Here is a 283,673-nt window from a genome sequence, read left to right as displayed (position 1 = left end):
AGAATCCGAAACAGGTTCCAGGCTCTGAGCCGTCAGCCCAGAGCCCGACGCGGGGCTCGAACCCACGAACCGCGAGATCATGACCTGAGCCGAAGTCGGACGCTTAACCGACTGAGCCACCCAGGCGCCCCTTCATTTTTTTTTTTTTTTTCAACTATCTTTATGAAAAAAATAACATAAACACGCTTAAGCACTAGCCACACACTCGGAGAAGCTATTTAGCTTATATAGCAAACAAAGGATTAATACCTAGATTTTCAAAGCACTTTTCAAAAACCATAATAAAAGAAGACAAATAGAAAAGTTGACAAAAGAGATTTTCGTTTGATTCAAAAGAGAAACAAAGCACAAATGGAAAATAATGATATTAAAATAGAGCTCTTTTTTTTTTTTTTTTTAAAAGCTTTATTACTGGAATGGCCAGATTAAAGAAAATGGCTTCGCCATGTGACCACGGCTGGGGTCCCTAACACGTCCCCTCCTTTGCCAAAGCTGGCAAAGCGGATACGCCCTGGGACACGCCATACATCCATCACACCCGGCACTGGTGTGATGTAGCTAAATAAGTAGCTTATTTGGGAGCCGATCCCAAGACGCAGGGGTGAGGGGGCAGGAGGTTGAGATGCAGGGGTGAGGGAGGGGCCAATACGAGGGGGTACAATGGAGGTTGCTGCAGTAGGCATGGGGGCCCCATCGCGTGGACCCTCTGAGAGGCACCCAAACGGCCTCACAGAACTAGTGACAGGGCAGATCTGGACTTCCAGAAGGCGGAGTGGTCTTGCCTGGGTTGGTCAGCGTTTTCAGAGGAAGTGAGGCAGACCCGGCCCTCACCATCAGATTGGGAGCTTCTCAGGGGCAGGGACCCCAAGTCACTCATTTCAGCATCCCCTGGAGTGTTGCCAGGCACAAAGCAGGTGCTTGGTGTCTATGGCATAGTAATTCTCAACAAAGACAGGAGGGAGGGAGGGAAAGCTTTACCCCTAAGAGGCGGCAGGTCCCCAGACCACGTCACAGCCTCAAAAGAGACAGCGGGAGCCAAACGGGGCTGCAGGGGACTGGGGGAGAGAGGGTCCAGAAGGGAGAAGTCCCTCGGCATGCCAGAGGAGTCTGTCGGCAGATCCAAGGGTTAAGTGTGGAATCAAGAAGGTCAAAGGTGGGGGCGCCCGGGTGGCTCAGTTGGTTGGGCGTGTGACTTCAGCCCAGGTCATGATCTCACGGTCCATGAGTTCGAACCCCACATAGGGCTCTGTACTGACCAGCTCAGAGCCTAGAGCCTGCTTTGGATTCTGTGTCTCCCTCTCTCTGCCCCTCCCCCGTTCATGCTTTCTCTCTCTCTCTCTCTCTCTCTCTCTCTCTCAAAAATAAATAATAAACATTAAAAATTTTTAAATAAAATAAAATAAAGGTTCTACTGATCACTTCCTTCTTGTTGCTAACTGTATTTGTTTGCTGGGATGCTGTAACAAGGTACCCCAGACTGGAGGCATAAACAACCAAAATTGATCTCCTCACAGGTCTGGAGGCTGGGAGTCCCAGGCGTTGGCCGGGCTGGTGTCTTCGGAGGCCCCTCTCCTTGGCTTGGAGATGACTGTCTCCTCCCTGTCCCCTCACACGGCCTCTTCTTTGTGCGTGTCTGTGTCCCAGTCTCCTCTTCTCATAAGGACCCCAGTCAGATCGGATCAGGATCACCCCGTGTGACCTCACTCTACCTTAATCACCTCTCTAAAGACCCCCTATCCAAACACAGTCCCATCCTATGGTGCTGGAGGGGCAGGACCTCAACACAGGGATTTGGGGGAACACGATCCAGTCCATAGTAAATATTAACCTTGACTCTTCTACATAAATTAGGCCAGTTTGGGGGCCACCAAGGGGAGAAAGGGCCACGTGCTACCTGGGACGCTCTGGGACCGGCACCTCCACCCACGGCGCTTCCTTCCCCGACTCAGACGCCAAGGATACACCTGTCGTCCGTTGCGCCTTTGGAGCTGAGGGTGAACTGGAGGCCCCCTTGGAGTTTTTAATTTAAATCTCTTTGCAGAATACTGATGCCGCCCGCTTCCTTTTCCTACTCGGGATCCCAAAGCCCCTGGCGGGAACTGAGACCCAGCCACTCAACCTTCTCTCGCCAGCGAGCTTGGGTTCCCAAGGTGTAGACCGTGTGGAGTGGTTTTTATTTGTGTTTTAATGTCTTCTAAACCCCAGCGCGTTTCCCCGAAGCACTGGAAAGCCGTGAGCTCTGTGCCTTCCTTCCACCTGCTGCCCTCAGACACAAAGCTCTGTTTGTGTCCCTGCGGCTGTGGGGAAACGGCGACCCTGCACCCCCTCGGCCACAGACAGGCCACAAAAGCCCAGCACGAGGTGCGGAGCAAAACAGGCCAGGCCAGGAGCTGCCAATGCAAACACAGAGGAAACGGGGTGCGAGCCCGGCAGAGAAACCAGATTCCCCTGGAAATCGCCGCGCCCCAGCGCGTCTGGAAGGCCGGCTCCAATAAAGTGGCTCCGGAAGGCCTTGAAGGACCCCCACGGCCCTCGTCTTGATGGAGACGCCAATAAAAACCTCCGAACATCCAGGCTGCAGGCCCCTCGGCGCGGCCCTGGGGCCATAAAGCAGGATATGAGCAGCTGGGGAGCCGGGGAGGGAAGAGGCCTGCTCCCAGAAAGCCCACCAGCCAGCCGGCCTGCAGGCCAGCAAGTAATGGAGACGCCGTTAGGGAAACGGAGGCCGAGGCCGGCTGAACCGGAGGGGAAGCCGCCTGCCCGGCCCAGGCCTCCGCTCCAAAACCAGGCCAGAGCCGTAAAATCCGTGGGAACTGCAGAAAAACGTAATGACCGCCCCGCGAATGCAGTTCTCAGAGAGACTCGGGAGGAACCCGGCCTCAGGAAGCAGCCGCAGACCCCGGGACGGGAAAATAAACTGTGAGGACACCCTGGGGACCCAACTGTGCCCAGCGACGGAGGAGGGTGAGAGGCGTGCGTGTGTGTGTGTGTGTGTGTGTGCGTCTGAAGCCACGGGCACTGGATATACCAGTCTTAGGTGTAACCTAAATGCATTTAACTTGCAAGTTCGTCTGCAGAGATTTGCAGGGAGAGAAGCGATACATATAAGTGGTGCATTTGTATTTCCTGCCACCCCACCCCCGAGAACGGAGGCCCCCGAGAGCGAGTTCACGCTGGGAGACGCGCCTCTGGCCTCCCCCACCATCTCAGCCCGCATGGCCCCTTCCAGCGGGAGCACTGGCTGCCCGGGGTTCTCGAAGCCTGAAATACATATATATTCTTTCTCCCTACGACATTGTATATACTCCAGTGCCTGCATTCAGGGCTCAAGGCAGCTCCAGACATCTCTTTGGAGGGCAGTGGGAAGAAGTGATCTGCACCTTCTGGGCTCCAGAGCAACCGATCACCTAGTACAAAGACTTCTTGCCTTTGAAAATGGGCTTAGCTTACTCTCGATCCCTAAGCAGATCCTCAGGAAATGTATTCAGTGACCTCAGCCGCTACCTCCCTGCTCAATGTTGCAAACGTCTCCTGAGCCCTGCCTCAGCCTGGTCCTGAGCACGGATATGAAGGAAGGGTGAGGCTTCATGTGGTCGGGGGTGTCAGTCTAGCCAAACTGGCCCCACAAATCCCCTAGTCGAGGGGTCTCCCACCAGCGACCTGCTGGTCAAATTGGGCCGATCGGCAGCTCATGGTATTTTTATCTTAAGATTTTTATTTATTATTTGTTTTTGAGAAAGAGAGGGTGCAAGCAGGGGAGGGGCAGAGACAGAGGGAAAGAGAGAGAGAGAGAGAGAGAGGGAATCTCAAGCAGGTTCTGCGTGGTCAGCACAGAGCCCAACGTGGGGCTCAACCTCACAAAACCGTGAGATGATGACGTGAGCCGAAATCAAGAGTTGGAAGCTCAATTGGCTGAGCCACCCAGGCGCCCCTCACAGTATCTTCTAGATGTTTGAATGTGAATGCTCATAGGCAGGGCCCACATCCCCCGTTTTCACCTGGGACCCTCTACCCACGATGATCTTAGGATCAATTGACCGTTATACACACTACCTGTCTCCTCCTGCTTGGGACTGACCCCTGTGTCAAGGCTGAAGCACAGATCCTGTGACTCCCAGGCCAGGATGACGGTGTAAGCTTGACGGCTTAAGCAGGCAGGTGTGGCCCTAGCCCCTGAGGCAGGGGACTGACTCTAGAGAAGGTCATTGCGTGACACCTGCAGTCGTGTCGTAGAAGAGGGACAAGGGCTTTCCCTGCGCCCTGCTGCTTGATTGTTACCCTAGCCTCACTCTCCGGGAGGACAGGTGTTACTCCCTTTTCCTATGAGGAAGCCGAATTGATCTCCAAACCCCCGGCCTGCTTGGACACTTGTCACAGACTTGCCCACACCGCCATTTACGAAGCACCGTGAAACCTCGGATTGCGAGCGACGCGCTCTGCGAGCGTTCCGCAGGGACGAGCAAACATTTCTAATAAATGTTAACTTGATAAACGGGCGATGTCTTGCAATACGAGGCGTGCATGACGCCGAATGTCACGTGATCACGACCGAGCCAATGGTTCGCCCCCTGCCCCCTTCTCTCTGCGGGGTTGTGGGCGATCGTCTCCCAGAGGGTGGGGCTCAGGCCATGGTGTCTGGAAGCGACCAGCGATTTTTTCAGAATGTGGGAGGCGCCCACAACTAGCACTAGAGTGTGTTTCTTGTCACTTCCAAGCACCTATGGACAGTCCTTTGCTTTTCCTTACAAGAGTGAGCTTAGGAGTGCTTTCCTTCCTTCTGGCTCATTGGACAGGTTCCTTGTTGAAGCTGATGATAAGAAAAAGATTCCGCTGAGCCAATAGATAGCGATTCTGTTAGTGATCGTGAATGTCGTCCTACACAAAACCCTCCTCTCTCTCGTCTCCCTCACACCAGCCACGAAGGTTTTCAAAGGCAAGTGCAGGTTCGTTTATTATTCTTTCTTTTTTTTTTTAATTTTTTTTTTTAATTTTTTTTTTTAACCTTTATTTATTTTTGAGACAGAGAGAGACAGAGCATGAATGGGGGAGGGACAGAGAGAGAGGGAGACACAGAATCGGAAGCAGGCTCCAGGCTCCGAGCCATCAGCCCAGAGCCCGACGCGGGGCTCGAACCCACGGACCGCGAGATCGTGACCTGAGCTGAAGTCGGACGCTTAACCGACCGAGCCACCCAGGCGCCCCTAAATTTCATTTTCAAAGGACGCTTGACTTCACGACCAAAAGTGGGAAACCCGCTGTCGTGTAAGACTGCGGCCTCGACAATGAACCCGACGACCGTAAGCCCAGGGCACTGAGTCCCAGCTGGCTGGGGGGGTCACGGGGCCACGGCTCTGAATCTGGGGCCCGCCGGCACTGAGTGATGGAGGGCCATGAGCCAAAGTCAAAGTCGGACACACAGTGGCACCAAGCAGAGGCTCTCTCTGGACTTAACCAGGGCTTTGGAAGCAAATGGAAAAGGGAAAGATTATTGCACGTTGTGGTCTGCTGTTATTTAAAGCAACAGCCCCTCTGCCCTCGAAATCACCTCTGGGCTTCCAAAATCACCACACTCTTGGGGAACCACGGATGGATGTGGACGTACTTAGGGCTTGGGGATGCTGAGTGGCCTGCCCACTGGCACACAGCGCGAGGGCAGCGTCTGACCACTAAGGCCGGCTGTTCCCGTGGCCCCCGAGGGTCTGGAAATGCCCGGGGAGGGACGCAACTCCATTGCTTGCTCAGGAATTCTGTTTCCGGACTTGGCAGACGGCAGACTTTTCTCTCAGAGACCCTCCCAGGAGTGGGGCGATGCGGCCACCACCCACAAGGGAGATCCACATCCCTCATGGCCGCCCATTGAAAGCAGGGTTTCTCAACCTTGGCACTAACAGCATTTGAGGCCAGATCCCGTGTTGCTGGGAGGCTGCCCCGGGCACTGCAGGGTGTTTAGCAGCATCCCTGGCCTTGACCCACCAGCACCCCTCCGGTGCCTCCTGGGGGGCAAACACCTCCCCACCCCGTTTGAGAACACTGCTTTTGATGGAATGAATGTGATTTTTAGTCCCTGGGGGAAATTCTAATATTAGTGGGGTTAAAATTAAAAAAAAAAAAAAAAGTTTTAGAGAAAGGATGAGAAATTTGCGAGTAATATTTATTTATTTAAAAGCTGCCTAAAGACTGATGAGCCCTGGAAAGGGAAAGGTCATTTATTATTTATGTCACTTGAGTCAAACTAAAAGCTAATGGACCCGAGGGCAGAAGGGAGCGGGAGGGGACATAAGGAGGGAAGGAAAGAATAGCCATTTACTGAGCAACCACAGGTGCCGGAACCTTGACACCCTTTGTCCCCTTCAACTGTCAAGAGTCCTGCAAGGGAAGGAAGGATCGCAAAGGTCGTGCGCAGGGGACGGCAGAACTGGGAAGCTCATGCCACCTTCCGTGAGTGGGGACAGAGGACGAGAGCGTCAGTTCCAGGACCCGGGGGGGACTCGGAGCCCGGCTGGCCCAGCCTCCCCAAGCCCCGAGAGTGACAGGACCTGGCCCTCGGCTGACCACGACCACAGCCCATCCTGTCATCAAGAAGACAGCGGAGACATACCCTGAGCGAACCCTCTTTGTCTCCTCGAAGCTTCCCAAGAGCCCCACGAGGCAGACGCTCTCCTTCCAGGTTCGGGGAACAGGAAATCAGTGTGCACACCCAGCAGTCACCGCACCAGGACAGGGGCAATCTCTTCACCCTCTGCTCCGGACTCTGGCTCAACCACAGAGCCCTTCTCTTCATTTAGGCACGGACGGGATGCCGGAGAGCGGCGAGAGAGCAAGGGAGCCAGCAGATGTCTGTCACCGGGTCCCAGTCTCTGCAGACCTGGGATGAGGGCATTTGAGACCACCGGGTCTCTCGCCTGCCTCCCCCTCTCCTTCCAGCCTAACGTCTCCCTGCTTGGCTGCAGAGAAACGGATCAGCCCCTCGAAGCTGAACAGCCGGAGATCACACGCACATCACTCCTTGGGCCGGGACACCCATCTCAGTATTTTGAGCCATGCTGGGGTGATAATGCCGGGCTCCCAGAGCAAACGTGACCTTTGCTGGTTTCATTCAATGGCATTCAAGGAGCCGCGGCGTCTTCCCGACTGGCCATCCTGACGCCAGGGCGAATGGACGGGGAGCCTCACCACCACCCTCTCCTTCTATGGAAACGAACAGAGGACTGGGGAGGTTTTATCACTTCTAGTGGAAATTCTACCCGGGTGGATATTTGCCCCTCCTGAGGCTTCTCTGAGTCCCGGATGCCCAGGCTCACGTCGGCCCCATGGCAAGCTTAGTAAATGTTGGCTGAAAGGGACCCGGACAAAGATGAACACTGCCCCTTTCTGTGATGGAAAAACTTCGCAGCAGAAAAGGCTTTTCATGTGCACAGACCTCTGCCGGGTGCCCCGGGAGGGCGGCTCACCGTGGAGGCCATCACTCTGCTACAAGGAGCGGCCTTGCCCTCTCCTGGAGCCAGGAAGTCAGGGGGTGTGTTTCCGACAATAACTCAGCTAATTTGCCCAGAGTTCCCTCTACTTGTGTTCCCCGGAGGAGAGATGCTAGAGTTAAGTCAGAGAAACAGAAGAATGAACTCGGCTGAACCAAGAAAGGCAGTCCTTGGCAGGATGTGGCTCCTCTGGCCGACACAAAAGGATTCACCTGGGAAAGGGGCCAGCTCAGGACGATCTTTGCGAGCGGCTCCTTAGCAGGAAGGACGTGTCAGGCCAACCAGGCGGTGGGGGGTGGGGGGCCCTCCTACAGGAGCCCCAAGGGTGCAAGGTGACAGGGCCCCTCTCCCCACTCTGCAGACTGTCCAGTAGGGGGCACTGTTGCCTCCACAGAACTCAAATACCTGCCAATCTTCTGGTGGCCCACTGCCCCAGGCATGCCCTGGGAGCAGAGGCCAGTCTCTAGCCCCGCAGCAGGCTCCGGGTTCTGGCGTCTGCAGGCCTCCCAGGCCAGCCTACCTAGCAGCACTGTGTGACAGCCACTTTCGCATCCTTAGCGATGACAGCAACAATCATTACAGCTGCTGTTTACTGAGCACCTACTATGTGCCAGGCGTTCTGCGTCACAGCACCCAAACTTCACTGGAACCTTGTGGGTCAAGTGTCTCTATCTGCCTTTTACAGATACGAGAAGCAAGGCTCAGAGGCTGTCGGGTCAGTACGCATCAGAGCTGGCTTCCTTATATCCCAGGTCCTGTCATTCCAACACGGCAGCTTCTCCCCCAGGATCCAAGGTTTCCTTGATTGGATCTAGATTCTGGACCCCAGTGGGAAGAGAGCTGGGTCTAAGCTGAAATATGACCTTGGGTGAGCCAATCCCCACCCCTAACTGAGCCCCAAATCCCCCGTTTGTAAAAAAAAAAAAAAAAAAGGTCACCTCCAAGGGTTGTTGGGAGGCTAGGGGAGGTGATGTCCGGAAGCACAGAGGAAGGCATTAACCTAGCCAGGAAGAATCCAGACGGCTTCCTGGAGGGGGTGATGCCTCGCCTTGGACAGCCGGATCCTCTAGGGTCTGGCCTGGAAAGGCATCGGTGAAGGCTCACAGAACTTGCTTCTCGGGTGAAAGCTCACTGTTTCCCATGTGAAGATGAGTCCTGGAGGGCAGGGTCATGCGACCTGTAGTCCCCAGGAGAGCCCCGAGCACACCTCTGCTCACCGGCTTGGATGTCAGGGGACATCTGGCAAATTCCGGACACAGTTTTGGTTGTAACCACTGGCAGGTGTGGAGGAGCGTGCTACTCGTCTCCAGGGGGTGGGGGCCAGGGATGCTGCGGGACATCCCACAATGTACAGGACAGGCCCCCCCCACCCCCCCAGCACAGAGCTATTCGGCCCCAAATGTCAGCCATGCTGCGGGGGAGAAGCCCGTTCTAGCCCAGCTTTTCTGCCTCCTAACATTTAACAGATGGGGAAACTGAAGCCCACAGAGGGAAATGCTGACCCAGCTCCGCTGACTCCCCCCCCCCCCCCCCGCCGCCCATGTTACAACTCTGAGGGTCTCTCGGTGAGCCCCCGTGTGACCTGGCAACAGCGAGGACAAAACCATGATCAGGCGGCCAGGAGCCTGGCTCCTTATGCGCTGGGCACACATGATCTCACTTAATCCCCACAACAAGCTTGTGAGCGAGGTACTATTATACCAAGCACAGAGAGGGTAGACAACCCGCCCAGGTCACACAGCTATAGGCAACGGAGCCAGGATCAGAGCCTGGGACTGTGGGGATCCAAGCCCACATTCCTTCTGTCATCTGACCTGCCTCCGGCAAAGCCCCCATCAGAAACGCACGCGACCTTGTTTCTGGAAACAAACAGAAGTAGCCTTCCGTGATTTCTATCACCATGGCTCTCATGGTTACAGTCGTTATGCTCCAGCGGTGTGGGGTATTTGCAGTCCTTCTCAGGATCACTGCCCTTCCCGTGGCCTTGGCCAAGCGCCCCGACTTCTCCGAGCCTCAGTTTACCGCCTGGAAACAGCACCCATGCGCACAGGACCGCTGAGTGGAATGAGATCACCCAGAGGGGGTCCCTCCCCAGCGGCGGCCTAGCCCGGGTCTGTCCCCTCTCCCCAGCCCTCCTTGGCAATTCCAATTCTAGTTCTAGGGTGACCGGGTGGGCTTTGCATATTTGTGTGGGTGGCTAAGCAGCAGCCCCCACGGGAGCCCCGGAACAAAGAGTCCTCATAGCACTTTCCGTGGGACCCTCTGCGCTGGCTCAATGGAGCCTGTCGCGGCGCCAGCTCGCATTGTGTATTGTCTGAGACCAGCGCAGCCGCCCAAGGGAGGGTCCTGGGTCAAGGTCACGCGGGGTGAAGGGGGTGGGGGTGCGCACAGCACACAGGCTGCTTCCATCACAACCTCGACAACGCACAGATTTGTCCCAGGGCCTGGGCCATGGCCGAATCCAGAAAGAGAGCCTTCCCGGGCACCTTCTCTGTCCCCAAGAAAGGCATCCATTCTGGGCTAACTGCTCTAGGACCTGGGACGGGCACCCCAACCCCACCCGGGCAAAACCCCAGATTCCTCAACGGAGCCCTGAACTGAAATGACCCAAAAACCCAAGAAGGGATGAACCCCCAGATGTTGGTCTTTTCCCTGAACCAGAACAACACTTGCGTGCTTTCCAAAATCATTCGCTCGGAACGTTTGTGCATTTGTTTACTCAGCTCATAAACATTTCACTGGCCGCTGTCCTATGGGTCAGACACAGTTCGAGGCACTGGGGATACGCCAGGGGTGAGACGTGCCGTCCGTCTCAAGTTGTCACAGCTGCAGAAAACAGACGCGATGACATCGTCACGAAGCGGTGGCCACGCCCACATTCTTAGCGCCAGCGCGCAATTCCCAGCGCCGCACCGCCTGGCGCGTGGAGATCCTCAATCTGTTCCGCGGTGGAAGGAAGATGGGGCAGCTAGGCGGTGGGGGGTGGGTACCCTAAGAGAAGGTGACCAGGGCTGCAGGCGCAGCTCAGTCTCCCGGCGGTCTGAATCCGCAAACCTGAATTTCACTTACCCGAACTGCAGGAAACTAAGCAATCCGAGAATAGTAAGATGTACAATTGGGTTTCCCAAGGTCCGGAAGGTGTCCTGAGTAGAATGCCCCGTTGTTCATGAATGAACCCATTAATTCAGTCATCATCCTTTCATTCAGCTAACGTTTATGGAGCACCCACCCTAAGCCCAAATGGTCCTTAACCACCTGCCCTTGCAGCTTCCGTATCTTGCGGTTGGTGAGTTGGAGCCCCACGTCGGGCTCTGCATGGCCAGGGCAAAGCCTGCTTGGGATTCGCTCTCTCTCCCTGTGTCTCTGCCCTTCCCCCCACCTCCTCTCTCAAAAATAAATAAATGAGCTTTAAAAAAAATAAAGAAAAGAAAGAGCACGGAGCGAAAACGTCGAGGTTTGGCCTGAGAGGGTCACAGAGCTTTGTGATGGTGCCCGGAGACGCTGAGGACTGGCGTTTCCAAAGTAATGAGTCACGTCTGACATCGGGGAAAGACAGGATCTAACACCGAGCATCTTCCACCTACCCACTGCGGCATGTTAGGGGCCCAGGGAATATTCTAGGGGGACCGCCTGGTGAGACAGATCTCATTTTCCAAAGATGGCCGCAGCGGTATCTCTCATCCGCCAGGCTCTTCTGTAGTGTGACTTTTTAGGACCGGGAGTCCTATTCCTCTGAGTCTGGGCAGGCTTGGTGACTTGCTTGACCAATAGAAAGTGGCATTGCTGATATTCTGGGACCTCTAGGGCTAGGTCATACTAAGCCGTGCGGTGTGCACTGGGCTCTCTTGGGTTGATCCGGGAACGGTCTCTCTCCGTACCCAGACAGCATGCTGTAGGAAGTGTGCATGAGACCCCATTTGTGGGTGTTCCTGTGGACAGCTCTAGCTCTCTCCCGGCTCACGACCGGGGTGTCACCAAGCTGTGTGAGTCATCTTCGGCACCTGCAAGGTAAAACCTTCAGATGATTCCAACCCCGGGGGAATTCCGACACGCAAACAGCCTTGAAAACCCTAAGCACGAACCAACCAGCTGCGGGCAGACAGATCACCAAGCCTTGAGAGACGCTGAAGCATCAGTATTTCAAGCTGGAAGCTGTGAATGGTACGTTACATACCACGCTGGATGGTTCATTACACACAGCAGTGGATAACCGCAACACCTATGGGGAGCTTTCAAGGCTCTTTGTTTAAAGAAAACCGGGGAGGGCGCCCAGGTGGCTCAGTCGGTTGAGCGTCCGACTTCGGCTCAGGTCATGATCTCACGGTTCGTGGGTTCCAGCCCCACATCGGGGCTCTGTGCCGACGGCTCGGAGCCTGGAGCCTGCTTCCGATTCTGGGTCTCCCTCTTTTTCTCTGCCCCTCCCCTGCTCACGCTGTCTCTCTCTCTGTCTCTCAAAAATACATAAATAAATGTAAAAAAAAAATTAAAACAAAATTTAATCAGAACCCCTCCTCTGGGCTCCCCGGCCTCCCCATGTGATCACAAGCAGAGTATCTTGAACCAAAATCACTTGTCTGTCCCGCTAGACTGTGAGATCCGAGAGGGAGGAGAATATGTTAGGATTCTGGGGTTGCTAACGACAGAAACAAACACTGGTTTACCTAAGCACAACACAGAACTGATCTGGAGACTTTGGAGGAGCTTGAAGCATTCCAATAAAAATTAGAGACTAGATTCACAAAGGAGGGAGGAACTCTAGGGATCCAGGTATCGGGGACACGGGTAGAGTGTTTGGAGGTGTTAGGCCTACAAATAACAAGCCACTCTGTCATTTCATGTCACTCTGCTTGAGATTCAAATTCCAGGGGGAAATTCTTGGGCCACGGGAGGACAGGCCCACCAAGGCTGTGTCCATGGGGTGGGACCGTCCCCTAAACAAAACCAAGGTAGTGACGCCAAAAGAATGGGGAGTGGGTCCCGAGCAGGCAAAGCTGGGCTATCACATTTAGCTTAGCAACCCCGGTGCCTCGTTCAATGTCTGGCACATAGTAGGTGCTCAAGAAATACTTGTTTAACGATCGAACAGTCGCGAGAATAAGGGTGCATGAATGCATGCATGAGTGAACGAACGAGTCAATGAACGACTGGACAATGACTGGGCAGCGTGTCAGCCTCTGGAGACACCTGCCACGGACCATAGCATTTGAACCCTCCTCCACCCAGACAGCTCTTCTTTTCTCAACAGTTTCTGAGCCTGGATTCTAGAGTGCGCAGACTTTTAACCCCCTCATCCTGTCCGAGCACATGGTACACATTGAACGGGGCTCGTGATAATTCCCGAAAGCGCCCTGGGAGCAGGGACTCCCTAGCCCTGCTCGATTTTAATTAAGATTTCAGGGGCAGGTGATGAAGGAGGCAGGTGTGAGGGGGAGTTGGCTCTGAGGCCAGAAGCTGGGAAGTCTGGTGTTTTCCTTTGCCGAGTCGACTAGCTGTTTAGCAGAAGGCAGCTGGACACAGCCCAGCCTGCTGAAGGACACGCTTCACCTAAGGCAGGTGAGTCGTCCACACATGTGCCCAGAAGCTGCCTATAAAGGATGTTAGCTCCTGGTGCCCCAGCCCTCGCACAATCTGCTGAGAGTATGTGGTTGGACTCGAACAAACCCTTTAATGAGATCCCGCTGCTTCGCTCGTTTGGCCCGTGCTTATCTGTTCCTCCTAAGCATATGACACGAAGTAGAAGAGGTTAAGTGTTTGCAATATGGAGTATAATCTTGGCTGCCGTTACGATCCACGAGGACATATGCAACTGAAGAAAACTTAGAAAGCAGATTGGCTCAGGGGCACCTGGGTGGCTCGGTCGGTTAAGCGTCCGACTCTTGGTGTCGGCTCAGGTCATGATCTCCCGAACCGTGAGATCGAGCCCCACGTTGGGCTCTGCACTGACGGTGCGGAGCCTGCTTGGGATTCTCTCTCTCTCCCTCTCTCTTCCCCTCTCCTGCCTGCTCTCTCTCTGTCTCAAAATACATAAATAAACATTTAAAAAAAATCAAATTGGCTCAGATTGTGTTAAAACGTAGAAACATCCTAACTTAATTCTCTGGCGGTACCTTAGGTCGACAGCTGCTCTCCAGACAGTAAAGAATAGAGACGGGGAGTGAAGGTCATTTGCGCTAAGTACCTTCGATGTGTCAGAGGCAGTGCGAGGGCCTTACAACTGTACTGTGCCCTCTTATCCCTGCCACAAACTCGAGACTCATATCCACCCCGTTTTACAGGGGTAAAGTGATCGCCTGCAAGGCGATCACCCAAGGTTGTGAAATAGCTAAGGGGCTGGGACGTGGGTCAAGTCAGACTGTGACCCACCTCGATTCCATGGAATCACGTGGCCTCGCAAGGAGTCAGCAAAGGAGGCTTTTGAGCTGAGACTCAGAGACTTTACTCACGAGTGAGCGTGCAACCACTGCTTAGTCTTGTTTTTATGCAACTCCCCCAAGTGTGCTCATCTGATCGCCCGGTTCACAGACAACTAGACGCAGCAAACAGGAAGTGGGAGGGAAGGCTCCAGGAGGAGATACGCTGATAATGACCAGTAGTGAGACAAGGTTCCAGCTACAGTGCATGGGGAGATCGTTTACATCAGATTGACCCTCCTGATTATAACAGTTAACATCTCAGGCCCACACATTGTTTTTCCAAGTTTTTATTTATTTATTTATTTATTTATTTATTTTGAGAGAGAGTGTGTGTGTATGCATGCACAAGTGGGGAAGGACAGAGAGAAAGAGAGAGAGAATCCCAAGCAGACTCTGCATTGTCAGCATGGAGCCCGATGTGGGGCTCAAACTCATGAACTGAGATCATGGCCCGAACCGATATCAAGAATCAGATGCTTAACCAACTAAGCCACCCAGGCGCCCCATGGACAACACGGTTTTAAAAACTACTTGAAGGCTCTGGAAAGCAACCGAAAATGGGAGGACATCCAACTCTTGAAAAAACAGGAAACGTCATTTTATTGATCTTCTCAAGGAAAAAGCTTCTGATTTCATTCTCCCTTCAGTTTTCAACTTCGCTTATTTCTAATTTATTTCATTATTTCTTTGTTTCTGACTTTGGGCTCGATTGGTTCTCCCTGTTCTTTGTTCGGGTGAGAGCCTAGGTCACTGCTTTGAGAACTTTCTTCTTTTCGAGTGGCAACTGGAGCTATAAATTTTCCCCTAAACACCGCTTTAGCTGCGTCTTCCAAAAGTTTCTGTGTTGTGTTTTTATTTTCATTCGGTTCCTGGTTTTCCCTTTTGAGTTCCCCTTTGGCCTGTGGGCTAGTGAGAAGTGCGTTATTTAGTTTCTGATGTTGTGGGATTTTCCAGACATCTTCTGGGTATTTCCAATTTAATCCCATTTAATTGCCCCAGCACAGAATCCGTACACATGGATTGAGACTTGGGTCTGTAACCCGGTGTGGTCTGCCTTGGCATGCGTCCTGCGTGCATTTGAAAGGGGCGTGTAGTTTTCCATCCACGAGTGAAGCGTTCTACAAACGTGAAGTATGCCATGCCGGCTGATGGTGTCCTACTTGTTTTTTGTTCCTTCTTCCTCTTTTTTCTGCCTTCTTTTGGATGGTGTTTTTAGGATTCCATTTTACATCTTTTGTTGGTTTCTTAGCTATAGCTCTTTGTTTGCTTTAGTGGTTGATTTAGGGCAGTAGCACACGTCTGACTTATCACAGGCTCCCTTCACATGATATTACATTGCTTCACATATTCTATGAGACCCATAGAGCAGTGAACGTCCATTTCCTCTCTCCTGGCCTTTGTGTGCTAACGTGTCAGATGTTTTTACTTCTATGCGTGTTATAAACCACATACCATAGTGTTAGTATTTTTACTTTAAGCAATTATCTTTTTATGAAAAGTAAGCTCCATGCTCAATGTGGGGTTTGAACTCATGATCCTGAGATCAAGAGTCACATGCTCTACTGACTGAGCCAGGCAGGTTCTCCACAGTCAATCATCTTCTTTTAAAAAATTATTTTAATGTTTATTTATTTTTGAGACACACACACACACACACACACACACACAGAATGTGAGCAGGGGAGGGGCAGAGGGAGAGGGAGGCACAGATTATGAAGCAGGCTCCAGGCTCTGAGCTTCCGGCACAGAGCCCAATGCGGGGCTCGAACCCACAAACCGGGAGACCATGACCTGAGCCAAAGTCAGATGCTTAATCGACTGAGCCACCCAGGTGCCCCAGTCAATTATTTTTTAAAGGGATTTTTCATAGAACAAATAACCGCAAAATTTGTACGGAACCACAAAAGACCCTGAGCAGCCAAAGTGATCCTGAAAAAGAAAAGCAAAGCTGGAGACATCATGACTCCAGACTTCAAGCTGTTTTACGAAGCTGGAGGCTTCAAGACAGGATGGTACTGGCACAAAATCAGACACAGAGATCAATGGAACAGAATGGAACACCCAGAAATGAACCCACAGCTATGTATGGACAGCTAATCTTCGACAAAGCAGGAAAAATGTCCAATGGAAAAAAGACAGTCTCTTCAAACATGGCGTTGGGAAAACTGGACAGGAACATGCAGAAGAGTGAACCTGGACCACTTGCTTACCCCATACACAAAATTAAATTCAAAATGGTTGAAAGACCTAAACGTGAGACAGGAAACCATCAAAATCCTAAAGGAGAAAACAGGCAGCAACCTCTTTGACTTTGGCCTGAGCAACTTTTTACTAGACACGTTGCCGGAGGCAAAGGAAACAAAAGCAAAAATGAGCCGTTGAGACTTCATCAAGATAAAAACTTCCGCATGGCAAGGCGAAACAATCCACAAAACTAAAAGGCGGCCTACGGAATGGGAAAAGATATTTGCTAATGACCTCTGTGATAAAGAATTAGTATCCAAAACCTATAAAGAATTTATCAAACTCAACACCCAAAGAAGAAATAACCCAGTTAAGAAATGGGCAGAGAACATGAATAGACATTTTTCCAAAGAAGACATCCGGATGGCCAGCGGACACACAAAAAGATACTCCACGTCACTCATCATCAGGGAAATACAAATCAAAACAGCGATGAGATACCACCGCACACCTCGGAAGGACTACAATTAACAGCACAAGAAATAACAGGTGTCGGCGAGAAGGTGGAGAACGGGGACCCCTCTTGCACTCTTGGTGGGAATGCAAACTGTGCAAACTGATGCAGCCACTCTTGGAAAAGAGTACGGAGGTTCCTCAAAAAGTGAAAAATAAGACGATCCTACGATTCAGCAATTGCGGCACTTGGTATTTTCCCAAAGGTCACAAAAATAAAGAATCAAAAGGGTACACGCACCCAGATGTTTACAGCAGCATTAGCAACACTAGCCAAACTACGGAAAGAGTCCGAGTGATTTCACTCGTATGCGGAACTTAAGAAACAGACGAACACACGGGAGGGGAAAAAAGAGAGAGGGAAACAAACCGTAAGAGACTCTCTACCTCATTCCTTTAATACTGACTATACCAAGCATGGCCAAGGGTTCAGAGCAACAGGAACCTTCATGCACGGTGGGTGGGACTATAAAAGGGTATAACCATTTTGGAACCATTTGAAACCACGCTTTGGTGGTTTCAAGCTAAACACATACCTGTGTGTGATCCAGCCATTCTCCCAGGAATTTATGCAAGAGAAACGCAAGCCTACTTCCACACAAAGACCGATACATGAATGCTCACAGCAGGGTTTTTTGTTTTTTTGATTTTTTTGTAATAGCCAATACCTGAAAACAACTCGTGTCCATCGGTAGATGAACGGATAAACGAACTGTGGCGTATCCATATAGCAGAATACTACGCGGCGATAAAAAAGAATGTACTCTTGCCCCCCTGCGACAGCATGGGTGAAGTGCAAAATAATCATGTCATGAGAAAGATCCAGAAAGAAAAAAAAAATACCGCCCAATTCCGATTATATAAGATGCTAGAAAATGCAAACTAATCCGTAGTGACAGGAAGCAGGTCAGTGGCTACCTGGGGATGGAGGGCATGATATGGGAATGTGTTTCAAAGAAACACAAAGAAACTTTTGGGGCAATGAATAAATCCATTTTCTTAACTGCGGTGATGGTTTTAGGGTTGTTACCTACGTCAAAATTCTTCAAAGTGTACACTTTAGATATGTGTAATTTATTATATGTCACCTACACATCAATAAAGCCGTAAAAATTTATTGAACGGGCTTAAAGCAGGTTAGACATAACAGAAAAAATGACCAGTGAACTTGAAGAAAACACAATAGAAACGATTCAGACTGGATGAATAGTGACTGGGACCTATCCTGCAGGTTACCGTATGTTCAACCAGAGTCTCTTAAGAAGAGGGAGGTAAGGGGACAGAAAAAAAATACAAGGAGAAACAATGGCCACATTTTTTTCTTCTCCAATTGCCAATAAACTACAAGTCCCGAAAAGGTCAACAAACCCCAAGCAGGAAAAAGGTGAAGACATCCACATCACGATCAAAATGTCTGAAAATGAAAGCTAGAGAAACACTTACAAGCCTCCGGGATTAAAAAGAAGATACATTAAGCACAGGGCAACACTGATGGGAGTGACAGCTGCCTTCTCAATCAAAAAGGGACAGAAGACAATGGATTTTCGGCTTTACAAGTGTGAAGGAAAATATCTGCCGACCTAGAATTTTGCAGCCGGTAAAAGTTTTCTTCAAAAATCTAGGGAAATGGGGGCACCTCGGTGGACTCAACAGTCGGTTGAGTGTCCAACCCTCGATCTCGGCTCAGATCATGATCTTATGGTTCGTGGAATTGAACCCTGCAATGGGCTCTGTGCTGGCAGTGCAGAGCCTGCTTGGGATTCTCTCTCTCCCTGTCTCTCTCTCTCTGCCCTCCCCTGCTCGTGCCCTGTCTCTCTCTCCCTCAAAATAAATAAATATATATATATATTTTTAAAATGCACGGAAATTAAGACATCCTCAGATACACAGGAGCCGAGAGAATTCACTGCTGGAAGACTTCCACCTCACAAAGAGTCTTTAAGGTATGTTTTTCAGGCTGACGAGAACTGATACAGATGGAGATACAAATCTCAAGGAAGGAAAGAGGAATACTAACAATGTTAAGTATGAAGGTAAATAGAAGGACTATTTTTCTTAATGTCTTTAAAAGACACTTAAGCACACAAGGCAAACACATTTCAAGTGTATTGTAGGGTTTATAACTTGTGAAGAAGTAAACTATACGACAGGGAAAGCACAAAAGACGGGAGAAAAGTGAACAGATTTCCGCCATTCATTGTAGTTCTTGTGTTTTACGTGAAATGGTGTAATGTTAATTCAGGGTGAGCCATGATAAATTCAGAGTTTGTGTAATAATACCTGAAGTGCCCACTAAGAACTGAGACAAATACTAAAATGTCAATAGACGAGGGGGAGATGGAACACTGAAAAATATTCTGTGATCTCAAAAGAAAAGTCAAAAGGAGAAATAAAGAAACAGAGGGAAAAAGACAAAAAAAAAAAAAAAAACAAACCCAAAGAACAAAAAATAAAAAACAACAAGTAGAAAATGAAGGCCTACACCCGACCATATCAGTAACCCTTTACACGTAAAATAAACACTTCAACTGAGAGATAGAGTTGTCAGACTGGATCAAAGAGTAAACAATAAAAAATTAAAGCAAGACCCAACTCTACGTTGTTGACAAAAGAGAACTCTCAACACAAGGAAGGAAGCCGATGTGAAATTCAAATGATCGAAAAAATGCACAACAGGGAAACACTAAGCATAAAAAGGCTATTGTCAATATACTAATATCAGATAGCATAGAGTTCAAGTCAAGGTATATTGCCAAAGACAAGGAGGAACATTGCATAATGTTAGGAGGATCCATTCATTTTTTAAAAATCATAGTAACCTTAAAAATATATGTATGAATAATAGAGCTTCACTACAGGTAAAGCAAAAATTCACAGAATTAAAGGGAGAAATAAGCAAATTCACAATCACAGTTGAAGATTTTGACAATCGCTCCATCGATAACAGATAGAACCAGGGCCAGGATAAGTGTAAGGCAAGTGAGGTGCTCACCCTGGGTACAAAATGTAAAGCTTCACCAACAAACTCTGCAATCAAGATCATTAATATTTTAAAGCAATAAATTGCCTTTTTTTAAAAAATGTAAAAATTTAAGTTAAAAAAAATCACAGTTAATGCAAACAATCCATGAAGATCCAAACACCCAAATTTTAAATAAAGACGGGATCAGGATTTCTGATTTTTCCTTTTACCTCAGGCTCTAGTATGGATCAGAGCAGCAGCAATACTGATCCTTCTTTAGTTAACCTTTTTTTTTTATTTTCTTCAGAACTTCTACCCATGAGTCACAGAAGAAATCACAAAGGGAATAAGAAAATATTTCAACCTGAATCATAATGAAAAGGTAACAAGAGGACATATGTAGAATGCAGGTAAAACACTTCTTGTAGGAACAGGTGTACCTTTAAATGTTTATACTTTAAAAAGAATAAAGTTTTAAAGTTTGTGATCTAAGCTTGTTAAAAGTTAGAAGAAAAAAAAAAAGGAGCAGACTGAACTTGAACAAAGTTCATTATAAAGATGCACAGAAATCAGCGAAACCAAAAGCAAACAGTTGCAAATATCAGGCAGGTCAAAAGTTGTTTCTTTGAAAAGATGAAGAGAACATATAAATCCCCAGCTGGATTGACAAAGAAAAGAAAGGGGGGAAAAAAACAACACAGCTTATCAGGAATGAAAGATGGATCATTGCTGCACATGCTACAAAGATTCAATGGATAATAATGAATAACTTTATGCTGATCGATATATTTGACAACTTGGATAAAATGGACAGATTACGTGGAAAGCACCACCTATTAAAACTGACTCAAGAGGAAACAGACAACCTAAAAGTATTGGGCCCTGCTTACAGACAAAGCTACCTTTCCCTCCCGCTCCAGATAATTTTTCCAGCCCCTGCACATCTTACATCTCGGGGTGCCAGTGGCACCCGGCCCCTCTCCTGGGGGACATAGTAAGTAAGTATTGTTATTGATTGCTATATTTTATTTTATAGCTTTGTGTCATCTAATACATAGTCATTCTTTTATTGATTCAGCAAAGGTTTACTGAGCACCTACTAGGTGTGAGGGCACTGTATGAGATATTAGGGATACAACAGCTAATTATATTGATTAATGGTTGGCTAAACTTGTGTTCATTGTTACTAAAATGGGGCCTCGGATGCTTGGTGAGGGACATAGCCCATCATTATGACACCATTTACATGGAAAAATGAGATTTGTTGGATGTTACTTCAGTGCAGTATCTTTGCATTGGAAATCAAATTTATTACAAACTTGAGGGTTGTCTGTATTTTGCTGAGGAGGTAGGGACATGTATAATATGATTTAGAAAGCTTTTTCACCAGGGGTGACTGGGTGGTTCAGTCGGTTGAGCCTCTGACTTTGGCTCAGGTCATGATCTCATGGTCCGTGAGTTCAAGCCCCACATCGGGCTCTGTGCTGACGGCTCAGAGCCTGGAGCCTGCTTTTGATTCTGTGTCTCCCTCTCTCTCTCTGTCTCTGCTCCTGCCCCACTCATGTTCTGTCTCTGTCTTTCTCAAAAATAAATAGACATTTGAATTTTTTTTTAAAGGAAAGCTTTTTAAGCAAAAAAACCTAAAAAGTGATCAAGGTTTTTAAAAAAAGCATCAGTTGTCCAAGAAATAAGTATCCATAGAGACTCTGATTCTTGAACAAGAGGCTCTGGATTGCCAGCCTCCTGCGTGCCACCAGCTGAGGTGTCGTCCCTCACACAGTGACGGAGTGGGGGTGCTGTTGATGCTGGAAAACGGGGGGTAGGGGAAGGAGCTTGGGCACTAAGGTGGGCAGCCTCTAAATCCCAGCTCTGCTACTCATCAGCTGCGTGAGTCTGGACCAGGCAATTCACATGTAACACCCACCCCCAGGGGCCAGGCAATTCACATGTAACACCCACCCCCAGGGTGTTGGAGGGTTTCAGGTCCCAGCTGCTGATGAAAAGCCGCATCAGTCACATCTGCCCTGGGTGTGGCTTGTGCTGACCCGGCCACCTTCTCTGACCAGGCTGGGGGACCAGAAGGCTCCCGAGAACACCGCCCCCCCCACCCCCGCACTGTTCTCTGATCCTACACCCATACACAGCTCAGAATCCATTCACACCCACCCAAGTACCACAGTAAAATATTAAGAGGAGAAGGACCTACGTATTTGTAGGTTTAGAAGAACACCCAGGCCTTTGCTCGCGCACGGATTTTACCACTAGTGAAGCCCTACTTCTTGTCTCCTCTGATCTTCAGAAACATCTTCTAAGACCCCGGGGTAAGAATTACACCCCCGTTTCACAGAGGAGACAACTGTTCATAAGAGGGACATAGTGACGTGCCCAAGGCCCCCCAGTGATCGGCAAGGCTGGGACGGCAGACATGTCCAAAACTTTGTCCTCTGCACCCTGGGCTGTAAAGGGCCCAGTTGGTCCCGCCAGTGAGGGAGGCCGATGTGCAAAATTGTTGCGGATGCTGGAGGCTTAGCTGGGGCCTTTTGGCCATATAATGGACACTTGTAAATATCCGTGGAGCCAGGTGGGGCCCGTAAAATGTTAAACAAATAAGGGCTATCGTGTAGAATCTAAAGGCTGCTTCCTGGAGTCCCGGCCAAGCAGGTGTGGTGGGGGCCGAGGGTGGGGGCGGGACTACCCCCTTTGTGGAAAGGGGCCCGAAACAACCTTTGGCGGCGGTGAGCTTCTAGGGATGGGCCCTTGGTTTACTCTCCAAACCTGTGTCAACATCTGAAGGGTGCCTAAAGGCTAGAGCGGTGTTTCCCAGGGCGACACAGCTAGACAAAGAAGGAACCGGAAGGCAACCGGTACCAGGAGAAGGGGGTGCTGAGGAGCTGTTCTAGGCCAAGGTTTTCCCACTGTGTCATCTGCCCCAGCTCAATCCCACCACCCCCCCCCCCCCACCCCGGCCCGGGCCCTGCAGAGGACAACGGTGCCCAGTCTCCATTCCCCGGGGCTCAGGTTTCTAGATGCCTCATCTCCCCACCGATTCTGAGGCCGCCTGCTTCATGGTTGTTAGGCTCCATAACAACATAGGTTGTTAGGTTTTTCTCCCCACCCGCGTGAAACTTGCTTCTTTTCGGAAGCAAAAGTCTGGGCATCTTCCCGCAATCTGTCTTCTCTCCAGCCCCACTCTGGGGTTCATTTCTGACCTCTGGCGTCTCCTGAATTCCTTCTGGGATTTCCATCACAAGGGCAGGGTCCGTCCGCACACCCAGGTCTGTTGCGGTGCCCTGGATCTCATCCCGGGGGAGCCCCAAAGCCAACTCTGGGTGGGGGTGCTTCATCATCTCCAGCCTCAGTCTCTACCAGCCTCCGCCCTCCCAAGCCACTCCATGTAACATCAAGGAGGACAGCCGGCTGGTCTTGGGGACAGGCAACAGCCTCATGAGCCGTCTCCGATCTCCTCCTCCACTGGCAGGGAGACCTGTCTGCCTCTCCAATGTTGGGATTCTGGGGCTGCCACAAGCCTCCCCTCCAATCTATCCTCTTAACACCCTGAGCCTCAGTTTCCTCACCTGTAGCTTGGTAAGAATACTAGGACTGACCTCACTGGACATCTGGAAGGCCTGTACCTGGCCCATCACGTGGCAGGGCTGAAAAGCGTGTGACTACTGTCACTCCACCGTGGCTTCCGCGGTTCTTGGGGGCCGGTTCCCGCCCCTTGATGAAATCTTGCGCAGCCCTACCTGGCTTACCTGCTCACTGGGGGACAACGCCACTGATAATAAGAATCACAGTGGTCTCCTGTCTCATTTGAGTACATATTGGGTTCATTCAGTACAGTGATCAAAACTCTTTACTTCATTCAGAGTTAAAGCTTCTCCTCCCTCGGCCAGGAAGCGAAAGGCTAGAAGCATCGCGGTCCCCGGGGAACACTTCTGCACGCTCTGTCCCATTATCAACGCAAGCACTGTTGTGCTGCTCCCTCCTTGCCCGCCAAAGCCGCTCCAGGAGCCTCTTAAATAGCCCTTGAGCCCTCTTGAGGGTGAGCCACGCCCCGGGCCACTGCACCTCTGAAACCGTGGAAGACACATGACAGTCTCTCTGAGGCTTCCTTGGAGACAAAAGCACCACCCGTGTGTCCCCGGTTGGAGGAGGGATTAAAGGTAGGAGTGGGGAAGTGCTCACCGCCAGGGACCCCTTCGTTGAAGGAATCCTCCCACCTCCTGGCCTCTCTTTTGCGTTCTGGGGCAGATGAACAGACAGAGGTCCTGAAATCAGTTATGGGCCATCTCCTTTGCAAGTCCTACCCAGGCAGTGTGGTATCCGCTCTAGAAGGTGGGAGTCCTAAGCATTGGAGCCACCATCTCAGGGCCTTGCTAGAAAAGGAGAATAAAATCGTTCCGCCCAAACACTACGGGATACAGTGTTCTCAGCCACCCGATAAATGTTGCTATTCAACTAACTGAATAAATGTTAGGCAGTGCTATTTTTACTAACAATAATTACCATCATCATTTGTCCAGCCTCGGCTCTTACAGGCCTTCTCTCCATTTATGGTCTAAGCTCTGCAAATGCCTTGCAGTTTCCTGCCTTACTTCATTCTCTCTGGACGCCTCCCTATCCCTATCCCCCTCCCAGGGGGACCCTAGGGTCTGGGGGACCCGAGGCGAGCCCTAGGCAGCCCTTGGCCTCACTGGCTGGCGGTTTCAACCTCCCCAGAGGGAGCTGACCCCTCTCTTACTCTGGTGCTCCCTGCAGCAACTATCCTGCCTCCACTCCTGGCATAATCCCACCCACTGCATGGCCTTTATATGCTATCTTGTCCCCCCCTCCCACCAACATATGACTTTGAACCAGGCCTTAGGTTTTTACATAGCCCTAGTGCACCTGTATCCGGCAAGTGTTGTTGAATAAATAAGTGATAAGTGAATGAATCGATGAATCAATGAAGAATCGATGAAGAATAAAAAAAACCAACCAACCCACCAACCCACCAATCAACCAATCAACGTGCTAGTAAAGGAAGTGAAATCCTTCTCAGTCAACCCTGCCCGAAGTGACCAAGCCTCCGAGCATTTCAATGAGGCCTTGATGACTAAAACGGAGCTGGGGGCTGCCTCTGCATAAAAAAAATTATCTAGAGTTTTCTTCGGTATTCCCCTAAAAATAAAGACTGGGGAGTGATAGCAAGAATGTGGTTCCCTTTGGGTCTTCATGGCCAAGCACCCTAGGGCCCCAACTCTGACAAACCCGGGGGTTCTGAGGCCATTAAAACCAGTACTTTGAGTGACAATGGTTGTTCCTTCACATTTCACTGGGGTCGCCATTTCGGAGATTCAAGAGGTGCGTAGGACCTGCTCCCTATGAGTACTGGTAACCATGATCATGAACACTGTGTCTGACAGACCAAGCCCTGCCCTTGACAGTTTATGAAGGGGCTTCATTTGCCCAGTCTCACTTGGAGTCAATAGTCTTTAGACTTCCAGTTTGCCCAATCCAATGGGCAAATTTCATTCTCATCTTCTTGGCAGAATTTAACACAATTGATCACTATTTCCTCCAGCTTTAAACACTTTCTTCCATTACTTTCTGGGCCACCACACTTTCTTGGTTTTCCTTCTCCTTAGCTGGCTGCTCGTTCTAGATCCTGCCCTCCTCTGGTCTCCTCTCTCCTCTCCTTTCCTCCTCTCCTCCTACAATCACTCTATTAGTGACCTTGTCCATTCTCAAGGCACTGAATATCACTTTGCCCTGAGGACTCTAAAATATCTATCACTAGGCTGGTCCTCCCTTCTGAGCTTGAGACTCACAAACCCAACTGCCTGTTTGACACCCTGCCCTTCTCTTGAATGTCTCACACTTTAGATTCTTTTTTTTTTTCAACGTTTTTTTATTTATTTTTGGGACAGAGAGAGACAGAGCATGAACGGGGGAGGGGCAGAGAGAGAGGGAGACACAGAATCGGAAACAGGCTCCAGGCTCCGAGCCATCAGCCCAGAGCCTGACGCGGGGCTCGAACTCACGGACCGCGAGATCGTGACCTGGCTGAAGTCGGACACTTAACCGACTGCGCCACCCAGGCGCCCCCTTACACTTTAGATTCTTGATTCCCACTGCTCACCTCATCACACTTAAGCCTGTCCCAGCCCCCTGGCCTCATCCATCTCAGTAAATGACAGCATCATTCATCCAAATGTTCACGTCAACAACCTAGCATCATCGTTCTTGCCTCCCTTTTCTCCTCCTCGTACCTCACACTGGAAATTCTATTGGCTGTTCCTTTGAAATACCTCTGAATTCTGATTACTTCTCTCCTCTCTGCTCCTGCCCTGATTCATCTCACTATCATCTCTTGCCCGGATGAGCAACGGTCTCCTAACTGGCCCCATTACTGCCAAACTCTGCCCCATTGGTTCTTCAAACAGCCACGGGAGTCATCTTTCAAAGCAGCAAATCATATCATGCCACTCATCCGCTTAAAATTCTCACATGATGCCCTAGCCAATGCAATAAAGCAAGAAAAAATATTAAAAGTATACAAGAAGAAGCAAAACTGTCAGAATAGAGTCTGGTCATGAGAAATATCAACTTGCATTTTGTGTTCATGTCTTTCCAGTTTCCTCCAATCTGGGATGAATTCTTACTCTTTCCCTATCTTCCATGTCTTCAACAAATCTGTAGGATGACCCTCAACTTGGTCCCATCTGAGATGTATATGGACAGGGTATAGATTCAGTAGAAACCACCTGGAAATTTCCAAAAAGCTGTATTTAATATGCATTTCTGCCATCAATTACTGTACACCCTTATAAACACTTGCTATTTTCTGTTTTGTTTCATTTTAGCCACTCTGGTGGATATGTAGTAGAATCTCAAAGAGTTTGAATTTGAATTTCCCTGATGACTAATGATGTTGAATACCTTCTCATGTGCTCATTGGCCCTTTGGATGTCCTCTTTTGTGAAGATCGTCTTCAATAATTTTACTCATTTAAAAAAAATAGGTTTGTCTGTCTTTTTCTTATCTATTTTGTAAGTTCATTAAATATTTTTTAATGTTTTTATTTATTTTCGAGGCAGAGAGAGACAGAGCATGAGCAGGGGAGGAGCAGAAAGAGAGGGAGACACAGAATCCGAAGCAGGCTCCGGGCTCTGAGCTGTCAGCACAGAGACCGACACGGGGCTCGAACTCACAGACCGCGAGATCATGACCTGAGCTGAAGTCGGATGCCCAACAGACTGAGCCACCCAGGCGCCCCTATTAAATATTTTTAATACAAGTTCTTAAATGTTGAAAACAATATAATAAAGCATCTAGAAGAACACATAGGGGGAATATCTTTATGATTTTGTGTAAGCAGAGATTTCTTTAACTGAATACAAAGAAAAAGACTGATAAATTGAATTTTATTTAAATCAGGAACTTCTGTTCACCAAAAGACCCTTTAAAAAGAGCCAAAAGGCAAGCCATAAAGGAGGAGAAGATGCTTGTAATGCGTATGCCCAATAATCACATTTTTGGTCATACCTACTAACCTAGACTATACATATATCCAATGAATATATATATACACGTTCCCAGGTATGTATGTAACAGAAATGCTTACATACGTGTGTCAAAAACCATGAACAGGGGCGCCTGGGTGGCTCAGTCGGTTAAGCGTCCGACTTCAGCTCAGGTCACGATCTCACGGTCTGTGAGTTCGAGCCCCGCGTCGGGCTCTGGGCTGATGATGGCCCAGAGCCTGGAGCCTGCTTCCGATTCTGTGTCTCCCTCTCTCTCTGACCCTCCCCCGTTCATGCTCTGCCTCTCTCTGTCTCAAAAACAAATAAACGTTAAAAAATATAAAAAAAAAAACAAAAACCATGAACAAAAATATTAACAGGATTTTTTACTAATAGCCCCAAACTGGAAACTACTCAAATGTTCATCAACAATAGAAGGGATAAACAGTTTAAGAGATAGTATAGAATGGACCATTATATAGTGGTGAGGGAGAAAAGAAGCTAATTGCTGCACGTAAGGATATGGATAAATCTCATGGATAGGGTCGATCAAAAGAAGACAGGCACAAAGAAATATATGCTAATTCCGTTTATATGTGGTTCAAAAGAGGTGAAACTCACCTTTCACTATGGAAACATTTATCCCTGATGTGTATACTTAATTTTTGTGTACTTTATCGAACGCACTCTGCTCCGATTAGAATTAAAAGAAAGACACATAGCTCTCCATTGGCTTCTCATCACACTCATCGAAATTCTTATCAAGGCCATATACGATATGGCCCTGCCCAGGTCACTGGCCTCAAATCCTACAGTTCTGCACTTCATTCGCTCTAGCCACACTGGCCTGTGGCTGATACTCAAACACACGAAGCTGGTGTCCATCTTTTGTAAATAGCACCACTGCTCCCAATTCTTCACCCTTCTGTCTATGCACTTCACAGTTGTACCTGCTAGGGGTAGAGCATACTTCTCTGCCCCATTGGTGTTAAGCTTGACCACCCCTCCCTGTGTGATGCGCTTTGGTCCACGAAATATCAGTAGAAGCCTCGGTGTGCTTGGTCCAAGCCTACGCTCTACGACAGCTCCCCTCTTTCTGCTTCCCCTCTTGCCTTCCTGCCTCCAAATTGAGAACACGTTCTCCCTAGTGTGCTGGATCCAAAGAAGATGAGAAACAAAGATTTGCAGCATGGAGCCAAGCCTGGCCGAGACCACCCTGGACCACCCTGGAGCAGCCAACCACTAACTGACCTGCAGCGGGATCATCAAGAGTAAAGAGTCGTTGTCTTAAGCCACGGAGTTTGGGGATGCTTGTTATGCAGCATTAGTGGGGCAATAGCTGACTAATTCAGCACCTCTGGATCATTACCTTCTGCCAGAAAAGCTCTCCCCCTAAATATTCTCTTCTTTGTTCAAATGTCACTTCTTCAGAGTCTTTGCTTAGCCACTCTATCAACAGAGTTCCACACCTTCCTTTCATTCCTTTTTTATCCCCTTGCCCTGCTTTATATTTTTTTTATAGCTCTTACGGCCATTGCCATCTTACTAACTATACGTGCATTTGTTCATTCCGTCTTCCATATTTCCGTGACGTCTTGTTATTGCTGGATCTCCAGCGTCTAGCACAGTGTCTGACACTAACCAGGAACTCAGTAAATACTTGTGTCCCTGCCCTCCTCCCCACGCACAGTGTCGCTGGCACACGGAGGAAAAGACTGACTCAAAGGTCACGTCCTTTCCCCTGCTTACCAAGATGGGGCTGGCACAGAAACACAGAGTGACCAGCCCCTAAGTTGCTGGAGGGGAGGAGAAAAAAAAAAAAAAAAAAAAAACGGAAGCAAGGAATCTGCAAAATCCACAAGCTGTCACACAAGCCCCTGGGAAAACTTCTCCATCGTGATGGTGATTGGGTGTGAGCCAGTGCGTGCCCATAAGCGCACACTTGCTCAGTTCATCCCTCCAGGAGCCCTTTCTGGGGCCTCGCTGCCAGAGAACATGCCCCAGGCAGGGAGCAGAACCCTTCAGTGCAGTGTTGTGGGTTTGCCAAAAGCCACCCACACACCTGATGTTTCCAGAGTCTACCCGCAGTCCACAGAGGGTGCTGAGTGCCAGCTATGTGTCCGGCTCTGTGCTCCGCCCTTCGTGGGCTTTATGACATCAATCCTCCCACGCCCGTGCAAGGTACACATCATCATCGTTACTATTTACCAAGGAAACTGCAGCCAGGGCAGTTAAGGAGCTTGCCCACAGAACCAGCAGAGCCAGGATTTGAATCCCAGTCCTGCTGATGTCGAAGCCCTTATGGTTTCCACCGCATTACCTGTCCCTCTGCACAGAGAGGGGTAGGCGGACACGTACAGAGCTGGGGGCAGTCAGGGCCGCACTTACCCCCCACCCCACCCCCAGCTTCCCCAGCACTCCGAGTCTTACCTCATGCTCCTGGGTCTGGAATTTGATTTGGTGGGAGGCATCGCATTGAACCTGACCTGCTTGCTGTGAATTACTTCTGAGATTTCTTAGGTGGATAAACAGACAGTCTTCGATTGTAGTTTAGAGTGCTGCCTCCTTTGAAATGCTTAAATAAAGGCAGGAGAATCGCACCTACGTACAGCTATAAATACAGGTGCGGGCATAGTTATAAAGATATAAATTATAAAAAAAAAAAGTGTGGGGGGGGGAGGAAGTAGCCACAGAAATACTTAGAGGGAATTGAAATAGAAGGAAGAATAAGAATAAAAACTGCTTAGGTTTCTACAAGGAACTGGCGCAGCAGTTTGCAGAATTACGTATGCGCAAGCCTCTGGCAAGGGAAACAGAAAGATGCAAAAGTTTCTTGGTGAATAACTTTCCCGAGCGCAGCGCAAAGGTCTCTGGGAGCGTGCCCTGCAGCTGGGATGGCAGCAGCAGGCAATGCAGTGGGGGAAGGGCGGGACAAACCCGCGGGGACAAGCCCTTCGGGTCAGACGGGTGCTCACCCACCTCGAAGATGGGAGGCCATGGGTCCTGACTCCGTCTCCAAAGAAGGAAATCCGCATGTGATCTCTCTGCGGCTCTGCAAGCCTCCCAGGCTGGTGGCCCCGTGCGGAGGCTGAGAGCGGGCGCCGGGGGGGTGATAAACGGATCTGGTATGAATCCTGGTACTGTGACCCTGTGACCCTGTGACCCCTCCCTGGGCCCGGAAAATAGGATTTACCCTGCAGGACCACGTGGGGAGGAAGGGGTATCTTCACGAAACACACATGGGTCTGTCTCCCGGCTCACAAAGCCGAGCATGGTTGTTAGGGCTGGGCTGCTGCTGACTTGGAATTCTTGCTTTGGAGGCAGACCCTCGTTAGTTCAAGCCAATATTAAAAGTGATTTGTGTCTTTTGAACTTGCGCCAGTGCGTCAGGAAGGAGCGGGTGCCGGCATTTATTTTTGCATACTAAATAATAATAATCTTCGTCCTACTCCCAAAGAGCCTTCTCATTTGCATCCTTGTTCCTTGTCTACCTCACTGGAATATATGTTTTTTTTTTTAATTTATTTTTGAGAGAGAGAGGGAGAGAGGCAGAGCGGGGGAGGAGCAGAGAGAGAGAGAATACCAAGCAGGCTCCGTACTGTCAGCGCAGAGACGGATGCGGGGCTCGCACTCACGAACTGTGAGATCGCGACCCCAGGCGAAATCAAAGAGCCTGACGCTTAGCCAACTGGGCCACGCAGGTGCCCCTGGAATACGTGCTCCATAAAGGGAGCAAGGATATTGAATCCCAAGAGCCCGCCCAGTGTCAGCGCACCGAAGGAGCACTGGGGAAGATTCCGCGGTGCGAATACGTGCATGCCCGGAAGCTGGGTTAGAGCCTTTGGTGGGATCAGCCTTCAGCGACACTCACCAGCGTGCACCTGCAGCCACTGCTCTCTGCATGTCTCAAGTCCAGGACGGCGCCACAGATAGATTCAGGATTCAAAGCTTAGCACCCATGACACCTCCTCCCGGAAGCCTTCCCATATATACCGCGGTCAGAATCAATCCCCCTGCCCTGCGCTTCCATGGCCCCAAGCTATGGGCCCTCATCATTCCACGGAGCAGGGCAGTGGCTTTTCAGGGATGCCAGGCGCTAAGTCAACGAGCCCAGCGCATCTCCCCAGGGAGGAGTGACGAGCAGCAGGGCGGTCGGAGCAGAACAGCAACGACATCTGAATTATTCGCAGGATCCATCCAGCTGCCGGACCGAGCCCGCAGTGCAGCGGGGGAGCAAGGGACAGATGGCAGGAGATTAGTCGGGGCGCAGTTGCGATGATCTCAGCGAGAGGTGACGCTGGCAGTGAAGGTGGGTGACATCGTCGGGTTGCGGAATTGGTTTTAAAAATAAAACCCACAGAATATCCCAGAAAACCCAAAGACAGGGAGCCGGAAGACCACAGGAGAAGCCGGTGTGGGAGGAGCCCGAGGGGGTCAGTCGGGGCCGTAGTGAATTGGGGGTGTCTGTCAGACGTCCAGCGGGGACATCGCACAGGCAGTTGGATACATGGGACAGAAACGTAGGTGGTGTCAGACTATACACCATATATAAAACCCAGGAGACTGGATGGCACCCCTGAGAAGTGAGTGTGGTAGAAAAAAGAAGCCAAGGACCCATCCCCACGCTTGGATCCCCCTGGCTGAGGGTTCACACCGCGGCCATCTCTGTACTAGGCGCTGTGGGAGGCACGGATTCGAAGGAGACCCCATTCCTGTCCTCGAGGTCGGGGAGACGGAACTTGCCTCTCACCTGCAGACCCAAGATGCTGTGTGATGTGGAAAGACCTCTGGCCAGAGCCAGGCAAACCTGGGCTGGGTCCCCTCCCCCCACACGCCCCTCCCACCCCCGCCCACCAGCCATGGCTTTTCTCTAAGCCTCAGCCTCCTCCTCTGTAAAATGGGGACAATTGTACGTCCTAGCAGGGGACACACTGAGAGCTCTAGAGAGAAGAGAGGTGCTTGGCAGAAACCGGTGCTCGGGAACCTGTCTGTACTCTTTATGATTTGCTAGCACGTTCCCCCCGGCCCTCCTCCCTGAAGGCCCTCCGGCTCATATAATGTCAGTTGGGTTTCCAGAGGGCCTGGCCTCCAGGAATGGACCTAGAGACTCCCCTCACCTGCCACCCAGCCTCCCTCCGTGGCTGCTGCTTGCCTCATGCAGGCTGGGGACTTTCGGTGGCAAGGTCAAGGCCACGCGGCCCCTTGCAGTAATTGGAAATGACAACAGTGTTTTGTCTCTCGGTGGAGACTGGTGGAGATCAAAGCCGGCATAAAGGAGCGGCTGCGACAGGCAGGAATGCCCTGGCAAATGCCATCAATTACCGAAAATTGGCTGCAGTTAGGACTATTACCATTAAGGGCTGCCTGGCTTCCCCCAAAGTGCCCCCGAGGCGCATTCCTGACAGCGGGTGTGAGCGGGTCCCACGGGGCTGGTGGGAGGGCAAAGAGAATTCCAAGGGTTTCCACTGACCGCGACTCAGGCTTCAGCACGGATTACCACTGGCCAAGAGACAAGCAAAAGGGGAGTCTGGGAAGGGTCTCTGGGCAAAGAGGAAGCAGGGGTCCTGGAAAACGTGCGGGGAGAGAAACTGAGCTCTGGAGACCCGTAAGGGAAAGACCGGTGGCCTCGGGGCTCTCTCACCCTGGCTGCTGCCGTGCCTTGGCACAGAGGTGGGCATCAGCCCTCTGCCCTCCGGGTCCTGATTAGGGGGTGCAGATGTCAATGGTGTGTCAGAGGAACACCTCCTTCGGGTATGAGAACCAAGGGAATCTTGACAGGATGTCGGACCGTGAGCCAAAGGACAGGGCCCTGCGGGTGTTTGATGGCCACTCACTGCCTTCTCATCCCCGCAGCAACTTTGGGGAAAGGGCCCTGAGGAAGACAGGCAGCCAGAGAGTGACCCCACCCCCCCCAGAGCAACATAGTATGCATATGACAATTCCAGCAGGTACGGGCGATGGACGAGAGGACGAAATGGTAAAGGAACCAGTTGTTCCTTCAAGAGAGACTGAGACGTAGCGGAAAGATCCTCATCTTTCTAGCCGTGACATATGGATCTGATCTCCGCCTCCAACGCTTAGGAGCTGTGTGACCTTCAACAAACCACATAACCTCTCTGAGCCTCATGTTCCACATCTGAAAAGTCAGGAAAGTAATCCCGGCATCAGAATTCTGTAAGATGGCCCTTTAAAAGGAGTCATGACGTTGTTACTGCTGTTAGTAAAAAGGCCCCGGGCTAACTGCTGCTTGGCGATCTGAGCGGGTCCTCCCGTGTCAGGGTCAACACGTGCGCAGACGCTGCTGTCTCGCGTGCTATCAATCAGCCGGCCGGTGGGGGCCCTCACGCATCACCCTGAGAACAAAAAATAAAATGGCTTTGTGTCAGGAGGCTCTTGGCTGCAAGTAACAAGGTGCCCACTTGACGGTGGCTTAAACAGCGAAGATCGTTATCTTGGCCGACAGCTGAGCGGGGGCTCTTCCAGACCTGGCTTGACAGCTCAACCAGTCGAGGCTCTAGTGTCTTTCCATCCTTTGTCTCTGCCACCTCCAGCCTCTCATCTCAGCCGGGGCCAGCTCCGCAGCGTGCAAGCACCAGGGCAATGAAAATGAACGGCCCATTGTCTGAAAAGCAGGATAAGAGTGTTGTAAAAAACACTAAAATATAATTTTTTTCCTTTTGTGTCTTTCTCGACCTGTCATGGTGTTTTGATCTGCTATTTAAGGAGACACAGGTGGCCCGCGGCGTTTCACCCCGCAACTGGGAACACTGGCTGCTGGGGTCCTCTGCCGCCAATCACGGGACTGACCTGTGGTGACCCGGCTGGGGCCCAGAGCACCAGGGGGTGGGAAGCAGGCAGCTGAGACCCCCTCCTGGGGAGGTAGAGTGGCAGCCGGGGGCAGAACCACGCCTAGAAGGCTCCACGCGTCCAGCCCATGCTCCGCCGTCCCAGCGGACTTGGCTTACAAAACACAGATTCAAAGATAAAACTACTCGGGATTTTAGGACACTGACCCCAGAGCCTTAAATCCCAAGCTCGGGGCACAAAGCCAGCCTCTGCCTCCTGTCTGCACATAGTCTCCCCACAGCGATGACACCCTCAGGTAGGAAAAAAGGGGCTTGACCCATAGTGTCTCACCCCTTTTCAGGGCAATAGTTATCGCCCCCCTTGGCCAATAAGATGAGAGAGACCCTTCTACTGTCATCTCATTGGTCAGGGCCGGTCATGTGGCCACTGCTAGCCACAAAGGAGTCTGGGAAAGCGAGTCTCTAGAACGACACGTTCCTGCAAGGAAAAAAGAGGCTGGCCCTAGCTGCTGGAGACCCTCAACGGCGTAGGCCACAGGCTAGTGTAGGAATCGTTCAAAGCCGCTTTGGGCTGCTGGGTCACCACCTGTAAGGGGTTCAGATCCATCGGCCTGCAAAAGGACGGGCACAGGAGACTACGCAGGGACCAAGCAGGCTCCCGGACACGGAGCATCCCCCTCTCATCGCAGCCTGCGGGAAGGGGGTGTTAATCCCACTTTTCGCAGAGTAGGGAACAGACACGGTTTTCAGTCCCTGTCTGGCGTCACACAGGACGTGAGTTCGGTGCAAGGGCGAGAACGTGAACCTGACGGACCTCACTCTGAAGCCTCTGCCCCAGCCCTCGTCCAGGCCAGTGCGCGCTGAGGAGGCGGGCGTCTCTGTGACTTGTCCTACAGGCAGGGGCGGGGGCGGGACTGCAAACCAGGCTGGGGCTTGCACCCCACGCCGCCTCGGGTCAGAACTTTCCAGCACCTTGGCCTCCGAGCCGGCCCCACGGCAATGATGCCACGTGTGTTCCTGTCGCCAGCCGGTGTTGACGCTATTCTCCCCCCTTCAGCAGGCTCTCCCCGTGACCTGGGGCCAGCCACGCGGCGTGGTGGAAAGACCACTGGCCACCCAGCAGCCTTCTGCTGTGACAGAAGGTGACAGAAACCGATCTGGCCAACTTAGGCAGAAAAGGCCAGGCCCAAGAGAGCCTCTGAATTGACCAGACTCTGAAGGTAGAATCAGGCTGCCTGGGGGGTAACGATGGGGCAAAGGACCGGTCTAGGCAGCAGGAAACAACGAGGGGTTCTTCTCAGCACCCTATCCTACCCTTTTTCCTGGGACCAATCAGGCCCAGCCATCTTCAGGGATTTCACCCCTGTGCATGAGGTGGACACTCTAGGGATTGAGAGACAGAGCCTCCGACGGGCTGAGCTGGGCCCCAGATCCACTCCTGGGCCAAAGGATGTGGGCACCTCGATGGACAATCCCGCCATCCAGCCCATCAGGAGGACGAGGCAGTCCCCTCAAAGATGGCAGGGCACTATTATCAGAAGGAGCGGGAATCGACGTTGGACGGGAAAAATGAACACCTGTCTAGCCCGGCGCCTCCTCCCAGAGGCTCAGTTTCCTCATTCGTAAAATGGAAGACGTCGACATCCGTGGAACTTGAAGGCGGGGCTCGCTCCGTGCCCCCGTGCGTGCCCGGCACCGGGGTAAACAGCAGCTGTTCACGTGCCAGCCCGCGGGCGTCCCACGCTGTCAAGAGCCTCCCTCGGGTCAGCTGGACGGTGAGGCGGTCCGAACTGGCGAAAGGCGGGATGTTCCTGGCCGCTCCTGTGAGTCCGGAAGGTGTTTCCTCCTCCGGGAAGAGAGGAGGGCCACACCAGCATTCATTCCCACGTAACCCTACCGCCAGCCCGTTTTCCAGGTGGGGGCCAAGCCCCAGAGACGCTAAATACCTTCAGCGGTGGGCACCGCCGAACCTGGCCCCAGGTCTACGTCACCCCAAAGTCACGGGGTGGGGGCCGTGCCGCACATCCAAAGCGCTTCGCTGGCATCTGCCGGGGACTCTGCATCCTTCAGGGGGGCGCGTGGAACCCCTCAGTGAGCTTTAGGCCCCTTGAGCGCTACACATGGTTCTGCTTTTCCTCTGCAAGGGCATCGCGTGGATTCGCTTGAAGTCATTTGGGGGGCGAACGAGGTGCCAGATGCTGGCACACAGCCTCCCCCCTCGCTCTGCCCGAGAGGTATATGAAGCTTTCATTTCTGCTTTGCTTACAAAAATAATGGTTCTGGGGGCAGAAGGACACGTGAAATGAAAAGGAAATTACAGGCAACGGGCCAGCCAACTCTCGGTTTCCAGATGCACGTCAAGCAACCTCAGGAAACAGGCCCTCCCCACAGGGAGGGGCTCCCAGAAACCCTTTCCGGCTTCGGGACATCCCGACGGAGAATTAGCCAGGGCCCTGCCTTCTCACCTGGGACCCGTCACCGTCACCGTATTTAGCAGCGTTTAAGAAACAATCCCTCCCCAACCCCCCCCACCCCCCATCGCTGCTGATGAAAAGGAACATCAATTTTAATGGGGAGGTGTCACCAAAGCCTGGCCGAATGCCCTAACTGGGAAGGTCACCTTTCCCAGAGTGTCTGCGTTCCTTTCCTTCCCAAATTAGGCGCCGGTGTGTGGGAGGGTGAGCCAGTCTTTTCTACTGGGTGACCTGCCTCTGTCACCTCACAGGAGCCAGGATCCAACCAAGGTACTGAGTATACCCCAGTCGTTTCTACAGGGTTGTGGGGTTATGGGTTTTCCTGGGACTGAGGCCTCACCTAGAAACCCTGGGAAATCGGATAATCCCTCCCCGAACCGTCTTCTCCTGTGTGCCATTTCATGCCTGTGCACCTGGTCAGCAACCCGGCAAACTGGGGACACACAAATTGCGGCTCGTGAAAACGGAGAAGTCGGACGTTTGAACGGGCCGCAGGGTCTCTGCCGAACCTCTTTCCCAAAGATTCACTGAGGCTGGGCGGGAGACTGGATGGGTCTCCAGCAAACAAGGGACAGAGAAGGGGAGAGGCTGTCCGGTGCCCACGAGTCCTGCCTAAGTGCCTGGGAAGCTTCGTTCATGTCGAGCTGTACCATTGGGGCGGTTAAGCGTTCGACTTCGGCTCGGGACACGGTCTCGCGGTTTATGAGTTCGAGCCCTACGTGGGACTCTGTGCTCACACCTTGGGGCCTGGAGCCTGCTTCCGATTCTGTGTCTCCCTCTCTCTCTGCCCTCCCCCATTCATGCTGTCTCTCTCTCTCTCTCTCTCTCGCATGTGCACGTGCTCTCTCTCTCAAAAATAAACATTAAAAAAAAAGTAAGTACCATTTTTCAAACTCCAGTGATGTGGCAGAAGGTCAAGTCCGGGGCCTGATGTGTTTTCTCTGATGCACACGACAACCATGAGGGAAACTTGAGTGTCCTACTGTGTGGGTGAGGGAAACTGAGGTTTCAGAGAGGTTAAGACACTTGTTCAAGGGCACACAGCAAAGCGAGACAAAGCGAGGATGGCCCTCAGGTTAGTCTGTCGTAAAGGGCATAGGCTGTCCAGTCTCACGGACTTTGTAGGGGTGGGGAGGTCTGAGCGGCGCCGTGAGAAGTGAGGGTTTGCCTGGAGGGTGGTGGCCGAGGGGGAGGGGAGGGCAGCAGAGGGCCAGCCAGGTGAGCAAGGATGTTGAGTGTGAAACCACCTGGTAATCTCAGGAGCAGGTGCTTGGTGGTGCAGGGGATGGAGAGGCAAGGCTGGAGGGCCCGGTCCAGAGCAGGAGCCAGACAGCGGACAAAGCAAGGGAAGGACATTCGTGGGCCCCTTCTGATGATCTCAGCCACCTCTGCCAGTTTGCCCGCTGGCCTCCAGTCCCCAGGAACGCAGTTCAGGTTCTCCAATCAGACAACACAACCTGGGCTCAAATCCCAGATGCATCACTTCCTGCCTGGGAGGCCTTGATGAAGGGACTTACCCACTCTGGGAAATGGGGCCATAGGGTCCCAGTGAAGTTTTAAAAAAGAATATAGACTTAATTTTTTAGCGTTTTAGGTTCACAGCAAAATTAAGCAGAACATAGAGATTTCCAGTAAGTCCCCTGCCCTCACACACACACACACACACACACACACACACACAGCCTCCCCCACAGTCAACGTGGCAACGGCTCATCTTTTTAAACGTCTACCTACTTCTGCCCTTTCCAGAATGTTCCATAGTTGCAACCTACAGTAGGCACTGTTTTCAGATTGGCGTCTTTCACTTAGTAATATGCGTTTAAGTTTCCCCCGTGGCTTTTTCGACTTGCTACCACTTTCCCTGGCTTTTCTTTTGCGTGGAACCCTATTCCGTTGTGCGGGTGTACCACAGTTTATTTACCCACTTACCGTGGGAAGTTTTCAACAAGGTGATACAGGAAAGGCATCGCGAACTGTTCCCGGCACCTCGTAGGCATGCGGCGAGGACCCCTCACTGTCCTTCAAGGCATCTGATAAGCACCCCGAAGGCGAAGCCTGCTCCAAGGCAAGGTCAACCCTTTTCCAAAAGCAGGACCCCAGTGAAGGTGGGACCCCCCAAAGGAAGAGAGGCTCCCCGGGTTTCTTGTGGTTGCAGAGGCCCCATTCAGCGGTGACAAGGGCCAGGTTGCAGCCGTGCCCTGAGCACTCCGCTGAAGGGTGTGAGGCCACTGGGCTTACAGGATCCTTGAACTTGGTTCACAGAGAGAGGAAGGGCTGGTGTGGCCTTGGTCGCAGACCACATTTCTTGCACACAGCTCATTTTACCGATGAGAAAGCATTTGCAACATCCCCCGTGCTAACTAGCCAAGAGCCTTTGGTGTCAATTTAGCAAAGCCATATTTGAAGGTCGCTGTACTGTCACAGGGAATTCATGATCGTGTTACTTCACACACCAGCCCCTAGGGTGTAGGTTAAAGTTAACTAACGCACCCACACTCACCCAGAAGTTTCTACTGAAACGCGATACTGCAGACGGTGACAGGCGTGTGGCGAAGGCTTATTATGGGCTGCACCCCCTGCCTCGTCAGCCTGCTCCCTCGGCCACTACCCTTCCCTCCCGGGCCTCGGGAACTGGCCTTCTCAGTGACTAGTCTCGTGCCTTTGGGTGGGTCACAGACCAGGCTGGAAGCTGGGTGTGGAGGTGGGAAGGGGGATGGCTGGGAAGGCAATAAGACAGGGTGAGACGGAAAGGACACTGGCCTCAATTGGGAGCCTCAGGTTGCCCTAATTTGCGATGTGGCCTTGGAAGTCCCTTCGCCTCTCGAGAATCGGGCTCATCTCTTCTCTGAGCAAGTGGGCTGGGCTTGCCCTGACATTCTTTGGAAAATGTGGCCACGCGCTGCCCACAGGAGTATCGCCCTGGCAGCTTCAGGTCTGCCCCAGGGCCCGATCATTCCAGGACAACCCCTTGCTAGCCAGGAGAAGGCGAGTTCTTCCTCGTCCCCATGGCTGCCCTCCATCTGCCGTTGCCCAGAGCTTAGAACCCCGGATCCTCTGGCTCCGGCATCCATGAGGGCAACCCGCTAGTGCCCCACCCCCTCCCGGCATCAGGGCGTCTCTTGGCTCCCATTACCCTCCCCCACCCCCCAAAGGCCGCTCCCATCAAGACAAAGTTCTCATCCATTTAATGGAAATGTTGGTATCGCCAACCTAGACTTCGCGTGGGGCTGGTGGGGTGTTCAACTGAAAATTGTGAGGGGCATGTGTTCATTACACACCGTGGGCCATGAATGCCAGGGACCCCTTGGGCCATGCAGATATCCGTGCAGATATCTAGGATGGAGGGAAGTTTGCTGGGGTGGGAAGGGAGGACTTTGGGCTTCCCACTGAAGGATCCAAGGGCTGAGCAAGCAGAAGAAAGATGGTGGGAGGGAAGCCCAGTGGGAAGAACAGCCAAGATGCAAAAGCCAAGATGAGAATAACGAATGGGGAGTGGGGGGAACGTGTGGGGGCCTCGCCTCCCGGAGATGGTCCAGCCTGTCCCCTGCCAAAGAGGTGCCTCCATTTTTCCAGGACTTCTTCCTTCTTTTCCCTCCCTCCCTCCCTCCCTTTTTCTCTCCTCTTCTTTTGACTTTCTTCACCAAATATTTCGTGGTACCCATCACATCCCAGCCACCGTTCTGGGCATGAGCTGCACATGAGTCGCAGGAAAGCGAGGGATGAAGATAATGAACATCCCGCTCCGCAGATAGATAGTGGGTTACAGGGGGTGGGGGGTGCCATACAGGGAAGTGTCAGGGGGTGCTAAGAGGGAAGCTGTTCTCTGGGAGGGGTTGAGGAGGGCAGCACTGGTGGATTGTTTGGAAGCCATACCCACAATAATGCCTCCTATCCAGAGGTGGAGTTTATTTCTTTCACTCCTGAATCTGAGCTTGGCTCTGTACTTGCTTTGGCCAGTGGACAGTAGCAAGTGTGACACAAGCAGAGGCTTAAGAGGAGCTTATGCATCGAGGCTGGCCCTCTTTAGTGGCCCTTGGAATCCTGAGACCGTGATGTGACAAGCCCAGCCAGCCTGCTGGAGAGGCCACACTGAGGAGGACTGAGGCGCCCCCACCAAGAGTGTGCCAGCTGCCACACACGTGAGCCCATCCCAGAGCTTCCCACCCAGCCAAGGTGCAGATACAGTGAGACCAGCACCAGACCCACCCCGACTGGCGACCATAGAGTCACGAGCTAATTCGTGACTATTGCTAGAAGTCACTACATTTTCAAGTGGTTTGTTACGCAGCCAAGACTGACTGATACAACCGGAAAAGGATTCCCCAGTGAAGGAAGATCTGAGCTACATCTGAACAACAGGCAGGAATTCACCAGGGAGAGGCAAAGGGAGGGTAGAGAATTCCAGGTGGAACCAAGAGGGTGTGCCATTTGGCAGGAGGCAGAGCTGCACGTTTATTTTTTAACACTTTGTTGAACATACGCAGGAAAATGCACCAGTTGGTGAAGTATCATGTAATGCATAAACACAGGGTAACCAGACCCACATAAGAAACAAAACATGCCCTGCACCCCACAGGGCCCCCTTACGCCCTTTGCCCGCACCACCTCCCTCCCAGCCTGACCACTACCCTGACTTCTATCAACGGAGAGGGAAGTGGTTTTGAACTTCTTACTGGGTTCTTAACTTTTTTTTTTTTAATTTTGTAGTGTTTTATTTGTGTGAGAGAGAGACACAGGCAGAGCATGAGCAGGGGAGGGGCAGAGAGAGGGAGACAGAATCCAAAGCAGGCTCCAGGCTCTGAGCTGTCAGCACAGAGTCCGACGCGGGGCTCGGGCTCATGGACCGTGAGATCATGACCTGAGCCGAAGTCGGCCGCTTAACTGACTGAGCCACCCAGGCGCCCTCTGTTTTTTTAACTCTTGACCAGTGGTATCCTACGGGGTGCCTCCTTCTGTGCCCGGCTTCTGCTCCACATCACGATTTTTGAGACTCATCTGTGTTGCTGTCTCATCTTCGTTGATGAATTCCATTATCCATCCACTCTTCTCCTGGTGGACATTTGGGTTATTGTAGCTAGTAAGAGTAAAGGTGTTGTGGATCTTTTGAACACACATTTTGAGGAATATGTATGCATTTGTGCTCGGTATAGAACAGCAATGGAATGGCTTGCCTAGTAGAGCAATTCTTTTGAGTAACTGAAGGGAACAGGTGGACTGAACGGGGCTCGGGGTGCTTTAGGGGAGAAGGGAGACCCTGCAGAGCGCCGTGGACATAGGAAAGTTAACATCTGACGCTAGCTACCAAGGATGGATTTGGGGAGATCGCATGAACTTGACAGGACTTGCTGCTGGCTTGGATCCAGACTTTTGCCCCTTCTCCTTGGACTCTGCGTGTTAAAATCCATTTGCACAGCACGAAACACATACTTTTCTAGCAGAGCCACGCTGAGGGTTCTTTACAAAGATAAGTTGCCATTTGAGATGTCCAGGGGTCAGCCATGGAAATGCCTGCCGGCATTTCACATAAACCTAAGAAATGTCCCCACAGAGGGCAATGGAGCGAGTATTTTTGTTCCTGACCTATTAGGGGACAGGTGCCTCCGGTCATCTTGTTTCCATAAGGCTAACAGTTGGCTGGATTTATTTTCCAGTGACTCCTTAATACGAATGGTTCCACTTAGTTGCCTGGGCAGGTTCCAAAAGGGTACAGAGCAGAAAGATCAGACTCGGTTTCTGCATAATATTTGAGGTCAAGGCTCGTCTCTGTTAACCTACGACCTGTGTGACCTTGGGGATGCTACTGAACTTCTTTTGGTCCTTAGTTTCCATCAATAAAATCAAGACGGTAATAGAACCTCCTTCAAAGGATTAAATGAGATAATGCAAAGCACTGGACTCAATGTTTGGCAAATAGTGAGCTCTTAGTAGCTGTTAGCTGCACAGCAGACAAGAGATACACAGTAACTTTGTTGAAATGGGCTTGTCTGTGCTGGCCCTGTCAGCTGGAGGGGCTGGCCCAGGGATTCTATTTACGCCAAATTTGGGCTTTTAAAATCACCTTTCTTGGGATTATCATCAACAAAGTTTGCTTTAGATTCCAACATGTTAAAAAATTATATATATATATATATATATATATATATATATATATATATATTTCTGCAATGTTGTTGCAAACAATAGAGGGTGTTTTTGCTGGGTCCACAGCATCCTGTCTCTCCCCACCTCTCCATATTGCCAACATCTCCCACATCGCCGGGGAAAAGGTTTTCATCATTTGCTTTACTGGAAAATATACTCTCCTTAAATAGTGTTCTAATGTCTGCAAAAAAAAAAAAAAAAAAAAAAAATTAGCAGCACTGTCTCTAGGGAAGCAGCCTTTGACTATTCAAACCTGGAAGAAATGAAGGGTTTTATTTGTGGAAATTGGGACATCCGGTGCTGTCTACTTAGGGAAGCAGATTTTTTTTTTTTAAACCACCCATCAACACCTACACATACCAGAAAAAAATTAATAAAATCCCAGAGAACACATTAATATTTTACATTATAGGTAATCTTCCAAGTTGAGGGACAATTTTTCTTCTGAGTGTGGTTCATTTTATGCCATAGAAATGATCTGAATCTTACTGAAGACTTACCGGAGCATCTCTTCTCTATATATGTGTCTTTGATCTCACAGCCACCCTGCCAGGCAGGAACTCTTTTATCTTACAGATAAAAGCACAGAGGCCCAGAGAGGTTAAGAACGTGCCTGAGGTCACACAGCTCAGACCATTACCATCTGCCCACTGTCCACCACACCACATATCTTCCCTCCTTTTTGCTCGAGCCTGATTCCTTCTGCTTCTCAGCATCTCCCTCTGCCACCAGCCTTTGCATCATGTCCTACGGGATTCCTGGAGGCAGACAGAAAACATTGGGAAAGAGTCAGCAGGAAAAAAATTGGCAGAGAGCTGGCCCTCCTAAGGCATGGAGGAGACCCTGACCCTTCTGGGGAGCCCGGGGCTCAAAGAATTTTACTAATTACTGGTTGGTAAGGCGCTTGGGTGGCTCCGTCGGTTGAGCATCCGACTTGGGCTCAGGTCACGATCTCATGGTTTGTGAGTTCAAGCCCCATGTTGGGCTTTGTGCTGACAGCTCAGAGCTTGGAGCTTGTTTTGGATTCCGTGTCTCCCCCTCTCTCTGCCCCTCCCCTACTCGTGCTCTGTCTCTCTCTGTCTCTCAAAAAGAAATAAATGTAAAAAAAAATTTTTTTTTAATAATTAAAAAAAAATAATTACTGGTTTGGTGACGTTTAAATAGAACATGTTGAGTCACACACACCACTCATACGGAGGACCGTCCAGCGCCGTGTTGGGCCCTGGAAATACAAAGATGGATTGGGCGGCCCTGCTTACAAGGCCTTCCTGAGGAATTTGCACAATGTAGGTGTTAACAGACATGCGCAAATACTAGAAGCAGACGCCACGATATTCCTAAGCCAGCCACAGGTACGGTCAACTCCACTGTCTTGAACAGCCGGAGAATCTGTCTCTACAGCCGCTGCACCCCTGTGGGTTACCGCCATCTTACCCCTGTGTCCCTGAGACCAACAGGGTCCCGAGCTCCTAGCCTCCACCTCCGACTCTTTCTCCACACCACAACTAAAGGGCCAATCTGACCCAGTTTTGTCCTCCAAAGGCTCCTCTCGGCCCTGAAGACAAAGTCCAAACCCCTGAGCAGGGATTCACAGGTAGATTCTGGGGTTTGTCCACTGTTGGGTCCCAGTATGGGGCCAGGGCATGGGTAGTCATTCAACCAGTGTTTGTTCAATGAATAAATGAGGCTGCGGTGGGGGGGGGGGGGTGGGGGGGCGGGGGCGGTCTTCATGCTACAGGGAAGCCTCGTGACATCATAATGCAGACCCTCTGCCCAGGAAGTATTCTTGGTCTTTTTGAAGAATCACCATTGGTTAACCTATCTAGGATCCACTATAGCCTCTTAACTGGACTTACTTGAAATTAACTTGAAATTCCCAACAGGTTTCATACGGCGGCGAAATCTTTTCAAAAATGTCACGTAAACACGACAATACCTAAGTATACGTGACTAATACCAAATTGCTAAGTGTTCGTCTGGTCCACAGCCCAAGTCCAGTCGCATGTGGGTGATGTGGGCAGGCCGTGAGAAGTATAGTTCAAAGTGTGCTTTTGCCCTACCCTGCGACCTTGGGATGGCGTCTGGGCCGCTTTAAGCACCACCTAAAAATGACCCTGCTCGGTTGGCCTCATGAGGTCACTGTGGAGACCAGCTGAGCCCTGGCCGAAGAGGGGCCATCCAAACCCACAGTGCTGTCTGTGCACGTGTAACGGGTCACGACCATGACCAGAGAAGGCAGCTTCCCACCGGCTGGAGCCCCATCACACTCCTCTCCGGCAAGTGGCTGGGGGTGGGGGGGTACTCTGCGGTTATGTTGTTCTTAATCCTTCCTAAAGGGGGTGTGAGATGTGGATGTGCAAACCCTCTGTCCAGATTATCTGCCAGAAGTTATCCATCGCCATTAACAGAAGCAGGAAAATCCCTGGGCCAGATGTTTTAGAGGTCCTGGGGGTGCCTGGGCGGCTCGGTCGGCTAAGCATCCAACTTCAGCTCAGGTCATGATCTCACAGTTTGTGAGTTTGAGCCCCTCGTCGGGCTCTGTGCTGACAGCTCAGAGCCTGGAGCCTGCTTGGGATTCCGTGTCTCCCTCTCTCTGCCCCTCCCCCACTCACGTTCTGCCTCTCTCTCTCCGCCCCCCAAAAATAAATAATTACAAAAATAAAAAATAAAAAAAAGTCCTTACAGAGGGAGGGAGGTTGGACTTGATCTCTGAGGTCCTATCCAGGGATTCTTTGCGATTCTCTGACTCCACGTCCTTTCCCTTGGCAGAAGTCAGTTTTAAACAATGGCATAGATTCTAGCGGCATTGGGCAATTTCTAGAAAATCAGTTTCTGGAAACTCCCGGGAAGCCAGGCCTTCAGGCAGAGTACTTTTCCTTCCCCAAAATAAAAAGGCAAAAGAAAAATAGAACTGTTAATTCAGGTAAGAGGCAAATAACGTCAATGCCCATGGATGTCACATGACCTTCTCTCCCAGCTGGTGCTCCAGATACAGGAAGTTGTACACACCCAAGGAAGGTACAGTGTGGTACTTGCCTGGGGCCCGGGAATGTGTGCTTTACCCGCTGCCGGTATGTGAATATTTTTTTTTTACTGCCTCTGCAGAAGTTGACTCGAGCCCAGGACATGGGGATCAACTATTTGTCATTTGGTCCTTGCTTTGTGAGTTCAGGCCTATGCTGGATCATCCATCCATCCATCCATCCATCCACTCAACATGAGACCTCATTTGGTGCCAGGCAGTGTGCTAAGTGCTCAGACAGAGAAATTAATGAGACTCAGCCCCTGTTCTCAACGACACAGCTTACGTGGGGAAACCACCAAGTAAACATAATCATGATGTGACATCTTAAGATAGGGGTTCATAGGATATTATGAGATTGTGCTGAATATTCTGGGAATTGTAGGAGGTGGGCACTCAGCTGGGCTTTGGGGGTTTGGAGGAGGTTCTCTTGAGATGAACATGAGTTAGCAGTGGTGTGCTAGGTAGGTAAAGCAGGAGTACAGAGCAGGGGAGGGCAAGGGCATTTCAAAGGGAACGGAGTGAGCCAACGCCTGCAGGTGACTGGGGTGTGGCCAGACCCTGCATGCAATCCCACATCCTGGGTAGAAAAGTGCAAAACCAGGATTGATGGGCAAGAAGGCGGCACAGGGACCAATCAGGGAGGGCCAGGGTCCAGAGAGAATGAAGGAAAGAGGGGTGATATTGACACACAAGCTCAGTGAATATTCAAGCACCTGTTGGGGGCCAGCCTCACGCTTAGTGCTGGTTAGTGTGCTTAGACGGGTCCTACTCCGTCTTGAAAACCACCTAAAATTCTCTGCACCTTGGTGCAAAGAATTTCTCTGCACCGACATCTAGTACACAGTTGGTGCTCAATCAGTGGCGATCACGGCCCCTCCCTGCCAGGGAGTTGTTACTGCCTACACAGTGTTCCTCACACAAATGCTCTTCAACGATGCAGACTTCCATTCACATCTTTGTGTCGTGACAAATGGCCCATCCCTGCAGCTTAACATCCCCACCTCGTTGTTTAAAGCCTTCTGTTCCCTGAGACCCGCCTCTGGATGGAGAGAGTCTGATTCTGTTGGCTCTTTGCTTTGTAAAGAAAACGATTTTCAGCCGAACTCCCCCCTCCATAGCAATTATGGAAAATAAATTGAAGCGTAAAAACGGGAGGTAGCTAGCAGATGGGGCAAAATTAAGTGTCTGGCTACTAGCACCCAGCTCCGGAGGACACAGAAGCAGACCTTGCTCCCTGGAGTGTGAAATGAACACAGGCTCTCAAACCCGGTCGGGGAGAAAGCAGCTCCAGCCTCGAATCCGGGAGGCATGCGCCCAGGCACCCGTGAGTGCCCATTGGCTCCATGGGCCTCCACTGGGCTTCCAGAGCCGCAGATGAGGAGAGCTGGGACAGGCTGGGGACTCGTGGAAAGGATCTTGAGAGGTTAAAAAAGAATTTGCTGGTCTTCTGCCTGATGATAAAAAATATGTGCTCATGGTGAGAAACTTGGCAGACAGAACAAGAAGAAAGAAAAATCATTCCAGAGCTTCCCATCTTGACATTGCATTTCGGTGCATCCTCTGGTTAAACTTCCCCACTGTCTGGTCAGCTCATCTGGCTTTGACGTTGGGTCCCCGTTGGGGCCCTGGCACCTGAAGAGGGCAGCACACAGGAAGCCACTGGGGCCTGTGCCCACTGGCCCTGCCCAAGTTGCTTGCCCAGTGGTGTCTCCCCTCATCCTTCCAGTCCAGCTCTAAAGTCAGCCCCACCCAGAGATCTCTCCAGACCATTCCCTATCCCAACTACTCCCTCCAGTGGATTTTCTCCCTTCTGGAAGTCCCCTCCATCTGTATTTTTGTTTCTTGGTTGTTGGCTGTCCACTCCACTGCCTACCCCCCACCCACCCCAACCTCACTCAGGAGTCTGAGTCAGAGAGTGGATTCACTCACCTCAAGGCCCTGCCTCAAGGACACAGGGTCTGTGTACCAGTGGGGGCTGCATAGTTATTTGTTAATTAGGAAATAGCCCAACCATCTGGGTTCCTAGTAGTTCAGTAGCATGAACTTGGCAATGATGAACACAACCTATGTTTATGCCCGTTTGTTTTTCTCTTGTAATACCCCATATATAAGCCATTCTCTGTCTCTGTGTGTGCGCCCACGTGCCTCCCACAGTTCTCAGGAGAGGGTCAAAGTAGTGAGCTAGGAGCTTGGACCTCATACCCCGAGATCATTCTTCAGCCTCGGGTAAATTCCAAGACCCCGGGACCTCACTTTTTCCATGTTTGTGAAAGCAGCTAGGAACTCTGCCTGAAAGTCTGGGTTGTGAGCCCCAAACAAGATAAGATCCTGGAACTCTCAAGAGTTAAAAGAAACAGTAACAAACACTCCCCCACCTCCACCCGGAAGGCCCTTACTCATTTTCAGTAAAGCCCCAGAGAGGGTGGCCCCCCGGCTGCACGGGGTGGTGGCGATGGGGGTGTCGGGCTTCTCCCTGCTTCCCAGAATCTGGGGTCATCTTTGGACGGGATCCGCGGGGAGAAGGTTTCCAATAGCTAAACCTAGGAAAGAAGTCTTTCTCGCTGCGGCTCCCCAGTCTGGAGGCAGAGGAGAGGCTCCCCCTTAACTCCATCTCTGCATTCGTTCGCCCCTACCCGGGTTCTCACCGTTCCCCCCAGGTGCCCGCGGGGGCGCACGGCCTCGCACGGCCCTCCCCTCCGCAGAGGTGGCCTCTGAATTGTGCGGAGGCCGGAGACCTGAGGTGGAGGGCTGTGTGCCTGGCCGTCCCCGGGACAGGGGTGCGCGGAGGGGCCGGGGGCCGGGTGGCAGGGGGCGGGCGGGCCCTCCCGCGGACCAGGCGCTGGGACCCGCGGGCTCACCCCGCCCCCCTCACATCCCCCCCCCCCCGCTGCGCGGCGTCGCCCCGCCCCCCGCCCCCTGAGACATCACAATCTGGGGGCCGGGACCCCGTGTCTCATCACCGCCCGTTTGCGACCAAACAATCCAAGCAACAAACACCCCCGGGGCGGGGGGGGAAAGAAACCGGCCCGAGCCCAGCCTCCCTCCCCCGCCCCGCCCCGCCCCTCGCCCCCCCCCCGGGGCCCCCGCCCCCGGACGGGGGAGTGAGCGCCAGCCGGGCGCCCCGCACCCGCCGCCCCGCGCCCGCCCGCTGCCCGCCCGCGGCGGGGGCGGCCCGACCGCGCGCCCGCCCCGCCCGCCGCCCGCCGCCGCTGCTCCGGCTCCGCGGCGCCCTCGCCCGCCAGGCTCTCCGCCCGCCGCCCGCGCCCGGCCCCGGCGTCCCGGCCCGCCGCCCGCGCTTCATGGCTGCGCACGAATGGGACTGGTTCCAGCGCGAGGAGCTCATCGGGCAGATCAGCGACATCCGCGTCCAGAACCTGCAAGGTAAGGCGCCCCGGCCCCCCCCCCACCCCCTCCCCGACTCCCGCCCCCCACGCCCCGGGGAGCGACGCCCGGTCGGGTGGCCCCTCGCCCCGCCGACCCCGCTCGTGTCACTTGCTGGGGGAGGGGGCCGAGACAGCCGCCCCCGAGCCCCCGCGGGGCCGCCCCGGCTAGATTTGCTGTCGCCCAGGGGGTGGGGCGGCACACGTGCGTGCGTGCGTGTGTGTGTGTGTGTGTGTGTGTGTGTGTTGGGGGTCCCGCTTTCTTTGGGGGGACGTCACGGCTCCCCTGAAGCCCCTGCTGCGAGTTTGGCCAAGTTTGAACGTGTGGGCTCTTGGGGGCGGTGGCCCAGGTCAGGGAGGGAGGAGAAAGTGCGACTGTGTGTGTGTGTGTGTGTGTGTGTGTGCGCGCGCGCGCGCGCGCGTGTGCGTGTGTGTGAGCTTGCACACCTCCCAAGTACCTCTGAGGCTCAGGGAACGGGCTGGGGGCGGCGCTTGAGGGGGTGGGCCGGGGACCCGGGGGCCAGGGGCACGGATGGGTGGGTGGGCGGGCTCGGCAGGCTCCCAGCCCATTCAGGCCACTTTGAGGCAGGGAGCGGCCCCTCCCTTGGCCGAGGCTCCACTGGGGAGTGGGCGACAGGCCCCGCCCGCCGGCCCGGGACGCTGGGACCCGGGCTACCTTGTCACAAGGTGAAAGAGAAACTTGGGAGGTCACTGAGTCCCGAGGGCTAGGGGTGGCTCCCACCACACGTGAAGTGTATTAAGAGTTTATTCATTGTGGAAACTTCGAAAGCACGACAATAGTTAAAGGGAAAAAGTCACCCACAGTCGCCCGGTAACCCGTTCACCCACCCACCCGCCCAGAGAAAGCGGCTTTTCCTGGAGGTGTGGTTCCAGCCTCTCTCTCTTTTCATACGTGGGCTTTGCTGAACTAGAGTTCCACTTCCGGCCTCTCTTCAGACACATAGACCTGGCTGGGCCGGGGAACTTTCTTTAGCAGTTTCCTGGGCTGACCTGGGCTTCTAGAGATTCCAAGGTTGGGGGCGCTGCAGAGAGAAGCTGGGAAACCTGGACAGAGAGATGATAAGGCTGTGGGGTGTCGTCCTTCCCCGCCCCCGCCAGCAGGTGCCTGCCTTTACTGCTGGAGGGTAGGGAGCCCCAGCAGGCAGGGTGCAGTCGGGGGGTGGCGGGGTAGTCAGTAGAGTTTAAACATTACACCTGATGGAATGTTCCCTGGGAGTCCATTCAGACCGGCTCCACCCCTAGGCTGTGCGAGGACAGTGCAAGCAAAGGTGACCCGAAATAGGGGGGGGGGGGGGCTAGTACAGTAGACACTGGACCCTGAGTTTGCTCTGGGTTCCCCTGATCTCTTCTGGCTGTGATTTGTGTGAAAGAAGGAGGATCAGGCTGGATCCCTTTAGATAATAAGCCTCACATCTGGATCCTGTTGCCCCAGAACTGACATCCTATTTGGACGTGGGAATTAGTGTCTTTTGCTGAGATGGCTCATGGTTTGGGCCGTCGTGGTGTGTTTGTGCGTGTGTCTGCGTGCGTTAAGCAGTCCGTGGGTGTTTCATAAACACATGCTAACCAATTCTTAATGCAACAACTTCCTGCATTGCTCTAAGATCAGCTCCCAGCATACAGGGGATCGGGGATCGACTTTTGTGAAGGGATGCTCAGCAGTTTGAGCAGTTATACCTAGAATGATGAGAGAAGGCTTCACTGAATGGGGACAATTTGAGATGGGTTCTGAAGGTTAGGTAGGAGTTCACTGAATGGCCTCTTCTCTCCGCTCCCAGGGAGCTGTCCTCACTTTTAGGCAATGCCAGTTATAATTTGAGCATCCAAATGGCTTTGCTATTTTAAAAGGTAAACTTTTAAATGTGTGTATATGTATTATGTATACATCTTCTACGTGGCTATGTGTGTGTATAAAATGTGCATTAATCTTTAGTGCGAGCCCAGCAAATTTTTGCCTCCGGGTAACCTGTGGTAACCAGCATCCAGATCAAGATGTTAATGATTTCCAGTACCCTGGATGGGTGCCTCGTCGCTCTTCCCAGGAGGTGACACACACACACAGGGCCACTACTATTCTGATCTTTATTACTATAGTTTTGCCTCTAGAACGTCACGTAAAACAGAAGAGTACAATCCATACTCTTTTGAACTGGCCCTTTTTACTCCACGGGATGTTGGTGCAATTCATCCACGTCCTGGCCTGTATTTCTTCCGTTTTTGTAGACTATTAAGGTACGATTCACATATCATAAAATTCACCTGTTTTAAGTTTACCGTTCAGTAGTTTTTAGTAAGTCTCCAGAGTTGGGCAGACATCCCAACAATCCAGTCTTGGAACATTTTCACGGCTTGAAACAGCTCCCCGGTTGTCCGCGTGTGCATCTGTTAGCTCCCAGCCCCGGACCCAGGCAACACTTAGTTCCTTGTCATTGGACGCTTCTGTCGCCTGGAAGCACCCCACTTTGTTGGTCTGCTCACCGCCCAGGGACATTTGGGTTGTTTGCGGTGTGGGGCTCTTGTGAAACTGTCCGTCCCCTGGGGGGATGCTTGCGCTGTGGAGGCGCTGGCCTGCTGGCCCGTGGCTTTGCTGCCGTGGGACAGGAGGTGGGGCCCGGGGTGCATCCTCTCTCTCCAATGTTCCCTTGGCTCCCCTGTCTTTTGACTGGATGCTTAGCAGATAGTTTCGCTCCTTGTCTCCGTGGTACTCAAGAAGTCTCGACCAAAGGGCCACGTCCAGAAGGCCCCGCTCGCTGTGCTTCGAGCCTCTGCCCAGAGCAGCTGGTGGGTGTCGCCGGGCCCAGATATGTCTGGCTCACCAGCTATGCGGGCCACGGGCGGGGTGGGGGCGGGGGGGCTCATTCATCTGAACGCCGTGTGGGTGGCAGTCAAGGGAGGGCAGGAGGAGCCCAGGCAGAAGGGTGGTTTGCTTAAAGCTGTGCGTTTGCTTACAGCACAGGTAGTCAAGAGCTGTTGTGGCGATGGCCGTGGGCATTTCACGAGTCTGTAATCGGAGGGACCAAGGAGGATGTCCAGCCTCCTTCTGCCCATGGCAGCTGTTGCATGGTCAGGCAGTCCTATTCTTCGTACAAAGCTTTGACGCCTGTGGTCCTGGGGCCAGGTGCATTGCTCCAAAATGTCAGTCTTGAGGACGCTGCATTTCAGGGAGGATCGGTTCCCTAGCACAGCCCTGTGTGTACATCTTTCTATGGACCTACATAGTGAAATTGACTCAGAGGCGTCTCGACCTCTGCACGTTTGCTCCTCGAACCCTTCGTCTATGTCCCTGAACTGGAGATCAGGTGTCCAAGCAGAGAGGACTGTGATGTCACCAGATCATCTCCCACGGAACCCTGGAATGAACACTTCCTGACCTGTCTTTGGAGGTCGGGGTGAGCTGGATAGAGAGCACGGTCTCTCCCAAGAGGCCTGTCACTCAACTTGCTGTCCCCGACACAGGGGCAGACGAAGCCCTCGTTGATATGCTCCCTTTGATGGCGATGGCTCATAATAAGTGTTTGCAGATCAAGGACTCGGTGGTGGAGAGCACAGGGGGGTGTCCCTCTGGGCAAAGGCTGCCCGTGACCCCCTCACAGGGTCCCTTTCAAGGAAACGGAGGTGGCCCAAGCCGTTGACCTTTCCAGGGAGGAGAAAATAGACTTGTAGGATGCTGGCAGCTTCCGCCTGGTGGCCCCACTTCCTTGGGGCCTTGAGGGGTAGAACTGAGGTTAGAGGTGGCCCGTTAACCATCCTGTGCCTTAGCTCGTGGCCTGGCCGTGGGTGGTGAGGGTTCTGGTGCTCTCGTAATGACAAGGCGACTCTGGCTGCCCCCTTTCCCCCTTTGACCCGACCTCAGGGTCCAGCTGATGTCCCACCAGGTCTGACCATTGCTCAAAGATGGGGGGGGGGTGTTGGGCCAAGATTCGGAGGATGCTCCTGTTCCGGTAGGAAGCCTCCGCCATCCTCAGAATTCCCAGCACATTTCTGTTCTGTTCAGCAAACGTGTGCCCAGCACTGAGCCGTGTGCAGGCAGCGAGAAATTCAGTTGGTTCTCGTCCCTGCCTTTGAGGAGCCTGAAGCCAGACGGGGTCCCACCCGTCCTGCTTCCGGCTGTCTCCCGTTGCTCTGGCGCCTGTTGGGTCTGATGCTGTGAACCTTGACCCCGGCAATGCAGAACAGCTTGGTTAAGAACCTGTTACCCGGAGCTGGGGGGTGCATGGAGTCAGGTGGGCCTGGGCGGACAGAAGTCTCTCCCCACTGCTGCTCTGGGGGAATGTAGGGGCGATGCCTCCCCTCCCCCCACCCCCCTGCCAGCTGGGCCCTGCTGGCTAGCACCCCCGGAGCAGCGTCCCCTCCCCTGCCTCCGCGTCTCCCTCAGTCCCAATCGGTCGGGAAGCCGTCCCGCCCGGGCTTGGCAAACAGGAACTGCGATTTGGGGCACTTGGGACTGACCTCCAGACAGAAGTGGTAGCAGTCTGATGGCTCGGTCCCCTGACGGAGTGCCAGGCACGGTCCTAACTGCCACCTGTAATGTCTTCCGCCGGCCTTTGAGGTGGGTGCTGGTTTTCGGAAGTGGAGAGGTCAAATGACGTGCCCGAGGTCGCAGGCTTGTAAGTGGGGCTGGGATGTGAACCCAGGTCAGACGGAGCCCGTGCGTCCTGTGGCACCAGCTCTATGAGTCATGTGCACTGGGCGCCCAGGGAGGAGCTGGTAGCCTCAGGGCGGGGAGCTGGGAAGGCCCGTCCGAGGAGGGGCGTTGGCGGTCAGGCCTTGAGTGCCGAGCAGGAGGAAGCCTGACTGCACAGAGTCTCCGGGGCACAGAGCAGGAAGGAAAGTCAGGAGAGCCTGAAGGCAGGCTCTGGGCAGGACAGTGCCTGTGTGGTGAGAAAGATCGGCCCCTCCCAGGTGGTCCACCCCCATCCTGTGATTGCGATGGCTCCGGCCCAGGAGCAGGCCCTCCCCATGCTTGCCTCTTTATGGTGACCTCTTTATGGCTCTGGGCCCTGTGTCACCTCCTCCAGCCTACCCAGCACTCAGCCACCCGGCGCATTTCCCCGCTAATCCCTTCGGCGGGTCTCCGGGGCCAAACTGTGGGCCGAGGGCAGCACCCCGGTCCATCCCAGGATAATAGCATCATTTTCCGTGGACGCGGTGATGTGAAAAATGCTGGGCCACACTGGCTCACGCGGTCAAGTCCAAGCCCCTTAGCCTGGCACGCGGGACCCTCTGTGGTCTGGGGTGGGACGCCCACCAGTCTCCTCTCCCTCGGCCACCCACTGGCTCCAAGCCCCCCGGCATCCTGCCCTCCTGGCTCTTCTCTCCATACCTGTAGACCTCCTGTGCCTACCGCAGGGGGATCAGGGATGTCACTGGGGTCAGAGTTACCCAGCACCCAGGGAAGAGAAGGCACCGAGGAGGAATCGTTCCTGCCCCCGCCTCCCCCCAGCTCTTGGGGGACGCAGCAAATATGCCAGAGGTTTCTGTATGAGTACAAAATCAAATGCACAACCCGCTGCCTATAAGGACCCCAGTCCTGATCTGTGTGCTTTCTTCTAAAGAATAAATCCTCATGTAGAACATTTTGGCGGTGGGGGGGGCGGGGTGCTCCCTGCTGGAGTCGGGCCACAGGCTTTGAGTTAACTGTGGATTTTGCCTCCCAAAGACCACGTTCCAGACCTGGCTCCACCCCTAACTCAGGGTGTGGACTCTTCTCCAGGGGGGCCTTTCCAGGCGGAGCGTGCTGTGCAGCTCTGGGAAGGCCTAGCCAGGAGCTGGAGGCTGAAGGCCTGGCTCTGGGTCCTGGCACATGTCTTCCCATGGCTGTGCCTCAGTTTCCTCATTGCAAGACGAGAGGGCTGGGCTCGGACGGGCCCCTTGGAAGGTGGTTTGAGGAGTGACGCGGCCTGAACGGAGCATATGGCCGCGTAAAGGCACCCAAGTTCCAGTCCCTGGCACAGGCGGGCAGCCGGCATGTGACGGTGGGTGAAGCTGAGCGCGGCCGGTCGCACCGCTGGGTGCTTTTCACTGTCAGGCGCTAGGGACTCCCCTCCCCCGTTCCCCGCCACTAAGGGTCCGCCGGAGAAAAGGTTGCAGTTGATAAGTTTGTTACAGAAGCACCCCTCAGTAAATGACGTGCCTTCTTGGTTTAGTCTTGGCTGCTCAGTTACAGCTCCTGTGACAAGCCCGGGGAAGGGCTGGGACACCTCTGAACGAGCGGGGCAGAGTGCCCAGGAGGGTGTCGTGACCCGCCCACGGTCAGGGCAAAGTAGGGACCCCCGCCGTCCCCCACATTTGTATTGAGGAACAAGAGTGTTCAGGAGCCATCCCGTAAAAGGTTTGTCGGTAGCGAGAGGGGGCCTCGGTCAGTTGGCAGCGGGCCTGGGAAGAGGTTTTGCCGCAGGGACGCTTATTAGTGGCCGTGGCCTTGACGCCATTGGGGCCCCCCAGAGCTGCCTGGGGTGGGCAGCCTCGTGAGAGAGGCCGAGCTCCTGCCTCGATTCAGCGCCCTGGGGACGCGGCCCCTTGCCCAAGAGGCCCAGATTACATTAACGGCCCTCCCTGACCCATGGAACACTCTGGCATTTAACTTTTGACTGGAACAGCTGAGGCACTGGGCACGGTCCTGCCCGAGCAGCCTGAGGTCACGCCTGCCCTCTTCAGAGGGGAAGTGAGAAAAAGAAAGTAATTGTCTTTTTAGTGATGGAACCATTCAAAGTGAACTCCCTGTTCCCATAGAAACCTTTTCTTATTTCTCCCACCCCCTCCCTGCACATCCTTTTTTTTTTTTTTTTTTTTTTTTTTTACAGTGGTAGACTGTGTCACAGAAGGAATTAGAGGCGGCATCGCAAATCACAAATGTGGCTTTAAAGAATCTTTGGTGGGTTTTTGTCCCCCCTCACCGGACCCTCCTTTTCTCTCATGAATTGTATCAGAGCAGGGGGCGTGGCACTCTATGGTTTGCAGTCCGAATCCGGCCCGCGGGCTGCTTTGGTGAATAAAGTTTTATTGGAACACAGCTGTGCTCGTTTGTTTGCGTACTGTCCAGGGCTGCTTTTGCACTACGACGCTCACTACGTCGTTGTGACGGGGAAGCACCCACAAGACCGAAAAGGCTGGGGCGCCTGGGTGGCTCAGTTGGTTGAACGTCCGTCTCTCGGTCGCGGGTCAGGTCGTGATCTCACGGTTTGTGGGTTTGAGCCCCGCGCCGGGCGAGCCTGCTTGGGACTCTCTGTCTCCCTCTCTCTCGGCCCCTCCCCTGCTCGTGCTCCCTTTCTCTCTCTCAAAATAAATAAACTTTAAAAGAGAACCAAAAACATTTACGATTTGGTTATTTAATCTTTGGACCGTGGGAAACCAGAGAGCTTCCAGTGGGATGGCAGGGACCTTTCTTCTAAACCCAGACTTGGCACAGGACAGGTAGGGGATGCTTGGGATGACATCAGCAGGGGATGCCTGTTGCCTGTACAACGGCCCAGGCTTGTTTCCTGGAGGGTAGGTTTGTGCCTGGGGCAGGTTCTGGCCCTGCCTTAGTAAAGGACTTGCCCTTGAAGCCTGGCCATTCAGCCAAAGAGCAGTTACCGAGTCCTCCCAAAATCCGGGGAGCTGGCACAGAGGGGTGAATGGGCCACTGCAGGAGTCCCCAGTGCACATCACGAGGCTGAGATAAGCCAGTTAGGACTGAGGGTGCTTAAGGGGGGGTGCTGCAGGCGTCTGGGGGTGAGGCGAGACCCAATCCAGGGGGGACGCTGGGGGCGGGGAAAACTCTGTAATTGCAAATCTGCAGTCTGTAGAGCGCAACCAGGGAGCAGGGGGGGTGTATGCCGGTGGGTGGGGTGTCGGCTCTTCAGTAGGATCGTGGCCGGGGTGGGGGTCGGGGGGGAGCACAGGGAAGTGGTCTCGGAAGTAGCCCGTGCAGCTGACCTTTTCCTCTTCTTCTTCCCCTTCCCGAGCCCTCTGAGACACTGCTTCCGGCAGATTATAGTCCAAAGTCCCCCGAGGACGAGGACAGGCCCGGGAGGATCAGGGGGACCTACAGAAGCCCTGCAGTCACGTTGGTGTGCAAACCTAGGGGGTCTGATTGGAAGGACCTTTAGGGCTCTGACGACGTCATGCCCCACTCCTGCTTCTCTCTCCTGGGGGGCTCTCCATGTAGGCAGGAACCTCAGTGATATTTATATCCCTCTCCTCTTTTAAACTATTTTTAATCCTCGATGGTATGACATACTTAAAAAGCAGGGTTCTGAGGCCTTGTAGCTGGGAACTGGGGCGGGGGGTGGGGAGGGGCCCGGAGATGACCCTGCCGGTTGGGTGGTGAAGTCACTGAGCCCTCACATTTGCATCCTCCGCTCGCCCTCCCCTCCCGCGTCAGCCCTGGTCCTCTGGCCTTTCCCTTCTCACCTGCCTCTGCCAACATCCTCCTCCTCAACTGCTAGGACCACTGCCCAGCTGCCTCCAGCACCTCTAATCCCAGTTCATCTGGGCGGCCCGAGATCCTTCCCTGGTTCAGTCTTCTTTGCCCTCAGGAAGGAGCCCTGCTGTGTGCTCGCCGCCCCCCCCCCCTTCTCCTGTCCTTCCTGGAATGAACCAGACCCCACTGCACTCCCCCCGACCCCCACCCCAGGCCCGCCCGTCCTTGTCCCTGTACGTTTGTCTGCATGACTCCTGCAGAGAATGACCACGACCTGGCCTAGAGCAGCCTCCCGGAACCTCGCCTGCACCTGCCTGGGCGGAAATCACAGCCTCTTCCTCTGGACACGGGAGAGACCCCTGAGTGGGTCCCTGAGTGGCTCATCCTGTGAGCCCCTACTATGGATTAGGTCTTTGGAACTGTTTGCTGTGTTGCTGTAGGCTGAGCCCCGTGCCCTCAAAGACAGTCACATCCTAATCTCCGGAACCTGGGGTTACGTTACCTCACTTGGTAAAGCGACTCTGCAGATGCGATTAAGTGAATGTCGACGTTGAGATGGGGAGATTATCCTGGATTATCCAGCTGGGTCCAGTGAATCCCAAGCATCCTTAGGGAGGCAGGAGGGCCAGAGGGGGAGAGAAAGAGAGGGGGAGGGGGGCAGATGACTGGAAGCAGGTCATAGTGATGCCATTGCAGGAAGGGGCCGTGAGCTGAAGCAGCAGCTTCTAGAAGCTGGAAGAGAGAAGAAATGGAGCCCCCCCCTAAGAGTTCCCCAGAAGGAGTGCAGTTCCGCTGAGAACTTTGATTTTAGTCCGTCAAACCCATCGCGGGCTTCTGACCTACGAAAATGTTAGATAATAAATTGGTGTCGTTTGAAGCCACTCAGCATGTGGTAATTTGTCACAGCAACAACAGGAAACTAACGCGTGAATGAATTGCAAATGGCGGCTATCAAGCCTGGCCGACACCCAGGCGGTGGCATCGACCGAGCTGGGAGTGTAGAGACCGGGGCTCTGGCCACAGGGCTGCCACCAGCTGACTGTGGGACTTGGGGAGGCTGCCTGGCCGAGGGCAGGAGAACAGGGTTTGAGGGGACAGGAGAGGGGGCTGGCCTGAGCCTGCAGACTCCACCCAGGCGTCCACAGGCAGTGCAATCTCAGCGTGATCTGAGATACACGCAGGGCTGTGCACAGCCAGGGGACCATGTCACGGAGCCCATCCTCTGCTCTGTGGCCCCGGGCAGTGTGGATGGCTGTGGCAGTGAGAGGGTGACATCCCGGCAGCTTCTAGGCACGAACCCTGTTCTTGGGATTCAACACACTCTGGCAGCTGTAGTCTCCGTTCTAATCTCCATGTTCCGGTCGGGTTGAGACACACGAGCGAGTGGGTCCGGGCCATTTGAAACGGTCTTCTACTTCGCGTGACATATCGACGCCTGCTGAGAACCCGAGAGCACAGCATTCGGGAAACGGCTGATTGGCAGTTCCCAACTTTGGGTAACATTCCGTCAGGGGTTAAAAGCCGCAGGCTGGGCTCACGTTGACCTGGCACCTGGGAAGGAAGCTGGACCAGCCAGGCTCAAGGATGTTGGGCAGGAATCGGCCAGCTTTGGGTATTGAGCCTTACCCGAGGGGACTCAGCGACTCAGCCGTCTATGGTCACGTACCTACCAGGTTCTTCACACTGTGACACAATCGAGTCCAAATTCCTAACTGACGGTTCCTGATTAGTGATTCCCGGGAGCAGAGCTGAGAAGAGCGGGTGCAGGGGTCCCATTTTGAGAGGCTGACAGAATGAAATCCTTGTAACCTTGAATTATGGCAGGACTGACTGGAGGCCGCCACGGGAAACCAGCCTGTTATCTTCGTCATGGGTTGTGATAAGGGCAGTGGCAGATTATAAAGCAAGGTCACCTTCACCATAGCCTTTAATTCCACCATAACCCCTGAGGTTGTATCCCCTCTACAGAGGCAGACACCGAGGCCCAGAGGAGGTCAGAAACTTGACCCTGTCCTGCAGCCAGACAGCAGCATGTCTGGGGTTTCGTTTCACATTGTGCCATCTGAGACCGACCGTGGCCCTCCACCCTCCACCCCCACCGGCACTTGCTGGGGGCCAGTCTGTCCGAGGTTTTCACTTCCCTTTCATGCACACAAGGGACTGTGGAACTCTCCCTTGGAGAGCTGGTCTGGCCTTTGAGCTTGACTCTGATCTAAAACAAAACAAAACAGTGATACCTTGAAAATCAAAGCTTGGAAGCCTTGGGCCCCAGTAGCAAAGGTGTTGGCAGGCCCGATGATGGCCTGTCCGGTTCCCAGAATTGCTGTGGGCAAGTGCCATGAAATGGCATGTGATGGCTTACCTGTAGGGGGCTTGGGGGGAGGGGGGCGTGGGGACCAGGCGCCATGATGCCACGGACTGATGATGGGCTAGCAGAGGGGGAGGCCGGGAATCAGTCAAGTGTTACCCTTGATAGACTCTGCTTGCCCAGGGTGGGCACTGCTGTACTGGGATCTGTTATTAGTGACAGCTCGTTGACTGCTGGTTGGCCCTGGTAGACCAGAAAACTCATTGGGTTGGGCACTGGGGCCCATCCTGCCCACCACTGTGTCCCAGGGTCTGTCTTCCTGTTCCAGGCTCAGCGTGTGCTCGGCTCAGTTTACGTTTGTGTAGTGTGTGATTGCAGACTCAAAGGGAAAGTTCGGACTCCAGAGTCTGGCAGAGCAGGGTTTTTAGTTTCAGACTCTCTAGTAATGACTAGCTGTAGATATCAGAGGCTTACAGCATCTTTTTGGTGACAAAGAATATTCGGTGGCATCACGCCTCCCTCAACGTGTTTCCCTGGACCTTGCCTTTTCGAAATCACACATGACTCTAGTTCTCCAAGGTTTGCATACAAAGTAGCAGTTCCCCCACGTTGTCCCCTTTCCCAGAGGCAATCGACTTGCAGATTGTTTAGCTGATGATTTTGGTATTTTCCTCTTGGTCTCTGAATAACATACATGTATTCCTTTGTCTTGATTTTTTGTTTGTTTGGTTTTGTTTTGGTTCAGGGCTCTGGTTTCTGACCGTGGAAGGTAAGGATATAGATCTCCTGTTTACCTCTTTTAACTTCCGATCTTTCCTGTCCTCCCAGCTGCCTGGTATATCTTCATCGTAATTTTGGTAAGATTAGTGACTGGAGTTTACAATGCTACTACTAGGCGGGCACTATTCGGAGCGGAGGCACGTAGTGACTTATGATCGCTCTCCCTTTCCTGTTCTACTTTTGGTTTCCTTGGAGTTCAAAACTGTTAGAATTGGCATATGTGCTCATTGATTCATCCCCCCAGCTCTGTTGGTGTTCTGGATATCCCCTCAAGTTGTTTGGCTGCATCAGGAAAATTCTCTCGGTTTCCTCTTCTTGAGCACATCAGGGTCCTTTGGTCTACTCCAGTAGATCTGGAGTCTGGCTGTCACCTGGGTGCTCTATCACTGTCACCTGTGGCCCCCTTACCTCTCTCCTGGGTTAGCTCTCCCATTTCCTGCCTTCCTCTTCTGGCTTAGTCTGTTGAATCCAGGGGCATATCCTTCCTGAGAATGGGCGCCTGAGTGGTCAGTTTTCTGAGAACTTGCACATGGGAAAATGAATTTATTCTCCTCTGATTCTTGATTGCTAGTTTAGCTGGGCATCAAATTCATGGTTGGAAATCATTTTCCCTTGGAGCATAAAAGCCTTGTTCCACTGTCTTCTAGCCTCCGGGGTTGCACTTGAGAAGTGTGAAGCCATTCCCGATCTTTTCTGTGACCTGTTTCATTCTCTCTGGAAGTTTATAGGATCCTCTTTTTGTCCCCAGCACCTCGAAACTCCAGGGTGACCTGCCTGGGTGTGGTCTCTTTTCATGCATTGTACTGATCACTGAGTGTCACATTTCCATCTGGAACTGTGTCCTTCTGTCTGGGAAATTGTCTTGGATTTTCTTTTTATTGGGGGGGGGGTGGGTCATGATTTCTGCTCTTTGTTTTTCTCTAATCTTCTAGAACTCCTTTTATTTGGACATTGGTCCTTTTGGACTAATCCTCTAATTTTCTTATCTTTTCTATTTTCCATCCCCTTTGCTTTTTGCTCTGCTTTCTGGGAGATTTCATCAGTGTTTATATTCCCTATTTTAACCTACCACGTTTTTACTTTGCAAGAGCTCTTTCTTATTCTTTAGAGGAGCCTTATTTCAGGAATGCAATACCTGCTCTCACACACTGGGAATATTCACGATGGACCGTGATGGCCGAGGCCTGGAGCCAAATAGCCTGGTTCGAATCCTAGCACTGCCACTCACTTGCTTTGTGACCTTGGGCAAGTTATGTAACCTCGTTCTTCTCCAAGCCCCACATCTGTGAAATGAAAGTAATAATATTGAGATCTGCCTCAAAGGTTGTGCTGATGACATGAGTGGTTGGAGGCAAAGGGCATAGAGCCATGCTGGTGCACTTTGGATGTGCTGCGTGTGAATGTTACATCTACCCTTCTCTTTGCTTATGTGGGTTTGTTTGGTCTGGAGCTTTCATGTTAAAGGCTTCTTTGTTTAGCTGGCTCATAGCCCTTGATTGTTTTCTCATATTTAAGAGCTGGGGACTGGGGCACCTGGGTGGCTCAGTCAGTTAAGCGTCCAGCTCTTGATTTCCGTTCAGGTTATGATCTCACGGTCGTGGGACTGAGTCCCGCATCGGGCTCCGCACTAAGTGTGGAGCCTCCTTGGGATTCTCTCTGGTCCTCTCTCTCTGCCCCTCCCCTACTGCGCTTTCTCTCTCTCCAAATAAATAAACGTTAAAAGAAATAGAGCTGGGGACTGAAAGGCGAAAGCTCAGTGCCCAGGGGGTGGGGTTTCTTGGTCAGAGCCTCTCTCCAGGGTGCCCTGCTGGGTTGTGTCATGGGGAACCAACCCCTATGTCCGTATCTTTAGATCTTCCCTCCTGGCTGGTCAGACTGAGTCTTGCAGTCTTCGGTCCGGAGGGTCCAGGCCAGGGTGCTGGGGTGCGGGGTGGGGGTCTGAGAGCTGGGAGAAGAAAGCGGGCGGGGGGCAGGAGCCTCCTCTGCTTCCAGTGTGCAGAAGTCACTCACTGTGCAGTCCTCAGCTCAAGTCATACTCAGAATTTCTGCTTTATCCTCTTGGAAGAACAAACTTCCAGTCTTGTGCCTGATGGAGGATGGGACTGACACCCGCCAGGAGACATGGGGGAGGGGATGAAGGGACCCCGTCTTTTTATTGCATCCCCCCCCCGCCCCAACCCCATTTCCAAAGGTACCTGTCACCACTAATTCCTGAACCTTCGAGACCTCTGGGTTGTAAACTGGGCTGGGTGCCACATTAAAGTGTGGACGTCTTGAGATGCTAATCGGTCACCACGGGTCTCCCTTCTCTCCACCCTTTGAGATTTTGTTGTTGTCCCTCCTTCCATTCTCCCCGTCCTTGCGGGTTTACACTCTAAATACATAGTGCATGTAACAGACTCCTCCTCCGTGTGGAGTGGAGGCCCGAGTCCTCTGCAGGAAGGCGCCCCCTCGCCTCTCCAAGCATCTCAGAACGGCTGGGGAGGAAGCTGGCAGGTGCGGCATTCACCCCAGCCTTGAAGGCTTGAAGGGTGAGGATACTTGCTTGGCTCCGTTCCCTTCCATTTTGACTGTTCCCCAGAGGCTGCTGCTGAGCCCTGTTTACCGGGAGAGATCAGGGAAATTACAGAGGGGTCTGGTCATACCTGGTGGCTGTTTTCCCAGCCGCACACTCTGGTTACCTAGAGTTTCGAGGCCTGGGGGGTTCTGGGGTCCAGGTGGGTTGCAGCTCTAGGGATGGAGGGATCTCTTCCAACCAACTTGCCGCGGACCTCCTCCCGGGTCTCAAATCCCCAGCCAGCAGGCTAAATCCCCTCTCAGCCGCGCAGGTGGGGTTTTAGCTGGACCTCCACCCCCCTGCGAATCATCATGCTCTTGCTGTTGTGCAAATTTCAGAACCGGAGCCTGTGCTTGCCCACGGGGTGTACTGGCTCCTTGGGAGAGAGAAACCAGCAACGGGTTGTTTGGTCTCTACATCGTTCGATGTTGGAGCCCTGCCTGCTTTTATAAAACATCCCGAGCCCACGGCCACAGGCTACCTGGGAGAGAACTGGCGGGTGGCAAGCTTTGAAAGTTAAGCCATTCTTCGTGGCGAGATTAAAGATTATCCTGCCTGAGCCTCCATCAGACACTGCTAGACCGACTACCCTTGACCTTGTAGAGTTTGGAGTGGGTTGGATTACCCAGGAGGAGGGGCACTGTGGAAGCACCTTGGAGATACCGGGAAAGACGGAGTCAATACGTGACCCTCCAGGCCCCGTGAAATGATGCCTTTTTTTTGTTTTTGTTTTAATCCTGCAGCTCTTATCGAGTAAACATAGTTGTTGAATAAGAACAAAACCAGAGAAAGGAGAGCCTGCCTGGTCTCCAGTGGAAAGAGGTGTTTGAAGCCAGGTGTGAACTTGAATTTTAGCTCCTTCGCTTTGTGGCTGCAGAACTTTAGCCACATCGTGTGTCCCTGAGGAGTTTCGACCTTTTCTACCTGTGCTGTGACTTTAAGGATAGTAATGCCCTCCCAGGGTTTTTTTTTTGGAGGATTCAGTGAAGTCATGAATGCTGAGTGCCCAACCCTCATCAGGACTTTTTATTTTTATTTTTATTTAAAAAAAATTTTTTTTTAACGTTTATTTATTTTTGAGACAGAGAGAGAGCATGAACAGGGGAGGGGCAGAGAGAGCGGGAGACACAGAATCGGAAGCAGGCTCCGGGCTCTGAGATATCAGCACAGAGCCCGACGCGGGGCTCGAACCCACAGACCTCGAGATCGTGACCTGAGCTGAAGTCGGACGCTTAACCGACTGAGCCACCCGGGTGCCCCTCATCAGGACTTTTTAAAGAAATGTGTTCTTTCTTTTACAGAGCAATTTGGGAGGGGGGTATGCTGGCGGATATTTTGCTACGGGGTTCCACTGAATGATGGGAATGGATTGATCACTTAGTCCACATTTCAAGCTCGGATTTGGTGTCTATACTTGGGATGGGTGAAGAGCCACAGGGCAGTGGTTGACAGGCACTCAGTGAGTTTTCTAGTTGGAGGCCTGGGATCTTTTGGAGATGGGAGACGTGATCGGGGCTGAGCCATTCAGCAAGGTGCCTAGGGCAGCCTCTTGTGTTGGGAAGGGATTTAGAGGTCAGTGGAGATGAGCAGAGATGACCTCTGCCCGGGGGGGGGGGGGCGGTGAGGAAGTTGTTATGAGTCGAGGTGCAGAGGCAGGAACGTGCCGGAGCGTTCAGAAGGTGACTGGTCTGGCCTGGGTGAGAAAAGGGCCCAGAGTGGGGCAGTGCTGGTGGGTGCTCATTAGTAATCAAGCGACCTTTCTGACTCATTTCCCTCTCTTACTGTTTCTCCCTGGGGACATGGCCTCCTAGGCTGGCTTGGGGCCAGAATTCCTCAGTGAGTGAGTACCGGGGGGACACTATTGGCTTTTGGCTGGGATGCTGTATATGTTGCAGGTGGTTTCACGTCCTTGACTGAGCCCACGAAACGCTGCTCATGGGACCGGCAAAATCTTCCTCCACGCTTCTACCCGGGAGTGGTAGCTACCCATCTGAGACTAACAGGGTGACGTGTCTGCAAATGAGAGGGGGAAGCCGTGCTTCCCCCGAGCTGTCTCCACTTGGGGACACAGAAGAGTGGCGGTGACGACCCGTGCCCCTCACTCAAAAGACTCTTTGATGTGAGGCTCCAGCTTTGAGGCTCTCGGAAAATCAATAGTTGACGTAACAGTCATTCCGTGAATCGTGTCCATTCTGACTCAAGCTCTCTCCAGCTGCTGGAAGAATCCGGCAAAGTGATCCAATACCCCATGACCCTTTTGGATAATTCCGTGGAAAATTACGTATGGCATCGGGCACCGGTGCTGCAACTTGTATTTCTGTTTTCTAAAATACTGCCCATCTTCTCTCCGCGTCAAACCAACCAGCGTTCTACTGGTTCCTGAGTTAACTTCATGCCAGGAGAGCGCCCAGAAGGTATTTATTGAGTGTCTGCTCGATGTCAGGCACTCTCCCGGGCACCAGGGAGGTACGGACTTACCCCTGTCCCGTGGCAGGGAGTCGATTCCCATGGTCCCATTGGGGTATAATGACGGGAGATTATTCTAAGCGTCAACAAGGGAACCCCGTAGAGATGCCATGAGGGACTTTCAGACGAAGTGACATTTTAAGTTGAAATGGGAATTAGCCAGATGGAAGCGGGGAGAGGAGCATTCTGTGCGGAGGGGACAAGTAATCCAGAGGCTGGGGTGGCGGGAGCATGGCTCACAGACACAGCTCTGCCAACGTGAGCCGACAACGATGGCCTTAGGTGCTGTGTTGGCCCTGGGGCTTCTGGATCTTTTCCATTCGGCACAGCTGATGGGGCTTTGAGCCATCATCTGAGGGATCAAAAGGTCTGCGATTCACTTCCTTTCAAGCAGGCTCAGCTCCAAAGACCTGCTCCCCACTACTGATGGGACACAGATCGGTCCTGGTGCCGGGCCGTGGAGCTGGGGTGGCCTTTGTCTTACTCTTCTGTGTGCTTTGGGGCGCAGCAAGCACTGAGACTCTGGTGCCCTGTGGGGTGTGTTCTCTCCTCTCCCCTTGTCCATCTCGTTTCCTTCTCCTGCCCCTGTCCCAGGCCAGGCAGAGCCACTAGGAGGGGCTGCTCCGTTCAAGGGCCGTTTTTCTGCGTCGGGAGGGATTACGGCCTAGATGACGAGGCCGAGGGTGGTGGTAATATATTCACCACCTGCATCCCCGTTGTGTCCCTGGATTAATTACCTAACACTTGCCAAGAACTCCGTTGGGTATTTTATATTTCATTCACACGTAAGCCGGACGAGGAGGAGAACTGCTCATTTTTCGTATAGGGCGTTGAGGCTCGGAGAGGTCGAGTACCAGGCTCGCGGTCACACAGCTCGTTATGGTGGCAGGATATTTCTTGCTCCCAAACCTGTGCCCCTCCCACTAAGCCACACCAGTCCCCTGCCAAAGTCGGGTTCGGCGAGGCGGTTCACAAGCATGGGTGGCTCTGGCCCCCTTCGGTCTCTTTCTTTTGACCTCAGTATCCACAGTGTCCCCCGAGGGCCCGGATATGTGCCGTCCCCCGTGGTAGCCACCAGTCATGTGACTACTGGGGACTTGTGTCTGGTCCAGATGGACGTGTGTAACATGCACAAAGTGTGAAGGCCCACTATGTCCCCATAGGGATGTAAAACGTCTCGTTAACGGTTTTCAAATATACGTTACACGTCGGAAATACTTTGGATACAGTAGGTTAAATGAAGCACACCGTTCAAATGAATTTTACCTGTGTTGTCTGACTTTCTGTAACACGGCTGCTCGAGGTGACAACGTAATTTGTGTGGCCTGCATTCTATTTTGACTCAGCAGGACGAAGGCAGACTGTGATTTCTAAGGACCTTTTAATGCTGCAGTTTGCGATCTTGGTGCCTCCGTTTTTCCCTCCCTGCGCCGTGTCGCGGAGCCCCAGGCCCCCTTCTGAATCACCTGCCCCACGTTTGTCCCTGAGACCCTCGGGTGGAACTCCTACCCTGCCTGACCTCTGACCCCATCACAGGAAGTGCCCTCCCAGCATCGCCTGCCACCCGGACAAGTTATTCCACTGTCCTGAGTCTCAAATGCCTCATCTATCGAAGGGAAGGGAATCTTGCCCCCGCCTCGTGGGGTTGTTCAGGTAAGAGGATATCTATCCGTAAAGCCTCCACACCTGGCAGGGGCTTTCGGTAGCTGACGTCTGTCACCCTCGTGACAGATGGCGGTTGTTATTGGCGTTGTCCCTGCTGTCGGCGGTGGTCATTTCTTTAGCAAAGTTTGTCGGTGATGGAATGCTGGAAGTCAAATGAGCCACCCGAGTCCGCTGGGGTGGAGCTGTCCCAGGACGTCGCGGGGGGGCGGGGCGGGGGGCTGGATTTGACTTTGTACACCTGGCTCAGGGAAATCAGAGCCCTCCGAGCAAATGGGTCAAGTCCGCAGCCGCAACCCTGTCTCCAGTGGCCCCAGATGGCTCACTGGGGATCTGTTTCCTCAAGCGGGCTCGGATCTAGAGACCCTGGGGTCAAAGCGTGAAAATGGCGGTTGAAGGTACTGGTGGGGCCATTGTGGCTGGTGATGGTGGTGAGGGGACAGGTGGAGAGCAGAAGGCAGGGCAGGAGAGAGGGAAGTTGTCAGCGATGTCCTGAGAGTATTCTGTCTGAAAACAGAGCCTTCCTAGGCCATGAAAGCTGTGGACTCCAGGGCGAGCCCACTGACCCCTCCAACCCCCACCCCACCCCGCCGTCCCGTGTCCTCATTTGTACTCAGAAGAAATCCATTCCTGCCCTATAGACGAGGTTTGTGAAGGCCTTGACACAACACGGCGGTGTGGTCCACAGCGGGCACCCCTGGGGTAATCATCTGTGGCAACTGCCGTTTTTGTGTCCACGTGGTTATGGAAGTTATAGAGCCACTTTTTGGGGCCCCCACCCTCTTCTTCTGCCACTGTGACTACCGTGTCATGCCTGTGGTCTTTTCCACGAATTCGTATTTTCCACGCTTGTGCTCATTACCCGTTTGAGCCCTGCTTTCCACTTTTTCGCATCCCGTCTCATCCAGTGCCTTCTTCCACGCTGTTGGGCGGCCGTCCTGGCGCCCCGCGCTGCGTGAAGCCCCTCTCTGTCCTTGTTGTTGTGTCTCAGCTCTTGTAACTTCATTGTCACACTGCTGTGATTTGTGACGTGAGCCCTTTGCAGGAGGGTCTGGTCTGGGCCCCCTCGGTGGGCCTGGCCTAGAGATGGCCCAGAGGTGCCCATAGAAGGCACATGCCATGACCCACTCAGCGCCCTGGCTGGACTTTTCTAAACCAGCTCCCCCACCCCCGACCCACCCCCGGGAGAGCTTTCCACAAAGCACGCCTCCTGGAGCATCTCAGTCTGTACAACCATCTTGACTTTGGGGTGGTGTTTCCCGAGTCCCTGAAAAATGGTGACCAGGTCAAACCTTTTAGGACTCTCGATCGCCATTTGTGGTGAGATTTTTAAACTTGGGGCTGCCCCCCGCCCTTCTTTTTGGGAGTGGGGTTCCGGGTCCCCTCACACTCCCTTCGCTGGACACTCACGCAGAAAAAATGAATTGTTAAGCCGATTCTAATGGGAGCAGGTGGGAGCCAAGAATAAAGGGGAAACAGAGCAGTCTAACTTGGGCTCTCCCCTCGGGCCCTCCCCAGCTGGCACAGGTCAAGGGGAGACCATTTATGGTGGCCCCGGGAAAGCCAGGCATGAAAGCAAGTCCCCCAGGGTGGTCCAAGTGGACAGAGCCTCATGGGTCAGCTTTCCAAGGAAGGGGACTGTACCGAGAGGTGTAGCTGGGGAGGGAAGGAAGGGAGACAGCCGGGAGGGGCAGGAAGGGCTGTGGGATAAGGGTCACAGAACCCGAGGGCCTGGGCTGAACCCCGGCTCTGCGTCTTAGGAGCCAGATGTCCTTGAACCTTGAAGCCCCTGTTTCCTTGTCACTAAAACAGTGCCTTGCTCCCTAAGGAGCATCTAGCTGGTAGCTCCAGCCCTGCAGGTTACTGTCATTAAACACAGTTCCCCTGGGGCGCCTAGGTGGCTCAGTCGGTTAAGCGGCCGACTTCGGCTCAGGTCATGATCTCATGGTCCGTGAGTTCGAGCCCCGCGTCGGGCTCTGTGCTGACAGCTCAGAGCCTGGAGCCTGTTTCGGATTCTGTGTCTCCCTCTCTCTGACCCTCCCCCATTCATGCTCTGTCTCCCTCTGTCTCAAAAATAAATAAACGTTAAAAAAAAAATTAAAAAAAAAAAAACAGTTCCCCTGTAAGATCCTCGAGGGAGGGAGTCGGCTTCGTGCCCCGTAGAGCGGCGGTTCTCAAAGTTTGGGTCAGTTGTCCTCAACGCAGGGTGACTTTGCCCCCCCCCCCCCCCCCGCCGGGGACATCTGACAAGGTGTGGAGCCATTTCTGGTGGTCACAGCTGCGAGGATGCTCCTGGCTTCTGGTGGGCGGAGCCCAAGGATGCTGTCCACATCCTACAATGCACAGGTAGGCCCCCACCCCAGGGAATGGTCCAGCCCCGAGTGTCCACCCTGCTGAGGCTGAGGGACCCTGCCGTGGATGGGTCGGAATCGCCTGCGGGGCTTGCTGGACCCCAACCGGCAGACCCCACCCCAGTAGGTCCGGTTGGGGCCGAGATTTCGCATGTCTAGCCGGTCCCCGGGTGCCCCAGGTCCCTTGAGATTGACCCCTGACCCTGGCACACATTCACCACCCTGCTCCTGGCTAACTAAGGCTCTCTTGAGCTCTTATGAGAGCTTGCCAGGTGCTTTGTGAACGGATTGCCTGTGTTTCACAGCCGTCCTCTGAGACAGCAACTTCTGTCAACTCCCCCATTTTCCAGAGGAGTAAACCGAGGCTCACAAAATGCGATCCACACCGAGTACCTGCACGCCTCAACCCCTGGCAGAGGGGTGAGCTCTCGCTCTGGAAGGACCCGCCCAGAGTGGGTGGTCCAGCAGCTGCCAGGAGACGGGGTCTGCCCGCTTCTCCTCCTTCTTCCCTTCCAAGTTCAAGTTCTGCTCATCAGCTTCACGGGGTGGGAGGGAAGGGTCCCTGCACGTTGGTCCTGTGTCCTGGAGAAGAGTGGGCAAGGGGAAGCCGCCCGGGACCACCAGCTCTGGCGACCTGTCTTCCGTCCAGAAGTGGCCAGGCAAGACCCTGGGACTCAGGTGGGGGCTTTCAGCCCCTTCAAGCCCCCTTGTGCCTGTGGGATTCGGTGTTGGGAGCTGCAGCCTGACAGGCCGTCCCAAAGAGGGCAGGGGGACAGGTATATGGGGTGGCCGTGCTGGGCACTGGGCCGCAACACTCATGCAGCCTGGACTTAACACCTTGGTTCCTCCTCTGACTTTGCACAAGGCACTTTTTCACGACAAAGGGGGGCAATTCTCATAGCCCCCCAGAACAGTGGTGTGGATAAGCTGATGCTCCCCACGTGTGTAATACAGCATCCCCTCCAGAACCAGCAGCCACTGATTCTTGGCTAGAGCCACGGGACCCTACCTGGCCGCGTGGTCCCAATCTCCTCACCCAAGAAGGTGGTTTGAAATGGCCGGCCTGTCTTCCTCACAGAGTGGCCCAGAGGGGTCCGACGAAGCCCGGGTGAGGCATGCCCCTCCCCCCATTCCCCATCTGTTGATCTTGCCGTTCACCACCTCCAGGCAGCCCTCCTTGATTCCCCAACCCCTATTTCCAGTACCCCGGCACTCAACCCACTTCCCCCTAGGGAGCGTTGACAGCTGTCCTCTGTGAGTTGTGAGTCCTCCTGGGCACGGGCTCTGCTGTGGTCCCTTGGGTCCTCCCCAGTGCCTGGTGCAGAGTGGGTGGTCAGCAAACACCGGAACTAACGCATGGGATGGCTGTGTGCTCGGGGAGCACTCTCGTGCCTGCTTGCAGAGCACCTCCTCTTGTGATGTGGCTCTCAGTGGGGGCTGGGCAGCAAGGAACCCAGAATATTCTCTATGGGCTCTGGCTTTCTCTGGCTGCTCACTCCTGACTTGGGCAAGCCTCTTTGGCCTGGGGGAGGGCCTGGGGGAACCACAGGGAGGACCCCGGGCAGCCCAAGCCTGGTCCGTTCATGGATGTGTCCCAAAGGTCTGGAATGGTGTCTGACACATAGAGGGCACTCAGTAAGCATTTGCATGAACGAACGAATGAATTCTAAAAGTTTCTGGAAGGCTTTCTGTGAGGCGTTAAGATAGCTGGAACCCGTGGTAACATAGGAGCTTTAAAAAGATTTTTTTTTTATGTTTATTTATTTTTGAAGGAGAGAGAAACAGAGGGTGAGTGGGGGCAGGGCAGAGAGAGAGGGAGACACAGAATCGGAAGCAGGCTCCAGGCTTCCAGCCTTCAGCCCAGAGCCCGACGCGGGGCTCGAACCCACGAACCGCGAGATCATAGCCTGAGCCAAAGTCGGACGCTTCACCGACTGAGCCACCCAGGCGCCCCTGGTAGTTTTTTTATAAAATGACACCTACACTACCATTTGCCTCAGTAATTCCCCCCCCTGGATATTTCCCAAGAGAAATGGAAACATGTCCATGCACACAACTCTCTCTCTCTCTATGTAGTCCCACGTCAATGTGTGTCCTGTCTTCACAGAAGCCAAAAAGTGGGAACAATCCAAATGTCCCTGAGCTGGTGAATGGATACCCAGAGCATAGTGCCTCTTACAGAGCTGTCTTGCTCAGTGGTGAGAAGGGAAGAAAGACCTTGCACGTGACCCAGGTGGATTGCACACGCATGCAAAGCGAGGGAAACCAGATGCTGTAGGCTCCCCGCGTGGTTCCTTTATATGACATTCTGGAAAAGCCGGAATCCTAGAACAGGAAAATGGGTCCGTGGTTGTCAGGGGCCGAGGATTGACCACAGTGAGGCCCAAAGGAAGTTGTTGGGGGTGATAGAATATTCTGTATGGCGGTTACACAACCTGACTCATCAGGGTTCGTGGAACTGTATGCACGAAAGGGTGCATTTTGCTATATGTAAGCTATGCCTCAATAAACCTGACTTGTAATGGGAGGGGAGGGAGAGAGAGAGAGACCATTAACAAGCTGAGAGTCTCCTTATCATAGGTGTTTTCATGATGCTGCCATGTCCATTTAAACAGGACGCTGCACAAAAGTGGCCTTTCTTGGTTCTGTGACCATTGATGTAGGTAAGCGCTTTCTAAACTGATCTTTGAAATCTCTTCCTCATAAAAGCCGCAGGAACCCCGTGGAGCCCCAGGCATAGATTTACCTTGTAAATGAGACTTTACAGAGTTCTTTCAAGCCTAGGAAAGTGAGACCTGCAGAGAGAGGCACAGGTAGGAATCTGGCAGCCTCCCTTTCACTCTGGCCCCCAGCAGGCACCAAGCCCAGAGCCCTCCCTGGAAGCACACTGGCTGGCCTGCTTTTGTCCTCTCCAGCCCCGAGAGAGATGGACTTAGGGGTGATTCTGGAACAGTCGTGATTAGGTTTGGCCGTGGGTTACAGAAAGCCCCAAATAACGGTGTCGCAAACAGGTGCGCATTTCTGCAGGGATGGTCCAAAGCTGGTATGGCAGCTGTGCGCCACAAATTCTGAGGGACCCTGGCTTCCCTGGCTCATCGCACTGCCTTCTCCTGGTATGGCTCTTGACCTCATGATCCGATATGGCTGCTAGAGCTCCAGCCATTACCATTAGTGTCTCAGGCAGCGGGACGGAGGAAGGGACAATAAATCAGGGTCAAGCAAGGGATGAATGCTGTTTGGGGTGACCCCTCTGAGCTCTGCCACGGTTTTGCTGTGGGGCCCGGGACCAGTGTCTGACCTCTTTAGGTCTTAGTTTTTCTGTCCGTAAAGTGCGCACAATAACTCCTTCTGTTCTTGCTTGTTACGGGAATTAAATAAGATGATGTGTATATCATCCCTGGGGCACTCAGTTTCCCCATGGTAACCATTGTTACTCCTGCGTTTTCTCTCGAAGTGGCCTCTGGTCCTTAAGGGGGCACTTCAGGGCATGCCATAAAAAGAACACACACTTTGAAGATGCCCAGGATCCAGCCCTCCAGCCGTGTTTACGCAGCAGTTAACTCTGATAGACCCACAGGACCAAGGGGCTAGCTTCCTGGTATCGCCACGAGCTTGCCAAGCACGGAGCTCGGTGCCTCCCTGTGCCCTGAAGTGATGCTGTTCTCATCCCTGTTCGGCCTGAGGCACCGAGGGGATCAGAGAGTTGCCCAGGGCTGGCATGATCAGCGAGAGGCGGGCTGGGATTTGAGCCCAGGGAGCGTGGGGCAGGGTGTGGGCTCCCTCGGTGTACCGCAGGTGCCCACGGCTAGGTGCAGGGACAGACAGTGTGCACAGCAGGGCAGGGCAAGGGGATGCAGGTGGAGGCCGGGGCCCGTGCCAGGCGGAGGGAGATGATGGCGAAGGTGGAGAGCGGGCTGTGCCCCCCGGGAAGGACCTAGATGAGGTCATGGCAGTTTATTCCGTTTGCCGTTGAACTGTTGGTTTTCTGAATAAGTAGCACAGCTGCGGGGAGGGCGCCGGGCAGTCACTGACACGGACTTTGCAGGGTGATGCAAACCCCAGCCCTGCCACTGGCCAGCCGTGAAACCTCTCTGAGCTTCTGCTTTGTTTTTCCTCCCGTCGTGGGCCTGATGCCAGGCCTGGTTGAGAAGACTGGACATACCCACTCCAGAAAGCGCCTGGCACCTATTAGTGGCCGGACCCGTCGTGACCGTGGCCCTCACAGGCTCTGTGACCTCCGCGCACCCAGGCTGAGGGTCTGCTCTGCAGACCGGCCTCCTTCAATGTCAGGACCCACTGGGTTCTTTGCTTTGGGAGTAGAGCAAGACCTCTGTCCTGCCTCTGAACCAGACTGCCATGTTTGAGTGGTCAGCACCCAGGTGGGTGGTCAGCGCCCAGGTGCTCAGGGTGGGAGGAGGGGCTGAGCCCCTCACTGTCACATCTGATTGCCACGGGCACCTTTTGTCGGTGATTCCTGCCCTCAGGAGAGGGGAGGGGAGCAGGTCCCTGCATTTAAAAGCCCCCTGGATGGACCCCAGGCCGCTGGCAGTGGCTCTCTCCTGGTGGTAGAGACACCAGTGGGCGCCTGCTGTTTTCCTCTTTCCGCTTTGTGCGTTCCCTAATTTTTCTATAAACAGTATGTTGAGTTTTACTAATAAGAAAAAATGGTTTTCCAAGAATGAGCTTCCAGCATTCTGCCGGTGCAGGGGCGGCTCTCAGACGTTCTTTCCAGCCCTGCCCCCCGCCCTGCCTTCCCCGCAGACACATCCACCCAACTAGAGTTGTCTTTGTCTCCGTTTCAACCTACTAGATGCAAATGCAACTTCTTAAAACTCATGAATAATTCACACTACAAAAAGAGTGTTGGCTTGATGGCGATCTGCTTTTGGAGTTCGAGGTCCTTGTTTGACAGAGGCTGCCTGAGAAACCTAAAAAGTTAGCCAGCCAGAGGGTGGAGCCGCCCCCTCTGTGGGTCTTCAGCAGGTCTCCCTGGAGACCTTCATTGGAGAAGTGGAGGGTTGGATTTTGCTGCTGACTCTCATCTACTGGTTGTGACTGCCTAGGTCAGGGGCGGGGCCCTCTGGGCTCAGTGGGATGGTGTGCGGGGTTTGATTAGCAATGTCTGCCATGGTGCTGGATGGGGAGTATTTCACACAGAGTGGAGGAGTTGCTGTCCCAGGGCTAGATTATCTCAGTCATCTCTGTGACAGTCTATCTATGACCCGTACCCGGGGCTGGCCACCTAACTGGTAGAGTCCAGTGCAGAATGATAATTGTGTCCTGGCTGAGAGTCAGAAGTGAGTCTCTCCTTCCCGGGAGCTCCCTGCCCCAAGCCCTCAGACAGGAGCTCCCTGGAGCCCAGGAGAGGACTGGCCCGGGGCCCTGCTTCCTGCTTGCTTAGGGTCATCCCTTTGGTGCCTACAGATGCCTGGGCCCCAGCCTTATAATGCCCTCTCCCCCCACTCTCCTTCCGCTATCTTGTCCTTGGTGCCCGTCCATTGTGTCTGGGTCGAGCTGTTTTTCACCCAGCTGGCTCCTTGTCTGCTGGCTCTCAGCTGGGCTGGCTCCTCCCTCTGTCTAATGATCCCTGACTGTGAACCCTCCTCCCTCGGCCCAGAGCCTGACTGTTCTAGGACGCCAACTTTGGTAACTTTAGGAGGAGGTTGGATTCAGTGACAATGGCCCACCTGAGGCAAGACCCAGGTGACGTTCAGGCTTTTCAGAACTGCTACTTCCCAGGACAGAAAAGAGGGTGGGGGGGGGCGGCGGGGGGGGGGGGAGAACTTGCCAAGGCTTGACTGGCGGCTCCTTCGCCTGCCCTCCATCCCTTCCAGCGCCCGTTTATTGAGCATATACTACGTACCAGATGTCGTTCTAGGTGCTGGGAACACAAGGTGGGCAAGACCGATAAGACCCCACCCGTCTGGAGCTTTGTATCCTCGTGGGCGAGATAAGCCATCAACGAGTGCATGAGTAATCCGAACCTGGGTGTTTGAAGTGCTTGGAGGAAAATCAGGGGCGGGGGGAAGGGAAGAGAAAGTGGTGGGTGAAAGGTAAGGGGAGTGTGGTAGTCAGTGGAGCGGCCCTCCAAACATGTCCACATTCTCAGGCCTAGAAGCTGCAAGCGTGGCTTTCCCGGGCACAGAGGCCTCTGCAGATGTGATTAAGTTAAGAACCTTAAATGGGGAGATTAGCCTGTATCATCCGGGTGGGCCGATGAGGCCCCGAGGGTGCTTCCAAGTGAAAGAGGCCAGAGCCGGGGACGTAGCCTGAGAAAGCCTTGACCAACTGTTGCCGGCTTTACAGCTGGAAGGAGCCCGTGAGCCGAAGGATGTGGGTGGCCCCTACGAGCCGGAAAAGGGAAATGCATTTTTCCCAGCACATCCAAAAAAGAATAGAGCCCTTGGTTTTGGCCCAGTAGGACTCGTTTCAGACTTGTGACCTCTGGAACTGGGAGAACTTGTGCTGCCGTCAGCCACGACGCTTGGTGCTTTGTTACAGCAGCAACAGGAAACTCATCCAGGGAGCTATTCACCATCAGGGGAAGCCTCTGAGGTGGACAACGAGCAGGAGCCACTGTACAAAGATTTTCAGAGAAAAGTGCTTTGGAAAGAGGAAACGGCAAGTGCAAAGGTCCTGAGGCAAGGGTATGTTTGTGGGTCGCTCTTCGGTTGTGGCCAGCCATCGCTTTAAATGACGAGGTCCTTTGGACGGCATGAGAAGGCTGACTTTTGCCCCACCAGGCGTCTCCCCTCCTTGTCTGTGCTCATGTTTGTCCCTCTGCCCTGAGTGCTCTTTAGCCCAGCAAACTCTCCTACGCGTTCGGAGAGGCTCTTCTTCGGAGAAGCCTCTCCTGACCACCACCCCTATGCGGACTAACAGCTTCTGCCCCCCTTGCAGTTCCGGGCTCTTATCACACTTAGCCCATCATGTACTGGTTTACAGGCTTGTGTCGCCTCTGCAGGGCTGTTTCTCAGGAGTAGGGGCTCTTAGCCACCCACCCGGTGCAGTGCCTGGCCTGCAGGACGTACAGGGTGTGCGGAGATCGCTCTGACCTCAGGACCGATTGTGGCCTCCTGCTTACCCTTTCTAGCTAGCAACTCCTTAGATTAGACTGAACTATCCAGCTTGGAAGCATTGCAGCCCGAACACGTTTTCCCTGGATGGGGGGCGGGGGGATATCTTCCACCCTGCCATCATGACCCAAAGGATTGAGCTTGTCACAGGGGCTTGATCAGTCAAGAACCCAGCAGGGGACTCAGGGAGGTGAGTGCAGGGTGGGAGAAGGGCTGTTCCAGAGGCGGGGGCAGGAGAAAGCCCCCCCCCCCCCCAGCAGGGAATGTGCAGCACTCAGGGGGCTCACATCAGTGGGGAGGCTGTTGTGGGCACGGAGAAGGCGGGGAGCTGGAGGAACCCCAGAAAGCCATTGCCTGGTGAGGGGTCCCCCCAGCAGGAGCCGTGGGCCAAGGTGGATGAATGCAGCCCTGGGCAAAACCACAGCTGGGGAGGTGAGGATGGCTGTAATGGGATCAATCATCTGACCCCCCCCCCCCACCCACCAGTGGTCCTGCCGGTATCGCCCATCGGAAGAACCTAGCAGGTGGCCAGAGGACAAGGAAGCCCAGGGATGCAGCCTGTGGAGCGATCAGCCTCCTGCACGGAGGATGAATTGGTGGGAGGGGAGGTACAAGTGGAGATGGAGCCATGCAGGGACTTACATTCTACTCCTCGACAGGGCACTTTGAAATAAGTGTTCTTTCTGCATGTTTTTATAGACGATGAAGTAATTTACAAGCTCACACGGCTTAGAAGGCGAGGGAGAGGGAGAAGGAGCTGGGGTGTGGACACGGGTCTGCCTCCAAGGTCTTTCTGCTCTGTGTGACCCTTCCACCCAAAAGCTGGTGGCCTTAGGTCAACTTCCGGTAGGTCCCTGAGCACCGGCTGTGTGCAAGGCCTGCCCCGTGCATGCCAGACAAGCACCTCGGCCCTTCTCCTTCCAGAGGTATCCTGGGGTTTGATCTCCAAGAGCCAAGCTTTTTTCTCCTTTATTGCAGCCATCACAGTTGGTAATTCTGTGGTTGTTTCTTTTTTTTTGTTTGTTTTTTAGAGAAAGACAGAGTACAAGTTGGGGAGGGGCAGGGAGAGAGACACACACACACACACAGAAACCAAAGCAGGCTCTGGGCTCTGAGCTGTCGGCACAGAGCCTGACGCGGGGCTCGAACTCACAAACCACGAGATCGTGACCTGAGCCGAATTCGGACACTTAACCGACTGAGCCACCCGGGTGCCCCTATGGTTGTGTTTCTTGATTAATACCTGCTTCCCCATGGCAAGCAGGGGCCATGCATCTTGCCTGTCATTGTAGCCTCCTCCAGTGCCTGGAACATAGCAAGTGCTTGGCAAATACCTCTAGAAATAGGGAGGTGTTTATGGACTCCTACCTGTTCATTTTAGATTCTTCAGCAGGCAGGCTGGAGGTTTGGGGAGGGGGTTGCCTGGGGAGTTACCCACCCCCCCAGCATCTCATGGATCTATTCCCAAGGAGGCTGTGGACAGCACCTGCTCCCTCTGTGTGCGGCCCATGCCCACCCTCCAGCCAGGCTGGGTCGGGCTCCTTCCCTGCTGGCATTCTGCAAGCCTTTAGCTGCAGCGTTAGACGAGAGACCGAGGAAGGAGTGGGCTTTTTCCTTCCTTTCTTTGTGCTGCCTCCTTTCTTACCGTTTCGAACACCAGGCCCGGTTTCAGGAGAGAACGGTACGTTTGTCCGATGGCCCCAAGGAGGGAGGGAGCCCACTCTCAGCCTCACCGGAAAAGCTCAGCCAGGGGATTTGTTGCTGCCACGGATTCAGTTTTTCATTTCACGAACCAGACGGGGCCACGTCGAGGGCCGTGCACCTGCTTGGCTCTGCCCCTTCGGCGCTGGCTTACTCCTGCCTGCGAGGTGAGGCACTCCGAGTCAGCTGGAAACCGCTCCTGGCCTTGGGTCCAGAAAGGACAGAGAAGAGACAGGAGCCTGGCAGACTTCCCATGCAAACATGTATGTTTGTCTGATTTGATTTCAAAACAATTGAGAGCAAACTTGGGAGTAGAGAAAGAAAGGTGTCTTCAAGCCCATTCCTTCTGACATAATCATTGCCGTCTTACGTATTTATGTATTTTAATGATCTCTCAGATACATTTATATTTGTTCTCACAGCCAGGAAAGGCTACGTGCAAAACTGCCTTCGCCTCTGTGTCACCTGCCTACCTCTTTTTCCTGCTGCCTGCTTGCCTCTGATCACGTTCGATGGCTGGTTGGGGGCGCTGGGTTGAATTAGCCATGTCCTTGGAGGTGCACAGACTCGGGGCCTCCTGTCCCCACGCCCCCACCAGCATCCCGTGTGTCCTCCCAAGCTTGTTTGGGTTAATCCTTGATGATGTGTCTCTAGCTCCCAGCAAATCCTGGCTCCCGGGAGAGCTGGTGTGTTTTTAGCGGGGGGCCAAGCTCAGTGACCACCCCCTGCCCCACACACCCCCCACCTCCCCCCCGCCGCTGCCCTGCCGCCAGCCTGGGAATCCAGGGAGCAGGTGAAGAGGGTGCCGCCTGCCCCCTGAGAGCGCGGAAGGGGAGAGCTGTTCTCAGGCTTCTTGACCTGAAGCTATTTAAAGTCAAGGGCACGGTCTCCCAGGAAGGAAAATCAATGTGTAAGACAGTACAGCTTTTGCTCACACCGCCCAGGGCTTGGGGTCGGGGGAGTCCTGGGAGGGCAGATCTCCTCGCATTACTGGTCTTTGTTTGTGGTGTTGTTATTTAAACCATCTAGGGAAGGTTATGAAATCTCTGGAGCCTTTTAAAAATAGCCTGGTTTCTGGCTTTAAAATAGCCCATGTCCACTGGATAAAATATGGAAAATACCCAAAATATAAAGAAGAAAATAAAAATCATCCCCCCCCCCCCCCCCCCCCCAAGGCACCGCCGGGAAATGACTCCTGTTAAACACGTTTTGAAACATTTGCTCTTTCGGCTTTTGTTTCCTGAAAGGTGCTGATGGTTTTAACCTAAATGGCTTCACATGCTGTATTCTGGACCTGCGTTCCGGTCCCAATGTCACTGCTTAGTGATCTTGGCGCCTAGCCATGTGGAGCTAATGACTTAGTCTCTCGGTGCCTCGACCCCTTCATCTGTGAAATGGGCCTGAAGTCGGGCCTTCCTCACAGGCTCGCTGCAAGGCTGAATGAGGTCATGTGAATACACGTCCAGCCCAGCCCAGCCACCCAGTGAGCTCGTGATAAACTCTCGTAGTCACCATTAGTGATTTCGGTCCATCAGATATACAGTTTGGGGCCCTACTCTTACTCCTTTCGTATTTTGCTCCCAGAATTTTCCCAGGTCTGAAATGTGGGGTCAACGTCGCTCTGTAGCCATGTGAGAATTCTCCTTGTGCTGTCTTTAGCCACCGTTTACAGTTCATCTCTCTGCGTTTTCACCCTTTTCTGTCCACCCTGTGATGATGGATTCCCTTGCACGCTGATTCCCATCCCCGGTTCTGATGATCTTTTAGGACAGACCCCGAGAGGCAGACGTATCGGGTCACAGGCTAGGGGAATTTATTTCGGAGGCTCGGGACAGAGACCAGATTGCTTTTCAGAAGGGCGACGACACTTCGCGTCCCCCAGCCGGAGCTGCTGGGGCCACCTCCCCCCCTCTCCCCCCCTCACCGGTGTTCTGGTTGGGTCGATGTTTATTTGCCAGAGTGATCAATCCCGGCCATGCCTGTAACCAGGAGCCTCTGGGGATGAGAGGCGGCTACTCTGGCCAGTGACATTTCCATGGAGGGTGTGGGTGGCCGGGTTTTGTGTTTTTGGCGTGGGCAGCACCCAGTCCCGGTTGTCAGGCAGCTCTGAGAAGGGCAGGAGCCGGAGGACGCAGATTGGCGTGGGCGGGAGGAGGCATCTGTTTACAGAGCCATCGCTAGGCTGCCGGGCACCCAGTTAGCAGGGGCGCGGCAGCAGGTGGTTTCCTGGACGGCGAGCCGAGCCCCCGACAGACAGGAAGCGCTCGCCTCCCGCTCAACTTGGGACTGTTTCATCGGTAACCAGGGACACCACAGCTCCTGGGCTCTACAGCCCGCTAAAGCCTGTTGCACGGCGGTGTTGCTTTTAATTACTCTCATTCTTTGGGGGAGGATGAAATGCGCATCTGGACGCAAGAGCTTGGTCAGGTTGGAACCTAGCAGGAGGCTGGGAGGACGTTAAGACCGGCTGGGGACTACAGCGTTGGTAGCTGGGGGTTCAGAGGTAGTTTGCCGCACCCAGCCCCTGTCCCCGCCTTGTTTCTGGGCACCGCTGTTCCTGAGTTTTTCTTTATTTGGAAAAGGAGCATGGCGGGTGGGGGGGGGGGAGCCTTGTTTTAATGAAGTGCATAAAATCAGCCACTTTAAAGTGTACAAGCCAGTGGCGTTTAGCACACTGACGGTGTGTCCAGCCATCACCTATTTCCAAAACGTTTTCATCACCCTAAGAGGAGAGCCCCACGCCCCTTAGCAGTTCCTCCCCGTGACCCACCCCCCCACCCCAATCCTCGTGACCCCTAAAATCTGTTCTCCGTCTCTAGGGAATTACCTGCTCTGGATGTTAAATATAAATGGAATCGTACGATACGTGGCCTCGGTGTCTGGCTTTTTTCGTTTTGCGCGATGTGGTCTGGGTTCATCCACGCTGTAGTATGGGTCAGGGCTTCATTCCTTTTTTATGGACAAATAATGTTCTGCGGTATGGCTATTACATTCCCCCTCCCCATCGTCCTGCCTCACTATCTGGGACTTAGCATTTTAAAGTAAATGTCAGGGGCTAAGCATCTGACTCTTGATTTCAGCTCAGGTCATGAGCCTGAGGGGCTCAGGGTCGTAGCACGGAGCCCTGCGTCGGGATCCACGCCGAGCATGCTGATTCTCTCTCCTTCTCTTTCCCTTTGCCCCTCTCCCCAGCTCATGCTCTCTCTCTCTCTCCAAAATAAAAAGAAATAAGTTTCAGACATTGCACCCACCCATCCACAGATATTTTAGTATGTTTCTTTAAAAGATAACGACTCTTTAGAAAGCGTGGCTGCACGTAAACCAATGAATGAGGGGTTCTGAATATCACCAAACGGCCAGAGGTTTTTGCAGCCTGGCTCTTGACACCCAAGCCTTCCTCATCCTCTCTCCTCCTCCTCCTCCCACAGATGGGAGATCTTGTGTAGACTTTATCACGTGGTCCCCTATGGCTCGATTGTCAGTGGCTGTCTGGAGTGCTCCGCACAAAAGGATCTTGAAGTCAAGCCTGGGATCGGTGGGAAAGAGTGCTGTGGTTGATTAGCGATGCCTGCCATGGGCATGGGTGGAGCCTGCCCCTTGGCCACAGGTCCCAGAGACTGTCTGCCTTTATTCAGGACTCCAGTCACCTATACACTTTCTGTGACATTCCACCTGCTCCCCCCTTACCCCCCCTGCCCCAGATCTTTCCCTGTTTAATACCCAACTCAGATGTATGCTCTTCTAAAAGGACCTGATAAGTTCAACCACTCATCGTTAATCTTTTCCTCTGTTGGACTTCGTGGGTCTTGTCATTGGTCTCCAGAGGAGAAAGACATGGTCTACAAGTCATGCAGTGTTTACCAAGCACTGTGTCAACAGCACAGAAGAAGCTGCATTGTTTCCCAGAAGCCCCAGCATCCAGACGTGGGCCCTGCTTTCCTGGGCTGATTCATTCTCTCTGTCTCTGTCTCTGTCTCTCTGTGTCTCTCTGTCTCTGTCTCTGTCTCTGTCTCTCTCTCTCTCTCTCTCACACACACACACACACACACACACACACACACCTGAATTTCATGCTCTCGTTTCCTGGAGAGAGTTCAGTGACCCAAAGGAATGAGTCTAATGGGTATAATTTTAGGCACCACTTAAGGACTGGTGGTTTAGGCTTTAAGTTTCCATCCAGTTCAAAATCAAACTCTGAGGCTATAGCATCCTGTGACAGAAAACAGCCCTGGAACTGAAGCCTCGAGGATGGGTCCCCCTCAGCTCCCCTCTGTGACCTCGGGTGGGTCACTTTCCCTCCCCCGGTCCTGTGCTGCCCTGTGTACAAAAAGGGCGTGGGCTCTGCGCGACGCGATCCCTCCGCCAGCTCAGCCTCTGATGGCTCTGCTCCTGCTCCAGCAACGTGCAGGCTGGTCCTGCTGAAGAGAAGACTTTAATAAGCAAAGAGAAAGCAGGGGGGTGGTTAGAAATGGCCACTGTTGTTCCTTTCAGGGCCCCCGTCTGGTCTTCTTGGTGGCTGGCTGTCCTCGATTGGGAGGAATGTAAAATTTCCAATGCCAAGGCGGGAAATGCCTTGGAAATTGGGTCTCTTAACTCTGCCCTGGGGTGGGATTCCCGCCCGGTGCCTGCCTGCATCCTGGACACAACTACCCGTTTAAGCCTGCAACACCTCACCCCACGCTGCCTCGCGGTCAACCCTGAACGAATCATGGGTCTTTCCTCAGATCTGACCCTTCCCCCCTCCCCCCCAGCCCCTGCTCTTTCAAGACCCCATCAGTCTTGTCTCGTTTCACGTTGATTCCTAAATGGCTACTCGTTGCTCGTGTTCCAGTCTCCTCTCCATATGCCACCAGGGTAATGTTCATGAGAATTAAGTCTTGGCCATTCCCCGTGGGGGAATTCCCCATGGGGGGGGGGAGGGGCGAGGGGTGGAGCACCTACCTGCCCGCTTCTCTCTCCCCCTTCATCTGCCAGTGTTGGAGTAGCTCACCTCCGTGCAAGGACAGCACACTGTCACACAGGCTCATGGGAGGTGGCAAGTCAGAACTCCTCCAACTTGTCTTCCAAGGTCCCATGCGTAGAAAGATCTGTAGCTAAGAACGCAATCGAATGGGACTACCTTCATCTCAAGGCAAGAACTGTGGCCTTAGCAGATGACAAGGAGTGTCAGGACCGTTTCCCACACTTGATTCTGGCCCCGTGTGCTGGTGGATTGCACCTGTGGAGCATGAAATACCTGCCACCTTATCCCCCCCCCCCCCAAGCCCCGGGGCCCCTCTGGGTAGGGAGAACACTTTGCCTTTGCGAGGCTGAGGGATTCCTGCGTCCGAGCACTGCCCTGGGGAGCACGTATGCGTCCCCAGCTCCGCCAGGCATCACCTCCTCAGGGAACCTTCCCTGATACCCCCAATCAAGGGGGTGAGGAGCTTCCTGCCACCAGAGTTGGTAGCTGGAGCTTATCCGCCTCCGGTCCGTGAACCTCCTGGAGGGTGGGGAGGGTGTGTTTGCAACCATTCTTTCCTGTGTCTAACACAGTGCTGGGCACAGAGCTAGTGCTCGGAGTTTGTTTACTGACCGATCATCCTGGACTTAGGGGAGATCGCCTCGCTGTCCCCTCCCACCCCCCTCCCCCAGCCCACACCTGTTTCGCTGGGTTTTGCCCTCATTTCCCTATTTCAGGGGTTCACTTCCGGTTCCTTCTCTTCATGAGCCTCACCTTCTCTCAGCACAGCCCTGAGCTGTTGCACCAGAGTCACGGCCACTTTATATCGGAAACATCAGAAGGGAACTAAGTGTGTTTACAAAGGTTGCCATCAGAAGAAGTTTGTTTGGATCACTGGGAGATGCAGCCTTGGTTATCTCGAACCTTCTCTGTCCCAGTAGCTGCCTACATGAAGTGCCGTTTCCTTGAGATGATTCAGAGGCGGCGCAGGTAGGACGTGAACTTGCACCTAAGCGTCCTGACGCCCTCGCATTGCCAGAATGTCAGTCAATCAAGAGTCTGGCTTCTAGGCTTGGTTATTCTTCTTCAGCCAGGCCTGGGTCCCCGGTCTGTGAGATGCTCACCGTGGCAGGGGACCGGGAGAGCTTCCTGGGCGCTTGGCGAAGCTTCTCGGCACCAACTCTATTTTATTGTGGGGCCACCTTGAGATGGCCTGCCCAAAAGGCCAGCCTCGGGCTAAGGCCTTGCTCAGCCGGGAAGGCAACAGAGTTGTCCCAGCAACAGGGGCCTCAGGGAAGGTAACAGAGTTGTCCCGGCAACAGGGGCCTCAGCGCTGTGACGAGCCACTCCCTCCCGTGTCCCTGTAATTCTGGCACCAGAAGGCTCGGTTTGGGACCCCAGGGGAGAGATTCCCTCCCCCCGCCCCCCCGCTTCTGCCTGCCGGGAGGGGATGAGAAAATTGACCCCCAAGAACTTTTCTTAGAGCTCCTGCACAGCTTAATTCCTATTAATTCTAAAAACATGATTCTGGAATATCTCAAGTATTCCCCAACATAGACAGAACAGGACAGTGACGTCCCTGTGTCCTTCACACTTGAGCAGTAACGGAGCTGTGACCACTCCTGTGCCACCGGTGACCCACCTGCCTGCCCTGGTTATTTGGAAGCCGATCTCAGACATTATATCATTTTATCCACAGACCTTTGAGCGCAAAGTCTAAAGGAGGAACGCTTTTGAAACTTAACTGCCACAACATCATCACACCTGAAAACCAAACAGAAACCCTTTAATATCACCCAAACCCAGCAGCGTTTCGATTCTCCCCCCCCCCCCCCCCCCCCCCCCCCCCCCCGCTCAGGATTGGGTTTTGGTTTTGTTTCTTGCCTTTGTTGTTTACTTGGGGATCCAGATAAGGGCTGCACATTGTACTTGGTTCCTCGGTCTCCCAGGTCCTAAGTTAGAAGTGCTTCGGGGGGCAGGGAGGGGCTTGGAAATTCTCAGAGGGTCTAGAGGGACGGGGTGCCTGCCCTGCCCCGCCCAAGCTCCTGGACCTCTTGCTTCTGTGTCCTTCTGCCTTACATGACAAGCGCCTCCTTACTCCTGTGTTTACTCTATTGCATACTTTTTTATTAAATAATTTTTTTAATGTTTATTTATTTTTGAGAGCGAGATCGTGGGAGCGGGAGAGGGGCAGAGAGAGAGAGGGAGACACAGAATCGGAAGCAGGCTCCAGGCCCTGAGCTGTCAGCACAGAGCCCGACGCGGGGCTCGAACCCACAACCTGTGAGATCTTGACCTGAGATGAAGTCGGACGCTTAACCGGCAGAGCCACCCACATGCCCTGATTTTATTGTATCCTGAATGTCCCCCCCAGCATGCGTGGTCTGAGCTAGACACAAAGATGTAGAGGTGAGGCTCACAAAAAACACATAGGTGAGGTGCCTGATGTCTGTCAGAGTCTGTTCACCTGTATGCACGTGTGTGAGCTTACACACGAGTGTGTGCGCGTGTGTGATCATGAAAATCTGGTACGTGCTCCTTGTTTCCCTTGAGTCTTTACCCAAATGTCACCTTTTCAGTAATGCCCTCCCTAGCTGCTGTATGTATGTATTATATATGTAGTTTCTGAGAGAGAGCGAGAGAAAGAGAGAGAGGGAGAGAGAGCACGCAAGGGAGGGGCAGAAGGAGAGAGAATCCCGAGCAGGCTCTACGCCCGGTGCGGAGCCCAGCTCGGGGCTCGATCTCAGCACCGTGAGATCATGACCTGAGTCAAAATCAAGAATGGGATGCTTACATGCCTGAGCCACCCAGGCACCTCAGTAGCCACCGTATTTAAATCAGGGTTTCTTGACCTCAGTGCTGTGGTCGTGTTTGCTGGATAATTCCACGTCATGGGGGGGGGGGGGAGGGGGGGCTGCCCGGTGCAATGTGGGATGTTTAGCAACAACTGGAGGCCAGTAACGACCCTCCCCTCAGTTGTGACAATCAGCAACAGGTCTAGGACTTGCCAAATGTTCCCTGGGGGCAAAATCGGCTCAGATTGAGAACCAATTTAAATAGGAATTGGGGAAAAGAAAAATCACCACTTTCCACCCATTGCCGGCTCCATACTTAATCTCTGTCCCCCTTCCTTTTTGTTTAAAATTGTTCTCTTTATCCCTTATCCCCGGCTAACAGAGTAGACGTTTTCCATCCCTTTGCAATGGATCATTGGCTTCTCCATCCTAGACCGTAAGTGCCACGCGTCTGGGACTTTTGTCCGTGTCGTCTGTCCGATACTCATCTTTGCGTGTCCCCCGTCACCGGCTGGGCCATAGGAGGGATCGTAAGGGCTGAATGAACAAGGGACTGTTCAGTGGCACTGCAGGACACATGTGGAAGGAGGAAGGCAGTCAGAGTCTCCCCTGTGAGGAGGCTTGGAGACTTCCTTCCGAGGCCACGCGCTGAATGGGACCGGCTCCCTGGGGGCTCTGGACGGTGGCCACGTCCATGTGGCCTGGTAGGAAGCGGACAGGAAGTGCACCCGGGAGCCACCCCTGGGCAGGGGTGAGTGTGCCACTGACCACATGGTGACACGATGACGGCTAATCTCGAGGCCATGATAACAAGGTTTGGGCAGGGGTGGCAGTTAAAGTGTCGCCTGACTTCGTGGTCCTGGGTGCCATGTAGCCCTGGAAAGTTGACAAGGTCGCTGAGTTCAGAGCGAGCCGGTGTCGTGAGACTCTGAGTGCAGACGTGGGTCTGGTGGCAGGTCTTTGAGAGGTTCGGGAGGGTCACTCACATGGTCCTTTCATCGTAGGACGGGCTGTGGCAAATAGTGAGGACTCGAGAGATCGTAGCTGTTATCACTGCCGTTGACCTAAGGTGCGTAGTCAGAGTGGAGATGAGGTAGGTGAGGGCAGAGGAGGTACGTGCAGAACCAGAGATCAAGTGCACATGCACATACACCTGCCCTCCCTTCTCCACCTCCCCCAGCGGCAGGCTGAGACCTTCAAGGTTATGACCTTCCCGAGAGGCAGCCAGGGGCGTGGGGAGTGCGGGACGAGGGTGATTGTTATTGATCTGTCGCAAAGACCACTGAGCCTTTCAGGGCTGTTCCTGAACGCGGCTCATTGCATTGGGAGTATTATTTATTTAGGGGTGAGCCAACCTCAGGTTGACAGAGCGGGCCACGGGCAGCTCCTGGTTATAAGTGAACGATAGTGTCATAAATGCCGCCTCTCTCCTCGCTGATAAGCACACAGCCCAATCAATACCAGATGATGAACCCTCCCAAGCAGGGGTGAGTAACGGATAAGCTCACCCCGACGTCCGCAGGGTCTGAATGTCCTCTGGGGCTTTCCACCCGCTGGTCCCTCTTTCTGGAATGTTCTTCCCACCACCCTCTGCAGGAATGACTCCTCCTCCCACTTCAGGGTCGAGTCCTTCCTTTAGAGTATGCTAAATTGAGGGGTAGGGAGGGTGGGTGTGTGTATATATGCATTTGTTTATAAAAGCCAAAAATATTTCTGGAAGAGATCATACAAACCACAGCGAAACTGTTTGCTTTGGGGAAAGGAAATTGGCTGGAGAGAGGGAGCTCACTTTTATTGTCTTATTATTATTTATTATTTTTTTATTCACTGTGGTTATACATTTTGGATTTTGAACCGTGTGAATGTTTATTCAGATTTACATTAACATCAATGACGGAAGATTTTCGATAATTTGGCCCCAGAGGGTTTTACCTCTGGAGCCATATGAACAACTTACAATTATTTTATTGTTCAACTTGAGTTTGGCTTTTCATCTGTCCCTCTAGAATATGAACCCCACACAGGCAGGGCCATGTCAACCTGGTTCTTTAGAATCAGCCACAGGGCTGGGCACACAGCCTGACTTAACTGTTTGGTAAATTAAGAAAGAGTGAACTCGAGCTTCTGGGTGGCTTAGTCGGTTCAGCGCTCTTTTTTTTTTTTCTTTTTAATGTTTATTTATTTTTGAGAGGGAGACAGACACAGAGTATGAGCAGGGGAGGGACAGAGAGAGAGAAGGAGACACAGAATCGGAAGCAGGCTCCAGGCTCCGAGCCGTCAGCCCAGAGCCCGATGCGGGGCTCGAACCCACAAACCGTGGGATCGTGACCTGAGGAGATCATGACCGAAGTCGGACGCTCAACTGACGGGGCCACCCAGGTGCCCCTCGACTCTTGATTTCAGCTCAGGTCATGACCTCACGGACTGTGAGATCGAGCCCCACGTTGGACTGCGCACCGACACCACGGAGGCTGCTTGGGATTCTCTGTCTCTGTCTCTGTGCTGCTCCCCTGCTTGCTCTCTCTCTCTCTCTCTCTCTCTCAAAATCTCAAAATAAATAAACATTAAGAAAATTAAAAAAGGAAGGAAGAATGAACTGACTCAGGACATAGGGCTTGATGATCGTAGTAGTGAACTTGAATTTGTGCTCGCCAAACTCCACGCTTTGAATGCTGCCCCAGGTGTGAAGGAACACGCAGAGTCTGATGAGTTTACTCCTGCCTGGCGCGTAGTAGGTGGGCAGGAGAGATCTGTTGGGTGGTGCACGGATGGCTGACTGCTGTCCCCGGCCCCCACTGAGGCTGGGGCTTCTGTGTTACAGCAGCTAGCGATACTTTAATGCCTCCCCCTCTTCCGGGGCGCCCGGGTGGCTCAGTCGGTTAAGCGTCCTGCTCGCGGTTTCGGCTCAGGTCATGATCTCACAGTTTGTGGGTTCGAGCCCCAAGTCGGGCTCTGCGCTGAGAGTGGGAGCCTGCTTGGGATTCTCTCTCTCCCTCTCTCTTCGCCCCTCCTCCACTTTCTCTCTCTCTCTCTCGAAATAAATAAACATTAAAAAAAAATACCTCCCCCTCTGCCTACGGTGCCCTCCTCCTCCCCTGCCACCAGCCGCCTGCCACCTGGCAGACCCTCCCCCGTCACAGCCCGCACTTCCTCCCTCCTGCCACGCCACTATCCACGAAAATATTCATATTTTTCTTTAAAAGAAGGCAGGATTAGTGTCTATCCCCAGGAGAACGGATAAACACATTGGGCAATAGTTATACGATGGAAGGATATACAGCAATAATAATTTTTAAAAGACCACAGTATCGGTTCACGTAATAACCTGGATGACTGTAGAAAACATTCATGGAACAACAACAACAAAAGAGATAGAGATCATATACTGTGCGATTCAATGTACACGAAGCTCAAGAATAAGCAAATTTAATCCAGGGTGACAAAAGTCCAAAGAATCCATACCTTTGGCCTGGGCCAGGTGCAGAGGGACTGGGAAGGGACCCAGGAGAACTTACTGGGTAATGGAAATATTGTGTATTCTTGATCTGGGACGCGGTTGCACAGATATATACGTGTGTGCAATTTCGTGCGGCTATCTACACGTAACTTTTGCATGTGTTATTATACCAAGTTACGCCTCTGTTGGGGGAAATCAAGAAGAGCCTGTGTTTTACAGCCGCTCTGCTCCCTGATGCTTGCACTGCATCTTTGGAACGTTCTGCCATACCGTAGACCTGCGTCGCGATTCTTGTGGCTGCGTAGCATTCCGTTACGTGCGTGTCATTTGTACCCTCAGACCAGCTTTGTTCCCAGTAGAGCATCCGTTTTGAAATGATGTAAGAGGAGAGGGGGCGCCCAATACCCGGGAGGTCATCCTTGTGCTTTTAGAGGATGTGGCCTCGGCAGACAGGGCAGGACTGTCCCTTATTGTTTGGGGATTGAATTGTTCCGAAGAATTTAGTTCATCAGGAATAACGTATGAAATGAAACGGGCACCGGGGGGTGGGAGGGGTGGCTCAGTTGGCTCAGCGTCTGACCCTGGATTTCGGCTCAGGTCGTGATCTCGCGGTTCGAGGGTTCGAGCCCTGTGTCGGCTCTGCGCCGACGGCATGAAGTCTGCTTGGGATTCTCTGTCTCCCTCTCTTTGCCCTTCCACCCCCCCCCGCCCCCGCCTTGAAAATAAGTAAACATATTTTTAAAAATGAAACAGGTGTCATCAAAATTAAACACCTTTGTGCTCCAAGGGACACTATCAAGAGAGTGAAAACGACTCAGAATGGAGAAGATATTTGCAAATCATATATCTGAAAAAGGACTTGCATCCAGAATGTATAAAGAACTCTTGTAACTCAATAGTAAAAAAAAAAAAAAAAAAACCCAACAACACAATTTCACAAATGGGCAAAAGTTTTATCTGAATAGATATTTCTCTAAAGGAGGTGTACAAATAGCCAATAAGCACGTGAAAAGATGCTCACTATCATTAGTTATCAGGGAAATGAAATAGAAACCACAGTGAAATACCACATCACACCCACTAGACGGCTAAAATAAAAAAAAAACAAAATAACAAATGTTGGCAAGAATGCGGAGAAATTGGAGCCCTCACGCACTGCTGGTGGGAACGTGGGTGGTGTAGCTGCTTTAGGAAACCGTCTAGCCGGGGCTCCTGGGTGGCTCAGTGGGTTGACCGAGCATCTGACCCTTGATCTCGGCTCAGGTCGCTATCTCACAGTTCGTGAGTTTGAGCCCCACCTCGGGCTCCGTGTTCATGGCGTGGAGCCTGCTTGGGATTCCGTCTCTCCTTCTCTCTTCCCCTCGCCCACTTGTGCGCGTGCTTGCGTGCTCTCTCTCTCTCTCTCTCTCTCTCTCTCAAAATAAACTTAAAAAAAAAGGACTGAAGCACTGATTTATGCTACAACGGGGATGCATCTTGAAAACATTATGCTGAATGAAAAAGCAAGTCACAGAAGGCCACATATTATGACTCCCATTTAAATGAAACGTCCTAAATCAAGGGAGAGAGTATAATAGTGTCTGACTGGGGCTGGGGAGGGGATGGGGATTGGGGAATGACTGCTACTGGGCATGGGAGTTCTTTTGTTGAGTATTCTAAAATTAGATTGTAGTCATGTTTGTAGGACTCCATGTATATACTAAAAACCTCTGAGCTGTGTTTTCAATAGGGAATCGCACGTGAATTATATTTTTAAAAAATGAATAAGGCACTTTGCAGACATAACGGGAACTAAAAGTTAACACTTAGGGTTATTATTATTATTATTATTATTATTATTGAAGTATAATCGACGTTCAATGTGAAATTAGTTTCGGGTGTACAACGTAGCGTGGTTCGACAGTTCTGGGCATCACTCAGGGCTCACCGCGACAGGTGCAGCTACCGCCTGTCCCCGCACGACATTATCACGTTATCGACTCTCTTCCCTGTGCTGTACTTTTCATCCCCATGACTTATTTACTTTATAACTGGAAAGCTGTCAATCTTAATCCCTTTTGTCTGTTTCTCCCATCCCCCCCATCCACTTCCCCTGGGGGCAACCACCCGTCTTCTGAATGGAAGAGTCTGTTTCTGTTTGCTTCGTGTTTTAGCTTCCACACATGAGTGAAATCATACGGTTGTTTGTCTTTCTCTGTCTGACTTCTGTCACTTAGCCTAATACTCTGTAGGTCCATCCATGTTGTTACAAATGGCAAGATCCCATGTTTTTTTTATGGCCGATTAATATTCCACTGGGTATATATACCATATCCTCTTTATCCATTTACGTATGGATGGACACTTGGGTCGCTTCCGTATCTTGGCTATTTATTGTAAATACCGCAGTAAACATAGGAGTCCATTTATCTTTTCGAATTAGTAGTTTTGTTTTCTTTGGGTAAATACCGGCAGTGGAATTACTAGATCATATGGTGGTTCTATTTTTAACTTTTTGAGGAACCTCCCTCCTGTCTTCCACAGTGGCTGCACCAGTTTGCATTCCCACCAACAGTGTGCGAGGCTTCCTTTTTTCCCACCGCCCTGCCCACACCGGTTATTCCTTGGCTTTTTGATATTGGCCATTGTGACAAGCGTGGTATCTCACCGTGGTTTTGATTTGCATCTCCCTGATGATTAGTGATGCGGAACATCTTTTCGTGTGTCTGCTGGCCATCTGGACGTCTGTTCAGGTCTTCTGCCCACCGTTAATCAGATTATCTATTTTGTGTGGTGCTTAGTTCTTTACGTATTTTGGATACTAATCCCTGGTCAGGCACGTCATTTGCGAACATCGTCTCCCGTTCAGCAGTCTGCCTTGGCAGAAGTTCATTTCTTACTCATGCAAAGTCCACCTTCCAGCCAGGATAGGGGACGGGAGAGCACACGGTAGGGGGTGTCGTGGCCAGGCTGGGAGTGACACACATCCTTCCATCCCATTCCATCGATCAGAACTCTGTCATGTGACCCAGCTAGCTAGAGCGGCCAGGGATATACTTGCCTCCTGCGGATGTCTCCACGCTTTGGAGGGGAAGCATGAACCTTTGTGGGCAGGCAGCCAGGTTTACGGATCCAGGTGGGGAGGCTGGCAGGGGGTCAGGTCCACAGAGCCTTTGGGCCAGTCAGGAGGCCACGTTACTGTCCAGCTGGACCATGGGAATAAGCCCTTTGATGAATTGGAAAGCAAGATAGGAACACAAAGCACTATAACCTTAACCATGGGTTGTGAGCTAGGATAATGTCTTTTGGGTTCTGACTTGGGTCAGACCGTCTGTCCACCTTTCAGGTCTGCCAATCAGAGGGGAAGCATGTTTTTACGTGAACACCTATCAAGTGCCTAACCCAAGGCTTGTGGCAGCTGGCCTGTCCCCCCTCCGTGCTGGTCTACAGCTGAGGCCTGGATGTGACCGTCCCGTTCCGGGGTCTGGTGTCTCAGGTGCTGGTGGCAGCTTCTCTTGTGGCCTGCGTGTGATGTGTTTCACCAGGAGATGGCCGCTTGCGGCCCCCCGGAAGGCTCGTGTTGTTGGGCCGTTGCTATAGAGAAAATCTGATTATATTCAAACTCAAATTCATTAAATCAGCATGTTCTTTTTCCTTGGGGCTGGAGAATATCACAGGGAGGCCCTTCCTCCTTCCTGCCTCCCCCAGGCTATTGGAAGGTGTAGGTTCAACAGTGCTGTGTCGGAAAGAATGCTCTGTTCCTTCTGATCTCAGCTAGCCGCTTGAAATACGATTCACCGAGACATGGAAATGAGATTCACCGAGACATGGAAATGAGACGTGAGGGTTGCAAACTATTGCAGATAGGAGGTCTGAAACCCAGGTAGTGCCTTTCCCCACCCCTTTCCTGCCACTCATACGTGCCATAGTTCCTACCTGGGTGCGTTAGGGTTCTCCAGAGCAAGAGAACCAATAAGGCATATATATAGAGAGAGATTTATTTTAAGGAATTGGCTCATACGATTATGGAGGCAGGTGAATCCAAACTCTGCAGAGCCATCTGGCAGCCTGAGGACCCGGAAGGAGCTGCAGGTCAAGTCCAGAGGCCGTCAGCTGGCACGGGCCCTTCTTGCTCAGATGAGTGCAGTGTTTGTTCCGTTGAGGCCTTCAGCTGATTGGGCGAGGCCCACCCGCATCATGAAGAGTAACCTGCCTTCCTCAGAGCCTGCGAATTTAAATGTTAATCTCATTCAGAAAGCACCTTCGCAGAAAAGAATCCAGAATAACCTTTGACTAGATACCAGGGGGCATGGCCTGGTCGAGTCAGGACATGAAATTAACCATCACACTGTGCTTAATCCACCCGTGTTCACAGAAGCAGCAAACTGACTTGCAAAGTGCACGGATGATGGGAAGCCGGGGTGTGAACCTCTCCGCTTGAATTTTCTAGGGACGTGACTTTGACCTCTCTGATCCTCTGCGGCTTTGTGAACATGCTGGCCGTGGGTGGAGCCTGAGTGTGGCGGGTTCGTGATTCTTCCCCGGTTTAAAGGCAGAGGGCATCTTAAGGGACCGTCCCGGCCGTTGTATTGCTCAGAGTGGAAGAGGGGTGTGGAAGCCAGGTCTGGCTCAGAGGTCACGGTCTCCCCGCCAATACGCACCAGGCTGGGTGAGGATTAGTTCGATCAGATGCGAGTGTGTGCCTAGACTACCAAGCACAAGGCTGGCACCTGCCTGGCACTATCAGGAATAGGTTTCTTTTCCAAAAGGCCCCATCGGGAATGGTGGACTTGAAAGGCCACCTGATGATGGTGACGATGACAACGGCGACCAACGTTCCCCGGGCGTTTGCCGTGGTGGCCGTTTGTGCAAGGTCTTACAGGAACTGACCCATTTGGTTTTCCTGGCAGCCCCACGAGGTGGGGGCAGCGATTACCCTCATCTTGCAGGGAATTGAGGCTCAGCTTATGTGACTTACTTGAAGTCTCCGTCTTAGCCCGGCACGGACACCTCCTCGCCTGTGGCCGTGCCGGGCTCTGCAAAGCCTGCCTGTCTCGGGCTATAACGCAGTGCCACGGATGGGGTGGCTTGCAAACAACAGAAATGCATGTCTCATAGTCCTAGAGGCTGGAAGTCTGTGACCCAAGTGGCTGGTGAGGGCTCACTCGTGGCTCCTAGATGGCGTCTTGTCACCGTGTCCTCACAAGGAAGCTCTCCGGGGTCCCTTTTATAAGGGCATTAATCCCATTCGTGAGGGCTCCACCCGCACGTGACCTACTCACCCCCCCCCAAAGGCCCCGCCTCCTAACACCATCCCACTAGGGGGAAGGTTTCAACGTGTGAATTCTGGGACATTCAGTCCTTAACATTGCCCCCCCCCCCCCCCCCCCCGGCCATCCAACTCTAATATGCAATTATTCTAAACGTGTGATCACCTCGCAAGTAAAAATGTTACGGCTTCATCACTGAGATTCTGCACTTGGGGTGAACTGAGCAGACCTTCCATCCACACCGGAGCCCTTGTTCTGGATGTGTGTGGCTGCACCGTTCTCCCGTCGGTATCCGGGTCACTTGGGCCTGCAGGGTGCCTGGCCCCAAGGAGCCACGTGTGCACAGGGCTGCTGATTTAGCCGCCACAAGCCGAGCGGGAGTGGCACCCACTGCATGATTGTTAAGGGCCGGACTCGGGGACCCAGCCCTGGCTTTGCATCCCTTGTCCCAGAAGAGCAAGCTGTGTGGCCTGGGGCCCGTCCCCAGGCTCTCTAGGCCCAAACGCCCCATCCGGAAAAGGAAGAAAAGAGGATCACCCACCTCGAACTTAGCAAGATCAGACAAAGCAATGTCCCTAAAGGACGTAGCACAGCGCCTGCGTGCCCACGGCAAGCGCTCAAGAAATGGTATCTATTTTTATTAGTCGACACTCTGCTTGTTCTAGATTATTTTTCAGGCCATAGCTTGCTGAGCTGTCCTCTGGTCACTGGAATGTATTGTTTGTCTTTTGCGGAGGGAGGTGGGGCTGGCCTTCTGGGGAGCGGAACAGCTGGAGAAAAGCTACATGTTCAGTAGCCAGGCCAAAAACTGGGTTAACCACGGGCCAGGTACAGGGCCCTGACCAATGTCGGCTTCCGGAGAGTCCCCCAGAGCCCGACTCTGAGAACAGGCGATGACACTTGATCGTGGACGCCCCACGCGTCTCAGGGAACACGTGGAGTTCACTGTGATCCTCTGGGATGTTTGGGAATGCAGACACTGACCCGGCTTCGGCACCTGTCACCCAGGGTTTTGATGCTAGCCCTCCTGAGCCATGGGCTGACCTGTTGCCCAGAGGAGAAAGTCCCAGAAAAGGCATCTGGGACAGGGAGTTACCTGCAGGTTGTCAGGATTCGTTCCTTCTCAGAATGAAGCCGATGTTTGCCTTCCTTCGGAGGCCAGGGCAGAGGGGGGTGGGGGGACGGCATCCAGGTCCTGGCGGTAGGTGGACAGGCCTTGGTGGGGGGGGTGGGGAGGGGTGTGGGAGGAGCCAGCACACCTGTGGGCGGCCACGGACAGCCACTGTGTGCTTCGCTGGGTCCCCGTGCAGAGACGTGGGTCTCTGAGACCTCGGTGACCAAGGTCAGGGGGATGTCGTTAATTCCGGGAGACGCTCATTATTCGCTCATTCCGTATTTGCCGTTCGCTCCCTCGCTAACATTATTGGTAACCCTAAGATCAATAGTCGTGGTGCTCTCTTGGCCATTCACAGGCGGGCACGGTGGCAAAAAGTTTGAGTCATCTAACGCACGTGGCCCCAGCCGAGTCAGAACAAAGCGACAGTCCGTCTTTTGTTTCAGCTCTCAGCCCGTAAACAAGTGTCTCTTTCGAGGTCTAGTTAGTGTCACATTTTTAGCATTTTTGTGCTTTTTGTTGGCGATTTTGCTGTTGAAAACGTCCCTCCCACCCCGCACACAGCGCTAAAGTGCAAGAAGGCAATGACATACCTTACGGACAAAATACTTGCGTTATGTAAGCTTCGTTCAGGCTGCGGTTATAAAGCTGTTGGCCACGAGTTCAATGTTAACAAGTGAACAATATACAGTTCACCCTCGAACAACACAGGAGTCGGGGGCTGGCGCCTCGCGCAGTCAGAATTTACGTATGAATTTCGACCACCCCCCAACTTAACTGCTAATAGCCCACTGTTGACCGGAAGTCTTACCCAGTAACATAAACAGTTAATTAACACGTGTTTTGTATGTTATATATATTATATACCGTAATCTTTTTATTTTTATTTTTTTTAACGTTTATTTATTTTTGAGACAGAGAGAGACAGAGCATGAACAGGGGAGGGGCAGAGAGAGAGGGAGACACAGAATCTGAAAGAGGCTCCAGGCTCTGAGCAGTCAGCACAGAGCCCGACGCGGGGCTCGAACTCACGACCGCGAGATCGTGACCTGAGCCGAAGCCGGCCGCTCAACTGACTGAGCCACCCAGGCGCCCCATACCGTAATCTTAAAATAAAGTAAGATAGAGAAAAGAAATTTGTAACTAAGAAAATTGTAAGGAAGAGAAACTATGTTTTCAGTGCTCTGCTGGATTTATTGGCAAAAAATCTGTGTACAAATGGATCCCTGCGGTTCAAACCCATGTTACGTATTGATCGGTTGACAAAAATGTTGCGACTAGATGTTTGCAGGAGCCCAACGCTGTATTTCTCCCAGAGCAAGCGTTCGGTATTTGCTAATTCAGTGTTCGAGGCGGCTTTCTGGAGCATCACTATTGTGAATAATGAGACTCAACTGTATTATCTTTAGTCAAAAGGGATAAACTGGGTCACGTAGTCACTCAAGACCTGACGGAAAGCCACCTCCTCCGGGAAGCCTCCCATGGTCTCTCCAGCCTCCAAAGATCTGTCCCCAAACCTGTTTCACCCGACCACATGTTTATCATTGATTCAGCACATGATATAGACTGCATGATGTTGGCCATTATCCCCATACATTTATTTCTCCTATTGTGTGACAGTAGCATGCCCTCCCTGAAGGAGAATGTGGAACGTGGCCTTTATAATTCTTTGGACCCTACTCGTAGCAGGCACTGGAATCATTTGATTCTTTCTGCGAATATTCGATTCATCAATTTGAGTCGCGAGTTCAATTCCTCTTAACGAAGGACTATATGCGGGACCGACTGAACGAAGGAGGGAAGGAATGATGTGCTCCCTGAATGCCTGGTACCCATTATACCCAGAATCTTGGGTGCTGCCGAGAGTGGAGAGCAGAGAGGAGGTGCTCTCCCACCTAAGGACGGGCACAGAAGGCATCCTGGGAAATCGGACCGGCGGGTGGAGAAGTGCGGGGAGCGCGTGCCAAGCAGCATGGGCAAGCACGTGCAAAGGCCCAGAGGCGTGACCAGCAGGTGGTGAGGGGACCTCAGAGATGCGCAGCAGCAAAGGGGATGAGGTCCGGGGGTGGGAGTGGGGAGGGGGAAGGATGACGCAGTTGCACAAGCAGCGGGGCCGGGCCCCAGGGGCCGAGTGTTTGCACGGGAGCGGGTCCCGAGTTAGCAAGAGCCTTTGAGGGGTTTAAGCGCTCAGTGGTTTGCGGTTGGACACGATACTTTTATCCTTAATTAGCTCAGCAGCACATGTGCGCAATGAGGAGCAGGTATCTGTCGCGTGCTGGCCGGTGGGAGGGCCCACGGGCACACGGCATCCTGGTCCTCCTCCCGGTCCTCCTCCCGGACCCCCTCCCGGAGCTCACACCCAGGAGAGGGCGAGCCGCAAACTTCTCTCCCAGCCCAGCCAGCGAGGCCTAAAAACAGGATCCCCGAACAGATCAAGATCTTGTTTTTCCGGCCCTTTCCCAGCGGCTCTGTGGGAACCGCCGCCATCTCGCTTCCTCTCAAATGTTTCTTGAAACCCCAGGAGGGCCCCGGCGGGGGGGGGGGGGGTGTCCTTCCGTGTCCTTGTGAAGCACTCCGTTCTGGCACCTGCCGGGCTTTTCCATGCAGCACTTCCCCCCTGCGCCGTGCCTGGGGTCAGGCCTGGGTGGGGGGGAGCCGGTGGATGACGGGGGTGGGGGGGGGGCCCAGCCAGCCAGCCGTTGAGCTCTCCAGATTTGGCCCGTGTCACAGCCAAGGGGACACGCATCATGTCTCTCCCTTCCTCCCCACAGGGGGCGCTGTGAGCTGCTCCCTCTCCTTCCCCAGCCCTGGTTGGCCCACCCTCATTGTTCCCGTGTCCGGCCCGTAACAGCCCCTGAACGCGCGTGCACACACACACACACACACACACACACACACACACACGAGATGCACTGTTACCCGAGGCCACAGTGCCAACCCCCACCTGCTCCCTACTTCCTCAGAGATATTTCCTGTCAGCGCTTTCTTTTCCCCACTCTCTTTAGAGGGGGCGCCTAAAGATTCTGGCCGGTACCCGTTGCTGTCAGCCACGGGGACGCCCCCCTTGGGTTTGAGGTCACCCCTCCCCTCCACGCCGGGCTCTTTGGGGGCAGCCAGTGAACCACGCACCCTTCCGTTCCCTCTTCTCTTGGGATGAGCCAACACCTGGCAGCGTTTCTGTCCCTTGTACGCAGAGACCCAGGTGGCTCTACCGAGAGCCCTCCGGACCTGAGCAGTCTCTTCAGGAGAGAGGGACCCGTGTCACCTCCTGAGACCTTGCTACCGAGGAAGCAACGGGATTCCTAGAAAGACTAGCAAAGGGCAGAGAAACGTCTGCGGCCCATTGGGCAGCGTCATTAGAATGTAAACAGCCACCGCCGACCGCACCCCGATGCTATCATTGCCTCGACGTCTGTTTTTTAATTCTTCCCACAACACCCCCCGTACCACGGGGCCACACGCATTGCTTTCGTAATCCCGCGGTTAGAAAGGATGGCATCTCTGAGAGCCTAGTAGTCACAGAGCGCCTCGTGCTTTCACAGGAGACATTTATTTACTCACGGATCTGGAGGTCCCGTCGGGGTTGGTTCCTTCCGAGGGCCGGGAGGCCTGAATCCATTCTAGGCCTCTCTCCTCGGATTGTAGACGGCTGTCTTCTCCCTGTGTCTCCACAGGCTCTTCCTTGTGTGCGTGTTTAAGGACACCAGTCATCTTGGATGAGGGCCCCCCGTAAGTGACCTCATTTTAAACCTAATTCCCGCTGGAAAGACCGTATCTCCAGGGCGGTCAGTTCTGAGGTGCTAGGGGTTAAGACTTCAGCATATGAATTTTTGAGGGGACGTAATTCAGCCTATCGTAGAGAGTTTGCCCTTGACCACAGAGCTGGGCGGCGGGGCTGGGAGAAGACGAGCTTCTGCCAGACGTCAAAGGCCATGTAGGGCCAGAGCAACACTCAACGGCAGCCATCTTGACAAGGGCTTTGGGGGAGTGGTTGGGGTTGGGGGCACTTTTTAAAAATGTTTATTTATTTGCGAGGGAGAGAATGCAAGCAGGGGAGAGGCAGAGAGAGAAGGGGACAGAGAATCTGAAGAGGGCTCCATGCTGACAGCAGAAAGCCCGACGCGGGGCTCCAACCCACGGACCGTGAGATCGTGGCCTGAGCTGAAGTCGGACACTTAACCGGCTGAGCCACCCAGGCTCCCCGGGTGGTTGGAGGGGGGGGGACTTGATGGGAAAGGATGGTGCTGAAGCCTCCCATCCCCGCCTTTAGTTCCTTGACTCCGGGGATCCCCCCACCTTCCAACCAGAATGACCCCTGGTGTCAGTCATGGAGACTGTTCTTTCTGTTGGATGTACCCAAAGGTATGTTGAAAAACGAAAGAGATTCAGGGGTCAGATTCCGGTTCTGAAACTTCCTAGCAGCAAGGGCTCGGGCAAGCATCCCAAGCCTCGTTTCTTCCCTGGTGAGATGGTGATAATTAATGATACCTGCCCGTTAGGATTCTTGATGTGAAGTGACAGAAACCTAACCGGAACTCACCTAAGCACAAAAGGGAGTAAGTCTGGTTATGGATTTCAAGGAGGAGATACTGATTGGGCCACTAGCAAGCCAGGGATGTGGCTGGGCCCCAGGGGTAAAGGAAACCAGGACTCCGACATCGACAGCTGTTCCCTCCTCGACGCATTCGGTCAAATTCCCTCTTATTCTCCAGACCGGCTTTCGCCACCAAGTGGGAAATATGGCCGCCATTAAGCCCCAAGTTCACGTCACAACCCCAGTCATGGGAGACATCTCTCGTGGTCTCCGTAGTCCCAAGTCCTAAGCTCCCAGGAAACTGGTTGGTTGGCTCAGCTGGGGTCCCGTGTCCTCCAAGGCACTCTGTGACCAAGAGGGACCGGGTTCTGACATGGGGCAGGGTCATGGCCTAGGATGTGAGGTTCCCTTAAATAAAACATGGCAGCTCCTTGGGGCGCCTGGGTGGCTCAGTTGGTTAAGCGTCCGACGTTGGCCCAGGTCACGATCCCGCGCTTTGTGGGTTCGAGCCCCGCGTCGGGCTCTGTGCTGGCAGCTCGGAGCCTGGAGCCCGCTTCGGATTCTGTGTCTCTCAGTCTCTCTGCTCCTCCCCCGCTTGCACTGTGTCTCCCCAAAATAAATAAATGTTCAGAAAAAATTCAAACATGGTAGCTCCGTATTCCTCAGAGCCACACGGAGGTGGCCTGAAAGAGGGAGCTCGCTCACCCAGCACTGCAGGAATGAAATGAGTGGTGTTCAGGGGCGCCCTTAGCCCCCTGCCTGCTTCTGGAAATGTCGGCTCCTTTCTCCCCTACCCGCCCCTAATGGAATGCGAGTGGATTGAAGGAGATTAATTTGAATTAATGAGGTGCCGTTGAAATATTTTGAACATCAAAACATAGCTGTTCTATTAACACAATATTTTAAATGGCCGGTGCTGGGTCTCTGTCGGTGAATAGATACTTTCATGTACGGGTGGCGTCCTTCACATCCCAGAGAATGACTTCACACCCGTTCTTGGTAGAGGATGGAGACAGAAAATGAATAAAACCAGCAGCAAATCGCTCCTCGTCTAGACGCAGCTGGCAGCGGGTACTCGACAATTGTTTAATTGGATGAACGATGTATAAATCATCTAATTGACTCTTGCCTCTTTTGCCTCTGGCGTACTTCTCAAATTCTAACTAGCGTGATCTGTAACCCAGAATGAAAGGTCACACATTCTGATTTAAGGAACCCAGATAAAGAGTGGCCTCATTGTATATTTGGTCCGAAGGAACCCCTTGGGTGGCATTCAAGGCTCTCCCCCAGCGTCCCTCCTCCCCTACCTGCCACGGAGCTGGGCTTAGTGAGTCTCAGAACCCATCGTTCAGTGTTTATGTCATTACTGTTACCCCACTTCCCCATCTGCTGAGGGCCCCCAGGACCTCCAAGTCTATGCTCCAAATTCACTTTCCACCTGGGACATTCCTGAGGCTGGTGGCCCCATCCCCCGGCAGAGCCCTTCTCCTGCCGTCCACAGTTTACCAGTGTCCCTGCCCTGAAGGGTGTGGACTGGGACCCAGTATGTGGCAATTCTTCTCCCGGACCAGCAAACAATGCATGTTTGGGTCCAGGCCCTTGTCCAGTTTCATCTTTAAGTAAATAAACTAAGGGACATCTAGCCCCAAGCCACCCGCTGTTCTCTGGTCATTTAAGAGTCTTGAGTGAGTGTTTAAGAGATGGTTGAGGAGAGAGGTGTGGAGCCCTCGGGGAGCACAGGGCAAACGCCCTCCCCTGGCCACAGCAGGTGCGGTGTGCTCCCCATGGTGGCCTCTTCTCAGGGAGCAAAACTGTGTTCATAAAGACAGCGCTTTCTACGGGGTAAACCCTGCCATTGGCCTGCAGGTCGCCGCCTTCTGGCTGTGTCCTCACATGGTCTTACATGCACCTGCCCTGGTGTCTGTGTATCCGGATTGCCTCTTCGTATAAGGACACCAGGGCCCATCCTAACGGCCCCATTTTAATTAAACCGCTTCTTTTAAAGACTCCTATCTCCAGGGCGCCCGGGTAGGTCAGTCGGTTAAGCATCCAACTCTCGATCTCGGCTCAGGTCACGATCTCACAGTTCGTGAGTTCGAGCCCCGCGGCAGGCTTTGCACTGACAGGGTGGAACCTGCTTGGGATTCTCTCTCCTTCTCTCTCTCTCTCTCTCTCTGCCCCTTCCCCACCCCCACTCTCAAAATAAATAAACTTAAAGAAAAAAAAGACTCCCGTTTCCAAATACAGTCACATGCTGAGGGCCTGGGGGTTAGGACTCCAGCAGGGGAATTTGGGGAGGACACTAGTCAGCCTGTAGCAACTTGTAACATTAGATGTGGATGCGTGCGGCTCATAGCACAGGCAGTGAAAAAGGTAGCTAGTAGATGTTTGAGGTGTGCACACATGAGTGTGTGTGTGTGTGTGTGTGTGTGTGTGTTGTGTATTCCCACGTGGCTCTATTTAACCGATCGGAACTAAATAGAGCCACATGGGAATGCATAACACACACACGTTTGCATCAGCAAATGCAAAATTTGTGTCATCCTTAAACTGTTCCCTAACATACCCATCGCGCTGGCAGGAATTCGCCTTTTTAGCGAGCGTCATATGGGAACTGGCCGTACCCCCTGTCCTGCACGGCAAGTGCTATGTGCTGCTGCTCTTTGGGACTGACCGTGGCTCCTGGCCACGGTGCTGGCCGGGCCCGAGCGTCTCATCCTCGCTGCTGTAGGACAAGGGAGAACGAGCAGCCATAACTCCCACCCCCATTTGCGTAGAGGGGGAAACAGAGGCCCAGGACCTGAGGCCTGTCCAACAGTTGTGCTGTCGGGGGTTTGCGGGGGACCCAGGCCCCTCTGATCGTGACAGCAGTTCTCAAATCTGCCCCTGCAAGAGACCCAGCCCACAGGGGATATTAAACCTGCAGATTTCCCAGGCTCCCCTGTTGGCATTTGGATCCTGTCAGGGCCTGGGCCTGGGCAGCCCCCAGGTGACTGTCAGGACACGACCAGGCAGTGTTAGGGGACGCTGTCCTACGTCTCCCAGCGTGGAGGTGACGCTTGGCCCATATTCGCAATCGTGATGATTCAGATGTACGAGCCGGCATTTTCCATGTGAGTGAGACCTGCTCCTGAAGGTGGGCCTGTCTCGCCCCCGAGCTGACCTCAGCCAGCAGAGGTGGTTAAAGCTAAGTGCTCCGGCCGTCGAGGTGAATCGTGTGCTTTGCTCCCTAGCTGTGGGCCCTCAGGCCTGGAGAGGTGAGCAGCCTGGAGAGGTGGGGGCGCGGTGGGTCCCGTGTTACAGATGCATAGACCGAGGCACCCGTGAGTTGGCCTCTGGAAAGCGCTTCACTTAGCGCCGGCACGAGCTCCCTCGGCACCCTCCCTGCACGCCAACCCCCCCCCCCCCAGCCCCATCCTTCCCAGTTTGGGTGGTTGGGAGTGACAGCGGGCATGGAACTCAGGAGGCTTGTGTTTTAGAAGTTTCCCAGGGTCGGCGGACTGCTGAGGTTGAGGGAGCGGTCTCCCCATAAGACTGCCCTCATTCCCGACACCAATCGCAAGTTCAAGGGGTTCCGAGAACCAGCCGCCGGTGGGATCATTCGTTAGAACAGCACTCGCTGAAAGCTCCCGCACTCACGTTACCCTCTGACACCGATGTGTGACCGACACGCAGAGCATTGCCCGTTAGGGAAGCTCACTGAGCTGTGGTGCCCACGCTCTTGATCGCGGCACGACTGATTGATTGACTGATCGCCCTCGTTGGTTAACTCGGTGTCCAGGCCAGCCGATACTGTGTGACCCCCCTTTGTCCCACGGTTGGTCTTTCTGGCACAGCCGGCCCCACACTGGGATCCGGTGTAGTCAGCCCCTGCCCTAACCAGACACACTCCTGTCACATACACCGAGATCACCTCCCAGAAGCCCAGGGCGCACGCCAGACCTCTCTTTGGCCAAGGCCAAATCCTGTGCTGTTCAGCAGCGTCCCGGCGGGAACTGGCTTTGGCTGGTCTGGTGAATGTAAGTGCGGAGGGCTGGAGCTGAACCGTCCGTGGTCACTGCCATGTGGCAGTTCTCGGCCCTCTGTGAACTTCGCCAATCATTTCATCCTCTACGCCAGCGGCACGGGGCCGTAGACGAGTCCCCTCCACACACACACGCTACAGATGGGGTCAGCGAGGGGAGGGAGGCGCCTTGCCCCCCATCGCAGAACTAGCCAGAATGCTTTGACCCCTTCCAGTTGGCGATTAGTTTTAAAACTTTTAAAAAACATTAATACGTTGCTGGCCTCCTTCAGATAGCCTGTTCAGCACCCCCTGGCGTTCCTTGGGTAATTTCCGGCCCCTTGGAGAGGGAAGGACCACCCTGAGTCCTCCAGTCTCGGGGCCAGACTCAGCGAGAGCTGGAAGAGGTGCAAAGCCATAAAGCAGCCTGGAGGGAAGTTATTTTTCAATCAAGTTGGGCTTTGCTGCGCTAATCCTTCCCTTCTGCGGGGGCCAAGGGCAGAAAACTCTTCTCTGCGTGAAGAGACCCCAGGCCTGGCTCGGGCCCTCGGACCCGCGTGTGGAACAAGGGCCTGCAGCTTTGAGAACAGCGGCAGTGCAGGAATGTGTCTCAGAAGACCACCAGGCCAGAGGAGCCCCAGCTGCTCCTTCCGGAAGAAAAGAATGAATGCGGGAGGAGGGGCTGTTTTCCCACGAAGGCCCCACCAACCTCTCTCCGCGATTCCACCGCTGTGGAATCAGAGCGAATCTGCTCCCCACGTTGAGAATTTCCCTTCCTCCCTCTGTGACCCTGAGCACTACCTTCCCTGACCTGGCTAAGCCTCGGTTTCCTCCTCTGCAAAATGGAGAAAACAACACCCACCTGACGAGTACCCAGCACAGTGCACGCACCTTAATAAACTGAGGTTTCTGGTTTCCACGACGGAGGGGAACAGATGACGCTTGTGATCTCTTGTGGCCCTCCTCATTCTGTGGCACATGAGTTCTGTTTCTAAAACTGAAGACGTTCGGAATGGCGCAGGTAGGGAAGCGAGGTGGCTGAAAGACGGCAGAGACCCCTCGACTGGGAGATGAGTCTCTGGTTTTATGGGGTCAGTTCCTGAGGATACGGGGTGCATCTTCCAGCCAGGGTGACTGGATCCCGTTCCCAAAACGAACATCAGCTGCACCAGGATGCAAGACGGCCGGTGGCGGTCCTGTGGTCACCGTCGAAGAACCAAGAAGGTGGACGTTGCCTCTGGCTCTTCAACACCCCCCACACCGGTCCCCTTCCCCCCACACACATGGGATCACTTCGTGCAGACGCCGAGCGCATATACCACATGGGAAATAAAAAGTGCACGCGGGAAACCCAGAGGTTAGAGGGGGTGATGTTTGGTTCCAGGTGGTCCCCCGACCAGATTTCCTGTATTGTCGTTAAAAGCCTAATGCCTTTTCAAGATCTCACGGTCTTTGCCACCTTCTCTAATACCTGTCCTTCCCAATTTCCCCCCCTACTCCACCCGCTCACCCCTCAACACGCAGAACCGTTTGGCTCATCAGCTCCGAGGCTTTTGTCCAGTCCCCCCCCCCCCCAACCCTGCCCCGTGTTGTTCAGAGGCCCGAGGCAATATACAGTCCTTATGAATCCTTCCTTGTGTCTCAAGCTCTTGCATTCGTTCATTCGTTCTTTGCACCCTGAGGAGAGACACAGGCTTCCTGGCTTCTCGGGCCGACCTCCCGTAGGGCTAATCCGCAGGGGTTCAAACCCAGACGACGCGTCCCCAGCTCTTCACCGTCTGTAACTGTTTCTCGTGTCTCCCGTGGACGTGTGGAAGTTGGATGGCTTTTTGAGCACAACTTGGATGTGCGGGGGGCGGGGGGGGGGGCGACATCAAGGAGAGAAAAGACATCATGGGGAACCCGCTGCCTGTCATCTGGTCGCTGAGCCATTCTGTCCTGAATCATCTTCCCCTGGCTTCCCCACCGAGGACGGGGTACGCGTGTAAGAGTTTTGCAGGCCGTAAGGTGCTGTAGAAGCGTGTAAGGGCCCACGAGTGCTCCTCGTGACGGTGCTTATTCCTGAGGGTTAGTTTTTAGCAGCCCAAGACAGTGCGACTGGCCTCCCTGCCAACGAGGGGGACGTGGGTGAGTCAGCCCTGATGGGCTTCCGACGGGCTCGCGAAAGCGGGAGAACGTGATTTGCGCCAGTTCGGGCCGTGTTGGGCCGCAAGTGGCAAAAACCCAACGTGCGGCGACTTCACCCAAGAGGAGCTGTCTATCTCGTGCAAGAGGAAGCCCAGAGACACCAGCCTGCCACCCAGCAGGTCCACGTCTGGCCGCTGCTTAACCAAGAGCTCTGGCCCTTGTGTTTCTAGCTCCATGGCTCCGTGACGGGAAGCCAGAGGGTTAGCAAAGAGGCAAAGAGGGCACACTCCAGTGTTCTCCGCTGACCTTCTGTCGGGCACTCCTGGAAACCCCAGCCTAACCTCCACTTGCACTTTGTGGGCCAGGCCTTGTCCCAGGACGGCCCCTGACCAGGGAGGTGGGGAAATGATCGTTTTTAAACTAGGCAGGGACAGGTGCCTGGGCGGCTCAGTCGGTTGAGCGTCTGGCTTCGGCTCAGGTTCGTGGGTTCGAGCCCCGCGTCGGGCTCTGTGCTGACGGCTCGGAGCCCGGAGCCTGCTTCGGATTCTGTGTCTCCCTCTCTCTCTGGCCCTCCCCTGCTCATGCTCTCTCTCTCAGAGGTAAATAAACATTAAAAAAAAGTTTAAAAAAAAAAAAAAAAATAAATAAATAAAAAATAAACTTTAGGGGCACCTGGGTGGCTCAGTTGGTTAAGCGTCTGACTTCGGCTCAGGTCACGATCCCACAGTCCGTGAGTTCGAGCCCCGTGTCGGGCTCTGTGCTGACAGCTCGGAGCCCGGAGCCTGCTTCGGATTCTGTGTCAGCTTCTCGCCCCATCAGAACTCATTCACCTTCCTCCAAGGGGAGAGCCACAAAGTTTCATCCTGCTGTTGCACTCAGGGGTCAAGATCCAGGATCGGGAAGAGCTGTGGCAATTTCCACGCCAGGTTTGAACGCATCTGGTTCCTTGTGCCTATAAGCGAAAAGACAGGTTATCGGCCTGCTTCCCCTAACACAGCCAGTGGACAGTGATGGAGAGAAGGAGCGGGATAAATAATAGCGGCAACAATGAGTACCATTCAGGGAAGGTGAGAAGAGATACTGGCGAGGCCACACAGAATACCACGCTGCAGGCGTAATATGGTCGAAATTATGTTCAAACAAGCAAGCGAAAATAAAAACCCCGTAGAAGGAAAAATGGAAGGAAATAAGCGGTCTTGGAATAATTCATGTTATTGACTTTTCCAATTTTTGTCTGTTACGGGTATTTATTTTATGAACAGAAGATCCTTCTGTCGAATATCACATTCGTAAACGTTTCACCCCGGTGGTATTGAGGACAGAAGAATAGGACGTCGTGCTACGCACGGGGTTGAGTACATAGCAGTTTTTTTTTTAAGTGAAACATAACATTTCTGTATTCTTTTTTATTGTGTTTATTCTCAGAGAGAAAGAGAGAGTGAGAGAGAGAGAGCAGGGGAGGGGCAGAGAGGGAGAGAAGAATCCCAAGCAGGGACTGTGACATCATGACTTGAGCCGATATCGAGAGTCAGATAGATGCTTAACTGACTAAGCCACCCAGGCGCCCCAAACTTAAAATTTCTACCAGACGTAGGCATGTGGTTAAAAAGCTGAAATATACAGATGAGCTTGTAATGAAAGCTGTAGCCTTCTCCACCAGCTCTCCCCACCTTCTGGCCTGTTCCCATCGGGAAGCCCTTTTACAGCTCTTAGACTTTTAAGATAGGGTTTGGGGCGCCTGGGTGGCTCAGTCGGTTAAGCGGCTGACTTCGGCTCAGGTCATGATCTCACGGTCCGTGAGTTCGAGCCCTGCGTCGGGCTCTGTGCTGACAGCTCAGAGCCCGGAGCCTGTTTCGGATTCTGTGTCTCCCTCTCTCTCTGACCCTCCCCCGTTCATGCTCTGTCTCTCTCTGTCTCCAAAATAAATAAACATTAAAAAAAAAAAAATTAAAAAACAAATGTTTTTAAAAAATTTGAGATAGGGTTCTTCTCTTGCCCAGGTTGTGGTTCTGTGTGGAAGAACTGGGTAAAATATGTGAACTTGCTGATAACACCCCCCCGCCCCCCGCAAATATGCATCCATCCGCAGGGGGACCCGCCAAGGTGGCAGGCAGTGTGGCAGGAGGCGGTGACCTAAATTGCAAGGACTTGGAATAGTTTCGTTAATGATTTCTGTCCCGGTTTACCGGGAAGTCTGAGTCGGTCATGGGCAAGGTCAGGAGGCAGCGTCATTGTTAGGACCACAGGCTTTGGGGCCAGGCCTGGGTGTGAAACCTGGCTCCATTTTTTTTTTTTTTTTTTTTTTTTTTTTTTACCAGATGGGGTGACGCAACCTGTCTCTGCGTTGGTTAGTGCATCTGTCAAATGGGAATCGGGGATGTTCACAGCAAAGACTCTTTGTTGTGGTTGTTGTTTTAACATCTGTTGATTTATGTAAATTCCCTACTTCCTCTTGCCCTCGTTTTGACATTCTGTGTTTTTCCAGGAATTTATTTTAGTTATGTTTTTGAACTTTGAAACCGCAATTATTTTGTTTTGTTTTTAAACGTTTGTTTGAGTCGGGATCCACATAAGGGGCCAAACGTTGCATTTGGCTGGTGTCTCTTAAGCCTTTAAGCCTTTCTTAATCCATAGGTGTTCCCTCATCTCCTTCTTCTTCGTAGTTTGCTCGTTGAAGAAATTAGTGAGGATGCTTTTAACTGTAGCCAACGGAAACCCACGAGAGCAGGAGAGCTAAGAAAAACTGCCTTTAAGAGAAAGGCAGAGGTCCACCGAATCCAAAGGCCAGGGTGTAGCAGAGCCTGAGAAAAAGCCAGAACAGAACCGTCCTTTGCACACTTTGCCCCACTCTCTCTTTCTCCTGACTGTTCTTTTTGCCCTCCGGTCTGCGTGGCAGCAAATGGCTTCCAGACCCCCGCTCCATTCAGGGGACCAGCCAGACAGAGGCTGGATTCAACCCCAGTCTGGATTCCCAAGAAGATGCTTTGATCCAGTGGCCGTGTCATTGGCCTCCAACCTTCCACTGCCCTTAGCCCCTGAATCGACGGCAGAGCACTCAGGGTCTACGCAGCATAATGATCGTACCCGTCTCGTGGGGCCACTGGGTCAGAGAAAAGAGACGAGACATGCACGGTGTGGGGCACTTAGTGAGCCCAGAATACACAGCACCGTTAGCCATGAAAAACCAGACCACCAAAACCTCTCAAGAGTCATGAAGTTCACTTCAAGGGCAAGGGTGCTACGCGGCCCGGCGCCCTACTTCCTGAGAGCCAGTCAGATGCAGCTTCTTAATTGGCTGTTCAGTTAAGCCAAGTGCCCAGTGCTAACGTGGGCCAGTCATGACCCTTGGCCGCTGTGCAGGTGGGTGTTAGGCAGTCAGGCTCATCCTCTTGGTTCTTGAATGGGTGTGCAAAACATGCCGGCCTGGGAGAAATCCTTTCGTGGCAGCTCGGTGCCTCCAACAACCCCATGGACTTAGACTCCAGCTCAGGCTCCCATTGGTAGAGCCTTAGTGACCTTCCAGGGCCAACACACCGCAGGGCTGGCCTCCTCACTGATTCCTGGGTATCCTCACCCGGGCTTTCTTGGTTCCGGCCTGTCGGGTCCACCTGAGGCTCTGGCTCACAGGAATGGCCTGAACAGTGCTGGGAGCTGGGAGCTGCAGGGAGCAGGTACAAACAGGGCGAAGACCCAGATTTTGTTCCTAGAGCCACGCAGGTGAGGGTCGATGGACAGATTTGAGGTCAAGGTTGCAGCTGGAACGTGAGTGATCCAGGCTATATCAGAACGGGTGTGGTGGTTTTGGAGGCCAAGTGCAATGAGCAGACTGGTAGATGGGTTTTCCACTCATTGAACAACATCTATACTCATGTGCCAGGCACTGGGGCGTGGCGGAGTAGGGGGCAGGGGCAACAGCAATGTACGAGAATCTTTCTATTAACATATTTACTCATTCACGTGTTCATTCATTGAGTGTACCCTACCTTCTTTTTAAAAAAATTTTTTTAACGTTTACTTATTATCGAGAGACAGAGCATAAGCAGGGGAGGGGCAGAGAGAGAGGGAGACACAGAATCCAAAGCAGGCCCCAGGCTCCGAGCTGTCAGCACAGAGCCCGACGCGGGGCTCGAACCCACAAACCGTGAGATCATAACCTGAGCCGAAGTAGGACGCTTAACCGACTGAGCCACCCAGGCACCCCAACCCTACCTTCTTGAACAAAAACATGTAAGGTGGCTTACCCGATCCATAAAACGAAAGGAAAATCAACAGGGGGCGCGTGGTTGGCTCAGTCAGTTAAGCGTCCAACTCTTGGTTTGGGTTCAGGCCGTGATCTCGTGGTTTTGTGAGTTCGAGCCCCACGTTGGGCTCTGTGCTGACAATGCGGAGCCTGCTTGGGATTCTCTGTCACCCTCTTTCTCTGCCCCTCCTCCATTTGCATTCGCTCGCGCTCTCTCAAAATAAATAAAATTTTTAAAAAAAGAATCTCTTAACAGCAAAGCGAATAAAAGGAAATATACCTGGCTGTGAGATTTTGGTTGCCCCAACGAGGAAAACCTGAATATTTGCAGCAGCCTCTGCACCTTGGATGCAAAGCTGTTCCAGGAGCCGTTGGCGATAGGATCTGTTCCTTCTTTTGGTGGATTCCTGTGTTTTCGTCTGCTGCAAAAATGCACAGCTTCATTTTCAAAGAAAAATTTGCCCCTAAGAATCCTGTGGCAAGAAACCTGCGACCAACCTGTGCCCCCTAAGAAATCCTCCCTGTCTGGATGGAGGAATCGTAATCGTTTTCAGAAGTAACAAAACCTTGTCAACCTCGTCGCTCACTAGGTGTTTCAGCAGCCTGAAAACCATCTACCAGGCTTTCTATCCAGTCAGCTGCTATAGAGTATCTGTGAGTTTTTGGTTTCTTTCTAAAATGCTAAGGTTTGAAAGACTGGAGGGGCACCTGGGTGGCTCGGTAGGTTGGGCATCTGACTTCAGCTCAGCTGGGAGCCCTTGGAGTTCGTGAGTTCGTGAGTTCGAGCCCCACAACAGGCTCACCGCTGTCAGCCTGTCAGCACAGAGCCCACTTCGGATGCTCTGTCCCCCTCCCCCCTCTCCGTCCCTCCCCGGCTTGTGCCCTCCCCAAAATAAATAAATAATAGTAATAAAAGAAAGCCTGGAAACGTTTGGCCTCTGCTGGTGGCCCTTGCGCTGTTGGTCCCTCCGATGGCCTGCCTTCCTGATATCAAACTGAAGGCCGTCTGTTTTGTTCTCTGTGTCCTCACTGTTGTACCTGCTGAATTTGCCCCTTTTCCAAAAGGTAGCTTTGAGCTCGTGGAAGCCTGCTTTTGGAGAGGTGCTGAGCACCTCGTCCTGAGAGGCATTCCAGTACACTCTGGATGACAGCCTTAACGACAGGGTTGGATGAGAGGCAACCTTCAGTAAGCTTATTTAAGGACCTCTCCAACCGGAACACTAGACTGCCCTGAGGAAGGAGTAACCCTGGATTCCTCGTGGTGCTCAGAACATGGGAGAGAAGATTACGGTCCTTGAACAAAACTTCATCTACTGAGAAACTTGACCTACAAGGTGGAGGTAGCCTATTTGATTAACTTTTTTTTTTTTTTTTTTTTTTTTTTACCTGTTTCCATTTAAACTTTACAGAACAGGAGGGGAAAAAAATCAGCGATGATTGTTTGGGGCCCTTTTTCTTCTTGCTTCCTTGGGCTCCTCAGACAAAGGAGGCCTTCAGTAGGGGTGAGGGAAGGGAGGAGCAGGCGCTATGAGTCTTGGAGAAGGCTGGCTGCTGAAGAAGGAAAGCAAAGGCAAGAGGCACGTCCAAGTCTGGTTGCCCAAATGTTCTTTTTCTTTTTTCTTTTTTTTTTTTTTTAACTTTTTGACGTTTCTTTATTTTTGAGAGACAGAGCATGAGCAGGGGAGGGGCAGAGAGAGAGGGAGACACAGAATCCGAAGCAGGCTCCAGGCTCTGAGCTCTCAGCACAGAGCCCGACATGGGGCTCGAACTCACGAACCATGAAAACGTGACCTGAGCCAAAGTTGATGCTTAACACACTCAACTTGTCTGCTTCTTTCATTTCCCACATGCCTGCCACCCCCCACCCCCACCCCACCACGGCTCTTGAAGCCCCAAAGCGAATTTTAAAAGTTGGGCTGTGAGGTCCGGCCACCAGGAAGTCGTAGGACGGCCGCTTAAATCGGGCGGCGGAGCCTGTGCAGTCTAGAGCAGGGCTTGGCCGACCGCAGCCCACTGCCTGTTCATATAAATAAAGTTTTATTGGAACACAGCCATGCCCATTTACGTATTGTCTTGGCTGCTTTCCCACCAGGACCGCAGAGTTGACAAGTCGCTGGAAACCATGTGGCCGGCGAAGTCTAAAACGTTTACTGTCTGGCCCTTGACGGGAAAAATTGCCAACTCCTGGTCAAGAGCGGTGACTCTCGGCCCTGGCTCAGTGTCAGCATCACCTGGGGAGCTTTAAAAAATGCAGATGCCTGGGCCCCGCCCCCAGGGGTTTGGATTCAATTAGTCTGGAGTGGAGCCCAGGCATCCCTACATTTTAGTTTCCCCAGGTGACTGTCCTTTGCAGCCAAAGTTGAGAATCACATGTTTAGTCTCAGTGGGTTTTTGTTTTTTGTTGTTGTTGTTGTTGTTGTTGTTGTTTTTTTTGAGATTATAGAACTGGAATTTGCCATTCTCCAGGATTTCTACCCAAGGACAATGATCCAACCTTGACCTCGATGTCAGAGTGCAGCCCTTAGGTCTGAGCCACCTGTCTATTGCCTGAGGGAGACCTCTGATGATAAAATCCCTACAGTGACCCCGGGGACTAAATGTGCCTGAAGGGGGTTGGAGGTGAGCCGCGTTACGGTGAGGGGCCGAGTCTGTCCACATGCACGCCTGCACGCACACGGGGACACGCAGCAGGGTGGCTCGTGTAAGTAGGTAACTGTTGTCCGTTTTCGAACGAACGCGTCTCGAGAAGGAACCAGTGTTGGGGCGCCTGGGTGGCTCGGTACGCTAAGCGTTTGGCTCTTGGTTTCGGCTCAGGTCACGATCTCATGGTTGGTAGGTTCGAGCCCTGCGTCGGGCGCTACGCTGACCGTGCGGAGCCTGCTTGGGATTCTCTCTCTCTCCCTCTCTCTTCTACCCCTTCCTCACTTGCGCGCGCTCTCTCTCTCTTTCCAAAATAAATAAGTAAACTTTAAAAAAACAAAAGGAACCAGGGTTTCGTGACAGCGTTCATAATTGTCACCTCGGCACAGCTCGGTCCCAGGGCCCCAGCCCAGGCAGCTGGTCCTCTCTCCTGCTAATTAACGTGAAATGTTGGTGACACTTCCAGCTGGAGGAGAACCTGACACCTCTTGCCTTCCCCCATCACAGGTTTCCAGCCCTACGTCTCTTGCTCAGGGTAGGAATTTAAAGTCACACTGGTGTCACTTTTGTGGGCAGGCGAGAGTTGTAAATGGGAATTTCACAGTTTGCTTTATCCCTCGCATTTAAAGCAAATATTAACCACCTTGCCTTCCAAGGTCTGTGTCTCCCATGTGGAGCCCAGTGCCTTCTGCCCTCCCGGCCGCTGTCCCCTTGGGGCCTGCTCTTTCTGGAGGCAGAACCGTGTCCACCAGCCAGAATAACCAACTCGTCCCGGTTGGCCAGGGCCTTTCCCTAGTTTTTAGCACTGAACGCACCGCGTCCCAGGACCCCCTCAGTCTCCCTCGGCGAAACGGGACGGCTGGTCACCCTGATACTTGAGATTCTCGCAATGGGTTTGCCTTTGTTCATACTTGAAAACGTTGGTATTTCAGGTCAGGTGTGGGGTTTGTTGAAGACACATGTGCTTAAAAATGCAAATTAAGGGACACCCGAGTGGCTCAGTCCGCTGAGTGTCCGACTTCTGCTTAGGCCGTGATCCCACGGTCTGTGGGTTCGATCCCCATGTAGGGCTCTGTGCTGACAGCTCAGAGCCTGGAGCCTGCTTCGGATTCTGTGTTTGCCCCTCCCTCACCCTCTCTCTCTCTCAAAAATATATAAACGTTAAAAAATATTTTAAAAATGCAAATTAAGGTCAAGAATAAGTAGCTGAACCCAGAGGTTGAGCTGATTCTTATGAGGCCTGTTTTGTGGATAAAACACCAGGTCAGCCTTTATCCCTCAGTTGGACAACCTGGGCATGAAACAGAATCTTCATGAAGGTCCTTCAGTAAGATGCTAGCTCTGAAGGAGTTCGACCAGCCCGGTGCCACCGGGAGAGTTTTGGCTTATGGTGACCGGGCTAGGGTCCTCTCCCAGCTGTACCGCCAAGGCTGGGGCAAGTCACGTGTCCTGGCTGAGGCTCGGCGTCCTCGGCCACCTCCGCAGGTGGCCGGGAGAATTCAACGGCGGACATCTGGTGATTCTCACTGTGTCAGGAAGAGGCTTAGCGTTGACTTCTTCCCTTCCTTCCTGGGGAGCCTGGTTCTCACTCGAGACGGATGTTAGGGGCACCTGGGTGACTCAGTCGGTTAAGCATCCACCTCTCGGTTTCGGCTCAGGTCATGACCTCGTGGTGTGTGAGTTCGAGCCCCACATCGGGCTCTGCGCTGACAGTGGGGAGGCTGCTTGGGTTTCTCTCTCTCCCTGTCTCTCTGCCTCTCCCCCACTCACACCGTCTCCGTCTCTCTCAAAATAAATAGATAGATCGTAAAAAAATGTCAAAAAGGCAGGCGTCCACTAGGGTAGGCAGCTGCCCCAGCAACAACCCCAAGATGCCTGTGTCTTCGCTCAGTGACCACGTATTTCTGACTCACTGGGGTCCAACAGTGATATTCATCATCGGGCGGTGCGGCTGGGTGATCCTTGCCCGAAGGGGAGGCTCAGGAGTCCAGTCTCCTTCCCTCTTGTGACTCCGTCATCCTCTGTGTCCTTGGAACTGTCCCCGTGGGGGTGGGCACAAAACACCGAGGATCGTACAGGCCTCGTCTGAAAGTGGCGTACCTCAGACCCACTTACCTTCCGTCGGCCCGGACTCCGTGGCGAGGCCCCCACCACCTGCCGGGGGGGCTGGGAAATGTAGTTTGGCTGTGTGCCCAAGAGGAGAAGGAAACAGGCTTTGGCAAACACTTGGTAGCCTCTGTCACAGGACGTGTAGCCGCCTAATTCATTGGCCGTCAGGACCCCGTGGAGACATCCCCTGTTAATGAACATCTCTGTGTTTCCAAAGTAGGCTCCTACAGGAAGTCGTGGTTAATTTTACACAGGAAAGGGGTCTGGCTTCCAGTGATCTTCAAAATAAAGGAATCTCTTTATTGCAGGACTTATCAGGGCTTTTACTATACCGCTATTTCTCAGACTTATTGGACTCCTCTTTGGAGAGAGGCCTTTGAGAACTAGCAGTCTACAGAATGTGCTCCAGAAAACACCGCTTTAGAAGTTACTCAGAATTCAGAAGGCAGAACACTTTCACGAAAACACTGGTGTAAAAACAACATCCCCAACATTTGTGGTCCGTGATGGAGAGTTCAGTCCCGCAAGGATCTCGGTGTCAAGGGCCCATGCGGTGAGCCTCCGCGGTATGTGAAGAGAATACTTTTCTGCCTTTCCTTCCTTCTTCTTTTCTTCCCTCCCTCCTCCTCTCCCTCTCTCCATCCTTCCTTGTGGGACCTGTCAGGACAGGGGTCCACGTCTTATTATCCGTGGCTGAGCATCGTCATCGTTATCGGCTCCCTGGATGCGTATGGGAAGGATCTGTCCCGTGCCACTTAAATCCCCATCTCGATTTCAGCTGGACACGTCGGGGCAGCCGACCCGGTCTTCCCATCTGGGTGGATGTTAAAAATCCCTTTTCCTCAGCTTGGGTTTTTATGGCCGGCTGGCGTCATCCGTCATCATAAAAGGGGACTGAGATTTAGCACTGAGGTTAGACAGAATCACTCACAGAAAAAACTAGAGAGGGTTTATTTTTTTTTTTTTATTTCTGTTACAGGCACCAGCCTAAATATATATAAATATATATAGCTTAAAACTTAATTTGCTGTGTAATTGGGACTAGTTCTTTGGAGCCCTGGGTTATGGGTTTTGGAGCAGCCGAGAAGCAAGGGCACGGCGGGGCAGGACGTGGTATGTTAATTGGTGGCCTCTGGGACCTGTGAGAGAATTGGATTTAAGTCCCCAGTTAGAATGCGCTTGGCAGCTTTCTTGGGGTCTCCCCGGGTGCATACTGGGGAGACCACCAGTCTGCACCGGCGGCTCAAGCAGGTACCCGGGCTCCATCCCGATGCCCGCGGGCGCATCCGCGACGGGCACGAGGGACGGAGGAGAGCAGGCAGAGGAGAGTCACAGGGAGGGTGACGGAGCTCTGGCGGCTCTGGCCTGCCGCTTCTCTGTACGCTTGTCTGTAGTAAGTCTCGCGCCGCTCGGCCTCCGGTCCCGGCGAGGGTTTTGCATTTTATTACCAGAGTCTTGATAAAAGGGACGCAGGTCAGAGCAAACATTCGGGGAGGAAAAACAAAGGAAATTAAACGCAAAATCGCTGCTGGTGCAAACCACATGGAGGCCTTGGCTTTAATACCACCAGAGCCGGTGGGGGGAAGCGGCCCCCAGGAGTCGGAACCAAAGGGACGTTGGCCTGGTATTCCTGAAGCCTGGCCCCTCTCCTGTTTAAAAAGAAATTGCCGTTTAATTTGTTTCTGAGTTTTATGTCTCAAGTGAACCAGCATGGGGCCACGTAATGAGGTTGTGTTTCTGGGAGGTGTTGAAAGACGGGAAAAGAGCAAAAACCGCGTCCAGACGGGGTGGCCGAGGGTTCCCGGGGGGGGGGGGGTCCAGCAGCCCCGGGGCTGGAGGGGCCGGTGGGGGCTTCCCCGGGCGCTGGCCTCCCTGGGTGCCGGCTTCTGTGGGGCCAGAGGTGCCCTCGCATGGTCTGGTGGCGGTCCACCTGGCGACCAGCCGGAGGGAGCGGCCTCTCCATCTCTGTTTAAAGACCCCCGGGGCCAGCCCCAGCCGATGGAGGAGGGTGGCCTGGCTGAAGGGGGCCGAGGAGGACTCTTCGAATGAGAGAGGGTCTGAGCCACGGAGAAGAAGAGCGTTTGGCAAGAGTGGGAGAGTCTCTGTGAGCATCTCAGGGGGCCGCTGACGTAAGGTTGGGCAAGAGCTTGCCAGAAGAGGAACCCCTTAGAGATCGTCACAGGCGGGGGCTGTGGCTGTCCCCCGGGGCTGAGATGGCCTCTGTATAGTGCCACGCTTCACGGCAAACAGTGCCTGGGGGCTGGGAGCGGGTGCAGGCCGGGGCCTTGCCCCTGCACAAAACAGAAGCAGAGGTGGGAAGGTGTCGGGCCTCCCACGCCCCTGCCTGCCCCCACCCTCCCTCCTGGACGGAGACGGGTGGGTGAAGCCTTGGCCCTCAGCGCCCCTCCCACTGGGGACGGGCAGAACCCACCAGCCGTAGCCCCTGCCCCGGATGACCTCCCTGTCCCAGTCCTGTGTGTGTGACCCCCGCCCCCCCCTTCCTTGCTGCCGCCTCCCGAGCACCGACCCGCCCGAAAGGAGCCCGTCCCCGTGAGGAGTTAAGGAAAGCCACCTGCAGGGCCATGCCTGTGCCCGTGACGGGCCACGAACTGTGAGGACAGGTAGGTCTGGCTCCTGAGCCGTGACACACACCTGTCGCGCTGCCGGGTGACCTGCCGGATAACTTTAGCGCATGGTGCCCTCCCCGCACCTCGGGGAAGCCATTCCGTGGCGGGGTAAGGCCAGCTCAGGTGCATCTGACCCTCACAACCCCATGATGCGGGGACTATGACCCACTGTGTAGATGGGTAAACGGAGGCACTCGGGGACGATACTGGCAGACCTCTCGTTTGCTGAAGCTTTTCCCCGTATTCTGCGGCAGGGAAGGCTGACACTGGAGCAGCCTGGGTGGTCCCTTAGGCCCTCCAGGGCTTCTCACCCTTGGTGCCGCTGACACCCTGGGCCGGAAAAATCTGTTTTGTGGTAGGGGGCCGTTCAACAGCATCCCTGGCCTCAACCCACCTAGATGCCAGTCCGAACCCTTCCGCTTGGTCGTGACAGTCAAAAATTCTCCAGATGCCACCAGATGTCCCCAGGGGCCGAGGCACCTCTGCTTGGGCACCGCTGGGGACACTCCAGCCTTTCCAGGGCGCTCCCAACATGGGGAGTGGGGCGAGGGCAGCTGGAAAGCCGGAGGACTTCCTGGAGGTGGCTTTGGGGCACTGAGACCACCAGCCTGGCCGAGGAGGAGAGCGATGAGGCCACAGCCCGTCCATCTGCCTCCCGCCTCTCGCCAGGCTGGGTGGCTGAAGCTGGAAAGAACTCCCAGCTGCCCTGCCTGAATGGACGTCACAGAATGAGCGTCCCCTGCGGGAATTCTGGTCTGCAGTCCTCCTCGTCAGTTCTGGTTCATCTCGCAGGGGAGTCAGAGACCCCCCCCCCCCCCCACCAAACTGTATGAGTTCAGTGACTAAAGGCCACTATCGGGAAGAGCCCTTTGGACGACGAAGGAAAAAGAAATGACGTTTGTCTTGCCCGTTGCCGGTAGGCAAGCCCGGGAGACATATGTGTGTCCCCCTTTTTTCGTCTGTGGTGGGGCTTGTGTACCTGGCTCCGGGCCGCCTGCTCCTTCTACGCCAGGTGGCACGCCAGTCACATCCTCCACCCTGCCTGAAGATGGCCAAGAAATTGTGCCACTTGTCTCTTCCCAGTAAGACCCGGTTTTCAAAGTGTGCAGTATCTCCCCCACAAGCTGGTTGAATGCAGGTTCTCAGGCCTTGGGGCCAGAGAGCGTGAGTCAGCAGGTCTTGGATAGGGTCCAGGGATTAGCATTTTAACCGTCACCCCAGAACCTCTTGATGTTAGCGATCCGTGGACCAGACTTTGAAAAATGCCACGGGATTAGCTGATCACACTGAATTGTGTACATGAATATCTTGGTGCTTTAGCTGTGTGTGTGTGTGTGTGTGTGTGTGTGGTTCTAAAAGGACAATCAGTAAAATATCAATAGTGGTGATCTGTGAGTGTAACGTGATTTCAACAGATTTTAGCTACGTCTCTCTATCCCGTCTTGTTTTAATTTTTTATCATGAGCATATGTTTATAAACAGACAAGCCATGAAGCCCTTCTCGTGGGTGGGGAAGGGCAGAAATATGATAGAGGAAATATTACCTAGGAAAGAGGTTTAGCGGAAGTGTGGACATAGGGAAAAAAGGGCACGGTGTCAATGAATCTGTTTTAACTCCCAAGTCAGCGTCTCCCACTCCGTGGCTCCCGAGTCCTGAGCTGGCCACCAGTGGTGGCCTGGAGAAGGGAGGAAGGTCATATTTTGAAATTATCTGTTCTTGGTAAAGCAGGGGCCAGAGTCACACGAGGGGATTTGGGACGGTGGCCTTGAGCCAGAAGGCTGTGCCTCCCTCTCTGTCTCTGTCTCTTGGGGCCCCTGTCCAGCCAGCTCCTCCCGTTCCACGCTGCCCGGGCACTTGGACGCGCCCCGGCCAGCCAGGCAGACCCGGTGATGGCGATTTTACAGCCCTTTTACTGCCCCGCCGTTGCCCCGCAAACCCGCACCGGGCCCCACAAACACTCCGTGAGAAGGCCAGACCCTTCCAGAAAAATGGTTCCCTACACCTTTACAACGTGATAGGTGCGGCGGAAAGAAAGGGGCCACTGGATTTATGGAAACTATATAAAGTTTACGGAGTCTTGGCAGGCCAGAAGTAGAAAGAGCCTGCAGGATGGGGGTGGGCATTTCAAAATGGAGAAGGTCACGATCGGACCTTTGTGGTGAGACACCGAACGAAATACTGCGATTCCAGGCCTTGCTGTGTGGCTGTGAGGTCAACCACCGGGGCTGCCTTTTGGGGTGATGCCCTGGAATCTTCACCGCATGCCCGCGAGGAAGGCACAGCTTTCCCCCTTCTGTAGAGGGGAGACTGAGGCAAAGGGATTTTGGAAGTCAGGAACTTGCCCAAGGTCGCACAGCTAGTGGTGTGTGTGGCTCTCAGCTGGGTGTTCTGAGGCAACCCAAATTCTCACCGTCTCTCTCTCCCCTGTGTATTGAGCGATGTGTCCCAGTTTCAGGTTCAGAAATTATGGTCTCCATTCCCTATTTCAGTTTGGTACTCATCTGTTATTTGTGATTTAGTTTCACGGTCCCCTGGTATCTTCAGTCATCACATTCCCCTCCCGTGGGTCAGCTTTGCTGTCGAAGCTAATCTGTGCTCAGATTCCCGCCCCCCCCCCCCCGCCCCCCAGGCCATGGCTGGAATGGAAATGAGGCCTCCCACAGGTTGACTGTGGACCAGGGCGGGGCTGGGACACTGCCCTTGCCTGCAGGAGCCCCTCCGTGTCCCACTTCTACTGTGAGATCCTCATAGGGCCCCCGGAGGAGTACCCCCTGGGGTCTGAAATCACCTCCCCTCATCCCCATCAGCCCTGGAAATTTCTTATTTCTCCTTGCATATGTGCCCTGTAGCAACCATGTTTTCTCTCCTACTTGGCTGTGAATTCTTGGAGTACAGATTCCAAGCATTTTTTTTTATTCTCTGATTTTGCCCACAGGGTCTGGTGTAGTTCCTGGCATGTAATGGTTATGGACTAAGTATCAGCTGGGAGAATGGAAGGATGGATGGATGGATGGATGGATGGATGGATGGATGGATTGAAGGAAGGAAGGAAGGAAGGAAGGAAGGAAGGAAGGAAGGAAGGAAGGATACATGGTTGGATGGATAGATGGATGGATGGATGGATGGATGGATGGATTGAAGGAAGGAAGAAAAAAAGGAAGGAAGGAAGGAAGGAAGGATGGATAGATGGATGGATGGAAGGAAGAAAATAAAGAAGGAACGTTGGATGGGTACATGGTTGGATGGATGGATGGATGGATACATGGAAGGAAGGAAGGAAGGATACATGGTTGGATGGATGGATGGATGGATGGACAGACAGATGGGGTGGGTGGATGGATAGACACCCACTTCCTTCCACACAGTTAAACCAGCCGTCCAAATGAGGTTCTCTCAGGCTTTCACTGAATGCACTTCTGTTTCAGGGGACGTCCTTCGCTCTCCCTGAAGCCATATGGAGAAACCAGCCTGAGTGTTTGAATGTGTGTGTAAATACTTTACAATCCCATAAACTTGTTTAAAGACAGGTGGGGGTGAAAGTATACACCGGGGCAGCCTTTGGGGAGGGCAATTTGGAAGTAGCTATTAAAATTGTAAATGTGCCCACCACTAAGACCCTGCAGCCCCGCTTTTAGCTGTCAGGCCTGAGACATAGATTCGTCTGCTTGTGCACAAAGAACCAGGCAGCAGGGCACTCGTGCAATCGTGCTGGCTGCAACATGGCCCGTAACAGTGACAAAGTGGAAAGAGCTAAGTGCCATCAACCGAGGGACGGCGGCTAAGCTCTGGAACACCCACGCCACAGCAAATGATACACAGGCAGAAAGGTCTCAAGTGGGGCCGGGGTCAGGGCACTCTCCAGTCTTCTGGAAAGCTCCGAGACTCTGTACCTCATGGCCCTCAGCAAATGCTCCCCCCCGCAGCTCCGTTTCTACCCACCTCTTTTCCCTTCTTCCTCTTCTACCCACAAAACACAGTTTACTGGGATTAGCTCTTGAGTTCTTACACCGACTTACTAAGTGACCTTTTCTTACAGCAAAGGAGGAAAAACGAGAGAAAAGCAGTTACGCGCCTAAGTACTGTCTGCCAGATCTTCAATTAAAAAGATTGAAAGCTACAATATTAAAATTTGATTTATGGGCACCGCTATCTACCTAATAATGAGGCCGAGAGGAAAAAAGAACCATAGCCATTACAGAAAACCGTAGCCCTTTTTCTCCCCCCCGGGAGATAAATTGCCTCCCATTTTCTTATTGCTAAAGAAACGTGAAATGGTTTTAAGCATATGCGACGCGTTCTTCCAAAATGTTGAAATCCAGAGCTGAGTGGTTCAGGAGTCATCTGGCTCAGACGTTTCAAGGAAGCTTCCAGAGTGGCCTAGAAGCCTGGGCTGCGGAGGCTGCTTCTGTGTCCGGCTGAGCAACCAGACCTAGGTGCTAGCCCCCTTACCCAGGGTCCGGGTCCTGGGCAGCCAGCCGGCCAATGCCACACACAGGATCCAGGTCCGGGTCCCAACTTGGCTGTATTTAAGCTATTTAATCCTCCGTTTCTTAATCTGTAAAATGCGAGTAACCTTACTAATTGCGTGACAGTTTTGTTCCGTGTATCTGAATTCATGGCTATTTAAAAACCATTGTTTGAATGTTTATTTTTGAGAGAGAGAGAGACAGACAGAACAGACAGAATGTGAGCAGGGAAGGGGCAGAGAGAGAGAGGGAGACACAGAATCCGAAGAAGCAGGCTCCAGGCTCTGAGCCGTCAGCACAGAGCCCAAGGCGGGGCTCGAACTCACAAACCGGGAGATCGAGACCTGAGCCGAAGTCAGATGATTGACTGAGCCACCCAGGCGCCCCTGAATTCATGGTTATTTATTCCAGTGAAGATGCTGTGGGGTTGGGCTGGGGATGAGCAGGGTTTCAAGCGTTTTGCACACAGTTCTTTATACCCAGCTAATGGCTTTTCTTTGTTTTCAGTTGAGAGGGAAAATGTGCAGAAGAGAACCTTTACTCGATGGGTAAATCTGCATCTAGAGAAGGTAAGCGGGGCGCGTGGGTTTTTGTTAAGTGATAGATTCATCCGTGACCGAGCGCACACCCCCGTAGTGCGGGGAGGGGGGGAAAGGGTGGCTCTGTATTTCCGGCTGTCGTTTTCTGCGCCCGTTCGTTGAAACGTCTGCTTGAGTGCCTTTAACCACCAAGCGTCAAGCTCAGTGTGGGAACGTGGTTCTGCCATCATGGGGTTGTCAGCCCAGTTGGGGAAGGAGAGGGTCTATCTTTAAATAGGAATCAATGAACAAATGTTAGAAGACACTTACTCCTGAACACCCCAAGGGCTTTCCTGGACACAGGGACTGGGGTGGGGACAGGGCTGGGCTTCCCGTACTGGGAGGATGGCAGGGGATTCTCAGCCAGAGCCATTTGTAGGTATCCGGATTGATGTATGCAAGGACTCGACACCTTGTGACAAAGCCAGATCCCCTGGTTAATCACATAATGTTGCTTTCGATCAACAGTGTGACCTGCCCCGTTTGGTGCATCAGGCACCCTGCTTAGTGCAGCACACATCTCCTTCTATCCCCATGACAACCCTCATCCCCCGGCTGGGGAAGGAGAGATTCTTTTTCTCTTCACAAGACAGCTGATTTATCAGGATTCATTTCAGTCCTGTCATTTCTTCTTAAAGTCCACGATCTGCTTCTCCACATAGACGCAGCCCCGTCGCCTCGTCTCCTTGTAGAGCTGGTAGCGTTCTCAGTGAGGTTAGGCGTATGGATTTTCTTCTCTCCACCTGAAAGGTACGAGAGCAAGTATTGACTGCCCGTGGAGGTAGCCCCAGAGAAAAGTTCATGGAGGAAATCGCTGAAATGATTAGATCCCCGAGAAAAGAACGGTGGTTTTTCGGAAGCGCAGCGCTTGACCAAAATTCTAATTCGTGTAGTTTACCTTTGGACCCGTAATATTTCCCGAGCAGCCCTTGACCACCCACACCTCTACCTGGCACCTGGACGATGGGTTCCCCTTGACCCAGGAGGACTCCCGACCTCCTTGGGATGAAGCACCGTAAATCATTTGCCACTTGTTTTGACTACTGGTACATTTTCGGCAGTGCTCATAAAGCGAAGTGTTATTTTTGGAAAAAAAGGAAAACCGTTCCCCCGATCTGAGTTCGCCGAACTCCTAAATTAATGCCTGATGTGCGTCAGGATAGCTGGAAATTCCTCCTGGTGGATGGAGTGTGGCTATGGCATATTTCTTTTTTTTTCTTTCTCTTTCTTTCTTTCTTTCTTTTTCTTTTTCTTTTTCTTTCTTTCTTTTTTTTCTTTCTTTTTTCTTTCTTTTTTTTTCTTTCTTTCTTTTTTTCTTTCTTTCTTTCTCTTTTTCTTTCTTTTTTTCTTTCTTTTTTTCTTTTTCTTTCTTTCTCTTTTTCTTTCTTTCTTTCTCTTTTTCTTTCTTTCTTTCTTTCTTTCTTTCTTTCTTTCTTTCTTTCTTTCTAATTGAAAAATAAATACAGAAAAGGACAGCGGGTAAGGCCCCAAATACCCACGCACTCACTCACCGCCCTCGGCGAGCCTCTGTGAGCATCCTCCTATCGGGGGTTGCCTCCGTGGCCACGCTCCTGTCCCTTTTCCGGGGCAGGTGGGTAGCCCCGCTCTGAGGATAAATCAGATAGCACCTGAAACCGATGCCTAATAAACAGGGCAAAATTAACAGCCATGTTTCCAACCCTGAGACTTTCAAGGCCAACCTTTCATGTCAAGGAAACCCGGGAACCCCTCGGGGACTTGGGCTTAACTGAAATTTGAAGGCCGTTAGAAATATTTACTGAGTCTCGGGCTTCTGGAAAAATTCCTTAATTTACCGAAGGAGTTAGATCATGAAGAAAGCCCTGGGGGTGCTGTTTACTCGGCCATACCGATCTCATGAAGCCCGTGGAACGTTTGGGGCCCGAGCAGTGTTTTCGCTGGAACAGGTTCAATTTCTCCTTCTGCCATCTCGCAGGATGGACTCTGGCCAAGGCCCCATTTGCTGCCGCCGAGGCTCTTACAGACACTGTCAGTGGAAATTACCCTCCAGATTCAACTCAAAAGCAAGGCTTGGCCACGGCCGGGGCTGGTAACTGGAAATTTTGTTAGTCCATCTATCAGGGGGTGTTCTGTTCGGGCATCACGTTTTCTGCCTCGCATTAGCAGGAACAACATTTCCGTAAGAGTCTCCGTAACCCGACGCCGTCATGTTCCGTGTGGAATGTGCCCAAGGATCTGTGGGAGTTTGCAAAGAAAATAATTTGCCTCTTGGTTCAAAGTCGCTGTTGCCCTTGAAGCAAATCCCTCTTCTGTGCACCTGTGGGAGAAATCGCCCTGTATTTGGACAAACTGGGGGTCAAGGGGCTCGTATATGGGGTAAGGAAATGCCACCTTCCTTAATAAAAAAAATTTTTTTTAATTTAAAATAAAAAAAAAACAAAAAACAAAAACAGGAATTCTCCAAAGCTGTCACGGGAAGGAGGCCTTCCCGGAGGGGAAAGGTACCCAGACCAAAACTCCTCCATGTTTCTGACACTTCCCTCACCCCTGGGTCTCTGGCCGGTTACAGAGATCGTGTCTCCTGTGTGAACACCTCATTCATGTACCCAGGAGCGCAGAGAGCGCCCTGCCCAGCTGTTCTAATGTTGCCAAAAACCCCACTACCAAAAGGGAAACAGAGAATCATGTTGGGGTTGGGGCTTATTAAAAATACACGTTTCTGGGGCGCCTGGGTGGCTCAGTCGCTTGAGCGTCCGACTTCGGCTCAGGTCATGATCTTGCGGTTCGTGAGTTCGAGCCCCCGCATCGGGCTCTCTGCGGACTGCTCGGAGCCTGGAGCCTGCTTTGGATTCTGTGTCTCCCTCTCTCTCTTCCCCTCCCCTGCTCTCACTCTCTCTCTCTCTCTCAAAAATTAAATAAAATTAAAAAAATACACATTTCTGGAACCGCCATTCCCTGAGATTCTGTACAGTAAGTTCTAATCATACTGCATTAAAGGAAGTATTATCAAGCTGGTTCAGTCAACAGAAACCTTTCTTCAAGCAAAGTGTTACTCGGAACCCTAAAGAAAGGCCAGTAAGAACGGAGCCTCTCTGATCAAAGGGGGTGCAGCAGGTCAGACTCTTTCTCGGCACCCCTCAGTCCCCACAGGGGACCCTGAAGCTGCTCCAGTAAAGTCTAGGGTTCCGGGAAACACATTTGCAAATCCCGGTGCTGGAGCGTCTGACCGACAAGTTCCAGGCAGCCCCGGGAGCTCCAGGCCACACGTCCAGCCAGACTCTCGGTGGACACAGCATGGTGCCAGTTCCCCTAGACAGTGGACCTCTCCGGCTTTTCCCACCCAGGCCCCCTTCACGCTCCAGTTCATGTGAGCACAGTTGCCTCTGCCCCCAGCGAGAGGCTGGAACTTGGGCGAACCCGGTAAACCCAGAAAGAGAAGCCAGTGGGGCGGAGAGAGGGTGATTCAGGGCCATTCCCTGTGGAGGGGTTCCAGCCAAGGATCATCTCCTTTTTCCCACTTATAGCCATGAGACATGCACCCCCTGGATGAAATGCCTCACTGCAGAGAACACCCCAAGACTCTGCGGGAAAGAAGCCACTTAACAAGCTGGTTTTCCTGACTCGTTCATCTGGGAAGGCAGGAGTTGTGCCAGGCACTGTCCCTGCAGGATCTCGTTTCATTTTAGCCCCTGTGCTCTGAGATCTTGCAAAACAGGCCTCTAAGGCCCAGGGAGGGTCAGGAAGATGCCCGAGTCCCTGTTGAGGGTAGATCCTGGACTTGAACTCAGGTATGTCTGACTCCCTTGCTTCTCAGTGGAGCAGGTAAGAAGTTCGTCCTGAGATGACATTGGTTTACTTAAGAAGCCAGTTTTGTGGAGGAACAGAGAGAGTGGCATTCAGAATGCTGATGAACTTTTTAAGGGGCTCCTGGGTGGCTCAGTCGATTGAGCGTCCCACTCTTGATTTCAGCTCAGGTCATGATCCCAGGGTCATGGGCTTGAGCCCCAAGTCTGGCTCCATGCTGAGTGTGGAGCCTTCTTAAGATTCTCTCTCTCTCTCTCTCTCTCTCTCTCTCTCTCTCCTCTGACCCTCTCCCCCCACCTCTCTCTCTAAAATTAAAAAAAAAAATGCTGATTAACTTTTTAGTATGATTTTAGTTAGTTTGATCGGTAAGAATGTATTATTTTTGTATCTAAACATATAAATAGACAAGAACATCTACAGATAAATCAGCCTCCCAACCTTTGACTTCTGAACAGGCCTACACATTTGGTGGGGACGAAGGGTTCCCCCCCTCCCAACCGTCCAGCCACTCGGGAGACCAGCAGTCTGTCAACCCGGCCCCCACTGCCCCCAACTGAGTCACACACGCTAGCGACCTTCCTGGCTTCCTCTGCCAAGGGTTCCACTGCCTCCGGAGTTAGACTGAATCTTGATGTGTCAGCCGGCACCTCAGGAAGATGCACATACAGAGACGAAGCAGTATCGGAGAAGGGGGGGAGGCTGTGGGAGGGGGAGCCCTGCTGACGTCTGTACCGAGGCCCAGAGGGTCACTGACCCAGGGTCATGCCATCATGGTGGGGATCTGGGCACCGCCTGTCCGCAGCCAGTGAGTCCCGATGAAGAAACAGGACTGACTGTACAAAGAGCCGATTTGACCAAACACTGGGCATGTCACCTAGCCTCTTTGAGCCTCAGTGTCCCCAAATCTAAAGCAAAGGGCTTACACCAGGTAATTTCACGTGAGTCCTACTGGCATTATTTTAGTCTTTGGAGGCCTGTCATCAAGACATGCCATTCTTTTCTCCCCTTAAAGAGAAGCGTGGATACAATGGCACTTGGGGCGGGGGGTCTCAGATCTCAGGGTCCCAGCGCCCTCCAGGGTCACTTGTTTGAGCTGCGCTCTGGTGCTGAGTCTCCCCCTTGATTTGCCGGCACCCTCTCGCCCCCCGGGGGCTGCCCGCAGACAGATCTGGAGGTCCGGACATCTTCCCTTGGGGGAGAATTGAAGCTTGGGAACAGTTTTGGGGATTATACGGGTCACTAATCAGCTTCCTCCCCCCCTTCTTCCACAGTGCGACCCACCCCTAGAAGTTAAAGATTTATTCATTGATATCCAAGATGGCAAAATCCTAATGGCTTTGTTAGAAGTCCTGTCTGGGCGGAATCTGGTACGTATGTCACGAAAGAGTCAGGGAGAAATAAAAGGCGAAGGCAAACACTGATCAAGGTTTCTTTGCAGCACAATACTGTACGTAGGTGCACCCACCTGGCCATGAGTGGTCCTGTGACAAACTTAGGAAGGGTGACATTCCTTTCCCAGTGACCAAGAGTGATACAATCATGTGTAACGAAGCAGTGTCCTCCTTTTTTTTTTTTTAAGTAAATATACTTTAGTAAGTAAATAAATAAATGCCCAGTGTTTTCTGTAAGTCTTTGAAGGGTAAAGATTGAAACTAGATCGTTAAACTTTAGCTCTTCAGCCATTGTATTAACATGAACGATAAGAAGGATCCGGAAGATTCAGGAGAAAGTCGTCTTACCAACTGAATTCCATTACAACTGCTGGCTTCTAGAACCTTCTCAGTAGTATAATCATTCCCCTTATCTGCGGAGGATACATTCCACGACCCCCAGTGGATGCCTGAAACTGCGGACAGTACTAAGCCCCATATATACTGTTTTTTCCTATACGTACATCCCTCTGATTAAGTTCAATTTATAAATTAGGCACATTAAGAAGCACCCGGGGGGCTCAGTTGGTTAAGTGGCAGACTTCGGCTCAGGTCATGATCTCACGGTTGGTGGGTTCGAGCCCCGCGTCGGGCTCTGTGCTGACAGCTCGGAGCCTGGAGCCTGCTTCAGATTCTGTGTCTTCCTCTCTCTCTGCCCCTCCCCTGCTTACACTGTCTCTCTCTCTCTCTCAAAAATAAACAAACATTGAAAAAAATTAAATTAGACACATGAAGAGATTAACAATAATAAATTAGAAGAATTACGCCAATTCACTGTAATAAAAGCTATTTGAATACGGTCTCTCTCAACGTACCGTACTCGCCCTTCTTGTGACAATGTGAGGTGATAAAAGGCCCATGTGATGAGGTAAAATGAGGTGAGTGATGTGGGCTCTGTGACATAGCATGAGGCCACTGTTGACCCTCTGACCACTCGTCTGAAGGAGGATCATTTGCTTCCGGGCCGCGGTTGACAGACTGGTGAAAGTGAAAGCACGAGTAAGGAGGGGCCGCTGTATAAGCCACATTGAATCGAACCAGCCCATCTTGAGGTTCATTGCATTTGGGACCCTCACCATACATGTCCATGTCGCTTATGTCTGCCGTGTATGGGTTGGTTATCTCTTTCCCATTCCCCGAGTGGGGAACCTCAATGCTGTTGACATTTTGGGTCCGACATTTGCAGTCCTGGGCACTGCATTCATGGTCTCTACCCCCTGGGTGCCAGGAGCACCCCCAGGTGTGACGGCCAAAAATGTCACTGGATACTACTGCCAGATGTCCACGGAGAGGGCACAATGACCTGGCCCAAATGCCAGTGGTGGTGATGTCGAGAAACCCTTCTGTGGAGTCTAGCGTTTGATGTGGCATCCGTGAGCTGTTGTGGCTAATGCGGGTCCTGACTCTACCAGCCCGCTGCCCAGATCCAGTTCTAGCTACAGGCTTGAAGTCAAGAGCCCCTCCTGTTTTCAGATCTAATGTAGCTAGAATCTCATCACACCCCTTAACTCTTCCTGTCTTCACCCTCCCAAAAGCAAAACGGGAGACACCTGTTAGCAGCTCTGGGGGGCTGTGCAGAGTCACGTCATGAACTCTCACGAAGGGTGGACTCGTGGAGGTAAAAACAGTGTTGGTGTCTCAGCAGGTCCCGCAATGAGCCAACAGCACAGTCCCCACAGAGCTCCCTGAGAAAGCGTATCCAGTTCCTTGCTCTGTGTTCCCAGCAACACAAGCTCCCACTTTGCTGCCGGGCCACTGGCTGATAGATGCCATGTCCTTGCTGGGCCTGTGTTGGGGGCCTTCGGTTCTGGAGCCTGGCTGAGAATAGGCCTCTGCTTACCCATGAGCTTGGCTGGCAGCTCACAGCTGGTGCAGCTGGTCCCCACTGGTTTGCCTTGTAATGTCGGCCACCCGTCTGGAGGTGCTTCGGTGAGCTTCAGGGTGGCAGAGTTTCCTTGGGATATTCAGCTGCTGTTGTTAAAAATTTAGCTTCTGCAAGCACCTCTCTTCCTCTCTGTATTTGCCTCCTAGCTCTCTGTCTCTTTCTGTCTTTCTGTTTCTGTCTATAGTTCTCTCTCCTCTATCTCTCTCTGCCTGCCTGTCTCTCTCTGTCTCTCTTGTCTGTCTCTCTCTCTCTCCACCCCTCTGTTTCTGTCTGTATTTCTCTCTCCTCTCTCTCTGCCTGTCTGTCTCTCTCTGTCTCATCTGTCTCTCTCTCCACCTGTTTCTGTATTTCTCTCTCTTCTCTCTGTCTCTGCCTGCCTGGCTTTCTGTCTCTGTGCGTATCTGTCTCTTGACTCTCTCCATCTCTCTGTTTCTGTCTGCATTTCTCCCCTCTCTCTGTCTCTGTCTCTCTCTGTGTCTCCATCTCTGTTTCTCTGTCTCAGTATCTCTGCCTGTCTGGCTGTCTCTGCCTGGCTGTCTCTGTCTGTTTCTCTCTCTGACCTGGGATAAGTGTCCACAAAGCTCTTGGCCAGAAAACTGAAACATCTGCCACCTCTAGGAGGGACCTGCCGGGTGATTTAGCAGCTGCGGGGACGCCCCGGTCGATGCTCCCTGCCTGACAAAACCGTCAGAGCAGCGAGGAGAACACATCCCTGGAGGTCTCCGGAGAAGGAGGAATGTCAAAGCCAGGAGCCGGGTCAGAGAGAAAAATTTGACAAATCTGTCCCCTGTTTAACCTGCCTGGGCACCCCCTTCCCGCACAGACTCAAGTGAGTTAAGTCCCCAGAACCATAAATAAGCTGGATTTCAGCTGTGAGCCCCAAACCGTCTCTTGAGATTAATGCGAACACGATAAAGACAAAGAAAGGCACACCGCCACCCCCCCAGCACCACCGGGCATTGAGAGTCTCGTAGGGCTCACTTCTCCTTTGCTCTGTTCTGTGTTGCAGCTGCATGAGTACAAGTCCTCATCCCATCGTATTTTCCGGTTGAACAACATAGCGAAAGCACTTAAGTTTTTGGAAGATAGCAATGTAAGTATTTGAAACACACATGCTTTTCTTGGGACGAAAGGGACATAGTTTGAAGTTCAGTGCCGGTCGCGGGAGAAAGCGTGAAAGGGGGACCCTGCGAAAATGGCAGAATGAAACTAAGCTTCAACCTAACGGGACTCACTCAGGTAATCCTTCAGCTGGAGAGATAGTCCTGGCCTCCCTGCCCGCCCCTCTCTGATCACCTAGACGCCGACTCGGACGGACGCCCAGCCTGGAAAGGGCGGCCCAGGGCACTGACTGGCTCACTGGCCCTTAGCAGCTGACGTTTGCTTCTTTATCCCTTTGAATAGTAGGACCGTGGGCATGCCACCTTGGGCGACTCTCTCTTAGAACACAGACTATCTGAGAAGCAGGAGCAAAGCGGGGCTAAAGGAGATGGGGGCAGAATCCCAACATGTCTTCTTTCTTGGATAGAACTCTCTAGATTTAAATTGGTTCTCTCTGTGCTTTCGGCTCTGTTTCGTGTCCTTCACAAACGAGCAGGGGTGGTCTAGAGGGGAGAAATTTCCAGAACTCCTCTTTCGTTAAGTTTCACCTGTTAACCCGGGTAAAAGGCCCTCTCGGCTTGCCCGATGCATCGGCACGTGCAATAAGACTTCAGCAGGCGTGGTCCACTTGGGGTTCCTGATGGTGAGCAACAGCAGCTGACCTTGGCTGACGTCAGCAGAAAAGGAATTTGTTAAAAGGCTGCCCAGTAGTGCACAGAATGCCCTAATAGACTGCGGAGTCGGGGAGGGAGCCCAGGAATTCACGGTGCCAGAACCGCTGCAGACCCGCCTCCCCCCAGCGCACAGCCACTGCCATTGTCCCCGCTGCCTCTGGGAGAAGAACGTCACTGCCCCCCGCCCGGGAAGGAGCTCTCAGCGTCACACATTCAGATTCGAAGGCCTGGGCTGCCGTGTCTGGATCCCACGCATGCTCCCGCTGCTGCCATGGGGGAGAGAAAGCACTTCCGGCTTTTGAAGAAGGAGGTGGGCACCGTCTCCCGTACCGTGGGGAAAGCCCCAGACACAGGAGGGCCTTCCGATGGTGGCAGCCAAAGAGCATAGTGCAGTTCGTAGCAGCATCGTTCACGGTAGCCAGAAGGTGGAGGCAACCCAGGTGTCCATCCGTGGATGAGTGGGTGAACAATATGGCGTCTGTCCACGCCGTGGAATATTACTCAGCCGTGAAAAAGAACGGGGTACTGACACGGGCTCCTGCATGGCTGAATCTTGAAAATGTTACGTCGAGTGAAGGAAGCCAGACACAAAGGACCACTTATTCTATGATTCCATTCCTGTGAAGAGTCCAGCACTGGGAAATCTGGACTCAGAAAATAGAGTCGTGCCTGCTTAGGGACTGGAGGGGGTGACAGTTAAAGGGTAGGGGGTCTCTTATGGAGGCGATGAAGATGTTCTGAAATTGTGGCAGTGGGCGCGTACCTCTGGGAATATGCTGAAAACTATTGACTGCTGTATCTTAAATGGGTGAAGGGAACGTGAGTTACAGCTCGATAAAGCTGTTGCAAAAAAAAAAAAAAACACATCACATATTTGTGAAAACGGCTGGCCTGTCTGTGGAGTTGGCCTCACCTTGGCCTCCTCCGAGCTCATGGGGCTGCTACTTCCAACCTGGGAGAATTAGGCAGACTCCCCGAGCCTTGGTTCCCTCATCTGTAAAATGGAAGTGAGAAACCACAGTGCGCCTCCGAGCGTCGTTGAGGGTTGAGGGTGTCCGGCCGGGTCGCCTTCAGCCAAGCGCCTCGGCCCGGGACGAGGGCTCTGTTAGCACCTGCTCTGACCGCCTCCCTGCCCCCTGCACCTCTGCTGTGGGGAGGGAGCTCTGGGCATGGCTCTTCTAAGCAGCGCCTCCCCTCCATCCCAAGGAGCTTTGTTTCTGTGACAACGTAGGGCCTTGGAACAGCTGGGGGGAGGGGGGTCCTCGCTCTTCCGGCTGGTCAACCCCTAAGGGCTTCCCTGCCCTATCAGCCGCCTCGTCTTGATGGGCCTAGAATGTAGGCAGCACTCTCCCACTGCGTCTGTCAGAACCACCCGTGTAGATGGTGGGCTTGCTTCCAACGGCCCTTCAGGACACATTGAGCAAGTGTCTTCTGCGGGGCCGGGGACGCATGTGTTGTGTTGGGGACACGTAACTGCGTTAGAAGCACATCTGCACGTTTAAGGAGCTTTGAGCCCGGTGAAAGAGGCCTCCCGTGGACAGGATGCTGCGTGTGCTGTCACACCAGGGGCACACAGGGCAGCAGTGAGCGGAAACCGGTGGCAGGCAGGTGAGGACGGCGGGCAGCGCGGGCAGGACTGGCCCCCGCCCGGGTGTGGCCCTGGGGAAGCCCACAGCTAGCTCAGGAAAGCCTGGCCTCTGTCACCCGCCGGGGGCTGGCCCACCGTCCTACTCAGTGCCTCCCTACACGGCAGCTCTGTCATTTCCTCACTTCGGAACGTTTCCCCTGAAGCTCAGCTCCGAGGGCCACGCGTGACTTCCTCCCGGTAGGAGCGAAGTGCGGGACGATCACGTCGAGCGCTTTGATCGCCCCGCATTGGAAGAGTGCAGTGAGCCACCGAATGGAGGGGGCTGTCAGAGCCTGGGGGTCAGGAGACAGCAGGCCGCGTATGAGTCATCACATGGGACAGTGACCTTCACGTGGGACACCCCTGACGTGTGCGGAGGAAACGCTGGACCTGAATTTGATCAGCCGTGTTATTCGCGATGTTGACAACTCGCCCCGGCCTGCCGGTGATGAATTCCCGCTGCCCGAGTTATAAACTCTCTGCGAGACAGACCTCAGCCAGGGAGCTCGGGAGTCTCTCCCCGCTGCCTAGGAAAGCCCAGCCCTGCTGATCGGGGTTGTCAGAAGTCCCTGGCGAGCTGATAGGATCGGAGAGCGGTGTGGAACGTTTGTAAAAGGCCCGAGGGAAAGGGAGAAAGGAGTATTTGTGCGAGACGCTGTCCCCGTGCTTGCTTCCCGGAGTCTGCTGGCAGAATTTCGCAGGGTGGGTTTGAGAGCATACCTTGACTTCCTTTGAATTCTCCTCTCTCCCCGCCAAAGAATGGTTTCTCGCTTTTGTAAAGGACTTGTGAAGGAAGAAGCAGCGAGCGTGATAAAGGGCTGCGGTGGCCCGCGAGCTCTTAAGTGTGTGTTCCCCAGCCCTTTACAGAAGAAGTGTGCAGACGCCTGATCTGTGTACTCAGATTCTGTTTGCAGGAGAAAATGATGACGTGGCCAGAGGCCCTTGAACCTGAGCGTGCACATCAGAATCAGGGTCTTTTGTGGTTCCGTACAAACTTTAGGATTGCTTGTTCTAGCTTCGAGAAGAATGCTGGTGCAATTTTGATTGGGATTGCATTGAATGTATAGATAGCTTTGGGTAGTATTGCCATTTTAACGATATTTATTCTTCTGATCCACGAGCGTGGCATGTTTTTCCATTTCTTTGTGTCTTCTTCAATTTCCTTCATCAGCTTTCTATTGTTTTCAGCATACAGATGTTTTACATCTTTGGTTAGGTTTATTCCTAGGTATTTTATGATTCTTGGTGCAATTATGAATGCGATAAATTATGGGAAGAGCCTAAATGTCCATCCACGGATGAATGGATAAGGAAGCTGTGGTTTATATATACAATGGAATACTACTTGGCAATGAGAAAGACTGAAATATGGCCTCTTGTTGCAACGTGGATGGAACTGGAGAGGGTTATGCTAAGTGAAATAAGCCATACAGAGAAAGACAGACACCATATGGTTTCACTCTTATGTGGATCCTGAGAAACTTAACAGAAGATCATGGGGGAGGGGAAGGAAAAAAAGTTAGAGAGGGAGGGAGCCAAACCATAAGAGACTCTTAAAAACTGAGAATAAACTGAGGGTGGATGGGGGGTGGGAGGGAGGGGAGGGTGGGTGAGGGGCATGGAGGAGGGCACCTGTTGGGATGAGCACGGAGTGTTGTATGGAAAGCAATTGGACAATAAATTTCATACTAAAAATAAAATCAAATGCAAGTTCAAATGAAGGTGCCTGGGCCCTACTCTGGGACTTCCTGATTCAGTAGGACTAGGAGAGAATTTGCCGTCTAACCAAATCCCAGGCAGTGCTGTTACCCCTGGCCCGGGAGCACAGTTTGAGAACCAGCGCCTTCGGGATTCACCAAAGCATCATCCTATGGTCAGAACGTAGTTAAATAAATAGATAATCCCCTGAGGGTGTCTATAATAGATGCATTTTAACCGGGATATTTTGGAATGATGCAGAAGTTCGGGGTAGAAGCCTTAGCCCAATACGCTATTTGTAATGAGCAATGGAGAATTATCCATCGCGGTCCACGATTGCTGATGTTGGTGTTCTGCGTTTGTCCAAAAATGCGTTGAATGTGGAGGTTTGGTGTTGTTAGGGTAGCATACAGACAGACCCGGTGGACACGTACCCAGCCCTCCCTGAAAAGAGTGACTCAGACCTTTCCTGGCTGTGTGTCCCAGCCACATTGCACGTGGCCTCTGTGAAACTTCCTCCCCTGAGATGTAGGGATAATAGGAGCACCTGCGTTGTGGGCTTCTCGTGGGTCCAACCGGGTTCATCCTTACAAGGAGCTGAGGCTAGGGTCTGCACGTGGTAATTGCAATATACGTGTTTATTAAATACAATCACGTTCGCTTTGCATGCCGGGGTCCCAGAGGTGGCCTTGGCAGCACTGAACAATACAGACGAGAAGGAGAAACAGGTCTGTGAGGGCATCAGAAAACAACAGGTTACACCCCGTGTTAAGCTCATAAATTGCTTCTCCCCAGGTAAAACTGGTTAGCATCGACGCAGCGGAAATAGCAGACGGCAACCCCTCTTTGGTTCTTGGGCTGATATGGAACATAATTCTCTTCTTCCAGGTAAAGTAATTTTCCTCTCCGTAACGCACGGTAACGATCTCCTTGAGCCCGCTTAGTGCCAACAGAACAGAGCGGGGCCAGATCGAGGGAGACTGGGAGATCCTGCCTCTGATATATTTTGACTTCTCCGTTTCTTGAGAAAGAACCAGAGAAACCCGGCTGCCAAAGTCCGTGTGATTTTAATAGTGATGCGAGCTCTGTTCTCCAGAAGAGTCTAGCCATCCTCTTGGGACTTAAAGAGTTAAATATTTGCTTCAGAAAATAATTTTGTTCTGAAGTGTCACAAACACTGGGAAAGGCTTGTGATCAAAAATCGAACTTGGAGTTACTTTCCTAAAACGACGCTGTGCGCGGCAAATGTAATTAAACAGCCGGAGTGAAAGCAGTAAGAAGAGGCTTCTGTGGTGTGCTCTCTGTCCTTGGCCAACTCCAGCCTCTGTTTGGAGACGCAGATTCTATAGGGAAGCACAGGATCTGTGGCTGGAGTTTGAAGGTGGCGTTTAAAACTGCTCAAGTCTCAGGGCGCCTGGGGGGCTCAGTCAGTTGAGGGTCAGACTTTGGCTCAGGTCGTGATCTTGCGGTCTGTGAGTCCGAGCCCCGCGTCGGGCTCTGTGCTGATGAGTTTTTATCCCTGAATAGGAGAGAGTAAGCTGATGTTTCAGCTTCTAAAATGCCCTCTTCTGAAATAGAAAATCCTTATTTAGCTGCCCTCCTAAGAGTAAAAATGACCTGCAGGAAGGTGATTCGCTTGAGCTTTGGTCTCCTTGCTTGTGTTGCCGAGGGGAATGTGTGCAAACAAGGTTCAGGGACAACAGACTCAGTTCTATGGGAGCCTTGAACTTAACACATCGCAGGCTGTCTCTCCGAGCCTCAGTTTCCATATCTGTGAAATGGGAGCAGTGGTCAGCTCTGTGGGAAAGCCCTGTGTCAACCATATTGTGTTATACACAGGCTTCAGCGACCAATGTTTGTTATTAAACTCTTGTATAGATTCTGGAAACATGCTGTGTGCAAAGGCAAGGCCTTAAATCCGGCCCAGATATCCATCCATCCATTCATTCGGTAAATGTCTGTTGAGTTTCTCCTATGTCGGGCTCTGCACACACAAAGTCCTGCCCTCCTGACTCTCTGGGATCACAGAGGGCAGTCCCATAGCATAGAACCCTGTGGTGCAGGTTGTGGTCAAGCTATGAGCAGAGTGCTGTAAGAATGTTCAGCGGGGGCAACTACCCCAGAGTAGGGAGGGGAGCGAGGAGGACTTCCTGGAGGAAGTGACATCAGAGCCGGGTTTTGAAGGATGAGTAGGAGTGCGTTAGACCTGTTCGCGGACTTTGCTGTGCGTACGGATTCCTTGGGAGTGGTGTTGAAATGCAGATTCTGATGCTGTGGGGCAGGGGCAGGGCCTGGGACTCCGCATTTCTCACAAGAGCCACGTGTTAGGAGCTACGTTTTGAGTAGCCGGGGATTTGCTGATAGAGGGAAGGGACATCCAGAGAGCGGGATCAGGATGCACATAGGCATGGGCCTTGAAACAGCATCATGCATTCTGAGACCGATAGGCAGGAGAGGAAAGGGGTAGGTGGAACCTGGTCAGGAAGACCGGCGTGTGTGCGTGGCCAAAGCACAAAAGAGAGAGATTCCAGAAAGAGGTGAGCTTTCCTATGAGGTGTCGGTAGGCACCACGAGTCACATAAAACCGGAAGCATCTTCTGCCCACGTGGAGACCCAGTTGCACGGGCGCTGGTCCCTCCAGCCAGGCTCCCTGTGGCCCGGGGTCAGATGAGGATTTGCGCCAAGTCTGTCCCGGGGGGGTCTGAAATGCCATTTTCTTTCCAGATTAAGGAGCTCACGGGCAATCTCAGCAGAAACTCGCCACCTTCCAGCCTGTCACCTGGCTCGGGGGGCACAGACTCAGACTCTTCCTTCCCACCCACGCCCACCGCGGAGAGGAGTGTGGCGATATCTGTGAAAGATCAGAGGAAGGCTATCAGGACCCTGCTGGCGTGGGTGCAGAGGAAGACGAGGAAGTAAGCCGTCACTCCCTCCCCCCTCCATGCTGTTGTCAGGCAGAGGGAGGGGGGTCCCCCTGGGAGAGGGCAGAGGTTGGGGGCACCAGCATGTATTAGGTTATGTGCCTGTCACTTCACACAGACTCCGAGAGCAGGGAGCGCTGTGCGTTTTCAGTTTCTGCACGCGCAGAGCTGTCTTCGCAGAACGTTTGGTTTGCAGAAAAGTGACGGGGGAATTTGAACACGAGATCGAAAGGGCTTTGCCCCCATTTAATCCCAAAGCGGGAAGGGCTCTTGGATCCTTATAACACGTACATATTCGTTGTTAAGCTTCGGGGTGACTTTCAGAGTCTGTACCTACTAAACTCTAATAACAGTGGAGGCTGTGACGTGCTGTGACCCCCGCACCAGCAGGCCAGGGCTCTCAGCAGTGCTGTATCAGGGTCTTATGCAGCCAGTCGACAGCCCCTGGGACCCTGGGACCCTGGGCCGTGGCGGGGACAGCTGGAAAGCTAGGGGAGAGCCACACCCGACCCGGGGCCACCCGGCTCTGCCGCGCACAGACCGGGGGCCTTCCTGGTGCATCACGGCCACGTCTGCGAGATGGTCACTTATCGCCGCCTGCCTTGCAGGACAGTTAGGACGACGCGGAGTCAGCTCGAGAAAGCGCCTTGTGCTTTACCAACACTTAATAAGCACTCCCTCACCCGTCGGGTCCTCTCTCCCGGGTGTATACGGAAATAAACCATGAAAGAAAAAAGAACAAGAAGAGAGTTGGATCCTTGGGTTTTGACTGAGGGATCAAGCGTAGTAGAGTTGATTAACGTAAACATCTGTCAGATGTGGTTTAAAAATAAAGCAACCCGAAGAGGGCTCGTTGCCAGGAGGTAGGGTGACCGTCAAGGAGAGGACGTGTTCCGTGGGGGTGATGGAACAGTCCTGGGTCTCCGTCGTGGCGGTGGCGGCCACAGGGTCTGTCCTTGACAAAGTGGCCTGGACTCTATACCACCCCCATGGGAGTGACGCTGGACCGATCCAGACAAGGCCTGTGGCTCGATGGCTTGTAGCACCTGCCTTTGATGATGCACTTGGTGATGTGAGGTGCACCGAGGGAGGCCAGATGGACGGTAGAGGAGAGCTCTGTACCGCTTTTACAGCTTCTTAGGAATCCCAGATGATTGCTAAATACACAGATTTCTTCTAAGAGAGTTCAGTGGCCACCGTTGGAAGATGGGCGGGGTCTCGGGATGCATTCAAAGGAAGTTGGCGCCTGGCAGGATTGTCTCTCTTTGTCCCTCACGTTTAAGTTGTTGACGTTGTTTCTGTGAAATGGGATCGTTGGTGGCTTCCGTGTGCTACCCCGCGTCACACGTTAGGTTGACCTCGTGCCATGGCCGTTCTGACGGGTAAGATCTAACGCTTTGCCACAACAGCTGCCAAGCGGTCACAGCCAGACGGGGCCCCCGCGTTACAACGGAGGAGTCTGAGGGCCAGGGAGATGTGACTGGCCCGAGGCCATCGCGCTGGGAACACGCGGGGCGGGGGGCGGGACGGCCGGGAGGTGAACTTGGGCCTTTCTGGCTCCATTTTTATCGCACACCCTTATTTGCTGGTTTGCCTGCCACTGAAGAGTGAGCAGCGTGTGGAATTGCTCCTTACGTGTCTGGGAATCTGGGAACACAAGGTCCCGTTTGGCTGGTGTGGGTAACATACACCTTTCTGTTCTGTGTCTCTGGGAACGGAGGGGGAGTGCTGCGCACAGCTGTCCCGGGACTCAGGGCCTGAGGCGCCCCTGGCGAGCCCGCAGCTCCTGGCCCCGCTTGGAGGACCCTCGAGGCTGCCGCGTGTGACCTCTCAGGGGATTCACCTCCTGACCTGTGTCGCGGCCATCGCGGCCCCTCTCCTTCAGGTATGGCGTGGCGGTGCAGGACTTCGCGGGCAGCTGGAGAAGCGGGATGGCTTTCCTGGCCGTGATCAAGGCCATCGACCCCAGCCTGGTTGACATGAAGCAGGCCCTGGAAGACTCCATGCGGGAAAACCTGGAGAAGGCCTTCCGCGTGGCGCACGAGGCCCTTCACATTCCCAGGCTCCTGGAGCCGGAAGGTGACTCTGGTTCCCTCCCTTTCTCTTTCTGTCTTTTGAATAACTTGTATTACAGCTGCAACACACGCCGTCCGTGGAGAAAAATTGGGAAAAGACAGGAAAATCGAATGAAGACATTGTTATGTTTCCTGTACTTCCACCCCTTAGTATTTTTCGATGCATCTCATTATAGTCTTTTTTACAGAATTGAGATCATTCAGTATATGTATATAGTTGACCCTTAAACGACACGGGTGTTAGGGGTGCTGACTGCCCCCTGCCCACGGTTTAACGTGCATGTATAGGGGACTTGGGTAGTTCAGTCGACGGAGCACCTGACTCCAGCTCAGGTCGTGATCTCGCAGATCGTTGAGTTCAAGCCCCCCGTCAGCCTCGCTGCTGTCAGCACAGAGCCCGCCTCGAATCCTCTGTCTCTGTCTCTCTTCCCCTCCCCCACTCACACGTGCTCTCTCTCTCTCTCTCAAAAATAAATAAACATTAAAAAAAAAAGAAAATCCACATATAACATCTGGCCCCCCAGAAATTGAGTTTCCAATAGCCTACTGTTGACTGGAAGGCGTACCAATAGCGTGAACAGTTAACTAACACGTGTTCTGTATGTGATACGTGTTATACACATAAGCTAGAGAAAAGGAAACGTTACTAAGAAAATCGTAAGGAGGAGAAAATACATTTACGGGACTGTACCGAACGGTTCCCAAAAAATGCACGTAAGCGGACCCACACAATTCAAACCCGTGCTGCTCAAGAGTCAGCTGTGGTTGTGCATCTACGACTTTTTACTACGTGTTTAAAATTTTAATTCCAGTAGAGTTAACACACGGTGTTTTATTAGTTTTAGGAGTGCCGTGTAGGGGTTCCACAACTCTACCGTGCTCCGTGGTCACCATGATAAGCGTACTCGTCATCCCCATCACGTATTTGTAGCTTGTTTCTACTCACCATTGAGTGAATTGATTAATTAATGAATTAAGTCGTTGATGATGACCTAAGCCCTTCGCCCGTTGCTATCGTGTCTTTGTTATGTGTTTTTAATGGCTGCACAACGGTCCATCTAGTGGGCGTCCCCAAATTTACTTAGGTCTACCGCTGGTGGACATTGAGGTTGTTTCGAAAAGAGTCATGTTTCTATACAACACGCGGCAGACCTCTTGCTGAATAGAGCTCAGTGTGCATCTCAAGATTATTTCCTTCGGGCCCAGGTCCCATCCGCGGAATACCAGAGTTGGAAAGTACATGCCTTTTTAAGGTGCTTGGCTGTCTGTCAGATTGATTTCCACACAACTTGGGCTGATTTGGGACTCCCTGCAGCAGTGAGTAAGGGTCATGGCTCACCAGACTCGCTGATGGGGCCAGCTGAGAGTTGGCTGCTCCCGCTGGGGGAATTCAGACCGCAGGGAATAATGGACAGCCTTGGGAATGAGGAATCCTGGGTTCCACATCCCGCCTCTTCTCTTCATCAGCCGGATGTGAGACTTTAGCCAAATGATTCATCCTCCCTGGGCGTAAATTTCTCAAGCATAAAATAAAGAGAAAAAACCCTCAATGGTCTGCAGGACTCTTCAGCCACAGGTGTCCCTCGATCCTGTTTAAAAATCACGTGTTGATCGTCCTACTAACTCCTGCGTCTCTCTTAACAGACATCATGGTTGACACGCCAGACGAGCAGTCCATCGTGACTTACGTGGCACAGTTTCTGGAACATTTCCCGGAGTTGGAAGCTGTATGTTTGTTTCCTTACCTTTAATTCAGAAACAATTTCCACCCGCCGGCCGTCAGACGAAGCGCTGATGAAATGAGCAGTAATAATCAAAACTGGGTCTCAGGTCCCTCGAGTGTTGCCTTGGCACATTTTAATTTCAGAATCATGGATAAGATGCTTTACATTTATTTTTTTTATTAGTTTTAAAGGTTTATTTTATTTTTGAGAGAGAGAGAGAGAGAGAGAGAGAGCACGTGTGAGCAGGGGAGGGGCAGAGAGAGAGGGAGACAGAGAATCCCAAGCAGGTTCCACCCTGCACACCATCAGCACAGAGTCCGACTCGGGGCTCGAACCCACAAACCGTGAGATCGCGACCTGAGCTGAAATCCGGAGTCAGCGGCTTACCTGACTACAAATCACTGTAAATGATTTACATTTAGAAGCAGGATGGGAAGTTGGGCAGCCATCCCTCTTGCCAACGTCTTCCCAAACCAAACTTTGCTAAGACTGTAAAAGATGTTCCCTTGTGATGTGGGTTGGCCACCTGATACTTTAGCTGTCAGATGGAACATTCTAGCAGTTTACCAGATTTTATCCCAGTGTGAAAAAATATGAAGGACAATGACATTTCAAAAGCATGTCTTCTTTAAAGAAAAAAAAAAGGCATGCCTTCTTATTTTCAGAATCCCAGACTATACTTGGAACAGAATCAGACCTTTCAGAAGTTATCGTGGCTCCATTGAACCTCCACCCACCCCGTGCCCAACCTTGAGATGGTAATAGTGACAGCAACAATGTGACGATAGACCTTTCTTGAAATCCTTGGTAATTTACTGGGCTCGCTCAGGGCGACTCAGCAGTAAGCTGGATGGATGAGGTCCCTGACCTCGTACGGCTTCGCTCTCATAGCCCAAAGAGTCGACAAGTGACCAGACACAGAATGTTGGGTAATGGGAGGTACTAGCCAGAACCAAATTAGCATGAAGAGCCAATCCAGGGGGGGACAGGGCTGCACTTTGAGCTGGAGGCTGGTCAGGTAAGCGCCCTGCATGCATCTGGGCTGACTGCCCCCTACGTCCAGACGTGGCTTTGTGTCACGATCCTCGTGTTATAGATGAGAATACAGATGGTCGAAGAAGCCTACGGGCCTCCCCAGGATCGCGGCTACCAAGTAGAGAGCTGGGGTCAAACCACAGCTCTCTGTGACTCCACGCTTCTGGCTCTTGGGTCCCTTACAACCACTGGCTGGAACCCAGGCCCCACTTTGTGCAGCTCCGAAGAGCTAGTCCGAGGCTACGCCTTTGGTTCCATTCCCTTTCTGTGTGCGTGTGTCCTGTCTGTCCCTGCACCACAGATCACTTCCCAGGGTGCTTTAGAAGCAGGAATTCCATGGGCTGGAAACGGCAGTTCTGCCGCTTGAAGCTGTGTGACCTTGAGCTGCTTACTTAACGTCTCTGGTACACGTCTGTGAGAGGTGTCCGCAGTGAAATGAAAATCTTACCCACGCTTCAGAGTTGGGTCAAGAGTAAATAGACGATGTGGAGTATGCAGTCTTCTGCCCGCGACAACAGTCAACGCTCAGCAAATGGCGGTGACTGTCACCGTTTTTGTAATTCAGTTTTCCTAGGCCCTCATGAAATTTGGAAATACTAGACTCCAAGGCTTTTATTAGCCCCGAGCTCTTAAGCTGTAGGCAGAGTTTGAAACCGGCTGAAACTTACCATGTCTGTGTGAGTTAAGGTCACCGCCAGGCTTCAGCAAATCCTACCCTTGGATCTCCCCCAGTGCTGGGGTCAGAGGCTGGGGCTGGGACGAGAGAGACTGAAGGAAATGTGACCCCTGGAGAAAGCGGTCCCGATTCACAAAACACCGTGTACCGCTGCGGCACTGGCTGTGTCCTTGCCCCCAAGGGAATCCAGATGGGCCGTCCCAGCTAATCTAGACACCCACTGAACTCTTCCTTAACAACTCAGCTGAGTTTAGTTCATTTTACTTACTTATTTTAAGCGTTTATTTGCTTATTTTGAGAGAGAGCACGCAGAGGAGGGGCAGAGGGAGAGAGAGAATCCCAAGCGGGCTGTGTAGTCAACGCAGAGCCTGATGCAGGGGCTCGATCTCGTGAACCCCGAGATCGTGACCTGAACTGAAGTCAAGAGTCAGGTGCTTAATGGACTGAGTCACCCAGGTGCCCCAAGTTTAGTTCGTTTTAATAAATCTCTGCTAAGCCCTGGTCAGCCATGTAACCAGACCCTGCACCTAGCTTCATGGCCCAACGTATGGTTTATTTGGGTAAATATATCGTAGGTGCTTCGAAAGAATGTGTCTTAGGTAGTGACACATTCTGTCTCTCTCTCTCTCTCGCAAATAAATAAATAAAAGGAAAAAAAGAATTGGCATTCTTTAAATACCAATTAGATTGAGTTGGTTAATATGCTCTTCTAATATTCTGCACACATACGGATGTTTTTCCTACATTTCCTATCAATTAGTGTGAGGGGGAAAGGTTAAAAATCTCCAACTTGTGGTTGTGGAATTGTTTCTCGGTTGTTTGTTTTTGCTTTATGGTGTCGACGCTATGCTATCATGCACGTTTAAGACTGTTGTATCTTCCTGATGGCTCGATCGTTGTATTTTCCCGCAATTTCGATCTTTGCCTGGAAGTCTGCTTTGTCTGATAGGAAGATAGCCATACCAGCTTTCTTACAATTAGTATAGTCGTGGTGTATCTCTTTCTCTTTTCCTCACAGTGTATGTGTGCTTATAGTTAAAGCATATCTCTTGGGGCGCCTCGGTGGCTCAGTCGGTTAAGCGTCCGACTTCAGCTCGGGTCACGATCTCACGGTCCGTGAGTTCGAGCCCCGCGTCAGGCTCTGGGCTGATGGCTCAGAGCCTGGAGCCTGCTTCCCATTCTGTGTCTCCCTCTCTCTCTGCCCCTCCCCCATTCATGCTTTGTCTCTCTCTGTCTCAAAAATAAATAAATGTTAAAAAAAAAATTAAAAAAAAAAAAGCATATCTCTTGTAAATAGTATACAGTTAGGTCTTATTTTTTAACTCTTCTGACAAAAATTAGTGTGTCACCTTATTAGTGAATTTCTCAACTATTTACATAGATTTAACCTACCATCCTGCTTATTGATTTCATTGGTCCTATCCGTGCTATGCTCTTTTGGCCTTCCTGTTTTTGGATTATTTGATTATTTTTTGGTTTCTATTTTATCTCCTCTGTTGGCTTTTTGGCCACATCTTCTCGTTTTATCTTTGCAGTAGCTTCTCTAGGGATTATAAAACTCATCTTGAACCTACTTTAGCCTACCTTGAATTACTATTATACCACTTACGGTAAAACATGTATTTTATGCATTTTTACGTAACAATGTAATTCCCTTCACTTCCCTATTCCCTTGTGCTGTCATTGTCATTTACTTTACTTCTGCATATGTTTTAATGGCCAGTGCTTTGTTATTACTGCTTTCAACAGTCAGGAGACTTTTTAAGAAAAGCGTTTAAATGGCCATCGGTATTGACCATATAATTTCCATATTAGGTACTTTTCATTCCCTCCTTCAGACCCAAGCTTCCATCTGTGGTCACTTCCCTTCAGCCTGCAGAACCACTTTCCTTTGTATTTCTTGTGGTCTTCAAATCATGACCTTTGGACTCTCTCATTTACTAACACTGGGTCATATTTGAGTCTACTTCTAATGATGGTTGTTTCTCTTGATTGTGGGTCTCATTCTCCTGCTTCTCCATGTCTTAAAACTTCTTGTTTTATGCCAGGCTTGGTCTATAAGAGTAGAGATTGAGGGCCTGCCATCTTTTTCCCCAGAGAAGGTAGCCTGTTCCCAAACAAGGACCTGACTGAGGAGCTGACTGTGTTGTTGACCTTCTCAGGAGTCAGTAACGGCGACACTGCAGTTTTATTTAATGTCAGCTCTCTGGTTTCAAATGATTTGAGGATGGGGTCAGCCAACTCTCCACCAGCACGCTGGGAGCCAAGCACTACAATACCACCAAGACTGCTCTGTGCTCTCCAGCCCTGCTCTCACTCTCAGCTGTTTCTTACTTAACAAAAGTCCCCGTGTGTCGAGAATTTGTATATGACGAGAATTGGTTTTGCATTTGGGGCCCTTCTGTGTTTGATCCCTCACACTGGCCCATGCAGTCAGTAAAGATTTGGCTAATCTTTCCTTATCTTGGGTCAGTTCACTCTCCTGTCCCTGCTCAGACTAGGCAGGAGCCCACCAGTCTGAAGGAGCTGACAGTCAGGAAGGGCTCATCCTTCCCTAGAGTTCCATTCATTGAGATTTCTTTGCATCCATAGCTTTTGAAAACACATTATTATTTTTTTTGACATATCTGGTGTTTTCACATTTCAGCAGGAGCAACCAGCCCCATCTCTTAATTAGAGCACTTCTTGCGTTAGTTCTGAAATGGCTTTGTCCACACTGGTTTCTGTTTTATGGGGGGTGGGGGGGAATAGATGTTGCACTCAAACACTCCTCTGATTTCATGTTGCCCTGTGTTCCTTCACAGGAGGATCTCGTGGATTCGGATAAAGAAGCCCCTATTGAATCCACCTTTGTCCACATCAAAGAAACCCCTTCTGAACAGGAGAGCACCGTCTTCCTTCTGACGGAGAATGGGGAGCGAGCTTACACCGTCAACCACGAAGCCAGCCACCCGCCGCCCTCCAAAGTCTTTGTCTGTGACAAGTCCGAGAGCGCGAAAGAATGCTACCTGAGTGTCATGCCCAGCCAGGCGCTCTCAGACAGCTCCACTGACTTCATGCGCCAGATCATCGACCAGGCCCTCCAAGAGGTCCCGGGGAAGGCCAGCAGCACCGGTGAGCCATCTCCGGAATCTTCCATTTTATCCTCCAGAAAGGACAACCGGAGGTCCAACTCTTTGCCAATCAAGAAGACCGTGCACTTTGAGGCTGACACCTACAAGGAGGCTTCCTGCAGTAAAGACCCTTTCTACAGTCAAGACCTTCGCTTTGAGGGGAGCCCGAGAGGGACAAAGGACTCGCTGAAGCAGGATGGGGACGTCCTGGCAGCTGAGATTGCCGAGGAAAAGCCGAAGCAGGAAGCCCCGAGGATTCCGGAAGCGGCCTCTGATGAGTCACCGGGGGTCGAGTCTTTGGTGGACAGGAAGATCAATCATTCGCAGACTTCGGAGAGTTGTCCCTCCTGGAACGGGGCGCCAGAGGGTGTGGCCGGTGGGGGGAAGGAGAGCCGTCCCCTTTCACCCCTCGGGGACAACGCGGTTATGGCCGAATCCTTGGAGATCAAGGTCCAGCTGCTGACCGTAGAAGCTATGGCTGAGGAAGACTATTTTGAAAGCACACCTTTAAAAGCCTCTAAGTTCAACAGCGACCTAATAGATTTTGCCTCAACCAGCCAGGCCTTCAATGAGGTTCCTCCGCCTCGTGAGAAAAGACCTGTCGGGGAAGAGGTTCCGGAAGATCACGCTGAGAAATTGGGAAAGAGGAGAAGCAAATCTGCGCACCAGCGCAAAGACTCGGACGAGTCCCCGGAGAGGCCGGACAAGCAGGAACCCCACAAGGACCCTGGGCGAGAGGACCCAGGCTATTCTCCGGCCCCCGAGGAGGCACCGGTGGAAAAAAAGCCAGAGGCGTACGAGAAGCCCAAGCGCAAGTCCGCGCGGCGCCGTCGGGGCGAGGACGAGGGGGAGGCCGCGGGGCCGCAGGGGCCGGACGGCGAGCTGCCCTCCGACCCTCCGAGTGGCAGCCTCAGCCTGGAGACCCTGCCCAGCCGCAGCCAGGAAGGCCTGGACTTCAAGCCCTCCCCGCCGCTGTCCAAGGTCTCCGTCATTCCCCACGACCTTTTCTACTACCCGCACTACGAGGTGCCCCTGGCAGCGGTTCTGGAGGCTTATGCGGAAGGCTCGGAGGACCTGAAACACCAAGACCTGGATCCGGAGGAGCCGGAGGACTATCTGTATGACCTGGGGGCCGGGGCCGGGGCCGAGGAGGCCAAGGAGGCCGAGATCTCTTGGAACAGCTGTAGCTCCTCGGGGCCGGGCGAGGAGGGCCCTGAGGCCAGCATCCCGGCCCCGAGTACCGACGGGGGTGCAGAGGGCACCAGACCAGCCTCGGAGCCCGCACCCCCAGCCCCTCCAGAAGGCCACCAGCCAGGGGAGGCCGAAGAGGGCAGCCCTGTGGAGAGCCATCAGGTAGGCGGTCGCCGATGCGGGGACCCTGGGCCCTGCACAGGGATTCTGCCGTTGTCGCAGCTTCAGCCTCCACAAAACGGGGAAGCGGTCGCGTCCATCGCAGGCGGTTCGGCCAGTTTGAGGAGGCGCTCGCTCACTCAGGCTCGGGCACGGGCAGGGCTGGCCCCCGAGAGGAGCTCTCCTGAGATTTTGAGGCTGGGGGGCCTCCCTGGCCTCCAGGAGCCCTGCCCCTGCCCACGAGGCCGCCAAGAGGATATAGAAAGAGGCTGTGTTGGAGGGCCCAGCATCGTAGCGGTGATACTTGGAAACGGCGATCAAAGCACTTAGCAAACCTTAGCCCCCGCCTCCTGCAGCCTGAGAAAACCAAGTGGGACCTCATATCTGACTCCGGCCTTGGTTTTTGGTGGCACAGTTATCCTGGGCTTAGAAGTGGGGGGCACGCACTTCTGAGTTTTAGCGGCTGGGCACAAGCCATGTGGTATTCCCGTTTCAGCTGGCCCAGCAGCTCGAGGGGCCACCGGAGGGGGCAGTGAGAGGGTGCAGGGGACCCTGACCTGCTCCTCCTCTTGGTCCACTCCCTTCCCTCCCCTCCAGCCAAGCCAGCCTCCCCCCTACCTCCCGGGCACGCCCCACTCTGCTCTGCCCCTCCCCCCATGCTACACTTGGCAAGTACTCATTCCTCTTCGAAGCCCAATGCTAATGACACCTCCTCCTAGGAGCCTTCCCAGCTTCTCCCCCGGAGGCCCTTGCTTCTCATCTATAGCCAGTGACACGGGACAGCTCTCTGCCACTAGTCTGGTTGTGATTTTCCCTCCCAGGAGAGAGTGAGCATTGAGGTATTAATGTTCGGATTCTGGAGAGCAGCCTGGCAGGGCTTGCAGTGGAAAGGAAACAAACGTGGATTGCAGGATGGTTTGGGGGTGTAAGGTGGACACGGGGTAAATTAAACACCAAGATAAATGGTGATGCTCTGGCTAACGGCAGGGGAGAGTCTAGGCTGAGTGAGGGGCAGAAGGATGCTCAGAGGAATGAGAAATCCTTGCACCTGGAGGGCTGCAAGAGAAAGGGACAGTATCAGTGGCCTTAAAAGACATTTAGGGTCTAGATGGACCGGAAGCGGTGGCTTGGTGTTTTCGCCAAACCCAGACGATGCGCTGGGCAGAGCATCTCAGTGACGAACAGCCTAGAAGCAAGCGTGGCAGGGCCACCCGTGCTGGGTCTGCCTTTGGATGGAGAAGAGAGGGGGGCGTCCCACAGGTGCCAGGACCCACCTGCCAGCTGCCGCTTCTGCCCCCAGGGAGAGGAACCCAGTCCCCGGCCCCCACCCCCTCCCACCTTCTGTCTTCTTGGAAGCCAGCCCAGCCGAGCAGTCCCTTCCAACAGGGGATTCCAAGATTCAGCGGGGTGGATATGGCCCTCAGTGACATCACGTCTTAGAGTCACCAGGTTGGGGGACCATGACAGCAACTGTGGCGATTTTCTGGGCAGCAGATCTTTTAGGGGACCGAGTGGGTGGCAGGGAGATAAGCCTAAGTGGCATCTCTGCCGCTCCGTGCTATTTAAAATGGCTTATTAGCAGCTCAGTTCCTCTCCCTGGACCCACTGAATGCGGCCTGCACACAGGCCGATTCATTCTCTTCTGCTTTGCAAAGAGGAAGGTCATTTGCCAAGAGCAGGTCGTGCAAGGTGTGTGTGCCCAGCATGCGGACAGGTGATTTGGGGTGGGCTGAAGGGGTCCTGGGCTGGGAATGATACCCGGAGATGTAGATTTCAATCCACCTTACGCTGAACTAAGCGTGAGCCCTGGGGAGAGCTTCCGTTCCTGGCTACGGTTTGCCACCGTCTGCCTCTCTGGGCTCTGAGCTGCCTCCTCTGGCTGCCCCCCATCCGGTGAGCAGGCCCCCACTTGTCCCAAGTGAGACCAAGGAGTGCACCCAAGTGAGTGCAAGGAGGGCTTGTCGCCCGGGATGATAGGTGAGGTCTGTCTGGCAGACAAGACAACACAGAAGCATTTCTCTGATACCTGGCCCTTCTTTTAAAAAGGAAAACAAAAAACAAAAAAAACGGGGCCCCTGGGTGGCTCAGTCGGTCAAGCGTCCGACTTCGGCTCAGGTCATGATCTCCCAGTTTGTGGATTCGAGCCCCACATCGGGCTCTGCTGACAGCTCAGAGGCTGGACCCTGCTTCGGATTCTGTGTCTCCCTCTCTGCCCCCACTCCACTCACGCTTCTCTCTCTCTCTCTCTCTCTCTCAAAAATAACTAAACATTAAAAAAAATTTTTTTTTAAAAAGGAAAAAAAAACCTCCCAATGAGACAAGAAAATGGAAAATTTCTTCTTCTTCTACTCTTTAAAAAAAGTCTTTTCAGTTCGCCTTTCAGAGAAGGTAGCATTGGCCCATGGATGACGGAGGGGGGATGGGCATTCACACTGCTGGGAGCAGATTTAATTCCTGCACGGAGCGTTGTTCTCCGGGGTGCACGGGACAGGCCACTCTCATCCTCATATTCTGACACCTGCAGAGCAGTGTCTTACGGCCCCCGAAGGGATTCTTGAGAGGTGGCTCCGACCACCCCCACGCTTCTCGATTTCACTCAGGAACGTTGCCGCGGGGTTTCGGAGTGCCTGGTGTGGATGGTGGTCGAAGCCACTTCCTTGTCAGATAAATGCCAGAGATGTCGCACTATGATCCAACAAAGGCACGGTGAAGATGTCATCCCACAAGCTGTCTGTTTCCCAGTGTGTGCACCTCTCCCAGCCCAGGGGTCGCCTTTGCACCTGTTGGCCCACTGGCTTCCAGGATTCGCTCCTCTCTTTAAGTGGGTGATGGTTGTGTGAAGGGCCCAAGCATCGCCCAACTGTATGGCCCATCCTTCATGGGAAACCCGGTGTGGTATCGTGAGAAGAGATCGATAATTATTATACCCATTTGATGGATGAGGCAAGTGAGGGAGAGAGAGGAAGAAAGCCGGTTGCTTAAGGTAACTAACACAGCCAGATCTCAGTGACTCTGAAACCCATGCTGTTTTTTACAGTCTGTGGCCTTGGCACTCTAACCAGGGGTGGGCTTCTCTTCCACGGCGGGCTGTGCTGGAAGGAATCCCCGGGAGGGGGCGCCCTAGCTTCCTAGAATTCAGGTGGAGCCGAGCGCCGCTGGTTGGGGGGGGGGGGAGGGGGTGTCATGCACTCAGCACTCAGCCTCAAATGCTGACTTGTGTTTGGTTGTCTTTGTCCTTAAGTCCCAGGAATCTGAAAACTCGGGAAACTTAGCAAACTCTTTAGAAGAAAAGGTAACGGGAGAGTCAATCAGCAGTAAAAAAAAGGAAAAAAGGAAGCACGTGGACCACGTAGAAAGTTCAATATTTATAGCACCCGGCACCGTCCGATCCTCAGAGGACCTGGAAGGAGACACGGGTGACCACAAAGTCCTCTCCAGGTATTTTATCACCGTCTTCTCCCCCTAGAGACCGAGCTAGAGAGTTACTGCCTGAGTGCATGTCATTCTTGGTTTCTGATTTGGCGGGGGGGAGGGGGAGTGGGTGGGGGGAACACAGGGACGGGACCGGACGGCAAGGGAAACACAGGTTCAAACAAAAAGGCATCCAGCCAGTTGGTCATTCATTTGCCAGAATCAGAAACGGATCGGTCCTCCTTGTCTACACCCTGCTTCCCGGCCCTGCCCGGCCTCCCCGTTACCAGGCCCGCTCATACGTGGCCGGGCCCGGCGGACACGAAGCCCGCCTTCTCCCCTCTCCGAGTACCTTTGGGCGGAAACTGGAAGTGGGGGGCATGATGGCAGAACCGGAGTAGGTGTGGGGTGTGAGACGGTGCCCCCGGATGCCCCCTGGCTGGGCTAGGGAGAGAGCCAGCCTAGCCATTTATAAGCATCTCACAGAATTCAAAGCAATGTGCTCCCTAGGCACGGGGGGCACCTTTCATGGCTGTCACACGGAAGCCGGACGTGAATGACGTGGCTTCACCTGTGAGTTTGGGTCCCAGGAAGTGAGGCCGGTTGACTCGTCTCGGGGCGGCGGGGGGGAGAGGAAGCTCGGAGCGCCCGTCTGCTCGGTCACTCCAAGGGCACCGGGTGAGCCGGACTGGCCCCAGGGAGAACACTTGACTGCTGAAATGTCAGAAGATCCTGGTTTCTCCCCGCTGTCCCTCGTCGCCACCATGGCCACTGTCGAACCTGCCCTAATGTGTTCTAGCATTTTGCATACGGTCCCTCATCCGTTCTCACAGCAGCGCCTTAGGCGGGTAGGAGGGACCATGCTTCATCACCGTGGGCGCTGGGGGGGTCTGGGGACACCTCCCAGCCCAGGAGATGACAGAGCTGGGGTCTTGCACTCAGACCCGTCAGGCTCCGTGACCCACATTCTTTCCGTGACCCCTCATTGCCGGCGGCGGGGGAGCCACACTGGCCGCGAAAGGGAGGTTGTTGAGATCGGCATTTGGGGAGGAAGTGGGGAGAAGCCAGGGCAGACAGAACCAGAAGGAAGAGTTGGCGGATGTCCTGCCTTCCATCTCCCCTCCGCTTTGCTTCTGCTCCTGGGCTACAGGGGACAAAAGGAAAATAGGTGGGGGGGGGGGGGGCCCAGGTGAGGAGGGGCAAGGCACAGCGGAACGCTGCGTTCCCACTTTGCCCATGACCCCCGGAGTCCCTCTCCCTGCAGAGACCTGGTCGTGACCGTCCGGCAGACATCCGTGTCTTGGCGTGCAGCCCGGACCCGGCTCTAAGTGCAGGTGGCCCGCATGGGCAGGTGGCCCAGGCTACCGTCTTCCCCAGCACAGCTCGCTCGAGGAGGGGCCACGGGTCATTTCCAGACGGCTGTCCCTCTTCACTAGGGGAAGATGCAGGCGTGGCTCCAGCCCCCCGGGGGCTCAGGCAAGCAGGAGGGAAGGCGTGCCCCCTCTTCTGTGCTGGAACCGAGGGGAGCACCTTAGGTGCCAAGAGGCACGCGCGGATTTCACCTTGTGGACCTCAGAGGCAGGTGGAGAGAGGGTCGGGGGCACCTGCAGGCTGAGATGTCCTTCGAGCTCGGTACAGAAGGATAGTGGGATCTGGACTTGGGAGAGGGACAGAAGGCGTTCCGGGTGGGAGAAAGAGCCTGAGCACCCAGCTGGCACACAGCAGCCACCCCAGGACGTGCAGGTCGGATGTGAGGGGGTCAGGGAGAGGCAGGAGAAGGAACACTGGGGGATCGATCATCTGGGATGCCTGCTGCAGCCAGACATCAAGCAAAACCCGTCCCAGAGGAGATGAGACAGAGGGGGCGGATGTTCAAAAGGCAACGTTCTGTCGGTGTGTGTGGGAGTGAGGCCCGGTTGACTTCCCGGCAGAGGTTTGAGCGACGTGCACGTCCCTCTGTGTAGAGCAGACAACGGTCCCCTCGGCGGCGGCTTCCCATCCCACTCGGGCAAAGCTGTAATCATTCCGTCGCATTTCAGCCACGGGGAAGGCTGCGTGCCAACGCGCGCAGAGGGCGCAGGGGTGTGCTCGTGGAGAGAACGAGTGAGGCCCCCTGCGCCCCTCCCCTGTGCCAAGCCGTTTCACCTGCAGTCCGGCAGGTACCACCACCCCCCTCTCGTGACCGAGAAAGTGAGTTCGGAGAAGTCAGTGCCTCGCCCAAAGCTCTCGAACTGGACAGAGCCCCGGGCACCTCCCTGCCAGGCACACACAGCGCGTTTTCCTGGCTGTACCTTGACTGGGGCTTCCCATTGTTCTGGGCAGAAAGGGCCATTGTTCCCGAGCCTTCCCGACCGGTCTCCCCCGGCTCTCATCTGTGTCCGTTCTTGGTCACCTGTGTCCTCCTCCCCAGCCCGCCAAGCACCTTGGCTTTAGTTGAGATCCTTGAATGGCCCCTCGAGCTCTTTTGCCTTTGAGGACCCTCTGTCCCCAGCCTGTTCCCTGTCTTGCTCCTGGGTTTCAGCTCCTGAAACCACTTCCTCCAAGCAGCCTTCTTAGATTCCTCCAGGCTGCTTTTAATACCCCTTTATAGGTTCTCACGGTCTCTACTCTTTTTCTTCACCGCATTAACCCAAACAGGAATGTCTCCAATTATTTGTGTAAGGATGTATTTGTCATCTGCTTTCACCCTAGACGGTGAGGCAGCTCCCTGGAGGCTGGGGAGGGCACCCAGCAGAGGTCCAGTGCTGCAGCTGGCCTTTAATAAACATTCTCAGGAGTGAATGTGAATAAATAAATGCATTGCTCTCTTATTAGTCTGTGGAGGGCGGGCTCCTGAGGAGCCGGGCCCTCAGCCGCCCGGCCCAGTGCCCGGCACACAGTAGGCGCTTGATGATGCTTGCTGGGAGGAGGGAGTTCGGGATACCAACCTGAATCGGCCTCCTGCGGATGGTACCAGAACAAAGAAACCACCCGCAAGAAGGGACGCCGAAAGCTAGCAGAAGAAAGAGCAGGAGCCCTTCCTGATGTTGACCCGCCTTTTACTAGAAAATAGGATCCGCAGGTGGGAGTTACCTGTGTCTCCAGGTACTCCCGTGAGTTGAGTCAACACTTAGGGGACATTGCTGGGGCCCAGGCACCTGACGGTCTCTTCTCTTTGTGGTGCGTTTTGTGTCGTGTCCGTGCCGTGATACTCGCTCGCCTAGGCTGGCCCAGTGCCTGGCACGTAGTAGGTGCTTCATGCCTATTAGCTGGAAACATGCCCGATGCAGGGGAAGAGGTTGGTGAGGGTCCAGTGGGCGGGAATAGCCAGGCTGCCGATATGAATTCCCTGGCAATAAGCTCGTGGGTCAGATGCCTTTTCCTTGGACCCCCGGATGGCCACGTGGTACGTCTGCCTTGAGGAAACGGAAGTGATTGTCTCTGATCCCCAACACCTCGTTCTCCTGTTGAGTGGCAAGACAGGGCCACCGGGACCTGGCGTGTATACCGTACTTCCCACCAATACCGCAGCCCCATGAAGTAGTCGGGGTGGGGATGATGATCCATTTTACAGATGAGCGAAACTGATCCGAGACATAAAAAACACTTGGCTAAGGTTGCCAGTTAATCGACCAGGAGCCGGGACACAGCCCAGGCCACTGGCTGGGCATCTTCGGCCGCCGCCCTGGGTGAACCAACTTTGAGATACGTTCCCCATCAGCCTCAAAGATATGGTCAGAAAATCGGCCTCCTCGTGCATGAGAGAAAAAGAGGTACAGACCCCCGAGAGCTGGACAGAGAGCAGCCTTGTGCCTAGAAAGCACTAGAAAGGGAGTCTGGATAGCAGGTCTCAGCCCATGCCTGACATGAACGTTCAGAGGACCTTTGGCAATTCCCAGATCTTGGGATGCTCAGAGAAGGCCCTCTGTTTCTTCCCTGAAACCCTATGACTTTTAAAACTACGTGGTCGGCTTTCTATTTAAAATTCTCAGTTGCTTTTTTTTTTCTTTCTTGTGGATGAGGCCACAATGTGTCTCTCTCTTATCCATCCTACTGTTTGTAAGCACACTCCAACCCAAGTGGGCATGTTGGATACAACTGCTCCTTTCCGTGGCTGGGCCTGAAGTCATAGCTGGCCTAAACCCACGTGTGGAAGACTTGGGGCGGGGGTGGCCGTACAGGGGGACCCGAAGAGCTCCCGGTGGCACCAATTCAAAACGTGTGTTTATTTTTCAGGACTAGTCACAGTGACTCCAGCATTTACATTCGACGACATACTAACAGGTCTTTGGAATCGGTTAGTATGGGAATTTCTTCTTCTTCTGCGTGGCCCCTGCTAAACCAATCCCTTCCCGTCCTTCCTCCTCCCAGCCCAGAGCTTTGAAATTACTGACGTACAACCAATGTACTTTTGGATAGAAGACAAGCAAATTCACACCTTGTCGTTGAGCACAGTCCCACTGGATGTCCAATTGGGGTTCTAGGGGATGTAAATAAAGTACTGGCTGTAAACCTCGAAGTCCTCTTTGTTGTAAAAAACGCATCCAAGACCTGCCACCCAGCCCCGCACACGCACCCAGAAAGACCACCCTCAAAGACAGAAGCGCAATGTAGGTAGAGGTTCCAGTCTACCTTTGCAGCTACTTAGCCCTGGATGTGTTGGGGCCCAAAGCACGGGGGGGGGGGGGGGGGGGGCGCAGCCCGATTCGGGTTGTGGGCGGTGGGGCACCCGCCGGGGGCTGGGGGAGAGGGTGGAACACCGGTAGAGAATCAGTTAGCAGTTTGATTTTGGAACTTAAATGCTTGCGATATTGAGAAAAAGCGTGGCATGCTCGGCTTCGTATGTTTAAAATCGTTTTATTTTCTGTTTCAGAGATTTCATCTTTACTAATTGGGTTGCGGGGGTTTTGTTTATAAATTTCACTGTAGGACCACTTTAGCTATGTTCAGTTGAGGAACGCGGCAGATCAGGATGACAGAAGGAACCGAATGTTAACCAGGTTGGTGGCTTTAGTCCGAGTTTTGCGGGGTTTAAGATTTTTTTCCTTTCCTGTTTTAATTGTGCAGCCTCCCTTGGGGGCGTGGCTACAACTAGGCTCTGTTGATGGCGATAGTCGTAGTCGGAGGTCATGCAGGAAACCACCTGCTGCAGAGCAAGCGAATGTAAACTGAACATACGTAGGAGGGCAAGTGGGAACGGATGAACGTCGATGGGCGGGGAATGGCTCAGAAAATGGGCTTCCGTGTAAAGCCGGGTCTGGGTCACCAGCCCCGCAGCTGCGTAGATGCAGGGGTAGAGCCAGGCAGTAGTGACGTGATGCTGTGTGTGTTCCCCACGTGTAGCACCTGACCACCTGTTCCTTCTGTGTCGCCCCTGCAGGTACAATACTCAGAAGCTCACTGAGCTGATATTACAGTTTTATGGCATCAGAGCAGATATGAAGAAGGAGTGCAAACATACCAGGATGTCTATGAAAGTATTTCTTGCCGTTCGAGAACTCGATGGCCTTGTCCGATATTGCCGAGTTGGCATAAAACCGCCCACTTAGGACCTAGGAAACCCGAGCAATCTCGAAAACTCTGACAATTCTGAGATGCTCCTATCCCTCTTAAAGATATCGAATCACTTAATGTCATTGATTTGCTTTTTTTTAAATACTTGCCACGGATTTCAATGGGCGGGGAAGGCCTTAGATTATTGAAATGGAAAGCCTCTCTGAATCCAACACCCACGAGTGTAATCCTCAGAAGCTCCCCCGTCTGGCTTTTAAAAAAGAGGCAAGACTTGTTTCCCTCCCAGGCCGTAAGATGGGAATATTAACTCACGTCCCACCAGGCATGACGTACTCTGAGGACAGGAGTGTGTTTCGCTTTTAGGAGATAGAGACCTCGAAAATTTAAACTAGAAGGTTGAGAAATGCAGTCATGCTTTCCGTGTTTCTGGAGCGTTGATTATTAGCTTTGTAATAAAAAATGGAGTTTAAATTTTTTCTAGAAACGGTTCTAAGAAAGAGAAATTCTGTCCGTTGTCCATTGTCACGAGTGAATCCGTTTCGAGGCCAAAAGGCAAACGTTTAACCCACTGTTGGCCTCGCTTTTCTGTATCAGGAGATCATTTCGGGTTGAGCTGGTTTCCACGGCTCATAATCTCCACCGCATGCCCCAAATGACCACCCTAAGAAGCTTACGCTCTAGGCTTCTATAAGCAGAGACCCCCAACCCCTTTGCAACCGGATGAAGGCCCCAGCCCTTGCCTTAGGGAGAACTGGGCTTTAGCCGCCAGGGAAAAGCAAAATGTCACTTTCACCCCACCTTCTGTAAATGAAAAGAGGGAAGACAAGTCTGACCAGACGCAAATCTAGTGATTATTTTTGAGGTTCTGTTCCAAAGCCAAAATCAAAAACTTGGTGGGGGTGGGGCGGGGGGGTTAGAGAAGCGGGGAGGGCGTGCCTTTGTTTCTGAAGGCTGTTTTTAAATGATCTATAATCAGGGAACTCTATTTATTCCTTTAGATTACAAAAGACATCCCCTCTGTCACACACTAATGGCGCAGTGCCATCAGCCCCCAGCTTTGCGTTAAGGGCACTGTGGTATAAAGGAAGGTGTCCCGGACGGGGGAGTGGTAGTTGTGTGGCCCCGAGCAAGCCCCGAGCCCCGAGTCTTAACATGCCCGCCTTCGCAATGGGGCCGACCGCTTTACCCCCTTAGGGTCGTGCACACTTGGGTCTCTGCACGCGCCCCTCGGGGCCACTTGACTGGGACGCCACTGGGACGCCCTCCACTCTCCGGTTGGGCAGTGAGGTTGCAGGCTGGGGAGGCAGGGGAGGCCCATCCCCCCGGGGACCCGCTTGTGACTGCCTTGCCTGTGTCTTCCTTTCTGCAGGAAGGCCAACGACTCTGGCGAAGCCGTGTTGCAGGAGAGCCAGAGCTCACAGAGCGACTCTCTGACCCAGTTTGTCCAGCAGCCGGATATGATGTATTTTATTCTCTTCCTCTGGCTCCTGGTTTACTGCCTACTGCTGTTCCCACAGCTGGACGTCACCAGACTCTGATGCGTGTGTCTGCATAATAAAAAAAGGCTCCTGACCAGGGGGCAGGAGTCTTGTCACTTCCCTTTTATTGGGGTTTGAATGGGCCACTCTGCAGACAGCCGAGGGCCTCCAAGGAAACAGCGTCCCTCTCCCTGCTGTCTCCATGGGTTCCCTTCTCTCCTGCAAGTCCTAAGCACGCTTTTCTCTTCCGCCGTGTCCTCAAAACTCAGGTGTCTGTCTGGCTGGAGTCCCTAAGCGGAGCGTGTTCCTGCGTGCCTTGCTTTGGCAGGTATGAAGCGTCCTTGCTAATATTTAGCCATAGCCCGGGTCATAGCTCGTCCTGCGTGCAGGTTTTTAAGGCCTGGGATGGCTTTGAGTTACTTGCCTCTGAGAGGAGGGTCGTCCTGATGGGAGGCGGGGGGAGAGGGGGTGCCCCATGCGCAGAGCCTCCATTGGGAGGAAAACTGCCCCGTGTTCCTCCCAGAGGTGGGCTTCGAGTGAAGGTGCTGGGTGTCCGTGCACCTGTCGGGGTCTGGCCGTCTCCGGGACCGTCCATCTGGGAGCGGCAAACCCAAGGAGGAGAGTGAGGGCTGGTGGTAGGCTGGTCTTTTTTTTTTTTTTTTTTTGGCGGGGGGACAGAGATGTAAATTCAGTTTTGTATTGATTGAATTAAGGTTAAAGCTGTGATTTTCAAAGAGTTTCCGCCAACAGCACCCTCTTTCAGATGAATTCCTAGCAGGGGAGAGTCTAGCTGGTACATTAAAAGCCGAGCTCAGCTGACACAGGGCCGGGCCTGGGATCCCTCCCGCTCTGCCTGGGCAGCGTCCCCAGCATCCACGACAGCTCCTGAGGCCTCCGGGCCGATCTCCAAGGCCCCACAGGGCACTGCAGAGAGCTCTTTAAAAGCCCCAGGAGGAGTGCAGGAACGGCTGGGCTCAGAATCAGTCCCGGCTGATGTCAGAGCTACAAGGGGTCCGGCAGGCTCCTGCCCCTTGTGCACACCAGTCCCGGCACAGGCATCCTTACTGGTCGGTCATAATGGGATTCTCGAAAAGACTTTCCGGAAGGTACCCCAACAAGTAGACCGGAACAGGCAGTTTGTGAGGAAACCTCCCCCCACCCTCCCATCTTCCTTCAGCCCTGCACCACCCTCCACCCCCGTTTCCTGCCAAGATGTAGGTCCAGGTGACTCGGTTTTTCTTCCTCCCCCGCCCCGTGGTCCTCCCCTCTCCAAGCGGGACTCATAAAAATCACAGACTCTTAGGTCAGGAGAGGCCCTCAGACAGCCTGTTGTCTGCTGAACCCAGAGAGGCAGAGCGGGTGGACCGAGGTCACACAGCAGCCAGGAGCAGACTTGTAAGCACACTCGTGCCCCCTGATGCCGGGTCCAGAGCTGTCCCCTCTTTGACAAACCTTGTATCTGGCCCATGAGTATCCTGGAAAGAAGATGAAATGATTAGATAAAAAGGTCCTCATTTAGACAAAACCAAAATGTGGGGCCAGCTACAACCTTTGCCTTGTTCTCGTGTTTTTCCCGTGAGGAAGCTGCATTCACTTTCACGCTCGTCCCCCGTGACTTCTGGAGTGCCGTTGATGGCTCGGATAGCTTGATAGGTGACAAGCCAGCCGTTGCTCCTCCTGCAGAGATCACGGTTCTCTGTTGGCAAGCCCAGAGTCTTGCTCACTTCAGGGAATGGGTTTCAAGTTTACAGAATCCCAGCACGGCCAAAAGAATTTACAGAGCACGTTTTAGTCAATGACATTCCAAGATCCCATTCCGGTGACAGCCTGCCTCGTCTCCTCCTTAGTTCTTAGAACGAATCTAAGCCTTCCGAGCTGAAAGCTGCCGGGAGCTTGGAGTGGTGCCATCGTGAAGGCCAAATGTGCCATGGAAAATGAGCTAATTAACGAGCTCTTTGGCATCTCTGAAAGCTAGGATACAGATAGTAAAGAATACGTGTGTGGTATCTTATAACCCGGGACGCCACGCGGGCCTTGCCTAAACTAGATGCTGGAAAAGCCGGGGAGGAGCCCATCCAAACACGAATTTTACGGGTCTAGACCTCGTTCAGAAAAAAAAAAAATCTCTGCAGGCTTCTTCTCTCACCCATTACAACGTGTAATATTGTTCAAAACCACCCACTGGGGATGGGGTGCCTGGGTGGCTCAGTCGGTCGAGCATCCGACTTCGGCTCAAGTCATGATCTCGCCATTTGTGGTTCAAGCCCCGCGTCTGGCTCTGTGCTGACAGCTCGGAGCCCAGAGCCGGCTTTGGATTCCGTGTCTCCCTCTCTCTCTGCCCCTCCCTTGCTCATGCTCTGTCTCTCTCTGTCTCAAAAATAAATAAAAAAATTATTAGAAAGAAATTTAGAAATTAAAGAAAAAATTTTTTTAAACCACCCACTGGTGAGATGCCTAAAAATCGTTTGATTCAGGTTGGCTGTAAACAGATTTTTTTCTTTAAAGGCAAAAAAAAAAAAAAAAACAATTCTCCATTTGAGTATAGGCTTATACGGAAGAGAAAGTTGGATATAAAAGGTGAATACAGAAGCCCGCAAGACAAACCACCCATGGCTTTGCTTTTCTTTTCTTTTCTAAGAATCGATTTTTAATTCTTACCCGAGTAATACATATTCATAGTTTTTTAGCCAGTGTAGGTGCATAAAGACCGTTTGCTCCTGGGCCAGGTGGCATATAACCGTGGGTACACGGCCTTTCTTGCCCAAATTCTCCCCCCTGGTTTGATCATCTTTTTGTGTGTCTTTGTGTTTGCTTGTGTGTTCCTTTTGGTGTGGCACATTCTTTAGTAACTTCCTGAGAAATGTAACCTGGGAAGTCAACATTTAACTACCTTGAGGTTGTGCATACCTTAACACGTCTTGATTCTGCCTGTACCCAAGTATAACTGGGTGCAGGATTTCTGGTGGAGAATAACTCTCTCTTACCCGCCTCCCTCAGGGCAGTTGTTGACATTTCTGGCCCCATCTGGGTGCCCAAGCCTCTACGTGCGACTTGGGCTTCTCCCCACCTCCCAGGAAGCATTCAAGTTTCCTTCTTTCTTAGAGTTCCGAGCTGTCCTGATGGTGGTGTATCCTCTACAGTGTGAACCTCATGCTCGGTTCTCTTGGGAAGTTACTTAAATCTTCTCATAGTGGTTCACATCCTTTCTTTCTGGACCACCTGTTATTCCAACGTGGGACCTTCTGCGCCATAATCCTTTAATATTTTTTTTTTCTTTTCCACTCGTAGTCTTTTTATTTGGGGGATCTGGCTTCAGGGCAAGGTACTCAGCTCATCTTCTCACATGCCTGATGAATGGTACATGCTTAATTTCCAGAACATTTTGTTGCTGTTCTCTTGTTTCTGTTTTATAGTGTCCTGTTCTTGGTTTGTGTCTGGAGATCTTCACCGTCTGGGGAAGTTCTTTCCTGCTCCCTGTATTGGCTCTGTTTTCTCGAAGTTCCCTCTCTCTTGGTTAGTCTCAGGCTCCGTCTTTCACATCACAGGCTTTCTTCAAATATCTGGTGGTTCTGTGGATCCATTCGTAGTGGAGAGTGACACATCCGAAAACAGGCTGGAAGACCTTTGTCAACCGGCGGGCTTTTCTGTAGGGGCACCCAGTTGGCACCTGACGTCTTCAGGAGAAGGCCCCCATATCAACTGTTGGTCTTTTCTCTGGGGCTAATTGTTTCTTTACAGATATTTTCACTTCTCTCCTGCCTGGGAAAGAGGAACATAATAGAGCTGCTATGAAGTGTCCTCTTACAGTTTCTAAAAAAGGCATTCCCCCCGGGTGAACGGCTTCAAGAAAGATGCCTCCGCCGGGCAGAAGCCACCCATAGGCACTTGGCCTGGCTGGCAGATGGCATCTTTGGCCCCGTTCTCTAACGAGATGTAGACCTGAGCGAGGGCAGGGCTTTAGGAGCAGAGCAAGGACTAGATTTGTACCGCCCAGTCGTTCCCTCAGCCAAGCGCCTTTGTGCAGTGCTCAGACTGTATGGCCGCACCCGGAGATCCTAGCGCACACCCGCGTGCTCGCGTCCTGACCTCAGTGGGCAGTCTCTTCACAGTCCGTACTTGGACTCATTGAACTGCTCCTGCCTCGCTGTGCCTGGTGTCCGTGGGTCGCAGCTCCTCCGATCCCCCTGTGGAGTAGGACCACAGCTGTGACAGCTCAGTGGCATGTCTCTGCCCGTGTGCGGGGGTCGGGTCCTCTGCCCTGCCCTCCTCTCCAGCGGCGCTGCCCTGCCACCAACGGGGTGGCATCTTTCACCCCCTCTCATCCCCTGTCCGTCCCATCGTCTTCATGAGCGCAGAACCTCTGTTCCTTTGCTCTTATTCTCGCGGGGTCTCACGAGGGATGAAAGGAACCCACGTGTTCAACACCCCACCTTGAAGCTTCCCGTCTGAGTTTCGGAGCTTCCCGTCCTGTCCTGGCCAGACCTGGCCTCTGTGGGGAGAGGGGCTCCTGCCAGGACCTGGGACCAGGGAGTTTACTGTCACCGCCCAGGACAGCCACCTGGGCACGCAGTGTGTGCCTGCTCCTTGTAAGGCGACCGCACTTTAGAAGGCTGCCTCTTTGGTCAGTCTTTAGAAGTCGGAGGATATTCGACAGCCTTAGGCATCTCGTAAGGGTCTAGCACTTTATCTAAGCAATCAGAACACTGAAGGCCAGGAAGGGGACGTGACTAGTCCCACTGCTAGTTAGTGACCCCAGTATGGTCATCGTGATTCCCAATTACGTTTTTTTTTTTTTTTAGTTTATTTGGAGAGAGAGAGTGCGTGCGCATACGGGCGCAGGGGAGAGGCAGAGAAAGAGGAGAGAGGATCCCAAGCAGGCTCCGTGTTGTCAGCACAGAGCCCGACACGGGGCTCGATCTCACGTGAGATCATGACCCCAGCTGAAACCCAGAGTCAGGTGCTTAACCGACTGAGCCACCCACCCCCCGACCCCCCGCCCCTGCCGGTCACATCCGAAAATTTGTAGTTTTCTGCAAAACTACATCCTGCAGCCACTGAAGGTGCCCTGCCCCTCCCTCCTTGCCAAGGACTCAGAACATCGCGACGCCAGTCTCTCAAACACACATCCGAGTAAACAAGAATGTGTCTTACCGAATATCGCAAATCACCAAAGCTTCTTCGGTAAGAACTATTCTCCTTCCGTGGTTATGTCGCTTTCCGAGCCTCTTCCTGTCTCTTTCCGAGTGCAGTCACGCAACGGGACTCGAGGGCCCGCCGGAGCTTTGAGATGTGGCCTCTCTGCCTCTGCTTAGAGACCTTCCTCCAGGGTCTCTGCCGAATTACCCACCTGTACTCAGCTTCGCGTCCTGAACCCCCCCGAGTGGGCTGCGTGGGAATCCCAAGCCGGCGTGGCTTCTCAGAACCTTCTCGGCGATGCTCTTGCCGGGAAGCAAACACCTAGAGCCCTCCAGGTCCAGATGTGCTCTTTCTCTCTTGCTGACGTTGCATAATCTCGGCTAAAACGGCCTTTGGGGGAAGATTTAACATGTTGGGCCCGCAGCTGTCCCAGGGACCCCCCCCCCCCCACCGCCACCCCCCGAATAGCAGGTTACACCTCTGGCCCTTGCAGCTGGTGAGCGGGGCTGCTCCCAGGACACGGTCCAGGACCCGGGGCGAGACGCTGAAGGCTGAGAGCCGGCATGAATGAGATCGTGCTTCTTTGCCGAAAATTGCCACAGAGTTTGCCTGAACAGTTAGCCAGGGTGAGGGAGCCACGAAAGGAGACGTAGCTTCTCTGCCGGACGGGGGGTCCACAGATCTTTCTACCCCACCTCTCATCAGGCATTTCCTTGCGGAAGGACGGCAGTTTAGGGAAGTTTAGGGAGCCTGGTGCCCGAGAAGCATGGCTTTGGGGTGAATTGTGCCCCGGATCTAACATTTCTGTCGTGTGTAGACCCCGCGTGTTTAGGCTCGGGCTTGGGGTGAGTTTGGCCGAGTAATTGGGCGATTCCCGGGTACTTGGGATCTCCGGCTTCTCCGAGAGCCAGCGGAGGACCAGGGGGGTTCCTGTGCACCCCGGCCTGTCCTAGCATCTGCAGGACCACCCCCCTTCCCCCCCGCCTCCCCGCCCCGCTCCGCAGAGCCTGGAGGCCGACTTGTTTGTGTTTACAATGTATTCGGAGAACCTTGAGGAAAACACATCAAGCAAGCAGTTCTCGCTGGCCGAGGGCCGTCCCATCCACAAGCCAGGAAGACAGCTATTTATCTTGTGCTGTTTGACCACGCTGTTCTTAAATGCGAGCACAACTCAACCCTCCGTGGGCCGGCCGATCCCGCGGCTGACCTTTTAAATTGCCGACGCCCTAGGTTTCATCCCGCAGGGGTCTGTCCAGCTGAAACCATTTTCCTTAAATCGTCACTCCGTTCGTCCTCTTCCTCCGGGAGGTACTGTGGGATGGGGAAAGCGCAGGTTTGGGAATCAGCCAGATCTAGGTTGGAGTCCCCGCTCGGTCACCTGGTATGGGCATGACCATTAAGCCCTCTGGGCGTCTTCTGTGCGGAGTGGCCCCCACATACACACTGGTTGAATGAAGAGTGCTTCCCTGCAAATCTGCCGCGAGGCTGGGAAGTGTCTGGTAGCTCCTTGCTGTGCATCGCCTTCCTCTCCAAGCTTTGCAGACGCCCTCTTTCCTTAAGGTTCCATTGACCGGAGCTGCTTTGCAGCCTCTCCCGTCCGCCTTGCTCCCGCCTGCTGCTCTGTCTCCACTCTAACCCGAGCCTTTTAAAGAGGAAGTTGCAACCACCGTATGCCCATTACTCCCCGGACCCTCAGCACAACCACAGGAGGTCAGTTCAGAGATGAAGCTAACGCCTAGAGAGGGGAAAAAAAAAAAAAAAAAACAAGGTCACAGAACCAGGAACATAGGACTCTTGTTTGCAAACCCTGATTTTCGCCCCGGGCTTCACTGCTTAGAAAATAAAGTTCTACCCTGACGAGGTTCTGACTCTCCATGACTTTGGCCTAGTTGGCAACTGTGGGTGGAGGTTCCCAGAGTCGGGAAGGTGGGGAACTGGGTTAGCCCCATTGTCATTCCCCACCGTGCGTCCTTCTTCCCCCTCTCAAGTCGCTGCACTCACTCCCAAGCCCATATCAGAGCCGCTGAAGTGTCCCCTTCATGCTTGCATAAAAATGACTGCAGATGCCCCAAGTTCGTGTTTTAGCCTGGGGTGGCAAATTTGCAGCCAAACTCGTGGCCTCTCAAGAACCTCTAGCAGTAAAATCTCAGCGTCTAACCTCACAAACTTCAGCGACCCGTTACCTCTGCATCCTGCCCCAGCTAATCACCTCTCCACCTGCCAACACATGCTTTTCAGAGCAGGAAATTAGGCTCTCTCCTTCCAAAAACAAATACATTTCACGGTGCTGGGCAGAGCACAATTAAAGCGGGGTTGCAGGAGTCAGAGAACTTGGACGAAGTCATAATTCGTGGGTCCGTGACCTAGAAATACTTATTTTTCCTTGAAGTTTAAAAGTTGTGATTTTTGTATCATTGCAAAAACGGAAATATCTTTTTGGTTTATTCCATGCACATCAGCGACCGCTTCCCTTAGCCCCACCTGAAGTCAATAGAATGTTCTCCGCAAGACGGTGCTATGAGGGAGAACAGCCACAAATGCCTGTGTTTCTAAATGCCCCGCAAGGATTGAAACGCTTCCTTAAAGGAAACTCTCTGTAACCCAGAGAGTTGACGTGGTTCCAAAGGAGGACGACAGTGGTCTGAGCATCAGGAACCCACATCCGGGCTGTGGCTCACCTGCTGTGACACCTTGAGTAATTCATTTACCTCTCTGGGTCAGAAGTTGGAAGATCTGTTCGAAAGTCCTGCCTAGGTTTAAACATCCAAAGGTTAGCAAGTTCGATGGGGTTTTTTGTTTTGTTTTTTAAGCTCAGTGAGTGACCTCTTTGCTTAAAATAAATGCATCTCTGTATTTTGTAAGTGAAATCCAAAGCTTAGAACATTGCTTCCGGCTTTAGTATCTGATAAAGGTGCCTTCAGGAAGCGTTTGGTAAAACAAAGCGTAGTCTGTTAGAGGTGTGGGGATGAAAGTCGGGAGGAGGGTGGGGGAGACCTGCTTCCTAGGGCTCCCGGACCTGAACTGGTCTCCTTAACACGGGTCCGCATAGAAGGCGGTTTCCCGGGGAAATCTGTTCCAAATGTGAAAGTTCAGCAGTGGGAGCAAAGAGCTGTAAACTGGACCTTTCTTTCTGCACTTCCCAGCTTCCCCCCCTTTCCCTAGCAGACTCCAAACAGGTAGAGAAATCTCTGTGGACTCCAGCTGTGTGCATTCTAACATGGGACCCCTGGAGCCAACGAGGGACACCTCCGGGTCGAATGTCCCCGAGTGGGCGCCGTACCTGTGGGGTGGGGTGGGGGTGGAGGGATTTTGTGCTTGAAATTGCACCATAAGATAGTGCCTGCATCACCTGCATCGGAGCCAAAGACAAGTTGGAAAAAATAGTTTTTCGCTACCATAGTACATCGTTGGGGCAAATTACTAGGCCTGGCCATGGTGTCTTCAGAGCCTGTTCTATTGGATGGCGACGGGAGTTTATTTCAAGGTCTGTAATATGTTTAACGGATTCAATGCTACCATTTCTTTCAATGTCACGGCAGAGCTTCCTGGACAAATGTCTGAACCTTTTTACTGAGGGCGCTAAGGGAATTATTGAAAAAAAGTGAAATGTTATTTTGTAGAACAAGGATTATTTTGTCTATTTAGTACATACATAGAGCCGTAGCTTTGTAAAAAGGGGTCTTTGTAAAAAGAAATAGTATGAATGTGCACTCTTATTTATTGATTATTGTAAATGAAGCTATAAATGACTATTTGCATAATTTATACCTGTGGGAAATTCACTGGAGTATTTGCTATTTGACCGTTTTCTATTAAGGAACAGCATAGGCCCGGTGCTATGACGAATGGTCTCGGAAAATCACGTGTATTCTTAAGAAAATTTTTAAGTGTAAACTTCACGAACTGTCCGTCTCATTGATAACTCTTATTTCCATGTGTGTCTGTGTCTGTGCGAGTCAGAAATTGCACCATCGTTCCCGTGTCCCCACCAAGACTGCCGTGGCCAGGGTAAAAGTGAAGCCGGGGGGCTTTCAAGCTGTAGAGACTGTTGGGAAGGTGCCTTTTCTGACGATTAACTGGCCTCGAGCCTGTGCGCGTGAGGCTCCAGGAAGAAATAGTAGAAAAAGAACAGTGGTGAAGCAGCTGACTGCCCGCCCTGGGTTTGAACCCGGATCTGTCTCCCACCAGCCACGTGGCCTACCGTGAGGGATTCTAGGAGTCTGGGTGCCCCGGAAAACAGAGCCCCAGTAAAGCTTATGTGCTCATGCACCATCGGGGGGATCAGTGCAATCCTAGGGAAGCAAAAGTGAGACAAGGAAGGAGAGAAGAAAGCAAACCAAAGGCAAGACGGCATATTCATGGCCCATCTGCTGGGGATCAGGCACCACTCTGGCCGCTGAGTATCAACAGTAAATGGAACCAAAGCCCTTGTTGGTAAGCTCCTTGGAGCTTACGTTCTAAGTCGGGGGAGATAGACATGAACCCCCAAATAGGCAAGATATATAGCATGTCACATACGTATAGGTGAGTGCCAGCAGAAAGGCCGGGAAGGGGAATCAGGTTGGGAGCAGAGGGGGAGTGAGATATTAACAGTCAAGAAGGCCTCTTTGAGGGACAGACGTTTGACTAAAGACCCAACGGAGATGCAGGGACAAGTCCCTGGAATGTGTGGGAGAGGAGCTTTCCAAACAGAGGAAGCAGCAGGTGCGAAGGCACTGAGACGGGACTACGGCTGGTGTTTTTAAGGGACACGAAGGGTCCCGTGTGGCTAAAGCAGTGGTTGGGGGCGGGGCGGAGAGGTAGGAATTCACTGGACTAGGTCAGGGAGGGCTGGCCCCGTAGGATGTCGTAAGGGCTTTGACTTTTCCTCTGAGAGAGCTGGGATCCACTGGGGGGTTGGAGCACGTGCTGACTCACCTGTCAGCAGGCTGGCTGTGGCTGTCCCGAGGAGGCTAGACTGGGGGACAAGGGCAGAGCTAGGAGGCCATTGCGGCTGTGTGGGGAGAGAGGACACCGCTAAAGACCAAGGTGGCGAGCAGTGACTGAATGTGGATGCGTTTGGGATGCTGACCCTCGGGAGTTGCTAATGGGTTGGGCGCGGGGTGTGGGGGTCAAGAAAGGCTCCAGGTTTGGTGGGAACGATGCCAGTGCTGGGCGCCGGGCGAGGGGCGGGGATGTGGGAGGGGCGGGTCTGGAGTCTGAATTTGGGCAGGGGAAGCTGGGATGCCTGTTGGATGTCTCCTTCATCTCTCCTTGGCCAAGGGTCTTCCGCCCACGGTGCGGGGAATGCCGCGGGGTGACCGGTCACCTGTCCATCCAGCCCCCGTGATCCCTTCGCTGCTCTGCTGCTGTACTACTCTGGGGCTTGGGAACCTCTGGCGCCTTCCAGGTGCCGGGTCCCCAGGGCACCATGCAGCCATCCCCGATGGCATCCTACGGGGCCCCCACCTCCACCTCTGCGCCCCCCTGCCCCCCGCGGTGAGCATTCTCTCCTCTCACCTGGCTGTCTCTGCGTTTCTAATCTTCTGAACACCGACACCAGGAAGCCCTCCGCAAACCTGCTCCCTGCTCGAACGGACACGAGGAGAAAACACGGGGTGAAAACGCATCAAACTATCCGGGGGTGGGGGACACGAGAGGAAGATCCGTCCTGCGTTTGGGTCGCCAAAGCCTGGAACCAGCTGCGCGCGATCTTGTTTCGCCTTGGTGGCCCCTTCTCGTTTCGGGCACGGTGACTATGCCGTGAGAAGGTCAGATGTGAGGATGTGCCATTTAGGACCAATGTCAGTCGCCTCTGGCAGAAAACCCACCAAAGCACTGGCTCCCAGCGTTCTTCTAGCTGCATCGTCCCTAGACTGTCATCCTTGTCCCCTGCTCCAAAGTGGTGTCCGTCCCCCCAAACGGCACGTGTGTTGGTGATAAGGGCAGGCGTAAGGTCAATGAGTAGCTGGAGAAGAAAGCGGTGTCTGTGGCTGCCATTAGCTGCCCTTTCGTGAGCATTGTCCCAGGGCTACAGACACCCCTCACACCATCATAAAACTCACACCATCCCGGGAAGTGGGCATCCTGCCCATGAGAAGGCTGATGTTGGGTACAAGAGATTCGTTCACACGCTGCCTGGCAGAGTTAGAATAAGAACTTGGGGCGCCCCCACCGCCCGCCCCGGGGGCCTGGGTGGCTCCGTCGGATGAGCATCCGACTTCGGCTCAGGTCATGATCTCTAGGCTTGTGAGTTCGGGCCCCGTGTCGGGCTCTGTGCTGACAGCTCGGAGCCTGGAGCCTGCTTCGGATCTGCGTCTCCCTCTCTCTCTGCCCCTCCCTCACTAATGCTCTGTCTTCTGTCTCTCAAAAATAAATAAACGTTAAAAAAAATTTTTTTTTAATCACTTAAAGAGACAGCCAGGGGAGGAAGGACACTCAGATCTCCCTCCGTCATCTTGAAAGCAGGAAATAAATCTCCCATATGAAAGATCCCCTCCCTGCACCAGGAGGTAAAGAGACATCGTTATCACCAGAGATGGAGAATTTAGAGCTTGGAAGGCTGTGTAGACAACCCTTGTTACTCTTTACTAATTTACTACCCCAGCCCAAATGCTGTTTGGAATTCCTTACCGACTGAACTTGCCAAAGTTAAGTTTTCTTTGTCCTGTCAATTCCTCACAGATGTCTTGTCTTTGCCTCAAAAGCATATGGGGCGCCTGGGTGGCTCAGTCGGTTACGCGTCCCACTTTGGCTCAGGTCATGATCTCGCAGTTCATGAGTTCGAGCCCCATGTGGGGCTCTGTGCCGACAGCTCACAGCCTGGAGCCTGCTTCAGATTCTGTATCTCCCTCGCTACCCCTTGCCCACTCACTCTCTCTCTCTCTCTCTCGAAAGTAAATAAACATTTAAAAATAAATAAATAGTACAAAAACCACCCACCTTGGTCATTTCTTTAGGTCTCGATTCCACTATCAGGCCTCTGTGTACAAGTCATTACACTTAGATGGTTTCTTTCCTCCTTTTAATACGTTTCACGTAAGAATCCTGAAGGGTAGCGGGAAATTTCCCCTCCCCTACAGGATCATAGGAGCTTTCTCCCAAATGGCCTTGACCAGTTGAGCTTCGAACCTCCTTCACTGACCACAGCCCTGGCAAGTACGCCTGTCTCCCGCTAGAAGACTCATCCGGCCACAACAAGACACGGTCTAGGGCTTGTGGCTGCCAAGGACACGGGATGTCCTGCCCAGTCGTCATTGTGTGGACACAGATAAGTACCTGGCTTTAGTACACCTGCATCGTCAAAACACCAGACGGGACTGAGCCAAATCATCGTTCTCCCCTTCTTTCAAACACTCAAGCCCTAGATACCAACTGATGGGGGGCGGGGGGTGAATCTCTAAACGTCCTCCCACGTACAGCGTGTGACACGGTGGCCAGCACTGCACTCCGGGGACCAACGCGACCTCCAACCAGAGGGAGACACCCCACCGCGTAGGTGCTACGGCAAACGTTCAGCCTTTTTAAATCTATCAGAAAATAATAGCTTTTTCACTTTTACCGTCCGTTCCATAAGTGGGATAAAAGTCTAGGCTGCCCTTCCTCCCCCGCAGATTTATCTCTCATATTTTAAGTTTTTTGAGTTTATTTATTTTTGAGACAGATGGAGAACGAGTCGGGGAAAGGGAGAGGGAGAGAGGGGGAGAGAGAGAATCCCAAGCAGAGGTCCGTGCTGTCAAAGCAGAGCCCAAAGTCACCAAACCAGGAGATCATGACCTGAGCCAAACTCAAGAGTCGGACTCTTAACCGACTGAACCACCCAGGCACCCCTCTATCACTCTTGTTTTAAAGTCATTACTAAAAAAATAAATAAATAAAAATAAAGTCGTCGCTAAAAGCCAATTCACCCCTGGATCTGTGAGCCAGGTAGGTGGGGTCCCCACGTCAGAGAATACATACATTCGGCTGCATGCTCTGGAAACCTGGCCTTGCCACACAGGCTTTAATTTCTCGCACAGGCCATTGAAGTAGGTGGTCCTGAGGTGTGGTGGCTCCATGATGTCACCCGTGTGTCGGGTTTCTTCTGTTCTGTCATCCTTAGTGTGTGACTTTCACCCTCATGGTCTCTTCCGGTCAAACGATGTTCTCTACAGCCCCAGCCTCGCATCTCTGTGTCAGGACAGTAGAAGGAAGCCCCAGGGGGGAAATAAAACAGTCCTGTTAGACGTCCGTGTATGTCCCATTGGCTGACACTGTGAGACACGACCAGCCCTGGGCAGCAAGGGAGGTTGGGAAACGTAGTAGCTGCCCGTAAGACAGAAGAACCTGTCTGTTGACGAAGAAGGAGAGAATGAGCACAGTGGAGGCAGCTGGTTGTGTCCGCTCCAGACTCCTCTTGCCCATTTTGGGGAGTGGGGTTACCTCATTCTTTTCCACTGGGACACTGAACCATAATGACCACTTATTAAATATCTGTCATGAACTAGGAAGTTTGCCTGAGCCTCGATGTTCTCTTTCAATCTTTGCAGTAATCCTGAAGGCAGATTATTATCAGCCCCATTTTATAGATGAAGAAATGGAGACTGAGAAATGTCATGGGGCACCGGGGTGGCTCAGTCGGCTAAGAGTCCGACTCTTGATTTCGGCTCAGGTCACGACCTCATGGTTCGTGAGTTCGAGCCTCGCATCAGGCTCGGCACCGACAGCACAGAGCCTGCTTGGGTTTCTCTCTTTGTCTCTCTCTCTCTCTCTCTCAATAAATAAATAAACTTAAAAAAAAAAGATTAAAAAAAAGAAAGAAATGTCAAGGGTCCCGTCCAAGGCATCACCCAGGCAACTGATGAGAAGATCCATGCTTCGACTCTGAGGTCTCCTTAAAGTCTAACTTTCCACTATAGCCCAATATATATCTTGATCATTGCCTCAGAATAAGGGCTGGTGCTGAGAGATTGCCACACTGCAGATTATTCTTCTAAATTCAGCATAGTTCATTTCCCGGCTATTCCTCTGCTGCCTGTCCCATGGGGTAACTCACTGATATAAACAATCTGGTATCCAGTCTCAGACGGCCATCTGTGCTATTTTGGTCCCCGCAAATATTTTTGTAGCCAACCTCCTGTAAACACAAGTGCTTGAAAGTTCACCTCTGTTTCTCAGGGTCCAAGGGAGCCTGAGTCTTAAGGAAACTGATCCGTCAACATGCCTGGTTCCAAGCAAAAGAAATCGACTCTGGATGATGAAGCAGAAAGAAGTAAATGAAAGGGATGGGGAGTTAATAATGCTGGAGGGGTTTTGTTTATTGTTTGTGTAATCAAAGGCTCTGACTTTCTCTTGAACGTAAATAAGTAAATAAAAGGATATGGGCAATAAAAGAATTGTTGGCAGAGGCAGAGAACCAAATTTGGGGTAAAGCTTGGAGAACAGTCCCTGAGTCAGAAGAGAAATTCCCTGCACCTGTCCTGCCCCTTGGAGCCCTGGGGAGAGGCACCAGGGGTACCCCTCTGATGCCCTTTCACCACCAGGAGGCTCAACTTTGCCAACTTCCACTAATGCTGCCTCCCCCAAAACCAGGTGCCCGCCACCACCCCATCTCATATTGGGAGGCAGGACTCCACAGGCAGGAAATTTCTCTATGTGTAGAAGACTATTTAGACGATGAGGGACAGGCATGGGGCACCTGGGTGGCTCAGTTGGGTAAGCGTCCGACTCTGATAAAGGACTTGTATCCAAAATATGCCAAAAAAAAAAAAAACCCAAACTCTTAAAACTCGGTAGGAAAACAACCCAATTAAAAAAGTAAGAAAGCAATCTGAACAGACACCCCACCAACAAAAATCTACAGATGGCAAGAACGTGTTTAATAGGATGCTCAACATCATAGGTCATTAGGGAATTGCAAATTGAGTCAAGGAGGTACCGCCTCACATCTACTGGAATGGCCAACATCCAGAACACAGCCAACATCACATGCCAGTACGATACAGAGCAACAGAAACTCATTTGTCGCTGTCGGGAATGCAAAAAAGGTTATAGCCACTTTGGAAGACAGTCCAGCAGTTTCCCACAAAGCTAAACAGAGTGTTTCGAAAAACAAACACACAAACAAAAAACGACGACGGCGGCAAAAACAATCAACTGAGTGTATTTGGAGGTCTCGTTGGTTTTATTAAGCGACTCAAGAATCGGCGGCAGCCCATCCAGGAAGTAGAGAGATGCTCGGAGGAGTTACATAAATGGCAGATTTACACGGGAAGGGGGGGTGACGCGAGAAGTCATCAGCAAAAGAAAAGAAAGGATTGTTTCCGCCAGAACGTCGTCTTTTGGGGGTGAGCGGAAGCGTTTGTATCACGCAGGCGACCCTCACTCGTGCTTGATCTGGAAATGGCAGGTGGACTCTTAAAAGTTCACATTCTCGGACGAGGTTGAAACTGTAGTTAAATCTTCGTTTGCTGTCGTCGGGGGCAAAGGACTCCACACTGGGCTTGTGTTTTTCTTTTTTAACAACTGTCTTCCCATCTGATCTGGCAGTCACGCTCCTTGGTATTTAACCACATGAGTTGAGACTTGGGTGCCCACAGAAACCCATACGCAGATGTTGATAGCTGCTTTCGTCATAATTGCCAAAACTTGCAAGCAACTAAGATGTCCTTCAACAGGTGAACGGATAAACAAACTGTGACGCATGTAGACAACGAGCCGTTATTCAACAACACAAAGAAATGAGCTATCAAGTCATGAAAATACACGGAGGGACCTTAAATGCAAATTGCTAAGTGAAGGAAGCCACTGTTAAAAGGCTATATACACCTTGCGATTCCAACCACAATACATGACATTCTGAAAAACACCAAGCTATGGAGACGGTAAAAAGATCAGTTGACTGCCTAGGGTCACAGGGGAGAGTGGGAGGGATGAATTGTCAGAGCAGGGGATTTTTAGGCAGTGAAACTATTCTGTATGATACAGTCATCGTGGGTACCTGTCAATATGCACTTGTCAAAACCCACAGAACTACCCAACACAAAGAGTGAGCCCTTACATAAAGTGTGGACTAAGCTGGAAAGGTTGCGGCTTGGGAGCGCACAGTCAGGAAAAAATTCTTGAGACGTCGCCGGTCCAAAAAGATGGTTTTATGAAAGGACCGGGACAGGACGGGACCCGTGAGCAGAGAGACATGCGTTGGGGTTGTGAGGGGTGACTGATTATATACTTTCAAGTTGGGAGGGGATTAGGGGTAGACTAAGTCTCTAAGGAATTTGGAAGCAGGGGTTCCAGGACCCTGGGGGGCTAGCTGTTATTAGGAAAATGTCATTTGTTACCGTCTAAGAAGACCTCAGTCAGTGGGCCGTATGCTTGGAGTATGATTGCTAACGTGTCTTAGGGGGTAGAGATAAAGGAAGTTTCCAAAAGGACGGTCATATGTTAAAGGACACTTCCAGGAGGTCAGGATAATGTTAAGCCAAGCTTGCCCCTTGCCCTTAGCCAAGTATTAACCTCGAGGCAGCTGAGTTCCTAGAGGAAGGTCACTCTGCCTGTCTCATGAACTTGTCAATGGGCTGTAAGTAGTAAGGAGATTGAATTTTTTCCTTTCGCCTTTGTTGCCCGCATCGTGGACCTTGGGTGATGATGAGGTGTCCGTGCAGGTTCATCGATTGTAACAAAGGTACCACAGTAATGCCAGATGTTAAGGAGGGAGACTGCAGAATCAGGAAGTAGGGTGCTTCCTGCTCCATTTTTCCTTAACCCTAAACTGCTCAACAAAAGGACGTCTATTAAATTTTTTTAAAGTTTCATGAAAAAAAAAAAAAAGAGGTAAGCGACAGCCATGATTATAATAGGAAGTTACTACCGAATAATTACCCAGAGGGGTTACAAGGTACTCTTTTTGCCCAGGGAGAGGATCTGAATAGTCCAGTCACAGAAGACAAAGGACACATCTTACATGAACCCATGGGTGCAAATGGTAACTAAAGAAACGTAAGCTGCAAGTACCCCTTTCCCCGTTTTATTTTGTTTTATTTTTATTTTTTAAATTTTTTTTTAACGTTTATTTATTTTTGAGACAGAGAGAGAGAGACAGAGCATGAACGGGGGAGGTTCAGAGAGAGAGGGAGACACAGAATCTGAAACAGGCTCCAGGCTCTGAGCGGTCAGCACAGAGCCCGACGCGGGGCTCGAACTCACGGACCGTGAGATCGTGACCGGAGCCGAAGTCGGACGCTTAACCGACTGACCCACCCCGGCGCCCCTCCCCGTTTTAAATGAACAAAATGTACATTGTGGCGCTGTTTTACACATGCGAAAATGGTGTATAATTTCAGATGCCACCTGCTGTTCACGGGAGCTGTGAGGCGTTGTGTTAGGATAATTCCCGACTGGTGGGAGTCTACCCGGGTAAACGCTTCCCTTGCTGGTGTGGGGAGCAAGATGCTCCTGCCTTTTGACCAGAAAAGTCTAGAAATTTATTCTAAGGAAGGTTTCCTGAGAACCGAATTCTACAGAAGTTAAAAACCAATTGTGGAATATTATTGTTCAGGAAGAATGCCCTGGTGTCTCCAATACATTGATGACATCTTAAAAAGTGGGAGATGTTACAGGATAAAGGAGGCTCCGAAAAGATAACAACCAAATGCAACAGATGAACTTTGTCTGGACTCTGATTTGAATGAACCATAAAAAGATTTTTTTTTTTGGGCGGGGGGGGGGGGGTGCCTGGGTGGCTCAGTCGGTGAAGCGTCCGGCTTCGGCTCATGATCTCATGGTCCGTGAGTTTGAGACCCGTGTCGGGCTCTGTACTGACAGCTCAGAGCCCGGAGCCTGCTTCAGATTCTGTGTCTCCCTGTCTCTGCCCCTCCCCTGTTCACGCTCTGTCTCTCTCTGTCTGTCAAAAATAAATAAATGTTAAAAAAAAAAAAGTGTTTTTTTTTGGCATATGGGGAAATTTTAATAGGGACCGGAAATGAGGTGATATTGACAAATTATTGTTAATTTTGTTATGCAAAAAGTGGCAGATGATTATGTTTTAAAAAGTCATATTAGAGAGGCAATTTGAAGTATTTATAGATAAATTGTCATGCTAAAAATAATCCAAATTTATGCTATGTATATTTTACCACAATTTTTTGACATCCATAAAAAAATATGTAGTGGTGAGGAAGAAGGGTGTGGGAAATGAAATAAGATTGGTAAATGTTGACGGTGCCTGAAGATTTATTATGAGCATGTTGCAATTTATTATACATGTTTTATGTGCTTAAAATTTTCCACAATAAAATGCTTTAAACCATCCCCTTACTACAAACCAACCTTACTACTTTTTCTAGACGTTAGGCTGGGCACCCAGCTGCCTGGTAAAGACTCCATTTCCCAGCCTTCCTTGTGGCTAGGTGTGGCCATGTGACACGTTCTGACCAATAAGAGTTAAGAGGAAGTGACCCCTGACAAGTGCTACTGATGGTTCTTGCCCTTAAAATAACTCCCTGTATGTGGGTTTCCCTGGTCTTTGCCATTTCCCCACACGGATCCTAGGGGACAGGGTCAGAAATATTGGGAAAGGAACCAAGGAATCCCAACCTTTTTTTTGCCCCCTAATCTAAGAAATTCATTCTTTATTACATAAAGATAAGACTGAAACATACTCTGTCTCCCTGGATCTCTTTCAGGACCAATTTCTATGACTACATCAAGCGGGCCTTCACTCGAAAGTCACTCCTGGAACACCCCATGCACGCTCTCTCTGGCTTAGTTTAGGTGCAGTGAATCAGAAGGGAACCCATGAACTTCACAGCCACGAGCTGGGACCTTGTCGTGTCAGCTTGTTTAGGAATTTTCTTAGCCATTTGCTCAGTTAATACAGATGATGAAAAATTTGTATGCCCCGTCTATTATGTTTCAAGCAGCAGGCCAGGTCTGAAGAAAACAGATTAACAAGGCACTATTTCTCCCTCTTTTAAAGATCGTGTCGTCTGGTGATTTAATTTATACAAGACTGTAGACAGAATTATGTGTGCTGTGGTTGGAAAACAGATCTTTCCAAGACCACGCACAGTGCTATTATTTCTGATTAGATATAAAATCCTGACTCTAAACAAATCTCTGCTGGCTTCGATCTAGCAATAAAAGAATAGAGCTGCTATTCAGAGGTTTTTTTGTTTTTTTTTTAACTGCAAAAACATTATAACAACAAAAAATATTTTAAAAGAGACAATTCCACTAGCAATCAATACATATACCATTTGAATTTTTCCATTTACTGCAGTCCTTGTTTATATTTATGTACAATTTTTATAAAGCTTAACAAGAGCATATATATAAGATTATACTCTGGGGGCGCCTGGGTGGCTCAGTCGGTTAAGCGTCAATTTCGGTTCAGGTCATGATCTCGCGGTCCGTGGGTTCGAGCCCCGCGTCGGTCTCTGGGCTGAGAGGCCTACTTGCTCTCTCTCTCTCTCTCTCTCTCTCAAAAATAAATAAACATTTAAAAAAAAAAAGAGATTATATTCTGAAACATTTGGTTCCACCCTCCCTTCATTCACACATTTTTCATATGGACTGCCTACGTATCTTAATGGTTGCAGAATATTCTATCATTCTAATAGCATATTTTACTTAGTTACTATCTAAAGGTTTGTTTTTAGGTTGTTTTGAATATTTCACCATCATAAAAAAATGCTATAATACACTTCATGAATTTAACTTTTTCCTTTCGGAGTATTTCTTAGCAAAAGTTCCCAGGAGTATAAACGCTAATTCAAGGAGTAATTATTTTTGTGTTCCCTGCCAAGCTGATTTCCGGAAGAATTGAGCCAATTATGATTACTAAGAATACGGCAGTTTGAACAGAACATCACCACATTTGAGCATTTTCACGTACATTTTGGTTAACTTAGAAAATATATTTTAGAAATTTATTTATAAAAGAATACCTTTTCTTGAGTTTTTAAGATTACAAGTGGGGTTGACCTCTTTATTTGAAATTGACTGCCCTTATATGAAATATGAATGTCCTTGCACAGGATATCTATCGGGGCCTTCAAGATGTCATTGTATCCCTGGCTTTTATTTTTCAGGCTTAACTTTTTGGGGAACAGTTTTAGGTTCACAGCAAAATTGAAAGGAAAGTACAGAGATTTCCCATACGCCCCCTCCCCCCTCCCACAGTTAGCCTCCTCCATTATCAATGTCCCCCACCAGAGGGGGACATTTGTTACAACTGCTGTCCCCACAGTGACACATCATAATCACCCAAAGTTCACAGTTCACGTTGGGGTGTATCTCTGGCTTTGGATAATATCGATTACTTGTACCAATTGCTTTCAATCACAGTACAATTTTTTGGGAACCTCGTTAATAACATTTTCTGACAATATCTTGCTAACAAGGATGTCGGGGGCAGGTGGGTCCCATGGCGTTTTAATATATTTAAGCAAAGAGTTTCAACTGATTAATAGATGCCAAAATGTTAATAATTTCACATGATACATGAAATACAGAATAGACCACAGGGAAATACATAGCTCCATCTACTGTAAATCCTTTGAATTGGATATCTCTGGGTTTGTACTTTATGCACCTTCGTTTGTTTTCATCATGAATTTAATTAAGAGTTTTGTAAGTGATGTCGGGCTCATAGCATTTTGCTAGACTCTTAAGGGACATAACTATAATTAACATGAGTATCCTGCCCTCGGATCTTCTCGCTGAACAGTTTTAAGGCAGCCCCTAGCCCAGGCTTGAGAGCCGGTGACCTGCTGACCCTGTACTGCCTTGGAAGGACGGAGGTTTTAGGGTCTAAGAGGAGTTTACTCTGCTCTACCTAAAGCTCCAATCACTGAAAGGGGGTGAGGTTAAATGACGAGAGGGCAAAGGACTTCTGGAAAGGGTTGGAGAGGTGAGTAGGGAAGTGGAGAGAGAGGGGCCAGGGCAAGGAGGTTGCCAATGGTGTTCTCACTCCCAGGTGACCAGCATTTCAAGACAATGAAAAGACGCGGTCAGAGGTGACGGTTCTGTGACGGACCAGGTCATCCGTTCGTAGCAGGAATGCGTTGCACAGGCCAGACGGCATGTTTTGGACTGGAAGAAACTGCAAGCGACCGCTGTCCAGTCGATGAAAAAGGTTCTCAAGTAAAAACCATACCCTGTGGTAAGTGCTGAAATAAAAGCCCGTGTGTGCTATGTGCCTTGAAAGTAGAGAGAAGGAAGACACTCACTTTGCTGCAGGGAGGTCAGGGGCGGGAGCAGCGGGGCATCAGGTCTCAGACGGGTGACCTCACAAAGGAGGAGACTGGTGAGATAAACCCTGAACGGTAGGATATCTGAGGGCACAGAAAGACAGGAAGGGTATTTCGGGCAAGGGGAACAGCATGAACAGCTGCACAGAGGCGTGAAATGTCATCATGTGTTTGGGAAACGGGGAGCCTGGCGCAGCTGCAGCTTAGTAAGGTGGCAGGGCGAGAAGTCACATAAGCAGCTTCTGCAGGACCCCGAACTTCAGGGTGGGAGGTCTGCAGACACTGGGGAGCACTGAGAGCCCTGAAGCAGGGCAGAGACGAGAGAACAATCGTCTGGAAGCGAAGCAGAGGGTGGACTGTAGTGAGTGAAGAGTTGGAGAGGCTGGGTAGGAAGCTATTGCAATGAGTTCAGAGGAGAAATGGAAGAGATCAGAAGCAGGGCAGTGGCAGTATGAAGGGGAGGGAACAGAATCACAAGGGGAAGTTCAAATTCACCTGTGGGACGGACAGTACTGGGCCACTAACTGGACTTGGGTGGCATTTCTAAGCAAGACGGGACATTGAGAGAAGGAGTGATCAGGCATTTCATTAATATGCAGCCGTCGACGCACTAAATGGCACACAAAAAGCATTCCATACCTATTATCTATTATTATTACTACTACGCATCTTAACAACTGAGTCATCATTTGCTGGCTTTTTTTTCAGATGCTCATTTTCATGGATAATTTTTAGAAAACTTACATAATTGAATTTCTTTGGATCAAGCAAAACATCAGAAATTCCTAGAAAGACCTTTATTGCATTTAAGATCCTTTTTTTTTAATGTTTATTTATTTTTGAGACCCTGTGAGAGACAGAGTGCAAGCAGCGGAGGGAGACACAGAATCCGAAGCGGGCTCCAGGCTCCGAGCTGTCAGCCCAGAGCTGGACGCGGGGCTCAAACTCACGAACCGTGAGATCATGACCTGAGCCGAAGTAGGACGCTTAACCGACTGAGCCATTCAGGTGCCCCGCATTTAAGATCTTGAACCCTTAAGTCAGAACCTTGGTAACTTAGTCTATTCAATAGTGCCCATAAAGCAGGTGCAAAGCATTAAGGTATTACCACGCCTAGTTTTTACCTCTGTCTCCTGCCTTTGCACTGGGCTGAGAGCTTCCGCAAATCAGACACCGACTTCTTTGCCATCATGTCCCCAGTCTTTAGGGGACTCTGAGAACAAGGTCACGGCCAGTGTTCCAAAACCCTTTGTTGAAGAACTAAGCAATAAATAAATGAATGGATGGATGAGGCAACAAAAGAATGAAATCCTTCTTTTGGACTAAATATAATGTGCATCATACTTGGAAATTGCCCAAATGACCCAGGCAAGGGAAGAGTAGAATGAACGCCTGACAGACTCACTGAGACACGCTGGAATCCACAGCGAATAGGAGCCAATTAGCTTCCCGTCCAGAGGCAGCCGAAGTCCCGCTACCCACATCCTCCCTCTCCCTAGTAGTTTCCTCGCTAAATCGATGTGTCAAAGAGGTTTTAGCCCAAACAATTTGGATTCGGTTTCTAACACTGCTCAGATTTTCTGCACACCTCACGGACTTTTTGTATAAGGATACTGATTCAGGTACAAAACCCCAAATACCAGTGATGTAAACAACGTCATGTTCCTCACCTAAGAGTTTAGGCTGTTGGGGCACCTGGGTGGCTCAGTCAGTAAGCGTAGGACTCTTGATCTCAGCTCAGGTCTCACGGTGTGTGGGTTCGAGCCCTGCATCAATCGTGCTCTGTGCTGACAGTGCGGAGCTTGCTTGGGATTCTCTCTCTCTCTCTCTCTCTCTCTCCCTCTCTCTCTGCCTTCTCCCTCTCTCTTAAATAAATAAACTTGAAAAAAAAAGAGTTGAGTCTCTGATGGTGGCTCTAAGATGTTGGGATGCCAGTTTCTTTCTATCTTGTAGCTCCTACCTCCTCAATATGCAGCTTCTGTTACCTCATCTGACAAGACAGATCCAGCGCCCCACCAATGTGTCCTTATTCCAGCCCCAGGAAGGAAAGAAAAGAAGGGAGGAAGACATTTTAACTTTAATGGAATGACACAGAAGTTGCCTGCATTACTTCGGTTCACGTCTTGTTAGCCAAAGTTGGCCACGCGGTCACACTAGCTCCAAGGGATGCTGGGAAATTAAGCATTCAGCTGGCTCACCGTGCACCTGCCAGAAACTCCCATTGCTTACAGAACGAGGTCCTTAACCTTTCTTAGGCCGTGGATCCCCTTGGCAATGTGTGGAAACTGCTTCTCAGAATTCTCGAAGCTTTTAAGAAAATAAAAACTTCAAAAATATTTACATTACAGGTGATTGTGAAATATTTACATCTGTGCTTCTTACCGCATTAACAACAAATATGGCAGCCGGTCTAATAAGTGTCATAACTACCGTGGCTGCTGCCTCCATTACATTCGTCATTGAAGGAAATACTAAACTTCAGTTAGAGGTTAGTCAAAACAGAGGTGTATTTTTTTTCCTTATCCTGGTTCATGAACACCCTGAATTCTATTCAGAGGCTTCTGGGAGTCTGCGAACCTACATCATGGGCCCCCCACTAATAGCATAAGATGAAGGGAGACTCATTTCCATCCACGCCCGGGCTCTGTGGTCAATGCTCTCTGCGGGAGTCAGAGTTCGGTGAGGAGACAGCAACCACAGGGACATTTGAAAGGGGGAAGTTTAACATAATTATTAACTATAACAATGATTGGCGTCACAAGGAATTGACTGGTAGGAAGTAGAGGGAATTCTAAAGAATGTCGGAATTGCAGATGTAAAGAGGGCTCGGGACTGACATCCAGGAATTGTTAGAGGGCATGGCATGGCTTATTGGATGGCAGAGCAGTTGCTGTGGAACCTTCTGGAAATCCATCCATGCTGCGGAAAGCCATTCGTGGAGAGGGATCTCGCTGCAGACACTATGAAACAACCTGTGGCGGTTGCTGGGTGCTAGGTGCTGGGTGCTGGGTGCTGGGTGCTGCTGACTGTATACTGCAGAAGTCAGGCTCTGGGGAAGCTACATTGCAGGACTGGGCAGTGGGGAAGCCGTTGGCATGGTGGGAGCCAGGTGCTGGGGGATCTGCCTGCACTGCTGTAATTGGTGATGCTCTAAACCTGACGGCTGGTCAATCGCTGTTTGACCACCAATTTGCAATTTCCCTCTTTACTCCAGCCTTGTCTTCCCAATCGATGCTCCTGGGCTTCTGCCCAAGTTCTTGGTTATCTCCTAGTTCTCTCTAAGCAAAGCTTCAGGAATGGACTTGAATCTCACCAACTGGTCTAGAACTTGGATACTTTGCTCAGCTTTTTCTAGTTCGTTCCTTGGAACCACAAATTATTATCCAAGTATCTTCGCTTACCAGGTGGAATCTTATCACACACTGGAAACTTACGTGAAGTCCCGATGGGTTCTGAACCCACGTTTGTTACGGCGCCCTACCCAACAGACTGAGTCTTCTTGGACCAAGCCCAGACCTACCAACACCTTTTGGATCCTGGGAACCTTGTTGATTCCAGTTTCCAGACACTCCTCTTCCAAACCCCCATCCGGTTCCTAGTGTCTGCCCTTTCCTGCTGACCCACCGCTGAAATCCATGATGACTTGGGGTCAAGGCCCTTAGACAGTCAACAGCAAAAGGGGAAAGACCCAAGACTAGCCTTAGGGGCACACAGAAGTGGTTCCTACTGATGTGACATTTTTTGTGGAAAGTTCTAGAAACTCCTCCACCTAAAATATTCTTCTTTCCTTCTTCTATTCCCTGCTCCCTCATTCTCCCCGCCCCACATACATATCTTACCTCCAGACTCTCTCAATACTGGAAACAGTACCATTTGTGGGGTTCTTTTTCCTTTTGGAGTTAAAATCATCATGATTTACTGAAATCTCTTTCAGCTACTCATACAGACCCCTGAGAGAGATAATAAGCCATTATTACCTACAAACGCTTTATGATGTCTTATTTACTCCTTGCTTTTAATAAGCTGTCTGCAAATGGGGCCCCGAGGAGGTAAGTCACAACACATGTCAGTGTGGATCGACTACACATCCAGCTTGCCAAGGACAGTTCCAGTTTCCATGTGTTGTCCCAGGATGATTTTTTTTTTTTAATTTTTTTTTTTCCAACGTTTATTTATTTTTGGGACAGAGAGAGACAGAGCATGAACGGGGGAAGGGGCAGAGAGAGAGGGAGACACAGAATCGGAAACAGGCTCCAGGCTCTGAGCCATCAGCCCAGAGCCCGACGCGGGGCTCGAACTCACGGACCGCAAGATCGTGACCTGTCCCAGGATGATTTTTAATCGCGTCCCATTTCCCTATTGCCTAGGTGTAGACAATAAATCAGTCACTTAACTAAGTTGGATGGGTCTGGACCGTGTCATTTCATTTGGGGAAGGGAAATCTGGAGGACAGATTGAATTTGCTGGGAAGCAGTACGGCATGTTGAGGAGAAGTTGTCAGAGAAGAGAAAATGCCATAGAGACTGCTGCAGACAAGCTTTGCTGACTTTAGAATTTGCCGTAACCAACCTCCCAGTGTGAATTGGGTTCCCATCTGTCAATGCACCTGGGAATGGTACACGTTGGCTTTTGAGGAACGTAGCCCAGCCATAAAAGCCTAGTGACACAGGCTTGAAGTCAGTCAGTCTTGAATTTAAATCTCAAATCCGGGGCGCCTGGGTGGCTCAGTTGGTTGGGTGTCTGACTTCGGCTCAGGTCATGACCTAGTGGTCCTTGAGTTCGAACCCTGCATCGGGCTCTGTGCCGGACAGCTCAGAGCCCGGAAGCGACTTTGGATTCTGTGTCTCCCTCTCTCTCTGCCCCTCCCCTGCTCATGCTCGCTCTCTCTCTCTCTCAAAAATAAATACACACTGGGGCGCCTAGGTGGCTCAGTCGGTTAAACGTCCGACTTCGGCTCAGGTCATGATCTCACGGTCCGTGAGTTTGAGCCCCGCGTCGGGCTCTGTGCTGACAGCTCAGAGCCTGGAGCCTGCTTCGGATTCTGTGTCTCCCTCTCTCTCTGACCCTCCCCCATTCATGCTCTGTCTCTCTCTGTCTCAAAAATAAATAAACATATTTTTTTTTTTAATTTTTTTTTTCAACGTTTTGTATTTATTTTGGGGACAGAGAGAGACAGAGCATGAACGGGGGAGGGGCAGAGAGAGAGGGAGACACAGAATCGGAAACAGGCTCCAGGCTCCGAGCCATCAGCCCAGAGCCTGACGCGGGGCTCGAACTCACGGACCGCGAGATCGTGACCTGAGCCGAAGTCGGACACTTAACCGACTGCGCCACCCAGGCGTCCCATAAATAAACATTTTTTAAAAAATAAAAGAAGTTGTGCTTCAAAGTATTTAAAAAAATAAATACACATTAAAAATAAATAAATAAATAAATAAATAAATAAATAAATAAATAAATATTTAAAAAATCCCAAATTCACTCTTAACTGGTATGTGACCGGGTCCCTTCTCTACTCAGTCTTCTACTGATAATCTGTGTCCCTTGTCTCTTTGAGTCTTAATTCCTTTCTTTGTCAAATTGAGATGATAGTAACACCCACTCTTGAAGCAGCAGTAAAGATGAAATGAATCAATGTGGGTAAGGTATTCAGCATAATGCCTGGGGCGTAGCAATCACTCAGTTTCATCAGTCGATATCAGTAGTGGAATGTTTGTCCACCCGTCCTTCTCTGAAAACTTCCTACCCCACTGTAGTAGGCTGAATAAAGACGGCCCCGGAAGAGATCCGTATCCTGATCCTTGGAACCTCTGCATGTTACCTTGGGTGGCAAAAGGGACTTTGCAGGTGAGATTAAGGTAAGGATCCTGAGATGGAAGAATTATCCTGGATCACCTAGGTAGATGCTAAGGGTACTTACAAGAGTCCTCATGAGAGGGAGGTAGAGAGAGATCTGACTACAGAAGCGTAGAAAGGTGATTTAATGTTGGAAGCCGAAGGTCGTGCTTTGAAGATAGAGGAAGAGACCTCAAGCCAAACAACACAGGCAGCCACCAGAAGCGGAAAAAGGCGAGGAAATGGATTCTCCCCTCCCAGCCTCCAGAAGGAACCAGCCTGCCAGTACCTTGGCTTCAAGCCCAATGGGATAGAGTTTAGACTTCTGAACTCCAGAATTGTAACAGAATACATTAAAAAAATTTTTTTATGTTTGTTTGTTTACTTATTTATACAGAAAGAGAGACAGAGTGTGAGCTGGGGAGGGAAGACAGAATCGGAAGAGAGGAAGAGAGGAAGGCAGAATCGGAAGCAGGCTCCAGGCTCTGAGCTGTCAGCGCAGAGCCCCACGCGGGGTTCGAACCCACAAACCTCGAGATCATGACATGAGCAGAAGTCGGACTCTTAACCCACTGAGCCACCCAGGTGCCCCATAACAGAATACATTTCTGTTGTTTGAAACCACTGAGTTTGTGGTAATTTATTACAGAAACAACAGGAAACTAAGACACCCACCCATAGGGGGAGCCTCTCCATAGTCATATTTCTTTCTTTTTTTTTATTGAGGTGTAATTGACACATAGCGTTACATTAGTTTCAAGGATACAACATGATGATTTGATACTCGTATATTGCAAAATGATCACCACAATAGATTGTCCCCTTCCATCACCGTCCATAGGTACAGAAGCCTTTTTCTCGTAATGAGAACTCGTAATAAGATCTATTCTCTCAGCAACTGTCAAAAATGGAATAGCGTTATTATTAACTATAGTCACCATGCTGTATGTTACATCCCCATGACTTATTTCAACAGCCTTGTTACTTTCCCTTGGTCTAAGAGTGGACACGTGACCTAAGCGGGGACAATTAGATTCTTCCTCCCAGGCATTTGGAATTTTGACCTAGGCGTGTGGGTGTTGAAACACATCCATGGCAGAATGCCAGAGCCATGGTTCATGACCTTCTGCTGCTGGGTTTCTCACACCAGTCATGCTTCCTGCCTGCCCCTTAGATTAGTCAGCTCTCCCTCAGATATAACAGGGATCTACTGTGGGATTTAAGGGTATCCTTTCAACAAACTCCCTTTGTCAATTAAGGTAGCTAGCCTTAAACGTCGGTTGACGGTCACCCCAAGAAACCGATCAATACAGACAAGCTGTAATGAACAATCATCGGAGAAAACCGCTTGTCTGCAACAAGCCGCCGGACTACGGCCTGGCTGGCAGCCCCAAGTCAGGCTTCTGTGGCTTTAAAGCAGTTACAGTCCCTGAGAAGCTCCACAGCACAGTTGAACAGGGAGCAGACGAAACACCAGGGCTGCTGAGAAAACGGTTCTTTCTCCCTGGCCCGGCACAGTCAAAGGTGAGGCAGCTCATTTTGACAGGGAACCTTAAGGAAATGTCATTCTTTTTTTTTTTTTTTTTTTTAAGGCTTATTTATTTTTTAGAGAGAGAGCATGAGCGAGGGAGGGAGAGAGAGAGAGGATCCGAAGCAGGCTCTGAGCTGTCAACACAGAGCCCGAAGCAGGGCTCGATCTCACGAACCCTGAGATCGTGACCTGAGCTGAAGTCAGATGCTCAACCGACCAAGCCACCCAGGCGCCCCAGGAAATGTCATTCTGAGTAGATCTGCACGTTCTTGACACACGACTGGATTTTCCCTAAGAGAGGGGTGGGGGTGGGGGAGGAACTGAAGAAATGTTCCCACCGCCCGGTCGCCAAACTGCCGGGGAGAATACAAGAGATGCATAGTTCAATCTAAAAGAACTCACGTTTACTCAGGCATGTGGCGAAGCTCTGCGAAGTGTGTTGTTCACTTTCAGAGAGAACACTGCAGCCAAACCCGGGGCCTCACGAGACGCCACCCCGGAAGAGCGCACAGAAGCATGGGAGTGAGTTTGCTTGTCACTAGCCTACTGTATATCCTCTGCTGACCATTCAAGAGCCAGTTCGGTGACAGCGACTTCCAAAGAACAGCTGTCTTTTCCCTAAGGCTTCATTCATCCAGCAGGCTTTTATTGAACTACTGCTTTGTGCCTGGGACGGTACGAAGGACATGTGATCCAAAGAGGATCTGACATCTTTTCTGCTCCTGGTGCGGGCTGATCGCTGAAGTGGGAGACACAGGGAAAGGCTCTGCTTTCATATGAAGCATCTCAGAATCCTGCCAACGGGATTGTCGGCGTCTGGAGGGCACAGACCATATGCGATTCTCTCATTTCCCGGGGTGCCCAGCTCAGGAGTATGAGGGTAGAGAACCCTCATACTCAAGGCGTACTCAAATACGTGCTGCTACCTTTATTGAGTTGATTTCGGCGATTCTCGCTATATGTGTCTCTAATAGTCACGATGACCGCAACTCATGGAACGCCGATTAGGTGCTAATACATTATTCACTGAATTCTCTCAACCTCAAGCCGCGGGTACTCATATTATTTACACTTTATGAAGGACAGGAATGACGCTCTGTAAGGTGGTCTTGTAAGAGACAGGGCTGGATTCCAGTCTCGACTGTCTGGAGACGGAGGCCAACCTCTCTCCTGCCGTACATGGTCCTGTGACCACATTTTATGGAAAATTTGCTAAGGATCAATGAAACTTCAAGCTTTCTATTTTTCATAATCACTTGACTTGCAAGGATGGAGACGCAATTCAAATGGTTTTAAAAATATTGGGGGCCGGGTGCCTGGCGGGGCTCAGTCGGTCGAGCGTCCGACTTCGGCTCAGGTCATGATCTCGCAGTTTGTGAGTTCGAGCCCCGCGTCGGGCTCTGGGCTGACAGCTCGGAGCCTGGAGCCTGCTTCGGATTCTGTGTCTCCCTCTCTCTCTCTCTCTCTGTCCCTTTCCTCTCACACTCTGTCTCTCTCTCTCAAAAATAAATAAACACCAAAAACAAACTAAAAAAAAATGAAGCTGACTTTAAGGCTATCTTACAATGTCTCTGTCTCTGTCTTTCTGTCTGTCTCTCCTTCCTCCTCCACACCCTGTCTCCATCTCTCATCTCAGTCTTTTCTATTTTTTGGTGTCCTTGGCTTCCCCTGAAATGGGCCTTCTCCGCACGAGGGGAACACGGCTGCCAGGACCACACGCTTATGCCCACTGACCAGTGAGGCACTGGGATTCCTCTTCACCAATTCCAGGCACAAAAATCTTAGGGAAGGTTTTGATTGGCCGGGAGGGGGTCATGCGGCCAGGAGAAAAGTGAATTGTTCCAGCCTTCACATGGCCAGCTTTGAGATTGGGGGTGGGGTCTGTGCCTGGCAGTCCGTGGAATGATGCGGTCAGAGGTGGGATCGTGGGAAACAGAATTTCTACTTAAGAAAACATGGGCTGCACCAGGACAGACAAAGCAATGTGTGTGCATTGCTGCATAAGACATGGGCCGTTGCCTCCTGCGGTAGCTAATGTAGGTGTAACTTGCATTGAAACTGCGGGAGAAGGTACGTTTCGCTCAACTTTAAACAGAGGAGGGGACCTTCATACCAGTGGTGTGATAAGTCAATGTGGGCTGCATAGGGAATCACGCAGTCTTGGGTTTTGTTCTCTCCCTCTCTCCCTGCTCCTCCTCTCTCCTTCTTCCTTTTTCCTTTTGCTCCGTGTACACCGTGGAGACATAGAAATACGCACGGATGACACAGACAGCACCAGTTGTGTCCCCGAGAAGCTCTGCCTGGTGGGGCCCTGGCCTGGGCGTCGGGGCAGGGAGAAGAGAGAACACCACGTGGGCGGGGCCAGACTCAGAGGGGGCGTTGCTGTGAAAAAAACAAGGGTGGGCGTTAACTCCAGTTGGGGGGCCCGGGGTCAGGGGTGGCCACCTGACGAGGTGGCATTTGACTAAAGTGTGAAGGACAAGGGGCATTTGCAGGCACGGAGCGGGGGAGGCTTTCCGGCCAGTAGCTGTAGAACAACTGTTACAAAGGCAAGTCAAAACGTAGGGACCCAAACACGCTGCCTCTGGAAAGGAGAGTGTTTTCATGGCGGCACCAGGAGGTCGGTGTCCCCAGAGCATACGGAGCAAGCCGATCGGGGGAGCATGACCTGAGGCCAGAAACCCCGGTAGATGCTGGGTTCCTGGGGGACTTGAGTCCCAGCTAAGAAGTCATGGAAGGTTTGGAGCCCTGGAAAGATCCAAGCGAAGGGATTCACACCCAATAGCCTCTCTTTTTCCTCTGATTTATCAGGTAAGAGAGAAGGTCATTACTGGTCATTACAGTGGCTCCCACCGGTATCCAGCTTGGGATTGCCACTCCAGGGGTCACTTGCACCCATCCTGAGACCCCAGGGACGGCAGCAGCGTTGTGGGGTGCTATGGGCTGTGTTGCGGCCCCACAAAATTCATACGTTCAAGCCCTCATCACCACCCTGAGAATGTGACTATAGGTGGAGACAGGGTCTTTACATTGGTGGTTAAGGTAAAAAGAGGTCAGATGGGTGCGCCCTGGTCCAGTCTGGCCTCGGAAGAAGAGGAAACGGGGCTGCCCCAAACGACACCAGGGATATGAGCGTGAAAGCAAGTTTTCTGGGGGCCCTTTTACGAGGGCACGAATCCCAGGCCCTCGTAAATCATGGGGGCTCCACCTCATGACCTAATCACCTCCCACAGGCCCCACCTCCTCCACCGTCATCTTGGGGGTTAGGGTTTCCACATCTGAATTTGGGGGACACGCATCGGCAGGACACAGCACACAGCTACATCTGCAGTGGCCTTGTTCCGATTGGCTTGGCTCGCATCACATGGGGAAGGTGTCAGAGAACTGCATGGAAGGAGCTCTGGAGTGTGAGAACTCAAAGGAAAGACTGATAAGTTTTGTTGGTCTAGAAAAACAGGGAGGTGAATGGTAGTTTAAAGACGAAAGGAATGATAAATGTACCTAAACTCAATATTAAAGTCGATAGTTCTGTTTAACTGCATTAAAAGAAAATCTGGGGAAACCTGATTTTATAATTCTAAGCTCCTTGAAAAATGGCCCCCGTGCGAGTATTAATGCCCTGTGAATGTTGTTTACCAAGTAACAATTGAATACAAATTAAAAGTATACCATGTCTTTTTTCCCCCAATTAAAAAAAGCTAATGCCAAGATATGGGAAAATTGCTATAGTCCGATGTGAGGGAGGGGAAGGAAAGTCAATCAAATACCGTGACACTGATAAGGTTACCACAGGGCTATAATCTTTCTGTTGTTTTATTTTCCCCTGTCAGAGTGAAAAGATACTGAAACTCTATAGGGGAGCTATTCAGGGCGCTGGGAAAAGTGGCAAGTACTTTGGGGTTACTTTCCCTGGTAAAATACTGAATTGTCTGAAGGTCAGGCTTCTTTCCTTCTAAATTAAACAAGCCTCAGGGATTCAGTACTGATGTGAGTGCAAAAGACAGAATTGAATCAAAAGTCATCCCCCAAGACCAAGAGACGCCAAGATGCCAGGAGATGACTTAATTTTTACTCAAGTTTAAAGAGAGGCGTGGGGCGCCTGGGTGGCTCAGTCGGTTAAGCGTCCAAACGCAGCTCAGGTCACGATCTCTCAATCTGTGAGTTCGAGCCCCGCACCGGGCTCTGTGCTGACAGCTCAGAGCCTGGAGCCTGCTTTGGATTCTGTATCTCCCTTTCTCTGCCCTCCCCTGCTCACGCTTCTGTCTCTCTGTCTCGAAAGTAAATAAACATTAAAAAAAATTTTTGTTAATAAAAGATGAAAAAAATAAAGAGAGGCGTAATATAATTATGATCTGGGACAGTGAAAAACGTATTGAATGTGTCTGACTGGTGTATTTTTCTCTACATTTTATTCCAACTGAAAATGTTACTTGAGTAGATTAAGGTTCACGTTTAGCTGTTTTCTTTATTTTGTTAAAAACAAAGCAAAATAACCTCTCTTTTCCTCTCTCTCTGACCCTCCCCTGCTCATGCATCGCACACCCACTCTCAAAATAAATAAATAGACTTAAAAACTTAAACTTAAAAACTTAAAAAAAAAAAAAAGCAACATAACAACAAAAGTTTAACCATGTGGTAAAGACTGACAATCTTTTTTTTAAATAATTTTTTTAAGTTTATTTATTTTGAGAGATAGAGCATGTGAGCTTGAGTGGGGGAAGGAGTAGAGAGAGGGGTAGAGGGAGAAGCCCGAGCAGGCTCTGTGCTGTCAGCACGGAGGCCGACGTGGGGCTCGAACTCACCAACCGTGAGATCAGGACCTGAGCTGAAATCAAGTGAGACACTGAGCGGACTGAGCCGCTCAGGTGCCCCGGGGCTGCTAATCTCGACCACGGTTCACAAGGCCCTTTGGTCACATGGCAGAGCTCTGATGCCCAGCAGGGCTCCGTCGGACTTACACCTTCTGCTTCCCGGAAGACAGACTCCGGGTGAACTTGAAACCACCGCTATTCAAGGGGAGAGTAAAGCACACACATTTTTACCCTCCAAATATGCCTAAGTCAGCTCCATGTCTCTCCCATTAGGACCGTCCGGGTCAAAGCCATCACTTCCTTACACTTTCGCAAATGAATCCTTTGATTTTGCGCTTCTCCGTTGTCTACACTGGCTGGAGTTAACATTAAAAAAATGTGTATCTGGGGGCGCCTGGGCGGGTCCGTCAGTCAAGCATCCGACTTCCGCTCAGGTCATGATCTCGCCGTTCCCAAGTTCGAGCCCCACATCGGGATCTATGCCAACAGCTCAGAGCCTGGAGCCTGCTTCGGATTCTGTGTCTCCCACTCTCTCTGCCCCTCCCCCTCTCAAGCTCTGTCTCTCTGTCTCTCAAAAATAAACATTAGGGGCGCCTGGGTGGCTCAGTCGGTTGGGCGTCCGGCTTCAGCTCAGGTCACAATCTCGCGGTCCGTGAGTTCGAGCCCCGCGTCGGGCTCTGGGCTGATGGCTCGGAGCCTGGAGCCTGCTTCCGATTCTGTGTCTCCCTCTCTCTCTGCCCCTCCCCTGTTCATGCTCTGTCTCTCTCTGTCTCAAAAATAAATAAAAAACATAAAAAAAAATAAAATAAACATTAAAAAAATTTTTTAATGTATATCTGATGTCATCACCGTTGGCTGAAAAACCTTTCTATGGCTTCTCCATCTGTGAAATGAAACAGTAAATCCTTAACATGACACACAAGTTCCTTTGCATTCTGGTGCCATTGCTCCTGGTTCTCGGGCCTTTGGACCCTGGGAGTTTCACCGATGGCCCCCTGGTCAGGCCTTTGGACTCGGACTGAATTACAACCCCAGCTCTCCTGGTTCTCCAACTTGCAGATGGCAGACTGTGGGACTTTTTGGCCTCTATGACGGGGTCAGCCAATTCCTATGAAAAATCTCCTCTTCTATTTCTCTCTCTCTACATCCTATTGGTTCTGTTTCTCTGTAGAACCCTGACTAATACAGAAGTGTGAAGAACTCCCATATTTCCTTTACCCTGAAACTCCATTCACTTGTCACCAATTACACCGATGATATCTTTTAGGGCCAAAAGATCCAAACCAAGCAAGGATTACACATCGCACTTACTCATCATATACCTTCAGTTTCCTTTGTTCTAGAAGTGTTTTTTAGTCCTTCTTCGATCTTCATAATCTTAAAATCTTCCAGTATTGCAGGCCAGTCATTTTGTGGGCTATCCCTCAACTTGGGTTTGTCTGGTGTTTCCTCATAAGATTCAAGATGCTCAGGGGCGCCTGGGTGGCTCCGTCGGTGAAGTGTCCGACTTCAGCTCAGGTCACGATCTCGTGGTCCGTGGGTTCGAGCCCCACGTTGGGCTCTGGGCTGATGGCTCAGAGCCTGGAGCCTGCTTCGGATTCTGTGTCTCCCTCTCTCTGCCCCTCCCTGGCACACTCTCTCTCTCAAAAAGTAACACTAAAAAAAATTTTTTTAATGCGTGTAATGCAGTGTGGGGTGGGGCCCACTTTCTGTCTTGGACTGCAGCTCCAGCTGTCGTGTCCCTGGCTGCTGGCCGAAGCAGACCTTGTCCGGTAGGGACCCTTGACACGGTCCACACACAATAGCTGTGCTTGGCCTGGGCTGTGTCACAACGGCAGTTCGCGGGATAGCGTGAGGGCATGCTGCTGCTTCTCTGCGGTTAAGTTTCCCCCAATAAAGCCCATATTATAGCTGCGCCGTGTAGCACGCTTGGGGTGTACCTGTGACCTGTTGCCTGAAAGTTAACATTGAATACTTGAGTAAGGTGACGTCTGCTAGATTCTCTTTTGTAAAGTTCTTGTTTTTTAACTAAGAGTTATAGGGGAGATGCTTTGAACCTATGTAGCTATCCCATTCTTTGTCCAACTTTCACCCAGGAGATTTAGCAAACACTGATATTTCTTGTCTGATGATTGCCAAATGGTGATTTTCGAATTCCATCATTCCTTCTAAGTTTTTTTTTTTAAGAGAGTGATAGAGCATGCACACTCGAGGGGGGGGGCAGGGAGGAGGAATAGAGGGGGAGAGAGAGAGAGAGAGAAGGAGAGAGAGGGAGAGAGTCTTAAGTAGGTCCCGCACCCAGCACGGGGTCAGAGAGACCCTGACGTGGGTCCCGATCCCACAGCCCTGGGATCCTGGCCTGAGCTGAAATCAAGAGTTGATGCTCAATTCACTGAGCTACCCAGGAGCCCCTATTCCTTCCAAATTTCTAGTTGCATTCTATCCTAAGGAAGACCTGTCCCTTTTCTCCTCACTTATTCATTCATTAAACACACACACACACACACACACACACACACACATACATCAGCGTGGACTCATGGATCCTATTTTACTCCATGGGACATAATCTCCTACTATCATCATTTATTTTGATGTTCCAATTTCCCAGATTTGGCCAGCGGGAGTCCCTTCAAACGGACTACGTTGTTGTTTTGAAATGTCTCCTTCACTCTTCGAGCATTTTCGTGTTTTCTGGCACGACAAGAAGGTCCAGGCTCACTTACGCTTTCTCTGTCCCAACCATGAAATCAGGTATTTCTTCAAGGATTCCCGGTTCCTTTTAGCAGAAGATGGTGTTTCAATCGGGATGTTAGGTGTTCTCCTGGATATAGGGCTGCTGCTCCAGGGTTCTTTCAGCGGACAGAGCTAGAAGTATATATACATAGATATACTTTTATGTATACTGAAAGCCTTAGGTTCACATCAGTATCTCCAATTCCAACCTGACCACTCAAGCCTTCTTCTTTTCTCCTTTCAATATTTGTAACCCCATTCTCCAACAGTGAGGAATGTGGCTTCTGTGGTCCTCAATATAGTTTTTCATTTGCAGAGTCCCCTTGTATATACAATTGGCTGCCTGACTTTGCAGGACTGCACCCACCTTCCTTGTTTTGGCTCTGATCTCCAAGCTGGGCTGACTTCCTAGCTGAATAGCGGGACGACTGTATTCTCCTGGGTAGATGGAAAAGCAGAGAGAACCAGTCAGTAGAGAAAGATACACAGATAAGTAGACACAGAGGGGAAAAAAAAATCACGGAAGGATATAGACAGTACCTTTGAGTTCCTGAAAGCTTTCCAACTCCTGGGTCTACTCCCTTGCTGCAGCTGTATTCCTGCTCCCGGCTTCTGTGAGAAGCGTCTGCAACCTTATGATACAGTTCTTCCCTTTTGGTTAAGCTACTTCAGGTTGGTTTCTGTTACTTGCAAACAAAGAGTCTTAAGCAAAGGTATATTTATATCCTGACTTGTCCTACAAAAAAGAAAACAAATTACGGAAATAATCAGGGCAGAGGGAAAATAAAAAAATTTGCCCACCGAAAATGCATACCACATGGTACTATACCGTTGCTTAACATGGGCTGAAATATTAGCTCCAAGATTTCTAGTGATCCAAACAAAGTGTGAAACACTATCCCTGACAAGAGTTTATGTCTCTGGATTTAAAAACAAGCCAGCAACTGGAGCATGAATAGATAGATCATTGGAAGAAAATGCAGAGTCTACAAGTGAACCCTTCAACAAATGGCCAGTAAGTGGCAAACCGTGTAGCCATCTGGAAGAAAAAGAATTTGGATCCATCACTCATCCCATATACTCAGTCGCTGCCAAATGCATGGATGTTTAATTGCAAAAGACTGGAGGTCTAAGTGCCCACCAATAGAGAATTAATTAAATAAATCAAGGCACATCCCAGCAATAAAGTGTTATGGGGATTGAAAAAAAATAGCAAGGGGATGCCTGGGTGGCTCAGTCCGTTAAGCATCAGACTTCAGCTCAGGTCATGATCGCACGGCTTGTGAGTTTGAGCCCCGCGTAGGTCTCTGTGCTGACAGCTCAGAGCCTGGAGCCTGCTTTGCATTCTGTGTCTCCCTTTCTCTCTGCACCGCACCCCCCCCCCCACCACTCTGTCTCTCTCTCAAAAATAAGTAAACATTAAAAAATTTAAAAAAAATAGCACGGACCTCTGTATATATTGCTGCAAAATACGTTCATGATATATTATGTAAAGAAGGCAAGGTAAAGTAAGTGTGTAGAGCATGCTACCATTTTTGTAAATGAGGAAGTCTTGGCTTGTATGCACATGAAAAAATTCTTCTGATGAATGAGGAAGAAATATCTGCTTGGGGACAGGTGTGAGAGAGAGGTTCTTTCTACTATATACATTGTTATGCTGAGGGATGAACCATATGTATGTACCACTCTTTTTTTTTTTAATTAAAAAAAAAAACTGGTGAAAATTAGACAAATCCGCTGATGGAGAAGACCAGCTAGTCTTGACAGATTGAACGGACAGCAGGAGGGGCTAAAAGTTTTACCTGCCCCCAAATTCCCACTGCTAGTGCCTATTTTCACCCTGAGAAGCCATCCTTTTCACAAAGGATTATCTCCCGAAAGCCTTTATGTGTGTTATCGGGGAGGTCTGTTGCCCGCAGTGCGGTACCGGTAAGAAACGTTTTTATGGAGGTCTGCCCAAAGCATTCTATTTCCTAATTTTGCCCATGAACATTCTGTGTTAAGGCGAAACTCCAAGCCAAACTATGGTAGATGTATGATCAAAATTTGAGCACAGTAGTGATTGACAGCACGCCAGTCCGGAAGCCAGACTACCTGGGGCTCTAATCTCAGTTCATTTATTAGCTGTTGGAGGCTAGTCAGTTTCTCCATCTGTTAAAATGGGGCCAGTTACAATGCCCATCTCCAATTTATATCACGAGCATGTGCGCCTTAGGGCAGCCAGTCCAATGGCAACAAAATGTGGCCCACGTAAGACATCACAATTCTTCTAGCACAGCAAAAAAAAAAAAAAAAGAAAAGAAAAGAAAAACAAGTGAAAATACTGTTTATCCCGCTGTGTAAAATACATGATCACTTCATGTCATCGGTAAGATTATTAGTGCGATGTCTTACAGTCTTTTTTTGGTAAAGCACATATACATCTATGAGTTCCAACCAGCACATCCCACTTGGGACTGGCCAATTTTTAAGTGCTCAAGAGCCACACGAGGCTGGTGGCGGCTGTAGAACACCGGCTATCTAGCACGGAGTAGGTACTGAGTGCTAAAGCTTAAGATCGGAAGCATCCCCTGCAGTGCACCAGCCTACCCCAGGAGTCCTCTGGAAGAGATGCCTACATTTGGGGGTAAATTAATAGGATTCTCTTTAAGCCCACGATTTACTGGACCTCCATCCACTCTTTAATTCACAGACACGAGGTGTGGCAGAGGGTTGCAACCTATGCAAAGGGACAATTTACATAAGCGCCCCCCCCCCCCCCCGTCCCATTATCCGGTTATTCTTATTCCGGGGCGGGGGTGGGGTCTGTTGTCTCCCCAAATGCGGAGGGCCCGGCACCACCACCGCGGGGGAGAAGCAGGCGAGTGGGAAGGCCCTTTAAAAAGGGGAGGCGGTGGTAAGAGGAGCGCTGAGCCTCCGGAGAACAATTACGGCTGTGGGGAAGGGCCACGTTTAGGGGGCGGTGGGTGTCAGAGGGGCAACGATGGAGGCGGACGAGTTCCGAGAGCCGGGAGGTTCTGCCGAGCCCGGCGAGCGCTCGCGGCCCCGGCGCGCGGGCCCAGGAGCGCGGCGAAGGCGCCGGGCCGCAGGCGGTGGGTCGCCCCGGTCCACTCCCGGCGCTGGGCCGCAAACGCCGCCTGGCTTCCGCCTCCCGCGTCCGCTGTCTCCCGGCTCCTGAATGGCTGCGGGGCCGGGATTAACCTTTCACCGCCGCGCTCTGTCCAATCACAGGCTCGCTCTCATGCCGGCGCGGGGCGAGCGGGGCCGAGCGGAGCGTGGGGGCGCGGAGGGGGCGGCGCGGGCGCCGGTGGGATTCTTCAAGCGGCTGTGCGCCGTTGCCGCGGGCCGTGCGCGGGCTGCGGGCGAGCCGGGCTCTGCGCAGTCTCCGCAGGCGCGGGCGGGAGGGGTCGAGGCGGAGGCGCGGCGCGGCGCAGGCTGCTCCAGGCCCAGGTGAATGGAGTAACCTGACAGCGGGGACGAGGCGACGGCGAGCGGGAGGAAATGGCGGCGGCGGCGGCGGCGCCAGGCGGCACCGGGAGGCCTGGGCTGTGACGCGCGCGCCGGAGCGGGGTCCGATGGTTCTCGAAGGCCCGCGGCGCCCCGTGCTGCAGGTGAGGCGGGCTCCCGCGGAGCCGCTTTGTGTGCGGGGCGGGGAGCGGCTGCGCCCGCCTCGGCGCGGAGGCCCGCGTGGGCGCCCGGGCCCGGACCCGCCGAGGAGGGCAGCCGGCGCGGGCAGATGGCGCGCGGCCTCGCCCGGTCCCGGGCGGCGCGGCCTGCGAGCCGGGCGTCCACCGGGCCGGGCTCCGCGCCGCCCGGCCCCTGGCGCCCCTCCGGAGTCGGCGCCGCGGAGGGCCGCGGTGCGGTCGCGCTGGCGGCGGCCGGGGCCGCGGAGCCCGCGCTGCCGCCCGCCGGGCCCGCGGAGAGCAGGCTTTGACAGGTCCGGTTACGCACGCGGGAGCGGTGCGGGACCCCGCGGCGGCGTCCGGGGAGCATCCTCGGGACCGCGCCGGGCCTGCTCGGAGGGCAGGGAGGCCGGCTGTCGTTGCTGGCGGGGAAGCGCGAGCCTTGGGGTCCCGCCCGGCGAGGATTGTTCGCGTTTATTGGCAGGTGACCAGATCTGGGTCCCCCGGGGCGGGTGGCCGGGGCCATCTTTTCGCCCCTCCCCTCCGATGTTTTTGTTGCCAGAACGCCTGAACCCTGCAGAGGAGCCTTTCTGGAGGGTTTTTCATCCCCGGGAAGTCGGTGTATGTTTTAGGTGAGCGCATCAGATTCACGGGGATGGTCTAGAAAAACCGAGCTGCCCCGAAGGCTTTGCCCGCAGCAGAGCTAACACACCCCGTAATGTGTCTTTAATTGCCCGGAGATTTGTAAAAACAAGGATGAGTGAGGAGTCCTTTGCTCTTCAGGGTTCAGTCTGTGCGTTTGTGAAGAAAAGTCATTCTTCCGGGGACCCGCTGCTGATCCACATGAAAAGTCTGAGCATTCTTAGGATTATCACGAGATAAGCATTCATCTTATTAAAGAGTAATTAACTTTGAAGCCTGTGCCGCTGGGAGGTGCTTCTGGCTTTGAATTTTCTGAATCTTTACCATCCCGATTTTCAGTTGTCTTCTGTTGCTTGTCTTTCAAGTGCAGCACACTCAGTGAATGGAAAAGGACGGGCGTTAGGAGTTAAATTACTTGGAAAGTACATATTTTTTAATGTGCTCTCGTAAGAGGTTCACTAAATTGAAAATGTATTGATGTAAACATGTCGTTTTCTCAGTAAGAACCCATCTGAATCGAGAGCTCCAACAAATTTTATTTTTTTTAACGTTTATTTATTTTTGAGACAGAGAGAGACAGAGCATGAACGGGGGAGGGGCAGAGAGAGAGGGAGACACAGAATCCGAAACAGGCTCCAGGCTCCGAGCTGTCAGCACAGAGCCCGACGCGGGGCTCGAACTCACATACCGCGAGATCGTGACCTGAGCCGAAGTCGGACGCTCAACCAACTGAGCCACCCAGGCGCCCCGAGAGCTCCAACAATTTATTGGACGATGGATGATGGTGCAGGATTCTGAATGAGACCGCGAGGGAGTAGTGATTTTAGGACTGTTAGTATTTGGGGGAGTGTCATTAATATCTAGGCTCTGGAATCATCAGTTTATTTCGCAGTGTTGTCTTTGGAGCCAGTTAGCTACCTGTGGCGTGTGTACATTACATGGAATATGTGGTCTACACACAGACATATATGGACACGTGCATATAATTATTTCAGAACTTCATTTTAGGTCACATAAAACTTACTCTCTTTATAGGTTAGAACTACTATAAACATTGCTTGTAATATGATGGTCACTATAAACACTTAAATAGCAACATGGGTTAATGGATTTATCCATGGTATACACATGCTGTTTTAAGAAAAGATGTATTCATCAATTTAATTCGGGGAGAAAAGATCTTCTTTTCCTGCCGTTAGTTTAACGCGATCAGCTCACCATCAGAGGTTAAGTTCTGTCGACTGTATTATGCCTGCGACTCTTCTGTATGAGTTGGTACAGCAGGGTTTTTGCCATTGCCAAGTTTTCTTGTCTTGGGTTTAGAAGACGTTTTATTTTGATGTGGCTCCTGATTCTTACCTGGTAGTGATTTGGGGGGTGGTACATAGGTGGCAGCTCTTTCGCTGTAGTGCTGCCTTCTAGGAATGACGCTTATGACCCTGGGACTCTCCCCTGCCACCATCCCACGTGCGAGATGCTTGTTTCATTTGAGAAAGTGGGTATTTCGTAGAGGTTCCCTCACTTGTGACCCGGTTAACATCCTGTGGTCATTACTTGTGGCAAAGGAAAGAAAGGAAACGTTTATTGATAAAAAGTGTCTCCTTCTGTGCTAGGATGTTTCGGTTGCTTTTATATACCTGCTCCTTCAGACCTCCCTGAGACAAACGCAGTATCGTCCTTCTTTTACGTGCAAGGATATGAAGACTCCGGTTATTGACCTGAGTTGTCAATCTAGAAGTAGCAGTCAGGAGTCAGTCGTGGTTCAATTTCAGAGTCCTTGCGTGTTGGGCTCTTTGCAGTGCACTCCGTTACTGCGAGTGGATTTTAGGAGAAAACCTGTGTAAGACGCGGGTGAGTCCTGGGGCGCCTGGGTTGCTCAGTTGGCTAAGCATCAGACTTCTACAGCTCAGGTCATGATCTCATGGCTCGTGAGTTCGAGCCCCACGTTGGGCTCTGTGCTGACAGCTTAGAGCCTGGAGCCTGCTTAGGATTCTGTATCTCTGTCTCTCTCTGCCCCGCCGCTGCTCAAGCTCTGTCTGTCTCTATCTCAAAAATAAAAGTAAAAACACTAAAAAAAAAGAAAAAAAAAAAGACAGGTAAGTCTTTAGTTAATATTTGTTGATGGGGCGCCAGAATGGCTCAGTCGGTTAAGCATCTGACTGGCTCAGGTCATGATCTCAAGGTCAATGAGTTTGAGCCCCGCGTCGGGCTCTGTGCCGACAGCTCAGAGCCTGGAGCCTGCTTCAGATTCTGTGTCTCCCTCTCTCCGCCCCTACCCTGCTTGTGCTCTGTCTCTTGCTGTCTCTCAAAAATGAATAAATGTTAAAAAAAAAAATTTGTTTTAATTGCTGAATGAATGGAACTTTTTCTAACCTTAAATATTCTGGTGACCCCTGATTATCGGAATCATTCATATTTTTTTCTTTTTTCGTGGTAAAATCGGCATAACAGAATTTACCTTTTTAACCAATTTTAAATGAGCAGTTTGGTGGCGTTAACTATACGTCTGTTGTTTTGCAGTCATCGCCATCATCCATCTTCAAAACTTTTTCATCATCTTCACCTGGAACTCTGTCCCCATTGAACATTACCTCCCCATTCCCCCCTCCTCCCACACCTAGGCACCCCCATTCTTCCATCTCTGTGAATCTGACTGCTCCAGAAACCTAGTATATGTGGAATCATACAATATTTGTCCTTTTGTGACTGGCTTGTTTCAGCTGGCATAGTCTTCAGGGCTCATTCATGTTGTATCATGGGTCAGACTCTCCTTTTTTTTTTTTTTTAATGTTTATTTATTTTTGAGAGAGAGAGAGATAGAGCGAGCGCAAGTGGGGAGGGGCAGAGAGAGAGGGAGACACAGGATCCGAAGCAGGCTCTAGGCTCCCAGCTGTCAGCACAGAGCCCGACGCAGGGCTCGAACTCACAAACCGTGAGATCATGACCTGAGCCGAAGTCGAACGCTTGCTTAACTGACTGAGCTACCCAGGTGCCTGTCTGACTCTCCATTTTTAAGGCTGAATAATATTCCTTGTATATGTGTATACACGCCACATTTTTTTTATCTGGTTTTTCATGGATGGACGCGTGGGTTGCTTCTGCCTTCTAGCCTTGTGACTAACGCTGCTGGGAGCATAGATGTACAAGTGTCTGTTTGAGTCCCTGCCTTCACTTCTTCTATATACTCAGAAGCGGTCAGGCTGTTTCTTGATCATCAAAACGCTAGAATCAGAAGTTACTGTAGTATGAGTTTTCTGAGGGTTGCTCTAGGCGGTTACACTATCCTACAAATAATTCCCCTCTGTTCAGAGATGAGTTTAGTCTCCCTGAGTCCCAGGATGTACTCATTTTTATGATCTTGCTTCCTATCACTGCTTGGCGAGTAGATGTGCAAGGAAGTGAATTCATTCAGTTGATTCATCGTGGGGCTTGGAGTGCTCTGATGTTGCCAGAGGACGAAACTGGGAAGGTCTGTGTTCAACTTGTGTAAACAGTAAGTTGAAGCCAAGTGATTTATCTTGTTTACCTTGTGCTCTCCCTTTTGGACATTCAAGAGTTTACTTCGTTCAGAAACCCCAGTGGATGTATGTGTGTTATACTGGGTCTTATTCACAAGTTTCTTTGGAATATTTTTTCCTATCGTTACGCACTTACAACTTGCCGAAGTAGGTGATGATCTTACGAAGCAGCACCCTGTCTTTTGCAGTCTACCTCCTGAGCCTGTGAGGTGGATCTTTTGTTCTTTATTTTCTGATTCTTTGATGTTCATCAAATCCTTTGCATGCTACAGGCTGATTTTATTTTATTTTATTTTATTTTTTTTAATTTTTTTTTTTTTTTTTTAACGTTTATTTATTTTTGAGACAGAGAGAGACAGAGCATGAACAGGGGAGGAGCAGAGAGAGAGGGAGACACAGAATCTGAAACAGGCTCCAGGCTCTGAGCTGTCAGCACAGAGCCCGACGCGGGGCTCGAACTCACAGACCGTGAGATCATGACCTGAGCCGAAGTCGGATGCTTAACCAACCAAGCCACCCAGACGCCCCCAGGCTGATTTTATTTTTTTAGTTACAACTAATTTCCGCTAAGGCGATTCTCGTGGTAGTACAGTCTGTGTAGACATAGCCATTTACTACTTTATTATTTGTCTACTTTGAGAAAGGATTTGAGATTGTCTTACACTGATGGACTGATTTGAGAAGACCGAAAACAGTGGCCTAAGTGGAGGGGTGGAGTGTGGACGTTGCTGGAAGGAATTATCGGTGAGAGGCTGAGGGCAAGGACAGCCTCAGCATCTGCATGTAACCGAAGAGGTTTTTTTTGGTTGTTGTTTTGTTTTGCTTTTAATTTTTATTAGTCAAAGCAAAAGAGGAAACAGAACTAATTATATAGTCGGCATTGACTAATGAGAGGAAGTAAGCCAGGAGAAGCCGACTTCTCTCTCGTATGAAGAAGAATCCTTTGGATTCTTGCATAAAATGACATTAACAATAGATGGAGAAAATGTGTTGCATTTTGCAGATAGGGAAACATTTTGCACCTGCCATTTTAGAGAAAGCGGAGAAAAGCCTCAGGCTTCAGTAGTGCAGGTGTGCCTCGTACTGGTAATTTGATTCTTCAGAGTTTAGTTAATTTATCTTTCAGGTGATGTCCCCGCAATATCAATGGTCTCATTCAGGCTTTTGACCGATGCTGAATCACGATCCAGTCACAAATGAACCCTTTTCTGGATAGCGTAGGCAGCCAGGATCTTCCAGATTCTCTCTGCCAGTCTTTAGGAACGCGTGTCAGTTGCCTTTCTTACATGGTGGTGTATACTCAGTGAATGAATACAGAGAGCATTGCATTATTTTTGAGGTCAAGTCAAGCTGATGAAATTGAAATCTTCAGTCATATAAAAAGGCCTTTGTTAAAACAGATCCCCGAGTACAGAGTGGCTTTCTCGTTCATCTGAAATTGTCAATGAATTGTTAGGATTCTTTTTCATACACAAAGTTGCTTTACATTTTAAATAAGTGACTAAGAAGATGCCACAAGAAAACATTGTCAGAGGAGGTCCCTAAGCCTGTTACTGGAAAGAAGACAAAACAATTAAGCTTTGGCCCTAGCGTTTTCATCTTTGAGGCTCATGGTAATAGTAAGTGTTGGCTGCGTTAAGGTTGATAAGATAGTAAGGGTGGAATAGTGCCTGGCATAGAAGGTGCTCAGATTTGCCTAATGAATTGATTAATTTATATTTACTTTTTTTTGGAGTCGTCCTTAGAAGCCAAGATAGATTTACAGAGCACGATATTGCTTGTATATTAAGGCTTTTAGAAAGATCATCGTTCTTCTTCTTTTGGACAGATCATGCCATCTGTCCTTGAATCTGATTGGAATTCTGTCCAAGAATCTGATTCTTGATTCTCCTCCATTTGTGATGTACATATGATTAAGTGCGTAGAAACATCGTGGACCAAGAGAAGTGTTAAGAAACTCACAGAAGAAAATTGCTATAAAAATCGGGAGTTGTACCGGTATCGAAAGCAATCTCATTGTTGAGGCAGCCTGACTGTGGTTGTTGTGACGTTGCTTCTGCTTTTGCCGACAGCCCGATGTACGCAATGAGGTAGCGATTTAAAAAAACACGTTTAGAAAATTCCTCTGGGAATTAGGTGTCTACAAACCCATTCAGAATTTCAAAAACGATGTATTGAACTCAAATAATGAGAGGAGGATCTCAATGTAAAACTCGATCTTTGAAATGATGTAGAAAGGTTCTTTGACCAAGGAGTTAGATCAGCAAGACGATTGGAAGGGGAAAAGAAAGGCAGCAGCAGACTTATCTAATACTTTGAGATTCCAGGACTTGTGTCTTTCTGTTGGTTACGGCCTAGGAGGGCAATTAACCTGTCAAACCCAAAGATTTGAAGGCCTCTGATCAGTGGTATTTTAAGCTTTTTCCACCTTGGAGAATTAAAGATTAATGTTTTACTATAGCATCATAGGGATGTTTGCACTGTATCAAATAGTGCAGCCATCTGTCTGACTTGGGTGTCTGTAATAGAGATACCAAGTGTAATAATGCCTTTATATTGCTAACTCTCCCTAAGTAACCATTATCCTCCTATTATGCATGAATAAAACATCATCCTTGAATCTGTATTTCACACCATCATGAACTGTTTATATATCTGTCACACATCCTTGGTGTAGGCCACTGGTTCTTACTCTGTAGACAGAGACTACGGATTTGATGAAAGATGTGAATCTTATTTCCAGAAAAACGTACATATTCATAATTTCACATAAAATTATACGAGGTGCAGGGATCCCTCCTGAATCCTATCTGCACGTGCTTGCTTAGGCCGTGTCTACACAAAGACAACTAATAGGTTAACTAAGGAGCAGTGACGAAATTCTGGATGGTTGACGCACAAGTTCCACACGATGGATGGAATCGAACGAACAGTGCAGAATAACGTGTGGTCGAGAAACCTCTGTTCTAGTTGGCTTGACTTCTAAATGACTAGCCGTGTGGTAAGCGCAAGTCACCTTGGCCTTTCTAGATTTTAACTTTCTCACTGGTAAAATGAGAACATTTGCAAGCCTCTAAATATCTTCTAGTCAGTAGTCTTTAAGGCACCCCTAGAACTCCGGGACCTCTCCATTTCAAGCGGAGGGTTTCGACTGAACATGAGGCATGGAAAAGAGAGGCTGCATTTTTCTTGAGTATTAAGGTTTGTATACAGGGACCACGGGAAAGGAGACCACGGAATTGTGGGCGGGTCTGAGCAGGGAATGTAAAATGCAAACATGGAGAAATTGTCTTGAAAAGTATAGAGAGAGCCAGATTTTGCCTTGACCGGATGGCAGAATCTTTCAGACACAGTTGAGACTTTTCGTCGTCTGTCTCTGCTTCCAGTACAGCTCAGTAAATGTTGGTGAATGAGGAGAAAATTTCACAGAAGCGGTTTGAAGCCTTCTACCCGACCAGTATGGTGAGGAGCCAGTAACCCATCAGGAGGCCCTGGGTACTATTAATGAGAAGAGTGTCTACTGGGAACCCTGGTACTTTAATTTTAAGAGCTTTTATTTTGTGTTGAACACTGTACTGAGAGCACCTAGCTTTTTTCCCAGTCTTGTATAGCTAAACATTAAAAAGGGAAACTCCCAAACTTCTCAATCTTTAGACGTACCTGCTGCATATACTAAACCCAAGTGATTTATTGATCTTAGGCCAAACATAATTTGGGGTGTGTTTATTCTTTTATTTTTTTGTTTTTGATAGAGACAGAGCGTGAGCAGGGGAGGGGCAGAGGGAGAAGGAGACACAGAACCCGAAGCAGGCTCCAGGCTCCGGGCTGTCAGCACAGAGCCCGACGCGGGGCTTGAACTCACAAATTTCAAGACCATGACCTGAGCCGAAGTCGGATGCTCAACCGACTGAGCTACCCAGGCGCCCCAGTAATTTGGGGTGTTTTAAGGAAAAGGCAGAATTTTGTTGCTAAGAATATGTAAACAAATGATTAAAAAAACCAAACCAAACAAAAATCACCTAAGGCATTGGAGTGCAGTAGGTAAATTGAGCCGGAGGTAAGGCAAAAGCTGTAATTTCTTGTATAAATGCAGTTAGCACCTTCAAAGGAATGATTCTTTTTTTGCTTATCTGATACATGCCTTTAGTGTTCAGCCCTTCTTCGCTAAAATATGGGAAATAGTCACTGCCAAATAGTGCTTCCCTTTGGGGATATAAAAAATTCCCATCGACATACGATGCCGTTCTGAAGGAGAATGTTGTTTTGACACTCAGTCTTTGTAAACACCTAGCTTTTGTGTTGGTGAACATTAGGAAAAGAGAATTCTGGGAAGTTTGTTTTACTTGTGAGCTGGGTCTGTACTTTCGCCAAGAATAGGGAAAGAAGTAATTGTTTTAAAGCCTTTCTTTAAAGCACGTGCACAAATTTGCACACGCTGTGCACGCGTACATATACACACAGAATACACGTATACGTGTATGAAGCCTGTATTATCTAGGTCTCTGCAGCAGATGCTCGGTTAAAGTGCTTACTTGTGTTTTCTGTATCGAGTGAAGACCAAAATCACCCAGTGCATGGTAGTTTCGGGAATATTAATTTCTCTAGTTTATTTCACCATGTCTGAACCCCCTTCATGATAGCAGTCTCCTTTCAGGTAGTACTTTTCATTTTACTAGAGAAGTTCGTTTTGTAGTGTTTGTATCAGGTAGTCAATTGTGTTTAGTCATCAGTCGAATGGAATAAAGATACTAGAAGAAATGGCGGGATATGTGGTCAGTTAGTGTGTGTTTATCGAGCACCTGAGTTCCTAGACTAGAAAGGCCGAGAGGAATGTCAGTGGCCAGGGCTGATTTCAGCTGCCAGCGGCTTTAAAATTAAAGCAGTATTTTTACTTAAATGTGTTTATGCAGATTCAGCTGAAAATGAAACATTCAGTTTGCTTCTGTTATTTTTAAATTGCGTTTTACTCTTTTTCAATCCCCTGGGGAGATCAAAGGGACCATATCCAGGAGCACCTTATTTTGACTAGCAAATCGGTGTTAATCGACCCCTCCTTTGAGATTTGAGTATTGTGTATTGTGGAAATAAGTTGGGAGTCAGAATTCAGGTAGAATTCCACCTTTCCCATTTATTGGTCAGTTGGCCTTGGGTAGGTTATTTCAAATCCCTGTACAATGGAAATGACACTTGCTTCAGGGCTGTTTGGAGGATTCAATTAGATAATAGATAATTTAATGCTCCATTAAGGTAAATCTTCTCCCTTCCCTCTTCCTGTGGGAACTTCCGGTATTTCATAGGTACCATGGTAAATGAAGAATTTTTGCATATTGTATTAAGGATTTTTACTTCTCTTTTAAAATAAACTTTAAGTGAAATCAGTTTCAGCTGATAAACAGGAAAGTACCTAAATCACAAGGATGTACAAAGTGAACACGCCCAGATCAAGAGCAGATATGACCAGTATTTTACAAGCTCCTCTCAGTGCCCCTCCCAGGCAATTACACCCCCGCCCGCCCCGGTCCCCTGCCCAAAAAAAAAAAAAAGCAAACGCCGTACTTTTCCTTATTTCTAACTTTATGGTAGTAGAAGTTATATGGTATGATTTTGTGTTGGAATTTTGTGTTGGGTCGCTTCACTTAACATCTGAAGTGTGTGAGATTCACAGTATTCTGTTGTATGAATATGTCCATGTTTACTTGTCTGTTGTATTGTTATTGGACACTTGTCTTGCTTTCAGTTTTGGCTGTTAGGAGTAGTGCAGTTCTTTTGCATGTTTTTTGGTGAATATGTGTCTATTTCAGTCGGCGTTCACTTAGAATGGAATTATTTGGGTTATGGGATATGCGTATATTCAGGGCAGATACTTCCAATTTGCAGTTCTACTAGCCTTGTATGAAAGTTCTCTAAGCGTCACATCCTTTGCCACACTGGATACCATGTGTCTTCATTTTGGCCGTTCTGATGGGTGTGGTAGTAGCTCATTGTGGCTTAATTTGCATCCTTCTAATTGCTTCTGAAGGTTATTGGCCGTTTGATACCCTGTGCTGGGAAGTCCTTTGCCTACGCTCCGTTTGCTTCTCTGCCTGTTCCTTACTGATCTGTAGAGATTGTTTCCGTATCTCCTACCCTAGCTTGCCTTTTCACTCTTAATCGGATCATATCATAAACAGACATTTTTAATTTCGACGCAGTCCACTCCGTCCATTTTTTCCCTGTGTGATTAGTACTTTCAGCGTCTCGTCTAAGAAATTGTTGCTTACTCCAACGACATGAAGGTATTCTCTTAAGTTGTTTTCTGAAGACTTTATTGTTTTACGTTGCACGTTTAGAACTACAATCCAGCTGGCACTGATTTTTGTGTATGACTTGAGGAAGGAGTCAAGACTCACTTTTCCATCTGGATACACAATTAACCCAGTTGTTATTTGAAAAGACCATCCTTTTTGTACTATACTACGGTGTTGTTTTTGCCATTAATTAAATAACTCGTATGTTTGGGTCTGATTCCATGGCCTGTTCTGTTGCATTGTTTTGTGCCATTACCCACACTGTCTTATGTATTGTAGCTTTATATTAAATATTAATAAATCAGTTGACCTTTTTTTTTTTAGAGAGAGTGCACGTGCACTTATGCTCATGTGTGAGCGGGGGAGGGGCGGGGAGAGAGAGAGACAGAGAGAGAGAGAGAGAATCTTAAGCAAGCGCCATGCTCAGTGCAGTGTCTGATGTGCGTCTTGATCCCACTACCCTGGGATTGTGACCTGAGCCAAAATCAAGGGTCAGATGCTCAACCGACTGAGCCACCCGGGCGCCCCTAAATCAGTTGACTCTTGAGTGTTAAGCCATCCTTGCATTCCTGTGATAAACTAACTGGTTGTGATGCATGATCCTTTTTATACATTCCTGGATTCAGTTTGCTAACATTTTGATTAGTATTTTTACACTTTTGGTTTGAGAGATAGGTCTGTAATTTTACTTTTACCATGATCTCCTTGTTGGATTTTGTTGTCGAGTTTATGCAGGTCTCACAGGAAGAGTTGGAAAGGATCCCTTTTCATTTCCGTCCTCCCGAAGGGTTTGTTGTTAAGATTGTAGTTGTTTCTTTATTTTTTTTTATTTTATTTTATTTTATTTTTTTTAATTTTTTTTTTCAACGTTTTTAATTTATTTTTGGGACAGAGAGAGACAGAGCATGAATGGGGGAGGGGCAGAGAGAGAGGGAGACACAGAATCGGAAACAGGCTCCAGGCTCCGAGCCATCGGCCCAGAGCCTGACGCAGGGCTCGAACTCACGGACCGCGAGATCGTGACCTGGCTGAAGTCGGACGCTTAACCGACTGCGCCACCCAGGCGCCCCTGTAGTTGTTTCTTTAAACGTTTAGAAGAATTCACTCTAGTGAAGCCATCTGGGCTTGGGAGTTTTTAATAATCTTTTTTTTTTTTTTTTTTTTAAAGCTATAGGCCTCTTCAAATTTTTTGTTGCTTTAGATGTTAATTTTGGTCGGTTTTGTTTTTCGGGGAATTTGCCCCCTTCTGAAGTACTTTCTTTAGCGGCTACTAAGATGTAACTGATACTAAAAATAGAAATAACCAGATAAAACTTTGCTCCACTTGGAAAAATTGCAACTTTTTAAAGAGATTGTTAAGTGATTTAACATGAAGAATACTCTTCATTGTGGTTCATGGAAGAATAAGCAGTGGTTAATGCCACTCGAATTAAGTTTTTTAAATACTCTTCCAGTTCAGGCACAAGTGTGATTTATGTGGACAAAGTTAGTTCCCTGAAAACAAATTATATTCAAAAGCTATTGTTATGTGGAATCTGTAATTAGATTCGGAGCTAAATTTTTAATCTTTGACCACATTGCATTTTGGATTAATTTGACTAGTGAATTATAATTTAACATGTTCTTGGTTCTTTGCAGGATTGTTTCTAAGTGATAGTAAAAATAAAAATAAGTCGTTAAAGTAGGAAGTAATAGCACCTTAAAAACATTTTGGAGTGGGGCAGTCCATATTGAAATAACCTCTAGGATTGGTTCTTAGTGGTAAGAATTGTCAGCATTTATTCATTCAAAAAGATCCTGCTTGTGCCTGGCACCCCAGTTGGTTCTGGATATATAGATTTACTGTCTTTAACTGAAACTGTTGACTTTCTGAAAAAGTGGCACTCAAGACCTACAGTTGAGGCTGAGGGGTGGGGGTGGGGGGGGTGGTATATGCAAAGGCTCTGGGGTAGAAAGGCCCCAGAGGGGTGGATGTGTCTGCAGGGAGGAGGTAGAATTACACAAGTCCCAGTTAGAGATGGATGCAGGGCCTTGTGCTGTAAGGATTTTCGGTTGTATCCTCTAAGTGCAGAGGGAATGCATTGAACTTTTGAGCCATCTTGCTATACTGGTTTGACTCATGTTTTCCCTATACCTAGTTACATGGTGCTTTGAGCTCCATTAATATTCTTCTCTTGTTTTTAATCGCTTTCTTTTCTTCCCCCTACCTAGGACTGATGGTTTTTGGTAGTCCTTGGCAGGAGGTTGGGTCTGGCAAATAGCAAACATTTACTCATGCTTTTGGTGTTGAGTGCATTCAGACAGTTCACTTACTGCCTCGGTCCCTTACAGACCTCAGGCTTTATCCATACAATAAGGCGGAAGCAGATGTAGAAAATTCTAAAACACATTTGGGGTGTCCTAGTGGCTTTGCTGGGTTCTGGTAGTGTAGGAGGTTAACAACACATTGCCTTTGCAGGGTTTGGTAGCTGCCGGTTTTTTGCCTTTGGTCTAGTGTGGATTCTTTTCTATGTTTTTTTTTTCTTTCTTTCTTTTAAGAGGGTTGTAAATATTCTGAAAGATGTGAGCCTGCACGTGTAGTTTTGGTTCCTGCTTCTTTCCCATCCTTTGTAGTCCCCAAATATGTCAATAATGTCACATGCTCTTAATTGTGCCTCACGCAGCGTGTTCTTTAGTGAGGCTCTTGCAGTGTTTCACCTCCTCCCCCCAGTACCCAAGTTCTCTTTTTCACGCCTAACACTGTATCTATTTTTTTAGTGATTTGCCTATGTGATGTAGCCACTGAATTAAATGTAGGTGTTGTGGGATGATGTAGGAGAGAGAGAGGAGCCAGAGGCTGACAGCTCCACAGACAGTTCCCGTTGTAGACCCGAGGGGCTCCCGGGTGGCTCAGTTGGTTAGGTGTCTGACTTCGGCTCACACCATGATCTTGCCATTCGTGGGTTCGAGCCCCCTGGCGGGCTCTTTGCTGACAGCTTGGAGCCTGGAGCCTGCTTCAGATTCTGTGTTTCTCCCTCTCTCTCTCTGCCCCTCCCCAGCTCGTGCTCTGTCTCTCTCTCTCTCTCTCAAAAATAAATAAACATTAAAAAAAAATAAAAAAATAAGGCAGAGGCTGACAGGCAGATGAGGTCATGTGCCCAAGATCTCATAGCTTACAAATGGATCCCGTCACCACTCTGACTTTGGAGCCCACTTCTTTTCCCCTCTCATCTGGATTCTTTCTGTAATGTGTGTGTTCTGGGTTTAATTGTAACTGAGTGAAATAAGGGTGGTGACCTCAGGAGGCTGCATTTGTTCTGATGCTGTTTCTCTTCTCTTTTTTGAAGCATCTCTCGAATTTCCGTAATGGACATATATTTTTTTAAATTGTATTTAGCGGTAATGAATCTCCATCTTTCTTATTAGATCAGGTTTTGGAACAGCCTGAAGTTCTCTTGATCGCCAAGTGTGGATCTCCAAGTAGAGATGAGGTAGCCAAGGATAGAGAATCATCCCGAGAGAGAGAGTGACCAGCCATCCTGCCTCCTCCGGTTGGGATAAGTGGGTGCCTAGTGCCCGGGACAGGGGACTTGCAGTGTGCAAATAGAGAAAGTTCCTGTATGAGTAGAGGCAGTGATTACAACGAGGAAAAGGAAGGTCCTTTCTAAAGGAAAGAGTAAACTTCAGAAGTTCCTTGTTTTGTCCGTCACCGCTCCTGCCTCTGGGCCTTGGAGGGCCTCATACACAGAGCCCTTGGCTGAGATGAACTAGGTGGGAGCCCTTGGCGTGTGCCGAGACTAGAAGAGCAGAGGCCCAGATCTTGTTGGAGCCCGCGGGTTCTCGGCCCTGGTGGGGCTGCGCGGGAAGCCCTTTAGGCTGTGGCTCCTGCTTATCCCAACCTATCCTGCCGTTTGGACACTTGTGTGGGGCAGGTGCCACGGCACAGGGCTTATGATGTCCTCAGCGTGACTTGCCTGGTTTCTTTTCTTCACGTGCTGGCTCCTCCCCCGCATGAGGCCCTGTTACTGTCCCCTCCCGGACTGAGTCCCTCCAGGACTGAGCTCCCGCCCGGCGCTCACCTTCTCCAGAATACAAGCCGGCGGTACGGATGTCTCGCTCAGTAAATATTGAATGAATGAATAATTCAAGGGGCAGGAGGCAAAAAACAAAGGTCTTTTAAGTGGGGAAAATCACCTTAAGCGCCCCCCCTTTTTTTCCCCGTGTGTTTTGATAGTCAAACATCTGTATCAGTGTTTACTAGGGTTTTGTTTTTCACTTTGTTTGAAAAATATTGTCAAACTCCTGAGCTATAGGAATAGTCTAAAGAATTCCCACACCATTACCTACATGTACCAATAGGTAACATTTTGCCACATTTGCCTTCTCTCTCTGCATTCCGTTGTTACTTTTCTGAACCTTTTTAGATCAAGTGGCAGGCCTTACACTCTTCACGACTGAATACTCGAGGTAGATTTTCTAAGAACAAGAGCAGATTCTCTTACATAATCACAGTGTAGTCACCGAATTCGGAGACTTTAGCATTGATGATGACAGTTACATTTCACCAGTGTCTCTGTGGGGGGAGGAAAAAACCTTTTCCTCTGGGCTCTTCGTGGATGGAGCCCGTGAATTAAATTGACAAAGGCCAGATGAACCAGACAGAAGATTTGTTTGGCATATGCACACTGGAGATTCACCCGGGAGGAGTGAAAACCCAAGGAAGCAGTTAGACTTGAGAGCATATGTACCATTTTAATAAAGGGCGATGTATTTTGGACGCGTGACAAGACAAAGGAATGAGAGTTGGGGCTTCTGGGGATGGTCAGTCGTGGGAAGGGAAATAGATGAGGGAGAGTAACAGGGGCTATGGTAGTAAGGTTTGTTTATGCAGATTCACATCCTCCGGGTCTTTGGGATAATTAACGTCTCTTCCTGGTACTGGAGTAGGGAGGAGGGACACTTTCACAAAGCGACGTTTATGTCCTGCGTTGAGGCAGAGAGGGAAAGGGCAGAGAATTCCTCCCGCAGCTGCTATTTCTCCGTTGCCTTCAGCCCAGAATACTCTTTACGCCAAAGTGGCCTGTTTTCGGGTGGCCTGTGCTGCTTCAGCCCAGTAATGTCCTTTATGGCCGTTGTCCTTCTGTTGTACGGGATTCAGTCCAGGAACTGCACCGTGTGTGTTGCATGTAGTCGACACGTTTGTTTCCACTTGGACTCTGGAATCTTTTCTCAGATTGTATCTTCTGTGATGCTGACATCTTTGAAGAGCAGGAGCCAGTTGTTTTGTGAAATGAACCGCAAATTTCGTTTCCATGTTTCCTCATGATTAGATTCAGGCTTTGCAACTTTGGGCAGGAAAATCTACATAAATGATGTTTCTTTCTCAGTTCATCACATTTAGAAGTTACGTGTCCGTTTGTCCCAGTCCCAGTTTGTCCCAGATGTCACTGTGGTTAAGGGTGTCATCTCTTGGGTGTTCCAGGGGCAGCGTTACCAGTTCTCATTAGGGTTCGTAGGTAATCTGTGCAGAGATACCTTAAGATGACATAAATATTCTTTTGTAAACTTCAGCCAGCATCTTTAGCATCCGTTAATGACTCTTGCCTCAATTAGTAACGTGATGGTTAAAAATGGTGATTTTTTTTTTCTGTCTTTCCTCTCCGTTTATTAGTTGACATTAAATAGAACTTTATCTAGATTTCACACCTAATAAAACAACGTTTCTAAAGCGAGTCTTTGGGTTTTCCCAGTTAGTTATGTTGTAACTTTAGAACTGTACATTATTGCTGAAACATTTTCAAGGTTTCTATCCAATCAGGTTGCGTTAATGTGCAAGACGATTTTGCCGAGGTTCGGAGCTCTGGGAGGATGAGGCTGGCGGGATAGGATAGCTGGATGCTGGCAGGATTATCATTGTGCAGATGGGTGCCTCTGTACCTTTGATGGCTTCTGATCAGCCCTGAACTTTTCTTTGTTGGGGGACGGGGCAAGGATGGGGTGTTAAACTTGTGAAAATAATGTGGGTGGTTTAAAGTCTTTTAAAAGTAAGAAGTATCCAAATTGAATTTGTTATTTGGCCTGCAAAAAGATACATATTAATTTAAGGTTAGATCAGTAAGGCTTTTTTCTCTACCTGGAATTAGTTAATGAAAACCAAATTTATTGATATTTCCAGCTTTGCTTTAATTCTGTGCAAGTCAAGTATGAGACGATCTTTCCTTTGAAAAATCTTACAGTTTTGGGGGGAAATCGCTATAGCAATAGTATCTAATGTGGAGCAGAAGATACAAATTAAGCCATGATTTGGGTGGTAGGGTGGGCCCCTGTGTGCTGCGTGAGAGGGGAGTCCAGTGATAGGTTTCAGGTTCTTTGGGGTGAGCGGCAGGTGGGGGCCCGGAAGCGGAAGCTCATGTGAAGGCTGGGATACACGAGTCCTGGGCTTCTGGGGAAAGCGGAGAACATGAGTGGGTGCCCATCTTGCGCTCCAGTGCTTGGTGCTTCCCCCCCTTGCCCGGAGCTTTTAATATGTTTGCTTTCCTGACTCAAGTTGACTAAGCTGAACGGCCATCATAGTCCGCGGTCTCTCAGACTCGTTTTGTCTCAGGACTAACCTCTCTTTAAATTTGTTTTTCTTTTTAATGTTTATTCGTTTTTGAGAGACAGAGACAGAGTGTGAGCGGGGAGGGGCAGAGAGAGTGGGAGACACAGAATCCGAAGCAGAGAATCCGAAGCAGGCTCCAGGCCCCGAGCTGTCAGCACAGAGCCCGACGCGGGGCTTGAACCCACGAACTGCAAGATCATGACCTGAACCGAAGCCGGACGCTTAACCGACTGAGCCACCCGGGCGCCCCAGGACTAACCTTTCTTTAGTATTAAAATGTTCATGTGTTGTATTGTGTTAAAACAGCTTAACATAGAAAATGGTGGCCTTTTTTTTCTCTCATGGATGTTCTTATGTGATACGTAAAAGATAGACAAGAAGAGGGTCACGAATTGAGTAAATTCTAGCACTTGTTGAACAGTGTTTTTATTGAATAAAGGACAGACTCTTGAAATCAAACAGTAGCCTTAGAATTCACCTTGAAAGTTAGCGGTGTATTAGGTATTTACCTCTTGAAACAAACTGAAGGGTAAATGTCCTTGTAGGTAACCTGAAGGGGAGGGACAGTTCCAAGTGCCATTTTGGTGTGTAGGAATGTTGTCTTTTTAAGAAATATTCCAAGTACGTGGGCCACTGGCCGGCAGCCTAGAGATACTTTTTATGTGGACATTTTGATGGATGATATTTGTTAAAATGGTGTTTGACCTGTATTCAGTTTCGGTTTTGGACAGATCTAATTTTAGGCTTCATGACATTGAGATGTAAACATAATATGTTTGTTACAGATTTACAGAAACCCAGAAATTTGGTTCATAGAGTAGTGCGAGAGAAGAAAGCTAGTGAATTTGTGGTTTAAGTCATAGAAGCTAGGGTAAGTTTTACCACATTTAATGGCTTCAGAAGGGAGAAGTTAAAAAAAAAAAAAACCTTTTTGTTTTCTTTGTTTTTGTTGGTTTTAATCTAAAGTCTAAATTATTTCTCTCTAGATTTATTTATTTAAGTAACCTCTACACCCAACATGGGACTTGAACCCACGATCCGAGATCAAGAGTCACATGTGCTACCGACTGAGCCAGGCAGGTGCCCCCGGAATCATTTCTCTCTAAACCGTGGTCTTACTGCAAATCATCCTCCACGTGAAAGCTTGTTTTCCAGTTCTAAAAGCAATAAATTTTTCGAATTGCAGGAAATTTTAGAATGCAGAAAAGTTTTAAGGAAAAAGATGGCTTATGGTCATAATCCCATCCTCAATTTTTGGATGAATTTTCTCTCTCCATTCTTTCCTTCCACCTTTTCTTCTTTAGTTTGTAATTTGACTTTGTCATGATCTTCCTCTAAATAAAAGTGCTTTGCTGTTTTCCATTGTATTCCATACTGTAAGCAGTTTTGTTCATTACAAATTTTAAATTTGTAATTAAAATTTTTTGTTAACATTTATTTATTTTTGAGAGACAGAGTGTGAGTGGGGAGGGGCGGAGAGGGAGACACAGAATCTAAAGCAGGCTCCATGCCCCGAGCTGTCAGCACAGAGCCTGACTCGGGGCTCGAACTCATGGACTGCAAGATCATGACCCGAGCCGAAGTCGGACGCTCAACCAACTGAACCACCCTGGTGCCCCCAAACTGTCATCATTTTTTAAATGTTCATTTTTGAGAGAGAGAGAGCGAGCGAGCGTGCGGGGGAGGAGCAGAGAGAGAGGAGGACTAGATAGGGATGGGAGTGTGGTTGTATAAATCCTGCCATACACTGAGCATTTTCTGTGTCACAAGAACGTTTTTTCTACCAAGCTTCATATACGTGATCTTAACCAGATTCTCAATAATAGCTTAGTATATTTTACAGGCAAGGAAACCACCTTAGAGGGAGCCTGATAAACCGGGGTCGTCTTTGAGACTGGACCCCTTGTTGGCTTTCAGATGGTTTTTAAATGATAGATACTTAAAAAAAAACACTTTGCTTTCCGGCTCCCCAGGTGGCCTTACCCCATGCCCCTCCCATGTGGCGGGCCTCGGAGAGGAGTGACTGTAAGTGAGAAAGTATTAAGGGGTGAGGGCATCACCTCGGCTTCCGAAGGTCAAACGGCTGAGACTGCTCGTGCCCCGACTCTAACTTAGAAAAGGAAGGTCGGTGGGAGTGGTTTTGAAACAACTTGGGTCCTTGCCGTGCACAGAATCCTCTTTGAAGGAGCCAAGCTTTGGTGCGCTTAGCTCTGTCATCATTTTAAAAGCTCCTCCCCCTAACGTACTTGGATGGCAAACTCTAAGATTTCTCTAGTATTCAAGTTCCAAGAAATGGAAGTTTGTTATTTGGCATGGATATTGTTTGAGAATATATTTTATGGGTTTGTTTTGTTTTGTTTTAAAGACGAGTGTTGAGGAAATATAATTGAAAACAGAACCTCCTCTTTCACCCAGAAAAATCTGTCCACGCAGGTAGAGGGAAGAAAACAGTTTTCTTACTGGGTAAGCATTAAACCGGAGGGCCACGGGCCTCACAGGCTGTCCGCTAAGCAGGCTCCAAAGACCAAGAGATGTCACTCTTCTGTACAGTCAAGTGGTTATGACATTTGACATCCATGTTTTCAAGATAAAATTGCTCATTTCCTCATATCTTCGTGACCAGAGGTAGGTTTTGCGGTTTGGAGTTCGGTGACACATGAGGCCCATCTCTACCTAGGAGACTGCGAGACGTCGGGCCTTGTCTTTCTTGAGGATTAGGTTTCAGGGATACCTTTCAGGTGCTAGGAAAACGTTCCTGAGATGGGAGACCGGCTACAGGCTCTTTGGCTTTTAAAGAGATTCACTTCCGTTTGGAAAGTGTCGAGAAAGAAATTGTGAACAAAGGGAGGGAGGGAGGGAGAATCTCTTCCTTTTATGATCCACTGGGAGAGGGAAGCCTCTTACTTGTAACTTGCCTTTATGCCAGTAATCGTCTAGACCCATCACTTTGCGTCTATAAGCACGGACTCCCTTGGTGATTTCAGGCTTGGTGGGTAAAATGCCCCGGATCTCCGACATCGTGTTTGTTGCCGGAATCCAAAGGCTCTTCAAACAGTCCTCAGTTTTATCTGTTTTCGCTTACAGGAGTACTTCTGACAGCATTTTACCGTCATGGTGTTAACGCGTGGTTTTCTTTGCTTCACTATGGGACTTTAGAGTAGTTGGCACGTGCTGGGCTTCGTGAGAGTAGGAAGGAAATCTGGACAGCGATACCTGTGGAGTTAAGAGTGTCGGCACCTGTGACGCGTGACGATGAAATGACTGAGTTGCAAGTTGTGTTACCGGTCTTGAAAATGTGTACCGGCAAGCTCTAGATGCTTCTGGACCTTAGATCAGAATGGTTAAGCTGTCTGTTGTCACAAGCCTTTGTCTGAAGGGGTATGGCTGGAGTTAGATGCTAGTTAATGTGCGTGAAGTTTGTTGGTTCGGACTGAACCTTGACCGAGTGTCTGATACCTGGCAGGTCTTTTTCGGAGCTATCTAAAAGGGGCTTCTCAAACAGGAGTTTGCATGTTTGTAGTCGAAGTTCTGATCATCAATTAAAATGAGAAAACTTGACCTGTTGGCTCTGTATTTATGAACACGAAGTAAGTTTTCATTGTACTTGGTGCGTTAACTCTCTGACGTCAGTACCGAAATGCCTAAGGAAATAATTTGGGTAACAGTGATTTTGTAAGAGTGGAGTTGAATTTTAAAGCATTGTCAGCTTTATTATTTTAGTTAATGGTGTTTTGAGAAAAGGTGCGAGCGAACGTGAATGACAGCGGGGTGGAGCGTGACGGATGAGGCCTTGACGGTGGACTGAGTCTGTATCTTCCCAGGTGGTGGGACAGAATGCAATTAAGCGTCACAGTAGGAGGTAGCTTTAGAAACCCACACAGGCGCCAGGAGAGGGGAGATCCGCTCCTGGGAACCTGGGAAGCATGGTTACCGACCCACATGGTGTTCCCGCAGTTTCAAAGTCAGATTTTACCGGCGGGGGGGGGGGGGGGGGGATGGAATTTACTGCCAAGAATTCTCCCTTCTATCTAACTGGATTGTGCCAACAACCTGCACACGTTCTCAGTTGTACTAGAACATAACAAAGGCTAATTTTGAAGGCAGCTCTTTCAGGTGTGTACTGTTTTCTTGACTCTGAGTAGAAAAATAAGTCACCAGGAATCTTACTCTGATAAATATGCAAAGTTTGTCGAATAGGAATTTTCTTAAAGTTGGTTTTTAACAACGAGTTTAATGTTCTAAAATATTCTCTCTGATTGCTTTTAGGTTACCTAGGGTGTGAATTAATACAGACTTGGAAACTGAAAGAACTTAGAATCAGCATTTTGAGGTAAATATGTACATACTACAGCAGTGCTAAGACCTGCTTTGTTAACTGACTAGCAAAACGAACTTGTCTGTGAAATGAGAAAGCGTCACCTGTGCTCGAATGGCCTTCGCCCGACTAGACCAGACACGGATGAGTTTCACGGTTTCTTTTCCCGAGCCTCTGGGAGTGGAGACACTGCAGTCATTAGCGTAATGAGCACGAGCAAGATTTGGTGTCAAAGCCGACAAAATCAACATTTGTTATTTAAATGAAGCTTCCCGTGTTAACACACTTCCTTAGTTTTTGATCTGTGATCTTTTACCAGAACCGCACTGAATTTATGGTTCTTTATAACAGTATTGTTGGGGTGTGTTCTGAATTCTTTTATTCATGAATGAATTCTGTAAGAGAGTTTATAGTGTGGATTGAACTGTTGTGTTTTTAATTCCATTCTGAGAAATTGAAATTGCTGACAGATTTCATGCACGTATCGCGGTGATTGGGATTTCTCAGCCAAGTGCCTCTTTCGGTGATCTTCGTTTCTTTGGTGTACGTGAATTTAGGAAATGACATATACGTGGCATTGCCATTTTTACCCCCCGTTATTCTAGCTGCTATCTTTAGATTTTGTTTACTGTGTTTGATTTTCTTGTATTCCTTTTGCGGCCTTTTCTTGAACTTTCCTCTAACTTTTTCTTTTCCCCAGATCTCTGGGAATTAGGCATGCTATTGTTGCCAGCCCCCACTCTCTTGTTCTTTGTTTTAGAATAAGACTTCATACCCTAAAATAACCCAAATGTCTTTTGTTTAAAATGTAATACAAAATAATGGTCTTTTATTTAACTCTTCTTATCAATGGTGCTTTCTTGTAGATGTGTTTATATTCAGTTTTAAGTACAGGAATCTTAAACTTGGCTATTTTTGCATTTATTTTTAGAGCAGAAGCTTGGGCATGCTGTGATTTTCCAATAAACTGCTATCACGATGTCAAAATGCAGCTCGGACAACAGCAACACAGAGATCTCAAACATTAAAACGGTAAATCTGTGATTTATCTATCATACGTGGAAAGAGGAAGAGAGTTTGTTCGTGTGTTTTACTAAATTATTTCTGAGAAAATACTACGTAGAAGCTATACAATGGCCTCACCAATTTCGTGGATGTAATTGTTTGTCCAGAAACTTAAACTCTGTCATCGAGGAGCCATCACAAGGCATTGTCTGTTGGCTCTGCGAAAGCAGTTAATCAATAATCAGTTCATCTGTGAAACTACAGAACGTTTACTTACCAGCAGGGATTCAGAGCTTTTCCTGAAGACCAGCTTAAGGGGAAAAAAAAAATCTACTTAAACACACCAAAGAAAGTAAAAATTGGCAAAATTACAGATTGCTCTGTTTTCACATTATTGGATTACCTGTTGAGGTTTTTCATCTTGGATTCGCTTTCCCTAAATAGAAAGTATCTCTGGGGCCAGCCACTGTACATTCAATCGGTGAAGATGAACTTAACTATTGTGACCTTACGGAAAAGCAGGTTGAGAGGGTTAAATCGCGGTCCCCTGTCTCCTTGCAGACCCTGTCCCGCACCCGCCCTCCCAGGAGAGGGTGTGGGTTTCCAAAACCTACACAAATACCTTTGGAACTGTGACGATTCTGTTCTGTACGTTATTGTGCGACAGTTGTGACTCTCTTGTTGAGTTTGTCAAATACTCCCTTGAACTTGATTCTTCTGCACGCGTGCTCCTACACACGTGTGCCGGTAGAAGAATCAGGGTGTACGTGCATCCCTGTGCAAATGCGTGCCAGGTGACCTGATGTCTGCAAGGCGCACAGAAGCCGTTTGAAATTTTTTATTGTCACTCACGTGGGCACGGTTTTCATTCTACAAACTGCACTGTTTTTCTGCCACGTTCTGGGGGTGGTTTGGTGTGGCGGGCGAACCGAGTGTGCAAGGGAGTCCCAGTCTCACCACTTGTACATATTTACTTTTCGAGAGTCTTTTTTTGGAAACAGTTTCAAACGTACAGCGAAGTCACAAGGTTAAGAGTGGGGCAGAGAATCCGCGCTTTGCTTAACGTGTTGCACACATTTGCTGTACGCGTATGTGGTTTCTTTGTCTGAACTATTCGAGGAGAAGTTGCATACATCTCATGGCCCTTTACCCCTGGACACCGTGGGGTCTGCTTCTTAGGAATAAGGCTGCTTTCTTAAACAGCCTTAGTGCCGTGACCAGCCTCGGTGACTTTGACAGTTCTATCAGGGGCTCTGTAATGCCCTCTGTGGCATCGTTCTGCAGTACAGGATCCAGTCTGAGATCACTCACTCCAGTTAGCTGTCATGTCTCTTTATAGTCTTTCATCTGGAACGTTTTTAGAGTTTTTCTTTGTATTTTACACATTTTTAAAGGATACAGTCTCCCTTTGGAAAAATAGAACATTCTTCTCATTTAGTTTTTTAGACTCTTTCTCGGGCCTTATTAGTTACAGTTCTGCCACTGTTATCTCTGTGAGAAAGAATGGTGGCAGCGGTGACAGCAGCAGGAAGGGGTGTCGCGGGTTCCTGGCTCCACTTGGTGTTGGCAGGTGAAGGAAGAACTCTTTGGGGACTGGCATTGCCACCTTCCTCCTTTTTTATTCTCTTCGGCGGTCAGGATTTATGCTGATTTCCTGACCCCTTTTGCCATAGTTGTGATCGGTCTTGGATTGGCATTTGAGTTGGGTGGAGGCCGAGGGAGGGGGGTCGGGCTTTCGGCATAAGTCGTACCAGACAGTGAGCAGCCCACGGTAAGGAAAATGCAGAATGGTTTGACCGGGTGGTAGTCGGTGGGAGGGGCCTGTGGTCTGGGCCGTGGGCCTGCAGAGTGGCCCAGTGGACCTCAGGAGATGAGGTGCCATGGCTTTAGCTTTGGGTTCTTGGCAGCCGTGTTTGCTTAACCCACGGGCGTGCAAGCAGCGGGCCTGAGGAGTTGAGAACAGTGAACGCTACGCGGGGGGTAAAAAGAATGGTTGGTGGGGCTTTGGTTCGGTAGACGATGAGCGGATTATTTCTAGGAAGAACACAGTCGGTAGCGTTCAGACCGTGCTCCGCAGTCCTTTGCTCGCCGTCCTCCTCCCAGAGGGATGACGAGAACGATCGTAGGTCATCCTGGCTGGTCTGTGCTGTCTGACCTGGCCGCACCTGCGTTGCTGCTGTCCTCGGCGCCCGCAGCCCTGTGTCCCCCACTACTTACAGGAGATCACACCGGCACTGGCCAGATGTTGAGTTGTTGTCCACTGAACTGACCTCTGAAATCAAGGGAGACTGGAGACTTCTCGTTGGATTTGATAGAACAGCTTCAGTCGCTGTCCTGTATCGTGGTCGTCCATTTCACGCTTCAGGAGATTCAAAGGTTCTTGTCAAGGAACGAAGAGTGGGCTTCTTTCCGGTTTCATAGAGTGATAACAGTGAAAACTCCCAAGCAGTGTGCGGGCAGAAATTTCCTTTGGGGGCAAATAAATGCTGCTGACAGTCAGAAAGCCGATGGTGGACTGCCACGTTGAGGTCTGAGACCCTGACCCTCTGTGTGCAGGTTAGGAGTTTGAAAAAGACTCGGGTTTAGTTTGTCATTTTACATAATCCAATTCCTCTTTGGGAAAGAATACGTGAAGCACAGAAGAGCCCTTACCTACCGTGAAAAACTCAGAATGGTTGCCCTTTGTCTTGATTCATCTAGGATATGTGTAATTTTAAAGGTAAATATTTAAATCGTTGGTCAGCTGTGCAGTTGAGCTAGGTTGTCAGTCGAGGAAAAGACCTTGTGTGTTTACGGTCTTTAGATACAATGACAAAGTGTTGGCAGGTATTTGAAACTTCAGTGCCTTCCAAACGTTATCTCGCAAGTTTATCGATAGTGGCATCAATAGAATTGATAATGCTTGAAAATGTTTGTTTATGCACCCACGTGCTTCGCATGTACATATGTATTTAAAGAGGCATCATATTCATATTTTCTTTTAAAGGTATATGACGGGCATGGTTCTCTATCAGTCAATACAGATCCGGATTTTCTTCGTGAGTTCAAAGTATTGTATGATAGAACTATACCATCATTTACGTGCTCACTTCTTATCAGTGCGTTTGAAAGCTATTGCTTGTTCCCAGGTACTAAGGCATCAGTACGTATCCGTGTCCTTGTTTCTTCGTGTAGTTGCCTAATTATTTCAGACAAGTTTCTAGGTGTAGGATTGCCGGGTCGGAAAGTACAGAACGCTTGACTTTTGAAAACGATCCTCTTAGATCGAGAAAAAGCTAAAACAATGACAGGGGAAGTTTGCAAGGGTCCGGAGGAGTGACACTGTGATGTTTCTCTTGTTTCTTGTCTTTCTTTCGTCCTTAACCTTGCATGGTGGGGTGACGGTGTTCTTTCTCCCTTTGCAGTGAGCTGCGCTAGAGCAAAATGCAGTGAGAAAAGCACTGGATGAATGAAAGCCCTGCTTTGCAGCCCCTCAGCATGGCGGGCCTGCAGCTCGTGACCCCTGCCTCCTCACCAATGGGCCCTTTCTTTGGACTGCCATGGCAACAAGAAGCAATCCATGATAACATTTATACGCCAAGAAAATACCAGGTACTAATGAGAACACTAATACTGGAGCGTTTCCACTGAAATGGAGTCAATTAGCACGTAGTTGACATGTCTTATGTAAAACCCATTTACCTTTTCAAGCTCTCCTCTTCTGAGTAATTTTCTCCTTCCAGATACTTTTGTTCCTAATGGCCCTTTTCTTTTCTAACGTCTGCCGGTCTGCCGGCCGATTGACGTAATCATTTTGTTTGTGAAGTTCCTTATTGTTTCCCCTCCGAAAACCTCTCCCCTCGCAGTACCCGCTTGGGTGTGTCTGTCCTCAAGAGCTGGGAGGGAATGGAGACGGGTTCGAACCACCACCAACGGGCAGGACCACGGTTACTGTAAACTCGGTTCTTCGTGTTATTCTTGGGGAGTTTTCTGTCCCCCCTGCAAAAATAATTCTCAAACAGGTTGTAAACGTTACCCCACGCGTGTTTCTACAACACAGCTGGCCATACGTCACAGGCATTTTCGCGCCTGTGATCTCCTTCTGGAAAGATGCAGAGAGTCTGTGTTTTGGCAGACTTAGCAGAGGAAGATCTCAGGAAGTAGTGAAGTTTCCTGAATGAAGACAGAACCCAGTTTTCCCAGTGTTGTACCCAGATAAGAAGTGTGGCATCTTCTTCCCCACTGTATTTCTAGGTGGAACTGCTCGAAGCAGCTCTGGATCATAACACCATAGTCTGTTTAAACACTGGCTCAGGGAAGACGTTTATTGCCGTACTACTCACTAAAGAGCTGTCCTATCAGATCAGGGGAGACTTCCACAGAAACGGAAAAAGGACGGTGTTCTTGGTCAACTCTGGTAATGCAGAAACTGTTTTATCATACTGTGTGGAGGACATTGGATGAGATTTTACGGTTGAGCACATTTTTAAAAAAAGTTTATTTATTTTGAGAGAGAGAGAATGGGGGAGGGGCAGAGAGGGAGGGAATCCCAAGCCGGCCCTGAGCTGTGAGCACAGAGCCCGACATGGGGCTTAATCTCACAAACTGTGAGATCATGACCTAAGACCAAACCAAGAGTCGGACGCTTTACCGACTGAGCCACCCAGGGGTGTCCCGTAAGCACCTTTTCTCTGTGGCTATTAAGTTAGATGATGGAACGTATAGAGGGTTTGAAGAATAATATACTTGTTGAGATTCTGAGAGCAGAAATAGCAGTTAGTCTTATCTCTTAACTTTATAGTACTTCTCTTTTAAGCGTCAGCCGTTTTATTTCACAGATGTTAAACTTCAGCTTTTTCCTTAAACGTATTTAATTCTGATGCTACGGTTTTTGCATGGGCTGCCTTTCGGAACATAAGCTAATCTGTGTCGTCACAGTTCTTTCTGGTTATATTTGTTTTAGCTTTGCAAAGTCCCTCAAAAAGTGCTTGATTTATGAGACTGGTAGCATTGTGATTTGTGATTTTACTATGCCAATTACAGAAGGGGAGGTAGGTGCTTCTTAAAAGTTAGATATTCAGTCAGAGTCTGTGATCCTGGATTTGTGTTTGGCTTTACATATTCAAACAAAAAGTATAAAATGTGAACCTGAGCTGCTGGGGCACTGGTCTCCTTTTTTGTTTTCAGATGGTCTCAACATGTGATGTTCTCCTGTACTTTAAATATCTATGAGACCGTCTTATTTCTTGGCAAAACGATCTGATTTTACTGAAGAAAACAGGAGTGGGGGGTGGATCTGGAGTAGTTCCCATTCCAGCCTAGAAGTTCTGTTCTTAGGTTGGGAAAATCGGCTGTGAAGAAGGAGGGTGGCATAGGGTTCTCTGAAGTGAATGACAGAGGACCAGGTCTTAAGTCTAGTAAGAGCATTTTGGAGGCTCACCTTGGAAATACGGTTTTCAATTGGCTATCTAAAAAATTGGGGGTTAGGTAATGATATATGATAATAAGGATTTCCTTAGCTGTCTTAATCATTAGTAGTCCAGAGAGCCAGCTACGTAAGATTTGTCCCATTTACAAGGAGTATTTGTATCTGTAATCAGCAAACCAGGTTGCTCCACAAGTGTCAGCTGTCAGAACTCATTCAGACCTCAAGGTTGGGGAATACTCAAGCCTGGAAGTAAATGCAGCTTGGACAAAAGAGAAGTGGAACCAAGAGTTTACTAAGCACCAGGTAAGACTTGGAAAGGAATTTCCCTTTGTAAATCCCTACGAGTCCTCGACTTCGTCTGTAAGATGACCTTTAGTCTTGGTTGTCTTTGTTTAGTTTGAAAACTCGTTCCTGTACCTTGTCAGCCTAGGAACTAGCCCTTCCGTACTCTTTCTCACGGTCTGAAACCAAATGAATAGGAACGTATAATGTTGCTCTTACTGCACAGAAGAGAACCAGCTTTGCAGTGTGATTTACTGGCTGGAAAAACACAAATTCTGATGACGTACTTCCCGCTTGCGGATACCCTGCTTTTCAGAAAATTTACGCTTGAGTTAAGTGTCTTGAGACTGGAGACGCTTCTCGGTTGAGACCTTTGGGTCTTTGGCCAGAGACTTCCTCTGACCTACACGTTTGTGTGGAGCCAGCGTGCGTAGAGGGTCTTTTTGGTGTTGGTGTGTCTGAAGCGGTTAGGAGATGCCCCGTAGCTCAGCTGGAGCCCTGCACACGGACTAGCGTGTCTCACACACGGGGTTGAGTCCTCATCAATGAAACAGTGAGATGTCCGCACAGAGATAGTGCCCTGAAAAGAACATTTGGTCGGTGTCTTCTTCCAGAAAACCTTGTCAGTTCAACGGGAAAAAAGAGGAAAACACAGGGTGAATTGTGTTGTCGTTTGATTAAAGTAATAGGTCTCATCAGTCAAAATGGGGCTAATAGGAACCTGAAAACCTGACGTAGTTTTAGGAGACTTACCATAAAAGCATGGTCGCAGTTATCAAGTATTTTTTTCCCCTCATCTGTTTCCGTATTTGCCCATCTCTGCTTCTTGGTTCCAAAGTATTAGCTTGCATACATTTAGAACGTCTGTTTTGATTTTGACTAATGAGTTCCTCACTTCTCTCCTACAGAACGCTGGCTCCGTAATCTGATTTAACAGAAGTGTATCCAGGCAGGTAGGCAGGTGAACGCACGTTCGTACACTGATGTCGGCTTTCTTTTAGGTTCTTGTTATGACCTGCTATGTCGCCTTGAATGTTTTGAAAAATGGTTACTTATCGCTGTCGGACATTAACCTTTTGGTGTTTGATGAGTGTCATCTTGCGATCCTAGACCACCCCTACCGAGAAATTATGAAGGTAAGTTTTTAGGTGTTTATCAGTCTTAATGCAAGTCAAATTCCTGAGAATAAGCGGTGTTTTTATATATCAAAAGCAGTAATATCCGTTACCAGTTTTGGGAGCTTCGTTCCCTGTACGAACGAATGAATGTGAAATTAATTTTCACTGAGATCTATAATAATGAACTGTCATGCGTAACCTATAGTAAATCTAGTCCTGGGATAAACTTTTAAGCATAAGTAAATGAAGTACGTAATGCGCGATACATCCATTATATCATCTGTTGTAGCACATTGACATACGCCTCTTGGATACAGGGATCTTTGAAACAGGCTCCAGTCATTCCATAAGTGATACTTTTAGTGTCTGCCCATCTTCCTGATTTGTGTCGGTCTGGCAGTGTCTCTGTCGTCCTGGCCTCGCAGAACGAATGCCTCACTGTCAGCATCTCTTATCGTGTCAGCTCTGTGAAAACTGTCCATCGTGTCCTCGTATCTTGGGACTGACTGCTTCCATTTTAAATGGGAAATGCGATCCCGAGGAATTGGAAGAAAAGATTCAGAAGCTGGAGAAAATCCTCAAGAGTAACGCTGAGACCGCAACTGACCTGGTGGTCTTAGACAGGTAGGCGTTCGGCTGGAGTTTCCCCTTCCGTCCCTTTCCTGGGGCCTCCCGGGCAGCGCCTGTACAAGTGGACGGGTGCCTGAGGCAGGGAACGAGCGAGTCTGAGAATCCTTAGGGCAGGGACCTCCCCTTGTCTCCACAGAGAACAGCAGATGGAGGGGCTTCGTCTCTCAGAAGATGCCATGAGCGTGGGCCCCTCCTGTTTGCTGATGTGGACGAGGACCGGGAGCCAGGACAGGAAGCTTGTTTCTGCCCACGTGTGTGCGCGGTCGTTCCAACCTAAGTGTCTGCGTGATACTTTGCAAGAATACGACTTTATGGATAGAATTCAGTGTTTTGTGCTATGTTTAAAAAAAAATTTTTTTTTTAATGTTTATGTTTGAGAGGGAAAGAGAGACAGAGCACGAGCAGGGGAGGGGCAGAGAGAGAGTGGGAGACAGAATCTGAAGCAGGCTCTGCGCCGTCAGCACAGAGCCCGACGTGGGGCTCAAACTCACGAACTGCGGGTTCATGACCTGAGCTGACGTCGGACGCTTAACCGACTGAGCCACCCGGGCGCCCCTACGCCACATTTTAAACTGATTGGAAAAACCCCAGTGTTTTGCAAATGGGTGTGACTGTGTGAGAATAATGTTGTTTATGCTTTCTGGGTTTGTGTCTTTGAAAAGATAGCTGCTTTGAGTTTCAGTAAAACGTGCACACATACACACTTTTTGATTTGAGTTGGTGGATGGGAGCTTATATCAATTAGGTTTATAAATAAGTTGATTCAATTCACATTAAAGCATCCTTATAGGCGATAGTTCTTGGAACAGTTATAATGACTAGAGAAGCCGATTTCTCAGGGAGTTAAATCAGACAGGTTTTGAAATCCTGGCTTCCACTGACTGGGAGTTGTATGACTTCAGGCGAGTCCTTTATTGTCTTGGAACCGGTAAAATGATGTTGACAGGGGTTTCGGGGGATTCCTTGATGATCAGTCACGTTGATAACGTGGAAAACGTCTTGCAGTGTACCTGCCATTTAATAGGAACTTGGGGAAAGATCTCTTTGTAGAACGAGAAGAAAAGGTAATGTTTCGGATCCATGGGATGTAAGGATTCAAAAAACATGAAATACACGCATGAAATACAAATCTCGCCACCTTTCGGACGTGGTGTTTTTGACTTCCTCGAGCCAGAATGAGCTGATGTGGCAGTGAAAGGCTGTACTTTTGTTCCGAATTAGATTGGGAAGCCTGCAGTACTTGAAGTTTGCAGAAGTAGAGGTATTAGGGCACTTAAGTAAAACTGATAAGTGGTCTATTGAATCTGGTACTTCCCAGTTCTCTAAGCGTGACTCTCTGGTTAAGTATAAAGTCTGATGGAGAATAATGAAAACTGTAGTATTTACACATGTCTTTAGTGTATTTCATTTCCTTAATGATTGTTAGTGCTTTCATTTAAAAATTTTTTTCAATGTTTATTTTAGAGAGAGAGAGACAGCGAGTGCGAGCATGGGCGGGGGGGGGGGGGGGGGGGGCAGGGCAGAGGGAAAGGGAGCCAGAATCTGAAGCAGGCTCCAGGCTCCGAGCTGTCAGCACAGAGCCTGATGGAGAGCTAGAACCCACAAGCCACGAGATCATGACCTGGGCCGAAGTCGGACGCTTAAGCGACTGAGCCACCCAGGCGCCCCAGTCATTGTTAGTATTTTCGAATATTATGTGCTGTTCTCGTTGTCCTAGTTCATAAAGGCATAAGAGATCCAAGGATGATACCATAATCGGTTCAAAGTTAGGTGAGTTTTCCTTACAAGGATATGGTAAAAACACATTAAAATAAAGTTGAATTTGCAGATGCTAAGAGTTTCGAGTAGTGTGGAGGTGGATAGATTCAATGATAGCATTTTCCCTCTATGATCCGCCCCCGTCCCTATTTCTGTGTCTGAGAAGTAATCATTATTGAGTTGTTTGAGTATCTCGATGCCCAAAGAGGCAAAAGCTGAAAGTCTAAACCTACAAACCCTGGGGTAATAAGGTCATGATAAGACTCACAGAATTCTTTGAACGTGGGCTCTAGACAGTCACTCCTAGAGCCCTCCTGAGCAAGCGTAGCACATCTGAAAGTGAGCGCCCTGGGAGGAAGACCACTGCGAGCCTGCCTGTGATCCCAGGGTGTAGACACATATTCGGGGATCGTAGTGCGGGAGTGAGTTCACTGTGGCAGTGACACCTGTTGTTTCGTTACAGATACACTTCTCAACCGTGTGAGATTGTGGTGGACTGTGGGCCGTTCACGGACCGAAGTGGCCTCTACGGCAGGCTGCTGCTGGAGCTGGAGGAGGCACTGAACTTTATCAACGACTGTAACATACCTGTGCGTTCGAAAGAGAGAGATTCGACTTCAATTTCTAAGCAGGTAAGCGTGTACAAGTAAGTAGAGAAAGTACGAGTTGAGTTTTCCTGTCGAAACGACAGTGTGCTTCTCATGAGGCTGTTGGTATGTTTTAGTTCAAGGACTCGTCTTCTTATTCCTGGACTTTTTTCATGGAACAGATCATACCGGGTTGAGTTCATGGTCACCTGACATTATTAAACGTCGACCTCCTTGGTTTCAGGAAATAGGTTGGAAAAAGGAAAACAAGGAGGTGGGTTGGGGTCCGTTGTTGGGTCAGATGAGTTAGTCAAACCCTCGGGCTGAACGAATTCTTCTGCTGTTAGCCGTGTGTAACTGGGTCTGAGCCCATCGCTCCTGAGTGGTACAGCTTTGGGAGGAGATCCTTTTTGATCAGTGGTTCTCAGAGTGTGGACTCCAGATCGGCAGTGTCAGCGTCCCCCTAGGACTTGTTAAAACAGATTAGGGACCCATCCTTTACCTGCTGAAGCTGAAGCTCAGGGGAGGGGTTCAGCTGGCTGAGACGTGACAAGTTCTCCAGGTATCCCGATGCATTGAAGTTTGAGAACCATCATCCTAGGACTTTGCAAACCATTTTTTTTTTTAATTTTTTTGTTTAACGTTTGTTTATTATTGAGAGAGAGAGAGAGAGACACGCAGAACATGAGCAGGGGAGGGCCAGAGAAACGGGGAGACACAGAATCCGAAGCAGGCTCCCGGCTCCGTGCTGTCAGCACAGAGCCCGATGCGGGGCTCGAACTCACAGACTGCGAGATCATGACCTGAGCCGAAGTCGGTTGCTCAACCACCTGAGCCACCCAGGCGCCCCACAAACCTTTTGTGAAATAACGCTGTTACGTCGGAGTCCAGATTTCTCTCCTGATGATTTTTTTCTGGAGCAGCCGTGCTTAGACTCTTCTCAGCCCTTGATTTCTCATTAAGTCTGCATTCAACCCAGTTTGCCTTTTACTGGCCCGCAGACCCGGCAGTCCCTCAGTTACAGCCTCGTTAGGGATTTATATTCCACTCTGAGCTAAGAGCAGAAGATGTGGCTCTCTGGGCATAAAGTGCAAGGAAAATTCTCTTGCTCTTGTCTGACGCCTCAAAGAAAATTGCTCTGCTACATAATTCACCTTGCATATCTACCTGGAAGTCAGTGATTCCGTTTTACTTGTGTAACAACAGACCTGAAATTAAATTTTATTAACCTTATACGGGTGCATCTTTTATATTCTGTTAATGATTACCTTTTCTGGGGAAGACAAAAGGATGGTTCTGGGCATACACATACATGAAAAAGTAGAGATTGAAAAGCCCACCGGCCGCCCCCCTCAACCTTGGGGCCCTGGCCTCAGTGTCTGGATGAGTGGGGTGAATGTATTTTGAAGGTCCCACTTGAACCGTGCGTGAAAACGCTGCGTGATGTTACCGTTCAGCATTTGGCTCTTTCTGTTGTCCTGTAGATACTGTCAGACTGTCGTGCCGTATTGGTGGTCCTGGGCCCCTGGTGTGCAGATAAGGTCGCCGGGATGATGGTCCGGGAACTGCAGAAGTACATCAAACACGAGCAAGAGGAGCTGCACAGGAAATTTCTATTGTTTACAGACACCTTCCTAAGGAAAATCCATGCACTATGTGAAGAGCACTTCTCTCCTGCCTCACTTGACCTGAAATTTGTAACTCCTAAAGTAATAAAACTGCTCGAAATCTTGCGCAAGTACAAACCGTATGAGCGGCAGCAGTTCGAGAGCGTCGAGTGGTATAATAACAGGAATCAGGATAATTACGTGTCCTGGAGTGATTCTGAGGATGATGACGAGGACGAAGAGATCGAAGAAAAAGAGAAGCCGGAGACCAATTTCCCGTCTCCGTTCACCAACATCTTATGCGGGATCATTTTTGTGGAAAGAAGATACACAGCAGTTGTCTTAAACAGGTAAATAAACGTCCGAGATTAGCGGCTCTTCCCGTAGTGGAGCGAGGCAGCTTTTGGCTTGCTGAAGGGATGCTCTCTAATCGCTCTGAGACTGGCGGAAGGCCCAGGTCGGTGGCCTTCACTCGATACCGTCATGGGTCGTGTGCGATGCTGTACCGGCATCGACGGGGGTGGGGGACTTGCGTGTGACTGTCGTGTTCCCGAAAGGCTGGGTCTGACATGACCGGAGATTTTTTTTTTCTTGAAGGATGTCCATCGGTCGTGACCCGTTTGACACAGAGAGCGAGTATGGAAAACTTCCGTGACGTTACAGTGAAACACTTTTTGTCTCCCGTTTAGTTGTCAGATGCAGTTCAGATAGTTCACCCGTGACTGTGTGTCAGGCTTTGTGTTGAGCATTTCACACCAGGCTTTCCCCTTCACGTAGTTGGAGGATAAATTTTGCCGGGGAATCATCGTGGTTATTTTGTTGCTGCTGCTGCTGTTAGCTTTTTCCTCCTGACAAATGTCGATTCAGGGTTGCAGATCCGCGGTGGAAAAAGTTGAGAACTGGGTTTGCACTTTGGCTTGGTTCATAGACTCAGAAGAAAATAAAAATGTTGGGGAAGCATTCTGAGAATATTGGCAAAGGATGACCCTGCATCCAGACTAGGCCGTGGATGCCCGTCTCCCCCCTCCTCTTTGCCAGAAGTTGATTCTTCCTGGACGTCGGCCCAGCCAGGGAGCGGTACTCCAGATCTGTGTCAGACGGTCTGGTAACGTGTGGTTCTTCCTGGTTTGTGTACAGATGCTGTGGTATCAAAGGGCCAGAAAGGGGCCTTATTTTGTGCTTCAGACAATCAGACGACGATCTGTTTCTCTCTGAGATCCATTAACTGGCCAGAGCTGATCTCTAAGAGCCAGTTCCAGAAGTAGTGATCTCTGAGGAGAAATTCGGCTTTGGTTCCTGTGGTAATTTGGGATTTCCGCCCCCCCCCCACCCCAAACTGCTTCTCACTGTTTTGGGGCTTTGAAAACTTACTTGAGTAATGAGAAATTGGACTCTGGGGTAGTCATCTGGCGGTTTTTAGTCTGGTAATTTTCATAGTCATTGGGCCTGATCCTTATGATGAATACAAAGTAAAATAATGTTAGGTAGTGAATTACATTGGAATCCGAAGTTTAAGGTTGGAAAGGGACTCATTGACTATCTAATCCAGCCTACTTATTTTTATAAAAAAGAAAGGGCCTCAGGAGGAAAAGTGATTGGCTCCGAGTGAAATTGCTAGGCAGTGGCAGAGACAGTTCTAGAATCCTGATATCCTCCCTCCTAGTTTCCAGATCCTTCTACAATCATGATGCCCTTGGGCATCACAGAACACTAAAAACCAGCGCTTTATAGTGGGCAGACCATCCGGGACACAGACCAGGGAGCGCATGACCGTCAGGATTATTTCTTAGAATGGGGGAGAGGCATTTCAAGGGTCAGCTCCAAGCTTCATTATAGCCCTGCCCCCAGACAGGATGGTTTAAGAATTAAATACACTTTAGGGGACTTGGAAGAAATGGGGTACATTTTCTTCTTCTCCCTCTTCTCTACGTGAATTCTTCAATGTAGAGCTGTGCCAGTTTTCACTGCAGGAATACTAGCCTGAAACCGTGTATCAAAAACCAATCAGTTATTTCCTATTGGCTTTGAGGATCAGATTAATTGTGATCAGCTTTCATGAAAAGTGCCTGGAATTTAGTGTTGGATGATGAATCAAGAGCGGTTTGAGAGTCAACTTTATGGGCAGCTAATGAAATATACAATAGAGGTCTTGTTCCAGTAAGCTTTTTAATAAGCTTAGAAAAACTTCCTGAAATCCACATTCTTTCCTTCCATCAGTTTAATGGGAGGAAAACCCTTCCTCAGTGAATAGTTTCATGGGAGTCTAAGCTATTGTGATACATGGGCAGTTTTGTCCTCTCCTAATTGAAAAAAATGAATCATAGCTACTTCTGTGTGTAATGTAGCCACGTGTATAGTCTTAGGATTACACTTTTCCTTTTGCCTTATGCATGGGCTTTATGGTTTATAACTTACCTTTAATTTTGTTTTGTTTTTTTAGTTTATTTTTTGAGACAGGGAGTGAGAGCAAGGGAGGGGCAGAAAGAGAGGGAGAGAGAGAATCCCAGGCAGGCTCTGCATTGTCAGCACAGAACCCAGTGCAGAGCTTGAACCCATGAACTGCGAGATCGTGACCTGAGCCGAAACCAAGAGTCGGACGCTTACCTGACTGAGCCACCCAGATACCTTGGTTTCTAACTTACCTTTTAGATATATATTTAAAAATTTTTTCTTCTAACGTTTATTTTTGAGAGAGAGAGATACAGTGTGAGTGGGGGAGGGGCAGAGAGAGAGGGAGACGCAGAATCCGAAGCAGGCTCCGGGCTCTGAGCTGTCAGCACAGGGCCCGACGTGGGGCTCGAACTCACAGACCGCAAGATCATGACCTGAGCCGGTTGGACGCTCAACCGACTGAGCCACCCAGGAGACCCGCTTTTAGATCTATTTTTAAATTTTCCAACACTCCATGAGAAAGGAAGGTGCATGTATTAACTGTATCATAGATGAGGAAGTGAAGACTCCGTTTGTGATCCTCCCAAAATAAGGCAGATATGGCCCTTTTCACTGTGTCATTTATTAGTCTTGTATGACAATCGAATCTGACACGCCTGGGTTTACATCCTCTCTCTACCCCTCTCCCTCTGTCTCCCTAGTAACTTAAATGTTTACAGAAAAGTTGTAGAGATTACAGAACTCCCTTGTCCCCTTTAGTTGGCTTCCCCCATCCATTGTTAACATCTGACATTATCGTGTACATTTGGCCCAACCAGGAAACTAACATTGGTGCGTTACTGTTAACCAAACTTCAGACTTCAGTTTCATTTACCAGTTTTCCCATTAGTGTCATCGTCTTAATCCCAGGTAGCATGTTGCATCTAGTTGTGTGTCCCTGATCTCCACTGGTCTCTTGTATTTTCTTTTTTTCCGTGCTTCTGATGACCTTGATAGTCTTGAGGAGTACTGGCCAGGTAGTTTGTAGACTAGCTTTCAATTTGAATTTGTCTGATGTTTTTCTCAGGATTAAAATAGGGATTTAGGATATGGAAGAATACTGTAGAGATGAAGTGCCCTTCTCATCACATCGCATCAGGGGGACTCATGGTCATCGACGTGAGACATCACCAGTGACATGAAACCTTGTCACGTGGTTATGGTAGTGTTTGCCAGGTTTCTCCTGGAAGGTGTTCTTTTTCTCCTTACTTTATTCTGTGGAAGCAGATCACTAAGCCAATTCATTTATTATTGGAATTCTTCTGTGAGGAAAACTTTTTCTCTCTTTGATCCTATTTATTATTTATATTCATTGACCTAGGTTCTTTTCTCACTGTGGACTTGTTTATTTTTTTAAATATTTTCTTTTAGGGGCGCCTGGGTGGCTCAGTCGGTTAAGCGTCCGACTTCGGCTCGGGTCATGATCTCACGGTCCGTGAGTTCGAGCCCCATGTCAGGCTCTTTGCTGATGGCTCAGAGCCTGGAGCCTGCTTCAGATTCTGTGTCTCCCTCTCTCTCTGACCCTCCCCCATTCATGCTCTGTCCCTCTCTGTCTCAAAAATAAATAAACATTAAAAAAATTTTTTTAAATAAAAAATATTTTCTTTTAACATTTATCCATTTTTGAGAGATAGTGCACGAGCAGGGGAGGGACAGAGAGAGAGGGAGAAGCGGAATCCGAAGCAGACTCCAGGCTCCAAGCCGTCAGCACAGCCCAACACGGGGCTCGAACCCACGAACCGCGCAATCGTGACCCAAGCCCAAGTCGGACGCTCAACGGACTGAGCCGCCCGGGCGCCCCTCACGTTTGTGTGTTTCGCACTTCAGGCTTTAACCTGACGTTTGGTCATTTACCTTGTTGCTCTCGTTGTTCTGCTCTGAGCCGTTGGGGCTCCTTGAGGTCAGCTCCTGTGTCCCTTCAACGTGCCCTCATCCTTTCTGTTGTTGATCAGCCATTTCGTCAATGAGCCCCAGTTCCTTTTATTTCTACTCACTTTTTTAGATGTGTATTTTGTGGAAGCTATTTAACTTTTACAAAAAGTGTTTATTATTTTGAGAGAGAGAGAGAGAGAGAGAAAACATGCGTGGGGAGAGGGGCAGAGAGAGAGTGGGAGAGAATCCCAAGCAGATTCCACACTGATAGTGCGAAGCCTAACATGGGGCTCGGACCCACGAACTGCGAGGCCATGACCTGAGCTGAAATCAAGGGTTGGACGCTCAACTGACTGAGCCACCCGAGCAACCCGAAAGTTATTTAACTCTTTAAAGCCTCAGCATCTTCATTTGTAGGATAGAAATTACTTCTCTGTCTCTTAACGTATGTAAAAATGTCTGTTTTATCACCTGATACAGTAGGCGCCGTTTTCTTACGTGCTCTGCGCACACGTTTGAGGGCGCGTAGTGTCTGTATACTAGAACCATCGGTGATGGTTCTTTTGGTGGAATCGCAGAGGAATTACATTTGATTTGTTCATGTTAAAAAAATGTAAGGCGTAAGGAGACTATTAAAAGCTATTGTTCACATATTTTAGTACTTGGCAGACATTTCAAACGATGTGTTTGTTTCTTTGAATTTTTTTCCCCATACGGTTGTCTGCACAAATTTGCAAGCTTAGTGAAATCACAGTTCTACTAGTTTTCTGAACCTAGTGCACATATTTCCTATTTCTGACCATGCTGCTTCGTTTTTTGTTTGTTTGGTTTTTTTTTAACGTCTATTATTTTATCTTGAGAGAGAGAGTGAGAGACAATATCCCAAGCAAGCCCTGCACTGTCAGCACAGAGCCTGACGCGGGGCTCCATCTCACAGACTGAGATCAGGACCCGAGCCAAAATCCAGAGTCAGCCACCCAGCCCACTGAGCCACCCAGGTGCCCCTGCCCATGCTGTTTCTGATGTAACTGGGAGGCGATGCGTGTAACACAATGCATTATGTGGGCTGGTGCCAACTGAGTGAGCTAGGTACAGAGATTTAGAGCAAACATCTAAAAACTCTCAGTTTTGACAGTGATGTCTGCTGCATATAAGACCATTGGCTCTTGAATATTTGTTTCATTTTCTTAGTAAATTTTCATGGAAGTTGACAAAAAATACCGCTCTCTGATGGATTTGATACTAGAAAAAAATAAATAACTGGTTCTTAGCTGCAGATAGTTTGAGAAGCTGTGTGCACTAGAGAGCAGCAGGGCTTAATGAACCGCTTGCTTGTGCGACAGCTGACAGAAACTCAGTGTGAAACTCAAAAGAAACAAGTAAGACTTCGTGGCCTCTGTTCATGGTACGGCGAAGGCTCTCAGCAGTTTGCGTAACTCACTTGTGAGCTCCCTGACCATCCTCGTTTCTCTGGAAGCCTATAGCTTTGTCTGAGGAGTGTGATTAGGCATCCCCTCATTTATCTGATAAAGTTTCCTCTCTAAACACCATCATCATAAGTATATAGCGTTTAATTACTGCTTACAAGAGATTGGGTTTGTTCACGTGCATATTGTCTCTTCTGTCCTCTGCAGTATTGATGTGAGTTTCAGTAGGAGAAATACGTTTACTCTTAGTGCCTTCTGCTTCTCAGCTCGTTGAAATCTGCTAACGTGATCATGTTGGCAAAGTAAAACACATCCTTTGCCTGACTGAATTAATTATTTTGCCTACTGCCTGACATGAAGTGCACTTTTTAACCTCTTGATGCTTATTTGCATACACAATCCTTTGGAAGTACCTATTTCTAAGATAATAAATTTTGTATTTCAGGCATGCGATTTCTTGGCCTGTAACGCTTCTTTCTGTTACTGACATCGTAAGCTTATTACAATAACTAAACAAAGCTTGGAACATATTAAGGAGGTTTCTGATTTGAATGTAGAACAGACGTGTAAACTAACCTAGACATGCATGTGTTTGGCTGATCTGGAGGCAGGGAGATATTCTAGATGGCCACTCAAGGTTTCTTCCAGCTCTTTGATATTAGTCTGTTTCATGTATTTAAAAAAAAAAAAAAGAATGGTTTGACTTAAAAATGCAATTTTCTATTAGGAATTTATACTATGCGTATGACTTCAGAAGAACCATCTGGAATCACTTACGTCAGGTGTGGAACCATTTATCCCGCGTGCTGAGTTTTCGAATGTGGATATTTCCAAAATAGCTGTAATGGCAACACTAACTGTTAACCTCTGTCCCCGAGTAACGTGACCCCCCTCCTGTAGCTTTCTTCCATCTCTCAACCAGAAGGCCCGCTTTAGGTTACTGGCGTTCTGGATTAATACAGAGCAACAGGCAGGAGGAGGGACGAGTTGGGGAGCCTGTCTTCCGTGACAGGATGGGATGGGGGCTCTGGCACCGACTGCCGTGCCGAAGTCTGGCGCGTTCTGTTGTGCAGAACTGGGGTGGGCGGTGGGGGGTGTCAGCGGCCTGGGGGCAGGAAAGTGTTGGGCCTGGAGGCGCGCCTCAGCAGACAGGCATCCGTTGCCCTGGAGCTCTGCTTCCAGTGATACAGGGCGTTGTGGTGAGATTAAAATAACCATGCTGTTTGGCACACAGCAGGAGCTCTCTTAGTACGTGTAGCCGTGTAGCCGGAGAATGAGGTTTCCCTCGCCTCCGCCTCCCAATCCCCTCTTGGCCTCAGGGTGTTGGTACGCATTCTGCATAAGTTTGGCCATAGAGACAGGGGCTTGACTGCAGCCGCAAGTTGTGTGCGTGTGTGTGTGTGTGTGTGTGTGTGTGTGTGTGTGTGTGGAGAAGAACATTGAGCTTTCGGAGAAGTGTGTGCGGCTTTTTCATGATAGGTCCTGGCCTGAGGCCAAGATGTTTGAGGATTCCATGTTTCTCCCTGCCTAGCTCTGTCCCCTACTGGGCTACATTCCTAATAAGTCCTCACTGCCAAATTAGAAAGTTGGACGTACTGTGGCCATTTTGTTCGGCAGGCGAAATCAGCCCTGTATTTGGCGTTACAAGTGTTTGGTCCACAGATCGACGCGGTGAAGAGTGGCAGTGTTTAAGCTAGTTGAAAACAAAATGTAACAAAACAAAACAAAAAACAAAAACCACCAAGACCCGTTTTGTTAGGTATGTTGGCAAAAAATACACGTAATTTCCATTTGAAGGGAGACCTCACAAACAAAAAAGTTTACGTTTTTTTTTTCTCCCTCAGCAATGCTTAACTTCCAAATGTATGTAATTTTCTTAGATTGATAAAGGAAGCTGGCAAACAAGATCCAGAGCTGGCTTACATCAGCAGCAATTTTATAACTGGACATGGCATTGGAAAGAATCAGCCTCGTAACAAACAGATGGAAGCAGAATTCAGAAAACAGGAAGAGGTAACTTAAGTTGAAATAATTGTACAGTAACAATTTTCAGAATATGTATGTAGACATATATGCATACATATGTATATATGTGTACACACACACACACACACACGAACTCTGCTCATAGGAGCTCCCTTTCTTCATAGTTGCTTGGCGGCATTTTCGGTCGCATAGAATACTTGCTCATAGATGGACTAGCCGTCTCCTATGAGGTAGCTGTTTGGTGATTCATATGTTCAGAATTAGAATAGCCGTCTAGGAAATCAATTTGGTCTTAATTACCATCAACCATTTCATTTTCCTTTATTGGACTGATGGCATTTCCTAGAAAAACAAAGCATGTGTAACCGTAACTCCTGTTGACTGCGTATGACTGAGCTACAAAATGAATTTGTTCTCCTATAAAGTGTTTTGTTTTCCGTTTAAAGTTCTGCCTTGAATACTTCAAAAATAACGCTATGTTTTAAAGATTTGGGCTTAAAGTTTTTCATACATTCTAAGATTTTAATATAGGAGACAGCATTGTAAAGATGGGAAACCTAATATAGTGCTCTGGCTGGCAAACAAAAAGTTTTTATTTGAAGTTTGTTATTTGACTTCAAGGTAGACTAATTCACGTTGGCGTTCGTTTTCTATGCCGTAGCTATTTGATAATATTCCAAGTTTGGAGAGTCTAACAGCCGGTATGCTAGATCTGTTTAAAAGGCAGCTTCCTTTATAATTTAACTTCTCCTAGATTGGGAAATGGTGTTATTTTAAATCTAACATAAAAAATTGTTCACTTACCTTTTTTAATGAGTAGTTCTGATTCCTTAAATCGAAAATGTCCCGAGATGCCAGAAAGTAAGTAATGCCTTACTTGTCATTTTGAATTACAAGTGTTTTAGGGATTCTAGTGAAAGAGTCTTGCCATCTTTGGGAGGCTGTTGGCACAGTGTCACGGCCGGAAGATACCCTATGTGAGGTCAGAGTATCAGCAGGACTCCAGAAGCGGATTCGTTTGGTCACTGTTGGCTGCATTCTGTGTTGGCCATTGAAGAAGCCAGCCTCTCCGCCCGGAAGGCTTTCTGTGGCTCGTGCATACTTGTGTACAGCAGAAGGGCACTTTGATTTTTCGAGTCGTGCTCAGCTGAAAATAAACCAGAGTCTCTCTGCACACGTGTCAGAAACGGCAGTTTTCACTTACTGGTACTGCACCGTTCCTTTGGAAATTTCTTAGAATTGCTTCTCTTGGTGGACTTTTTTCAGGTACTTAGGAAATTTCGAGCACATGAGACCAACCTGCTTATTGCGACAAGCATTGTGGAAGAGGGTGTTGACATACCAAAATGCAACTTGGTGGTTCGTTTTGATTTACCCACAGAGTATCGATCCTATGTTCAATCTAAGGGACGAGCAAGGGCACCGATCTCTAATTACATAATGTTAGCAGATACAGACAAAATAAAAAGTTTTGAAGAAGACCTTAAAACATACAAAGCTATTGAAAAGGTAAGTTCCGAGAGTCAGTAGGGTGTCTTTAAGTTTTTGTTTTTTTTTTTTTTTATGTGCAAAGAAATGGGTAAAAGCAGTTTTACCTACAGAGCGTAGTCTCAGCAAGGGTGTGCAGTGTGTACGTTGTAAGAAAAGTCAAGTAACCACAGAGCCAGCAGTATTTTACGAACTGTTTGAAAGCCCACGGTGAAAATGGTCCTGTGGATTGTGGGGGAAAAATGCCTGGAAAGTGTGTCCTGTTGGTGTGGGCGCTGCAGTCCCAGTTGAGGGGCTGAGTTGTGGAGCCGTCACAGGGTGATGACACAGCCCCTGTGCGTGTGCGTGTGTGTGTGTGCGCGTGTGTGTGTAGATACGGTACCGTGCAAACCTTGTGCACGTGCGGTGAGTGTCTCCACGGTTGGAGCTGGGGCGGGGGGAGTGCTCCGGGAGGGAGTTTCTGCATCAGGTGACTTTGGAATTCTGAAGCATGTTTAGGAGAGAGCTTTTTCCGTAGGTGCAGAGGCAGACAACTGACATAGGGCAACACGGCATTTGTTCTCCTCGTAAAGTCTGTTTTTACAACGTCCAGATCTTGAGAAACAAGTGTTCCAAGTCCGTTGATGCGGGTGAGACTGACGTTGAACCTGTTGTGGATGATGACGATGTGTTCCCGCCATATGTGTTGAGGCCCGATGATGGTGGTCCGCGAGTCACGATCAACACGGCCATTGGACACATCAACAGGTATGATATGAAGTCACTTGCGTGGAAAACCTAGGAGTGTTACAAGGCTTAGGTCTAAACCTGCGAGTATTGTAGTGTTTACCTGTTGCAGACAATCACCAGTCTTTGCATTTGTGGCTTGTAATATTTTGGTGAGAGAAAGAAAAGAAGTTGCTTTTTTCCACTCATGCTCCTTTTTGGTCAAAAGGTAAAAACTGTATTGCACGGTGATAAATGTTTAGGTTTTGTTGGAAGGCTGACTTAATGAAGGCATGATTTTTTTTTAAGTTTATTTATTTATCTTGAGAGCGAGAGAAAGCACAAGTTGGAGAGGGGCAGAGAGAGATGAGAGAGAGAGAATCCCAAGCAGGCCCCGAACTGTCAGCGTGGGGCCTGACACAGGGCTCTAACTCACGAACTAGGAGATCACGACCTGAGCTCACGTAGGACGCTCAACTGCCTGAGCCACCCAGGTGCCCCAAGGGATGCTTCTTTTAATTAGATTTAATTTAATTTTACCTTGCTCACTGAATTTTTTTTTTTTAATCCTGAAAAATCTCGTGCCATGAACGTTGAGGGATGTTGAATTTTCCATTAGCTGCGATATTACAAGATGACGATACATTAACTTGTATTTCTGATCATGGGCTAATTTACTTTGTCCAGAATTGGTAATAACCTTTCCAAGAACTAAGAAAAGCAGCTACATGCCTAGATTATGTATCAGGATAAGTTTCTGTGCAGAGGCAAAATAAAGCAGCAACCGACATAAGATTTTTTTTTTTTTAACTCTTTAATTTGAAACCATTTCACACTTTAAAATGTTGCAGGGATACTGCAGAGAACTCTCATACGCCCCCCACCCAGAGAGACCCATTCAGGTTTCGCGAGAATGTTTTTGGTAGGGAGAGGATCCAATCCAGGATCAGGAGTTGTGTGTGTTTTTCTCATCTCTCCGGTCTCCTTCAGCCTGGAATTACTCTTCAGTTTCCTTGACTTTAATGACCTTGAAACGTTTGAAGCTTACAGGCCAGCCATTTTGTAGGCCGTCTCTCAGCGTGGCTTTATCTGCTCTTTCCGACGTTGAGCCCCAGGTTGTGCACTGGAGCCGGCACATCACAGAAGGGATGCTCTGTTCCCATCCCGTCCCGCCGGGCGCGCTCAGTGTCGATTTGTGCTCTTACTGGTGGTGGTGGCTCCTGATCACTTCCAGAAGGTCTGCCAGCTTCCTCTGTCATAAAGTTGCCTTTTCTCCCTCCATAGTGTGTGTAGTTCATGGGGAGGTGGTTTAAGACCATGTAAAATTTATTCCTCTTCCTGGTTTCACCCATTAGTTTAAGTATCCATTGATATTTCTGGCCTGAATTGATCATTGCTGCGGCATCTGCAAAATGGTGATTTTCTGATTCCGCTGTTCTGTTTGCTGGCATTCTGCCGTGACGAAGAGCTTTCTCTTTTCTCCACTCATTTATTCTTTTTATTTATTAATGTTTTTATCTAATACAAACTGAGGGACTTCTGTTTTATTGAGTGGGTTATATTCTGCTCACTATCATTTATTATTTGTTTTGATGTTACAGTTCTCTCAGATTTGGCCGTGGAAGCCCCTTCAAGCTAGTCTTTTTTACATCACCATTGTTCTTTGGTCACTTCCTTATTTTATGGCACACTAAGATGTTCTAGATTTAACTCCTATTTTCCTTGCCCCAGCCTAGATATTGGCTGTTTCTCCAAAAGCTTCTGGTCTTTTTTAGCGGCAGATGAGTGGTGTTTAGAAACCAAAGTCTGAGTACTAAGTGTGTTCATTGCCTCTGGAGTATTGCTACTCTCAGGCTCCTTAGTCGACAGAGCTAGAAACTACGTGTGTGTGTGTGTGTGTGTGTGTGTGTGTGTGTGTGTGTGTGTGTATTCACATGCACATTTATAGCTGTATTTATTTGCATACCTGACTACCTTTATGTTGTTACGTCCACTTTTACCATGACACCACAGGGTTCATTCTAGCTTTCCTCTTTTCCATCTTTGTTTCTGGCTTCTTCCATAGTGAGAGATAGGACTCCCATTGTCCTCAAAATAGTTACGTTATGTTTAGTATCCCTGAAGGTAGGCAGTCTCCTACTTCGCAGGGCTGCCGCCGTGTTTGGGTGTCCCGAATGCACGGGTCATGACCTTGCAGGGCAGCTGCTCATTCTGCTGCCCTCCTTGTGTGAGTCCTGCCCCCACCGGATTACCTTCCTGTCCCAGCCAGCGCCCTCCTTGCTCAGTCTCAGTGCCCTTGAAGCTAGCTTCCTGCTCCGTATCCCTCTCCTTGTACTGCCGTGGGGTGTGGTGGGAGGGCAGGGGCGGTCTTCTTGTTCTGATGCTTTGTGATATGTCAGTACCGGGCTGTCCTTCCGGCCTCTTCTGACGCCTTCCTTGGGCGGGGCCTGGTAGTTTGCCAGGGCACATAAGACAGTAAGGACCAAACCCTGGCGGTGTGTTCTCCTTACGGATTCCGCACAATATTTTTCTGTGCGGTATGGTAGCCCTGGACGTGCCTTTTTAAATTCGAGTTTTAACTTTAATCAAAATTAAATAAAATTCGAAGTGAGTTTCCTAGCTGTCCTCACCGCATTCCAAGTGCTCCGTGGCTGCTCTGTTGGACAGTGTTGACACCGACTGTCACGGCAGACGATTCTTTTGGACGGCACTGTTCCATCTTACTGAAAGTTGGAAGCAGTGGAACTCACACTTCCCGTGTCAGTACCAATCCAGTAGAGGGGAAGAGGGACATAAAAACTTAAACTTTAGGATATGACTACCAAAACGGATTTTTTTCCCCTATTTCTCAGTTGTGGATTTAGCATCAGAATTTCTTTTTCTTCACAGATACTGTGCTAGATTACCAAGTGATCCGTTTACTCATCTAGCTCCTAAATGTAGAACTCGAGAGTTGCCTGATGGTACATTTTATTCAACTCTTTATCTGCCAATTAACTCACCTCTTCGAGCCTCCATTGTTGTAAGTTTAGAAAAAGAAATGATTGTGCCTTGAAAATATGTCACTAATGGATTTTTTTTTTCCAGCTTCTCTACGCCAATGCAAGTTATAGGTAACTTAGGTTTAGATCTTTTTTTTTCTTAATTTTATTTAATGTTCATTTATTTTAGAGAGTGTGCGGGGGATGGGGGCAGAGAGAGGGAGATGGGACCTGACGTGGGCTCTGCACTGACAGCAGAGAGCCTGACACGGGGCTCGAATCCACAAACCATGAGATCGTGACCCAAGCCAAAGTCTGATGCTCCCTGGCTGAGCCACCCAGGTGCCCCACTTTAAATCTGTTCTCCAGGGAAGGTTTATAAGTCTCTTTTGTGGTCAACTGCACATTCAGATCCTCAACAGACTGTATAGCTAGATGACCCCTAAAGTTTCCTCTGAGATCTTACTAGTATCAGCGTTTCTGACCGAATCCCTCAGCTGTGGCTTACGATACTTCCAGGAGCAGAATTTATTAAATATGTTTGGGCTTTTGTAGTTGTTTGGTTGTTCACCCGAAAATCTGCCTCTGTGTAACTGCTGTGCTTGGTCCCAGTACTGATTTCCAGATATTCCAGGATGACTAATTTCTCTTACATACGAAAATTTGTGCTGTTAATGTGTATGTTACAGTCACATTTTGATAGATCTTTAGTTTGTTTCCTCTTCATAGATTAGTCGGACTAAGATACGTTAAAATCTTACTGAAATCTGTATTCATTAAAATTGTCAGATCTCCATCATAGCTGATCTAGGTTTTACTGGGCAGGACTTTTAAAAATGGCCATTTCAACTGTGGAAATCAGGGTTTTAACAAACTTGTTGGCATTTTTCAAAATGAAGAACTTTACTCTGGTAAAGTTCAGCTTTAAAGATGCTGGGGCAGAGGCTTCCTAGAAGTCGTATGTGCTAATGATCGATAGCTATGCTCATGTACAGTGGAAATGTTTTTTGTTACTTTCAGGGTCCGCCAATGAGCTGTATACGATTGGCCGAAAGAGTTGTAGCTCTCATTTGCTGTGAAAAACTGCACAAAATTGGTAAGAGTGATTGAAAAGCACATGCAGATAAAACTCAGGTTGAAACCCTTGTAAAACAAAAGCACATCAAGGACCTCTGAACTCGCTGTTCTCCTTGTGCTCTGGTGAAGGCGGACGTACGTACGTAAATACGGTGTAACGTGAGGGTCCCGTGACATGTACCAGCTTTGAGGCCCCAGCTTCCCTGCAAATACCTGTAATGTATTTGCTCCCTTTACTGACCCCTTTTCAACACATAAAGGTCTTCTTGTCACTGTTGAGTCATGAGCGTTTGTGTTTTAATGGGTCGTTTTCTCAGATCGGTTTAGTTTACAAATTAATCCACTTAAAAAAAAAGGGAAGTCTTGTTGTCCATAGACTTTGTAAAACAGAGTGCTGTTTCTCTGTTCAGACATCATTTAAAAACACTTTTTTTTTTAATTGAAGTGTAGTTAACACATGATGTTACATCAGTTTCTGGCGTACGACATGGTGGTTCCCCAAGTCTGGACGTTATGCTGTGCCCCCCGCAAGTGTAGCTGCCATCTGTCACCATACAATGCTATTCCAGCACCTTGCACTATATTCCCTGTGCTGTGCCTCGTTTAGACGTTATTTCTGCATCTTGGAGCAGAGTTGGTAATCCTGCTCATGTTGACTTTTATGAGCGCCAAAATAGCCTCCCTGAAGCATCACGTCCGATTACGCTGTGCTATTAAAGCAAAGCTGCTTTAGTTTTCACCCCCCTTCCCGTTGCTTTCTAATATCGTGCCGCTCTGGATTATTTACTTATTAGAGGCAAAATCCGGATTGTTTATGTTAATTCTCGGTACATTTCCTAGGTGAACTGGATGACCATTTGATGCCAGTTGGGAAAGAGACGGTTAAATATGAAGAAGAGCTCGATTTACATGACGAAGAAGAGACCAGCGTTCCAGGAAGACCAGGTTCCACAAAGCGAAGACAGTGCTACCCAAAGGCAGTTAGTATTGGTTAGAACTGCATATGAATCTAGCCTTTCTGACTTTTTATTTCCTGCTACCTCAAATCTGCATTCCCCTGCTTGGCTTCCCAGGCCTCGTAATTTGGCCCGCTTGGGATCTCAGCTCGCTTCCTCCCATCACAGCTTCTGCCAGATCAGCCAGCCCCTCCTCGTTCCCGTGTGCGCTCTGTGCTCTTTCCCACTTAGGACATTGCTTTTGTATTTCTCCTCAAAAGGAGTTTGGCCTCATTTGTCAAATTCTATCCAGAATGAGTTCATTCCCTTTAGAGAGGTGTTTTTTGTTTCATTCCCTTTAGCGGGAAGACGTTGGCCTCATTTGCGTTCAGGACGAAGACAAGAGAGGATTTGCACGATAAGATAGTCAGGTGGAAGGGTGCCCGCTCAAGGTGCGGGCGCTCAAGGATTTGTCGGGAGCCAGGATGTGGCCCGCCTGCGGTCAAAGCCAGTTCCGCCAGCGTGCCGCGTCTGGCTAACTCTGTGGCATCCTGGCAGGATTCATGTGCTAAGACGTCCCTGAGTCTGACTTCCGGGCAGAGCCGTACTGGACTGAAGGTCTTATTGAAAAAATACTTGTTAAGATTTTTCCCCCCATAAGAATTACAAACAGGGGCGCCTGGGTGGCTCAGTCAGTTGAGCGTCCGACTTGGGCTCAGGTCATGATCTCACGGTTCGTGGGTTCAAGCCCCATGTCGGGCTCTGTGCTGACAGCTCGGAGCCTGGGGCCTGCTTTGGATTCTGTTGTCTCCCTCTCTGTCTGCCCTCCCCCGCTCACACTCTGTCTCTTTCACTCTCAAAAATAAACATAAAAAAAAAAAAAAAAAAGAATTGCAAACAAAAGCAAAATTTTGCTGTGTATTTTTCATCCTAGCCTAGAAGTATGGTTCTTCTGTTTTATTTTTGCAGTGCTGTTGAGCATTTTACTTTTTAGAAGGTTTTCACTCAGCTGAGCATTTTCAAGATTCAAAATCATGTCAGTTGTTTAAAAATTATGAATATTAACCCGTTCCCTGAAATGCTTGTTTCCCTCAGTTTTCCTCAAGGGTTTGCTTCTCTGTCTTCCTACTCGACATTTACCCCGGAGACCACTGGGCTTGTTTCCTGTGACAAAGGTCGTCAGTCGTAATAAGTTTTAATCAGAAGATACATTCTGGATTATCTGGCATTCTGATAACCCTGTCTCCTCACCAGTATTTCTGTGCGTTTTAACTACAGATGCAATTTATGCCCCTGAGCCTCAGAAACTTCACGACTCTGTTGCGTAGGGTTGTGTGACTATTGAGAGCTTGGAAACAGTCTCAGGCTCGTTAAACTGCATTTTACTCCTATAACTACATAGCCATTAAAAATGATACAGATCTGTATTGACCAAGAAAGATGTTCTCATTGTAGGAATTGGAGATAAAAGAAATAAGGTGACGACAGTCTTTGTTGTGTCATTCCGTGGGTGATGAAGCACACGTGTGTGTGTATGTTGATCCACGTGTGCACACAGGAAAACATCTGGAAGACGATGCAGTCTGTCAAAAAGTTAATAGTAGAGGTGATATCTGAGCAATACAGTTACATGGGACTTATAAAATTTTGCATGTTTTCTGATATTCTGCAGTGAGTAAAGACTAAAAGCCGCAAGGAAGAGTTCTCTGATCAAAAGAAAGAGCTGAAATGAAGAGCGTTTCTAAGAAAATGCCCTACAGGGTTTGGTCGTTTTTATAAAGTTTTGGTGTTAGAGTCAGCAGTGCATTATGAGGGAGGTGACCATGGGCCACCAGAGCCCAGGCCTGAGCAGCGCTGGCTGTCCCCCAGAGTTAAGGAATGAGGCCTCCTGCCCTGGGTGTTTGCTTCCCTTTTTCTCATCAGCTTTTAGGAAAGCTGCAAGTAAATTTGTTTGTTTGTTTGTTTGCCAGTGTCTGGACAAGAGGCTGTCACCCTTGCTTAAGTTTTCTTTCTAATTTTAGATTCCGGAATGTTTGAGGGATAGCTATCCCAAACCCGATCAGCCCTGTTACCTGTATGTGATAGGAATGGTTCTGACGACACCCTTACCTGATGAACTCAACTTCAGAAGGCGGAAGCTCTATCCCCCTGAGGACACCACGAGATGCTTTGGAATACTGACGGCCAAACCCATACCTCAGGTAGACAGCTCTTTAGGACTGCTATCGGTAAGAGGGAACGGCTAAAGCTATCTCTCGTTACCTCAGAATGTTTGCTACTTAAAAATCAAGGTGTCCCTTCTGTTCCCCGGATTGACAGCGTCGTTCCCCCTCTGAAATGAAATATTTGTGATGGAATAAAATACCTGTTAACTCTGGGGATGCTTGATTTTTCTTTTTGCTAAGATCCCGCACTTTCCTGTGTACACGCGCTCCGGAGAGGTTACCATATCCATTGAGTTGAAGAAGTCTGGTTTCACGTTGTCTCTCCAAATGCTTGAGTTGATCACAAGACTTCACCAGTATATATTCTCTCATATTCTTCGGCTTGAAAAACCTGCACTAGAATTTAAACCCACAGACGCTGATTCAGCATACTGTGTTCTACCTCTTAACGTTGGTAAGAAGGGCCCGGACTCTGACGTGTTGGCCGATACTAGCTGGAAAAGGGAGGCTTGCGTAACGTTAGTTTATGGTGGCCGCTAGAGAAATCTCTTACTAGAGACCACTCCAAATTAGACACCTACTCGGATACGTAGCTTAAGTAAGAATCCCACCCGTATTCTGTTTTAACGAGCTAAAGAGTCTTTTCCTTCCCTAAGTGAATGACTCCAGCACTTTGGACATTGACTTTAAATTCATGGAAGATATTGAGAAATCTGAAGCTCGCATAGGCATTCCCAGCACAAAGTATTCAAAAGAAACACCCTTTGTTTTTAAATTAGAAGATTACCAGGACGCAGTCATCATTCCGAGGTGAGTGTCTAAGCGGAGCGCCGCGCGGGGGTGGCACTTTGTTTCGGGAGAGTCGCTCCCTCGCGTGGAAACCCAGGGGGGCCGTGGCGTTGATGCATCTCCTGGGAAGCGTAGGTGTCTCTTCCTGGTGGGGCCTGTTCTCCCTAGCTGACTTCCTCTTGTGAGAAACCACACCTCGAACGCTGTGGGTGGAGGGGTTTGATTTTGTGAAGTTCAGATCATCTACATGCTGTTGAAATCTTCGTCTTATTTTTCCAGTTTATTTATTTCTTAGAGAATGAGGGGAAGGAGAGAACGAGGGGAGGGAGAGAGGGAGAGAGGGAGGAAGGGAGGGAGAATCCCAAGCAGGCTCTGAGCTGTCAGCGTGGAGTCCAACCCAGAGCTCAGACCCGCGAACCGTGAGATCATGACCTGAGCTGAAGTCGGATGCTTACTGACTGAGCCACCCGGGCACCCCAAAATCTTCCTTGTTTTAATCCCCAAAGTCTTAAAGAATTTGATTGTAAACAATAGCTTCTTAAACTTCTTATAGGGAATAATGGTATTAAATGCAATGAAGTAGTAAATCAGGATGCTTTTTTTCTTATTTTGTAAGAATTTAGGGGATAGTTTCTGAGCAATAAATTTAAATATAGGAACCTTTCATAAAATTAGAGTACTGGCTGTAATTCGGTCTTTCCTGATTTCTGTTTTTTCTTCTTTGCAACTTAAAATCATATTTAAAAACTTTTTTGACTTTATTATTATTCATTTTTGAGAGACAGAGAGTGCTAGCTAGCAGGGGATGGGCAGAGAGAGAGGGAGACACAGAATCCAAAGCAGGCTCCAGGCTCCGAGCTGTCAGCACAGAGCCCGACGCGGGGCTCGAACCCACGAACTGTGAGCTCATGACCTGAGCCGAAGTCCGACGCTTAACCGGCTGAGCCACCCAGGCACCCCTTAAAGTCCTGTTTTAAATGGTAGCTGCCATCAGACTGTTACTACCATGAGTGGTGCCTTCATGCATTTATGTGGCAGGCACCTTTCACGTTCAGCATGTTTGTAATGCAGAGTGCTTGCTCACTCAGTTGGTAGGATGTTGAAAGTGTTCTGCCCCGTATATATTAGTGAAACTAAGAGAGAGTTAAAGGTGCCATGTAGCTTTCATGTGTTAATCAGAGTGATCAGAGATCTTTAGAATGAGGTTAACCGTAACGTAGGGCGGAATGGAGAAGCGATTTTTACTTAATATAAACATAATTTTCATCTGACACCCACTTGAAATATATTATTTGGAATTGAAGTGTTCATCAGCGCTGTTTGTTTTCAACCTTTGAACTTTAAAATCATAATTTGCATTTTCATATTAAAAACATGCGTTGAGAATAGTTGCCTCAAGTGTATTGTTTTTCTTTTTTAGATACCGTAATTTTGATCAGCCTCATCGATTTTATGTAGCTGATGTATACACTGATCTTACCCCACTGAGTAAATTTCCTTCCCCTGAGTATGAAACCTTTGCAGAATATTATAAAACAAAGTATAACCTTGATCTGACCAATCTCAACCAGCCACTGCTGGATGTGGACCACACATCTTCGAGGTAAGGGGTTTCAGAGATGGCATTTGACTGTCACCTGAGGCACTATTTGCAGAGGTCGGCAGACAACCATAGGGGGGTCACTGTCCCACTGCCTGCCTGTCAACTCTGAAACCGGGAGATTCTTTGCACAGAGAACTGCCCAGGGTGGGGTCCAGGAGTCCTCAGTTTAAATGAGCTCTTCAGGTGATTTGTAGGCACACTGAGCTAGAGAACCCCTGTGAAGGGTCGGGGTGGGGTGGGGGGGATACTTCTTTTTGTTTGATAAAAATATTTTGAAATTCTTATAGACTGAATCTTTTGACACCTCGCCATTTGAATCAGAAGGGGAAAGCCCTTCCTCTAAGCAGTGCTGAGAAGAGAAAAGCCAAGTGGGAAAGTCTGCAGAATAAACAGGTAATGTGTTCACTATTACTCTAGCATCATTTACTATTTTGAAACGTTAAGTTTGACTTCTTTATCAGCAGGTTGAACTGAGTGACTTAGGAAGTTTCTGGAAGATCCCCAACACTTAGGCTTTGTCATGTTTTAGCTAATACCGTGTGTGAACCTGTATTTGAATGGCTTTTTGGAAATATGATGGGTTTCCTTTGATACTTGGTCTATTGGCAAAATTCGATTCATCCTTATAAATCCTAGATTAAATCCCATTCAGCCTTAAGCCTTAAGCCTTAAAAGGGATTGTTTTTAGAAGTAAGACTTTATTAATATTCATGATTTTCATCTTTATCCCTTAGTGAAACTGGTCTTTAATTTTTTATTCTTTTGTGTGTTTGCTTTATATTTGTCCACATTTTTGCTTCTTCAAAGATCCTGGTTCCAGAGCTCTGTGCTATACATCCGATTCCAGCATCACTGTGGAGAAAAGCAGTCTGTCTCCCTAGCATACTGTACCGCCTTCACTGCCTTCTGACCGCAGAGGAGCTAAGAGCCCAAACGGCCAGCGATGCTGGCGTGGGAGTCCGATCACTTCCCGTGGATTTTAGGTATGCCTGTGCTGTCAGCCAGAAGGAGCGCAGGGTTATGGAAGCCTGTTTGCAGAAGAACTGCATTAATTTCCGATTTTAATTTTATATAAAACAGTTCTTAAAAGCTTAAAAAGAAAGCACGGATGTCTCATACATGAAATAAATGCATCCTTTGATTCCTACATTCTTGTGAAGTTGCACAGGGAGAAGGGGGTCGTTCCTCCTTCAGTGATGGCGGTCAGAGCGAAAACGGAAACAGTTCTTTGTTGCCCTGCTGACATCGGAAGACCACTTCCTCTTCTGTAAAATCAAGTCTCTATTAAATGGCAATTGCCTCAAGATGTTCCTTGTCTTTTTCTCTTCCCGCTAGGAAAGTTTCCGCGTTCTAAGGAAATTATTGGCTTAACCACTCAGATTAATTTCGGTTACCCAATTGTGGAGACCACAGTGGTTCCAGGGATTAAGGAATCTTAAAACAGGATAGTAGTAGTCACAGCTGCATTTGCTGAGTACTTACCTCGGCGTCAAACACTGGTTCGGATGCCGTGGCCTGTCTTGGGTCATTTAATCACTAGGACAGCCCTGTGGGGTAGGAGTGGTCAGCCCTCTTCCGAGTGTGGGAAGCCGGGGTGCAGAGAGGTTCCGTAAATCACGAGCTCGTTAGCCGGAGGGCCTGGGATCCCAGCCCAGACGGTGGCTCCGGGTCCCGTTGCCAACCCCGCGCGTCGCCCCCACCCCGCGCTTGCTGTCGGGCGGCGGATTAAAGCGGTGCAGGGAGCCACGTCCCGCTGCCTGACGTACTCGGGGCAGAATTCCGATATGGTGATTTCTGCCTCGGAGACTTGTTTCTCCTCCAAAGTGGGAGCTCGTTTGGAGGGATCGTTATTTTGCTTATTTATGTCGTTGACGTTGTTCTTGCTCTGAACCTCGCCCTTTTGAAGGGTCTGACGAAGTCGTAAAAATGTCTCTGCAGATACCCCAACCTAGACTTCGGGTGGAAGAAATCTATTGACAGCAAATCCTTCATCTCAATTGCTAGCTCCTCTTGGGCTGAAAACGATAATTACTGTAAGCACAGCACAATTGTAGTCCCTGAAAATGCTGCACGTCAAGGTGCTATTAGAACCTCCTCTCTAGAAAATCACGACCAAATGTCTGTGAACTGCAGAACGCTCTTCGGTGAGTCACCCGGTAAGCTCCAGATCGAAGCTTCGACAGATCTCACGGCGACCAACGGTCTTTCGTACAATAAAAACCTTGCCAATGGCGGTTGCGATTTAGCTAACAGAGACTTTTGCCAAGGAAATCAGCTGAGTTACTACAAGCAGGAAATACCTGTACAACCAACTACCTCATATCCCATTCAGAATTTATACAGTCACGAGAACCAGCCCAAGCCCAGCGATGAATGTACTCTCCTGAGTAACAAATACCTTGATGGAAATGCTAACACATCTACCTCAGAGGGAAGTCCCGCAGCGGCCACGACGCCCGGTACTAACGAAGCTGTTCCCGCGCCCCGGGACGGGAGGGCTTCTGCGCAGAGCCCTTGTCCCGGCTACTCCTCGAGGACTCTTGGCCCGAACCCTGGACTCATTCTGCAGGCTTTGACCCTTTCAAATGCTAGCGATGGGTTTAACCTGGAGCGGCTTGAAATGCTTGGTGACTCCTTTCTAAAGCATGCCATCACCACGTACCTGTTTTGCACTTACCCCGACGCGCACGAGGGCCGCCTTTCCTATATGAGAAGCAAAAAGGTAAGAAGTACCGTGTTTCTCACTCAGAGTAAGCGTTCGGCGTGCCTAGGACGTGGGGTCACGCGCGGGCTGGTTTCAGAGGACGAGGGGTCGCTCAGACGGGAGGCTGCCTTTCCCTGATGAAGCCCCCAAGGTTTGGGGCGTCAGCTGATCTGTGTGTGCCTTGTGGATGGATGGAAATTCAGCTCTGATGGGACCGTTTGCGAGAATACGTGTGCTCGCTGGGTCCCCAGGGGGTGTGAAGAGGTACGAGGCGTGGTTGTTTGGGGGGGAGGGTGCTCGCGCTTGAATTTCAGTGGAGAGAAAAGTTTATCTGGGAGAATGCCGTCTTGGCACACAAGGCATCCGGACCTGGAGAAAACACAGGTCTTGTGCGGAGGAGCTCGTCTTCAGGGTTTTTGGAGGGTGAGGAAGGGAGGGGAGCTCGGTGACTCCCCGGCATAAAGGGGGTGACGCCTGAGCTCCGAGCACGCAGGGGACCGAGAGCCCAGAGGAAGGGTGTGACCCCACGCCAGCGGGAATCAAGATTTCAGGAAGGGAAGCGGCGAAGGTAAAATGTTTAAACGATGATAAAAGAGGTGTCACAGGGCAACACGTCCGTGCTTGACGTGTAACTTACAAAGCTGCTCGTTGCCCCGGACACTCAGAGAGAAGGACCGTCGCTGGGAGGAGAAGGCATTCATGGAGGAGGTGCACTGGCACCTAGTGTGTAAACAGTGAACAGACGGCAGGGCGCGTCGGCAGCACTCAGTGACCCAACTGTGGCAGCAGGCAGAGGAAGGGGTAAAAGGGCAGGTGTGGGAAGCTCTGTCGTGGAAGATGTTCAAGGCTGGGCCCAGGAGTTTGCGCGTGTTTGGATGTCGGGGGCACTTTTCACGTCAGGGACTCTTCCCGTTCTGGAAGCGCTGCTTGTAACGTGATCGCTCTGGTGGCAGAGTGCGGCCTGAGTCCAAGCGCAAAGCCAGACCGAGCGGGGCGATCGGCTGGGCTTTTGCAGAGTGTAAGCAAGCAGAGTAGGGGATGGTTCTCGAGTTCCAGCAGTGAGGACAGGACCGAGGCGAGTAGTAGTTCGGGGGGAATGAGAGTTGAAGCTCACGCTTCCTAAGCGTTTCCTCCAGCCAGACGCTACTTTTGCAGCCTTATGTGTTATATCAGTCGCCTAATTAAATTCTGCATACTTTTATTACATTTAAAAAAAATGTTTAATGTTTATTTATTATTGAGAAACAGAGATAGAGCACGAGCAGGGGAGGGGCAGACAGAAGGGGAGACACAGAATCCGAAGCAGGCTCCGGGCTCCGAGCTGTCAGCACAGAGCCCGACGCGGGACTCAAACCCACGAACCGCGAGATCATGACCTGAGCCGAAGTCGGACGCTCGACCGACGGAGCCACCCAGGCGCCCCACTTTTATTACATTTTTTAGATTTTATGTATAATTGTATACACTTTTATTATCCCTCTTCTGTAGACGAGGATCCTGAGGCAGGAGGTGTTAGCTTGCCCCAGGGTCACGTGGCAAGTACGTGGCGGAGCCCAGACAGTGCGGCTTCAGAGACCGTGCTCTTCACCGTCACACTCCCCTACCTCCGATGTCACTCTGTAACACCGGACACTACACTGAGCATTTTACAGACCTCGTTTACTCTTCTCACTGAGCCCCTGGGGACTGGATAACACGCCTCCATCTTGCAGGTGGGGAGACTCCTGCCTGGAGAGGTTGCTTTTGGTTGGCGTAGGGTTACTTAACTTGCCAGTCGGGAGGGCGTCGGAAGCGAGAACCCGTTCCTTCCGCCGCCCTTCTCACTGCCCCTCCGTGTGATTGGGGGGCAGAGAGAGCCGTGATGCCGGGGTGCCCTCGTGTAGGCTGGGGCCGTGGCGGCGCTCTTGGTGGGAGGAGCACAAATGGAGGAATCGGGGTGAGGATTAGGGTTTTCGGACCTCGTGGAAAATGAAGTGAAACGTTGGGATCGTTGAGAATTTAGGACTGAACTACGGCGTGGGCGAATAGTCTTCACGAGAGTGATAATCGAGGCTGTCAGAACAAATGGGGTCACCAAGAAGGTGGTTGTAGGAACAAAACATCAGAGGCTGAGAATCGGTATAAAGCGTTAGCACATGTACTCTGTTAGGTAAGGAAGAAATCAGCGTACGTTTCCGAAATAGCATCTCTGCGTCTGCCCGGACAGCCTTGGCTCCTTGCTTCCAGGAGAGATCATCGTTGTTCCCTCAGCCCGGTCTGGTGTCCTGACCGGGCCTGAGCCCCTCGCCGGTCTTCGCGCGGACTCCACGCACGCACCCCCGCTGTCGTTCCTCTCTCACGGCCCTCCCCCCGCTTGTCGAATGGCCTCTAGTTCTTTCTTCCTGTTCCGTCCCGCCACCCGTGCCGTCTGAGTGGATGGGATCGCTGTCTTCGTCCTCCTGTTGCCGGCTGTGATGCTGTGATTCTCCGACTCTGGAAAAGGATGCTAGCGTTTATCAGAGCCCTTACGTTTCTGACAGCGTGCCTCGCGTAGTGAGTGTCACCTGCAGACACCGGTTCCCCCCCCCCCCCCCCGCCCTCAGCTGTGTCGCCTGCAGGGATTAGCAGTCCCTCAGTTTTCTGACTGTTCTCTCAGGGATGTGGGTACCCGTTCAGTGGTCCCGAGTTCCCCAGAGAAAGGGCTCGTGAAGTACTTACGTAGAAAGGAACCTGGTTTATAGAAAATGCATATGGCGTGGACCGTTCTAGATCCTTGTTTCCAAGTTTTTACTAGACGTTTCTAGGTAGAAATGTTAACGAGTGAGTGAGTTAGGGAGGACATGGGGTCTGTAGGAAAAACACAGCACAGGGCAAACAATGAAGCTGTTTTATTGATGTGAATAAACATGGAGTTATTACCCTTTGCTGTGTTTTAAAATGATTGAACAAAAATGTCATTTGTGGCTTAGGAGTATAAAATGATTTTAGCTCCATTTACTCAGTGCCAGTTTCCACTCACATAGCTAGAGTCTGTGGCATTTCCCCCCATTTATTTCATTACGAATATTGTGACACCTTAGATGCTTTACAGGGATTCTTTTCTATTCTGATAGTCCCAGTTGGCAGTTTGCATTTGATATCATCAGGTTGTGTTTTTTTTTTTTTAAAGTTTGAAATTGTGTGAATTGTTTGTTCTGACTTTATAGGGAATTTGCGTATTAGTTTTTTCTGATCTGCGTTTTTATATCCAGAAGTATTCATCTAACGACACTAAAGGTTGTAGAATACACGGGCACGTAAAATTTCTTACCGTGAATAGGCAGAAAACCTGTACGTTCTCTATAATTGATGACCAGTTGTGGTGATACGAACAACATTTAACTAAAAATGTGTTTATTTGCCTGGTGTGAACTCCAGCAGTGGGCATTTATGGATAAGTGTCTTACACGTTTTTTCTGCTAAAGGTCAGCAACTGTAATCTGTATCGGCTTGGAAAAAAGAAGGGACTGCCCAGCCGCATGGTGGTGTCCATATTTGATCCCCCTGTGAATTGGCTTCCTCCTGGTTATGTAGTAAACCAAGACAAAAGTAATACAGATAAATGGGAAAAAGATGAAATGGTAAGTTTTTGGTAACTGGAAGGACTTCTGCTTTGGTGAACGGGGAGAATTTTGTTCTCTTAATTTTTTGTTTCTTTTCCGTGGCATATTTGTAATAGAGTAGGAATTTGATGTGTTAATTTCTCTAAGGAGACTGTCTCTTCATTGAATTCAGAAACAGTGTTAGATATTTTTGAGGCGGGGGGACAATTCTATCATCTTCCTTTTCCAGAGGTATATGATGTTGCGACTCTGAAAAAGAAGAAAACAAAACTCCATAATATTTCACTTTGTTACCCTGTATTACAAGTGAGGACAGACCCTTAGCTCTGTTCAATAAAATAACTCTCCAGTGGTCTGTGATCTCCTATCTATGAAGTCATTAATTTCAGTAAAGCCTTGCTTTGTAGTTCAGGGATTTCTCAGTGAGGACTAGGCCTTCTCTAGTGAACTAAAAAAAAAAAAAAAAGATCCTAAAGGTTGTAGTTTTTTGGAAACAGTTTAAATTTTGCCAGGGACTTGAGACGACCAAGTATTAGCTGCAGCGGCTTCATTTTGTCTCGTCTTGAAGGCCACCAGAGGGCACCTCGGAGGGCTCGTGAGCCGGCAGAGCGGTCGGTCCCTCCCCGTGGTGGGCGGCTGGGGAACGAGAGCACCTCTTCCAAAATCAAAGGCGATCTCTCTGGCACTTTGCTTTCTTGGACATTTATTTTGCATTAATGAGAAACTAGATCGTTGTTACTTCATTTTTCCTCCAGGCCAACGCTGAGAATACCGTTTCTTTCACAGATTATGCCTCCTAAATATGTGCTCTGCACGTCTTCTTTCTGACACGCGCGTCCCGGTTCCTGGGCTCAAATATTTCCAGGCCTGATGCTCTGCGACCCTGTTTTGATTTTTATCTCTTCATTGAGCATATTTTTAACTCGTGCAGTATTTGAGATGATTTCAGTGTCTTACAGAAATTGACCTCCTCTGGAAAAGCATCAGAATATTTTAATGCAAGTTGGGTTAGAAAAATTATATTCGTTCCTGATTTAGAAATGGGTGGAACCTTAGAGGAAAATATGTAGATTTTGAGAACGTTAGAGAAAATATTGCATCTCTATGAAAAACATTCCAGTGATAATTATTCTGCCTTGTAAGTAGTTTCATAATATAATCAGCTCTTTAAAAAAAATTAGCATCAAGGTGACATTGACAAGTCCTTTTGATTAAAAAAAATTTTGTTTTAAGTTAGAACAGACATTTCTTATTTTCCTTAACATTTCAGATGACCTGGCACCGTGACTTTTGGAATATATTAAAGATCCTGTTCGTATTTTCACTTAGTAATTTACGCTTACTGAAACAGACACAGGAGAGCGTGTGCATTCCTGCTTCACCCGCCTCGCTCCTCCCCACGTAGGTTTAAGAGAAACCTTTGCATGCGAGTGCAGAAGGTAATAACTCAGGTAGAAGGTTGACTTGAACTGGAAGCGAAAAGAGTTTTATGCTGGCATTTTTCTGAAGAGCCTGAAGTGTTCTTATTTAGGGAGGTCGGACCCTGCTATTTCGCAGATAGAGAAACTGAAACCCAGAGGCATTAAAGAACTTTGCTTTGTGATAAAACCCAGTCTTTGGGGTTGGTGTGTGTATATTGCCAATTTCAGACTATGGGAGCATCTTACTGAAGATATACGAAGATTCTATTTAATGAAACGGTTTTTCACTCTGATTTTTTGTTTTAATGGCAGTTTGCCTTTTTTTAGTGCAAGGACCAAACAGTAGTCAAAACAGCTCATGTTACCTCGGAAGAGTACAGGGCTTTTTGCAGGAAGTAGTTCCTAGAGGTCTGCCACTATAGTTTCTTCTCATATTCTTCCGTAACCTTGAAAACGTTTTATAAACATTTTTTATTAAAAAAAAAAAAACAAAAAACATTCAGGTATGTTGTTGTAGACACATACATATCTACATTGGCTCACTACTCGTCTTTATTTTCAAACAACTACACTGTCCCTTTTGAGTCCGATTTAAAATGAAATATTTGCAGTATTTAAAAAATACTTGACGAGGTTTGAAAACTTTTGTCAGGAAATCTCTGGGAAGTTGTTGCTATCAAAATTGAAGCAAACTCTCCTGCCTTTCGCCCCAAAGGAAAGGAAAGTCTTTTTATTTTATTTTTTTTTATTTCTTGCGCAACAGAAATTTGGCATCTCTTAGCATTGCAAAAAAGTTACATCATTACTGAATCCTAGCCCATTATTAAGGTTGTCATTCACAAATAAGCTTTTGCCAAAGAAATCGGAATTAGCAAAGATCTTCTGACAGAAATTGGATTGTTGTGTTTCATGTTAGTCTAACTTTTCTTCTGTTTTTGTCAGTTATGCTATAATCTGTTCCTCTGATTACTGTAGCACGGTGGAGGGGAAAAGCATAATTTCCCAAATTCGTAGCTTAGTTCAGTGATCACTTCTAGTTTTCAAGCAGAGCAATCTAGTTTTACATTATAGCAAATGCACTTTGATTTGCAGTGGAAAGCGGGGACAGACTTTCCCATGAATCCCTGTTGCCCATTTTTAATATTCTACAGATTTTTAAAGCAGTTGATCTTCTTTCATATATTTATACTCTTCATTGCACAGATAATGCTTTCTCTGCATCTGGACTTTAATTTTATTCATTTGAAAATCTTTTCGAAACATTTTAAAACTTTGTCAGCAAAATCGAAGACCTCTGTGATTGGCATGTGAGTGCTTTTATTGTGTGTCTGCTGGAGTAAGCCTCCTTAGCTGCAGTCGTGCCTCGCGGACATTAATTTTAACTTTATATCCACGTACAGAAATCCTTAACTTAAAGCTTCATACTGGCTAAAGGTCATTTTATAACTTAGAAAATGAACATTCAAAGAACATGTTTCACTTTGTTTATATGATTAAATAACTTATTTTATGTTAATTGAAAACAAATGGCCGTGATTTTAAAGTTGCCTTTTAGTATTTGTGGTTGTCATTTGAAATTATCCACAACCCTTGCTTTTATTGAGTTTCAGACCCTTTTAAAAACAGCAGCTATGTCTCCCCTCCTTCCCCATTCCCCGTCGTTTCAGACAAAAGACTGCATGTTGGCTAATGGCAAACTGGACCAGGACTTTGAGGAGGACGACGAGGAGGGGGAGGATCTGACGTGGAAGGTTCCAAAGGAGGACGCCGACGACGAAGACGATTTCCTGGAGTATGATCAGGAACATATCAAATTCATAGATAACATGCTAATGGGATCGGGAGCTTTCGTAAAGAAAATTTCTCTTTCTCCTCTCTCAGCCACTGATTCTGCATACGAATGGAAAATGCCCAAAAAAGCCTCCTTGGGCAGCATGCCATTCTCCTCAGATTTCGAGGACTTCGACTATAGCTCTTGGGATGCCATGTGCTACCTGGATCCCAGCAAAGCCGTCGAAGAGGATGACTTTGTGGTGGGGTTCTGGAATCCGTCGGAAGAGAACTGTGGCGTCGACACAGGGAAACAGTCCATCTCTTACGACTTGCACACCGAGCAGTGCATCGCGGACAAAAGCATAGCCGACTGTGTGGAGGCCCTGCTGGGCTGCTATTTGACCAGCTGCGGGGAGAGGGCTGCCCAGCTGTTCCTCTGCTCCTTGGGGCTCAAGGTGCTCCCGGTAATTAAAAGGACTGATCGGGAAAAGGCCATGTGCCCCGCCAGGGAGAATTTCAACGGCCAACAAAAGGCCCTTTCAGGGAGCCGGGCCGCCGCCTCGGTGGCCGGCCCGCGCTCCTCCGTCCTGAAAGACTTGGAGTACGGTTGTTTGAAGATTCCACCGCGATGCATGTTTGATCATCCGGACGCAGATAAAACACTGAACCACCTGATATCGGGTTTTGAGAATTTTGAGAAGAAAATCAACTACAGGTTCAAGAACAAGGCTTACCTTCTGCAAGCTTTTACGCACGCCTCCTACCACTACAATACTATCACTGGTAAGAAGCCCCAGCCCGCACTCCGTTTCCCTGAAACGGCCGCCTTGCGTTAACTGCGTTATTTGGGCCCCGTTAGAGAAAAGCATCCTACGCATGTACAGGCTTGGTGCTTAACGTGCACGGTGGAGGGAGGGAGGGAGCAAGAGAAAAACGAAGGCGGCTTTATTTTCCTCTGCTTTCCGGGAGCCCTGCGCCTTATCCTTGGCAGCTGGCGGCCTGGCCCTCCTTACGCGCTCGCGTAGACGTGCCGCACAGGGGAGTTTGAGCCTTCGTATTCTGTTGTGTTTTTCCCATTTGAATCTTCCCCCGGTGGCTCTCTGCTGCCTGTTCAGTGCTGGTTTTGGTTCTTGATTCATCCATACATTCTGGATGAACTGTCACATCTTTTTATGGTTCTTCCTGAACGGAAAGGCCCCTCCCTTTCTTCAGGTCCCTTTGGATCAAAAGATGAGCCGATGAAAAGGAACTTCTTCGGGGAGGGCCTCCTTGCCCTTGCTCTCGCTCTTGCTGCCGTCTCCCACTCGGCACTGCGCCCCAGGTTTTCCTCTTCTATTTAGTAGGCGCCCGGGCCATCAGATTAGAAGGGAGATTAGGTGCCTGGAACTGTTGTCAGCTTCAGCTTGTGAAAAGCCTGTGTACTTTTTTCTGTATTCGAGTAGTAAGTGCTTGAATCTGGAATCCCAGAGCAGAGTAGAGGGTCTGTATTAAGGAAAACAATAAAGGTTAAGATGATCAGAAAAGTGCAAAGCCAAAAAGTAAAAACCGATCTGGCCCTGAACTGGAAGGACCGACAGCACGGAGGGCTGTTTCTCTTTGTGCAGAAGCCGATGGTCCCTCCTGCCCTCTGCGGAGTGAGGGGCCCTGCCTCGGAGCTCCAGGTGTCCGGGACGCGCTGCCCCATCTGTCCCTGCCCCAGCCTCCTGGCTTGCGCGGGTCCTGCTGGGCATGGTGAGGAGATAGGGGTGCCGGCCCCAGGCTGGGGGCCTTCTCCGGTGTGGGCAGCCGACCCGTGGTGCCTCGGGTCTTTGCGCACGGCCTCACCTCTCCTTTCTCCGGCCCCTTGTTCGGGTCAAACTCCGCAGTTCTTGCGCAGGCAGAGAAGGGGGTTTTCTAGTATACTGGCTGGCCTCCCAGGTGGCTGTTGTGACCCAGGAGTGGAGAGGCAGGGCGGCCGAGTACACACTCCGGAGTGGGGCCAGAGCGCGGGGTGCGCGGGCAAAGAGCACACTGTGTGAGAGTTACACGGGGGCAGAGCGCAGGGTTCGGGGTTGCACGGGCTCAGAGCGTGGGGAACACGGGGTGCGCGGGGATCAGCGCCGGGAGCACGAAGTGCGCGGGGGGGGGGGGGGGGGGGGGGGAGCAGGCGGGGCAGAGGGGTGCGTGGGGCAGGGCATGACTGGCCCCAGACCGCCGGCGCGGGACCGAGGCTGCCGCCGCTTCGGTGGCGCTCAGCACCCGCCTGGCCAGCCCTGTGCCCCCCGGGTGGTGGGGGGGGGGGCGCCCTGCTGGGGCCCCCCCCGGCCAGTGTGGGTCCGCTCGCACAGCGCTCTTTGGGCCACCGTAGGCTTTTAGGACCCCCAGTTTATAGATACGAAATACGCTTTCTTGGCCAGATTGAATTGCCAGAGGCTTTAGTAAGTGTTGTCACTGGAGCGGATGCATGAACTTCGCGAAGCCCGCCAGGCCCGGCTGCGGTGGGTCTGGGGCCGCTTGCGCGCTGCGGGTTACCATGCGGGAAGGCGCGAGCTGACGGCTGCGCCCTGGGCCGTCCGCAGATTGTTACCAGCGCCTGGAGTTCCTGGGAGATGCGATTTTGGACTACCTCATAACCAAGCACCTTTACGAAGACCCGCGGCAGCACTCCCCGGGCGTCCTGACCGACCTGCGGTCCGCGCTGGTCAACAACACCATCTTCGCGTCGCTGGCGGTCAAGTACGACTACCACAAGTACTTCAAAGCCGTCTCCCCCGAGCTCTTCCACGTCATCGACGACTTCGTGCAGTTCCAGCTGGAGAAGAACGAGATGCAGGGCATGGACTCGGAGGTGAGTGAGGCGCCACCGCGGGCGCTCCCGTCTCCGGACGGAGGTCACAGCCGCGCGCCGCGCGCGCTCCCATCGGCCCTTTACCCTTGACCGCGCCCGCGGGGCCGCAGCGCGGACCTTCGGGGGAGGGAAGCGGCCGGGGCCTGGGGCCGGGTCGGATCGGGCCGCCCCGGCTTCCCCTGCCCAAGCCAGCGTGGACCTTAGGGCTCGTGCGGTTTATTCTGCCTTTGCTTGTTCCAAGGGGTCAGAAAGGTTCGCTGATGCTTTGTCAGGTAAGCGTCACAAACGTGTGTCTGTTCTGCTGCTGCTGCTGCTTGAAAATAGGAGAACTCACTTAAAAACCAGCCTTCTGAGATTTTAGCCGGTGGCATGTGAGAGGCTTCTGGCCTGAGTTCAGCCCGAGGTTCTTCCGTCATGGAGCTCATTGTAATGTGTTCCGGGCTGTTTTGGAGTTTGTAGCAAAGGATCTCACCTCCATCTTTCCCCTCTGATCCTTCGCTGCCATCCTTCCGCATGCCTGTGTGTACCCAGGAGAGCACTCTCGGGTCCTGTTCTCCACGTCCCGATTCCTTTGTTTCTCTTACTTTTGTAGATTTCTTGTAAGGAGGCAGGAAATGTGTGTGGCATTCTGGTGGCCGTTTTAATTGTTCCTTCGGTGATCTGCACCTTCCCTTCTTTTAATTGCCCCAAGCCTCGGCTGGGGAGCAGTGCATTTCCTTTGACTCGCGGTGAAAGAAATTGGAGGTGTGGCCGCAAGGGAAGTGTCAGACCCTGTAAACACTACAGAGCGTGGGCCGAAGGGGAATCCACGTTCCCCGGCGGGTACTCGTCCGGGGTGAATGGTCCGAGTTGGAGCACAGCTAGCAGTGGGACCACGACTTAGGACCAGCTCCTGTGTTCCCAGTAGGACTTCTGGTCTCGTTCTTCAGAAGCGTCTAAGCTTAGAATTTGAGGCACCGGCCAAACTTCGATTTCAGCCGTTTTTGATGACAGTGGGCCACGCCAGTTCTGTCGTGTCCCCTCTTTTCCTGACCTTTGTTTACATAGACGTATGTATTAGGAGTCATAAAAAGTGATTAGAAATGTCAGTGGTCTGGCTTTTCTGACTTCCTGTTGGATCTTAAAGTCTCTCCACCTCTCCGGGCCTCGGTTTCTTCTTTTGTGAACGGAGAGAATTAAACTCAGTAAGTTTTAAAATTCCTTTCTACCTCAAAACCATGATGTACCAACAGTAAGTATCTTGTTTTCCCAAGAGTCAGCATTACAAGTGGTTTATATAGAGCTCTGTGTGGCTAAACAGTCCATCTAGAAATTTAAAAAAAACCTCACCTCTTTTTTTGTTTCTCACAAGTAATTTGTGTTTATTTTCTAAAATACAAATAAGCAAAAGGAAGATTAAAGTTACGCGAATATGCTGCCTTAGAAATAACCAGCGCTAACGGTCTGTGATGTTTTATTGCCAATGCGTGTAAACATAAACATACATGAACTATCAAGTGCCATTATATGATGCATAGTGTACCACAATGTGTTTTTTTCACTTAATGTGTTGAGGACACCTTTCCGTGTATCCAGCGGCATTGCAACTTTCAGTAGCTGCACAGTAGTCGATATAGCTCTAATGGCATGTGTTTAAACAGTCCGTTGTGCCTAGATATTTAAGTTGTTTTTACTTAGGGCTTTTAATAAACATAGGTGTGGCAAATATATCCAGTACCTTTTTCAGATAAATTCCTAGAGATGGAATTCCTGTTCAAAGAATTTTGAACTTTTAAAAGGCATTAGCATATTCATCATTTTTCATTACATTAATTTGAACACGTGTCAGGTACTCTTAATAGGCAGTGCGTACTAAGGGGTTTAATAAAAAGGGAGCTTGGAGAAATCTGTCTTCTAGTAGAATTTCCCTGGCCAAAAGTGGTAACTTCTACTCCCCAAAGTAACTTACACAACCCTTGCCCGTGCTGTACGGATTAGTATTCTGCCTAATCCTTGCCAAGCCGCTAGGGGGTAGAAATGTTTTAAGATGAAGTTCTTTGATGAAGAGTGGATTTGAAAATTTTTTTCATACGTTCATTAACTATTTCTAATTTTGTGTTAACGTTGATTTTGTTTTCATTTAGAAGTACTCTTTTTTCCCTTTGCCGAGTATAGAATAATACTGAATGGGGAAGGGAGTTGTTTTTGTTTTTGTTTTTTTCTTTGAGAAGTTGGAAAAATCTTCTTTTTAGGTAAGATAATGTTTATGAAGAACCTGTTACGGTGTAGTAGGCGGTTGCCCCAAATGGTTGGTGGTATTACCCTTGTTAAAGGTACAGTAAGAGTCCTAGCTGAGAAGAGAAACGCACTTCTGTGGAACGCCTTTAAAGATGGTCTTTTTGCTTACACATCACTTTTCTCTGTGTAAATAGCTCAGGAGGTCTGAGGAGGACGAAGAGAAAGAAGAGGATATTGAAGTTCCAAAGGCCATGGGGGACATTTTCGAGTCACTTGCTGGTGCCATTTACATGGATAGCGGGATGTCCCTGGAGATGGTCTGGCAGGTGTACTATCCTATGATGCGGCCGCTGATAGGTACCGTTCGCTCCCCTCGGAAAGAAACAAAATCATCCTTAAAAAAGAATGACAAGGATATCACGCACGCTGTTCTTTCGTTTTGATTACAGAAAAATTTTCGGCAAATGTGCCCCGCTCCCCTGTGCGAGAATTGCTTGAAATGGAACCAGAAACTGCCAAATTTAGGTAAGGCAGAACGTGCATGGAAAAAATTAAGTTGCTTGAAAACGAGGGTGGCGGGGGGGGGGGGGGGAGTGGGAGTTGTCAGAGATGTCATAAACTAATGATTCTGAAAAATGTTTACACTGGGGCATGCGCTCTGCACTTTATATCTGTGGTCTGATTGACTTTCCCTTTTGCTTTCATAGAGTAACGCCGCGTTAAAAGCGAGACGCAGCCCCGTCTGTCGGGGTCCGCGCCCCCGTGCGCTGCACGTTTCCTTGTGTGCTGTCGGCTTGCACACCCCCCCCCCCCCCCCGAGTGCGTGCTCAGTGCTGATTGACAATCATAATAAATAGTTCTGACTTCTGATACAAGCTGTTTGGTTTCTTCGCAGCCCGGCTGAGAGAACGTACGACGGCAAGGTCAGAGTCACGGTGGAAGTGGTGGGGAAGGGGAAATTTAAAGGCGTCGGCCGAAGCTACAGGATTGCCAAGTCCGCGGCAGCAAGAAGAGCCCTCCGCAGCCTCAAAGCCAATCAACCTCAGGTTCCCAACAGCTGAAGCCCCTTTTTAAAGTGAAAAACACAAAAAAGCAGAATTAAGGGGAAAACCATTGAAATTGACAAGGGTGATTTCAAGTCGGTAGTGAGCGGAATGAATCGAAGGCAGAATTTAAAGGTTGTTTGATAACAAGCTAGATTCCAGAATAAAACATTTAACATATGTATAAAAATTTTGGAGCTAACTGTAGTTTTAGTTTTTTGCGCAAACACAATCTCGTCTTCTTTCCTCACTTCCGCTTTGTTCAGATCACAAGAGTGCTTTAATGATGACATTTGGCAAGTGTTCAAAATAATTATCGGCAGTTCTCTTTTTGTTTGGGGTTTTTGTTTCTGTTTTTGTTTTTGTGTTAACCTAGTTTCATTTCTGTCAGCTTCGCTTAGTGGTAGGAGGCCAAGGAGCTTTACAGCTGAGACGCCCCTGGATTCCGTGGGGCGTCCTCCCCTCCTCAGCGTGGGCGCCGGCACGGGTCCCCCGGTGGCCCATGCGCCCAGGAGAATGGTGCGGTCTGCCAGAGGAGAAGAGTGCCCGCACCGTCCTTTCTTTCCATGCCCTGTCGTGTAAGACGATGTCTCCCGGTCGCCGTTGCACTTCATAGATAGTAAGGGACAGATTTTTCATTAACGTTGGCTGGCACGTTGGTGAATCAGATTTTCGTTTTCTCATGCCACGTAGTCTTGCATAGAAAAAGGTTCTCGCCTTAAAAGTAAAGCCGTCATGGATGTCCTTTTGATTTCCGATCCTTTTGGAACAAACTACTTTACATTCCCTTCATTTTATTACGCATTTAAGGTGTCGAGACCGTGTGATACTTGCAACTCACTAGTGTGGTTGTGACTTATTACAGGATTATATTAGCGTTTCTGTCGTATGTGTCCTGAAGGCATCTTGAAAACCAGAATAGATATGTAGTCTCTGGATTTTTTCTAAGCACCATAATAAAAAGGATCTTTGGCTAAATACCCAGTTTTACTAAAAACCTCCTGCTAGGTAGCTCCACTGATGGAAATTGTGGCAAACGGTTTTGCCCTGTAGGCTGTTGCTCTAACAAGATAACCTTTAGACATATCACACCTAAAATATGCTGCAGATTTTATAAGTGATTGGTTACTTATTTAAAGAAGCAAAACAAAGCACCTTTACCGTTAGTCTCTTTTCACGTCAATGTCTTACTGTACTTTTCACAGTGTTGCGTGCAGATCTCACCTACCAAAGCCGTGCTGTTAATGCCATGGAAGTGTAACGTTTGTGATAAACTGCCGTAATTTGGATACGTCTGTGATTTAGGTCATTCATTTAGATAAACTCATTCTTTCCATCTTTGGAAAAAGGAAAAAAAAAGGAAAAAAAAAACATTTTTAGGCATTTGCCGAAGTTTCTTTAATTAGACCTGTAGGCACTCTTCACTTAAATACCTCAGTTTTTCTTTTCTTTTGCATGCATTTTTCCCGTGTTTGGTGCTATGTTTATGTATTATGCTTGAAATTCTAATTTTTTTTTTTTTTTTTTTTTTGCACTGTAACTATAATACCTCTTAATTTACCTTTTGAAAAGCTGCGGGTCAGTCCTGCACTCCCACCGACACACCAGTAGAGGTTTGCTGCAGTTTGCTCTGTTAATTATGCTTGAAGTTTAAGAGAGCCGAGCAGAGGTGTCTGATGTTTTCCATCCTGAACTTGATGCTTCATGTAATGCTGCGTTTTTGTTTTCAAATACACTCAGATACTGTATTTCTTGCTTTACCTGCACCACCCACCCACCCCCCAGAGAAACGCCTCTCTCTGCACGCGTGCGCAGGGAAAACGGTCAGCTCCACTTTCTAAGGAGACCTGAGTTGGAGGGGGATGTTAAGCTTCTCCAATGTTATTCGTTGTCTCCGGTCTTAAATTTCAATTGCGATCTAAATTATTCAGTGTGTCTTTGAGCAAATTGATTTGGGTAGACTCCTTTTGAAAATACTTCTTTCCGATTTGGAACCTTCGCTTTCTATTCGGTTTTTTAAAAGAAAACCTCAGTGTCAGATCTCCTAGCAAGTGAACACCAAGCAACTCTTGAATTATATTAACTGTAAACGTGTATAATTGACAAGTAAGGCTGGATGTGAATTGTACTTGTGAGGGTGATTTTGTGATAACGTTCTATCACAAATCTCTTCTTAATTTATAAACTACCTGATGCCGGGAGCCCAGGGCTTTGCATTGCGTCTAATGCACTAATCCCAGCGTTAAGGGATTCCCTCGCCTCCTGGCACCAAAACCAGATTGTTTCACAGTTACAATTCCCGTTGGGAGAAAAATGCCTCAATATATTTTGTAACCTTAAGAAGAGTATTTTTTGTTAAAACTAAAAAGTTCAGACTCGGATACGATTAGGTCATACATTCTCAGGGGTTCAAATTTCCTGCTACCATTCAAAATGTTTTCTCAACAGCAACCTTTCGCTATTCCATTTTTCTGTTGTTGGAGACAGATAGCTAATTTTGATCTGTGACTCACACTCGGACGGAGTCTGTGATCCCCTGGTTTACGAAGTCAAAAAATAAAAACTCGAGTTAGACAAATGAGCTGGGTTACGAACGCTTTCGTGCTGCTGATTTTTAATGCTGTAAAGTCCACCCCCCCGACCCCCAGTTTAGCTTGTTGAAATGTTTTGCATCCATTGATTAAGGAGGAAAATCACTCTCTGTCGCCCCACTTGCCACCCGCGTGTGTCATCCCTTTGTTCCTGTGATTGCACTGTGAGAGCGAATGTAACGGAAGCCCCGCGAGCCGAGGGCACTGGGGGGGGGGGGGTGGGGGGGGGGCACCACGGGCACGTGTGTGCGGGGCAGGGCGGGGGGGTCGGGGGGTGTCCTGAAGAAGCAGCTGCAGAAGCTCCTTCCGATGATTGTGTGGAGGTTAGTGGGGACGAACCTTCGTTGTACAGATTTTTCCTTTCTCTCGTGATCTCCTTTCCACGGTCCTAACTATGCTGCGTTTTGTAATAGCTTTGTCCCCCCTCCGTTCTGTTCGTGTAGCACAGAGAAGCCTTGCACTTGGTACCATGCTTTACCTCATTTCAAGGAAAATCTGCTTCACGGAGAGGAAGAAAAAAAAAAATGTGGTTTGGCCTCGCTGCTGTTTTGATTTGCCGGATTTGAAAAAGATGATTATAATGCCTGCAATGTGTCATATACTCGCACAACTTAAATAGGTCATTTTTTTTTTTTTTTTTTTTTTGGTCTGTGGCATTTCTTACTGTTTGTGTATGACAGAGATCTGTTCACTGAACTCTTAAGTATGTTTTAAACGTATGTGTTACTCTTTTTTTTTTCTTTTTCGGTTTTCCTTTAACGTCATGTGAAGTGATGAAATCTAGAATGACCTCTAACACTCCTGTAATTATCTCTTAAAAATACTAATATTTTAACATTCTTAATAATAGCTGGCCCTCAGAGAGATTCAGACTGCCCTGCCTAAAGAGCAAGAGACTTGAGGCCGCTTTGCTTCTGTGGGTTCAGTTCCCAGATGCGACCGCTCACCCAGCAGTGGGCTCTTTGCCATCCTTCTCCCCCCGCCCGGGGTGCTCTGCGGGGACTGCGGGGTGCAGAGAAGCGTCGAAACGCAGACCGACCACGGTTCGTTCCGTCTTCAGGCCCGGTTGATTTCAAACCTTCTACCTTCCTCTGCTAGGGTACCGAATCCTTTCACACAAAAGTTAAGCCACCAAACTGAGACCCTGGATACCTTTATTTAAACTGCATCTGAAATTAATGTCGGAGCCCTCAACCCAGCCCGTGCTCTCTGCGCAAGAGAGACTCGTGTCGCGTCCATCAACCTGTACGGTCGTTTTGATTGCATTTGAATAGGTCTATTTTTTCAGCCACTGATTACTTTTCGGGAATTCAGTTCTTTCCAAATAAATTTCTTTATTTTATATTGTACATGAGAAGTTTCTAAGATATGTTTAAGACCAAGAATATTGAAGTGATCTTTTAACAGTTGTTGGAGACCCTGGTTAGCAATATCACGGGAATTTACATCGAGACTGTTGTATTCTCCACTCGCAGTGAAAATGGTCTTTCAGAACTAACTTGTAAATATATTTTAGTCATTGATTGATTGGTCTTTTTTTTTCTCCCCCCCTAGTCCATTTTCATTCGGACGTCAACCACAGACACTTTAAATCCTACAGAGGCACTCAGAATTCACTGCATCAGCAGGGTTACATAGCAGAAATGCAAAGGTGAACCCCAAGTAGAATCTCTGGCTTTTTCTGCTGTAAATAGAGTGAAGGAAAATGACTAAAATCGAGAAAAACTAACATGATTTGATTGACAATAACATATTCACCATCACATGCTGCAGCTGTTTTTAAGGAACATGATGTAATTCATTCATACGGTCACCATGCTGCAGAAATACGCAGTGCACCTTATGGGTCCCAGTTCCCTTTAGTTGTTTCCTTTTGTAATGATTGTAGCAGAGTCAATCTCCAATAAAGTTATGGTCTGTTCATTTTGTGTCCTCCTTTCTTTTTCTTTTCTCGTTTTGATTCGTTTGGATTCAGGTCAAGCGGGTGATAACACTTAAAATAGTTGTAGCAAAAAGGACCCGTGAAGTGTGTTAGTTCCATGGTCCTATGAAAATGCACATTTTCATAAAATGAAAGGTCTGTCTCCCGAGCTCTGCTTCACGCTGACTTGTGGGGTGGCATAGCAACAATTGTCTTTTTCTTTTCGAGATTTAAATCCTAACCAGTGTGTGTTTTTCTGAAATTCTGCCACATTGAATGTGTTCCGAGTCCTGGGTTATCATGTGATACATTTGCCACGTTCCTTAAGTGAATTTGATTGTTCTGAAACCAAGTGGTTCAGCTTCTCTGTCTTTAGAACGTACTCCTGATATTGTTGGCTGTGCAAGAATTCTGTGATTCCAAGATTTGACCCGATCTTTCTGTAACTCGGTAAACTAAGGACTACTAGAAATGATTTGGCTATAGGAACAAGACGGTAAGTATAAGTTTCTCAGAAGGAGAAAAAAAAAAATCTTAGTTTTCCTTTGTGAAAAGTTCAATCCCTAACTTTTCCCTTCCTTCCACCTTCTCTAAACGAAAGGAGAAAAAGCCTGTGTATTTTCATTCTGAGGAGTTTGGTTAAGGGCCACGTGCGTGTGCGTGCCGGTGTCACGGCCCAGAAATCACTGGCTAGTTCAGGCCGAGCATCGGTCCGGTCCCACCGCCCCTTCCTGCCACCGTGACCCTGCCCTCCCCTGGCTTGCAACAGAGAACACAGCCAGGCCGAGCATATCGGTTTGCAGGTCGTGATGTGCGTGAAAAGAATCCAGATGGAAGTGAAATTTTTTCTTTCTACGGATCCATCGGCATAACATGATGCGTGCTTTAGATGGGCTGGCGCGTGCCGCTTCACAGCCGGCTGGGTTGTAAACAGACTTGTCCTTGCAAAGACGCCAGGAGCAAGGGAGGTGCACTCACGGTAGAGGTGCGGGCCGAGAGCTCGCTTTCTAAGCTGCCTGCAAGGCAGTGCGGGAACGACCCTTCGATCTTTTTCTTTCTTCTTTTTGTGGCAAATCACGCATAAAACTTTCCCGTTTTTGCCATCGTTCGGTGTACAACCCGCTGTCGTACAGCCGTCACCACCATCCGTCTCCGGAACTTTTTCTTCATCCCACACTGGAACTTTGTATCCGTGAAACACTAACTTCCCTTCCCCTCCTTCCCCCAGCCCCCGGCATCCACCACTCTACTTCCAGTCTCTGGATTTGACTCTTCTCCTGTGAGTAGAGTCGGACAGCATTTGCCCTTTGGCATCTGACTTCATTCCATTCAGCATAAGGTCCTTAAGGTCCATCCGTGTTGGGGCAGGTTCGGAACTTCCTTTTTAAGGCTGCACAGTATTCCATTCTGTATATTCACATGGAGTTTTGCTTACCCACTCATCTGCCGATGGACGTCTGGGTTGCCTCCGCCATTCAGCTCTTGTGAATAACGCTGCTTTGGTACTGGTGTCCACACACCCTGCATTCCTGCTTTCCGGTTCTTCGGCGGGTACACCCGGACGTGGGATTGCTCGCTCCTAACAGTAATTCCGTGTTTAATTTTGTGAGAGACTGCCTTACCGTTTTCCACAGCAGCTGCCCCGTTGTACATTCTCCTCGGCACTGCATCAGGGTTCCGGTTTCTCCACATCTTCACCAGCACTTGCTTTCAGGGCTTTTTGTCTCTTTGGGTGGTTGGTGGTTTTATCACACCTGTGCTAACGGATAGGAGGTGGCGTCTCATAGTATTGATTTGCGGTTCCCTGATTATTAGTGCTGCTGAGCATCTGTGCATGTGCTTGCGGGCCATTTGTTTTAACTTCTTTGGAGAAATGTCTGTTCAGGTTCTTGGTCCATTTTTGAATCGGTTTTCGTGGTGGTGGTGAGTTGTAAGAGTTCTTTTATGTATTCTGGGATATTAAGCCCTTACCAGATTTGTGATTTGCAAATCTATCCTCCCCTCTTGTGGGTTGCCTTTGGCTCTCTCGAAACGTTCTGAATCGCAAAACACATTGGCCTCAAGGCTTCCTTCTAGGGCCTGTGGGCCCATGACAGCGAAGGTTTACTGAACATATACTAAACGCCTGATCTGTGCTACGTTTCATTCGTTTTATGCCACTTACTGCGCACCACAAGTATGGACGTGACTGCTACTGGAGGGCAGGAAAGCACAGAGATTCTAACTGAGATCCGGACTCAGCCCGCCTGGTTCCCAGCACCGCGTGACTTTGGCTAAGTGGTTTAGCCCTCCTGGCCTCACGCCCTTGCCTCTACCATGAGGAACGGCATCGTTTGGATTCAGTGGCAGGTTGTGTACATTGCTGGGCGCGGTGCCCCACACGTCATGAGCCCACAACCAATGCTCATTGTTACTGCCACAGTCCCCCTTTTGCAGACGGGGACAGTGAGGCACAGAGAGGTGAAGTTCGCCTTCCTCAGAGGGGTGCACCCTGCCCGTCTCGGGTGGACGGCCATTGTCTTCCCTGTAATCCCAAGTCTGCAGCTTTGAGAGAGGCCTTGTCCTGTGTCATTGACTCAGCCTGAAACGGTCCTGGCCCTCCTCCCCGCCGCCTCTACTCCTCCAGCACTGCCCTCCTGCCTGGCAGACCTAGCCGGGCGCCTCCTTCCCACCACCGTCAGCCTGTGCCTGTGCTTTTGTCCCTGCCACTGCCCCCGGTGTCTATGAGCTACAGGCATGCAAAGGACTGTGTCCTCACCACCACTACGCGTCCCAAGTCCCAAATGCTTCTGGACCACAGTAGAACCTCGCTAGATGCCGGTGTCGGCTCAGTGCCGCGGTGTTCTCCATCTGCTGTCCGTAGACGTCCGTGATCCCTCGGGAGACGTGCCGTGCGGGTCAGGAGGGAGGTGGGCGTGGGCACAGAGTGGGGAACATCCCTGCTTTTTACAATATTTTCTCCAAAGAGACTAGGACTTGGCGTTCCTAAATATTGTCATAGTCTTGGGTGAAGGCTAGGTCCCCTGGTCATTCTGACACATTTGGGACACGTCGAGCTAAAGACCCGGTAGAGAAATGCCCGGAAGAACCTGTGATCTTCCTGAAGATTCGGTTTAAATGGACCCCGAATCTCATAGCGGATCTTTTCCCTTTTTGCTCAGACTACTAGGCAACTCAGAACCAGATTTCCGGTAGACCTCCAGTTCCCTCTACTGACTCCGGTGTTTATGCAGCACCTTCTGGGTGCAGGCCCTCCCCCGGGGGGTGCTGGGGGCAGAGCAATGAATAACGGGAAGTTTTTGCCCTCGTTTCAGGCCATTATGTTGTGGTGCATCCTGGTGGGGAAGACAGGCCGTGGCCAAATCGACGATAGTTGTTTCCGGGGAGCAGTTCCCCGTGCGCCCATTAGCGCACGCGTCTGTAATCACAGACGCCCGCCTCGCGTCTCCACCCTGTCCTGTAGCGGCATGGGGACTGTCACTGTCGCACTGTTGCCACAGACCCTTCGGGGAATGGGAAGGGCTAGGACAAACATGTTGGTACTCCTTGGTCCAGAATATATTTCGTAAGCAGCCTACTAAGTGTCTGACCTGAGGCTGACCTACGTGAGGAAGGGGCTCCTTGAGGAGGCAAAGAGTGCTCTAGTCACAACTTTGAACTTGGCGCTGGCTTTTGCTGCTTCGGCCAGGGGGCCAGCGTGATGGGTGGGTAGAGCCACACTTCACACACTGGTGATGACAAGACAGCCACCCGTGGCTCTCCCCGTGACAAGGGGGCCCGGGGGGGGGGTGGGGGGGGGGGGAGGCAGCGCCCTCGTCGTTTCCTCCCACCCAGAGGCCAGGCTCCAGTGTGGGCAGACACAGCGGGACAGAGTTGCTTTTATGGGAAAGCGCGTTTGAGCTTCAAGTTCTTTTAAGAGCCGTAAGGCCACTTTGGGTTTTATTTGGCGGTTAGTTATTTTTACTTATATTTACCTATTTGGGAATAAAGGGCTGAATCAGTCCTCTTAACAAGCCAGGATTCCAACTTGCGGTTATGTGTATAAATAGAAAACCGAGGCTTTCCAGAAGTAAGGCTCCCCGAAACCAGTTTTGTTGACAAAGGGGACGTACTGTCAACCAGCGGTCTGAGCATCTCGAGGCATCTGGGATTCCTGAGTCCCAGACACGCCCCCAGGGCGATCCAGCTTTAACCCTCCTGCACCAAGGATGCTGAAAGGAGCCAGGCAGCCGGTGTGTCCAGGAGCCGGCACCGCAGCACAGCCCCCGGCCAGCCACCGTCTGGTCAAGTCATTAGCCTGCCGTAGCCTCTGCCTCGTCCTCTACGGTGAGGGAGTTGGCCCATGGGATCTACTAACAGTCGACACGCAAAGCCACGAACGTTGAATTTGCAAACGCAGAAGTAATAGAGATTTGAATCCTGGCTAAGACCACGAATTCCTAGAAGCCGAGCTCATGTCCTTGCTCTTTTCGCTCAACACATTTATGCGTGCGTCCGTGAACATTGGTCCGGCACCCCCTGTGGCCGGGGCCCCTGTGGGGCCACCGTGGAGTGAGTGACATTCGTCAGTCAGACGAGTCCGTCACCTGCGCAGAAGCTTACGCTCCGTGGGGGTGCGGGAGTGGGGAGGGGAGACAGATCTTAATAGAAGAAATCTGATCATTCTGGAGAATGATTCTCGCCGGGAAGACAATAAAACAGGGTAGTGTGATCGTGTGAAAGGCTGGGGGGAACGTGACCAAGTTTAAATAGTAATGACAACATTTATCGAGTGCTTACTGTCCTAAGCACTTTCCCTGTGTTTCAGGTCAGAGTAGGTATGACCGCTGCTCTCATTTTACAGACGAGTGAAGAGAAGCCGGGACTCTGAAGACATCCCTGAGAGCCAACAACACACAGAGGCTATATTCAGGGTTCAAGTTCCAGTGGCAATGGCTGTGTGTAATCAGTTTCAATCCGGTGTTCCCTCTGATAAAGGACTGACTAGGGCACAGTAGAAGAAAGCCTGGACGCTTAGGGCTGGTTTACTGACAGGGTAGTACTTGAGCTGGGGTTTTGAGGGATGAATAGAAGTTCTTACAGAACGTCTCACTATAGTGGTCGTTGGTCTGTGGTGCCGTAGACATTGCAGTCTTTTCAGTAGAGCACGTCATTCTTTGTTATTCCTTTGTTATGACACCTGCCTATATCATAAAGCCCTGATTTTGAGTTCTTTAAGGTAAGGAATTCTAAATCTTCCAAATTAACTCACATTTTACCCCTAGTTTATGATTTCAACACGGATGATGACATCCCTGGACACGTTCTGAGGGCAGGCTGTATTTTTCCGGGCTGTGCTTTTAAGCCTTGACTTCCGTAAGCTCGTCTCTCCCGCTCTGAGTCTCGGGTTCCTCAAACATAAGGTGGGGGTTCAGCCGCACCAGCAAATGTGAGTTAGAATCGCAACAAAATCAGCATCTCGGGGAGCTGAGAGGCCCAGGCAAGGAACCGCGGGAGTGGAAACTGTCCCCCGCCGTGTGTGCTGCGGAAGGCCCGGGGGGGCCGGGGGCCCCCTTCCCAGCTCAGCCAGAGCTGTTCCCGTTTTATCTGTTTTATTTATTGAGCTTTCTTACAACATCGCGTGGGAAGAAAGGGCTCCACTGCCAAAAACTGATGTTGGAGAACCACTGGGACACAAGCCTGCTAGGACCCTGCGACTGGCCGTCTGTGGTTCTCTGTGGGGTTCTCCCCCCACGGTCTGGATCTCGGTACCGTTTCCGCACTCTGTAAAGCGGCCGCCGTCCAGCCCAGCTCTGGCTACCTTTTCACTGATAGGTGAGCTAATCCCCAAACGCGGCAGCAGCGGCCTTACAGCGAGGGTTTCTATTACCTCGTTATGAATTACGGTGGAGTGCCCTGGTGAAGGGTCGAAGGTATTTGAGATCCTTTGGGAGCAAATGCTAGATATTACTAAAACGAGACTCCATTTAATAGGTGATAAATCTTGATATTGTAAGTTTAATATAGTTTGATGGTTGTAAATCCAGTGAATCTACTGTAGGAATTTGCTGTACGTTGCGTTTATGAAATATTTAGTCAGGTGTTTTTAAAGGTACGGCTTTTCTCATAAGGTACTAATTTTTATGGGCTCAGCAAGAAAATTTCATACTGGTGTCACCCATGCTGCCGTTTGTGGGACTTGGAAATGAAAAAGGAAAAGGCACCGCGGGCTCTTGCTTTTTGTATTCTAGGAAAGCTCTCCAAACATTTGGCAGTAATAGCCAAATCAAGAAGTAGATATTAGTGTATTTAAGACTATACTTTAGGATTAGAAAACGATAAGACACAAACCACTTAAAAATAAGCATACATTTGATGTTTAGACCGCAAACACTAGAAAGGAGTATACATGTGGGGTTGAAATATGGCCGCAGTGTGGATGTTGGGGCGAGCCTACTGGGTTGATGGCCACGAGGCCTTGAGTACATCGTAAGCCATGTGGACTTGTTTTCTATTGCTGGGCAACAGATTCACATAAATTCGATGGGTCAAAACAGTACACATTTGTTAACCCCCCAGGCTTCTGTGGGTCAGGAGTCTAGGCACAGCTTAGCTGGGTTCCCTGCTTAGGGCTTCACAAGGTCGTGACGATCGAGGTGTTGCCTGGGCCGTGGTCTCATCTGGCCTGGGATCCTTCCAAGTTCACATGGTTTTTGGCAGGATTCACGTCTTGCAGGTGCAGAACTTCCGGAAGCTTTCTTCTTCAAGGCTGGTAGGAGAGCTGCCCTCCCCCCCCCTCAGTCTCTTTTCAGAGAAGGCTTGGATCCTTTTTTTTTTTTTTTTTTTTTTTGAGTTCACCCCATTAGGTCAGGCCCACCAAGGATGATGCCCACTTTGATTAATTTAAGGTCAACTGATTAGGGTCCTTAATTACATCTGCAAAATAATTTCTCCTTGATCGTATACCATAACCTATGACAGTGACATCCCATCATATTGCCCACACTCAAGGGGAGGGTGTTATTTACAGCTTACACACCAGGGGATGGGAGTCTTAGGGGCCATCTGAGAATTCTGCCCGCCATACCACAGATGTGACCTTCCGCAAGTTTCTGTACCTCTTGGCGCTTCCCCTTTGAGGGCTGTCAAACGAGGGTGGTGATTCCTACGTGTCTTGGAAGGATCTCGGTGGCCTCCGTGAGAGAACGTGGAGTAAGCTGGGGAGCCTCAGGTGCCGTGTGCCAGGTGCCACGGGCAGGCAGGAGGGGCCAGGCGTGGGGGGTGCCACTAATGCCACGGTTCTGCTTCGGCTGACGACACCTCAACAACTCTGTGTCTTACCATAGAAGGGCCATTCGGTGGGACGGGTTCTCCCCTCGTCCCTGCCTACCCCCTGGCTTCCCGGCACCCCTCCCCCAGACGGTCCCCGTCGGTCACCTTCCATTTCTCAACCGACGTGACCCCGGCCGGAGGCAGATAGGGGAAGACACGTTTTTTACGCAGTTGCCGTGGGTCGCCGGCAAGCTATCGGTCAAATACTATTTGGAGCACAGATAACTGCTTTTGCCATTGTAACCGAAGGCGCACTCCCCGCAGCAGCCGTAATTACAAAGGCAGGGAAGTGGAGGGAAAATCCATCTCATTTAAAAGTGTTTTAGTGTCAGCAAACACATTGCGATGCCATTAAGAAAGTTTTCGTTAAGGACACGTTGGACTTGAGGTTTTTAATTTGTTTGAAGTGTTTTGCTAAAACAGAATTATGTTGGAGTTTACATAAAAGTAGAGACTGACATGAAAAGTTTTAACTTAAGCAGCAAAATATAAAGGCTAATCTTATTTAAAAGTAATATGTATGTCTTGATTGAGTGCCCAGATACGCTCAGCTGGGACTTTTTAGTGGAATCGGGTCTAAGCTGTTACACTGAGTTATACCGAGAAGGTTTTCCTGAGCTTATATTGCCAGACCTGAAATACTCTTGTGGCTGCATTTAATAAAGAAACGAAAGTCTTGAGTAAGGGGATATGATTTTTTATGACAGAAGGAATGCAAATAACTTTTAGTCTCATTGCCTTGACCGGGTTCGGTTTGATTTGATGGAGTTTAATAATGACTTATAACCTGTGCTGACAATATGCAGGCCCGCACAACGTCATTTAACTCATTTATTCTGCTTGCTGTAAAAACAAAGAGATGGCAAATAAATATATGGAACGTTCATTGTTTGTCAGAGGGCCCAAGCCAAGAGTTTTCAGTGACCTTTTAAAATATGGTCCCAGGCTAGTACTAAAATGCCTGTCACTCAGCACACACACTTGCATGCTCTGACCTTTTAACCCGTGCATCTTGTGTTTTTTTCTCTTTCAAATGGGCGTATGCATTTCCAATCAGCTGCAATAGTTCGGGCTCTTGCATTGGAGGATTACTGTAAATTGCAGCCTGACAATTACAATACGCAGGGCACCGGCGAGTTATTAATGGGCTCGCCTACTGATGGCCTTTCAGCGCAGCCTCGGACCTGCTGAGACTCAGCCTAATTAGATCCAGGGGTAGCGGCCCCTGTGGATGAGGTGAGTCGAGGGTGGGTGCGGGGGGGGGGGGGGGGGAGGGGGGTGGCGGGAAAGGGCTCCCCGAGACCCCGCCTCCAGCAGAGGAAGATATCAATTGATTATGGATGGCTCCTGTCCGCCATGTCGGATCTCTGATTCACCTCCTCCTTAATGACTTGTATTGGCTTAAGGAGCTCTGCACGATTTGACAACGTCAACCTCAGCTGACAAAGACCAGCAGGTGACTTTAATTGAGGGCTTCTATTGCAAGAGATTTTATGCAAGACAGAGCAACAGTTCAACAGACACAAAAGAGGCCTGTAAAAAAAAAAAAAAAAAAAAAAAAAAAAAAAGTCTGCAGCCGTTTCTGGGAGACTGGGAGCAGACCCGGAGTTAGCTACTTTACTTTCGCTTCGTTTATGCTTTTTTCACCCCTCCGGTGGTGGGATCAGGAAGGGAGACCCCCTTTCCTAGCCTCTCCCCCACCCCCACCCCCCCCCCCCCCCCCGCCTCCCCCGGCCCCTGGAAATTCTGCCGCCGTCTCTCCTCTCTTGGGTTTCAATATTTATCTTGAGGGATGAATTATGTCCAGGCATAAATGATGTTTGACACATCTCGATGCTGGGGGGAAAAATGAAATGTTTCACTGCTCTGAAAAACATTGCCCAGAACACATCACGCGTCCTGAAAGAACGGAGCACGCTGTTTAGTTTTAACAAAATTAAACGGACGGCCTGTCTGAAGCGTCGGAAGGGCGGAGGATAATGATCGGTGAGCGAATGAATGAATGAATGAATGAAAAAAAAATGATGGCCGATACGATCGCAGCCCTGGAGCCCCCGGAAAGGAGGGGGGAGGGAGGGCTAAGCGGGGTCCAGCAGGAAAGCTCTAAACGGGAGGGTCCGTTAGAAAACCCTGGAGGCGATGCCTTGGTGTTTTGCAGGGTTGACTCACCTAGAGGTGTGTGTCGTCCAGGTGGGTGTGCGGCCAGCACCTGCTGCCGGCCGCTGGCATGAGCCACGTGCTCGGGCCCGGGAGGGGCTGCGCTTACCTTCTTGGACACTATATCGGCAGCCTGTCCCGCCGGCCCTCGGACCTCCACGTCCTCTTCACCCCCCACTGCACCCCCCCCCCATGCACTTAACACTCCTCCTCACCCGACTTTCTACCACGATCCCAAAATGCCAAGTGTTTTCACGCCTCCAGCTTCGGCCTGTGCTACTCTCTCCGCCTGGAGGCCTCTCTCTCATCCCTCCCTCATCTCACAGGCTCCTATTTACCCTTCAAAGACTCCGGCCCCCTCCTCCAGGAGACCTTCCAGTGCCTCTGCCCTGGCGTTCTGCCTCCAGAGCCTGCACGCCCACCCACTCCGCTGCAGGGGACGGGGAAGCACCCGAACATCCGACCGACTGGCCAGAACCCAGTTTGCACCCCAAGGAAGGGGTGTCACAAGGAGCGAAGGCAGTGCTGGGTTCTGGGGAAGGTGGGTAGAGGTGGGATCGGTGGGGGGGGGGGGGGGGGGGGCGGAGGTTATCTTAAAAGGGAAATGGACTCTGAGGCTGGGCAGGACTCCAGGGCCGTGGCGGCAAGGTTGTCCCCACAGAGCTCGGACCCGGGACGTCTGTTGGGGGCCAGTGCTGGATGGTTGAAGGGCTAGGAATGCTGGCCCAGAAGGATTCCTGATTTGAAATAATGTGATGAGGAAACTCCAGGATCCCATCAGCCTACAGCCTACCTTGGTCCGTGAGTTCTGAACAGGTTGGTGGTTGCCCCGTAGCCCCCAAACGGGAAAACCCAGACACTCCAGCCTCCCCCACACACTTCCACTGTCATGGCCCCAGTCTCCCTGCCCCTGCTCTGTTGAACAATCGTCCGTCTCCACCTGGGCTGCCCTGCCCAGCTCTCAAGGCAGCCCCTCCTCTGAGAAGCCTTCCTGGATTCCTCATCTTGGTAGCACTATTTCCCGAGTCACATGTCACCAGTCTTACTCTGCGTTCCTGGAGCCCTACCTTGAGCCACTGGGGGCTGGGTCTCAGGATCATCTCTGTATGGCCCAGGGCAGCCCCAGTCTGTTGAATGAGAAAGCAAAACGGAGGAACAGATCCCAAAGCGTCATCCACAAGTTTCGGAAGTTAGGTTGCTTGATTTTTGTTTTTAATTAGGACTTGGAACTGTTGAATACTTATTTGGCAATGAGTACCTTTATTAAGTAACTGATAAGCATAGTAATCAAGGGTATCTTATTTGGCTGCTGAACATCTACTACGCTACGGATTTTGTGGAGGTTGGTGGCTCCTGCCATGGAGGTGGTACCAGTCCAGGTGGGGAAATGGTGCACAGAGGCAAACAGAACAACGTAGTGAGAAGAAACTCACCCCTGGACCGAAGAGAAAGAGGTGGTTGGAGGTGGGGGATGGAGACGGAGGGGTGATGGAGATGGATGTAGGGAGATGGGGGTGATGGAGATGGGTTGATGGAAATGGGTGTAGGGAGATGGGGGGTGATGGAAATGGGGGGTGATGGAGATGGGGTGATGGAGATGGGTGTAGGGAGATGGGGGGTGATGGAGATGGGGTGTGATGGAGATGGGTTGTAGGGAGATGGAGGTGATGGAGATGGGGGGTGATGGAGATGGGTGTAGGGAGATGGAGGTGATGGAGATGGGGGTGATGGAGATGGGTGTAGGGAGATGGGGGTGATGGAGATGGGTTGATGGAAATGGGTGTAGGGAGATGGGGGGTGATGGAGATGGGGTGATAGAGATGGGTGTAGGGAGATGGGGGGTGATGGAGATGGGGTGTGATGGAGATGGGTGTAGGGAGATGGAGGTGATGGAGATGGGGGGTGATGGAGATGGGTGTAGGGAGATGGAGGTGATGGAGATGGGGGTGATGGAGATGGGTGTAGGGAGATGGGGGTGATGGAGATGGGTGTAGGGATATGGGGGTGAGGGAGATGGGGGGTGATGGAGATGGATGTAGGGAGATATGGGGGGTGATGGAGATGGGAGGTGATGGAGATGGGTGTAGGGATATGGGGGTGATGGAGATGGGGGGTGATGGAGATGGATGTAGGGAGATATGGGGGGTGATGGAGATGGGAGATGATGGAGATGGGTGTAGGGAGATGGGAGTGATGGAGATGGGTTGATGGAAATGGGTGTAGGGATATGGGGGGTGGTGAAAATGGGGGTGATGGAGATGGGGTGATGGAGATGGGGTGATGGAGATGGATGTAGGGAGATGGGGGTAATGGAGATAGGGGGTGATGGAGATGGGTGTAGGGATATGGGGGTGATGGAGATAGGGGATGATGGAGATGGGGTGATGGAGATGGGGGGTGATGGAGATGGGGGGTGATGGAGATGGGGTGATGGAGATGGGTGTAGGGAGATGGAGGTGATGGAGATGGGGGTGATGGAGATGGGTGTAG

General features: G+C 50.2%; 3 protein-coding genes and 2 long non-coding RNA genes across 16 annotated transcripts; 3 read left to right on the top strand and 2 right to left on the bottom strand.

Annotated features, from left to right (window-relative positions):
• Positions 1-42,855: 42,855 nt before the first annotated feature.
• Positions 42,856-45,405, bottom strand: LOC109274520 (uncharacterized). Its single transcript, XR_002083653.2, has 2 exons — positions 45,160-45,405; positions 42,856-43,234 (listed from the first exon to the last, which is right to left on the bottom strand). It is a non-coding gene; the product is annotated as an uncharacterized LOC109274520 (long non-coding RNA).
• A 3,322-nt stretch (positions 45,406-48,727) lies between these two features.
• Positions 48,728-167,593, top strand: CLMN (calmin). 4 transcript variants are annotated; one of them, XR_008417314.1, is made up of 15 exons: positions 48,728-48,882; positions 123,019-123,080; positions 128,144-128,239; positions 131,197-131,280; positions 136,083-136,175; positions 138,012-138,202; positions 140,094-140,287; positions 141,928-142,010; positions 146,523-148,184; positions 151,423-151,619; positions 155,808-155,868; positions 156,501-156,571; positions 156,952-157,048; positions 158,459-158,891; positions 163,651-167,593. XR_008417314.1 is itself a non-coding variant. In XM_053889756.1 (14 exons), the coding sequence occupies exons 1-14, from the start codon at positions 48,801-48,803 to the stop codon at positions 158,621-158,623; spliced, it is 3,138 nt and encodes a 1,045-aa protein (XP_053745731.1). In that variant the 5' UTR covers positions 48,728-48,800; the 3' UTR covers positions 158,624-159,204. The 4 variants fall into 4 exon arrangements, 3 of the variants coding, with proteins under 3 accessions (XP_053745731.1, XP_053745732.1, XP_053745733.1); XM_053889756.1 differs by lacking the exon at positions 163,651-167,593 and having other exon boundaries at positions 158,459-159,204; XM_053889757.1 differs by lacking the exons at positions 156,952-157,048; positions 163,651-167,593 and having other exon boundaries at positions 158,455-159,204.
• Positions 167,594-193,676: 26,083 nt separating this feature from the next.
• On the bottom strand, positions 193,677-198,899 carry LOC109274518 (translation initiation factor IF-2-like). 5 transcript variants are annotated; one of them, XM_053889753.1, is made up of 3 exons: positions 195,361-198,899; positions 194,811-194,952; positions 193,677-194,038 (listed from the first exon to the last, which is right to left on the bottom strand). In XM_053889753.1, exon 1 carries the CDS (start codon positions 198,811-198,813, stop codon positions 198,046-198,048), a length of 768 nt encoding a protein of 255 aa, XP_053745728.1. In that variant the 5' UTR covers positions 198,814-198,899; the 3' UTR covers positions 193,677-194,038; positions 194,811-194,952; positions 195,361-198,045. The 5 variants fall into 5 exon arrangements, with proteins under 5 accessions (XP_053745728.1, XP_053745727.1, XP_053745729.1 ...); XM_053889752.1 differs by lacking the exon at positions 193,677-194,038 and adding an exon at positions 195,188-195,258 and having other exon boundaries at positions 194,656-194,952; XM_053889754.1 differs by lacking the exon at positions 193,677-194,038 and having other exon boundaries at positions 194,656-194,952; positions 195,361-195,556; positions 197,484-198,899.
• On the top strand, positions 198,170-269,781 carry DICER1 (dicer 1, ribonuclease III). Of its 5 annotated transcripts, none has more exons than XM_019462185.2 (29): positions 198,170-198,270; positions 219,737-219,800; positions 220,717-220,817; positions 224,195-224,381; positions 225,024-225,186; positions 226,370-226,500; positions 227,481-227,615; positions 228,061-228,221; positions 230,449-230,617; positions 232,057-232,529; positions 239,789-239,921; positions 241,161-241,403; positions 241,975-242,129; positions 244,977-245,109; positions 246,089-246,164; positions 246,986-247,125; positions 249,102-249,281; positions 249,486-249,699; positions 249,902-250,055; positions 251,455-251,637; positions 251,925-252,030; positions 252,445-252,620; positions 253,576-254,359; positions 257,785-257,940; positions 261,011-261,899; positions 263,675-263,943; positions 266,355-266,517; positions 266,610-266,685; positions 267,056-269,781. In XM_019462185.2, the coding sequence occupies exons 4-29, from the start codon at positions 224,235-224,237 to the stop codon at positions 267,219-267,221; spliced, it is 5,775 nt and encodes a 1,924-aa protein (XP_019317730.2). In that variant the 5' UTR covers positions 198,170-198,270; positions 219,737-219,800; positions 220,717-220,817; positions 224,195-224,234; the 3' UTR covers positions 267,222-269,781. The 5 variants fall into 5 exon arrangements, 4 of the variants coding, with proteins under 4 accessions (XP_019317730.2, XP_019317729.2, XP_019317731.2 ...); XM_019462184.2 differs by lacking the exon at positions 198,170-198,270 and adding an exon at positions 198,329-198,431; XM_019462186.2 differs by lacking the exons at positions 198,170-198,270; positions 257,785-257,940 and adding an exon at positions 198,329-198,431.
• A 5,758-nt stretch (positions 269,782-275,539) lies between these two features.
• LOC109274516 (uncharacterized) lies at positions 275,540-282,682 on the top strand. The gene is made up of 3 exons (XR_002083648.2): positions 275,540-280,262; positions 281,510-281,724; positions 281,845-282,682. It is a non-coding gene; the product is annotated as an uncharacterized LOC109274516 (long non-coding RNA).
• Positions 282,683-283,673: the final 991 nt, after the last annotated feature.

This window comes from Panthera pardus, unplaced genomic scaffold (assembly GCF_024362965.1).
Source record: "Panthera pardus isolate Hobbes unplaced genomic scaffold, ASM2436296v1 HiC_scaffold_24, whole genome shotgun sequence".
NCBI lineage: Eukaryota > Metazoa > Chordata > Mammalia > Carnivora > Felidae > Panthera > Panthera pardus.
The sequence above is the reverse complement of the archived record's forward strand: the minus strand, read 5'-3'. Positions and strand labels throughout refer to the sequence as shown.

Bases quoted from the DNA above. Each gene is read 5' to 3' on its own strand.
- CLMN (XM_053889756.1), top strand. From the start codon at position 48,801: ATGGCTGCGCACGAATGGGACTGGTTCCAGCGCGAGGAGCTCATCGGG. The intron at 48,883-123,018 runs GTAAGGCGCCCC...CTTTGTTTTCAG, and splicing joins CCGCGTCCAGAACCTGCAAG to TTGAGAGGGAAAATGTGCAG. The intron at 156,572-156,951 runs GTTGGTGGCTTT...TCGCCCCTGCAG, and splicing joins AGGAACCGAATGTTAACCAG to GTACAATACTCAGAAGCTCA.
- LOC109274518 (XM_053889753.1), bottom strand. From the start codon at position 198,813: ATGCTCCCCGGACGCCGCCGCGGGGTCCCGCACCGCTCCCGCGTGCGT.
- DICER1 (XM_019462185.2), top strand. From the start codon at position 224,235: ATGAATGAAAGCCCTGCTTTGCAGCCCCTCAGCATGGCGGGCCTGCAG. The intron at 241,404-241,974 runs GTAAGTTCCGAG...TACAACGTCCAG, and splicing joins CATACAAAGCTATTGAAAAG to ATCTTGAGAAACAAGTGTTC. The intron at 254,360-257,784 runs GTAAGAAGTACC...TTTCTGCTAAAG, and splicing joins CCTATATGAGAAGCAAAAAG to GTCAGCAACTGTAATCTGTA.